General features: G+C 43.1%; 1 protein-coding gene across 1 annotated transcript; it reads left to right on the plus strand.

Moving 5' to 3' along the window:
- The first annotated feature begins 41,622 nt into the window (after nt 1-41,622).
- Nucleotides 41,623-175,164, plus strand: tafa5a (TAFA chemokine like family member 5a). The gene is made up of 5 exons (XM_053415157.1): nt 41,623-41,734; nt 125,374-125,523; nt 162,224-162,351; nt 170,064-170,251; nt 174,705-175,164. Exons 1-4 carry the CDS (start codon nt 41,623-41,625, stop codon nt 170,070-170,072), a joined length of 399 nt encoding a protein of 132 aa, XP_053271132.1. The 3' UTR covers nt 170,073-170,251; nt 174,705-175,164.
- The last annotated feature ends 113,194 nt before the right edge of the window (nt 175,165-288,358 follow it).

Raw genomic sequence — 288,358 nt, forward strand, 5'->3', positions numbered from 1 at the left:
TTGTGCTACAGAAGAATGGTCGCATGTATTATTTAGTCTTTAAAATGTATTATTAATGCAGGTTAATGAAAGAAAATGACCAGAGTACATTTTAAATCTACATGAAATGAGTGTCTGCAGTGGTGTTCAATTTCATACAAGTCATCAGGGCTGCTGCCTTGTGTTCCCAGTGTTATAACACAGGTCTCTAAATAGAGCAGCACTGATTTGAATTGAGATTTTTAAATAAGGTCAAAGAATATTTTGTATATAGTGACTCAGCAAATGGGCTCGTGTTCATTATGCATGTCACACTGTGTGATTGATACTGAATGATATACTGGACCATTTTCAGCAGCACGGTTTATGACTGGCTCGTTTTGACCCGACTTTCTGCTTTGGCAGAGGAAGTTAAAGAAGAAATTAATTATATTTCATGACTCATTTTTTCTAATAGAGGCCATGAAAGAACAACTGTGATCAAAACGGTGACGTTACACAAAAGCTAAAAACTGACTCGGAGACCATCTCCTGGTTACACATCCCCATCAGGGCCCATATAGCACATTTAACAGCCATTTGGCCAAGTTTCAATGTATCAGCAATGTAAAGAAAAACAAGAGGTGGCTGCAAGTAACCAATTAATGCAAAGATGGCATTTAAACAATGTGCTGTGTCATCAATTTGAACCCTTTATGGCCATTTAAAAGTTGCAAGATAATTATGTGGGAATAGTAATCAGGCACACACACATAGAGCATACTAAATAGAATCAAGCATCTTTTGACACTATATCTTTCATCTATTGATAACAGGAAATTGAATTATAGTTTTGAGTAGTTTGTATGTATTGTAATACTTTATACTCAACTCTATTCTAGAAGAAAGTAATAACTACATGGAGTAAAAACATAACCTCCTTGGAGGTAATAAATAGTTGAAGGCTCCACTCTGAATGGTAACAACCTTAAAAATGATGTCATGTCACTGATTTATAACACTATTACAGTGCAATTATAAACAGGTAACGTTTTATTTAGTTTAGAAACTGGAGCTTTTACCTGTAACAAAGCATCTAAGCCTGAGGAGTCACTTCTTTCACTTCGGTAAAATTATACATGTGAACCTCAATTTTGTGTTTTCTTTACCAGAAATTTCTGTAAAAGACTGAGCAGAGCAAGTGCTGCTTCCTTTTACTGTTATTAATTTACATCTCCATGATGCTCTGTAACTTAATGAACTAGGACACAACATGTTTTATAACGATTTGGCAATAAAAGGGTACATCACAAATCTCAAGAAGGGAGGAGCAGTACCTACTTCCAGAATTGTTCCAATTTGTATAAGCATAAAAAGGGATGAAGGTAGAAAGGAAAATAAATAATAGTTTTTTTTTCAATGTGTTCTTCAAAGGAACAATAGCCAATCAGCTTGACAGTGAGGACAGGACACAAACACAGACAGACAAATGTATTCAGATGCGTCTTTATAGGAAAATCAAAAAATAAATATATTTACCCTGAGTATATTCAGAGTAAGGGTAAAAATCCCAGAGTAACTCATGCTAACGTGTAGTTAAAGGGTGTTTGTGCAGAGTTAATTTTATACAGTGCATATGGCAAGTACAATTACTGTGTATTGGTGAGTATTGGCCCAGTTCTGCTCTGCTATCCAGGGTGTTTCCCTGCCTTCTGTTCCATGCATGCTGGCTTTGGCTCCAGTCCCCGCTGTGTTCCTGCACAGACATAATCGCGTAATAATGATTGAAGAATTGTGAGTCATTTTCCCCCGCTCCTGCTTTACGACGACTGCAACAGACGCACAACATGGAGACACAACTGTAGGGATTTGCATTAAACCAGGCGAGCTGTCACTGGTGAATACGGCCGTCAGCTCAGTTACAAGCCACAGTTGTTGGGAAATATATTCAATATCCAGAAACTGTGAAAAATGCATTTTGTTGCAGGTTGGGTTTGTGATTTTTTTTTTTTAAAGGAATTTACTCAGGGCAGCGGTCATGCCCGTTTGAGAGGGGGGCTTTGGAGAGAATGTCTTTGAGAGATGACCGGCGTCAGACACGTACTCCTTCACATTCTGCTCTTAAACCAACCTGAGTCACTTTTCATCTGAGTACTGTCAGTACAAGGTCAGTGAGAAGAACCAAACACTGTCTGTCCAGTACACATGTACCAGTCAGGTAAGTCAGGGCGAGATGCAGAGAAAAATATAGAAGAAGAAGAAAATAAATGCCTTGACTCAGAGTCAAACAGAATTTTGAATCCTTCTCACCTCTTGTGAGGGAATATAAACTATGACATTGAAACTGTTGTGCACATTTTTCAAAGGAGGATATAACCTTTGTGGACATGCCTTTTACGGCAGCTCACTAACTTTAGGGAGACAGATTTCCAAAAGGAGGCTCTGTTAACCTCACCATATTATAGCGTACGAATGCTAACACAGGATGTTATTTCCCCCCTTTAGCCTATTGGCCCAGATTATGTTGTGGATGGACTATTTCAATTTAAAGTACATTTGATGCTTTGGTATTTTCTATATTTAAGAGCTCCAAAAAGCGCCACTCCCCCAAAGAAAACACAGCTTATTAAACTCCTGAACCAACTCATCAGTATTCCAAACTTTACTTCTGCATCATTTCCCCATATCAGCATAATGCACACCTAGCGGCTAGTCTGGCACACCCACTAATGAAGCCAAGTAAATTGAGAGCGGAGGGTGACATGCTTGTGTTGGAAGTGCTTGACCAATCACAACAGAGTGCTCCAGCTGACCAATAAGAGCATACTGGGCTTTATCAGGAGGTGGGGGGGGGGGGTCTTAAAGAGAGAGCGGCTGAAAACGGGTTGTTTAGACAGAGGCTGAAAAGAGGAGCTGCAGCACTGGGCAGTATTAGGAAAGTGTTTTCTGAACATTCAAGCGTGTTAGCCTGTTTAAGTATAAGCCAAAATAAAATGATGAACCTCAATATCAGAATTTTATGTCTCATTTAAGTTTCATTCTAGACATTTCTAGCAGCATGAAGAGCTGTAACCTAAGACAATACATTGAATCCAGTATTCCCAACAGTTTTGAATGAAAAGTACCTAAAGCCTCCTTGAAAAAAGTACTAGATCTCATTATATTACAATAATGCCAACATGTGTAATTTCAAAATGTTAATTGTTTACATTAAAACAATGACTTACATGAAAACTCATTCATCTTTGTGCATTGGGCATCCTTGTATGAGGTGTTTATTCATTAAGGGGTAGAAGGTGAGGATCTGTTGAGCTTGACTTAAGCTGTCCTGACCGGAGATTGATCACACACAGCAGCTTTCATCAGACTCGGGACTCCTCACTTGATTTGTTGAGTAATAATTTTATTATTTTGTGCGATGAGGTGTGAGAGTTTTCTCTCCACATTCTCTGGTCACCATGAGAACCTGGACAACTGGTCTGGACGAGGAGATCTAACCTACAACTCATTTCGAAAACAAGAAGTTCACAGGACAGGGATCAGTGATTTGTCAGCAGATACATACATTCACAGGGCATTCACATCTCCGTCTGGCTGATGATTGGTTGACTCTGCATGCTGCACCTCTCCCCTTTCACTGATCACAGTCAGTCTGAAGAGCTGTGCCCACATTGGTATTCACAAGAAATACTGGCAGCTCTCAAGTGTTATAGTTTTAAGATCTGCCAAAATAAGTTGTGAGGCTCTTTTTTGAATGGAAGCAAAAGCCACATCAATATACCAGCTGGTTAACAGCTTGTGTGGTGATCGTAACTGAGACGATATTGTGCATATCTGCAAACAAGTCACAATTACAGTCCAATAAAAACATTGTCAGTGTAAACTAAAGGGATGGAATCACAGCAGAAACTCATGTTCTCTTTTGCTAATTAAAGTTTATTCTAATTTCGGCTCGATTTAAGGGGAGTAGGTCTGCAAAGTCGTTTGCTGTATGATTATAATTTGTTGCTCATTTTGTTTCGTTGATGTGCACTGAAATGATCTATCCTTGTTTCTAATTGTACACCAGAGGGGATGGAAACATCTGATTCTGAGCTCTATTGATCTCTTAAATAAACTTTCTCCGTTTCTCCACACTCCTGTCACCTCAGAACGCCGTGCTTCTTCACTCTCACTCCCACTCAGCTGATCTCCTGCTCACTAGCACGCAAACGCACTCACAAATCGAACACACACACACGATATCGCTACCGTGCTGATTTTTGCAACACTCCTGCATAAAATAACCAACAATCCCCAGCTGCCATTTAAAGTTAAAAGTTTAAAAATAGTCTCAGCAGAACACCTTTCACCATTTACAACAAAAAACCAGGAGGCAGTCTGGTAGAACCACTTACTTGCCTTAACTCCCAATTTCTGCTTTAGGAGCTTTAGGGACAGATGCTGCATAACGTCTTTAATTGCAACCTTCTGCTCATTAATTTACAAGATATGTTTTCTTATGTAAATGAGAATTAGGCTTGTAGCAGGAGGGGATACGTGGGAACAGAAACACACCTCTGGGAATACTTTGTTGGGCAGGTTGTTTATCGGAACAGAAAACATTGCACAATTTCCCCTCACACCCACTCGCTACGGGAGTTCCCCCAGCACCTGTGGATTTTAGCGCTTTTTCCCACTTGCTCATCATAAACAGTCTTTTTATAGCACAGAACCTCTCAAATGGGCTTTTCGCAAATCATCCTGTCATTCACTTTAATTATAAAGTCCGCAACTGCTGAAGAAAAGGAACAATTTCTTTTTGTCAACGTGCCCACGATCTCTCAAGTAAGCCCGAAGTCGTCTGAAAAGGGAGTGTGGGCAGCGGCAAATTAATTACCGAAGCACAGTCAGCAACAATAAGGGTCAACAAGAAAAGAATGGATGCATAAAAATATATGTTGAGAAATAAGGTTTGATCGTTTAATTGCAAGACACAGTGTCGCATACTAGGCTGTTGCTGAGAGTTTGTTAAAGCTGCCACATGTAGACTGTTGAATATATTTTTGTCCATGTTCAAAGCAAACAAATAAAAAACAGCAGAGAACATAAGGCACTACCCACTCAGCTACAAGTGGGCCACACTTTGACACAGTAACAGTTTGTTGACACTGAATTTAGGACACAATGCTTCCGTTTCAATTACACGTGTGACTGGTGGGTTTGTTTGTGAATAACCACTCTGAGTAGGTGTGGGAGGGAGGGCCGAGAGCAGCTGCTGTAAGAGTCTTGGTTTACTGGAGGCAGTGTGAACCGCAGCACTCAAGTCCAAACAATTGTGCCCGAGACTTGGTTGTGCTACTTTTTTTGGCCCAAGTGGGAAGTGCTGTGGCCTCGAGGTTCTTTTAGATAGGACGGTGATTTGCTGGCATTGTCCTTCACCGAAATGCGCAGTGGTGAAAGCAATGTAGGTGGATTTTCAGTTTCTTTGTTTACACTTTTTACCCACCTCCAACAAACTGCCTGATGGACTCAAAATGTGTTTTAGATGGTGCAGCTTTTCCTCCAGAGATCTCGAAATACCTGTAAACCCATGCCAGATAATTGTGGAAACTTTTGCTCCTTTGGGGATTCCATGCCTGGCTGGTTGATTTGTGTCTATTGGACAAGCGAGTGTTCGTCACAGCTTGCAACGCTCAAAGTTCAATATTGCGGTAGTTTTTGGTTTGCCTTTTTTAGTTTAGCCTGCAGTCAGTAATCTTTTCTATGATATGAATCCTAATTTAAAGCATGGTTGATAACAGTGTCTCTTTCATCGTGGGCATTCAGGCTTGTCATAGTGTGGATAAAAAAACATGTGTAATTAGTATGATAACTGTTGGCTCTGGTCCATTTAGTTGTTCCTGTTTCAGGGTCCTGGCATCGAGCAAGCTGGTTCCCTGGCATGACACATTGGAGAGGAGCCACCATGTCATTAGGTACTCCACACCTGTGCATTTTAATACTGTAAAAAAGTCAAGATGCCAAATGTTATTTGTGATAATGAGAATCTCTTTAAATTTACAATTAGCAATTGCTCAAAACCCAAAATAACACTTAATCAACAGGACACATCTTGTATGTTTGCTCCATACTTACAATTTTGTCCATACACATTTGCAGTTTTTATGGATATGTGCTCAAAGCCGGCTTCCTCTGTTCCTGCTAGAGCTCTGGGCTAAACCTCCACAGTGCAATAAACAGGCAAGATGGATAGAATTGATATTAATTTTCTCATCTCTCATCTGAGTGAAGCATCACATTAGCATATTTTCCAACATGTCAAATGATTCCCAAATAATAAATCACCATAATTGATTTTGTAAACAGCTTTTATTTTCTTGCAAAGACATTTTAACATTGATACTATGAACACATTGATACCCTGCTTCAAGGTCAAATATTATCCCACTTAAAAATGACTAGCTGAAGTGGTGCGTTTTAACTTTCAACCTTGTCGGGTGAAAACATCCATTTAATCTACAATGGGACCTCTAACTAAATCGTTCTTTCAGTTTGAATGGGACCAAAAAATAAATAAACATAAACTCAACTGACGGCAGTAGATCTGATTTCTGCACTTGAACTCACTCCACCTCTCCAGCGAGAAAAATTGAAATAAAATTAGCATTTTCCCTTGTACTTCCCTTGTGGCAATATGTTTAGCACAAGGCCTTCGGCGCCCAACATATGGGCTCGGAAGCGCCATTTAAACGAACAGATGGGGAAGTGCCTCGGCTCCCACAGCCTCTCCTCTTACCTCGCACCTCAAAGCACAACTGCACACGGAGTTAATTTAGAGGTTTTGTCCAAGGTTACCATGACCCTTCAGTCCTCAAATGGCTAAGTCAAGTTAGGCCAAGTAGGACCTTTTGACCTTCTCCGCAGTGAAGCCGACTTGTATCTATTCTTCTGATTATGTATTTGTGTGACTACTTGACTTAGTGGGAATGTGCACGTGTGCATGCGTGTGTCTCTCTCAGTGGGAAAGCTCATCCCCGTAATGGGACCCATCCTTTGTCTCCCACTGACAAGCGTGACCACTGTCCCAATCCCCTTCAATGTAGTTTCATGCATGGTTGAAGGTAATCATTATGCATGTGGACACAGTGACAGTTTCACAGGGAACGATGGAGGACATAGCAGCGGCATGGAAAGAAGGAATCCATCACTACTTTCTTACTAAATAACAGGTGAAAAATCGCCTTCATTATACATTATTCAGCTTTTAAGGATTTATTTCATAGAAAATATTTTAATCTTGTTTGTAAGTCTTGCTTGTGGTTTCATAATGCATACAAAAATTCTATCACTTTATTCTGGTAAAAAGTCAATGGAAAAGTTAAAAAAAAAACACAAATCAAAGCTTGTTGATCCAAACAGGAAAAGAAAACAATAAAGTATGATTTGAATAAAGGTGGCATCAAATAAGGAACTTAAAATTACTTTCAGTGATGGTAATTTCCAGCACTTTCCTGTGCTTTCTGCATCTTTCCAGCTGTGGCCGCATTTATCTCTGTTTTCCCATGATGTGTTCCGACATTAATGCCTTATTTTGGCTGAGAATTCTTCTCTCTGCCTGCTCGGCGATGTCACTAAAGCTTTGTCTACTATTTGGGTTGCAAACCACAATTTCCCAGTGGGACATTATGAAAAACCTCGGCTTTCAGAGGTTCATGCTGAAGCCGATGGTGCTGCCGGCTGGCTCAAGGCCAGCTGACACTAGCAGAGCAGCTAGCTGGACAATAAAAAAGAGCTACTGGGACCTTACAGGTAGGCTCGACTGGTTATATTCATTTATGTTCCAGCTGGCCAACAGTTTCAGAGGAAACAGGGTCACGGTGCTGCAGAACTCTTGTGGCCATACAGCGGCCCACAGAGCATGGTAGTAGTTCTCCTGCCAGCAGGTGACAGCTGAAAGCTAACACCAGAAATTATGCCCTGCAGTGGATTTTTATATGCACTTTTTATCATACCACTTTTTTATAACAGCAATTTCTGTCTGTTTCTCGTTGTATGAAATCCCAAATTCCTTCTGCCCTGCAGTCCTGTTGGCCAGGGGGGAGGGTCTTGAAGGAAGACCTCTGAGACTAACTCTGAACAATGTCTTCTTTTCACCTGAAGGTAATGTGGTTTACCGCTAAGGTGGTTCACTTCCAATAGGTGCTGCCAGTGTGGAAATGAGGATGGGAACCATTGCCTGATTTCCCATGTGTGAAGATTGGGGATGACTGAGGAACCGTCTTTTCAAGGGCAGTGTTTGAAATGCAGATTTAGTTTTTTTTATGACAGGGCCTCCTCTTAGCTTAATGCTGTTCCTGGGGGCTTTCCAGACTCGGTTAACTCTATGTCTTGAGGTGAATGGATGCAAATGTGTCCCTTCAACTTTTCTTTTGATGTGTGATGAGTGAAAGTTTTCTGTCATGGTTGTCAGATCCCAGTCTGACCCTCACAGGATATCTCCTTGTCGCTAGGTGTTTTAGCTAAAACAGAAAGACATTACGAAAACTTTGGATTTAGTTGGGCTGGTAGGAGGATTTCATGTACATAATATCCTAGGAATTATGTCGATATGGAAGCATAACCATCCAGTGCCTACCCAGTTTCATTGCCAATGCAGGAAACAAGCAATTGGCCCCAATTGCCCCAATCTGAGATGGTTGCCCCCCCCGAGACTACAGGAGACTTCCATAACACCACGGTCGGATCCCCCACAAGGTCAAAAGAGTAAAATCTTCAGAGATTTAGTTGAGGATAAAAAGTCTTCATGTATACTGTTTTTGGTGAGGGTTCGGTTGGGTTCTTGTAGCTCCACCCCCCAAGGCCCTTTTGCCTGGGACCCTCAAAGTCCCTTGAAATGCTCCTGGCGGGATATAGTTCAGACATTTGTAGTGTAAGTAGAAATGATACCGTTGACGATATACTGCACAGGCAGGGATGTTCACATAATTTTTTAATCAGAACTAAAGATTGTTAAATAAATATCAATGTGTGAATATACATCCACTTGTGTTTATATGTTTGCTTCCTGTTCCCTTTTCAAGTGTGTTTCCCATTAGAAAGCTAACTGGCAGCAGGAGAATTGCCACGGGACAAATACAGCTGCAGTTTATGACAGCAGGGAAATGATTGATGTGGGTGAGCCTGTTGGGAAGATTGTGTTTGACATAATCAGATAATTACTATAATATGGATGACTGCATATAAATGAAAACATTAATGGGATATTTCCTTCTTTTTTTTACCCCCGGAATCAAAACACAATAATGAATGCATTTAAAACCAAATCACTGTTGATTTACCAAAAAAACCTTGCGCTCTAAATTAATTGCGTTTCCTCTTGAAGTGTCACAAAATGAAAGGCAGAGGGAGCCGATGAATTCCGGCTAAAAAGCAAATCAGTGTCTATTAATGCAATAAGACGATGAATGTGTTGTGCTAATGATGCTCCCCTGTCCCTGAGTGATTGCTCATTTCCATTTCTGGTGTCCTCATTAAGCTTGATGGAACATGTAAAATCCAGTAACATATGACGCGCACACGCAATTGTAGACAATAACTTGGCACAATGCTGCCGCGCGTGGTTTACGATGTTATCTTGATGAGCTACTTAAACAGTGTCAGAGAACACATGCGGCTAATGATAATTAATTTTACTGTTAGTTAGTCTGAGACTGGGTGTCACCTTACGGCACATTCAAACTTTGCGTTATTACAGCACAATAAACAGAGGAAAGGCCAGAAACAATGATGTGTATACGCTCCCTTACCATTTATTTCTGCAGCACCTTCATTTTATTATTTATTATTTATTGCTGCATACAGGAGTCATGCTGTGGTAATGAATGTTCCGGCATTGATTACAGCACAACCCCTCACTTATCATTAGAGCAAATCATGCATAGAATTGTAGCAAGTAGAAGTATTGAATTAAGAATGAATTTAGTCAAGTAACGATATTGCAACAGGCGATGGCAGCCTGTAGAGAAGCAGGCGTAAGGCTCATAAATGACAGAACCCGTGCAAGGAAAACTAAGTAGGCTACAGTGGAACCGGAATATGGTGATCACGGATATAGTGATCAACCGTTTATATGGATCAGAATAACTCCTGCTTGTTAAATAACTCAGTTATTACTGATTAAAGGTTCGGTGTGTAGAATTTTGAGATATCTAGCTGGGAAGCAAATCTTGGTGCGTTCAGACGAGGTCTAATCCAATGAGAGAAAGAAAGCACATTAAAAAACACAGAAACACATTTTACTGCACTAATGGCGACAGAGATCAATGCACAAGACTGAAACCTAATTGGAAACAAATGGGCTGCCCTAATTTATCAGCCTGACCAGGATCATGGCTCAGGTAGCAACTGAGCTTTTAGAAGAATTGACTTGGACATGATTTTATAGCAGATCGCGACATTAGTATTGTTTTTGTTGAAAAAAAAAAGTCATCATCCCCGTAGCACGTAATTCAGTAATTGTTGTGTATCGAGCGAATGTCAGCAATTTGCACTTTGTTAATCCACTCACAGTGTGCGCGCACACACACGCACACACATACACACACACACTATACTGTTGATTCAGGCCACATTCATCCCATCTGATGCAGCAGGCTTGTGGTGTGTTTGCAGAGCAGACAAAGATGGCGAAGAGGCACAAGCCAATAAGTGCCTCTGCTGTAATTGCATGCTCCCTGTGCTACCGCCGTCATTAACAGTGAAACTCTGCATGCAAAGCCTTTGAAGCAGGTGTGGGTGTGTGTGTGTGTGAACAACACAGAGAGAGATTGTATGTGTGTGAGTGCCATATTTTATTTTGGCAATCATTGTACAGTTTTTTGTAATTACAGTGTTGCAGTATTTGTTTTGCTATCATTAAACAATATGATATTAGTACTGTACACTAAATGAGACATCACAACCTTAATATGTGACTAGCCTAATAGGAATATACTGTAATTCCCCTAATTGTAGGTATAGCCGATTTGTTTTCATCAGAAACTTTCATTTTCGTTAACAATGTTAGACGGACGTGAATTTTCTGTATCAAGCTCATTTGTTATCAGTAAGATATCGTTGCGTGGCACACTTTGGACATTGAGGCTCATTTATAAAGCTTTAATACGGACAGCCGTACATTATTTGACGTTTCTCTGACAGCTTTATTGAGCTGCTCACGTCTGACAGAACATGAAAACGAATTAGATTTACATAACGGTATTAATTAGGGTTAGACCGATATTGGTTTCCCGTTATATTAGATGAATCTTTCATCGTGTCCTCCGCCCGCCTCACTTCCAGACCAAACTATGAATGATTCATCTGGCGAAAAATAGCAGTAACGCTGAGTCTCTCCTGGCATGGTGTCAAATCTCCCACCAGCATCTATCTGTGGCTGGTGTGGAGGTTTGGTGCATTTGGGACCAGATATAGTGGATATTTGGCAGCGAGGTGGGACAGATGACGGCTCTTGTGATGGTGTTATTGAATCCCGAAGCAGAGCGGTTCACACATGCATCCCTCAGAAGCTGCCATGCTGGTGGCTGCTCTCAGCTCCTCTTCCACCTACCTCGAAGCCTATAGAAACTCCATTACACTAAATATACATCCATTGCCTACAAAGGGACAATCCAAGTTATGGATGATAAATAAAGCATGTTTATTTTGTGTTTGAGCTAAATTTAACAAGAAACAACAAAGTTTTTCTTTTAGTTTGGATTACAAAACAACTATTCGATGGTCTATCAAGAAACTTGGTGTGAGGATGAATCATCAGTATGGGTCAGGCAATAAGGATCAAGATCAGGGGGCAGATCCAGGGATTTTGTGTCTTACTTTATTTAACACTGTAATATAGGGTGTGTTTTTTTTGTGTGCATTTTAACTAATTTCCCCGGAAATCATTTATGCATCTTGATGGATAAAAAATCATGCATATAAAGGACCAATTTCTATGAGTATTTGCAATTTATCGCAGCTTGATTGAATTGACATTAGCTATATTATAATCATCATCATTATTATTATTAATAGCGCTATTGTTAGATGACCTCTAGCAACCGTAGTTATATTATGGGAGCAAAGGAGGAAATCAGGTATCTATTTATAGAACTACAGAGTCTATGACTCACACAGGAAAAGTCAGCACAACACTAACCCTCAATCCATGTTTGTATGCATGATAGATGTTGTTTCTGGTGCCGTGTCAGAACAAGTCCCACCAAAGCAGAGGAGGACTCGCACACAGAACAAAAACACATTCAGTCTGTAGACTGGATTTCAAATGTCTGTACTTCACATATTGCAGGGCTGAACAGACAGTGATTTCAGTACATGTCGAACTTTCCTGAGTGTAGAATGAGACAGGAATACACTGGTTCATCATCATGTATATATATATATAGGGTTCTCTAATAGGTGCAAATAGTCAGTCATAAGGAGCTTGATGGAGCTCACAGGAAGTTAATTACCACAGGTCACTTGATCACAAGCACAGCAGCAAACTACAAAGTATAGTCTCACAGAAAAGCTGGTTTACCTACAGACACTGAAAGAGGAATTCACACTTGACATGAGGCTGACAGGTACAGAGAGACGATAAAAAAATCACAGCAAACATGTCACATCTAATTCTTCATTTAAGTAATTAGGGTGGAGAGGACTCTGGTAAGAGATAAACAGTATTTATGTGACAAGTAGAATGTGGCAACACATAGTTAATTATCAGAGAAAATGTAATTCCCCCAGAAAGCTAATCCCATTCTCTGCTCTGTAGCTATATGGTATATTATGTTTGTTCACAACATGTCATTTTACAGTTTTGGTTCTATATTGCATATTAGAGTATTGTTTGAATCGGTATCGATCACTGTAAAACACATTTGTAAGCAGCCAGTGATGCTAAAGAGCGATGCAGAAAGTAGATTGCAGTTCCTTGCTCGTGTGGATTAATTGCTGGTAAATCTATTGGTGATGCCTCGGGGACCCATTCGATGGATCGTCCTCCTCTTCCTCATTCAATACAGGCGAGTGTGGTCGTCTTCCTTCATCCTTCTTACTGCTCCCCTTCATTTAAGGCCACAACATTTACACTCACACTGGAGTCGAATTTGGTCTAAATTAAAAAATGAAGTGCCACTGGAATGACGTCTGACTTCCCGGATCCACTTTTGTAAACTAAACAGGACCAATAATGTGTTTATACCTGGGGTGGGCATGCAGTCATCTTCAGTCTATTAAAATTAAAAGCAGCAGCAGGTTGATGTTCCCAGAAAATCTGACGGACAGTCTTGCAGGCAAACACATGCAAACACCACTTCCTGAGATATACACATATGTAGCTGCTGCCGCTCGGAGCATACAGCACGTTAATTACATAAGCAAAGACCTGACATTTTTACTAAAAGCCAATTTTGTCCAAAAGGAACACTCCGTGCAAGTGCTATAATCAAACCACTCTCCGACAGCTTCGGCTATAGAGAGTAATCAGAAGAACAAACATCATATCTTCTTCAGAAGAATCACGAAGAGGCAATCTTCTGTTTGTGTGAAAATGGCTCTCCGGTGCGATTTCAATGATTTTCGGTTGACAGTTTTAGTTAAAGTGCCACAGGTTTAATTTCTATATAGGCACCTGGAGTTATAATCAAAGCACTCAGGAGGGAATTTCCGGCACCATATTCTCCCCATTTGGCACCAAAGCATCACTTGACACCATCCTGACGGGCAGTTTGACACATATGTGACAGCAGTGAACGTGTATGGATTTTATAAAAGCTGTTATACTTGTTTCTCTCCGGATAGAGCAGGATTATTCTTTTTTTACGAGTGGGTCCACTGGAATCAACGGCACATTCTGCTCTTAATCCCTCTAAGATGTGAGAGCATTTACCGTCATGCACACGCTTCCAGAACATGGGGCCTCCATGTACTTAACAGATGTAATAAATCCCTTTTACATCCACCTTAATTACTCTTAATGCCTTCCTTGCCGTTACACCATTGGACATGGAATGTCTTAAGATACATGTCTTCGCCGATTGCTTCTGACCCGTGCAGAAAGTTCCCACATCCCACCCCCACACGTTGTAGGGGTTGATTCCGTGCACATCTCATATTGTGAGACGTCAGCTCCAGACGCCCGTTCCATCCTGAAAACCGTTCTACTGAATGCACAATGAAACGAGCTTTGGTTCAAACCAACACATGACCCAGTTCACCCCACAGCTGCGGAGCTGTCTTGTCTAAGACTATTATACCTCGCCGCTGCATGAGGTTCCCATTTGATCGTGTGCTGCAATGTTTTATTTTTCTGCTTCATGTTGATTTATAGCTTCGGGTTAAAGTCCCATGACGTGTGAGTCAGCACTTTTGGGATACTTTTCTCAGCGATCATTTAAAATACGAGTAAAGTGTACATTATAGTACATTAAGTGGCATTTAAAGTACATAACTGTTATATAGAGGGATACTATATATTATTTATGCACTGGGAGTTTACTGGGTGATTTTCAATGTGAATTATTAACAAGGCTTTCGTCATCTTATTGTTTCGGAGTAAGGGAGTCGGCTACCTCTCATCAGATTTCTGTATTTATATGTATTTATATATTATTTTTATTTATACATATTTGTGTATATATTTACATTTTAACAGCCGGCTTGTACCTATAGGTTTGTGTTTTGATAAATTTGAGCACAGCAACTATTCAGTTAAGTTTAGGAAAAGGTTTTGGTTTGACTACTGTTAGAGGACCTTCATCTACCGGATTGCTACCGTTTAGACTCCACATGACGTCAGAGCTCATGTTCAGGATATTTCAGCTACATTTTTGTACAATGGGTGGAATAAGAAATAACTCGGGTGAATACTGACCTACAGACGAATGGACCATCATTATCATTGATGGTGATTGACGTATTCCACATATTTCAAAGAGTGCGATACCTCCTATGACTTGTAGCAATTCATTTTCTCCTCTTTTTGATTGTATGCAAAATGAGCAAGAGACTCTGGTGCGGCGCCTCATTCCATCCCATGCTTCTTCAGCGGCTCGGTGTACGTGAGCACGACTCCATCCCGCCCCAGTACGTCTGCACATGAGGCCAGTTTGGAAAACGACTCCGTCTGACCTTAGCCTGGAATGACAGTGTGTAGGAAGCTGCATGCCCTATAAACTGCACAATAGACCCGCCGGCTGGCAGGTAAACACAGACGCAGCGAGAAAGGTCATCCTATACAACTCCTAACAAGATTAAAAATGATTCATGAGACCTCGGTGATACTTTTCACCCTCCTACAGAGAATACTTCCTCACTTCCCCCCCAGAGACGGAAGAGGTATATATTTTTAAACTTTTATGACACCAAAACAGTTTCAAAGGTGAAGCTGTGGCCTGATTGTGTAGCAAGTCAATCTTGAAGGACCTTATGGTAGAGTGTATTCACCACGTGTAGTAGGGTTAAACCAGAAGGAGGCAGCAGCCCGTGCCTTCCTTCCCTTCACAGCAATCGATTCAAATCCCCCTTCAGATGAGGCAGGTTTGTGCCTGTCGGAGTGTGTGTGAAAATATGGTCCTCTCTCCTATCTGTGTGTGTCTGTTTGGGTGTGCATGTGTGCGTACGCTGCATTTGCATCTGTATGTATGAGTCTCGAGACTGCGGGCCATTATATTATCTAAATGGGCCCAGGCGGCACTGGGCTGGAACCAATCACACCAACCTGCGATGATAGGAATCCTGAGGGACGGCATCAACTAAACTCTTTGACTTTTCAAATGTGGCTCCTTTTTTTACTTTATACGCACATGAATCAGCCAAATATGACAATTTAAAACATCAGCAGTCGTCAAATTGTCAAACAGAAGAACGCCACCTGCATACCTATTCTAGCAGAATACAGAGCAAATGATTTTTTACCGTTAAATGCATCCACGCAGCCGATGCAGTAATGCTTTTTTATTATTCTATATTTTCTGAATTGATAACACAGCGCAACCTATTTTGTTTTACTGCTGTCACCACTTAAAATTATAATTATAATTAAATAAAACAACAACACCGAGTACAACTGGGTTTCTGATTGTTGGAAAATGGCTTTTTATTGTGAAGTTTCATCAGGGAGTCTATGATTATGAGGCATGAGCGGTTTGCTGTATTTGTTATTTCTGAATTGAACACGAAAGTTCACTCACACGTACCAATGATTTGTTCAGGTGCTATTATTTTGTCACTTGTATTCACTCCTCCTGCTCAGTGTATGAGGCTGCATGGTCCCAGCAGCGCTTTGACCTAAATGCCAACGTCAGCATGCTTATAAGTGCAAAACGACAAACGTTAACATTAGAGGAGAAGCCGAGGCTGATGGGAATGTCATCAGTTTTGCTATGTGGTCGTGAACCACCACTACCACCACTGGAAAAATGTTGATCCAGTGATGGTGCTAGATGAAAAGTGACTGTTCCAGCAGTTTACCATTGGACTCCCATAACATTGTACTGCAACTTGATACTTAAAATTGATGCAGAAAAAGGAGAGATGTTATAAGTTATGTGTTTTTATTGCTGTTTGTTTGTTTGTACACAAGATTACACAAAAACAACTGAACCAATTTTCTCGAAACTTTAGCAAGCAAGCCATTAACATTAGGAGCAGATGTATATAAGGGGCTGGATCCAGGAGATCTTATTTCCACATGAGTTATTATGCAGATTTTTGACATTTTGAGTCATTCCCACACAAATGAAGCAGAAATCACACGTATGTAGAGGGCTAATATCTATAATGGACAGACGATGTCTTTATGTATCTGATCTCCATACATGGATATACAGTATATCTATATCGGTGTGGGGCTGTCCAGTGTATCCGTATTTCATGTCATTTCATCCTCCAGTTGTTGCGACATCCCAGTCTGGCCCAAAGTGGTGGATTGCCGGTCGTGTGGTTTAATAACCTTCAGAACTCATCAACTTGTCTTTGGTAGACCAAAACAAGAAATGAACTCTCTCAAAGTCTGCCCACAGCCTTTGTTTATTACGTATTATTTAAAAAGAAGAAAAAAAACGGTGCATAGAATACATCAGGCGTATAACTCATTCCAATTTTAAAGTGGTTGGAAGGCATCGCGAGTATGAAAGCTGAATTCTAATCTCAACAAACACCTGCAAAGCTGCTCCTTACCTTGGAGGGAGTTCCATATTAGTAGCGTTGTCGTGACTGTGGCTTTTGTCTGCTGATATGATTGCCTGGATCGGTTAAGGAAATGATTTATGAATCACGCTTTGTTTGCTTTACTTCCTCGCATCGATTAACGATGGGAAACGGCGCCGAGCAGTTGTGCTGCTAAATGTTTCATATGGCATGAATTAAGAATGTGAGGATCCCCGAGGAAAGACAGAGGCGGGCAGGTGGACGGTGGGAGGAAAGAAAAGCTTTTGAAAGCTAAGGGGGATTACTGACAGATGTGAGCTTTTGTGGGTCTGTGCTTGTGCATGCTCCGGGTTACTTTAGTCTTCCTGGAAAGCCATAGGGCAAAGCCTCCTCGCAGCAGAGAGGCCACTAGAGGCCGGTTATTCACACAAGCGCAAATCCTTACACACACACACACACACACACACACACAAACCAAATCATACACCCTTAGTGGAGGTCCACTCATGCATATCAGTAAAGCTGATGATCTTAAAGTGTAATCCATTCCGAACGGCAGCTTTGCTCGTGTCCTCAAACCCATTTCAAAAGCATCTGGTTTATGCCCGGGATCAAAATCCATTCATCTGTGTTTTGAAGCTCCTTAATTCGAATCAATAACAAAAAAAAAAGCTTGTCAAATCTCCAGAGGCTACTTGAGATGAGCAGCGATAGAGGGGCAGGGGGGAACAGAGCAATGGAAGAGAGGGGAGGGCATACTTCAAATGAGGAACAAACAAGTGATCGGATGAATCTTCATTCACGAATTCATGCTGCAGCACATTTATCTGAGGAAGCGCCTTTGGATATCAAAATACATTTTCTTTCATCTACTTTAATCTCACTCATTCACGTCATGTTTGCAATCATCATGTAGCCTCTAGACACGCTTAGTTACACTCTATATAATTACACATTTATATTTCTAATGGTATATTGAATTAAAGGCATGATCCTAGCCAAAGTCATTAAGTCCGTTTGTGTCAGGCTCGTGCATCAGCCTCACACCTTCCATTGTGTATAGGCGATTGAGCAGCCACCGGGCCAAGCTGGGAAAATATACTTGATCTAAATGAGTGCTGAGAGAGTGGATCAGCTCTCCAGGAGTGTGGGCTTTCTTTGAGTTCAGTGAGGGAAATGAGTGCTGGCTGTAATGGGTTCATTAAGGAGGTTGCCAGCAGCCTGCACGCTGGCATGGCTGCTAAAACTGTTCTTCTTTGAGTGAACTGCACAGATTTGCTTTTCATTTGGAGGAGAGGTGAGGAGACGACCACACACACACACACACACACACACACAAACACACACACACACACACACAGAGACACACACACACACAAGCCCCTCCGAAGGATTAGCTGCATGATTGTATTACAGCGGAGGAGCAGAGGAAAAAGATGTCCAGGACAGTTGAGCACTTCTCAGGTACCAATGAGTGAAAGGCTGTCCTCGTAGGAGCCCTTGTAACTTAATGGCACAGTTCTGCTCTTTATGAAAAACAGTTTCAGGGTAAAATTTTTTTTTATCCTGGTTCTTATGTTGTGTCTCCACAACTCAAGAACCTTTTAAAGTCAACTGACTTTAGTTCCTGTCAGGTTTAGTCATCCTTTTTATGTTCAGTCAAATTGTGGAAATGTTACACTGGTCATAATCTATCTATCTATCTATCTATCTATCTATCTATCTATCTATCTATCTATCTATCTATCTATCTATCTATCTATCTATCTATCTATCTATCTATTATCCTTTGAGGGTTGTGGTAGAGGCTGAAGCCAATCTGGATAAAGGCAGGGGAAACAGAAAACATTACATTACTGTTATTACCACTCGTGTTACATACGCTTTACTAAACATTTTATTTTAGTTGAAGTCATGACCAGCACTGAGCATTTAAGTCAAAGGCTTTGAAGTAACATTTTATCCAGCTTTAGTGGAAAAAAAATAGGAATGAATAAAAAACAAACACACACACACACACACACAATGACAGGTTGTATGATTTAGAGCGCAGCTTTGCAGAGAGGATGTCTGGTCTGATGTTATTAATTTAAGGCAATACATCCAGACATGAAAGAGAATAAAACAATGAAGTCTGGATGGATGCAACAACATTAGCAAATGCAATGAAATCAACTCTTGCAATAGGAGTAAATCATTGCCATCATGTTGAGTTGCTCTTGTGTAAATCAACCCTCAAGTCTACAGGGGGAAAAAGAAGAAAACCCTGCAATAAATAGCACTTTGAAAAATGTTCTGTCAGGATTTATTCAAGCCAGGAACCATTTTGTATTTTTAACAATCCCAAAACTACCAAACTCCAGACCAAAGGGACACACACACACAAGCACTGAACTGGCCCCCAAGTATAAAGTCAGTAATGATTTAGTAGAATTCGATGTATCTACTGGTGAATAAACGGACATAGAAGACACTGGCAAGGATGTCAAGAGAGTTTGAGGTGATAAGAGACGACACCGATCATCCTTATCCAATTCTTCAGACTTTAACTGCAGGTCATGTCTGAAAACGGCTTCTGAAAATGTAACCGTCAACCAAACCTCTAAAACCTGCGGCACTGACTAATTGGGTCATGAAGTGGTTTCTGACCATGGTGTCCTCCTAGTCCCCCGTCATAGATGATCCTAGAATTTAAGCAGGTTCTCAGGTAATTAACACAATTAAATCAAATCCTATTTAGCATTGGTAACACACTTTGCACAGCATGAAGAGTAACTCAGTCCTCCACACTCAAAAATGAAACCTGTCTCCGACCAGGCACCACTACATGATGTAATGTAAAAAGGTTCTCTCGCTGAACAAGGTTTTGTTGACAGAAGTCACAACTGCTGAGGCTGCTCAAGCATATTTGTGTCCATTTGAAATGAGTGATGCTGTTGTCTTTCCTTCGTGGGACAGAAAGCACACGGCGCGCCAATTGCCTGAACTTTGCCTCATGCACTAGTTAGATTTGGTGCACGCTACCAGGCATCCATGCAAAGGGCAGGCAGAGTGAGCAAAGTGACATTTCAGCGAGCCTTCCAGTCGTTCGCTCATCCCCACCTCTCGTCTGCTCTCCCCCAGACCCCCTCTGTAAACCAATGGTGATCTGGAGCAGCAGAGTGGCTGACTGAGTGCCTGTCTGCTAGACACACCGACTGTGCCCAGTGGTGGATTAATGTGGTTACTATTGAATCCCCGGGGTTAGGAATCGATCTGTCTGTTCGTGGCATGAATGTGTAAGGAGGTGGGATCAGTGCCGAGAGCCGTGTGTGCCTGTGTGCGCTGCACGAGTGTACTGTATGTGCTGGTGCAGTGTGCTCCTCCAATTTGTCATGACCTTTAAACCGAGCTTGTTCTGCTCTGTTTTGATACGTGTGTAGTGCATCGTTTGCTGTATTCCAAGTTTCCCAGTTTTCTTTTTGAAGTACGCTGATGTTCCTCTTTGTTGTCTCATGTGTTGCTCTGTGTGTCGTGTGTGTCGTGTGTGTGTGTGTGTGTGTGTGTGTGTGTGTGTGTGTGTGTGTGTGTGTGTGTGTGTGTGTGTGTGTGTGTGTGTGTGTGTGTGTGTGTGTGTGTGTGTGTGTGTGTGTATACAGATTCTAGTCTTCCCTCCTTGATTCCCTTTAATTGTATCTGTGGGCCATGTCTTCGCTGATCACCTGTCTCCATTTGGTCGATGGATGGGGGGCTGCTTCCATGATAGGTCTCTTCATGGCCTGATACAGCTCTATTAAATCTAGTTTAATTTCATTTTCCTTGGTGATTTGACCAAGTCTCCATCACGCAGGTCTCGGCGAGCTTTAGATTGAATTGCATGAGGGCAGATCAGCTTCTGAAAAGATCAGATTTACCTTTCCATGGCAGCACGTGTGCGTTTGATTTGATTGAGGTTGGAGGATGTTTGTGTGTTTGTGTTTTTACTGCGGGACTAAATGCAATAATTCAGTTTTTACTGCACTCTTTGCTGTTTTTTATGACCAATTGCAAAACCAGATTTGAAATCAAAAGAGATAAAACTATCCATAAATACTAAAAAAAAAAAAACTCAAGTTGTATGCCTCTGCCAATCAGGGCAGCTTCAGTCTACATGTTTTTGCATGTGAGGTCACTGTGATTCTTGGTTTTGGCCCCTGAAATCTATTCTTCTTGTTTAAATTTAAATTTATTATAACATTTTCCTCTGTTATTTTTCTGTTTCACCATCTTCTGTATTTACAGTCTTCTCAGAGTGCTGTTATTAAGATTTAATTATTTGTGTTGTCAGATCTTCATGGAAAACAGGTCACACTCGACGATCCCAATCAGCTGTTAGTTTCCAGATGAAGTCAGCCTGAATCAAATGGGCTTTTAAAAAGCTTTAAAAACCAAGAAAAACAAAACAAATCAAGTCGTCTTGGTCTGTTGAAGCAGAAATAAATAATTCTTTTTTTTGTGGCACTTCTTTTGATGTATTGTTCGAGAAAGGGCTCATTATACAATTTGATTTCTTTGTAGATTGGTTTTCAGTTATTTATTAAAACATCTATTTAGAAATGGGTGACATTGACGAGACGGTCTCATTTGGGTTGATATTAATAATTTAGAGTGCACCAAATAACAGTAATACTCACAGTAAATATTTTTAAATGCTAACACATTTCCTTCTAATCAAATTTACATTTGGATGAATTCATATTCTCGACATGCACTTTACACTAAATAATTGTATACAAAGACCCAGTAATGGTGTCTTCTCCTTCCACCCCCCAGCTATCACCTCTGGTCCCTAAACCAGTACCTTCTGGTGGCTTCCTCCCAGCCGGCTGCCTCAGTGTCTCCATGGGTGGGTCTCTTTGACTAAAACCATGCAGCAGCACGCAGCCACGGGTGATGGATTGTCCCATTACTCTGTGACTTCCCCGCTGTTTGCCTGTGGTCCAGCCCAGTGCGTGAGAGTGCATTGTGGAGTGTTTGAGTGTGTGTACGCAGCTGCTTTTTGTTCCTAGAGCAGAGAGATCCGAACGTGCTCCTGGATGGACAGAACCTGATGAGAGAAATTTGGATAAGATAAGACAATTTTTTACCACTTAGGGCAGCAGAACACACTGTGGACGTTATTGTTGGGGCAGGGCAGAGCTGAGAGTTTCTAACAAACAACAAAGATGGTGACAGTGGAGGAGGTTGTGATAATGTACCTCTTGAGATAGAGTTTGTCACCTGTGGACAACCGAAGTAGCGTGGTTTAGATGACAGCAGTTTCTTATTTTAATGTTTGTTTGCATCAAGAATATTAGTGCAGCTATAAGGTTTAAGGTTCATTTCAATTCACACCAGGTTTGATTCAGGATTAGGCTTGAGAAGGGTTGAGACGTGAATGGGTTAGGTTGTAGAGAAAAGAGGCTGCACAAGCATATGAATAGCCAATATAGTGTTTGAGCCTACATTTTGTATTTGTATGAAAATGGAGACTATGAATGCATTAACACTGCAAAACCAACAACTCTATGAGATATCGGAGACTAATTATTTACCTATGGGGAAATGTGTAGTTTCTGTACATGCTTTCATGTGCAGCCCCAGAATATTGGGACTATAGTGGTGCCAACAAGTGATCATTAGCATATGTGGGTGGTTATTCCACAGATGGGTGTTTAGAGTATCCTACTGTGGCTTTGTTTCTTTCAGTTCGGGTCTCATATACAGGTCTGTTTCTGAAGACTGCACACATCTCTTTGATTCTTCACCACACAGACAGAATGTTCTCCTCTCTCTCTCCCTCTCTCTCTCTCCCCCCCCTCTCTCACTACACAGCCCCTTGTTCCAAATCCTCCCACCAGCCCTCCATGCTGCACCAATTCCCATCACATGTCATGAAATCAGTTGTGAACACTTATTGGAAGGCTCTAACACAGATCCCTAGAAATGTCGGAGAGAAACTCATCCCCTGTTATTCTTTTTGCTCTTTCGCTTTTTCCACCACAACTTTCCGTTGCCCACCTGCGTCCTCTGACAAAGAACCTTTGGGCTCTGCACACATTTGGGCCGGCCCACTCTGCCTCTATTTTAAGCTTTGCCATAAAATCTGACATGCATGGGACATAATAAAATTGAACGCAGACACAAAAATCCCATCAGCACAGTGAGTGGTTGTCTATTAGCATTGGCACTTCACTGGACCAGTCATCTTCTGGCAGCTCATTCTCAGCAGTGATGGCTGCTGGTGGTTCTGCTCTGCCAGGAAACATAGCCACTGCCTTTGAGGCCGGGCGGCTTTTTCTCTCTTTTCGTCGCCCTTCCTCGCCATTGAAATCATATTTAGCTCATACAAGTACACTGTGGCTCTGACAACATCTCATAAACGTCAGATAATCCATGATAACCTGATGGGGAGCCTGTCTTACTTCAGTCGACTTCCATTCATCGCTCCCTCTCAGCCTCCCAGCTCCAGTCCATTCAAGTATGCTCCTGCTTCCCTTCAATATCGAATCAGCTCAAGTCTAAGAGGAACAAGTGTAATTCTTCTAATGGAGCGGGCCTGAAGCTACCACTCCTCTCACGAATGAACCAATCGCTAATCACCATCCTCTTTATCAATCCAATTAAACTAGCTGCGGCTGTAGGTGCAACGCTTCATCTCCTGAAGAAAACATGAATTCCTTTGGCGACTTGAATATGAATCACAATGGATTATTGGATTGTAGGAGAAAGGAATGGCTTTAGAAGATTAATTAAAATTCCAAGTATTGCTAAGGAATAAGGCGGTGCTATATATGTGTGCTCATTGGGTCAAAATTGTAATTACAGAAAAAAAGAAGCAATTTAAGTCAAATTATTTTTGCAGCATTGGTAGCGTCACCTACATTGTGGCCTACTTGGATCCTTATCAGTTCATTTCTAATGACAACAGAGACAAAAAAACAGCTGAGTGGTCTGTCTGCATAGATCAGCCCTGTTAGTTTTCTTTAAAAACAATATATATGTATATATATTTAAACTGGAGAGTTGTGTTTATAAAATGTTGTTTGTTAGATAAAAATTACGAGTAACAAATTCTTTCTTGTAGTTCGTTAGTTGCAGTGTCATCCTTCATTAATATCAAATCCTTCCAAAACAGGTTTCCATGTTTTCACAGCCCATTAACTCGTTTCATATAAAAATGGATGTCCTACTTTGTTGTTTACCATAACACCTAGATAGGGTCAAATATGTCTCTGCTGCTCATAATTCTGCCGGTGTTAAAATACCAAAGATCGCATTTAATGGGTGAACTGCAGGCTTAACTGCACATCATCTGCACAAATATCAAATGACATTGCTTCCACAGATATGGCTAATAAAAACTTGGAAATGAGTACAAAAGCTTTAATTTTAATAAGTTACAATGTGAAGAGAATTCAAATATCAGTCCAGAGAATAGGGCAGGCTGAGGAAATGAGCTTTCCTCCCTTTGAGCTCTGCCCAGGAGAGTAATGACATTACATTTCTCCTGCCACTTTGGGTTCCTGGCTGAGGAAAGGCTTTACAGAGTAAGCTCTTCAAGTATTTCGACAGTGACACACTTTCTTATTATTTTGGATGTGAAATGACATCCTCGCTGCTGACTGCCAGCTTTAATTTCAGGATATTTTTCTAACATGTTGGTGGAAAAGCTTGATTCCACATCGCCCGGTTATTACACTGTATTTAAAAGAATTTCCAAAGATTAGGAGTGTGACGAATTAATCAGGTTTTCCTTTTTTTTACTTGTCAGAAATTCTTCATGTGCGATTACTTCTCGGGGAACGGACAGAATTGGAGAGGGAGCAGTGAAGGGCGGAAAAAGACAGATAGGCAAAAAGAGAAGCACCCGACAGCTCCAGACCTTCACTCCACATTGCCAGCAGGAAGCTTTACACCTTTGGAATATTTGCCCTCCAAGCGGCTCCCTCCGTGGGCTGTCAGCCTCGAGACTGTCCCTCTTCACACCCAGAGCCGTCCTCAGGAGGACAGGCACGCACAAAACCACACAGTCACATATACACAGCCACAAAAAAGACAGTACACAGGTTTGCTGTCAGGTATACACACACATCCGGTGATGGCTGCACTGCACACCTCAGGCACCCTCAATCATAAGGCCGAGAAGAATCAGCTATCAACTGTCCACCTATAGATTCAGAAAGGCTGGAACCTCACCTGGGGACACACACTCATGCACAAGCCTGTCACATTAACTGTGCTAACCTGCTGAAGCGTGCATGTGATGGTGAAACGTGCACGACAGTCCTCAACCCAAGCTCTCCGCATCGGAGTGTAAACAAACAGGCGAGGTGACAGTGTTGAGACTAAAGCCTGCCTGTGGGAATCGCTATTGAAATGCAGCAACTAACAGAAGAAAGGAAATGAGAAGCTGCGTATACCCAGTGGCGATGTAGGCTACCGGCCCCATGATTGAACTAGTTGGTTCATTAGATATGTGACAGCGATGTTGAATGAACAAATCAATCATGTTTTTTTGCTCCACCTTTAAACGTTGGCGCTGCCAGACGGATGGAAATTCTGACTTTGCCGCAGCCAGCTATTTTACTGTCGTGGGCCACTCCAGGCAAGGAAGCACTTCTGGACTCCTTGCTGCCCGGAACAAAATGGATGGGAGCCTACAAGTGAAATGGCAACTGGGGCCCAAATATCCCAAACATATTTGGGCCTTTTTTGGCCGACATGCAGTGCTCTAGGCAAGGGGTAACGTGGATGTGAACTGGAAGGGCCTAATGTGGTAAATGGAGAATATGGGCCAAATAGCACTAAACAAAGTTAGGACAGAAATGGCCACTGGGATCTGGCAAAGTCGACGAAGGCTAATCAGCGTCTATGATACAACAAAGGAGGCCCGGTTATATAAAAAAATACATATTTGGGCTACTTCTGGCAAATATAAAAACTGTATTGGATATTTAAATATGGCACTGCAGCACTGGTTCATCCACAAATGTGGCCTGGTTAATTTTCAACATTCCTGGGCCAGTTTTAGCAAAGGAAATATGGCGCAGTGAGCCCTTGCTTATCTGGATGTGAAGTCAAATTGGCTCACACAAATACTTTAAAACAAATATGGCACAGTTGTCACCATAGGAATGCATTTGTTCAGCTTAAAATATAAAACAAATACCTCAACTGAGTCACAAACTCCAAACCAAATGGACTCTTTATGACCACTGGCCCTCCGCGACCCCTTAATAGATCAATGACACCCAGGCTGAATGAGACATAAAATCACTTCCCAATCATCGGTGGCTGACTTGAGCCTCTTTGTGGTCGTTTTGCATCTTTTTGTCGTCGTAGTGTTCATCTTTCCAGCTGCTTAGCGTCTCTTTATGGTCATTTGGATCTCCCATATTGCATGTGAAGCCCTGATTCATCTCACCCCCTGGGCCTGTGCCCGGTAAATCCACGTAGTAATCCCGGGAATGCATACTCGAGAAAAATGAGCTGTTGCCGCTGAATGGACCGTCTGTAACCTAATTAAACGTCTTAAACTGAAACGAACCTGAGACCGTGACTCTGTCTGGCGTCGTTGTGTCCAATGAAAACAATGACTGTGCAGGAAGGATGATAATCTGCTTCAGTAATTGTGTTTGAATCAACCCACTCTGGTGGATTTGGTGGCATCGGAAAATAAATAATGAAAACCGTGACTAATCCGTGACAATACGTGTTTTTCCGGTTCAGCCAAATGGTGCGATGTGTTATTAATGCAATCATCTCCTTTCATGTCCAGGTGTCGACTCTGTGCATTGATGGACTGTTTACTTCTCTGTGCCGTCCACTCCAACATCTGTTCGATATAAATAACAAAAAAGAGGACAGAGCAATTAGGAGACTGACAAATTTAAAGATGTTTCCAGGGTGGAAAACAAAGAGGGTAGTAATTAGATTTAAACAAAGATAGGAGCAGAGTGACGGCCGGGTAGAAATAAATGAAACCGAAAAAGTGTGGCAGGCTCTTGTGTTGGCTTGGAGTTAGAAGCAGATAACCCTCAGTGGTCAGCGAGGCCTTGAAGGATAAACCAATGACATGCAAGCCCTCTCTACTTCAGTATTGTGTACCATGTGCATGGCTATGGCTAAAGCATTGGTGTTTATGGGGATGCAATGCAAGGTTTCCAATGTTAATGAAATAAACGTCAATACCAGGGAAAAGAAAGAAACTCTCTGCACTAGAGTTGCCACCAGAGAGAGACTGAGCTGGCATATTGTTTGGCTGTGAACTATACACTGACACCTACCAGTGACTTCATTTGATACTGATTTAGACTTTTATTTAACTTTTTCTTTAGTAACGACATGTAATGATCAGAGCTCACACCCCTGGTCTGGTGTGGAGATGAGCTACACAACACTTGGTGTAGTTGAAGAGGCATTAACTGAGCGTAGGAAACTGCAGCCACAGTGCGTCTCTCTCTCTCCTTCACTGTACATTCTGAATGGTTAAGGGGAGTTTATCGTTATTGAGATATTCATAAAATGGGCAAGAATCTGCTTAATGTTTATTGCACTGTAATAAAAATTATGGCAAAACTTTAGCAGAGTGATTTCTGTTAAATTCTTACTGACAACTGTGCACTGATCATAATTCCTCATATTCCATTAAAATGCTCATATTTTGGCCATTTACAAATTACATAATTTTAGCTTGGATATCAAGTAGAATCAATTCACATTATCAAAGTGGTCTTTATGGGTCTCAGACTGTTAATTTGATTGATTGATTATTACGTGCCCAGACTAGCAAATTCTGTGTATTTATTCTTAAACACTGCTCTGTGTGGAAATCCGTTGTGGCAAGTAAACATCTCCTGAACCTCAATCTGTTGTATCTTTATTGTATATCTGCATCTTATTTTTGTGTCTTGCAAAGCCTGAAATACCAAATGATACATATGTGACCATTCATGTGCTGTTTGGGGTTCAATATTTTGCCCAAGACACTTCAGAATGAGAGGAGCAAGGTATCGAACCACTGACCCGCCCTGATTGTGGACAACCCTCTTTACCTCCTGAGTCACAGCTGAACACATAACAATTCTGTAAAGATTGAAAATAAAGCAACAAATCATCAAAACTGAAAACAAAACCACAACAAATACTATTGTGGGGAAATGCCAGTCGCTGACAATACTAAAAAAGAATCTGTAAAACTGAAATGATATATAACAGGTGTAGATAAGTGAAGTTGAGAAACTCTACCTGTACAAACACTTTTAAGACTCACAAATTAACATTCTCTCAAAAATGGAAGATATTTTCAACATTTCAATCTTCAGGCAAAAAGCTAGAATGCCATTTTCAAAAATACCATGATTCGAATATTTATATATTCGTGACTTTTGTTTTTCCCCCATGTTCTTTGGTGTAAGATGACATTTGCAGGAGAGAAATGAATGACAGGGTGACTATCAGTAAAAGGTGAATGCACAGCTTTGGGGAACATGCAGTACATTTTAGCTTGGTGACTCACCACAACACTCGCTCTAACCAATTTCACAGGAAGCAAACTGCCTGTGCTGGCATTACGGAGACGAACGGTAGCATCAGACTGTTCCCACACTAAAATTAGCCCATTTAACAAGCTAATTCTCCGTGTGCACCGCTGAAACATCCTGCTATTAGGCAGAGCATATCCTCCCTGCCTGGGCACAAGGTGCTCACAGTTAAGGCGGCGCTGTGAATTCTGCGGGGACGCAACAGGAATGTCAAATAATCCAGGCATGACAAAAGTTAACTGCGTCTCCAACAAACTTCACGGCTTTTGTGCGATCGGCTCCCGTGCCACGAGAACTCCTGATAGAAGCCATTAATCATTCCAGTAATTACAAGGCAGAAAATAAACAGCGGGGCCGCGCGGCTACTCCATTCGCTTTCCCTCTCTCCGCCATCCGCTTAATCTCTTGTCATCCCTTTGAATATCACGCAGACAAGTTTTGACTTTGCGTGTCCTTCTTGCTTTAGCTGCGATCTCCAGACGCAATGTTCCCCTTTCGCTCATTTACTCCCATCCATTGTCTGCATTTGTGGATGCATTGTGTGTGTCTGTGTGTGTGTGTGGTTGAGAGAAAGAGGCATTGGCAGGTAATTTGAGAGAAAACGGCACCTCTGTTCTATACCCTGATATGCCAACAGCGCTCAACCCTCTCTAATTACTCCCCAGCCAGACATAGACACTTTGTTGTTTACTTGTGTGTGTTTTTTTGTGTGCGTGCGTCACTGCGGCATTGCTCGCAGTTGGGCATTTTTCATCGGGATGGGACTTTGTGTCTTTGTGCTTGCTGGCTAGCATGGAGCCCGGGCAGTAAAACCCATCTGGGGGTATTATGGACTGAGCGAGAAAAGGTATTGTGAGCGCTGGATAAGATTATGGAGCGATTCCCTTGTGCTCCCCCGTCCGCCTCTTCACATCACACTGCTAATACAGACACACACCGGCTCTGGCGTGGCACCGCTCGTCCCCCGGATCAAACCGGATTTTCGTTTGGTCATGTGGGAGCCGGCCAATTCACGCTTCCCTCCGCAGTATGGCTGCGCCGACCGTTTCGCCACGAATTCCCCTTTTTTTTTTCTCCTTCAACCAATTTTCATAATATATACGAACAGGTTGGGCCTCGGCGATGCTCGGTTTTTATGGACTCCGAGAGGAAATCACAGGTAAATGTTCCCACAGTCCAATCTTTGCCACGCTGTACACATAAACAAGGAATATCGAGCAAACCACCAATTCCTCCTGCGTGCTTTCATCCCCTGAGCTTATTGTATATTGCTATTCTGGCCAACTGAGATTGTTAGATAGCGCAGACAAATATCCCTGGATCTCTTTCAGGGTTATTTCATATTTAGCCTTCTAGTGGCTGGTCTCGCATGGCTGCACGAGCCTCTTGCTCAACGCGGCGCCGAGAATCCATAAAGTCGCCCAGAGGATTGGAGCCTGTCAATTTTTGTGTGTGTGTGTGTGTGTGTGTTTTTTCCAAGAGAATACTGATTTCTGCCCTTCATGCTTCTCCTCTATTCCTTAGTCATAAGGTTGGGGGGGGGGGGGGGGGGGGGGGGGATAAAGACACAGAGAGAAAGTAGAAGGAGAAGAAACAGAGAAAGAGAAAGCCAAGCTGAGGAGACTGGAGTTATAAAGACACCCAGAGAGACTGGAGGGGAGAGTCTGGCCGAGTGATGGGGGCCGGTGGTTTTTGTCAAGAGTAACAAAACAAAAGGAAAGGGGAAAGTAGAGGCCGGGGAGGGGGTGGGGGTGCTTGGAGCTGGGAGCGGACACTGAAGTCAGGAAATTCAAATGTGGGGGGTGAGAGCTGTAAGCAGCCGAATGGAAAGAGTCTGAAGGGAGCGAGTGGTGGTGGAGGAAAGAGTTGAGATAGAGCAGGGGGCCATCAGAGTTGGAAAAGCAGGATGGGAAAGGGAGCGATGAGAATGAGTAAGCATGGTGGTCAGGGGTGTTCAAAAGTTAGCTCCGATTGGAGATGAAGGCAGGGGGGGCGAGAGCGACGACTGGAGGAAAGGCTTAGGGAGAGATTAGCCCGCTGCCTCCTGCTCTGGGATTGATCTAATACACAACAAGGTGGCTGCTCCTGATCGAATATGGATGATTAGCGAGCAGATTGCCAAACGGCCCAAAGCATGTTAGGAAAATGAAATAGAAGAAGCACTTCCTCCTCCTCCTCGGCTCCACATGTGAATCCTCCTTAGCCGTGTATTTGTTTGTGATCTAATTCCGAAAGTTCCAAACCCATTTGGAAATCAATCATGTTTTCAGGCAGGGATTTCTTTTTCGCAGAGACTCGGTCTTATTCCGGCAAGAACTATATCCGTCAGTGGAGCTTCCGTAAGGTGGCACAGTTTCCCTTCCATCAACGGCCCCTTTAACAGGCTTCAGACCGAGCCTGGCGTATTTAAACGGGAAATTTACACACAATGGCTTTGATTAGAGCCTTGTTTCATGCTCGCCACCTATTCCCAGACTTCTATTTCCAAGTATCTCATAATACTGCTTCCAAAAAGCTCATGTGGGATCGTTTCACATTCCCAGAGAAATAGATTCATTACCATGCAAATTAGGGTGGGAGTCGTTGACTTAAAGCATTCTCCATACTTCATTTCAGAGTCTGTAAATGCAATTAATGGGACTTGTTCGGAAGAAAGGGGAATCGCCTGCAGATAATTGTCATTGTTGGGATCCCATTAAAAACGTTCCTCCCCCAGTAAAACACGGGAGGAAGCGGTCGCCGAACGCGTCGCCGCAACATAGGCGCCGTAATGGGATAATAAAACCTCTTTCATCTGCCATGACTGCAGCGATATTCACTACGAAGATGATTCCCGAGATGAACCCCCCCCCATTCAATTACCATTCTCCAACAATCTATGCAAAGAGGCTACCTGCAGCGCCCCAGCTGCGATGGATGCCCTGTGAAATCCTACTTAGCCGGGATCGGGGAGGAGAAATACCGAGCGGAGGGAGGACACGTAGGAAGATGTATGCAATTGGCGGAGGAGAAGTAATTCACAGAGAGGATTTCAAATGCATTCAAAGATTTTACTGGGAAAGGAAGACGCACAGATACAGCCTGTTTACGTCTTGTAACATGCGTAAGCAAGGTCAAACCTTGAGGAGGCAGCAGAGAAGGAAACACTTTAAATGTGGAACACCGGGTTCATCACTATGGTTATAATCTATGATGGAGCGTGATGGGGGTCGGAGGCGGGGCGACAGACAAACAGCCCAGAGCAAATCTAGATAAAGTCCTTGGATGCACGTTGTGATGCTGAAGCTCCGCAGATCTCTGCCATGGAGGGCGACCAGCACACGAGCTGTGGTGGTTCTGACCTACGGGTCGGGGAGTTGACTCTCTTCAATGATTTTATTCACTTCGGATCTAAGATGAAAAGCTTCACAGTTTGATTTAGTTTCTGTTAAAGTATAACTGCTCACACTGTGGTGACACATGCATGAGAATTATCACCACGCTCGTTACTCGGTTGCTTCATTTCCAGCAGCAGTTTTTCACCAGGCAACCTCCAAATAACTCTACCTGCAGCTAGCCTAGCTATGTCCGAAGATAGAAGAATGGTTTGCCTTTCGTATTTGTACAGATCAAACTATTACAATTAGATAAAAGCTAAAAGAGTAACTGAGATTTAGCTGTTTCCCAATGTTTCCAGTATTTGCACTAAGCTAAACTAAGCTTAGATAACAATTTCTTGGCTTTAGCTTCAGACAGGGTTAGGTCTCGTGGTATCAGTCAGCAAACTTTCAAAATGCAATTATTACAATAAAATGTTGGTATATTTTCCAAAACCTATAACAATTAACTATACGAGACAATGATTGGTCAAGGCTGTTTAAAACATTCAAAAATGGTATTTGTAATAACACAAAATCTCATTTACATGTAGTTTTGCCATTTGTGCTCCTTGGAGTTCAAGATCATAATCTAACTTTATTCGTTTAGCCTATATTCACGAATCACAATTTTGCCGCATAGGGCTTAACATCATCCGCCCTTAACCCTGTGGAGTGAGGATAAACCAAAAAACATCTGTTTGCAGTTGTTTTTATAAGCCTTAAATATAAAAAAAACAGATCAGAAAGGAAACCAGGAAACGTAATGAGCCACGACAATCTTATATCTTTGTTGTAACTGTTTGCATCTTCCCACGCAGGCCTGCATTAAGGAAAGAACACTGCTTCCGTATTGTTGACTCATTTGCATGTGTGGTTTTGTAACTAATTCTCCACTCTATTTAATTTCTTGCTCACTTTCGGCAAAGTGCCAAGACAAGACTCGACACAAGCAGACGCACCTGTTATCCATTTGTAAATGACAACAAAGACATGGGTGTTTGGAACAGGTGGGTCAGTCTGTTCCCACCATGTTGTGTACTTAGGATCAACACTCGTCCCTGCTGTTGGAAGGCACATTATCCCTGAGCTCTGTTTCCACTAGTCACGTTGGCTGTGCTGAAATGGTAATTCACTGGGGAGTCGGAGAACAGAGCCGGAGAGGAGTTCACTGGCAAATGCACTGTGGTCAATCGGACACCTGCGATGCGATGAAGGGGGGGGTCAAGCCATTTATCTGGTGCAGGTGATCACCTCTATGAATGACATCATCTGCATTGTCAGGATTGGATGAGCCTCCGCATGTGGGAGGAGACGCGAATGTGCACGCGCGCTCACACATCCGTTCCCCCCGTGGGATCCGAGGTAATCACAGATGTCAGCAGAAAGGTGCTGGAATGGAATGTGCTTTGATTGTAGCCACCCGTCTCCATTAGAAGCGGGGGTAATAACAGTGCATCATCATATCATCTCATCGCTGGAATGTTGTGTCACTGCCGCTGTGGCAGCTGGAGGAGCGGAGAAGTTATGTGTCAATTCCACATCATGAACACGGTGAAACATTACCTGCCAGAACACAGATTGAAGCAGGATATCGAGTCGTGGTCTTAAATGATGGCACTGGCCTCATGAACCATCTTAAGGCATCACACAGCAACACAGTCATAAATTGTACAAATATATGACACCGGGTTGTTTAAGTCGTATATCAGAGGAGGAGGCTGATGGGAAATACTGTATTGTACTGGGAGAGTCCATCACTGATTTAATATGTTTTCATTTCCTATGTCAACACCTCAGATCAGGCACCTAAATACATGTATTGCCTAGATAAACACAGAATATTGACAACTTATTGAGATATAAAGCAAAAATAAAAAACACAAAAGGCATAAATGCTAAACATCATGCATATTTGAGATTTCAAATGTTGTTCAAAGCGCTGACGTCTGCAAGTACAACACAGGACTCTTAGGTCTCTATTTACATTTTCTGTTAGCACAAGTGTATTCAAATTTAATTCCACTTTTGTAAGTTTAACCGAAGAGAAAAGGGTTGGTGCATCAGGTAAATGGTCCAAAATGCTTTCTTAATTAATGGATGTGTGTTGGCTGTGATGCAGAATAGGTGCCTGCTCCAAGTCCCTTTAAAAGCCAGGTGGTAGCTGAATGGTTGCTTCTCTGCAGAGGAAACAGATCGTGAGCAAAGTGAAAGCATTGAATTGTCTTTCTTGGCATTTTTGTAATAAATGTTTTCATTTCCTTTATTATTCGAACCCCAACGTCAGCCCCCTGACTGAACAGACAATGACATAATACCTTTACATTTATTTAATATTTATATATGTACTTATCTGTATTCCAAAGCTTTTTATGTCAAACTAATATTGTTTTCATTGGAAGCCAAAATGAGAGGATATTGTTGCTGGAGGCCGAAAATGAAATGTGCTCGGATCATGCTGACGTGTTATCAGCGCAGCAATTAACTGGCTGCCTCTGTGAAGCTGCTCAGCTCCGGCGTTGTGTCCACGTTCTCTTTCTTCCTCGCTCTGCCTGGTGAACCACTAACCCTCAGATATTCCCAGAGTTGAAAAGGCTTCTTGGTAACCCCCTCCTTTCTCTTAATCCATGACAGGGAGAGAGGGCCTGCTGTGGAGAAGACTTTGTACGCTTAAATCACTGAGTGGCAAGCTAAGTTCAAAGCCCTCCTTGGTGGCCCAATAAAGAGGAAGAAGCTGGTGTCTGGACGGATCAAAGGGAAGGAAGAGGGGGAGGAAAAAGAGAAAGGTCAGGTCTCAGATGCTTCGACACTGAGGCGCTCGGTGAAGCGCAGAGAGAGGGAGAAGCTCCCCACCAGGTTTTCTATTACTGCAGGCTGCATATGGTACATGTTACTTAACATGTTCATCCCTGTATAAGGAAAGAAAAGCAACACTTTCCAACTGCCTCTTGATTCTTCACATAGCTTTGTGTCGAAATGTGCAAAACGCAGATGTTTCCATGTTGAACCTTCGTCTCTCTTTCACTTCCAATCTGGGCGAGCGAGGGGGATTAATAAAAAATGGCCGTCCTGTGGCAGGGCAAAATTCATCTTTGGTGAGAATGTTTGGAAACGATGATGTAGGCACTCGCAACCCGCTTGCTGATTGGGTCTTTTCAGCTACATCAACGTCGCCTTCAGTGATTGGTCCGGCTCCTATCATGTGACGCCCTTCTGGAACAAAACAACCACGCAATAGCCTCGGCTACCAGTGTGTGTGGACGGAGATTGTCTTGGTTAAAATAAAATGTAGCAGTATGGAAGTAGTCTTAGAGCTCCCCTTGTTTGAACATGTGACCTTGTAAATGCTGGACACCCTGACCGTTACCCCCCCCCCCCCCCCCCCCCTCCCCGCTGCTCATTGTCATCCACCACTTTAATTAGGAGCTACAGTGTGAGATTTTAAGTGTCGGCCTCTGAAGCTATCAGTTAGTGGGACACAGCTTGTTAGGCTGTGAGACCCCCCACCGGGCAAAGTGTTACAAGGCCGCTTCTCCGTAAAAAATAATTTACACCAATCCAGTGTCTCGGATAAACCTGCCTCTACTACAAGCATTGTTAAGGGAATATGAGCAGTATCCGTACATTGAAGGCTGTTACCTCTAACAAGTCCGTTTCCTGCTTTGGATTCATCATGTAACACTGTTAACTCGTTAGGTCTTTGCGAAATCAATGAGACGTGGTATTCACTGCTTCTAATAATCAGTGCAGAGCTGCAGCGGGAGGCTTATCAATAAGAGAGGCGTGAAACAGAGGTGAGATCAGATTTACAGCATTAACACGGAGTCCCAATGGGCTCAATGTGTGTGTAATTGTGTCCTTCATTATGAAAAGAAGCAATTATCTGAATAGTGTCATGTATATGAACCATGAAATGATTTAAGAAATAATTAAAACTCAACCTCATTATCTTCATATGTTATTCCTTTATTCTTACATTTAAATAAACAGTTGTACTGTATAACGTGACTGTTATTCATTATATTTCATTGTCCTGCTTCAAAAGTATCCTTTAAATTGCATACAATATTTATAGATATAGTATTCATTTATCATTAATTATGATACCATTAATATTTAGTATTTCATTCTCTATTTAAAATGTGAAAATGTAAAAAATAAGAAATAAAAAACCTAACCCTTTATATTAATTAAGCGATTCAAAAATTAAATCCCGGTTCCGCCCCAATCTATATACAAACATTTGAATTGAATGGGTTCTTCCCTGCACCATACAACCTGCTTCCACCATGTTTTGTGGTAATCCAGTTTTTGCATAAGCTTTCAAACAATCGACCAAACCAACCAACAACCGGAACGGGGTGAAAACATAACCTCCTCGGTGGAAGTAATCACTAAAAACAAAAGGAAATCACAAATCCTTATGTGCAGGACACAAAGGAGCATTTAAGAAACTTCACAAAAGAGGTAAATTATCTAAAGTTCTCTGGATGAAATATTTACACTGAAATCAGTTTCAAGAATCAACTTCTGAATAATGATCCTCCGGTCCTAGCCTGAATTATAAGTTTGAAAAGCTTTAATGGCAAAAACTTCATTGCTTCCTTTTTTATTTGGTTGTTGTGTCCGATTTGGAAGCAGTCAATGGTTCTTACTTTTTTTCTTTTACTGCTTATTTTGCTTCACAATGTCGAGCTTGTTTAAGCACAAAACTTCAAATTCTACAGGTTTTTAACTTTCTTTCTTGTGCCGTCTAGACATGAATCTATTTATCTGGAGGTACAGTGTGAGAGTCACGCCTCAGGGGACTTTCTACTGTGTCTGGCATTTGTGTTTCACCGTAATTCCAGTTCCCAGAAGTCTCAGTCCCAGTGAGTTGAGGAACATAGATTATTTCTGAAATATAGAAGCTGTTTCTGTTTTTCAGAAATATCACTTTATTACTTTGGTTTGCCATCTGTAGATTCAATTTGCTGTGTCTACACATTGTGTAAAAGCAGCTTTGGAAACCGTCTCTCTTTTAAAAAGCATCATTAAGCATCTAGTAAGCAAGACAGAACAACAGAACAGCCTTCGTTGCTTGGTTTGTCTGTGCTCCATCACTTACAAATATCATTCACTGCTTTCTCTACAGCTGATGCTTTTACCAGTCTCCTCTACAGAGAGGCACTGCTAAGACTGGGGATCATATTTATACCACAGACATGTTTTATGTAATGTCTCAAAGCTGCTGCACTTGGAAGACACTTGCAGATATTTCATCTGAAACCCTCATCCACATTTTTAAAACGCCATTTAAACTCCTCAGAAAGTTGTTGATTCCATTTGAACTCCAACACAGGCCAGACCTGAGCTCTATATGCACCAGTGAACACAGCGAGTCATCAGAACTCCTGCCACAGTGTTGTTTCATGTTGAGAAAGAATAAGATGATATATCATTATGGTTCACAACCAAAATAAAGAATGTGCATCAGCCAGTATCTTTCTGTGCGACTCTGAAACCTTTGTAGGGAGGGTAACATCCTCTAAAATAGCAATATCTGACTCAGCGGTTTCATGCCTCGTGTGCTTTTTTCTGTTCGGAGTTTTAGAAAACGTTATGTAAAAGTAAAACACATGTAGGGCACAGTTTATGTATTCTATCCAAGTGGGAGCATATGCGCTCCATTACTTTATTTACTTTTAAAACACGTGTGTCTTAGTCGTTGTGCATGTGTTTAGGTGTATTGTGTATTTGTTTGGGTGCCAATGGGACTTTGGCCTCGTCGTACAGTCCGTGCCCGAGTCACTGACACAACATCACGCAGGAGGAAACATGATTGTCTCCATTGTTTAAAAGACCTCTGAAATAACCGACATGCAAAGTACAAAAAATATATAAACAAGTTCAGGAAATCATTCCAACTTATATAAAACCAGAGTAATTAAGCAAAGTCAGTTTCATTTAATGAATTTGGTATAAAATCATCACTTCAGATAAAGGTAGGATTAACACAAAGTTTTCCTAACTTCACTCTGCACCGACTGTTTATAAAAAGGTTTAAAGTATCCCTGTGTCCTTATAACATTGTGTCTCCTGCATCAACTGCCCCCCCCCCCCCCCCTTCTATCGTGTATATGGCATTTGGGTCTGTCACCTTTTTGTATTTTAGCCCCTGTCATGAACTCTGTAAGATTGCAAGTTTGGTTAAAGCCATAGTGCAGCATTCGGATTTTCTTGAGCTGTTTAGTTTGTGCAGAAGCTCAAAATTGAGTTTGTCTGAATAAGTGGATACAACCTCCAAAGAAATGCATTTTTCCGGCCATTTCCTCAAATAAATCCCAAACAGATAATGCCAGATGCCATGGCTCACATGGACACTGACGGTTTCAGAGAGAAATGTCCACTTTTCACACTGCAGCTAACACAAGTTACCAAATAGAGCAATTACCTGCAGATTTAGCTTCTTTATTAGAACTGATAGGGATAAATATCCCAATTAACTATTTTATGGCTGGTTGCGGTTTACAGGCTGGTTTTTATAAGAACTCTAGTGTAGTGCACATTACTATACAGTAAAGCTAAACAGGGATAACTTGTAATCTCTCTCTGTCAAGGAACTTGGCAAAGATAGGTCAGCTCAATTAGCTCCGATGGAAGACTATTTCTGGATTGTCTAATGAGTGAGGTCTCTTTGTTCCCTGGAGAGCCCTGGGACAGTGAGGACACAGGATTTAGGTTTAGTATGCATGGCAGGGTATGCTGAGTTGAATGCACAGAGCCCCCCCCCCCCCCCCCCCCCGCCCCCCCCCCCCCCCAGAGCCACACTGCCAGCAGGACGGAGCCAGTTCCAGGTTTTGACGGGTGCAGCCAGAGTGTGGCGCGCTCGGTGGAGCTGGTGCTGAGGAGCCGGGGCTGCTGGGACGCGGGCTCCGGCCTCCTGGTGGTGATGGGGGTCGGTGCTTGGCGCTGTCCGTGGTGCTGCAGCTTTATCGTGTGGGCTGAGCCGTCAGGACGTGGAGCTGTCCTTGGTACCAGTTCTCTGTTATGCTGTCCTCAAAGCTGTTACTGGCGCTGTCCGTGGTGCTGAAGCTCCTGGCTCCACTGCGCTGTGGCTGATAGCCCAGTGGCTCCGTCCACGGAGAGACACTCCAATGTGGAGGAAGAGGCATCCAGCTATGTGCTGAAGCGCTGCTAGCACTACTACACTGTAAGAGTACTCGATTACAGGTTACAAAAAAATCCTGTATTTGAAATAAATCTTACGAAGTATCAGTACAGATCATACTTCAAATTTGTATTCACTCATTATCTACTCACCACTATATGTGATGGAGGGGTGGTTGAAGTGTTCAACCACCCCTCCATCACCATCTCCATTGACATAAATGGTGACAGACAAAAACAGAATATGCCTCCATACTGTTCCTGTGGCTTCATTCAAGTAAGCCCCGACATTCAAATTCTATTCGAAACAAGGTCATCACTGTTTGTTTTTTTACGTATAGTGGTGAGTAGATAATGAGTACATTTTCATTTTCCTGTGAACTGTCCCTTTAAAGATCGAGAGACTGTGACTCTGGAGGTCAGGAGGTCGAGTGGATTATCCAGTAACCAGAATGTCAACAGTTTGATCCCATGTGTCCCACATTCTGTGTGTCCTTGGGCAAGATGCTGAACCCCAAATTCCCCTGGCAGTGTGTTAGTAATGTATGATGCAGAATGTGCTGCACAAAAAGTGCATTGACTGGTCATGAGGACTATTAACTTCAATTGTATTTGAATAAATAGATGGATATAGAGATAGATAAATGGATGATACCTGTTATTGTCTTTCCCAAGTGACAGAAATGGCTCCATATCACAACATACATTATCTCACTTGAGGCACTTTACATTGTCAGGTCGACAACTTACAAAATTATGGAAAGCCCAACAGTTCCTTCACCGAGCAAACACGTTTGCAACTGTGGAGAAATAAGTACTCCCTCATCAACAAGAACAAACCTCTGGCAGAACCAGACTCAATGTGGGCGGCCTGCTGCCTCGACAGGTTGGAGTGAGTGGAGCAAATTGGAGAGAGAGTACAGCACCAGTTGATTTTATTTTAGTATTAATAAGAACTAGAAAAAACTAAAAAAAAGTGCAATATAAATACTGACCATCTAGGCATATAACATACGAGTCATGTATATACGTGTTTTCATACAATATCAATCTACAAAAGTGACTTAAGCTTTATTATATAAAGCTATATTGTTTTTTATGTTTCCCTCTGGAGTAGAAACATAGAGTTAATGTGCTTTGTGATACCGGAACCCTGTCCTGCAGTGTGATACAGCGTTTTTCCCCCAGTAGCAACATCATTTACTTAACCCTCTGTTGTACGAATTAATATATGAGAACATTTCACTGCTTAAAACGGAAATAAACACATCCAGTGACACAAGCAGGATATGTAGCTATACTTTTTCCTCGTTATATGTTCACCACTGACATCTATACATCTCTTGATATAGCAGGATTAATATCCAAATACATTGATCCCTAAACTAGTCTTAAAATAATCAAAAATAACTATTATTATTATTGGAAAATGATGTGCGTGTGAATCCTGTTGGTTTCCAAAGGAAGATGGTTTGCTCGTGGGGAGATATCAATCAATATATATCGATCCAGAAATCCAAACAACATCAATATCGAGACGCTGTAAATCGTGATTCACAACGATTTCCACGCTGCGAAATTAGTCCTCCGCTGTAACGGCACCAAGCTTCCGTGGCATTGCTGAAAACTGCGACCTCGAGTGGCTTATTGCTGACGTGATATCGATTATCTGAACCTTTCACTTTGGACAAAATCACTTGTAGTCGCACGGTGCGCACTTTTCCACTCGCTCCCCTCTCCCACCGTCTCCACGCATCCATTCTCCATCCTCCCTTTCCCCCTCCTGCAGGAACACTGATCTCCTCGTCTACTTCGTGCCCAAAAACCTAGAAGGGACTTTTCTTCTGCTCTGCTTTCCTTTTACGAACCGAGCCCTCATCCATCCATGCATCCATCTACCCAGGCGGATTTTATTAGGACCTCGTTTATTTTTCCTCCGCGGGTCTTCGGACTATGCCGTCGGGGCTGCTGAGGTTGGAGAGGATCGTGGAGACCTACCACAGGTGAAAGGGAGCTTTTACGACGCTGCGGTATAGATGATTGAACACTTTGAGCATTAACTCAACGCATCTCCAGGCGCCGTAGCCCCGTGCGTCTCCCTCCCCCCCCCCCCCCCCCCCCCCCCTAAAATATTGGACGTGAATAGAGGTGAACACACTTTGGGACAACTAAAGGAACGTTAACCAACTTCGTTTTCTGAAAAGAAAATCACTCGTTTGATTCCAATGCTTGGATTCCAAAGGAAGATGCGACCCTTTTCCTTTACGCACAGGCAACCCGAATGAGCACAGCGCTGCTTTCCTCATCAATTGCTCGACTCGTCTTTTTGTTGGATTACACGCGGAGGTATGAGCACAGTGAGAGCCCGAGCTGGATTGTGAGATTACCATCTTTGCTTTTTTATTTGTCGTCTCTTTAAAGAGGAAGCGCTCCGTGTATGTTCAATGGCTCCGGTGTCGAGGTTGACAAGGCGCAAAGATGCCAGTCACTGGCCGAGGACGTCGTCAACTTTCTGGGCTGTGGTGCTTCTGACGGCGCTGCTCGTTATCTACTGCGGTAAGTCCGGACGCTTTCCCTCTCGGGTTGTTGGTCACTCATGTGGGCATTTGGACGCGTCGTACGCAGATTCCGCTGCGCAGTGGGTGGACGTGTCATGTGGCGACGCGCAGAGCGCAACATTGTGCCATTGGATATTGGCAATCGCTCTGGGTCTATTGATCCCACTAGTTGTCTACCTGTCATTTTCTTCTTTTTATCAACAGTTATTGGAAAAGACACACACACACACACACACGCACACGCACACGCACAAACACATACACACACACACACACACAGGGGGATGAGTGAAAAAGAGAGATGAGCAGAACATATAGATTTTTATTGGCTGGTGAAAAACACTTTCTTTGAATTGTGGGATCAACCTAAGTGTGCCAGAGGCCTAATTAAGTCTCACGTGACTTCTCATTTTCCCTCAGGTACACACACACACACACACACACACACACACACACACACACACACACACACACACACACACACACACACACACCTCCTGAGGGCTGTGTTACTGTCAGACTGACTTACTGAGGTCAGACAATCATGCATCTGTCATATTGTCTCTGCACTTAACACTGGTTTAAGATGCTGGAATATATATATATATATATAGGAAGAATATACATGAAACAGAAGTATAGCCTGAGGATAACCTTAATTGGAAATTTGATGCAAGTGCACACTCACAAAATCTCTCTTTTCCTCTCTCTTAACTCTTCTCCTCTCCTGGCCGAGTGTGTCTTGCCATTCCTTGTCCCCCTCGCCCTCTCCCACCGTCCCTCCCTCGCTCCCCTTCCCGTCGGAGTCACTTATAAGGAGAAATCCAGCTGGCACACGGCGCTCCGGTCTGCTACGTGTGACAAAAAAGAAAGGTTATGTGGAATGGCCATGATAAACCCATTAAAAAAGGAGACTGGCCTTTGTCATTAGCTGCCGAGCTAATGATTAATGTAATAATCTTGTCTGCGAGCACATTAGCGATGCCGCTGTTGAAGGGAAAAATGGACCGATTTCATTACACTCAGTTTTTCTCATGTAGCGTCCACACTGGACAGTAGCCTCTTTCTCTCTCACTCTGTCTCTCTTTCTTTTTCCTTCTACAATGGACCGAAGATTGAGTTTCCTCTGTAATCACACAGGCCCAGCAGGTTAATCAATGGTTTATAAGGGTGAGGGTTTCTGGATAGGGTGGTCTTTTTTCTCCTTTGACGGTGCCTTCGGCCATGTCGATTGATCTCCTGCTTGTGTCCAATCAATGGTGCTCGGATGTTTGTTTCAGTCAGCATTCTTTGAACATGCTCCCCCCCCCCCACACACACACACACACACACACATTACCAAGTAGCTCGCCCTCCTACCCAGCAGCACCTTAACCCCTCTGGTACTTAATAATGTGAGCGATACCATGACTCTTTGATTTTGTGTATTTCCTCCTCTGCCCATTTTGCCCAGAATTGTTTGGCGCCATGGCGTGTTGGTAAGAGATAACATGATTTATGCATGTCTTTCTCTAATGTTACCACTATTTGTCTTTTAAACCAAACCCCCCCCCCCCCCCCCAAGGCCTCTTCTCTGATATTGCCTCCCTTTCAGCTCTCTCTTCACTCGTAGCTGGTGGTCTCTCATGCTGATAAATCTCCGATCACCAGCGCTCTCTCTTCCTCTTTCAGCTTCTCGTTTCCTCTCATCCATTTCCATTTTGTCCGACCTTCCTCGTCCACGCCCGTCTCAGTTTTGTGCTCTATTCATATTTACCTCGCCCTCTACTTTGTTCTTGTGTTCTTTGATGTCGCGGTCAGCCTTTATCTCCATTTTATGGCCAGTTTCTTCTCATATTTTTCTCCTCTCTCTCTCTTTCTTTGTAGCATTTCTTCCTTCAATCTCCCCCCCAACCTTTCGGATTTTTTTTGCTTTCAACTTGTCGTCCTGTGCAATTTCTCTCTTCTCCTCTTTTCCTCTCTTCTCTCAAAATGATTTTCACCTATTTGGACATCTTTCACTGGTCCACTCATATTTTAAATATTTAAGCACCTCCTAATAATATCCTAATATGCTATGGTCTCTATAATTTACGGTTAAGGGCAACTAATGATTTTTTTAATTGATTATTGGTCCATTGATTAACCTCTTGGTCTTGAAACATCAGAAACCAGTCAATTAATACCGGCCACTAATCTGGAGCCCAAGTGCTCATCAAACATATTTTCCTGTGTCCACCAAACCATCCAGAGCACAAAGATTATGAATTTATTTTCATTTAAGCCAAAGCGAAGCAACACAATCTCCCATTTTGGAAAAAGAATCCCTTTAATCTTTGTCACGTCTTCCTTATACATTGAGTAATAGGGGGTAATTCATTTTCTGTTGATCAACTAATCAGTTAATCGGATTAGTTCCGCCATATTTTCTTGTATATTCCCTCATATACGACATAAATACATGTGGATTCATATCATTATCTGAACCATTAGTATTGTGAATACAGCACTATATTCTTCCTTTGCCATCTGTGCATGTTTTTTAAGAGACATAATCAACAGTATGTGTGCCAAACAGGCTCTGTGTATCAGTACATACATAAATGCACATAGAATATTTCCACATGCATGTAGCTTTTGAAAAATGTTCTGCATATTGGTGCTGTGACGCACACCTGACTATCTTACATGTTTCTTTTGGTCCATGAGGTGTTTATTGAAGTGCATTGGATTAAAGTGCTTTTCACCTGAGCAGCTGATTTGCAGAGGAGAAAAAGTAAAAATTGCACAAGCTTTAGAAAATCACATGCATGGCGTGCACCGCTCCAACAGTTGTTTGTAACCAAGGATGATTTTAACTTTGCACTGCCTCTGTGTTGCATCAGTCCAAGGTGGGGGTGATGTTTGGGGGTGGGGGGGGGGCTCTGTGATTATGGCTATGACTCATATGGTGCCTGTCGCACGGAATCCACATCCAACTTCACACGATCTGCCGTCCTCACTCAGGCCCTTCAGAGGAGGGCAAGATTGAAGGGGAGAGAGACGGACAGGGAAATGTTGCGGAGAGAGGGAGGGAGAGAGGAGGAGCAGGAGGAGGTGTAGAAAGGAGGTGGCTTGCTATCGCTTACTAATGCGCCGAGAAGCAGAGGGAGAGGGGGGAATGGATGGAGGGGAGAGTAGGAGAAAGGCAAAGAGGGAGTGAGGGGGCGGAGTCGAGAGGGAGACAGAGGCAAAAGTGGAGAGAGAAACTGAAAAGAGTCAGAACAGAGAAGATCATCGAGCAGAGAGAGAGAGAGAGAATAAGATAAACGACAACAGCTCAACGATTCAACTGCGCCGACCTCAAGCTGCTGCAGGAATAACAGCAGAAAGTTCCAGTGTCCTCTGATTAGATCACAAACAAGACATAAATAAACTAATATAAAGATAATGAATCTGTGCACCAGCTCCCTCCTCTGGAAGCTCTCGGCCGTGCATTGGTTTGCTCACAGTGCTTTTATGTATTCACGAGGCTGCGGCTCCGCATGTGAGCTCCAAAGAAGGCGAAGACGGATCCTACCAGGCTAGCTAATCAGTATGCTAATCTGAGCTTTGGATAGTGGAGGAGCGTGGCTCGCCTGTGGTCTGGGGGTTGAACTGCAAACAGAGACAAAAAGAAGGAGAGATGAGAGTCGAAAGATGAATAAGGGGGGAGAAAAAGGAAAAGGGGGAGTTAAACAAGTGATGGAGGAAAAAGAAAAACAAGAGAAGGGCTCACTTACGAGTCCTTTTGTGTCGGAAATGATGCTTTTGAAATGCTGATTCAGTCCGGCCTTCAGACGGATATAAACGCTCAGGGGCAAACACGAGAGATATGAATGAAGGTAACATCAAAGCAGGCACATAGGTTCCACTCGTGCACACACACGTGCACAACCGCATCAAAGCCTTTATTCAGGGTCACACAGAAAAACGCAAACAGCCGTGACCCACTTGCACATACATGAATGCCACCCTGAGTTGACACAGATTTACAGAACGCAGAAAGGTCGGACACACACGCATTCACACACACACACACACACTAGCATGAACGCACACACATTCCTCTGCTGCTCGATTGCCAAGGCTTTCCACAGCTGCTGGAAACCGCTCCCATCAGATCACAGCGTCCCTCGGCGCGGTCCCCTGTGTTTCCCTGTGTTTGTTTATGAGTCGCTGTTGTTCTGCGGCTGCAATCGATGGGCTCTCGACTGTTACTGAGAACCGCGGCTCGGGGGCATCCGCCGAGGAAAGGATGGTGCGACCCGCCCAGGCGTCTCACCTCATCGCCCTAAGAGCTCCGATCACTTAGTCTTGCATAGGAAGTGACACGAGGAGGCTTATGCACACTCGCGTGCATGCACACATACGTACATTGCTGCCGGGGATGTCTGAGAACCTCGCAAGGCTGATCTGATTCACCAGCCAAGAGAAGAAGACAAAAAGGGGGGGACTCGGCTGACCTCGAAAAAATACAAGAACTTGTAGGTGAACACATGCACATATTTGAATATCTCATCCTATTTTCAGCATAGCCCGGAGCGTCTTCCTCTGCAGGGAGGGAGACGTAGAGAAGAGCCACTGTCAGGAAGCAACAGAAATGGCTGCCGACGGCCTGGGGACGTAAATTCATAAAGGGAGTCAACTTGTTGAGTTTTCCACCGAGAGAGCCAAGAGCCACATTATGGACCCCCGGAAATGGGGCCAGAGAATGCATGCATATTTGAACAGCTTTTTAGAAGGCGGCTTTGTAAAAATTTAAACACCATGATGAGGACCATTTGAAGCGCAGGAGTCGGGAGTGGGGGGTGGGGGAGCACGCCACAGATGGAAAGCGTCATCTTTGGTAAGGCAAGGGAGGAATAATAAGAATTTTGCGACGTACCGCATGAAATATTAAGCAGCGACGGGATCATTTTCAGTGAGCGCAGGCACCCATTGACTTTAAATGGGACATGGCGGTGTGGCCACAGGCGGTGTGGTTTTCCGTGCAGCCTGCGCTCGTGTGTCAACCCCCCCCCCCCCCCGCTGCATGGTTTTGTCTGGCAAATAGAACATTTTACAATTAAGGGAATGTTTGTTGATTGGGGTTGCCAGGCATGTGGTTCTCCACGAGGCAATAGGCATCCATCATCCGATAAGTTTGCAAAAATGTGTTGATGTTTGCCGACTCCGAGCTGTGGAAAGGCAATTACACCAAACCAGGGACCCGATTCCCAAGGTGACACATAGTGCTACATTTGACAAGTAGATTGCCTCGTTTCCAAAACAACATTTCCCCATTTTTTTCATGAAGAACATCTGTTATACTGCAAAAGGACTTTCGCTGTTTCACCTTGAATTCCCCTGAACTTGTTACAAGTTAGCAAAATCAGTCTGATGTTCAGTCCATCGCGCTATTTCAAATAATGTGTAGAGCTACCTTAGGCGACCCCTTCTTCATTTCTTCTATCACCACCAGTATCCTGGCCCATTTCGTTTTTTCAGATATTTTGTCCATTCTGTTCATCTCATCTCATGCCACCATCATGAGGTGAATGTATTCATTTGGTTTCTGCTTTGTTTCCTGATGAAATAGCGGCTAAACTAATGACATTTTCATCAGCCAGAGCTGGACTTTGTGTTTGGTGCTAATTAGTAAAGGTGGAAATCACAAGTCTCTTTGTCTCTGAGGCTTTTGCAGTCTTTTAATAAGCTTTTAAAAGCGGGGGGAGGAGGAGGCTGGGGAGGTTAAAGTACCGTGATCATGGCTGAGCTGATTTTAAGTTTGAATATATATTGGTACATATAGTTGCCAATATGTGTGACTAACAGTCTAATCAGACAAAAAGATAATTGTTGTAACTGCTTAACGTCAACATGTTAGCATTGAGCTCAAATCACAGACTGTAAATAAAGATGGACACATGACAGCTGAAGCCAAAATGTCTCAATCGCCACCTGGTGGCTGGCTATAGTGTAGTCCATAAGTCCCGCCTGCTCCATGTTGATGGATGGAGCATGGACTAAACCAAAAAGTCAAGTACATAAATACATTTTTCACAAAGATGGTTTCTGTCAATACATTATTATGTTTGTTAAAGTTGCAATTTTCTATTAACTTTAGTTCTATTTAGTAATTTGCTGCTAAAAGAATGTGGCGAAGCGTCATGATTCAGAGAAGACTGACTTCCTCTGATCATCCTCCGATCACTATATAGCGCAGAATCTTGCCTCTTATCACTTCATTAGTTAGGCAACTAGTTCCCAAGACTGTACACCCCCTTAGTAAATGGTCTGTGGCCTTTATTTAGTATTTTTTCTGAAGCTTCCGGGGCTTTCCCAAGCACTCATCAGAAGACTGGAAGAGCTGGGGATCGAACTACTGACCCTTTGGATGGTGGAAGACCCATTCTCCCTCCTGCCGTTCCAAAAAGTGTGTCTGCTTCTTGTCTAAGCTATTATTATTATAGAGAAACTCCTAAGGAAACGCTGCTGCAGGGTGTGTAATGAGTTGTGGCAAAGAGCATGTCCACATAAAGTTTGTGCACACACATACCGAGGATTCAAACACAATCTGTCCTGACAAAGAGGCAGTCAAACTAGTTTTCCCTTTTCATCCTTTTCTTTGTGTTTTCACTCTGTCAGGTCGGCATTGTGTGTTTTCCTTCACAGCTGGATCAGCAGTGAACCAGCGCACTGCCTGTTCCCCCACAGCTGCTTCACGCCCTCAACTGTTACGCCACAACAGTTGGTGCACTTGTTTATGCTAAGACGCAGTAACAGTAAGGCAGCTTGTGTGTCTCGCTGATTTCACTTTTTCCGTCCTTCCGTCCCCGACACGTCGCCTCCTCTGTCCTCGTCTCTCCCTCTGATCCTCAGTCGTCTCCCGCTGCACCTTTTGTAGCCAGACCCTGCTGAGCGAGAAACACGGTCCCTGTAATAGCATGCTAATATGCTGTGACATTTAGTTAATGTGAAAACAAATCGTGAAGCGTTTTGGAGTTTGCAGTTAGGCAAAGTATCCTCGCGTCCGCCACCATGGCTAATTGCACCGTAAACGCTCCGTGTCTGGTCGTGAATTAATTTGGCGTCAATGTGACTTTAATTACCATTAAAAGTGCATGTGTAATATTTACACATCATATTGTAAGTGGTGTCTGGCTGTGGCGCTCAACAGGTCACAGTCAAAGAAAAGGGATGTTTGTGTGTAATTGCCTGGCTGCCATTGGGGCGAGCAAATATCTGTGGGTCCAGTCCTACACTGGCCACGTACTTTTTAGGTTTTTCTCATTAAAATAAAAGCAGTGGGACATAAACTTGGGACTTTGACAAAGCAAAAGTGATTAATAGTACGTTTTTTTTAAGACCAATGCTGTAAATTGTGTGAGGCGGCCTAATTGGGTCAGAAGCTGGACAGAGGCTGGCGGTGTGCTCCTGCCTCAAGAGGATTCACGGATGTACACTTGTGCTTATTTTGCCTAGGGCACAAGAAGCTCATTCACGGAGACATGCTAAAGCTACTCCCCCCTTTATTACTGCAAGAAAGCAATTGCTTGGAAGAAAATGCCAGAATGGTGCTTTGAATTCCTGGAGGGGCCCATCACGGAGACGCGGCCCACGGAGCTGAGACAGCTAGCATCTGGAGCAAAGACACGGCGGTAAAGTGGAGTGGGGGGGGGGGGGGCGGAGAGAGGAAAAGAAGGAGTGGGACGGCAGAGAGGCAAACGGGAACGAGAGAGTGGGAGAGGGAGGAGAGACAGACGGAGTGCACGAGGGAGGTGGAGAGATGGCGAGTGCGAGACAGACAGACAGAGGAAAAGGGGCTGATGAGGGAGCAGTAGAAAGAACTTGGGAGAGGAAGAAAATGGAAGAAAAAAAAAAGGACGGCGCAGGCAATGAGACAAAAGACAGACAGACGAGAACACTCAGACGGTCCACCACTTGACAGCCAGTTTGGGAATAAAGTCGGCTAACACAATGAAGCAGTCGGCAGACAGACTCGGCGCGGAGTAGCCGAGAGGCTCTCAGAAGTAGAAACAAATATTACATTAGACGAGACAGAAGCCATTTGTCACAGTGGGAGGCCTGAGAGGTAGTTAAGCTGCAGAATAGAGGGACCCGTGGCCTGGTTGATACATGTCGCCACAGGGAGGAAATTGTGCCGAAGTCAAGTCCGCTCAATCAATCGTCTGGTGTCCTTCAATGACTCCCGCACTTAACAAGATAACGGCGGCACAAAGTTTCCCCGGCTCAACTCTGGAGAACTTGTTATGGGGCCTTGAGGGCCTCCCCTCATTCCCTCTCTCAGTCCTCTTCCCTCCCTTCTCTCATCCTCCCATTCCCTCCCTCTCTGCCAGCTTGTCAGGCGCACCACCTCCGCATCAAGGCCCGGTTGAAATGCATGCTGACAACCGCGATTCAATGTTAATGTTCCTGGAAGATGAATGGCCTGGGCATTTATGGCCAAAGTGACAGCTGCACTCTGTCTGCACCCACATGCTAGAGAGGCCTGGGATTCAGGCCCCATTTCAAGTATTGTTAGAGAGAGACAGAAAGATTGACAGGCAGAGGGTTTTGGCTCTGCGTCACAAGGTGCATTACTTGCCCCTCAATGTGAATTGGCTTGGTTAAACAACCATGTCCATAAAAAAGCATCTATTTTCTTATTTTCGCTCTCCATCTCCTTGTTTCTATATCCTTTCCATCCCTCTCTCTCTCTCTCTCTCCTCGTCTTAACCTGCTGACACGAGCCATGATTGATATGGAAATTGCAAATTTGCTCGCCCTCATTTATCTTAGCCTGTTGCTTGCTGCTGGTCCGACGACCATTTGGGGATGAAGAGATAATGAGCTGCTGGTGTGGAGAGCAGGAGGGATCTGCAGTAAAGATGTTATTAGAGACCCTGCGCAGCCCAGAGGACGACGGCAAAGTCCTGTTTTAACGTGAAAAAAAACCACCGAGACGAACGAGCCAGTAACCTCAATACTTCCAGAAGAACGTACTCTACAGAGTCACTAATCGAATGACTCGAAATGTAGCACTGAATACATACATACTTAATATGGATCGGTTGAATAATTTAAATATATGTATGTACGATTTGAAACCGCCCCATTTACCTTCCATTCACCCGCGACAAGGAATCGTTACATTGCGTCTTCTCATGTAATCTTAATCTCAATCTTACAAACTGTCCACACTAACTACACTAATGTTTTAAATGAGTCAAACTGGGATTTCCCAAGTGAAGATTTTCAGAGTGAGTATTTCCGTGTCTACAGTTGAAAATGATAACGTTGCAGTTTACTTTAAGCTCAATGCGGCTTTGTGTAACGAGCAATATTTGGATAAACTCACAACTTCTATTTGATGGACCCTTGTTGTAGATTCTATCGCCACCTACTGGCTCGGCATTCTTGTTTGACCGTTAATAGTTGTGTTCGTGTTCTCGTCTGGACATTTACATTGACTAATTAACACAACAATTTAGGGACTAGCCACTTTAGCCAAGATCCATTAGGCTACTTGCTATTTATTCATGTTACCTCAATCACCGTTTCTGTTACCCTGGCCATTAGCTAACTATTTCATGAATTTCATCCACTTCTCAGCCAACCACTCAAAATATTTATCTGCAAGCAAATCACTCTTCTTCACATAACACTGCCATTTCTAATTTTCCATGTACTGCACACAAACCTACAGAAACACCCCCTGCTGAATAATAACCTCTATTTGGGAATCACTGACATGTATTGTTAGCATTTTAGATTCATATAATTATTTGTCAGAGGATGTTTGTGCTTACAAACCACAGCTAAATAAATAAATTGATCAAATAGCTGTAGGAAGCTTATAACGCCTACCTTTATCACTCGACTTCATCCAATTTCAAACAAACTATCAACAGTCCACATAATAACTATGGATACACATGACTGCACATTAGTTAAATATTCCCATATTTAACACAAATGCAAAAAGCCAAACTCAATATCACAACAAAATAATCAAATCCTAATTCATCAAGTGTCTAATATTTGTCCATGACTCTATTTCAATTTTATTTTATGACTCCTCTTGAGAGGCCACTTGTCAAAAAAAGAGCCATTTAATCAAACACATTTTCTTCTTTTGATAAATGTGGTAAAAAGTTGTGAGGAATTTGCTCTGTAGACTATAATTAGTAACAAGTTCAGCGTGGCATCAAGGCTTCAAACCCCAGTTAAGGTCGCTCGTGGAAGTTTCTCTTTGAAATGAGGATGTTTCAGGAGGAAGTCGAGATTAAAAATCCTTGAACTGGATAAGCCCGAGCTCACACTTCAGCATCAGAGAAGCAGAGAAAGAGAAAGAGAGAGAGAACACTGGAGGAGGAAAAGATGAGGAAGTCAGATGAAGGAAGTAGCTGAGCTGATCTGTTGCAGCTCTAGCTTTTCTCACAGCTTTAACAAAGTCTCACCACCAGATTTTATCTAGATTTGATGGATGAAGTTTGTTTATTTTGTTTATAGCCGAGTGTGCTGCATGTAAATGTAACAGTACCACGGTGTGTATTAAGAGTTTCAGTCCTCGATTCATGGCAGTTGGAGTGTATTGGCCATTTGCTGTAAACCAACCACCACCAGCAACAGGTGCCCCTGTAGTAACCAAACACCAGTTCTACCTGGTCTGGAGACTCCCACTGCTTCACCTTTGAGCTCTCACCATTCTCCACCTGCTTTTTATTGTAACAAACTAACAACCAGTGATTGAGATGGAAGCATCACATCCTCTAAAATCTAAGCACAGTGTGAAAACGACCTCCTCAAACTAAAATGTTTATTTCTACACCTCTGACGCAGAGGCATGAAGTAAAGATAACCGGAGACCTTAAATCTTTGGCTTCTATTTGCGAAGAGTTGACTCTGCATTAGAAAGATGGGCTATGACTCAACACACACAGTCTTTTAACATTTTCAGTTTCAATTTTTTGAATGTTGTAAAATAGAGCTTACAGTGAGGACTCACACGTGTTTGTTATTTCCCGAGTCTGCCTCATAGGCTGAGGAATAAAAGCTTTAGTGACCGATTCATCTCCTCTGTCTCTGGTTTGACCTGACGCTGTAACCCAAGATGTGCTGAGGCAACATTTGACATCCGAGCAGTAAGACCACACTCAGAGGTGGTCGGTTCTCAAAGCACTGCAAAGGCAGAAATGCATCCTGGCCAACATGTGAAGGGCCATCTACTGAGCCAACAGACTTTGACTCATTGATTTCATCGTTAACCAAAAGCATTTTCACAATTCTAAGGGTTTCCCATATCCTGATTTATTTGTTTTAATGGTTTCTACATTAACGTCACATATTAATTTACTTTATATACTGTAGATGGCAAGATTATTCATATAGACCCTGTGCACAAGCCATTGATTTGCTCAGCCCCTTCCTACCACACACACACATTGACAAGGGGTCATCTGTCATAGTCAGATTGGCTAAACAGCCTCATAGTGTCTGTGTGAACATAAATGACATGTATGTTTGTTTTCATATAGTGCAGAGATTTTCGATCCAATCGAGACACACGTGAAGACACATTCCCGGTGTGAACTGACGTACTTGGAGCTGTCCACCAGTGTTCTGATCACTCCAGACCGATGTTACTACCAGGTCTGGACAGGGGCCTTTGGGCGTTCTGTCAGCCGTCACCCCTTCTAAAGCAGTCTGAGGGCGAGAACAGCCACATGCGGGAATAGAGGAGTAGATGCAGGAGAGAAATCCCCATGAAGAATAGTGTGAGAAAGCAGAGGGGTGGGACTGAGGGTTAGCGCTGCTGCGGGGGACACAGTGAGAAATGTCGCCTGAAAGAGCTCAGCGACCTGCAGCGGTGTAATTCCAGCTGATACTCCTCCACACGGTGAAACATGCCCCGGCTCTGCATGCGTGGCAGGCTGGAGGACATTTTTCTTATTTCTTTCATGCTCTCTTGCTATCCCAGCTTCTCTTTGTATACAGTATTTTTCTTCCCACCGCAATCTCCACCGGCGCTCCCCTTTCAAACCGATCTCCCTCCTCGAGCCTTTGGCAGTGATAAACCCCCCCATTGTCCCTGTGACAGCACAACATGTGAGTTATGCCTGTCTCTTCAGGGTTGAAGTGCTCATTACTGCTCCTCAGCAGGGACCCTATAGGCAACAATATGTGCTGTGCATATGACACAATCAGGGAAATTCATGCAAATGCACTGTGTTATGAATGAAACTCTTGGATTATACCCTGCGTGTGATGTAAACCACGATTTCAGGCAAACCCCCTATTTCACGTGGAGTCGTGCATTTACACATGACTGGGAGTCGTTTCAGGATAAAAAGCAGATAATCACTTCTTTTGATTTCATCCTTTTTTCAACCCGCGCATGATATCATCTTGTAATGTCTTCAAATTGTATAAGTGGCTGCTTACGGGAGCACGGTGTCATTTTTTGAAAATGACACATTCTCCCTCTGATAATAGGATCTGATATTGGAATGCAGATCTTTGAAGAGGATACTATCCCGCCTCAGGCAACAAGCCAGAGCACCATCTGTAATTATTGTCTGAAAAAGATACAATCTACATAATTCCAGTACCATCTCTTACAAAATCAACTGAGTGAATATGTCAGTGGAAATATATGCGGTAAGTCAATGATGCTCCGCCACTCATTTATCTTCAATAGCACTTTCTTCTCAGCAGGAACATAAATCTTCTTTGTCACGTCACTTGAATTAAAAAAATATATATATCTTTTAAACTATCCTGTGGAATCAAGCCTTGGAGATAGTTTGGTTGAAAGTTGAGATTTGTAGAACTAATCCCTTTCGACAGCATGGTTTAGTTATTGTCTAGAGGAGAATCTCTGGCCTCTAAGTCGTGTACGAGAGATGTGCCCGAGTCCGTTTGCCCGAGTGACAGGTTTCCATCACTGCTGATTGGAGTCTGCTGCAGGATCACTTGGCTCAGGAGTAAATGAGGATTATATCTCTTCCCATTGCAGACAGATGTTAGTGAGTCCTCGAACCAGTGGTGAAGTGGCTAAACATGCTCTTCAGGCTGGTTCCTGCTGACTGTACGTCTGTCAGATCATGGTGAGAGCGTCGCGTCAATGATACTCATCATTGCTAACAAGCAAAATGGCCACTGTAAAGAAAACTAGAGTAAATATAAACTGTTGCATGCTCAAAGAGAAATTAACAATGTATTTAGTTTTTTATAAGTAAAAAGAAAGTCAGATTAACTAGTTTGCAGGAATGTGGACACGGTGATGAAAAGGCCCATCTCAAGTGTCTCTTTACTGCAGCAAATGTGCAGCTAAACTGATTTAGTTGCAAGGACAAACTCAATTGGATAAAGATAACATTTTTGACAGAATTTGGTGAAACTGTTCCAAACTGACGGTTTATGTGTAAGAAACGTCAGAGTGGATTATTTGCACAGCACAGGATGGTGAACAGCAGCTCGGTTTCTGAAAGAGAAAAGTTGGTTTTGTAAAGCATCTTCTTTTAAATCCTTTGAGCGCAGCAAACTAAATTCCATTCGCCTCCATTCTGCCGGGGTGAAGGCAGAAATCTTCGAGGGTGACATCTCAATACCCGGTGTGAATTAACTCCAAATTTCCTGCATGGCTACATATCGCCAGGCAACCTTGTCTCTTTGAAATTACATTTCTGCCGGGATGGTCGGCACACAGCACACTGTGAAACCGGGGTTCGTGTCCCGCACTCGTGCAAATTTGCTTTCACGATGCTGAGTCCCCGACTTGATGAGGTTGAGTCCACGAAAAAAAAGATTCCGGTTACATTTCAGAGGGCGATGTTGTACTTTTCATTCTGCTACTTTTGTGGTTTGGGGGCAAATACTTTCTGCTTCCAGCAGAAATGCACTGGCATAGACTTGCAGGCTTGTTCATCATGAACATTTAGTGATTTTCATGTGAAAGAATTCTTAATTATGATCAGTTTAGTGCAGAACACAGATTGTGTTTGCTGTGGCATATCAGCAGAAAAGGTTGCATTAAGGATTAATGAGCAAATTCGTTTTCTTTTTATAATTTGGGTTGATAGATTTTTTGAAATAGTTGCACTCCAGAGTATTTCATCAATTTGTAAGTATCAGCATGCACAGTTAAAATATCATTGATGAGTTTGTTTTTTTTACTTCATATCATGTTGCACACATGCTACTGAACAAACTACATTTCTCTTGTGTCCCTCAGATTAAAGACTCATTGTCACAGGTTTAGTTAAAACTTGTACAATCAGCAGTTCTCGGCCGCACCGACTTCAGCACATAATATTTGGGGATGTGATTTCATTTTGTTATCAGGAGGAAGACGCATGTGTCGCCAGCTCCCCAATTAAATCAGGAGCCCCTCCGAAGCGAGTGTCGCTTGATGAATCAATCCTATACACTCACATAAATGTAATTACTTCATTTGTCAACGTCTGGCGAGACCGCATCCAGCCCCGTGCACCTACAGCTTCGAGCAGAGGAATGAGCAGAGAGGAACCACGCAGCATTTTTTTCCTGCTTCTCTCTTCATCTCCTGCAGGGTTTGACTCGTACGACTTCATCACATCTGTTATCATACCGTAAGAGCAAAAGTTATCATTTCATCAATTCCCACTGGCTCTTGGAGGACCTAACAACAGGGATATGAGTTTCACATCAAAGTGGATAGAGGCCCCCTGTCACACCCACCTACACACGCATACACACAAGTTATCGCCGTGCACTCCTCTCCCGGAGAAGGACATGAATTATTCAACAACATGCTTACATCAATTAAACAAGGATCACATAAAAAAAAAAGGACTCGCATAAAAAAGTAACCCTTACTTTCTTCCTCTGAGCGATGTGGGTGGGGGGGGGGGGGCGGTGGAGGTAGAGTTGACATCTGTTGTTACGGGGTGCTGTCGCGGTGGTGATCAGAAGAGGGGCGTTCTTTTTTTTCGGTGTGTGTGTGTGTGTATCCTAATCCCATCATGCATTGAGAGGACAGATGTCGGTGAGCTAATTAACAAATCCTCGGGCGACGTCGTACTTCATATTTGCATTCAGAGGCTCCGGGAGGGGAGGGAGACGTTTTGCGGGATCACACACAGGCGCACACACACACGCACATGCAGACACACACACACACACACGCTTCCTTACTTCCTTACCCCTCTGCTGTCGGAGTGCAGCACAGTCTCATAAAGCGTTCCGTGTGATATCTTACGAAAAGTTATGCACAGATTATTCGTGTGAGTGACACATGAATCTGAGTGGAACCCAAGTGAGAGACACAAAGCGCGGGGGGGGGGGGGGGGGGGCTGGTTTTCCATTTCCTGTTGACACACTGTGGCATCAGCAGCTATCAGCTGTTGCTGTTTCATATGCGACGAGACAGAGGCGTCATATTGTTGCTTTGATACATCAGATAAAAGTCAATACTGAATATTTCAACGTTTTTGCATCAGAGGGGGTGTGTAATGATTCTGAATTGGTGTTCTCAGCCTACTTTTTAATTTGAACATAATTGCAGAGTAAGCTTTTTTTTTGTTAATTGCAATGTCTGTTTGTTTTTACCTTTTTTTCATTGAGTTCAGTTCACCCATCATGTTAAAATAATTTCCTTAAATTCTAACATATTGTATTATTTGTTGGCTTCTGTGAATGAACATGATCATTAAATACAGTACATTGAAAGCAACATAACTAGAGGCCAGATGGTTTGCTCAAGTTCTACAGAGGGGACTGCAAATTACTGATTAATTCAGCACCTTGTTTTGGTCTCCTAGTTTCTATCCATTCATATTTTTATACGTCTTCCGATCTTATATATATTTTTGGTAAGAATATTTGTGACAGACCCAGGTAAATTTTCACCTCTTAGTTTGGTCCATGTCTCATCCGCAAACAAGAAGGAGGCTGGCTTCATGACCTATACTGCAGGCAGCCACCAGGGGGCTATCGAGACGATTTGGCTTCACTTTTTGGGCGGCTGACAGGTCGTCCATCTTTTTTTTTTGCTGTTTATTCCTGTTGTGGCTCCTTAACATTTCTTTTGCAGTTGTTTCATTGCATCTTTAAAACTCCATCCGGGGAATCCATTTTATTGTCACTGTCCAAAAGCTGATATTGAATATTACAGCCAAAGAGAAAACACATATCTGATTAGTCAAACCTACAGATTAGAAGGTGTTAATTTCCCTTTATAGTGAATGTGAACCCATGTATATCAATCAGCATGAAGTTGTGCTTCAGACTTTAATGTGCTGTATGTTCATGAATAGTTAACTTCCGACAACTATTTTAATAATACATTATTTGTCTCTTAAAATGTTAAAGTGTTCACGCTCAAACTTTCTCTCTCTTGAGTCTCTCTTAAACACCCACATACAAACAAATACATACACATAAACACATATACAGTATATATACAGTATATATATATACACAGGTTCATTTACACAATCAGACACATTTGCCGACACCCACTTGTTTTTCCTCTTTCTCTCTTTTTTCCGTTTTCTCATTTTCTCCATCTTCCACTCAAACGTCAGCTTGCCTCTTCTTTTAAGTTCATCATTTTATATCACACACGTTTTCTGGAGATTTACCTGAACCTGAACCTGAACTCCACATTCAACCCCCGCTACAGGCTTAGTCTTAGTCCCCACAGGAATAGCCCACCCAGAGATACACACACATACTCATCCATATATATATGCAGAGTTTGCAAATTCACAGGATAGTGCAGAGAGGTTAGCGAATAATGAATACTCTTCCTACTATTTCAGGGAGATGAATGGCCGGGGAATGAGGAACTAGAATTTCTTGATTTCATAACCCTGTTCTTTTATTGTATTGTCGTCCCCCGTAACGAGGTCACCTCAGATGGCTCCTCACGCGCTGGGGCCCCCCCCCCGAGAGCCGATCTTTAAGTGTGTCCATTTAGTCGTGAATGTGTTGACGTCTTTGAAAAGATGAATTCTAACCTGTGGCATTGTGCGAGGGAGTTAATTGTGCTCCTCCATGGTGAGCATGTGGATGCATTTTGTCACTGAATTGAATTATTAGAGGCTTACGAGCGGCTGCGCCTAAAAACACACTAGTTCCCCTCCATCTTTTAATCTTTTTCTCCATCCCATTTACACACACACACACACACACCTCCTCCACCCTGCACCTACAGCCACGGGAAGGGCCGTTAAGTTCTCGCCCCTCGGGAGCGACCACCACAGATTAACGCGGAGCTTTTCTCTCTCCGCGGTGGTTCACTTCGGTTGTGTTGCTAATCTAATGCACACATTATTCAGCGAGGCCCCTACATCTATTAATGGAGAGCACCGCCAGATTTATCGCCCGGCTTTAACTGTATGGTAAAATAGCACATTAAGCAGATGATATCCCGGTGTATATGAAATCATTATGCTGGCTCCTGGATAGAAAAAAATAAAAATAACAGGCTGAGGGGATCTGCTTAATTAAGTGAAAGGTGCACCGGTATACATCACTGTTGGTGCACAGGCCACCGAATGTAAACTGTTTGGAAGGGAGCCTTTTTGTCCTCTTTTAACAGTAAAGAGCAGCTCTTCAGTGTTTTATCCCTCCTCCTCTTCCTCCTCCTTTACCTCCTCTTTCTCCTTTTTCCCTTTTTATTTGGGGAAAAGCAACATAACAGCTGAGACATGAGGAGACAGAATTAATATAAGAAGAAACACGGGATATAATATGTGTTTGTGTGTGCGTGTGAAAGAAACCCAAAATTAATTGTCAAATGGGGGAGGAAATGTAGAAAAACCTCAAAAAAACGAAACAGAACAATTCTTTTCTTTCTTTTTTCCTTTTCCCTCTTTCCTTTTTGTCCCCCCCTGTCCTCTCTCCCGGATAGGGGGCCTCGAAGTGTCCCTGTGTCTTTTGATATATCTTTTTTGTTTATTTTGTTTTTTGTGTGTGAATTTTTTGTTTTAACTTTCTGCCGCATCCTCTTTAAAAGCCTAAATTACAACTCAAAATGTCCTCCTGCTCGCCAGATTTGCACAAAGAAGAAGCCAGTTGGCGTCACTCTGCGGCTCATTCCCACTGCGTCGGTAATCCCCTCCTTTCCACCACGCGACACTATTCCTTAATTCAATCAAACGTGCTGTAATCTGACGTTTGAAATCAACAGATTGTGCTCAGACTTAAAACTTGAATTGAACGTTCATCGGGAGCGGAGAGAGAGAAATCTCGGTTCGAAAGATGTGACCCTTGCACAAGGACACTCACTCCTCCAGCCCCTGCTCCACTTCAGACGGTTACTGTCCCCACTGTAGCACCGGCAATATAGGCCTCGCAAATCAACCAGACATGCCAACAACACCGGATATTAAACTTAACAATGTACCGCGCTCCTCTGTAAAGCGCGGCTCCCCCGTGGGCATGCAAAATTTAGGTCCTGTTTGTTGAAAGACGGATCTGAGCGTGAGGCAGCGGCCTTTAAATAAGCCATAGATTCTGTTCTTTTATCAGGGTAAGCGCACAAACCCTGGCGTAATTCAGGCAGAATTGAATGCTCACTCTCTTTTCTCCCCTCTCTCTCTCTCTCTCTCTCTCTACTGCTCCTCTGAGCTCCCTGAAGCTTCTTTATTGAATAGCCCTAGATGTTGTAAAGAGGAAAAAGTGGGATGGGACCACCAGTGCTGCCAAAAATGCAACGCTGGCTCCAGGGTGAAGCAGTCAAAGAGCCACTGTCTGATAGTGCATGCTAACTGTAAGTGCCACAGTGTATATATTATATGTATTGTATGTGCATGGGTGCGTGTTCCTGTGAAGGCGGAGGCAGCTGGTAAACCTGGTGTACGTTCCTCTGGTTGTTTGTCGACACCCAAGCTGTGAAGAGCCCTTTGAGCGAGCAGGAGACCTTGTGTTTACTCGCTGTGTTGGTGCCAGGCTGCCCCTTGTGAGTGCTTAGCTGGTCTTTAACTCACACACACACACACACACACACACACACACACACACACACACACACACACACACACACACACTCACACAAGTGTTTCAGGTTACCTTGACTGACAGCGACCGGGCATAGAGCCACGCGGCCAGGAAGGCAGATCCATCCTCTCATGAGCTCTATACATGCCGGCTGAGGAGAATGGAAGCACTTGCAGGGAAGACAAGATGAAACCCCCCCGACGCAAACACGTCCTCCGTGCACACACACACACACACGAGCTCCCACAGCAGTTTACGCGCGCTCTCTGTTCCCTTCAAGTAGACGCACACATGGACACGTGCACTCTCATGCAACACGCCTCATTGTATTGAATAAAAAAAATAAGGATTATAAGTGGGTCCCCTGGGAGAGCGTAGGTGGAATGTATAGGGGCCTTTCCAGAGCCTGGGGCCCCCGGAGTCCCTGCTCTCTGAGACAACAGGCCGCCAGCAGGCTTTACCCGAGCTCAGCAGGAGCCAGGTCAGGATGAAAAAACAAATCACAGCACCCAAGATATTTTCGGCATGGGAATAAACCGGCAGACTTTGTGAAAAAAACCCTGCTGTGGTTTCAGGTGCTTGGTTTATGTGGACGTAAATAACACGGTGACTGTTTTGCTGCGGGCGATGCCTTTTGATACGGCTGGTTACTTTTCATTCATTTTACCGGTGCCTGTGTTTTTCCTTCACTCCACCATCTCATCCCTCGTACCGCAGGTTTCCTTTTTTTTTTTTGCCATTTTCTCTCACGAAAGCTTCTGCCAATCTTCAATTTCCTGCTTTCCACTTCCTTTCCTTTCACTATGTGTCATTTTTTCTCCCCCCGCTGCTTAACAGGCACCATCAGCCGCCGCAGAGCCAGAAAGTGCTGCATTTTACGGTTTCGCTTCTGGGCCCCCGAAGACACCTCTTCTCGTCCGGTCACGCACTTTAGAAATTTCTGTCTCAATTACTGTCCAAAACATCAGTTGCCGTCACAGGCAGCGATTTGGATGCAATTAAAATTGAGAGAAAATTAGTGCAAAGGCCAATTACAGCTGTTTTTAACTAATAAACTCGGGCCGATGATTACAGTATTCATCCCTTCTTCCAAATCGGTGAAGGGAAGAGGAGTGGAGGAGAAAGGCAACGTGAGGATGAGACCAGAAGAGCGAAGAGGATCTGAGGAGCATGTGCTAATAGGAGCATGTGTGAAAGTTGAAAAGAAAGAAACAAAAAGATGATGGATACAGTAAATTACAGTACTGAGGAGGAAAGAGCATGAGGAGAGTTCAGTCAAGGACTTTACCACCAAGGGGTTATTTGGGTGTTTTATTGTGTTTCCCAGTTGTGCGCTCTATATCAAAAAAGCTCTGCACTGTAAATATGCTTGGAAAGATCAGGCAGAGTGTTTTCAAGAACTGCACCTTATTCTGCACATTATTATTTGATGCTCTTCTGATTTTGAAGCAACGCTCTTCCCATCTTGACCAACAAGTTGCTTTATTTGGATCGGTTATTAATGGTTCGCTGCATTTCCTTTCCATCGACTATTTATTAGAGCAAAGTTTCCAATATTGAATCTCGTGGTAAAAATAACACTAGTGTAGCATTAGTCGAGTGCCATGAACAAACCAGGGAATCTGGTAAAAAGTAAAAATACATATATTTAGGATTAACTGCACTGAAGGTTTGGATATCAAACTTTATAGAATCTCCATGTTTTATACCGAAACATATCTTTTTACATCTCGGTGAATCTGACTTGTGTTTCCTTGGTGACTGCAGGTCCTCGTTGCACTGTACAAACACCAGATATAAGCGAAGCTCTGGAGATGGAGGACATCGATATGTGTGTTGACATGTGGGACTTCTTGACTGTGAAGAAAGCAAAAGTCAACAAAGCCTCAGAGGTCTTCATCAAGAACACACATTTCTCACCAATACTTCACCATCAAATGTCTGGTGCATGGCTGCATGGTCTCAAACAGCTGGATACACCCAGATCATATGACCTTCTCTTCGAAAGTCCACCATTGTGCACAGAATCAATCTGTCGTCTAACCCTGACCTCACAGAGTGGACCTTCATTCTGCCTTTAGATTCTTATTTTCCACTATTTTCAGTATTTCCACATTTAGCAGGGATGAACAGCCAGTGAAAAAATGTGGAAACGTGCAAGGAGTGTAAAAGTTTCAGTCCATGTTGGATTAGCCTTAGTGCAGACACTGGTCCATCATATATATATATATATATATATAGAGAGAGAGAGAGAGAGACAGGCTCCTCTCTTACAGATGCAACTATACTCTCACAGGTCACAGTTATTAAGATGCTGAACAAATTCTTGAAGATCACATTTAGAGCCGTTCCAAATCAGTAATTTGGCCGAATGGATTGTTTTTCATATACGCTCGGAATGGACTATTTGCTTATAATGCAAACTGGTCTGTTAATATCCTTATAAGGAAGTTTGTGATGTATCAAGTTTAGCTTTCTAGGTCAGCTTGTGTAGAGATCTCCCATAGCAACAACAAATCCTAAAATATGAATAATGATATAAGTATCAGAGATAATTGATTTTGGTTCAAAGTTATATTCAAAGCTGTTAAACCACTGACAATAAATGAATTAGGGCGGTCTTTTAATACTGCCGTCACCCGAGCCACTCACAGCCCCTCACCTTCCAGGGCCACTAAGTGATGGGAACCTTAATGCATTAACCCTGCTGACGCAAAGGATATCCTCTACCTAAATATCTTGAGGTGCCCTGGCACAGACTCAAAACATTAAGGCGATGCAAAATAAAAACCTAGGCCTTAAAATCCTGGTGGCCTTCAAGTGGTCCAGTCGAACAAAAGCCTGCCAAGAGAGGAGCGCCCGGGCGGCTGGAGCGGCGGGGGACAAGGGAAATAGAAAAGGCTTCATTTTATGGTTTTTGCCTTGAGAGTGTCCTTGTGCCGATTGCATATTTATGACAGTGCCGGGACAGGTAGGAAGTCAGAGACAGGATTTAGAATAATTCCCAATTGACCCCCGTGGCAGCGAAATTGTAATAATCCAGAAGCCATCTGATATTGAAAGGTATATTAACTTGGTGGGCTCGCCGTCTCTTTTCTCGACGACTTGATTATCTGGCTGAATAACTGAGCATGTGTGATTGCGGCGGTGCATAACTTTGGCTTGAAGTGGCGGGATTGAAATTGTTCATTTTTATTTCATATTATTTTATTTTAGCCGGTTTCGCTTCCCGAAAACAAACTCGCTGCTCTCCCCACCACACCTCCAACTCCGAGCCCTTACATGACATTACTGGGTCATACTATTAATAAACACTGTGTGGGGCTTCATTGCATCCTGCTACAATTTGAACATGAGTACAGTGCCCGTTCTAAACCTGCCTGTTTGGAACGGGCTGTTGGCTTGACCTGTGCTAAAGCTCTGGAGCCACTTCAGAATGGTTTCCGGTCATAAGTGAGTCCTGTGTGCAGAACCTTTTATAAACAGTCTTTGATGCGGAGTAACGTAAGAAAACTTTGTGCTCATCCTACCTGGTTTATCTGCAGTAAAGATGTTATGGTCACTGTTTTTAAGAAAACTAAACTGACTTTATTACTGTTCACGAGTGTGGTTTATATGCAGCAACACAATCTTCAGACTCAAATTCACAGCCCTTCACAACAAAAGCTTGATTTAAATTGCAGCAACAAAACTATCGATGTGCTTTTACTTTGAAGACAACTTGATTGAGAGGAAGTGGTTATATGAATTTTGCTGCCATGATGGAGATCAGCACCTGCAACACCTGTAAGTGTCTGATATGGTCAAGTATAAAATGCGAGATCAGCTAAATGAACTGGCAGTGATTTTGACCTTTGGTTTGACCCAGTTGCCGAACCCTACTGTGTTTTACCCAAGGACGGAGAACAACCTTCTTAAATCTGTCCACAGACTCTCTCTAAAGCCCCGCCCCCACTGACTGCAAGGGGATGTTAGCCTGTTTATTTAAATTTTCTAAATGTGGAACGTATCATGTGTCTAAGTTACATCCAGCTCCACACTATGCTGCCTTGGGCTTTTAACAATACACTTTCCAAGTGTAAAGCCAATAAGATGAAGCGTGAGTGAGATATAAGTTACACATGCAGACAGACATTTGTGGAATTAGGACCTAGATTACTGTAATCTCGTGAATGCTATTTTTGGTTAAAGCTGTTTTTCAGTGTCAGTAAAAATTTAAATAGACCCATTAATGTTGGACTGTGAATGTCAGGTTTTTACATACAGTCCTCACGAGCTACAATCTTTGGATTCTGAAGCTTAAACATCAGAGAGATATTCAGTCATTATTAAAAAGCTCTCTGACACATTAGCGCCACGTCAACATCACATCATTCCCCGGCCCCGTCAACAACCCCTTCAAACTGAGTTCCTCAGCAGGAACCTGTCAGACAAACCACTGGGAAGTACAAAGTGCATTGAAAACCCTCTCCCCCAGTACAGATCAATTTTCTTTGTGATCAGCCGGGCTTGATGAGATAAAAGTGTTTCAAAGCGTTTTTAAAAGGCAAAGCTGTTTCCCTCTCCGTCTCCCCCGTCAGCCACTCTGAATGCTCGGGGGCTTTTTTTTTTTTTCCTGCCCTCTTTATTCCTTCTCTTTTGTTGATTACGCTGAGGGTGTTGAAGTGGGCTCCTCATTTTGTGAGCACAGTGGGATAACAGCGAGAGGCCACCATGCAAAATATCAAGCTGCACCGCCGCTGTGTCTCTGCATCAGGCTCAGAAATTGATGCAATATCTGATATTTGCATCGCAACAATGTCACCCGCTCTGTTATTTGTTTACAAGGCTGCAATTCAGAGGAGGCTTGTTTGTGGCATCACAGTGTGGTTCCGAATTTTAACCTGCATGGGTGGTGGTGGGTCTGTGCAGGCGCCAGGCTGTGGTGTTAACCGCTGGCCCTGCCAAGCCAGGCCAGCCACATAAACAGGATTTCTCCTTGCCAGCCAGGCTGGCATAGCCTAGGCCCCGACGGCTCTTTGAAGTGACAGGCCCCCTGAGTCCCCTGGGGGGGGGGGCTTGGGATCTGATCCTTCTGCTCACATGCACATTGCCAGCAGATGAAAACACACATATTCAGGTATTCACATTTGTGCAGGCACATGCGCTTGCACACACACAAATAATCTGCTCTCGCTAAATCAAGCACCCAAAAATAAAGGTTCGACCCGTGTCCAGCACACCAGCAGCAGCAACACACACCACACTTATAACTCTGTCGCCAGCGTTGATAAAGGGGGAAGCAGGAAGATCCCAGAGTGCACCTGGCTCTGTGATGATAAAGGAGCAGGTCGCAGATCTCAGCGTGCGTCCACGGATGAGCCAAGAAAAGAAGGTTGAGGGTGACCAACGGAGGAGGGGGGGATTAGTGGAAGAACAGATAAAAACACACAGCTCTATCTTATTCATTATGTCTTCTTTTTACTGTTTTACCATCACTTCATTTATCTGTCTGTACTACATACTGTATCAATCACGACCCAGTAGGAATTACTGTGTCTTCTACCAGTTGCATTTAAATTCTCAAAAAAGGTATTTCTCCCTTCGTGTGGTTCTTACTTGTAAGGTGGGTGTAATTTGGTCTTGGAATAAACCCTCTAAATGGAAAGAGGGGAAATAAATTTCCTAAGTATTGTAGCATGTCCTACAGCAGCCTTATGTTTTAAAAAAGAAGGGGAAAAAAAGCACCTGCATCTTGATAAAATATTAAAATTGCTAAATGTTCATTGTCACTTTGTCTCTGTGATGAACATAAATGTCTGAATCATCTTAAAACATGATGATGATGCACCTGCCTGTAGAGAATGGGCTCTTTGCTGAGCCTGCGTCCGGTTGCAGCTCTCCTTATGAAACCTTAGAAGCGACCTGCGGTAATTGAGCCAGTTGACCACAGAGTTCAGAAGCTGCTGCTGCTGCACAAACAGCTGTTCATCTGTTTATTCAAAGTCTGGTGAAGCTACTCAGAATGCAGAACCTCAAACTGGAGAATCAGTCCTCGTTGCCCTATAGTGATCGACAGCGTCACTTTCGTTAAATGAGCCCTGCTGCCGCTGGTAAAGAACACTAGTCGCCTGTTTATTCAAAGTTGATTAAATATTTAAATGTATTGCACTTGCACTGATTTGAAACCGGGCCTTTACTCGCGGCTAGAGGAACGGTCCTGGAGGTATGGGAGCTACATACAGACATATAGAGATTCCTGGAATTAGTAGATTGTTCTATTCATCCTACCTTGCATCACCTATTACCAAATGTTTCATTATTAAATATACTGGGTAATGTGTGATATTAATGTGTGTGTTTAGGTGTTACCCTCAGCACAATGAACAAGATCTAGCCAGAAGTCAGGGTTCCCGTCTTCTGACTCGTACAACTTCCCCCTGTCTTAGTTGGCTCTCCACCAGCTTTGTTTCCAGCTGCAGCAGACAGAGGTTCTGAGCTTGTATCAGTGACAGTGTGATACCTGCTCAAACACACAAATCTGGCAACCAGCTGATGGAGCATCACGCAGCCGAAGAGCCAAACAAGCACCTCCTCCCCCTGACCTCTGTTCATTTAACTGTTCCTGGCTTAGACAAAACAAAACAGCAAATGACTTTGATTCAAAAGGCTTTCGGGGAAACCATTCAGTAGCGTATGAATGGCCTTCCAGGCTGTGGAGGCCCACCCACATGTATCCTTCGCTCACAAGCTCCCAGCACCACACACAAACCATCTTTCAACTAAACTGTGGCAAACAAGTTGTTGTAATACTCTAATTAATTTGCTCTCTCTCTTTCTTTCCGTCAAGTGTTTTTCCTACATGAGTTAAACACTTCTCAGCGTCGGAATTTGCAAATTGACAATTCTAATTATTGGATTTTGCCTGGAGGGAGAGAAAGCTAATGATTTGAGCTCATTTTATTGGGATTAATTTCATTTATATTTTGAAGATTGCGTGTGCTAATTGATTAGCTTTAATCTATCTAAATGTGGGAGTCACATTGCCCATGGCACTGCGGATTATGTCGCGCCGCAGTGGCTTTGGTCGGGTTATTAGGTGACACACTTCAGCCAAATGTGTGGCATCACTCATCCCGCCGGCAAACTGACAGGTGTTTGTTGTACACATCAATGGCGGACACCGAGATTTATTACACCGCCAATGGTTGAAAAGATTAAGAGAGCGGCGGAAGACAGAGACATAAATAAAGACAGAGCTTGGTGGGGAACACAATTGAGAAGTGCAAGAGAATTAAAAGGGAAAGATAAAGGGAAAGAGATGGAGAGAGAGAGGCCAGGAATCAAGAGAGAATCAATGGAGAGAAAGAGAGAGAGAGAGGCTATCAAAAGCTTTCAACTTAGCACCAAGCTTTGAAAGGGACTTCATCAAAATTGGTTTCCTCACCCCCTCAATCCTCCCATCACGCTCCCACTGCCGCTCCTCCTCCTCCTCCTCCTCCTCCTCCTCCTCCTCCTCCTCTTCCTCCTCCTCCTGTTGGCCACGGTGCGCTCCATCAGCCAGCGGCTTGGCGGCCACGGTGGTAATATTGCAGCAGTTGCTTATTATCGATTACCTCATGGCAGCGCTCCTTCATCCTATCTGTCAGTGTTAGCTCAGTGAGTGAGGGGACACTGGGAGAGGGGGAGTGTGAGGGAGGATGCAGGGTGTGGAGACATCTGCCGATAGAAGAGAAATGATCTGGAGAAGAAGGTGATATAATTATATTTTATAACAAACGTAGAAGCGGTTGTGCGCAGGTTTGCGAACTCATATCCCATCACAAGGAGAGGAGTCTGCCTTTCTTTCGTTTTCCCCTGGTACGTCGTGTTTAAAGTCGTTAACGTGAAACGCTCTCCTCGCTGTCTCGCAAGATTAGCATGTTCACGCAAGATGAGAGGCGGAGCCAGAGACATTTGACCAGCGAGTGTCTGACAATTGTAATCAGTTCTCATTGCATACAAAAGTTTGTTGTTTTTTGATCAGTGGAAATGGGACTTTCATTGTTGTGATACAATTTTTCCCTTCCCGAGTCCGATACCTGGACTTTGAACATCTGCCGAGTACAGATCTGATCCCAGCGCATTTAAAAAATCGAACTTATAGAATGTATTTTAACAGCTGTTTGCTACTAGCTCTGCAGGGAAGTGAAGATTGCTATCATTGGTGAATGTCCTGGCCCCGGGTGAAACCCTTTGAAACACAAATACACACAGAGAATAAATGTCATGTAGAACTTCTTTTATTATCTAGTTTCACAGTTGAATAACAGAACACAAAGAAATAGATCTATCACATTTAACATTTAACTCGACAAGTTGGCTGGTTATCGCTTTTGCTTTGGAGCCACCTTTGTTGAGTTGATCTTGTCGTTTAAAAGTTTCCTGCTGCAGTTTGTCCTTTTTTCCCTTTGGTTTGGTTGTGAACTGATTCTTCAACTGTTTTGTCAGAACGCTGGTGTTGCATTTGGCAGCACTATAGTGCATCCCCTCTCAACTGAATAATTGCACTGCACACGTCACCGTTTCACTTGTTGGACATTCCAGCGTGAAATATCGCCACATTGCCGACATTTGAGCTAGCTCTGGCTAATGCTACGCTACCGTAAATCACGTATTCTTTGCCGATCTGAAAAACTGTACTAGCCAGTGGCTGCATAGCGCAACTGATGTTTTGGATCCATATCGGAAGACTTCTAGAAGGTATGCATGGAGGATTAGGACGTTAAACTCAGATGTGTCCTATACAAGGGGCGGGTTGAACAGAAACCTGCACATCTTCCCTTCCTCTAACTTCTCCTGGCACAGAAGGTGGGATGATATAGGGTTGACAGATTAGACGTAGCAAGAACTGCTGAGGACTCACAAATCCTTGCACTGTAAAAAGTGGTGTCTCGTAAGCAGTCCAGGTGACAAGCAGCAGATGTTTACCCCAGGGCTCAGTCAATCACAGGTTAGTTGCTCTTATTATGGCCCCTCGTCGATCCCTGGGAGGAGCGGCTCTGACGGGCTCTGAGGTGAACTCCCGCCGTGAATCGTAAATAGCTGTCAAGACACGGTGGCTGATCTTCAACGGCCTTTGGTGTTTGTTTTAAGAAATTGACTTTACGTTGAAGTTGTGTCGGATCTCTTTGTTTTCTCAGTCATTTTCTAACTTGCGGTGGTTGGATCTGAAAAGCACGAGACATTGACATTGAAAATATGATTTTTGGTCTCAAAGGACGTTTGAATTATTCTGCTTAATTAATTCTGACGGATTTGTCAATTAGCCAATATAAATCAGCCGACCTTTAAGAGACATATTGGTATCAGCTATGTTTGCTAATACGAAAACTTTTATATTTTTACGGGAGAGAATATGTGATGGTGATATCGGCCGATATATTGGTATAAGAATAAATGTTCTCCCCAATATCACTGTTAACATCAGTTGGGCTCATTTACTGAAGATTCTTAGGTTGAAGAATTATTGTGTTTGGTCAAATATAAAAAATTCACTTCATCCTGTCTTTATTTTTTCATGAGCACTGACTTTTTCAGTTGTTGGTTTGGCCACCAGGAGGCCATACCTTGTCTAATACTAAATCAAACCACTATGTAGTGACTGAGGTTGCTTAAACCAAATATACGGCACTACTGAGGTGAACGCTTTGTGTTGACATCATTATGGGCCTTGAATTAAATAAAGAATGCAGGCTTTTTAGTTTTGTTGTCACTGTCACAGCATCTGCTCCACAGTGTTTGTGCACTTCTCTTGTACACAAATGTAATGTTTGAGAAACAAACATGGTGAAATGCAGCACATACATAGTTATTTTATTCCTGTATATTTTTCAAACCTTTTTATCACAAAAAAACCTTTCTGCATTTAGCATGACACACTTTTGCAAGAGGGGGGGGAAACACTCCCTGTGTTTCCCCCCCCTCTTGCAAAAGAGCTTTCCACTCAATAGGGGATATCACAGGAAAGCCAGAAGCTGCCCGTGTGTGTGTGTGTGTCAGTGTATGTGTGTGTCAGTGTGCTCATGTGCGTGGCAGCCAAGCAGGCAGTCAGGCATCATGTGGCCACAACAACAGGCAGGGGATGCCAGGCCCACTTCCGCCCCTCACATGAAAGCAGGCGGCATGGAACATGGTTGTGGTTTGAGGGGAGAAAGAGGAGGCGGGGGGGGCAGAAAATCCGGGAGCAAAGGTGGTGGTGGGGGTTGGTCGGGTTGGACGGCTGAGCGGCCCGACGGAGGCTGCCAGCCGCCCAACTTCCCTGCACAGATGGAGCCTCCTCCTCCTCCTCCTCCTCCTCCTCCTCCTTTTCCACCTTCTTTTCCCAACACAGCACAGAAATATGTGTGAAGGATGTATGTGGGAATTGTTTCAGGTGCGTGCTCGTTTAAAAGCGCTTATGTGAATATTGGATTTTTAGCTCTGAGCATCTCACTGTGCTTCTGCGTTTGTGTGTGTGTGGGACATGGCGGGTAGGGAGTGGCGGGGGGGGCCGCTTGAATGCAAATGCCCATCCAAAATAGAAAAAGCTCAGCTCATATTTATGCTTTTTTTTTTTACGCGTTCAAATCAATCAATAAATAAGGCAAACGTGGGAGAGGGGGGGGGAAAGAAGAGGACAAACGTGCATTTCTGGGCAGAAATTTGTTGGTGGATAAATATATGTAAATGCTCAGTGCTACTGTGAAACAGTGCCATCGCCCCCCGAGCGTTTTGGGGGCCTGCTTTAGATGCAAACACATGAGTGATCAGAGTCGCCGCCTTTGCTTGATAGCGCTCCTCTCGAGGAAGCTTCTATGCCACAAACTCTTTCTTCTTCCTCTCCCTCTCTCTTCTTAATCAGTTCGCCCCTCTCACTTTCAATTATTCAGCCTTCTTTCTCTCTCTCTCTCTCTCTCTCTCTCTCTCTCTCTCTCTCTCTCTCTCTCCATCCATCTGTTTTTCTTTAATACGTTCAATTAGCAAACCACTTTTTGTTTTTGAGGCCTGCCGATTCCACTCGCATTAATAGCACGTTGCTCTTGTCACTCCAGGTTCAAGTAAACGCTCCAGCTTCCTGCACAGAGACAGAGAGTGTGTGCATTCATGTCCGTTTGTGGGTTTGTGTGTGTGTGTGTGTGTGTGTGTGTGTGTGTGTGTGTGCACGTATCAGCATATCAAAGGAACCATTTGACTTCACCTCGACTCCTTCATGGATCAGACCCTGCAGAGAAAGCAAGAACAGACATTTCTGTCCTTGGCGGCTACAAAGGTAGATGATTTTCAGGGATTGGGCTCTCTCCATAAATACGTATGTGTGTGTGTGTTTGTGTGTGTGTTTCCATAAATACGTATGTGTGTGTGGGAGAGATGTGATGATGAATATGTTACAGGCTGCCTTTGACTCGTGCAGGATGCAACCTTGTGTGCCGCTGCGCCTCTACATCTGGTCGAGAGTACGGATCTATAAATTCTCGCGTGTGATAATTCCTCCTTTTTTCTACACACACACACACACACACACCCACACACACAGAGAGAGAGAGAGAGGGAGAGATACAGGTTGCAGGGGAGGCAGGGCGGGCGAGCAAACATGTGGCTCTCAGGCACACCCCACAAAACTAATCTCATATCTACTTTTGCTGCCGCCAGATTGTTTGCGCGGCGGCCCTGAGGAGAGCCGACACGACAGAGAGGGGTTAAAATCAAATCTAGCTCTTGTCACCGACTCAATCTTCGGAGTGATCTGTGTCCGCGTGTGTGCAAAGGCGGCGTAAAGTGCACGTGGGAGCGCACACGCATCGGTGTGTAATCCCATCACATTACTCCTGAGAAAATGGAGTTCAAGGTTTCCATTGGTATGCCGAAGCTGCAGGAGCTCGTGGGTTCGGCTGCAGCCCGGAGTGAATGGCATCCATCCGCCCTTCTTGTTCTATTTGCCCCTCAACTAAAGAGCCTCTCGAGCCCATGAGAAAAGGTGGAAGCTTTTTCACAAGGCTGTAGCTTGGATATACAGCGCAGGTGGCGGCGTACCTCGTGAGCTGTGGAATAAGAGATGGAGATGGAGTCCTCACATCTCTACACCCCACGATAATGGGATTCCAGGCCATATTTTCTCGGTGTAAAGAGACAAAGCCTGGTTGGAATCAGGATTGATCCCCTGGATTGATTCTAGTGCTGTCAGCGGGAGTCTGAGCCCCAGAGAGGCCGGTGGACGGTGCTCGATCTGCACAGTATTTGTCCTTATTCTCATATATTTCTCACTTTTACTGTTATTTCTTTCATTCTCGCTCTCACAGTCCAATTATATCTGTCTCTCTGTTTCCCCCCCTCCTCTCACCACACGCTGTCACAGACCTCTTCTATTCATTAGACAATATTTTAAGCTCGGCTTCTCAATGAATTGAGCAAAAAGTCTTGTGGAAAATGGAATCTATCAAGAGTAAAGTTACAAATTGGTGTGTTTGGCAATTTCTGCTTGTCACACTAAATCAAAATCATGTATGATTTAAATGTTCGCTGTTCATTTTGTTATTCATGGAAATTACCGTGTCTATTATTGACCTTGAAACGATGAATTCAGTGTTCAGTGTGTTTTCTGTGTGTATTTCTTGACCTGGTCAACAGGCAGCAGCAGACACTCGCTTTTCAGGGATGAATGAAGCTGTATCAAATTGATTTTAAATATATAGATGTGACTAGAAATCTGTTGATGCTTGTGGATGGTTTAAAATACCCATTTCAATTTCTAAAACCCAACAGCACTGTTTTCAAAATAGCAAATTTGTGATTTGTGGAGAACAGGCTGAAACAACAGTTAGTGTGCGCTCTATTATTATATTAGGCTCAAAGCTGCAGTAATGATTATAATAATGGATCAGATCGAGTTGTGTTAGAAAATACTTTCTGTAAAAGTTTAGATTATACACAAATGACCTAATCACAAAAACAAGTCACCTATAAAAAAAACAAAAACAAACAAGGGAAGACAATGACAAACTAGAAAACAATAGCACATACAAAACTGATCTCATTAGATTCCGCCGTACAGTCTATGAAACATTGAGTTACAGTTTCTAAATGATGTTAAATGTGGAAGGTTTCACTTAAGGTCCTAGCTTAATGGAGCATTTTTGCGTCTTTCAGCTCATTGTTTTGGTTTTATTGCTCATAGCTTAAATGCTCTGGATCAGCTCTTGATTCCAGATGCAGTCGTGGGCTCTGATAGACCCAATTAACATGACCTGCCCAGCAACAAGCAGCAGAGTCAGTGAGTACAGCTGCTCAACAGCCACAGAGCAAGATGTATCCCTCGAGTGCAGGTGGAGACCAAACCAGAGCTCACAGGGGAATGAAAACCACTGAGAACAACAGGTTGACAACAAGAGGATGACACTGCAGTTCCAACTCTCCTGGATGTTTAAGTATGTGAATAACTTACGTTCAACGTATGGACTGTATAATGGATCAATGTATGCATGTGAAGGGGTGTGAAATTTACATAGTTACAGTCTTGTTAACCATTTTCAAAACCTGATTGTCTTTGTGAGCCAATACACAACTCAGGCATGTTTCCAGAGTCGGCTAAATGGTCCGGAAATGAGTGAAAAGGTCGAGGGGAGGGGGGAGGAAATCAATTCCAATCAGTAGGAGATTATTCCCCTTTCAAATGAAAGGAGATGAAATGTGCTAAAACGTTGTATTCGGCTGTAATTGTTCGCGCTCCGATCACAATCCACAAACCACACATTTAGATGATCGCTGCTCTGCTGAGGCTCAGTTTTTAAGTGTTTTACCATCAGGAAACTGTGTGTGACGTGCACAAAGGAAGGCATAAACACAGGCTTATGGGTGTTCTCGTCACAATGAGCTTCCCCTGTTCCTTTCCTTTGCTTTCATCCCGGAACAATCCCTCCGACTGTTAACACTGAAGGCCATGTGTCTGTGGCGAGGACCCGCAGCTGAGCACAGAGGTGACACTGGGAGTCGATAATGTGTGTCCGTCCAGCCGCCTGTGGTGACAGACAGACTGTGATCGCGTCTGAAGCCTCGGCCCGAGTGTTGCTGCAGGAATTGTGAATCATTTCGCCGGGCCGTGTCTCTCGGAAACGCTTTATTCGCCGTGTCCCTTCTGCCCCCGAAAAACAAAAATGAGTTTTTCTGTGTCCGACCCCCCCCCGTCATCCCCCACCCTTCGTCTTGTTCTCCTCCTCATGTTCCACTCTGCCTCCTTTTCTTCTTCCTTTCTCTCTACATGCCCTCATCTAATAATCACATTTCTTTTCAATTGCCTTTTTTCTTTTTTTCTCTCCCGGATGAATGCAGGCATGGCCGGGTGATTCAAGGTTACAGCAATCTAGAGCGGAGACTGCTGTTTTTTTCTTTTATTTATTTCATTTCTTTTCTACCTCGTGCCAGACAATGCTGCGACCAAATATTATCATCATCTACTCGATTTTCACAATTGAATTTGGTTTTGGCCATGGAGGCCACAGACGCCGCTGCTTTAAAGCTATTGCTGCTTTTCAATTTCCTCTATGCTGCTTTTTATGCCGTTGCAGGTACATTACACAGGGCAAGGCGTGCATTATTTATTAAGAGGGGGCTCAACAGATACGGTGAAATGTAGAGTGCGGGCAGTAAGCTACACACAAGGCACGAAAAACACACAACACATATGTGCTATAAAATGAGTGTCATTTAAACTTGAACATGGTTAATATGCATTTACTATAGGATACATGCAGTTGATTTATATTGCAACTTACAAAATAACTTGTATTATATAGTAAAATATATATATATAGTAAAATCATGAGTTAGGCACTGGTTGCAAGGTGCCTTATGTTTTCTTTCCAGTCCGTTTGGTTTGGTTTGTGTTGTCGGCAGTTAACTAAACATATTTCCATTAAACTCAGTGGAAGGACATGAACCAAGAAAAAACACATTGCATTCTGTTTTTGATTTCCAAACTTTTAAGTTTTATATTTTCTGGACAAAGGGGAGGATCCAGGTCTTTAAATAAATATTTAAATAAAAAGATATTTAGAAATGCTGTTTTCTCATATACATATTATATTAACTATTGTCTTAATGTAGTTAATATCAGAATACTGGGATTGATGTACACATAGTTATTGGGACATAGGGTGTTTTCAAATATTATCCCTGGTTTCCACGGGAATAATTCATGGACACTGCTGAAAGAACCCGACATATTTAGGGTAATGATATCTATGTGTGTGTGAGCAGCTTGATTGAATTAAAGGAGACTGTCCGCCCTTTTGGGGAAATACTCACGAGCCTTCTTGTTTTGAATGTGTTAAGAATATTCATACCACTCTGTTCACTGAATATGAAGGGAGAGCCAGCAGCCAGTTGGCTTAGCTTAGCGCAATGACTGGAGACGAGGGGAAACAGCTAGCCTTGCTCTCAATGAAGGTAACAAAACCTGCTTACTGTAGCCTCTAAGGCGTATTAACAAGTCAACGCAGCAGGAGAGAGTGTCAGGGAAACACAGAGACTCCGAGAGGCCCCAGACTGCCATGTCATGTGACACTGAGCTGAACGGTTCACCACTGTGTTGTGTCCTGACCTATTTTTGTCCCTTTCATTAGACATGTATCAGTGCTTCACCTCTTCCCCCCCCCTCTTTTCTCTCCATCTCCTCTCGTTTCTCTTCCAAACACATGCACATCGCTGCGGGCTGTGTGCGCATGAACTCCTCTCGTGGTCACCTGTATGTTTAGCGACAGCGCAGAAGGCCACACGTTCTTCCTCAGAGCTTTTTCTTCTCTGTGTCTTTCCACTCCTCTGTCAGACTCACCGATCTGCTCCTAAACGGGCCGGCCGCAGATTTCGATCACATCTAGCAGCAGCAGGTCGGACCGTGATGAAAACGGAGCCCCTGAGTCAATTAACGCACTTTCAGCCAATCGGGAGCGAAACAGAGAAGTGGGCCTCGTTTCACGTTGATTGGATATAGATTTTCAATTACTCCTTAACAGATTGAATATGACATCCTCATTAAAATAGTTGATCAATATTTAAATAATGGAGTCAGCCATCCTGCTCAATTGCCTGTATGGAGTGTGATGGGAGAGATGTCCATGTTGACACTGATGTGACATGTTTTTTTTTCTGGACTCTATAATCGAGCGCGGCTCATCACTGACGACAGGTTGTTGGCAGCAGACTGGTCTTTAAAAGGGAAACTAGAGAAAAAGGCCTAATAACAATGTGGCTCGACGCTGATTCGATAAACACTGTAATTTCATGGATATTTAAGGCATCATAGACAAATGCTGTAACTCATTTTAATATAGTTTATTTATTACAAAGATATCTATGCGATGTTGTCAGTCAAGGAAAATGACATCCTCTACTCCTAGGAATAAATAACTAGTGATTAAATAATTCTTAATCAATTAAATAATCGATAATTCTGTTGCTTACTGCCTGTTTCATTGTATGGTCCCTGAAAGATTTAAATGTTTTTCATTTTGTTTTCCTTCATTCATATTTCTTGTCGTCTGTTTCCACTTATTTTTAGCTCGTTCTAAATGATATCGTGTCCTCTGGGTATCTGTTCCAATAACTGTCCCGGGAGACAACGGAGACACTTGGTAGACAGACGGGTGTTTGCTGCTGTTGAGACCCTCTTGTAAAATATTTAACTGTCAGCGCTGCTGCTTGTGTTTGTCTTACGTCCGCTGAGATTGAGGATAAACACGCAGCAAGAGGAAGCTGCACAGAAAGACATGATATATTTTTTATTAGTTGTTCATTTATGTCCCTGGTTTTATGTTTCTGCTTTTTTGCTGTCTCCTATATGAAGCTTGATTCTTCACATAGCTGTGATGCAAGGTGTGCACTGCAGAAATAGAGCTGAGGTGTCGAGTGTGCTCTCTAATGTGCTGTAGCACCTGATCTCCGCAGCTTGTGTTGTATAAGCAACAGTCACATCTGGACGGGGCCTGGTGCTGGCAACTGGGACATCGATGTCTCCAGAACCTGGTACTGGAAATGTTTCAGTAATGGAGTCAGCCATCCTGCTCAATTGCCTGTATGGAGTGTGATGGGAGAGATGTCCATGTTGACACTGATGTGACATGTTTTTTTTTCTGGACTCTATAATCGAGCGCGGCTCATCACTGACGACAGGTTGTTGGCAGCAGACTGGTCTTTAAAAGGGAAACTAGAGAAAAAGGCCTAATAACAATGTGGCTCGACGCTGATTCGATAAACACTGTAATTTCATGGATATTTAAGGCATCATAGACAAATGCTGTAACTCATTTTAATATAGTTTATTTATTACAAAGATATCTATGCGATGTTGTCAGTCAAGGAAAATGACATCCTCTACTCCTAGGAATAAATAACTAGTGATTAAATAATTCTTAATCAATTAAATAATCGATAATTCTGTTGCTTACTGCCTGTTTCATTGTATGGTCCCTGAAAGATTTAAATGTTTTTCATTTTGTTTTCCTTCATTCATATTTCTTGTCGTCTGTTTCCACTTATTTTTAGCTCGTTCTAAATGATATCGTGTCCTCTGGGTATCTGTTCCAATAACTGTCCCGGGAGACAACGGAGACACTTGGTAGACAGACGGGTGTTTGCTGCTGTTGAGACCCTCTTGTAAAATATTTAACTGTCAGCGCTGCTGCTTGTGTTTGTCTTACGTCCGCTGAGATTGAGGATAAACACGCAGCAAGAGGAAGCTGCACAGAAAGACATGATATATTTTTTATTAGTTGTTCATTTATGTCCCTGGTTTTATGTTTCTGCTTTTTTGCTGTCTCCTATATGAAGCTTGATTCTTCACATAGCTGTGATGCAAGGTGTGCACTGCAGAAATAGAGCTGAGGTGTCGAGTGTGCTCTCTAATGTGCTGTAGCACCTGATCTCCGCAGCTTGTGTTGTATAAGCAACAGTCACATCTGGACGGGGCCTGGTGCTGGCAACTGGGACATCGATGTCTCCAGAACCTGGTACTGGAAATGTTTCGGGAGTAATTGCTGTGTTATAATTGTTTTCATTTTGAGACATCTGTGACTCAGTCACAAAATGACGTAACATAGCGATGTGAAACTGTCAAATCGGAAAGCAGAGCCCCTTCTGGATTTTTTTCTGGAATTGAATTTGATATAGTAGGCCTTGTTACAAGTCTCATAATCCTCATTCATGCAAGTTAAAACTGAAGAATTCAAATTGAACAAATCTCAAAACCATTGAGTCAATGATAAAAGATGTTTAAGCAATTCAACGTTTGCGGTGCCCTGGTGCACTCCCTCAGGGTGACATAGGTGAGAGAGTTTAAAGGGAAGTAAAACATTTTAGAGCATGGTTATCCCATCAATATATGTGAGAAACATGAAAAACGATAAGAGGAACAACCTGTTTTGTTGAATAACTATAAATTGTAAGTTGTAAGAGGCTGCTGACTCTGAGGGAAGATTCTAGCTTTGTTCCTTGGCACAACTTCATTTTTCTTTCACTGCTGTGGCTGATCTGTATCCATTCTCTATGTGATACTTGCCTGGTGAAAGCGGATGAAAAGAAGATAAATAATTAATCGAGTGGATCACCGATCATTTGTCACAGCACTGTAGCATTTAAGGGATCGGGCCAGGTGAGGCATCAACGCCGAGGGATGATGGATGAAAGAATGAAGATGGGGGATGTGGACACTAAACAGAGGGGAAGCTTGTTTGTTTGTTTGTTTGTTTGCTTGTGCTGCGACTACAGGAAATGTAAGAAGCTTAGTGGGAGCCTCGGGAGGTTGAGTCTATCTGTGGTGTTTGCCAGTTCAGTATATTGCCTTTCCCATAATAAGGCTTTATTAAATGTGCGCCGTGCATGTGTACAGTTAGTAATGAGCAACACAATAACTTTGCAGCTTAAGTCAGCGTGAGTGACACGGCTTCAATTAAAAAGAGCAGCAATGTATAAACATGTAACATGTTTAGATTAGAAATAACAATGCAGTGTTTGTGGGGCCATATATCTCCTCAGTGAATTGTGGTGAAGAGACAGAGGGAAATCTTATTATGCCGGAATGGATTTCAGTAGAGTGCCTCCACCAAGGCCCAGCAGTCGCCCCATGAAACCAGACTTACATTCACTGGATCCAGATTTGTATTTGGATCTGCACCAAATCACACACACTCATGAACATCAGTCCCCTTAACACCCCTCATTTCTCATCATGATCCATACTCACCAAAAATGTTTGAGATCCGGATCCACAACAACATGTTATGGGTCTTTGCTTGGTTCATGCCTCAACCCCCCACAATATATCAGGGAAATCAGATGAATCAACAGTCCATAGAAAGAGTCAGTCCACTAAGAATGTTCGATTTTTTGATTCTAGAAAAATCCCTTCCTATTTCTGGATCCGCCCCATAAATCGGATCCACTCTAAAAGTGGATGTGTTATCCTGGTTCCCACCCGACCCCTCCGCCAAGTTTCCAAAAAAATCGGTTTTCTAGTTTTTGCGTAATCCTGCTGACAAACACCACTGAGAACCTAATCTTCTTAGTTGAGGTAACTACTGTGTTACATTTACCCTCTGAATTTCTCACACAGATTCTGGACATGGTGTCTTTGTCAAGGCTGCTGATTAAATGAAATTCTTGGCGATGCAACATAAAGGCTGAAAATATGCAGCTGAATACCAAAAAAATCCCTGACCTGTCACTCATTTGTTCACCGGAATGGAAAACTAGGCTGAAGACCTAAAACGTAACCTTCAAAAATGTGCACACTCTGGAACCTTTTGAGACATTTTTTTATAAAAGCTGTTATGTTAATAGTTGTCTTTTCTCTTTGGCTAATAATAAGACCCTCATATGAAATAAATGGGCTATAAATGACACTGGTCTGTTTTTTATAGCTCACATATTTCTATCTTTAGAGTTCTTCGTGTCATTTTGCATATTCTTTTGAGAAATTTGAAAATAAGAACACAAAGCCCACACTAATATGAAAACAGTCCACTTAAGGAGGTCATGAATAATCAAAACGTTTTCGGAATACCTCAATAGAGCTTTTTATTGATGGACTCGTAACGTCTATGTTGAAGTTGTGAATGAGGCCGAGCAGCGACAGTGGCGGCAAAATACCTTTTCTGACTAAGATGGATCCATTGTGGCTCCAAGCATGGGAGCTTTGTGCAGATAGGGCTGGAGATGATGTAAAGCAGAAGAAAATTTGTTTTTTGTCAGGTCTTTTCATCTCGGCCCCAGAGATGAATCAGCCTGTCGCAGCTTGTTGGACAGTTGTATTAAACTAAATGCATCTTTCCCTTATTTTGGATGTTTTCACATTTCTACCTGTAACAACACAAGTGGCACCATTCGAAAGCCTCCTGTGTCCTCACTGCTTCATGTATCTATTGTAGATTTCTCAAAGTTGAAAACACATGGCAAAAGTTTTGAGGAAGCCATATTGTGTATTATGACACCACCACACCCAAAGGCAGATATCACCTTAAAGATCTAATCCCGGGTATTACTTCAGATAGCTTTCTTGCAGCAGAAGCCTGATGTTTCAATTATGAAACATTTAAGGAGCACTAACGTTTGAGCAGCTAGGCTCCATCAATATTTTATATAAAAACAACAGCTCAAATGACACAATTGTTACTTCAGTGGGATCGCTCCTGGTGAACCTGGATTATGAGGAACTCCTCGGCGTGAGACAGCCCAGAGACAAAGTCAACAACTAACTATTGAACATGGAAACAAAATTAAGATGTAAAGACCTAAGATATGTCCCTCAGGAGTTGTTTGATACCAAAAATGGAGCTAGAAGACGGATATTTCTTAACTAGGGCTTGGTTTGATATCATGTGATTTGTTCGAATATCAATTCAGCTCGAGTATTTTCAGTGTACGATACAAATGTTGCCTTGATGCAGCTGCTCAAGGGTGCGACCAAGGAATATGTTTAGTCGCACATGACAGATTTTAATGGTTTCACTCTAGAGCCCTGCAAATGAAGAATTATGAGAGGCTTAATAAAGTTAAATACTTGCTCGTGGACATCTTACTCTCTGTAATTGTGTATATTAACAACCAAATGAGTTTCCACCAAACATTCTAATTAAACATTACTAGTTTATTCCAATGCAAATGTTTCAAATCAATGCTGTGATGTGTTTCATGGAAAAATAGATTTATATTCTACCTGATACATAAATAGATGCTTGATTGTTCAATAGCCTAAAGGTTGGTGCGATGTGCCTTCACATTGTGACACCTGAGTGAGGTGGATAGGAGATGTTGTGATGCTCTCAGACGCAGTTTGATAGTTTTATGAAATTCAGGCAAAAATGTTGGACCATCCAGTTGTGCTGTGAAAGAAACTTGGATTTTCCCACTGGTGAAATGATGGACTGTGAACCATTTGTTCAATTATCTGTCTATTAGGTTTTTTTAAGTACTTTATTTAGAGTCAACCTTGTCTCGAAGGGTCTAAGGTGGCCATTGCTTCACGACAGCCAGCACCAAACTGTCCAGACCATAATAGCTCCAACTGTCAGAAGACAGAGTGGGTCACAAGGAAAAGCCGTATCGGTGGCTGCTACCTCAACTTTTATCTCTGATTAAACTGTAAGAATCTTTGTGTTGGACACCCTACTGGACATAGGCCATATGTCCTAGCTTTTCCCTCTGATTAAGCCCTTCTCCAGATTTATTGACCAAGGGAAATAATGGGAAACACAGCGAATGTAGAAGTTTTAGCCCATTACTCATGGCTTTTATTGGCATGGGCTCTGTCTGGCTCACAGCCAGTGACCTGCACAGAGGACAAAGCAAGTAACGCCTCTCCTGGCTCCTGGCAAGGAAAAGCATAGCGGAGAGTGGGTGGCGGCGTAGAGGAGGAGATGGCAAGAGAGGAGACGTGGCAGCAGCAGTGAAGGTGGGTGGTGTTAGAATAGAGGGGAAGGAAATATTTCAATAATTCATTAAAAAAAAGAAGAAAAGAAAACGAATTCCACAGCTCTCCAAAACTCATCTCAAAACATTTTTTTGATGTCCCCTTTTGATACAAGGCAAGGAAATCTCTAAGGAGAATCTATAATGGTGTCTAGACAGAGTTGTTGGTCCCGAAGGTATAAAAACAGGAGCCCCTGTGTGTTCAGAGACGAACGTTTGATATGAAATACTAAATATACAGATATTAATATTTATGTCCAGTAAATATAAATATCGCCAAAATAACATGTTAATTTCAAATGGTTAGTTAAAGTTAAACCCACAGATTGATCACACTCTCTGATGCCACCTGGCTGCACATGGTTTGTTGACAGTTCTGGGTGGAATCTACTTGTGTCTGTTAGAAAGCTCCTTTGGTCCTTTGGGGACACTTACTACATTTTTCAAAACAAAACCTCCTTGTTGCCTTCCTGAGCCACAACAGTCCCAAAGGCCAGGTGCCCAATGGGTTCATTAGAGCTTTTATGGCTGAAGACGTGTACCTGCTGTGAACCACAACAGTCGAGTTGTGGGCCGTTAGAACCGACTCAGTGAGCTGAGAAATGTTTAAATGCTCTATAAAGCTGAGTGGAACTGCAGAGACTTCTGATAATTCCCTGCAGGTTCAAATGCTTTCACATCACACAGTCATTTCATCCTCTGAAAGGCTGAAATTGTTACAAAATTATTGACTACAGCCGCTCCAAAATGACTAATTAAATTAAAAAGCGGGACAGCTTAGAATCTCCTCCATGTTTCTTTTCACACAACAACAGAAATACACGCTTGTCTGTTTGTTGAGCTCTATTTTTGATCATTTTTACACTTTACCTAAATAAAGCATGGATTTTAAAGATCCAGAGTGTGAAAGAGGCTGAAATCCAACAACCTTCAACGTCTTACTGGAAGAGAGGTGCCAAATGCTTTACACACATTCCTCTTTATAAATAACTCAACATAAAAGCATAATTATAGAATAAATATCGTGCTTTTTTCCAAAAGTGAAAACCTGACATGTGATTGGACTGTACAGTGGGTTAGGAGCAAACGCCCTTCCCTCCAGGAACCTGACTTTTTCTCAGACGATCGATTTCGGAGTTTCACATCAGAGCAACGCTGCCAAAAATCATGGAATTTGCAAACTCATCAATGTGTTGGTAAAATCTCTGAAAAGTGCGTGTTGTTAACTCAACTCTGAAATAACAGACTTCAACAGAGGTCTGCAAACTTTCAAAATAAAGATTCACCCTTCAAAACTAATTTTTCAAGATTTCAGATGTTTTTTGTTAGATTACCATTAACAAGGTTTCAAACCTGGAAAGCAAACCAAATGGGGGGGGGGGGGGCCTAAATCAGAATTTTGTTTTCAGGCAATGAAAACAATATGCAAGGCTCCAAAACTTAGTTTCAATCATGCCACACCTGTTAAATAAAATGTAAGATTTCAGAGTTTCAACTTTTCAACACCTTTTTCCATGCCTGGAATATGGAACTGGAATATGGAACGATATTTAACCGATATCTAATTACTTATAAGTGTAGTAGTAACAACAGATTGTTATTCATGTGCTAAATATTTCCTCACAGTTGCACACATTGCCGTTGCCACCTTAAATTGGTGATTTAAAATGGTTTGGGTGCTTTGGGACTATTTTTATATTACGGATAAGATGCAGCCTTGTGAATAGGTGTAACTGCTTCCTGTAGAAACACAAAGTGTGCCATTCCTTCTCTGCGATTCCGAGTGTTTATCACATTAGGATGCAGGCACATGCACAGGGTTATATTTAGTTTGCCGCTCTTCCGCTGAGTATAGAGCGGTATGTAGGCACAGCAGATGATATTGTTAGACAAACGCATACACCCACCCAGGTCACAGGCACACACAGAGTCTTCCACCCTAAATCCTTGTCAAGGTCAAGTCTTTGTTAATTGCTTTCTTTGCAGTGGATGGATGGATCACAGCATTAGAGAGGAGGCGGGGAGGTGTCAGTAGAAAAAGCCTCTCTCACACACACACACACACACACACACACACACACACACACACACACACACACACACACAGTAACATGCAAACACAGGAATAAACATTCAAAGCAGACACACATGCGCACGCACATTCTGGCGCGCATGCCAACCAACAGAGACTGGTTATCAGCTAATTAGTGCCAGTAGCTGCAGGGGCCAACCTTATTGACACCGCAATGACAGTTTTCTGGTTTGAGTGGCACCGGCAGTCGTCCGACAGTGTCATTCTGATTCAATTATCAACACACAGACGTGGGGATAAAACTCACAAGCACCCCCCGAGGAGGAAATCCATCCGCTCGAGCGAACCATATGTGTTATTGTGTGCAAACTGACCATCCGCTTCCAAATGACTGATGGACGAACCGAGCGAACAATCCCCGCGTCATGTGAGATTTAAGCAGCATGCAAATATACATAAAACTGAAACAAAGGCGGTGCTGGCACTCATGGAGGCAGGGTACGTGTGTGAGGGGGGATTACACCAGCTATTGTTTTTCCATTTCGGCGTTGGGCCTCCTCCAGCCGGATTGGACTCACTCCTGACGTCCTTTTTAAAGATCACTCTGTACACCGAGCCAGGCTATATAGGGTGTAATCACTTTCAGGGCTGTTGAATATTCTTGGTAAATGAGCCTCGGGCTGGGCTAGCTGCAGCCTATTGCTTTTCTTAGTAAATGGGAGGCTTGGTTAATGTATGCACAATTTCTTTGTTACGTTTTTTTTTGTTAAAATGGATGATGATTGATTGTCAATTCAGGGGCTGCATCCTTCAGACGACACAATCTACAGGGCCCATGAAGGAGGCTGTCTGTATGGGCTGGGTAGAAAAAGAGGGCCAATCCGAAATGAGACGGTCTGGTCCACAGATGCTTTCCATTGGTGTCCCGAGCTTGTCCCGCCCTTATTGTTGTCGTCTAGCATTAAAAAAAAGTTTGAACCCCCCTTGGTTGGACATCTCCTCTCTTTACGGCGCCGTTAGCTTTTTGAAAAAACGGCTCGTCACTGAAGGAAAAGGTTGAGCTGGGGGGGATCCAGCCATTGGAGCCTTTGTTTGATGAAGGACATATTTGTCTGCTGCATCTTTAGAAATTTTTGAAAAGGGACAGGCGTCTTCAAATGCAGGAAATCCACCCCAAAAAATGTCATTATTATCATTTTCTATAGCCAGAAAAAGTCAACACTCAACATAATCTTAATTAACTCCTGAAATACTCTTTCTAGGTTTGGCTTAATTCGTTATTGCCATCTGATCATCACTTTCCGCCCACGGTTGGCTCACTTTTATTTATCAGTGGAAACATCCTATTATAGAAGCACTGTCTGCAGGCTCTGTAGCTGGAGGAGATTATTTGGGGGAGTTGTGACGTAACCTGGAACTACGCAGAGGGGGGGGGGGGGGGGGGGGTTATGAGGCAAGCACACACTCGCACACACACACAGGGATGGTGAGTTGTGCCGTGCCATGCAACTGTTCTGATCTACGAGGATTATCTAATGGGAGGACCGACTAAACAGAATAACCTGCTACTGCAGCCAAGTCTTTTCTCCACGATTTGTTTTATTCGCCTTCAAAGAAAAAACCAGGGCGAATCTGTCAACCGCTGAGCCTCTGATTTTTTTTTTTGGGGGGGGGGGGGAACTGTTTCCAAGACGTGAAGCGCGCAGGAGATGCATAGTTTATGAAACTGCCTGTTCTCGTGCGTAAATGGCAAGAGTTGCATCGGAGTGAATCAGGGGAGAAAGAGGCAAGAAGAACAGAGGGAGGGAGAGAGAGGCTGGAGAAGTAGAGAGAGAGGAAAAGCAGCGAGAGAGAGAGAAAGTGACGGAGCAATATAGTGGAGAACTGGGGGTGAGAGAGAGAGAGAGAGATAGATGGGGGGAGAGAGAGAGAGTGAGAGAGGGAGGGAAAACGGGAGCTGCGAGACGACTTGCTTGGCAGTGTTTGCCTCTGCCTCTCCAGCAATGGGAGCGATGTGCGTAACATGCAGCGGGGAGCGGTGATCATCTTGTGCGCGCCGCATCGCCGTGGAACCGCGCCGTGCGCACTCGAACACGGAGCCGCACCGAGGAGGCGCAGCGCCGCTCCCGCCGCGAGTGGCCGTGTGCTGAGACACTCTTGACGGGGAGGAGAAGAAGAAGCAGAAGAAGAAGAAGAAGAAGAAGAAGAAGAAGAAGAAGAGGGGAGACGTGTTGCGAGGGAAGGATGCCAGCCCTTCAGTCGGTGATCGGGGGTTAATCGCCTCCCCCCCTGTGTTTGGAGCCACTCTGACGCACCGGCAGGCGAAGCAGGAGCGCATACATTTTTGTTGTTGTTGCACAGCTCCCAGCCCTCGTCTTCTTTTTTTATTTTTATTTTATTTTAACCACATCAGAACCGGACTATCAAAGTGAGGATTTCCGCACGACTAACGGGGATGAACGCGTGACTCCACAGTGGACAGACTATGAGCCAGTGCGTGTCTCGGAGCTGAGGTGGAGCGGTCCCCTCTCCCTCTCCCGCCTGCACGGCTCCCTCGGTCCGCCGCGAAGCCTCCCACGCCAGGATGCAGCTTCTCCGAGTTGCGTGGGCACTGACCGGAGCGGCGATCTGCTGCTTCCTCCTCCTCCTCATCCACTCCCGCCTGCTCAAAGAAGGTAACTCCACCGATCCGACGCTTCACTTTCACGCTGCTCCAATGCGCCACCACATTTCCTTTAAGTTTTGCGCACCAGTAATACGCACACGCGGAGCTCGTCCAGCGTCTTTTGGCGCAACCGCAGTCAAATAATCGACTTCCCTCCTTATGGTAGATGTTAAATAAAAAATCCATTCTGAAACCTCACTGAAGCAGACTCATTTGTATGAGGCACACGTTGTCTTGCTCTGCTCTGATTATCCAAACCATGCGTCTTTTTCTCTCCCCCAACAAGTCGTCCAGCTGTGGATAATCGACTGATCAATTTTGGATAATCAAAGAAATAAGTTGAAGCAGTGCATTGGGGTAAAAAGCAGCGTTCACATAATCAGCTCACTGTTTGTGTGGAGAGCTGATTCGTTGTAAACGTTCTCAATAGATGGCACTAGAGTCTAGCTTAAGGGTAATGTTGAGGTCAAGCGGTTCTAATGTCTCTCCGTTTACCTTCTATTGTGTTCTCTGCCCCCTTGTTCATGCTCAATCCGGATAAATCATCATCCGATCATCAGTCACGCACCTCCAGGGGAGGCTCCAGCATCCAGCACACTGTCCACAATGTGGCCGTCAGCACCGCCATGCTGTGTGGGGTGCTGAGCTTCATGTGGACACGGCTGCATTGTAGCGGTGGGTTGTTGGTAATGGTGGAGATTCACTTGCTGACATGCAGCTGGATAAACATCTGTCAGATCCATCAGGAGTCAACTGACAATCCCTCGTCATTAATTCCACCTACAGTCTAACATAATAAATACAAATTGTACCTGTGCTGCTGGGAGATCTCCACGCAGGGGGTGAGCACACTTACTGCTTAAACTCCTTATGAAAGTCAAATGGTGCCACCCGGGGAATTACTGTACTGCATGAACTTGCAATAGAAAACAGCACTTAAAATCCTCTTTAATACATGTAGGCCCCGCGGCGAGCGGCGCCGGTTGTGGCCCTCAGGAATGGCGAGGGGTTTCCATTGTGCTGGTTTTCAAGAAGTGTGGCTTGGAATGGCCACCCCCCCTTCTCCCTGCCTCCGGCCCTGGGCAAATATTCAGGTCAAGCAGTGGCATACACTCTCTTCGCTGAGGCAAGTCCATGGCCAGGAGAATGCCCAGGCTCAGTGAAAGGCGAGGATAGAGGGAAAGGGGGGGAAAAAAAGTTGTCCGTCAGCCAAAATGGGAGACAAAGGGGAGTTCAGGATTCTGTACTGGCACATGTCCCGAAGCCTTCCTTTTGGATTTTTTATTTGCTGTGGCATGCTAGCCTTTCCCGCAGAGGTCACAAAGAGGATTGTGTGGCCACCTAACGGTCCGCTGAAACGCTGCTCGTGGCTGTGTTAATGCGAGGGACTCTCATTAGATTCAGGCTGTCAGCACAGTCGAGCCTGTTGACTGGCAAGGCAATATTTTTGACCTTCACCGCCGCGTTGTTTGTCTGTATCATGTTGTGCTTTTACACCGAGGTTTTTTTTTCCAGCTAAGCCTGCATTTTCTTTGCTTTTGGACCTGACACCGTATAGCCTTTAACTTTGGTGGGGGGGAAACCGCTCTGTGGCGAGAAGACACACTTTTGAGTTCAAAGGGGTTTATATGGTCGTTATTGGAAGCCAGTGGAGAGAGCTGCAGGGGAGAGAGGTACCCGGAGGAGGAGTGAGGATGTGCTCACTTTAGTCTACGAGAATGACCAAGGTCAAAGCCAGCGGTCAGGGCTAATAGCACAAACTGATGAAATGAATTCAAAGGAGTGCGTTAGCGACTGTCTTTTGGGGTGAGGATAATGAAAGGCATGCTCAAGAGGCCTGGGAAAGAATAGACCCCTTTTAACCCATTTAATCATCCCCCACATGTTCCTTAATAAGAATCAGTGTTGTGCAACACAGGCCGCTCCAATATGAATCAGAACAAGGAAAAGGAAGACAAAAAAATCAATTTTCACAGACTGATCACATTTTCTATCATTACCTTCTCGTGGGTTTGTGCTGGTGATGCGGATGTGTATGCAGGTGGTACGTTATATGTAGATAGCCTGTCAGCACAAATCCTGAATAATGATCATACTGGTGAATGTGGGAAGGCTAGCCATAGCTAGAGATCCAGGTTTGGGAATTTATGTCAGCGCTAATGAAGAACACAAAATGTCATCCCTGTGCCAGAGCGTTCGTTAGCCGAATAACACCAAGCAAGTGTATTTTCGGGGGGGTCGCACACCTGATTGCGTCAGCTCGACTTGCACAATGTGAGATGGGATCTCCTGCGCTGGGAAATGAGGATGCGTTGAGGGGGCACTGGGAACGAAAACGTATTAAAACATAATGCATAGGGAATGTGGATGATTTTTGCGCCATAAATTTCCCACACTGTCCACTTCAATAATTCAGGCAATGGAGCGAATCCCAATTTACTCTTCATTGGCCGAGATATTTGTCACATGGCAATTGAGAGCCTGACAGGTTCATGGAATAGTTTTTCTGGGGGGGGGGGGGGGGGGGTGCGTGAATCCGCTTATGGAACCTAGGGCAATATAGGTAAAAAATAATGAAGAGATAACCACATATTACTCACTGTTATAAATTAATTTGTCACATGAAATCGAGGCACCCCGTGGGTTGCAATTAAAGTAATGAAGAGCAGCCACTCGCCTGTAGTCCTTTCGTAAAATAGCAATAAAGTTGGAGAGTCGTGTGAAGATTAGCACCAGGGAAGATATTGGAGAGTTATTGTTAAAGATTTTGAAATGTTGAAACATTTGCCCCTGGAAAATGATATCATTAAGTTATGTTTATCATGAGGAAGAAAGGCCCACAGCTATGGAAGATATTAATCAAATAGTCTTGAATGATTGATCAGCACCAAAGATCATTTTGTTGGAAACCTGTTAGTGCTGTGGTATAAAAAAACGCTTTGATGTCAAGTCGATTTCAAATCTACCCGTTCTTGGAGGCATGTGGTGTCCTAAAGAGAATCCTTGGTAAATCCCTTCACTGAATTCATCTTTTATTTCTACCCATTTTGCTAGAAGACACTGTTCCTATTCCTCACTTCAGAGAGGCCAATCCCCTAAAAGGCCTCTGTGACAACGACAAGTTGAACTGGAGTACCATTGCACATTCTCTTTTTTTGTATACATTCATATAACTAACATCTGCAGTGGCCTCTCCTCACCCTCGACCTCCAGTCTGCCTGACGATTGCAGTTATTGATCCTCAGGTGAAACCACAGGGTGAGCCGCAGCTGGGCCAAAGTGACAGAGATGCGTGTTTTCATTTACCGGAGACACACACCCAGTCAAAGTGATCCTCTTAGAAAAAGAAATGGATTAGAATGACAGTCTGTGGCGTGGCAGCTCTCTCTCGGAGGAGCCTCAGGCAGATTTGGGTCAAGCTGTGGCAAATGCTTGGTGCCATGGACGTAGGTTATTCCCGGGGAAAGGGGAAGCCCTGCCATGTCTTAACACCTGACTTTCAAAAGAGACGCTCCTCATGTCTGTGCTTCCAATTAGCTTCTGTTTTGCTCCAGAAAAACAGGTGGAGAAAAGCAATGGGTTATAATTCTGTAGCTTCTCGTTATTTCACAGAGCAGCTTGTTTATGAACCGCGATGCAGCTCGTGGGAAGTCAGACACCGGAGAGGTCATCAGGTACATGCTTATTTAAAGAGGTCCTTGTGGAACAATGTCTAATCAGGTCACCTTTACAGAGCTCTCGACTCAAAGCCTGTGACCCTGCGAGACAAAGGCCACCGCACTGCAATGTCTCAGATGGCCTTTGTTTGCAGCCTTCAAGACGTGACCCCCCATAGCCTGCAAGTGACCAGTAGCCACAGCACGTCTTTTACAGGACTGGGAACCGATCTATCACTGTGGATTTGCTGGATGCACCAGATATATCAAACAATGGCTGGTTATGTAAGGAGTGCTGCTGAGCTGCTCTTTATATTGACAGTCCTCGATGCCATATCATTTTGTCTTCCTGTTTTTTTTTTGGCTGCAGAGATTTCTGTCCCTGCTATATGTTGTCGTCGGGCCATCTGTGACTGCTGGTTTTTCATTTTATTCCATCAGAACATTAATTCAGTTTGTGCTTGAGAAGCAGAATGCTGAATGCACTCACGGCACAGTCGTTAAGAGGCGTAGCTGTCTGCCAGCCATCACCTGCATCTAAAAGACGTAGATTGTTTAATTACAGCGAAGGCCAGAGTGAGCTGCGGCAGGAGCTCGGGCTTGAATATGACTCAGAGCCACGGCGGCAGAAGTGTAGTCATTAAGTATTTCTTCCTTCTTTAAGCATCTATTATTAATCTGGAGAAAAGAAGGATTTTAGGGAACTCAGCCCTGCAGCCCAGCTTTAGGCTCAAGTGACATAAAGATAATATGCGTGTATTTAATGCCGCAGTAATACTCCTTTAGCATACACAAGCAATGTCACGATCACCGTGTTTTACTTGGCAAATCCTCAGCGATGTGGGATCCCTCACAGCAGTGGCACACACAGGTAAGCCGAGCCTTCCTCCGCATGTAATCTGCTGTGAAGCGATTTAAATTGAGCACAGGTTATCTTTAATGGTCAGTATGGCCCAGAGGGGTAATGCACATAAATCAATTGCCTAATTGATTCATTAGTTAAAGGGTTTGTTAATTAATTCACTTCAATGAATCAATCACAGTTGCAGCAGGAACCTGTGGTGGTTTTTCAAGGTAATCTAAGTCGGCGCCAAACGACCCCCTTGTGTCCTGTGTCCAGAGGCACTTTTAATCTGTGCGTCTGTGTGTGTGTGTGTGTGTGTGAATCCTCAATATTTACTCATGGAACTGTTTTTCACAGTTCTTATCGATTGTGGGTCAGTAAAAAGTGTGCACTATTGCACCCAGTTTCCCTAAAGTCCTATTGATTGCATTTTGGCAGTGCTGTGGGACAATAAAAAAAAAAGCCAGTGCGTTGGAGTTGGACTCTAATGAAAATCTGGCTGTGAGGATCCTCTCTAGGCTCCAGCTTTTTTTACTGAAGAGACCCACTGGCCTTTGGAAATAGTGATGTCAGAAAGACATCAACCTAACACACTTCATTCCTGCCCTTCCACCCGTGAAGTGCCATCTAAAACTCCCCGGGGCCCCACCGATCCGAGCCTGAAGACATAGAAATGAGCTACTCTGTAAATCCTTGAATCACCAAGGACATGCAACGCTACGTCTTACATCGTCTGACCCATTAACGTAATACAGATGCCGGTGATAAAGTGTGTTACACATGCAGTGAATGGCGGCACAGACCAGCAAGTAAACTCAGATCGCTAGATTGTGCTCATCCCCGGATGAAAGATGTGGGACTGAGTGATTTTAATAACCGCAGCTGTATCTTTAATTAAAACCTTGTGCAGAAGTCGGGGGAACGTGTTCTGGTCACTGTAATGTGCCGTATGAATTAGTCATGTGAGTGCTTGTGCACACACACAATATGGGATGAAGGAAGAGTAGTGTTTGGGGGAACACACATAGTAGTACAAGAAGGATGGGCCAGTAGTTTGAGAGGTTAGAGAGTAGCAGGGCCATTTGTCTATCAACGTGTCAGCTGGCGGGAGGGAGTTCCTCTCAGATCAGCGTTTTCCTCCAAGGATGGGCGGATTCCTCTGGGCCCGTTCTTGCAAGACTGGCAAGATGTCCATCATGACCATCTCTCAAAGAGCAGATGGTCCCTCCCCTCGGCTGAGCCAACCCCGGCCTTTAGTGTATTCATTTAGATGTACCAGTTCAAAGAATTGCTGATACAAGGAGAACTGAGCCGGAACCTCTGTCCATCTTATTCATAAACAGACTCGCCAGACTATTGATCCGATGACCACTGGGGATGCTTGAGTGTGATACATCCACACGTTCTCCAGGAAATGACGGGTGAGAAGTGTGCTTACCCTTCCGCGGTTTCAATTTGTGCCTTCCTGCCGTGTCAAAGGCAGAGATGAGGTCATTCCTCCGTTGGATCAATCGCTGCGTCCCTGTTCATCTAGCTGATCAATAGCTACTTAAGAAGTTTGATCTTCCCCGTGCATGGGATCACAGTCATCTGAATGGATTTGAAAACTAGCTTTTTTTTCTGTCTTCACAAAGGTTCTGCCCCTGAGGCTATTGTGACACAAATGTGGTGTCGGTGATAACAGGCTCGGTCATGCTTTATGGATCTGCTGCGTTCAAAGCGTTTCTCCATTTCCATCTGACAGAAACGTAGGTTCAATCTGACATTAGGTTGGCTATAGCACATTCGCTTTTTTTTTGTCAGAGGGGGCAGAATATTACCGATGCTACGCTGCTCCACCGAAAACAAATTGCATGTTACTCTTTAGAAAAATAATGGGGGCTTCATCGATTCGAGCACGGCCAGCCACTTGCTTTGTCTCGCCTGTCAGATTGTGTCTAAAGTAATTTCATAAAGATCATTATTTTCCTTCTCGGGATGTCTTGCGGCCAAACAAGATCCTCATTCGCTCGTTCCTGCATTTTGTACCGCTTACGGCGCCGGCTCTTATGGTCCAATTGAAAATGAATTAGAATAGAATGACACATAATGAAAATCACTAAAAAACATTGGCGTGTCACATCCCCTTAGCTCGTTGCACCCTTGAATAGATTGCTTTTGGGGTGATAGTTCCTGTTCTCGATCCAGCGCCGCGAGAGCAAATGGGCTTAGCTCACTGTAAAGGGCAAGCCATAACATTACGGGTCATAACAAGCATCATTTATCTCATAATGCCATTACAGTGTGCGGAGGCCAAGGTGCTGACATGGATGTTAGTCATGCAACAAAGCGAGATAGCTCAACGTGTGTTGTGCCCTCGGGATGATCGTCGCTGACATTGATAGCTGGCAGATCTCACAAATTGGGATTCAACAGGTTGCCGGAATGATGTTGTGTATTTTCGTTGATCGACGAGACTTGCGATGGACAAACTAACTTTTTTAAAGCTTCGGGAGTTTGTGGATACACAAACCAGGCAAAACGTTTGAATAATGCGTAGTTGAGACAAATTGGAGACGCGGATTTGTACATCTTAATTTTTCTTTCTTTGAAATTCAATGCCATTGTTCTTGCATCTGCCCCAGTTGCAGAACAACCCGAGTAGAGTCCCCTCTCTCGCGGCACCAGGATTACCTTCCCTGCCTGTGCAACTGTTAATAGCTCCGTTTTTTACAGTTACATGGCTGCTGCATATAATTTTATGCGTGTGTTTACAGCTCTGTCGATACAACAGCAGGGCGGGTTGTGAAAAAAGAAAGGAAGAAAAACAGCCGGCAATTCTGCTTCATCATAATCATCACGGTCCATTCCACATGGGGGAGAGAAACTTCATTATTGCACCTGCAGGGACTGTTAAAACCAAACTCATGAATACAGAAAGCTTTCCTCCGTGGTGTGCTGCTTCTTTACAGTGCTGCTGTGAGGTAGTTTTTTTTAAAAGCCAAATTTTTCACTTAAAAGTAATACACATGTACAAGGAATGCACTGAGCGCACGGTCATTTACAAGTCATGCTGCTTGTTTACAGCCGTGGGTGCTAAAGCAGTCAGCTGTCGGTTTGAGCGCAGATAGATTTGTATATCGATGGGGCGGGTGGGTCAATGCTGTTTCCAACCTTGTGTCTCAACATCTGAGGAGTGAATGCACGTCTTTCTAGTTGGTATGCATTGATGTCTGGCGCACATCTTCCCCCCCCTGTCACAGCACTGACTCCACTGGCCTCTTCTTTTCACACACCGAGCAGCCGATATTCCATATTTGCAGAGGTTATTATCACCATAGAAAATCCACTGTAAAGGCCTGAATCAGACGTAGCCTAGATAGCGTTTTACCGCACAGTCTGAAACACACACACACAAAAAAATATCACATTTTATAATGATATGTATTCAGCAAATGAAATGTGCCAGGCTTGCACATTTGCCTTGCTGAACAGACAATAAATTATACCTTGTGCACCGGCACCTAAGCTCAAGGATAATACCACTTCCAATGAGTTGGAAGTAAATGGGGCTTATGGGATGAAGGCAGCAGAAGGCCCTGGCTCAAATCAAACAGCAGGGAGAGGAAACATTGACTTGAAGGTTTGTTTGGTGCTATTCACCTCCTGTGTGTTTTTCCCCCGCGTGCCTCGGAACACATATGAACTATGAGGTTGGCATGTAAACACGCGGCCTAGCTTTTTGTACTGATAACGCAATGTCTGCAAACGTCTCGGCACATGCAGTTAACATGCAGGGGGGCAGAGAAAATTTCTTTGTGCGCACACACACACACACACACACACACACACACACACACGCATGCAGACATCCTTGCAAATATACATTGGACCTTGATGGAATGTACGTGCTATCTCGTGTTTGCCTTGGTACATTGTAAAGCAAATTCCTGTACCTCCAAGTCTAATTTATCAACTGTGAGTGCAGTGTGTTCTTGTGTGTGTGTGTGAGTGCTTGTCTTTGGGTGTGTGTGTGAGTGTGTGTGTGTCATGCATTCTGAACACACACCAACCTTCAAGATGTTGAATAAATGCCGCAAGCCAGTGTAGATGTGCACACTGGCGGCAGGTTCTTATGGGACTCTTGAGAGGATGAAATATTACTGCAGAGGCCACACACATGGACACAGTCCACATGGAAGCACACAAACACACACACACACACACACACACACACACACACACACACACACACACACACACACACACACACACACACACACACACACACACACACACACACACACACACACGCATTAGGGGATCACATCTTGTCAAAGATGGAGATGTGTGTGGACAGAAGAAGCATCTGCTATGTCTTCTACATGTCAGCAGCTTGATAACCTGACACATAACATGCACACACACGTACACACACACACACATATTACACACACATATTACACACACAGAGTACATCCAGAAAACGTTAGCGTCATCTGTCATTTGGTAGCTACACATTGACAGATACAGTACATTCCAGTTATCGTCTGAAATCCTGACATATTCTCTCCCTGTCTGACACACACACACACACACACACACTATAACATAATAACATACACACTAACACACACACACACACACACACTAACAGGAATAATACACAACCCATGTGACGTGTAGGCAGACGAAAAGGCAGAGCTGACACTCGGGAGGCACAGCAGACGTAAAGCCAGTGACATCTCAGCCTTAATAGTGTCTGAAAGGTAAACAGAGCATAGCCACCCACCTGCCTTTAGTCCAGGTGGACCCACTTGAGCAAATTGCCTATTTAATTGATGGACTTGTACTGGTAACTGTGTGTGTGTGCGCACGTTTGTGGGCGTGCACGTGTGTGTTACTGCTGGGGTTTCTGCCGGTGCCTGTGGCTAGGGGAGCAGTAATAGCGGAAAGAGAAATCTGTCAGCCGGTAATGAAATAATTGGAACAAACGGTTACACATGCGGGCGCCGGAGTACACACACACGCAAACATACACACACACATGCACACCCAGCTGCACTTTCCCGAATCACGTAAACACACAAACACATGCACAGACTTGCCATAGGTTTGCACTTTGTTGTATGTGCCCTTGTACACAAACACACACACACACAGCTCCAACCATGAGTACAGATAACAGCCCAGTGAAGGAGCCTGATGCACCATTCGCTTCGGTTGTAGCAACAAATGAACTAAACCCAGTGGGTGAATAGCGACAGACTGTGACAGCAAATGAGGCGGAAAAAAACAGACGGATCAAATTCGGCAATGGAGAAAGATGAGGGAAATAAAGAAAGGACATATATATATATATATATTTGTGTACATAGTGTATGCCGATGTAAACCTCACACCCATAGAGGGGTGGAAAGTGCACGAAAGAACAGGATGTGGAAAAGAGTGGTACGATGACGGAGGAGAAAGAGTTGAGGAAGAACGAGAGAGAGAGAGAGAGAGAGAGAGAGAGAGAGAGAGAGAGAGAGGAGAGAGAGAGAGAGAGAGAGAGAGAGAGAGAGAGAGAGAGAGAGAGAGAGAGAGAGAGAGAGAGAGTCACAGGTTGTTGCTGATGGGTTGCTTCCTGAAATAAATTATTTTTGGGGAGGGTTACCATGGCAACTCAGGTAACGGCAGACAGGGATTGGTTGTGCTAGTAACCTGCACCAGCACATGCACAGAGAGAGAGAGAGAGAAAGAGAGGTGGAGATGGAGAAAGAGTTTCTATCCTTGTCAGGTTTGGTCCAGCCGCACTCTTCAGGATTATTCGGTCCTGCACCTCAGCACTTATCTACGGGGACTAAGATCATTTGTCAGATTTCTGTCATTTCCTCCTCAGATAAAGGTGAAGCTAACCGCTAATCACGTGTTTCAGATGCTCGTGGCTGTCAGACGTTGTAGAGTGACACGGCAGAGGTCAGAGGTCGCGTCTATTTATGACGCTAATGACGCCAGTGTCCCCTCGTGACGTTTGAGAGTCAAACTCTGTCACCCAGAATAAACTTCAGCTGGAGCCTTTGACTGAAAATAGAAATTGTCCCTCCCCCCCCCCCTCCCCCATTAAACTGTGTTTATGTGATTATTCTGATAGTAGAGGAAGGCTACAATATAAATCTTCTCCATTGCAAATAGGAGTTTGCATTGAAACTGTCATTTGAATGGGTTAGGGTTAGGGTAAACACTTTCTATAACCATTTTACCATTTATAAAGTAAATAATATCTATATAAATGTAGTAATCATGAGTCATCTTGCAGTGGGACTGGGTTAGTTTCTGATCCGGTCCCTTTTGCTGCACGTCTCCCACTTGCTCTCTCTAGATTTGGTGCTGATGCTGTAAGCAAAAAAAAAGCCTGAATTATATCTCTTGAGAAAATAAATCTTTTTAATAATCAGAGATTTATAGTTTGGTTGTAAGCCAGAGATAAAAATAACTTTGGGGTTTGGAAAAACATCTGGACCAAAATCCAAATGCTTATTAACACAATGAGATGTACTAACTCATACATGGAGCTTGACTAGTAATTGATACACATAGAACTCCACATTTTAATAAAGACTCAGTGTGCGCTAATGAAATCTAATGATTTGGTACTAACATGGCTTATTAGATCAAATATTTATTCAGTCGCAATTCGGCTTTGAATGTGGTTCTTCATTAATAAGCATCATCAGGGCCGCAGTTCTAATTGCTCATGTTGCTTTAGCAAAGGGTCATCACCATATCTAATAAGCCACTGACAAAGGCAGGAAAGACAAGTGGGCAGCTGTGGCTCAGGAGGGCGAGCGGGTCGTCCACTACCCAGGATGCTGGTGCTCCTCCATTGTATGGATGTGTGTGTGTGTGGAGGGCTGTAAAGCGCCTTGAGCGGCCATCAAGACTAGAAAGCCCACTAACAACAAGAACTATGTCTAAAACAGTTACTTTATGGATATTAATTACATATTCATCTTTGTGTAACTTTATAAGGAAAGTTCAATGTAAAGGGACAATTGAATGTGTTTTCTTTCATGTCGAGTTCCTTTGAATACATGAAATAAAAGAGTGATTTAGTTAAATAGAGACACAAGAAATACATTAACGGCAATTTATTTAATCAAATCGCTCTCAAGTTATTTAATGTATTCGCACTTACGCAACATGAATGAAAACCCTTCATTAAACAGGACCCGTTTTTTATTGAACCAATATAATAAAGTTACATGGTCATTTTATTCAATTACTATTCTTTTCATTTCATGAATACAGACTATTAATATTCACTTAAACCATTAATATATTATGCATTAATCATGGAACACATTTTAAAACATAGATATGGGTTTTTCTTTCTGTTAGGAATGCATTTCTATTCCTACCTCTGCTTCATTTTTTCAATTATAAACCCTTGGAAATCAGCCTAACGTACTTACCCAAACATATATTGCCTTATTACGACATATAGTTTCAAAATATATTATCTAATCCTGAGGTTCCTAAATGTACCATCATGAATCAGGAATGGTTTCTTGCATTTATCTCTATTGAGCACAGAAATCCCAGTCAGACGTTGTATCGGTTGTTTATTTGCATTGGACTGTCCTCAACTCCCACAGATCCTGTCCCACTGGGGTCAAAGGTGAAGGGTGGTAATGATGCATCGCTCCGGGGGCCTGTCGGCATTTCCGGAGTCTGCCTCGTTATCTGAAAAGCTAATCAAAGAAAAGTTAAATTTAATTTGAACATTACCCTGAGTTGAAAGCCCCTGTGATGTTTTTATGATTGTATGATTATTAGTATTACATTTTTTTTTTTTATAAACCCTCATTTCTCCTCCCTGTGTTCCTGGTCAGTGATAAGCCTCTCATCCTTGCTCTATTTGAAAAGCTCATTGCTTTTCAAATAGATCATTGCCTATAAATCATTGCCTATTTGAGGTCTTTTCCAAGCTCCTTGTCACATTTTATGTTGCACGAGGAAACTGCGGTTTCAGTCAAAAACCAGTCCTGTTCGCTGGGCGTCCTGGAAATAGTCCCCATAATGGTGCAGCCCGAGTACATGTATGTTGTAGTGTAGCCCTCTGGAACGGCGAGGAGCCCGAAGAGGGGACACAGTGTGGTTTTAATGTGGTGGATGCAGATGTGGGGAAGTTGCGCCAGTGCAAGTCTCCGCAGGGGGCTATAGAAGGCTGTGCAATGTGTGTCTGTGTGTGTGTGTGTGTGTGTGTGTGCAGGCAGGTGTTCCTGTACGCCTCACTTTGTATACATGTGCACCTGCCTATATGGAGTTGACAGTATAGACTGCAGTCCTAGTGTGTGTGTGTGTGTGTGTGTGTGTGTGTGTGTGTGTGTGTGTGTGTGTGTGTGTGTGTGTGTGTGTGTGTCTGTGTGTGTCTGTGTCTGTGTGTGTCTGTGTGTGTCTGTGTCTGTGTGTGTGTGTCTTTGTACGCTGCAACACACAACACACCCAGTCAATAATTAGCACAGACAGCAGGGGGAATACGATGAGAGAAAGCAAGACGGAAAACAGGACCAAAAAAAAAAAGAAGAAAGGAAAATAGAAACTAATAAGAGCAGCGAGCGCAGCTGAGTACCCCCCACCACCACCAGCACCACCCACCAATCCACCCGTCCTCTGGTTACCGTTGAAATCCAGATAAGGATGTTTCCTCTCTCATTCCGCTAACAAGGCTCTGCATTGGCTCTGACAGAGCTTGAATACCAATTACGCTGCCCTGGCACCTCCTCCGCCGAAAGATAGAGACAGAAATAGGGGTTGTGGGAGCGAGAAAGAGCAGCGGTGTTAAGGGGGGGGGCGGGTGGCGTGGCGGGACAGAGAGGGACACACAGAGAGGGACGAGTGGGGAGAGATGAATGCAGGGACAGGGGAGGGACCCGGAGCGGATACAGCTGACCACATAAAATGACGACGAGTGGCAGCGGGTGGAGGCGGGAGGAGGACACAGCATGTGTCTGGGAACGAGCATGGAGAGAGGGATGGAAAACCAGGGGGGTAAACAGGGCGAGTGTGAGAGTTCGGGGAGCTGTAAACAAGTGGCTCCCTTTGTCCACAACTTTTCATCCTCCGAGGTGACCGGAGGAGCGTGACTGGGTGGCCTTCACTGTCGGAGGCCATTTCCCATGAGTCAGAGCTACTTTTCTTTTTTTCCGGCTCTCCTCCCTTTGCGTCTTCGAGTGACGGCTGCCCATCGGCTGGTAATAATAGCGGAGGCCCGATGATAGCTCTAGTGTTGAGGTTGCTGAATAATTTATCATATATGCCGCGCCGCAGTGAGCACATAGTCTCCATTAAAGCTCATTGACTGTCTGTGCTCCAGCTCTTGGCCCTGGCTTTAGTAGTAATGCGTGCACACACACACACACACACACACACACACACACACGGACATACTGTACATACATACAGACACATTTGCATGCATTCACAAATAGTGAACTGCCTCCCCGTACTTGACATGCTCCCGTCGCCCCTTTCCCCTTTTTCCCTCTTCCTCATCTTCTCCTCTTTTGTTATGCAAAATGCTGTCGCTACAGTAGGCAGTGCTGTTTCCACTGGTAGGAGCAGGCCGAGGTGCCAAAAGCCGAGTGTGCGATAAGAATTCAGGTTTTAAATAATTAAAAAAGTGGACGTGAACATGCTGAACTCCGCTGAGAGGAGCCACAAAGCAGGAGGCAGGACACTCTCACCCCCATGTCACCACTCGCTGGGAAACACAAAACTATCTTTTACTCATTCTCCTGCCGTCTATTTCTCTCCCGTCTCTCGCTTCCTTCTTTCCACGCTCGCGGCGCTTTATTTATATATTTATTTGTTTTATTGCTGGAGTCGATTGCCAGGCGCCACCTTTGTGACTGACACAAAGACGAGTGTTTGCTTTGAGCAGCGGCGGCCGTGTTGCTCCATCACCTCCCGCTCATCCGGTTATTGTGTGTACAGGGCGCGTGACATTGTGTTCTGCTGCATCGGAAGTTATTCTCCTCCTCCTCCTCCTCCTCCTCCTCCTCCGATGTATTTGACGACTCCACATTGTTGCTGTGGTGAATGGAATGATGTATGTTTCTGCAGCGGGCAGGTTGACAGGGGGGGTGATTAAGTTGAGCAGTGTGTTCTGTTGAGCCTAACGATTTCACCATCACTCTGGACTATTTAAACTTTCATATGGAGTTTCAAAATCGACTTATCTGCGGGCTGTAGAAAACGACTGCGGCCATTAATTTGTTATGGGATGTTCATCGCACACACTTAAGCCAATCACACTAATTTCCTTTTGACAGTCGGTAACATATATCCACTTCCCAGGCATTATCCTCGTTGAAAACATATTCAAAAGTTTATATCTGGTTGGGATTTAGTTGAGACTTAAGATGAAGCCAGGAAAGAAGCAGCGGGGAGCTGAAGCTAAGTTGAGACCAGGGCTGGGCCTTAGTCTCCATCATACTATACACTTACACATGAAATGAACAGTGTGGGCTTTTCAAAAATTAATTTATAATCTTCCACTCAATTTAGTGTTGTTATGCTTTAATAATAATAAGTGATAGAATGTGTTCATGAAAAAAAAATGTGCTTAAAGCTGTGCTCTCCATATTAATGGTAGTTTTGAGAAATAGAAGAAATACTATGTTAACCTTTTAAAAACAATTATGAGAAACATTGACCTGTACTGTCTTGTCTTCAACTGATGTTTAATTCAATCATCTGTTCGGACAATACTGAATGTAAATATCAATATATATAATCCTGATTAAAGAGCCGTGAATTTGAGTTGCATCCGAATTATTCTACAATATCCTTGTATATTTTAATGCAAATTCAAATGTGGTGTAGCTCAGACAATGTCGGACATGTAGACTATTAATTAAAATGAATGACACGTCTATGCTTCCTTTCACTATCCAGAAATGAAGCCCAAATATCCTGAATACGAACCAATTACATTATTTCTAACCAGATCCCGCCCATACACCCGCTCGACTAATCACGAGTCAGTCTCAGGTGTCAATCATGATGTTTCACCCCGTTCTTATAGCATCAAATAACAAAAAAATCTAAAACTACGAGCACTTGAACATAATCAGTGTGATAACAAATGACAGAAACCAACTTATTTGACGTGTACTTTTACCGTTTTGTTCAGCCCATGTCCTTTTATTGTGAAGGAGGCTTATGGGTTTATGACCTCCAAGAATCAACCAGCTCTTGGGTGGGGGCTGAGTTTCAAACAGGCACAGGAGAGGACCCAGTTATTCCTCAATGTGCTTCTACCAGCAGTTATTTTACACTGCTGCCACGTTTGATCGGCACTCTTTAAAACAGATTGGGTTTTTCTGAAAGTCACCCTTTAATTCCCCTGACATTTTGTAGACGGGCGAGGGCTCACGTCAGCCGCCTCTAACAAGGTTGCATAAGCTAAGTAAAATAATTTCCCAGTGACTCACACGCATGAGGAATGAAGGAGCAGCGTTTTTTCAGTTTTTCTAGTGGGAGTTTAATTGGCTCTGTCACATATTTTGCAGTGTTTTATTGCAGCCCTATGGAGTATATCCAAATGCATAACCGTAATATGTAGCATGCTGGAAATTTGATATTAAGGTTTATATTAAGCATATATATCACAGTTAATTATCCTAAAGGAATCCTTGCACAGATACTTTTTAATTCCCATTTTGTTTTATTTTAGAGTGACCTCCTCCATTCAGAGAATGCCTTGAATATATAGTATTTTCTAAGAGACTGCAGCACTTTGGCTATTCCAAGAAAATTAGAATCGAAAAACAACAAAACTGAAATTGTGTCCTGGAGGCTGCAGCATGCCGTCCATGCCAATCTGCCCCCCCCCCCCCCCCCCAACCTCCCGCAGGGAATCTTCCAAACCATTTCACCGTTTTTTTTCTTCTATATGTTTTTCCGTCTTCTTCTTCTTTCCCGGCTTTCCTGCACCGGAGGCACGGGTTTGTGGTATCTCTGCAACCACGGGACTGGTAGTAAGGTGTGTTATCACTGCTGGCACACTTTAAGAGGCACCACACATGCACAACTGACACACACACACATACAGGTGCTGCAATGCACAGATAAAAAAAATTGATTGTGACAGTCTCCCCCTCGGTGGACCTCAGGAGAAGAGGAGAAACAAAACCAGACAGTCACGTCCAGTGGGCGATCTTCCCAATAAGATCGTTTCAAGATCAGTTGCTGTGAGCGGCCGCAAATCCTGAGCGAGACAGAACGTGAACGCCTCAGTCCCCTGTTTCCATCGTTTCCCGATTTTATTGTATTTTCTCGATTGTTCTAATGCATTGGTCAATGATGAAGTGTTACTGTTTGAGGATCTAGTGAAATACCCTGTTCCCTCAGATAATTCCTTTTAAGGTGGTTGGATATATTTCTCCAGATGTGCTAATCATTGTCCGACGAAGTTTAGTAGTTTATGACAAATATCGAAAAAACACGTCTGACTCCCAGCACTTCGAACACAATGCTGCGAAAGAGGGTTTACATTGGGGTCAGGACTTTCTCCAGAGTCTCCCTTCCACAAATGAGCAACGGAAATTTTCTGGTCAGATGTGTTCACAGAGTGTTCGGGAAATTAGAGTCACTACTCTGTTGGACTTGGGTCGGTTGGGACAGACAATTGTGGCCTGGAATCACGCTCAGCTCTGCACACACCACTTTCACCTTCCTACTGCAGGGCTATACTAAATATTAATAATAGGTGTCAACACTGATGCACAAAATTGAGCAGAAAAGGTTTTATTCCTATAAAAAGAGTGTTATATAATTGGTTTGTGCCTGAACGCCACGTAACATTGGTGACGCCAATTACAGCAGCAGACCTGGACGCAAAACAACCATCTAGTCGGCGATCATTCTGTTGGTATGTCAACGTAGCATGGATCTACATTATCGGGGAAAACCAATTATACATGTTATTAGATCTACATTTTTTGGGAATAGTCGATTATGGACGTAATCTACCTCTACAGTCAGACCCGGGAGACAGTGTGAATTTAACATCAAACTCTAACAAATACCTTCAGTATAAGTAGTTAGTTGTGTTGACGTCCTTTCTCATGCACGTGTTCCCTTCTGTTTTCTCATGTGCATTCCCTTCATCAAACCAGTGGCCAGGTTATCTCCTCCTTTATCATTATCTCGCGCACCAGCTCATAAATCTGCGCGCTGATAGCCCTGCTCCAGCGTCTTAATGCATATTCATAATGCCTCCACCTAAATATTCATGAGCAAATGTCTGGCCAAACAGCTTCCCCCGCCAGAAAGGGTGAAATATAAGACACAGTTTGCCTTTTTATGTGCTTGTTTTCACTGCTGTTTGTGGCAATGGGTGGGGCGTTTTGGGGGGTGGGGTGATGGAGTTGCATGTCTAAAGGAGAATTATGGGCACACAAGTTTCCCTCCGACTATGCAGACGACTTCTACGAGGTAGTTCCCGTTTGAGTGTGTTTTTTTTTCAAAAATTGTCCACGGCCGGTAGTTGAAGATGAAAAACGAGCCGAGGAACATCGTTGGAGAGGTTTTATTTCCCGGGGATGGCGCACATACATCACGGCTACAGCAGTAAATGACATATTACAATGCAAATTAGAGATGCATCACTTGCACTTTTTTACAATCAAAACAAAACAGTAAACTCAATGCACTTTATCAGGCAAAGGAGCTTTTTATTGGACAGTGTTGTGTTGCTGTAAGTTTATTCCACCTTCCTGACTGTAGCTCTAACCAGCCTCTAAAGCCGCTCGTGTGTGTTTGCATTGCGTCTGCAAACATCTCTAGAACAAATCTAGTTCTTTTTACATATATATACTTTGGCAAATACTTTCCTCTGATTCTTTGGTAATAAATGTCATTTTAACTCATGTCTTTGTTTAGTTTGTCAGTCTGTTAGTTAGCAGGGTTACACAACTTCTCATGTGTGAGAGAAAACTGCATTGTAAGCAGTTTAAACTGGGATCTGACTGTCCGCATGAACGCTAACAACTCTATGGATGATGGTGCAAGCCGGCAAGTGGCAAATAGCGTTTCATACAGCTTCACAAAGCAGCGATGGATCAACACACCAAGTTAGAGATCTGTGAGGAAAGTTCAAAAACTTTTGGTCGTTAGGGTTATTAAACTGTGATGGGACAAATTAGAAGATAGCAGGCAGCTGAAGTCGAGATCATTAATGTGAAATGATGCTTTGATATGGTGAGATGGGGCATTAGCCTGAGTGGAGGTTCCAGCTCTCAGAGCACCCTTTGAGTTTCTTTGAAATTCACTTCAGGGATCCACTGCATTAATCGCTTGATAGAAGCTTGTTTGCAGACGTGGAGAATGGGAGGTGGAGTGCAATGCTGTCGTGTAAAGGAAGTGGTCGTCAGAATCGACCAAGTGGGGCACACTGCTTGTGTCACACAGCGGGGACGTATAACACACAATTGATCTTCCTCAGAGTTGTGAAATGGTTTTCTGTTTATTCACATCATGTCAAAGTAAAAGAAAAAGTCATTATTTTGGCCATCTCGTCCAGCCCGGGGGGTTACAAGTGCTTGCCACTGTGTAGCTAAATATCACAAATGTAGTCATAGCACACAGACATTATAATGACATTTAAATATGAAACCCACTTTGACATTTCAAATCTTACCTTAAGCAACACTCCTCTTTTTCAACCTTATCTTTATCCTGACTTCAGCGTTAGGAGTAATGATCAGTACAATGTGTGAAGGTTGGTCGGCACAATAACACAATAATGACCCACTGGCCACTGAAACTTCTGCCCTGGTATCAACATGGGACCACAAGCCGTCTGCTCCGAGGACACGGCTGAACACACCCACGTCTGAGCCGGGCCTCGTTTATTTCCTGGATATTGATAATTGGGCATCTTTTATAAAACCAGATGATTTAAGATTCACTGAACATAATGGCTTGGCTTATTAAAATTGGGGTAACTGCAAAGCAACCCTATCATACACACCGTCATGCAAAAAGAGGCCTCAGGGGAAATCTTCTAATAACATCCTCTTTTGTACTCATGTTTCACGTGCGGTGAGCTTTCTATCCCTCACACTTTCATTTACATGGTGTATAATATACTGTGTGTCATTAACTTTCTTCATGGTCAATTCCCTTGTTAATGATTTGAAGTGCAACATTAGGATGTTGCTCAAATTAAGAGAAACTACTTACTTGAGGCTTTTACAGAGGGGATGAGATGTCCAGCTTGAGAAACTGCGTCACAGGCATTGCAGCGTCACACTCACTGTTTCACTGCAGTGTGTGTGTTTGTCTGTGAGTGTGTGTGTGTAGGCTTGCAGGCTGTTGATTCCATAGTAAGCACTTTGCAGCAGCCTTGGTCGGTGACATGTCACACATTAGAGCTCCTGGCTGCGAGCGTCCGGTCCTCCCAAGTTCCTGTTTGAGCATCACAACGACCCTGGAGCCCCTGGACCCTGTCATAAGTGCTCATCATCTGAGTTGAGTTAATGTAAGCATATGCCCAGTTTAAAGACCCCCCCCCCCCCCCCCTCCACTCAAAACTGTGTGTTTTTGTGTTACTTCACTTGGATGTTGCAGTGTAGAACAATGTGTGTGTGACACGACAGGTGTTTTATCTGCAGAGGATTCAAATACTTTTTTGGGGCCGGTCAGTTCCAGTCTTGTACCCAGCAATTAAAGAGTTGACATTAATGTTTGCAGTAATGGCCAAGGACGTGGCTGTAGGGCATCTGTACGACCTTATCTGTAAGGAGAACATATGTACAAACAGGAGATCTACATCTGGTTGGGTGCAATGGAAATTTGCGCGGTTGAATGATGTCCCCTGACTGTGCTCCTGCTTCTCCCCGAGGGCGTGATGGAAGAGTGCGAAAGTGATTAAACAATTTATTGTTCTTGAGAAGTTACACATGCAGTAATTATTCGGGTTATTTGTTTTTTTTTATTTTTTAAGCAAAAACTTGCTAAGCTCCATTTAGCATGGGTTATGAAAACATGCACGTCCCTTTACATTTTGAGCTTTCCATTGCAGTATATTTCATTTAAAAACACTCAATAAGCTCATGTTAAGCAACACTGCTTTTGATTTTGGATTGTTCTGCTGCACCAGTTTTGACTGCGGTTGGCCTTGTTTTGTATTAATGATGTTTATTCTTATTTTAGCTGAAGCTCAAATCAAGAGAATCCTCCAAATTATAATTAGTGCTCAGATCCGAGATGCAAACCCAGTGAAGGAGGAAGTACTCAGACATTTATCTTACGAGTTCAAATGGATAGACAAAAAATGTACTCAAGTAAAAGTACCACATTAAGGTTTCTACTTCACTAAAATTAACTAAGTGCTTGCTTTTAGATATAAGTATTAAAAGTAAAAGTACTTGCTAATTCCTTGAGGCGATGGTGTAATAAATCATTAACTGTGCTTGCCGTAGATTCTATTTAAGACAACAATAATAAGAAATATACTTAAAACATTGTCATATTAATCAATGGACTGATATTACCTGGTCCTTCTGATTGGATCAGTGGATGAATTTCTTAATCTTTCTATTGAGTATAAAGAATATGTATTTGCTGATGAACGTACTGGAGTAAAAGTACCCAAATTAAAATCTACTTAAGTCAAGTACAGATTAATGAAAAACACACTTAGTAATAAAGTAAATGTACTTTGTTACATCCCACCACATAGTGTGATTTAGGTCAGAAGAGATGCAGGTCGTCTTCTGATGCTTGGATACAAGACTGCTGTGGGACTCTGACAAAGTGACAGAGGCTGACAGCCGAACGTTCCTCGACTCCCGATCCTCCTCAGCAGGACACCACATGTTCATCTGTGAAAACATTTCAATCGCAGAGCAAAAAAAAGAAAAAAGAAAGCAGAGGAACAAGTTTCTTTATTTCCTCCCTTTCACATCTTTTCAAACAGGTTGCACTCCTGAGCGCCGGTATCTCCGTTTCCAACGAGTCGAAACCCTGTCGCAGGCAGTGACACGCGCAACTCAGAGTGAGCACTTGTGTGTGTGTGTGTGTGTGTGTGTGTGCGCACATGGATGAAAAGCCACCGTTAACAATGGTCCGACATGAGATGAGCTGGGTGTTTTTTTGCTCTGAGTAGTTGTCTCATTGTCAGTCAGTCAGCCGTCAGCAGCATTATTGTAATGATTAGGGGAAGGCCTTTTGTTTCCGACCAGGGAGTCATGTCTTTTCAGCTCATTTAGAGGAGAGGAGAGGAAGAAGAGAGGAAGAGGAGGAAAGGAAGAGAAAAAAAGAGATGAAGAGGATGATGATGGAAGAGGAAGAGGTGAGGAGAGAGACAGTGAGGAGAGAGAGGAGAGGTAAAAGAAGATAGAGGTTTTGAGGAGAGGAACAGAGAGGAATGAGAGGAGGAAGAGGACAAGGACAATGAGAGGGAGAGGAAGAGGAAGCTCAGAGGAAGAGCAGAGGAAAAATGGAGAAAACATAAATCCTACTGAATAACTTAGGTCACGGCACAGATCACTCTGTTATTTTAACTGGTTTTCTCTCCTTTGTCTTCTTTGCTCAATTTCTCCCTCATTTCTGCCACATTCCCCTCTCTCTATTTCTCTCTCTCTCTCTCTCTCTCTCTCTCTCTCTCTCTCTCTCTCTCTCTCTCTCTCTCTCTGTCCATCATCTCTCCGTCTCCTCTCGCTCCCAGACACTGTGACATCCACACACAGAAAAAAATAAATTGCAAACTTTGAAGTCTCAATGCAGTGTCAGCCGCACGCTTCCTCACTTGTCTGCTCTGCTTTTTATTGGCGCCCCCAGAACGTTGTGCGATGGTAATTGAGCGAGCTGCTAATCAGGCGCAGCGTGGAGTTCTGGTGCGATGACAGTTCTCCGGCATGAAGAAGCTGAAGGCATATGGTAAATGGCCGTGTGCTAAACCCCACTCCCCCCAGTTTCTGCCTCTCATGCAGAACATATGCAGTTTACAGTGATAACAGTGGCAGATGAATCCTGAAACGGCCGGTCCTCGATTTTCAGAGGTGAACAGAGGCAGGCGTCTCGTTTCTGACAGTAACCGTTAGTGGTGACAGCTGAGATGATGCTGTGGTCGGCAGCTTTTTGCCTTTGTTAGCTAGATTGAGGGGGAACTCAATATAGCTGCTATCAGATATGCACTGAACCCCGGATAATATCCTGAGATTATCCAGACAGGCTGAATGTGAGAATGCAAATGTTCGAGTGAAACGCTATACGGACATTCCCCAGAGTTTCAAACTCCAGATAATGTCCGTCAGAGAATACAGCGCTAGATTTGCAGGGATCACCATGAGCGAGTAGGTTGATGATGTTTTCGACCTGCGAAAGCACAAAAAAGGTGTGCTAAAGGACTTAGGCGTAACATCAACAGCTAAAATAGCTTTTTTAGCTCTTGTGGAGCCCTGTTAGTTATTCCCGGTGTCATCTCACAAAGCTGGGGCTACAGCAGGTTGTTAACATTGTGTGTCTAAGACTGGGACAGAGCTGCTAACACTGGTAGCATTAATTAAGATGCTCCACAGAGTTACTTCAGAGTTGACGTGAATTTCTGATGCATCCCAAAAACGAATATGCAGTGATGTGCCCCTTTGATTTAATGCAAAGTTACTACTCTGTGTAGTAAATTGTGTGTAGCTAATTGTTGAAACTGAAGTTAGAAGAGATAAATACTTAAGATCACCTGTACAGCAGCCTCAGGCCTGGTCTGATATGCTGTGTTTCATACACACTCTGCACACAGGCGACACAGTTTATGCAAAGCATTTCAAATTGTCTTTGTGGCTTATGGCCAAGTCCTGGAACGGTCCTCTTGATAAGCTCCCAAAAGTCGAGACCTATCAGCGAGAGTGGAGGCCCTGATGGGCTGCATCTCTCCAGACTCATCTCCTGTATCCCAAGTAGGGCTCGCAGACATTTTTTTTCCTCCATGCGGGACACAGAAATATGAACTTTCAGCGCGGTGCGGCTGCCAGCGTCCAGTGCCAAACAGTCCATTCCGTCCATCAGAGGGGCGGCTCCAGATTGGCGTCTCTGGGCTGCTGGCAGCATTGGCCAAAGCAAGGAGCTGCTCCATCAGTGTTTTTTGGAGGTCAGTCACCTAATAGACTACTTAAAATGTGCTACACTGATCCTGTAGAGTGTTCCAGTTTTTTTTTTTTGTCACAATGCAGCAGGAGCGAGGCTAAAGCTTCAGAGCTAACAGTAAACAAGGATTGACGTAAATGTGCGACTTATGGAATCAGGAATTGTGCATCGGTGTTGGACCTATAATTGTGGTTCCCTTCATTACCATCGACGTAGAAAAATCTTAGATCCGCCGCTGCACGATCCACTCTTGCAATCAATATGTTATCGCTCTCTATTGTCGACATCTATATTTCCTCTCACTCTGAGCCGGCAGTTAGCTAGAACATTAAAGAGGTCCGTGCATTCACTGTCCCTACCAGAGCAATCTTGTTGGCTACAAGTACAGGGTGCCTCATCCTGTATTGACAGTCCACTTTTAAATAATTAAACGCTCAAGGACCATTATCCTTTGCTTCTGCTTGCTTGGGCCACCATCTTCAGCAAAGTCTATTTTCACAAGCGTCGTCAAGCTGGGACCTGTTGAACCGTTTTTTCTTCACTTTGACAATGGCCTCATCCTTTCCTACAAAAGCATGAAAAGAGCCTCCTCGTAGAAAATACAGCCCTGCCAAGTCGTGTTCCATTTTTGAGCTCCACTTTGTTAGCTGTGTCACCTCAAGCAGAAATATACAAACACAACAGAATAAGGCTCCAGCGTTTTCGTTTCCCTGTTCTAATCTCACTGCAGTGAATTGGGTTTAATGGGATTTGCCAACTTGCATGTACAAAACAGCACACAAAATAGAGGGTTACGAACAGATCAGCAGAAATTAAATGGTGGAGGGAGAAGCTGGAGATACAGTAAAAATAAACATTTCACTTTCTCTGCCCCTTCAAAAAAATACAAGGACGGAAGCGATAAAAACACAATTTTTTTTTTTATTGCTGCAGGTGTTTTCTGTTGATTTCAATTCCTTTTTGGAATCCTCATTTTGAAAGAGGACAAAACTATGTACAATAAGAAATATGTCCTCCTCAAACAATGTAACCGTCCCTGCCCACAATCGTCCATGCGTACTTTACGTTGGCTTGTTTGTTAAGCCATACAACCACTAGAGGGCAGCACGGTATCGAGAGTTTCTGACAACAAACATGCAGACGATGGAGGACGTGAGAAAGAGGCAAAAGCAGGTGTTTGTCTATGTAACTAGACAGAGCAACTTCATAGTAGTTTCTTACCAATCTGCAAAGTCGCTCCTTAAAAAAGTCCCAACATTGGTGCCATTTCTTCTTCGTGACTTATCGTTGTCTCGCTTGAACTATTGGCTACATCGCCCCCTACGATTTATCATGGAACTGCTCCTTTTCTACAGTTTTGTCCGTCGAAATGAACGCAGTGTAGTGTTATGAATTTGTACTGAAATGAAAGAGGGGCACTTGCTCCCTTCAGTGCACATGACCACGTTACTAGTTATCAAGAGTCTCCTTCTCTAGAGGAATTAACCAGTTAACAACGGCCATCTGTAATATGGTCAAGCCTTCAGTCAACTTCCTATCTGACTCCAACCCTGCTTCAATCCCTATATTGATGCACCCCTGTTGCCTCTGTCCAGCCATGTGATCCACCAAGGACATGCCCGCCAATCTGAGTAATCCGCCATGCCAGTCATGTAACTGTTTTATCAGGGCGAAAGCAGTTTGTTTGGAAGAGCTTCATCTCTTGTTTTGTGTCAAGACCTAAATGGAGGTTTCATGGTATGGAGATTGGGTAGAGGTAAACCTGCAGGTCATAGAACTTGCTTTCCCCATCCTGGCTCAGTGAGTATGTCTCTTACAGCACATTATGGACAGAAGGCTCTCTCCCTTTTCCGTATTAACATTGAACATAAATGAGCCTCAAAGCAGAACCTGCTACTGAACCATAGGCGCTTGAGTTCAGGATGAGGAGTTCATTTTAAAAGTGATGAGATTCCAGGAGCGTGGATGCAGCAGTAACATGATCACAGAATCCTATAAAAGAGTGCTTTATTGCTGAAGATAACTGTAACTACAGCCCAGCCCCCAACACCACCACTGATCTTATTATATGCCGTCTGCAATACTCCCCTTTGGCTATTAGAAATAAAATGAATCATACGCTCAAATTGGCATTGACATGCAGTGAAGCTACATGTCTTGAAGGTAAACTCAATCACCGCACTAAGGACACCTGCCCGTGTAGCTCTCATTATCTGTAGATAGGCAAACTGTCTATATTCTTGTATATTTGGGTTTATTTCTAAAGCTTTTGAAGAGAGACAGGAGACAGAGGACAAACAAGGATGAAAGGAAGGAGCAGCCAGTTGGAGATGGAGCGATGGGGACATACCCCGACAGAAAGAGGGACAGATCAGAAGACAGATAGGACTGGGGGAGAGTCTGGCAGACGAAGCAGTGTGTGTGTGTGTGTGTGTGTGTGTGTGTGTGTGTGTCTTTATGTCCCAGCTGAGGATCGGCAGAGCACCAGCACAGAGGCCAAGTTAAATGGGAAGGGGGAGATTAAAGGCAGTGGCGGGGCCTGCAGCCTCTGTATTCAATCACCACTCTCCCCCTCACACCTCAGCCTGCATGCTGATGGAGCCGCAGTGAAAGGAGCCATGCACCCTGCCACTCCCATACACAAGTGCAAAGACTGTTCACATTTTTATCATGGCATTGTCCAAAAAAAACAGGGTTATGATAACATCGTAGAATCGTGTCGATAAAAAAGCCGCTGTCATTAAAATAACATGATTCATCTTTGACAGCCGCCGTGAAAAGCGGATCTCTGGTGCAAAGGCAACAAAATCTGAACGCGGCGTTCAATTACGCACAGTAACGCTTCTCTTCTCTTCCTTGTGAAATATCCCTTTTTAAAAAAAGATCTTTTAAATCTCCTCAACACTCCGCCAACCTTTCCTCAGCTTCGAATGAGAGAGATCATTAAGTCCAGTACAGTAGGTGCAGGGGTGAGTGGAGGCGCGCTGGACGGGGGAGGAGGGGCGTGGGGGGGACATCTGCACCGGTGCGTTGAGTGCGTATGTGACCGGCCTGGTTAATGTCACAGTTACTTACAACTTCAGCCGGATTTATGCGTCTCTGCGGAGGTGTCCTTGCGGCGCAGGCGGCGGCAGATGCTCGTCGCGTGGGAGCAGATTCATAGTTCAGTGTAAAGTTTCACCTGTTGATTGTCACAACGAGAGATGGATTATTCATGCGGGAATAAAGGTTTCGCTCGATTGACGTGGCAACTTCCTGGGAATTTATCTTGACATTTTGTTCTGGGATTTTACCCTCAAATAAAAGGTTTGATTTAAAAACAGAAACGCAGTTAATTAATTATTCTGAATTCTCAGATTTGCATTCATATTTTTGCAATGTTTTACAAAGAACAGTTCTTGTTTAAAGTTACACTACCTGCGATGGAAGGAACCTTACAGTATCATTAGATCCGTCTTGTGTTTGCATTGTAATGTGGCAGAGTCTGACTCTCGTTGTTGAGCTGCAGCAGTGTACAGAAATTTGGTTCTGTAGAACTGATAGTAAGGTGTAAAGAAGGTATATTTTAGTACATACAATAGTTTACAATATATGTAGACAGAGGATCAATGACACATCTGGCCAGAATCAGACACAGCCAGAGGGAAATGTTACCAGCGCCCGATCCCTACCTGACAGGAATTCAGTTTTTTGTGTCCAAACCCGATGTTTTCCCTGATAACAGACCTTCACCACCAACCCTTCTCCCAGCATGAGAACCATATAAGAGCAAATACAAGTAGCTCAAGATGACCAGTCTCCGTGTTGTACCAATGTAGCCCCGAGCTGCAGTCATATTTTTGAAGAGTTGCACCTCAGCTCTGACAGCACCTTCCGCCGAGCCGCAGAGCTCCTGTGACACCCCGATGCAGAAAACATAAATCCATTACTCTTCCATGTTTGCGACTGCGACTTTGACTTAAGAGGTTAGCTGTGGGTTCCTCCCGGCCATCGGCTCGGCTTCGCATTTACCTTCCCCGTCACGTTTGAAAGCATGTCTTTACAGGAGCAGAAATACCCCCCCCCCCCCACAACCACACAACAATGAGTGGATCTTTTCTGAGGTGGGGATAAAGAATTTCCTTTAAAAAAAAGGCTTTGTGGAAGTGATATTTTGTTGTCAAAGAGCGGGAGAAGGTTGTAAATTGTGAATGTCCCACCCCCTGCTGGGTGCCGGGTGTCAGCGAGAGAATAAGTGGAGGAAAAGCGAGGAAGGGAAAATAAAGCGCAACAATACAAAGAAAAGGCGAGATTTAAAAGAAAAAACACAACCGCAGCTCAGGTAGCAACATGAAAGAATCCATGCATACGCTCAACGCAAGTAGCGTCGCACACACTTGCAGATGCTTTGTTATTGATTGTCACACACGGGAGCCAATCGGGGCCCGGATCAGGAGCTGACATGCCTTGCTTAGGTCCCCCGAGCGTGCAGGGAGAGAGAGGCCTGATTTTACCTCCACACATCCACCCAGGGGTCTTTAGTGTGCGAAATCATAGCAACATTTAAGGGACTTCACCTTATCATCATTGCCCTGTGGCGATGTATCCTCCGGGGCTGGAGAATGTGCTTAATTGCGGCGGTGAAGTGGCGCCGGTATGTGTGTGCGCCCATATACAGTTTTCCAGTGTTACCAAGGGTCGCAGGGGTCATTTGTTTTCCCTTTTCTCCCACCGTTTTAATTGATGATCACTCATTGTTTCATGCCAGAACCCCGTTATTAAGCAGAGTTCATTATTCTTGAAGACTAACGCTGGGGAAATGAGGGTGTCTCATGGGAAAACACCATTCTTTACGTGCTTTACACAAGGTCACAGCAGGAGGAAGGAGGCCCAGGCTTCATTATGAAAACCCTACTTAGCCACAAAGGGACTGCTGGAATGTGTTTAATCACGAGTCAATACAACATCGAAGAAAATACATGCATAACGTTGATAAGAATGTGTCTCAAAGCCTCTGAAGTCTAGAGGGAAGCATTAGCATCCGTGCATCCACAAGTCCTTCATTTCAGGCTGCTGTTATCAGTTATACTCTTAATTATATTTGTTATAAAAAAATTGTAAAATGTTTAATAGATTGTTTATTTATGAGATGGCATCCTCAAATTGCTTGTTTTGTCCAAATAACAGTCAAAACCCAGACAGAGTAATAAAAGCTTTTATCACTAAGCCTGCAACCATCAAAGACTTCATTTATGAAATTATTAAATAACCTGGGATTTTTTTTTATTTTCAATTAATTGATTTATCTTTTGGTCGGGACAAGTTCATTAAGTGTTTTGTTTTTGCCAACCAACAGTACAAAACCCCAAATTCAATTTATTATGACTATTTTGTAATTTTTGATCATGACTGCAAATGCTTATTGCTGTATAGTCAACCAATCAATTAATCAAATAAACTTTACAGCTCTCATCCACACAGTGCATAGGCCCGAACCACCAAACTCACATTTTTGCTAAGTAAAGTATTCAAATGATTAATCTACTTAAACTGTTCATAATAATTGGGCTGAAAATCTCCCAGGTGTCATCCCTTATATCAAATGATAACTCTCTCCATGCAAACACGTACATCCAGCTTCATCTGCTGAATTGGGATTCACATTTTTAAATCAAAGTAATTGGATTTCAACTATGCAACACTAAGGGTGGCCTCATTTGGCCAATTTCAAGTCATACTCACCCCTGCACACAATTACAAGGACTTTGCCCATTTGAGGTTTATTTGAACAGATAATCTGGCCAAATTATCCAGTATTGAGAGGGATTGTAAAGAACTGGGGAGGCTCCAACCCAGTTGGGTCACACGAGTTTCTGTGAACTCCCAAATCTCTGGGATCCCCACACAAAAAGAATTTGTTGAAATGCATCTTGAGTGGATTGTCCAGCGTTGTGTTCACACGATTCATATTTATATTTATAAAGTCAGGAAAGATTTAAAAATCCTTTAGTGTGCAGTAGGCACAAGAGTCCTGCCTTGTTAGCTCTGTACTAAGCAGAAGGAAGTGTATTTCATAAGATTACCTGTCTAGGTGTCGGTGCATTACACCATTCACATTTGAGTGTGTGTACTGTCTTGCGGTTATATTTTTTCTGCTATATTTGTGCTTGCATGTGTTTGTGTTCTAGTGTGTATCAGTGTTTCTGTGCGCCTGCTGCTTGCCCAAGCATTTCTGTAAAGAAAGGGCAGAAAAGGAAAATCAAATCACTGTTCAGAGTGGCTCCACAGCAAGCGAGGGGCTCAGACAAGCTTGTTTCACCCAAAATAGATCAGCCAGACCACAGTTCTCTCTCCCTGGTCGTGATGAGAGAGTGCTCCCGATGAGAATTGTCTCCAGAACTTTCTCTTCTGACTCATGGAGGCGTACGGGGGGTATTAATAATTTCAAGGCCAGCTGTATGATGAGTTTTCGGTCACTCTATCAGTGTTAAGGCAAGAGAGTGGATGTCTACTGTGAGTCGAGGCGAACTAAGGGAGGTCAGTTCTTTCTACTGCTCTTTATGAGATGATTTGGGTTTTCCAGGTTAGGTATCATATTGTAGTGTTCTTGTACTCAAAATTAGAAGATTGGCTGTCATTGGTAGCAGACAATTAGCTTAGCTTAAAGACTGTAGAAAACCGCCCCTCTACCACCTCTAAATCGCAATAACTAACAATTAACATGTATTTCTTAAATGTTTTTTTTCCCACAGACTGAGACTATCTATTTTGTGCGGCTAGGCTAAGCAGCTACTATTTTTTCTTCAAACCATTCTTAGCTTATCTTATTAACGGGAAACTGGGATAACTCCAAACTTGACTCTGTTGGAAGATTACAAAAGCCACTTTCTACCTTTCTTTCTCTTTTACAAATCACAGAGCTACCTTCTGAAATATACAGCAGGATGTTGCAAGAAACATTTGACCCCACCGCCGCCCATTTAGATCACGAAACCACTGCACTCACTGATTTCTAGTCATGCGAATACATGGCACTGAAATGGAACATGAAGGTCCAGACACCATATAAATTGAAGTCCGAGTAAATGGCCACCTCCATTGTTTCTCTACCTCTTTCTCCTCCGGCTCTGGTGCATGTCGTTTCAGAGATTTCATTTCGGCCCTACATCATCTGACGGCTCTTTTCCCTAAAGCTGTAATTTGGTCCGCTCCTCTCTCCCTCCCGTTACACCGCATGGTGTTCAGTTGGCTTGTCCAGCCTCTGATTAGGCTTGTTAAAAGGATTCATTTAAAACCCAGCCCGCCGGGCCTCAGGGTAGAGGGATGACATCAAGGTTCTACTAATGCAACGTTTGGATCCAAAATGGGATTTCAGACTTGTAGTCTTGGCGCCAGACTCCTCTCTCTCGTGGAACAGCTGTAGCGTGCTGGAGTGATATACCATTTTAGTCTGGCGATGTCTAACATGTAGGTACACACATACACACTCGGTCCTCTCCAGCAGAGCAGATGTGATGCTGCTCTCCAGCTACATCAAGCTGCTGCGTAGTGTTTCTGGGTTCAGTGGAGAATATAGAGTAAGAAATGTTCTTTTGTTAGAAAGGCTTTAGCCGCTGCACACATTGTTTTGATGTGAACAAAAGTGCATGTTTGTGTTGTAGATCACGTTGCCTCACTGACTCGGAGGACATTGCATTGACTTACATTAATTTCCTGCAGTCTCTAGCCTTAAACCTAACTACTATTAGCTTAACCCTGACCTTTCCCTAACCTTAAAACACGTCTTCACCTTTAAATCTAACGTCTAAAATAATGACGACTTGCTTTTTGTACACCATAAGGAATACAAATCGGCATAATCTGACTTTGTGAACAGATTTAGGTCCCCACAACAGAAGTAGAACCTACACAAACTCACACGCAGGCACACAAAAGTCACCCCGGGTCCTCTGAGACGCCGTGACAACACTGTTTGCTTAACACACAAATCAATATGTTATATTTCAGCACTTAAGGCTTCTAACCTTACACAGCATATTTTTAGCCCCTGCTAGCGAGATCGCAGTGCTCTGAGGATTCCAAAGTCAGTCCCTCGAATAGCTCAAACCACAGCGGTCCAGCTGAGTGCAAGAAGCACTGTGTGTACCAGGGGCTGCTGTTTTAGGCTGTTCTTTTGCCACTAGCCACAGGTTTGTCCACAGTGAGAACAATTAAGCATTTCCAATTACACACTCACCTCCATTTCTATCCTTTCATCACTACTTCATCATTAGAGGTATTAATACATACAGAGAGGAACCAATGATGTTCCCTGAGATGAACAGCGTCCAAATTTTTGCAGTTATATCCATCAACTCTCACTCAACTGATGAACAGCAATTTGCCACATCCCTACTTCTCAGTGTCAGTGTAGCCACACTGGATTGGGTTTCTCCTCAACAGGGCAACTTTTTCTTTAATAGGGCTGGTTAAGCTTTAATTGTGGCAGGTTGTCATGAAATGTGCAACTTTTTGTGCCATTAGTGGGATTTATCTCTACCAAAAGTTAGGCTACATTCATTGGTACCCCATTGCTGCAATTTGTGTCAAAATGTGGAGTCACAATTCAGTCATCTAGATAAGATCCACATATTAAATGTGACTGATACTTTCTGTGGATGCCATTAAAATGTTGAACGCCCATAAACACAAGAAGAACACGTGCTCCTTGTCACTCGTTTTCTATTGTAGCAAAGGAAATAATAGATTAAGTAAATACCTGCTGCAAATGACTACAGACTAAAAGGATGGAGCTCAACTTGTAGCCTATGAAACTGTAGTTCTGTCAGTAATCATATAAAATAGTAAATCCTTATAATTATGCTCAGGATGATAATCCTAATAGATTCACAGCTTTTGCTCTGTGTCAAAGTAATCCAGGTGATAGCTGTCAATATGCCGCTGAAAGGAAATGGTTGCATTATGACTGAGTTTTGCTGAAACATGACGGATACAATAAGCTAAAGTTAGGGACCATCTAAAAGTGATTTTTATGAACAGTTTTATAAATCTCATTATGTGTAGGAAATATCAGAGGAAACGAATTGAATATGAAATGAAGCTGCATAGTTGAGTCGGATAAGAATCTGAATACAAATATTTTGTTGAAATTAACTGATAGAGATGAAGATAGTAGTTTTGTGTTACACCCCTGTTCATTATATAATGTAATGGCATGGTAATTGCATCGCAGTATCAATTGAAAGCAAGCAAATGTGAAATACATTTAATGTACTGCTGAGGGTCTTCGAGATGTGGTCTTGAATTACCATCAGCAAACATTTCTCAGCATTTCATTTTTGGATGGGAGCCCTCATCCTACATCTTTTACTGTATATTCAGAACTAATTGAAAACTTATTCCGTGGAATAGCACGTCTGTATCTTGGGTAAATTTAATGGAAGACTGAATTTTTGTGTCAGATTTAGAAGGACACTTAGGCGAAAAAAAGGCGATTTCTTGTGCAGCACAGTATGCAATCCCAGTTTGATGCCAGCAAGCTGCTGCTTTTCAAAGGACAAGAAAACAAGCATAAACACATTTTATATTTTATACATATCTAAGCATGCGAATCAGCAGATCGAGTCTCTAGAAAGCAGGTTGAGAGGTTTTTTTCATCTCTTGAGCAGCAAAAACAAGAACCCGTTTAAAAAATAATGAAAAGAGCCTCTTGAAATGCTCTCAGACATCTGGGCAAGATACGAGGAGAAAAAAGTGGGTAAAATGTCATGTTTCCCTTCGTTGTAGCTGCACTGGATATTTGTCAAATGGTCGTGTATGCCAGAGCGGCTGTAATGTGCTAAGGAGCTGGAGGAGAAATAATAAAGAAAAGGTGCACGTCAATAACATTACATTGTATTAAGCCACACACTCGGCCACATAAATCCATCTTCTGCCACAGTCAGAGCTTTCATTTCACTCTAGGGTGCCCACACATACATTTTAATCAGCCATTTGGCCGACCAAGCTGACAACTGCTCGACAACAGAAGCTGATAAGGGGGATGATAAATCATAGCACGACTGCTACAATCATTGGGTTAGTTTCTGAGAGCACCTGCCAGTTTCAGATTTTTCCCACTATTCATGAGTCGATTCCAGGAAACAAGATTAGTGTTTCCTCTCTTCGCCGTCCAATTTCTTCACGGGATGACTGTGATGAGGCCGGGCTGCGTCTTGCATCTTTGCATGTGTACAAATTGTTAATGAAAAAACACAATGCACAAGTGTAGAGGTGGTTTGCTGGCCCCTCAAAAAGTGCCCTGTAGGAGCCGTGTAATCCCGATACTCTCTAACCTTCTCTGCAGATCCCTCCAGGGCAGTAAAAGAGGAATATGTTTTGTTTTAGAGCAGAAGGAATGAAATCAGCTCACTTTATTGGAGGACTGACACCAGCTTGTCGTCAAGTTCTTTCACACAATATCTGGCGAGACTGCAGACAGCCCGAACAATTGCAGATGAAACCAAGTTGTTCAAAGCGAATTGTCCTTTGCGATTCTCCACAGACTGATGTCGATATCCTCTCATATAATTTATATTACATCAAATACTAGACATAGGTAGTTATCTAAATATGCTGTGCTCTTTCTATGCCTATTCACAAAATTCCCGTGTGGTGAATATAAAGACAAGACAGATGAATTCCTCTGTGTTATGATAATGAAATCGGGGGCATTGGGTCCATCTTCAGGAGACCTTCATGGTCCCCTGATGATGGCCTGACACCGTTTTCACTTCTCCATTGAAATAGCTCAGCGTTTTCTGTATATTTGTCCCCAAACTTCCAATATTCCTGGTATCTAGAGGGAGAACATTGATTACTTTGATAATCCTTTGACTTTTATTCTATAAGTGAAACTTTTTCAGGGATTAGCATTAGCATGGGATTAGCATTTGTTCTTATATATTCGTGTTCCCCTCAGGATACATTTGAATAACTCTCACAGTCTCTCTACATTTTCTTGCACTTTCAAAATTGACTCGTTCAATATATGTGTTGTACGCCTCGGCTGTGCACTCTGCTTCGTGCCACTCAGCTAACATTAGTATGCTAACACACTTAATTAAGATGCTGTACATGGTTAACATTATTCCCCCGAAGCATCAGCATTTTAGCATTGTTATTATAAACATGTTAGCATGCTCAAATTAGCATTTTGCTCCGAGCACATCGATCCTTAAGCCGCACAGGGATGAAGACGTTGAGTGTTTTGGAATATTCATGACTTGGACCAAAATCTGGATTCTTACTCAAGCACAAACTCCACTTCATATGTTTGTAGCTTAAAATTAAAACTGGAATGATTTCATCCTTCGACTGCAAGTACGTGTATATTAATTAAACACCATTTAAATATTGTTCAACTTGAATCTGGCAAAATGGATTTACTCAACCAGTCCGTACCACTTTGAAGATAGAGTCATTAGTAGCATAGATAGAATCCCTGATAAGCTACTTGGTCCTTAATGACCATGGATACTCTCTGCTGTAACATAAGAAGAATTGAAACACAATATTGCTATACCATCCTTAATATTGACCTATATACACTATGCCAGTAAATCCTGTGCAACTGAGCCCAACTGATGTATTTATACACCGGGTTTAAAATTAGAGGATTCTTTATCACCTCCATGAAGTCAGTGTGGCAGTATAGAAGACAATATACAATGCAAGAAAACAACATGAAAACAATTCTGTTTTCCCAGCAGCTACAGCTGTGACAGTAAAAACAAGGCGGCTGTTTGATGAAATGCCGGCAATTAATGAGCACCGTCGACTCGCGGACCGCGCCGTCAAATCAGCCACCGCCTTTGAGCTCGTCGAACTTCACACATGCTACCTCGGCACCACAACCATCCGCGCGATTACCGCAGACATCCAAACAGTCGTTTCAGCTTCACGCGGTGGAGGAGCTCCAAAGGAGAAGGAACTGACAAAGGGAGGAAGCAGGAGGCAGGCGCGAAGAGTGGAAGATCTGCAGAGATGGTGGGTGGGCGGGGGGGTAGGGCACAGGAAGTAAACACGCACACATGAACAGATTCAGAAACACACACACACACAGGGGCTTACATGACAAGTCATTATCCGGCATCACCTGCAGAAGACAGAGGAGATGGAGGTAGTAAAGTGGGAAGGCATGGAGGAGAGGAAAGAGGAAAGAGGAAATAAAGGAAAAGTGGTGGTGATTGTGTCTCGATCGCTCAAAATACACAGAGGGGATTTCACTGGGATGCAGTTTTGAAGACAGTCTTCCAGGGATGAAGGACAAGTTGGATTTAGTTGGATCTATTAGCAGAAATTGAAATATGATATTCACAATTAGGTTTTCATTAGGGTGTAATAACCTGAAACTAAGAATCATTGTTTTCTCATTACGTTAGAATGAGCCCTTCATTATATAGGGAGTGAGTCCTCCTCCACAGAATCAGCCATGTTTCTAAAGTAAACCTCAATGGGCAAACCGAACCCTGACTCTTGAGAGGGTCTTCTTCATCTCCCACTAGTTCCCACATTGACCTTCAAGTCGTCCTGTGGCAAACATCTTCATTATAGATTTGGTTTTATTGACACACTCAAACTGTGTATTGTTTATGTGAAGCAATAGATTATGGTAGGGGAAGATAAATCACCAACAGCTTTTGCCATCACGCATTATTATAAGAAAAAATGTATCTCATATTCTATTAATCCTTTTTTGTAGATAAACTGAAGACGTAGTACGTGATTCTTTTTGGGATTAAAAAAATGTATCCTACATCTAAAGCTTAATAAACCATTTAAAAACCAATTTGATAATCTGAAAATTGATAATGAGCTCATTTTCTTGGCTCATTAATAGTTGACATTTTAGATATGCATGGTTTTCACAGGCCAGCTGTTTTGTGGTCGGTGCTCTAATGATATGCGTGCGTCTTTTACTTAAGTGTGTGTTTGCGTGTGTGTGTGTTTATGTGTGTGTGTGTGTGTGTGTTTGCGTGTGTGTGTGGCGATAAGTCAGTGGGTGGGACAGTAGAATAAAGAAGAATAATGTTATTGTTGTCCAAGCCAAAGCCTATTTGTTTACTTACTGACAATTCTCAGCTGCAGAATGAGTCACACAGCAAATAACACTGACAAAACATAGGAGCATCACAGGAAGTTTAATATATGTGAATATGTTTTGTGCATCATTTAAAACATTGCAGAGATGGCAGCATTTTGACACGAAAGACCTGAACTTGTGTAAAACATTAACAACATTGTGATGTCATTGGTCAGTAGTAGATTAATATTCTTTCAATGTAAAGAACTGTTACAGAGGTGGCATTAAAATAGCGACATTACTGTATATGAGCATTTTCTCCATTATCTCCAGTATTGCCGCGGCCACCACAGGTCCCAGTGTGTGGATGAGTCCTGATAGATCCCCATTACCCCAGGTGTGACCCCTCGCTGCTCAGTTCATTAAGCCAGCCACCCGAGTGTCCGGGACCCAAGTCCAGATTTAATCACAACTTCCATCCTCCTGCCAATCACAATTAGATCCTGATAAGCCTCTCAACGATGGCCCCCGAGGGCCCCCGCACAGAGACAAAGGTTAATTTGCAAGCAGCAAGGGCCCCGGCTACAGGGCAAAAGGTCACCCTATCGAATACATGGAGGATGTGTGTGTGTGTAAGACGGGGAGGCTTGGCAGCAATTACAAAGTTCATCAGTATTCATGCGTTTCATTCGTGGCTAATGGGTACATTACCTTCAAAGAGGTGGGCTGATAGGATGTGGCCCTTAATGGGAATTAGCTGGTGGGCAGTCTTTAGGCAGCTGCAATGTAAAGTTATTTTGTCACCATTGTCTTTTAGAGTCCCTCCTCACCTGCAGTCACGTCTCCTGAGCAGCTGCACTGGAGATGTTCAGGGTTTAAATCCAAGTCAGTGAAGTCACAATATTTCACTTTCTCGAGAACAAAGAAAAACATATTCTATATAATATCAGTTGAATTCATAACGAGTAAAACACACCTTTATATTTTACCTGGACTATATTAAAGGGTATTTGCTCCATCGGGTGTCATTCTAGTACGATTATAATCATCCCTGAAATATCAAAATCGGGCTGTTACACTGAGAACATGCATTTTCCTTTTCATAGAAAGTCTTGCTGTGGATAATCACATGCACAAACACCCTATGCATTTGTGTCAGGCTCTGCAGTGAGACAAGGCTTTCAACATGGAGATTTTACTGCTGTGTTCTGCCAACTGACCTACAAAGGATTTAAAAAAAAGAAACGAACCACACTGCTTACGCACTACAAATGTAACAGAAGAGACAGACTAGTTTATTTTGCCCTGTTTATGATTTCATCTCTCTGACCTCGGATTCCTGTGGTGCAATGTCATTTCCAGGCCAGCTGGCAGCCGGGACATGTGAGATCGTGACGCTGGACAGGGACAGCAGCCAACCACGGCGGACCATCGCCAGGCAGACGGCCCGCTGCGCCTGTAAGAAGGGCCAGATCGCTGGAACTACAAGAGCCCGGCCCGCCTGCGTGGACGGTAAGGGACATCCTGGCTTATGGCGCCTGTACTCCAACATGAGCATGTTTTTCTGAAGGCATTTCACATTGAACCACGTTGCTATTGATGCATGTGAGGAAAATGGAGTGAATTGTTCCATTGCCCAACGCCAGATCATGTCATTACTTTGAGGGCTGTGAGGGTTTGGCTGTTTTTAGGTGGACTGCCCTGCAAACGTTCATAGATACAAACCAATTTACTTCATTTAAAAAAATGGCTGCAGGTGGAGATTTAAGTCCCCAACCAACAGATGGGCTTATATTTCATGGAAAAGTGACATTATTTGGCAATTTCAACGGCAATAAATTGGAAAACCATTTGCAAAGTTAGAAATTAGTCTTGTTTTCTCTAATGTAAAATGTAAATAGGATAAATAAGCCCCCGCACACTTTCAGTTGTTAATTTTAATACATTTAATCAACTGAAATTCAATTTGGATTAAGTAGGAGGAAATTAGTGAAATGTAGCTACTATGCAAATTTACTTTAAGTGTATTTTTGTTGCCAACTTCCTCACAAAGATCAGTTTTCTGGTATACAATCTAAATACTGTCATAGTCCTGTGAAACCTTTTCATTTGCTAAATGTCCAGTTGCTTATCACTTCTGAGATATTTGGTGTCAACCCATAAAGGAAAATAATCAGAACGACCAAATTTGAAAAAACATTATTATCTGAGAGACAGTGGGGAAATAGTTGCTGCCATGGCATTTTTACCTACATCCACTGTATGTAATGGGAAGGAGCTTTTTCTGTCGAGCCTTTGGAATGTTTCCCATGTCACCATCCCACTCACGTGACGGCTCTGAGGATGTACAGAAATCTAAACCTTCAGATGTGACCGAATGGTCGTGTGGAATTCTTCATCGTGAGCCCACCGCCTCACAGGGGGCCGTCACCGAGTCTCTCTCACTTGATCTGACCTCTAGCTTTGTGTGAGAGTGGGAGGTCGTGTTCACAATGACTCGTCAATGAACAGCTCTGTTTGTAATGTAAGACGTGGTCCTGTGTCGCTGGTTTTACAGGTATGTGTGAGTGGACGGGGGGTTTACGCCATTGGTTAACATGATACTCTCTGTATTCATTGTCCTCCTTTAACCAAACTGCGTCACACTGAGCCTTGTGTGCTCTGTCTAAGTCCTGCAGAGACAAATCTGATCTTGTAGACGCACCAGTCAGGTGGCTGTCCCCACTCATGCCTCTCCTCCTGGTGAATAACTCGCCCAGATATTGCATAAACCCACAGTATTCAGATATTATCAGGAGGCATTTGTCACCGCGGGGGGTTTGCGGAGCACCGTGGCATTTTGTTCAGGCTGGATACTCCTCGCTTTTCTGAAGAGAGCTTACAGGCTTATCAGCTGGATTTTACAGACCTGCGCAGGTGGATGGCAGTCGTAGAAGGTTGGCGCGAACAATCATCCACTGGGAGGAAAAAAAAAGAATCCCTGAAAATTAGATTCATTCACATACTGTTGATATGTCATCGGGGACATTGTGATACAGCGGAACAGAAACTATGAAAAGTGATGCTGTCACGGGCTGAAGGCGAGGAAGGGCTCTTTTTGGCGTGGAGCACATTTCAAATGCATAAGCAATTTAAAGTGGTTGACACATTGTATTAAAATATGTGAGTGCAAGTTGGATACTGATGGACGACGTAAGAGCTCCTTACGTTCACAGGTTGTCAGAGTTGTACATTTTGGTCCAATAGGGGGTTGAGGAGACTAATGCCAAACAATAGATTGCATGCTATTTTTATTTTCATTTAAAATAGCATGATGGGTTTGCATTCTCAGTCCCAAAATTAAAATTTAAGAAAAGAAAATGGATGTGTGCGTGTGTATGTGTTTAAAAAAAACTCAAGGTTAAACAATGTTATAAACAGGTTGATTATTTTGCAATGTGTGTGTGGGTGGAGATTGTTTTCATTTTGAGAGTTTAATATATTCACAATTACATGCACACGAACAAATGCATATCTGTGTGTGCATATTTTCTATGTCATATTGTAATTTACTGTTTCCTTTCCATATTGTCACACACACACACACACACACACACACACACTCCTTTTATTGCAGTTTATATTACAAAATCCCACAGCTTGATATTATTGCAATGCAAATCTGAATATGAGATACTTGTCTTCACGGATGCAATGTGTTGTTCTTGTTTATTCAGAGAGAGAGAGAGAGAGAGAGTGAGAAAGAGAGATAGAGCTGACATAAAAGACCCCAAACGCCACAAATGGGTTTTCAATCAATTTTAATCTACTTGAGTCCTTGAGGTCTGCTCTCTGTTGTAATATGCCTTTTGCCTTGGCTGACCCGACCCGTGTCCTTCATGCCTCAGTCTCTGTTCACATCGGTCATCCCGTGCATGCAGGATAATCCATAGCTCCATCAACGCTCTCACCCGGCCTCCAGGGCGGAGTGCGGTAATGAAAACAGAGAGCGGGCCGCCGTGTCGCCCTCTGTCTTCCCGTCTTCCGGTGTCTCTCTGTGCATTTTGCTGTTTTGAGGAGGTGAAAAACGGGAGATAAGCCGGCGACATGATAAGCCTGCCGCGGCCGCACTGTTTGACGCGCGGGTCCATGAAGAGACTGGCTCAGAAGAGAGAAAAGTACATTTTTAAAAGGATGACATCCTGGCAGCGTGAAATGATCTCTGACCCTTTCATTTTCTCCATCACTTATTTTCTCTTCTCTACTGCTGTTCTTTGCCTTTCCTCCCTTCTCTCTATCTCTCTCCCTCTCTCTCTCTCTCTCTCTCTCTCTCTCTCTCTCTCTCTCTCTCTCTCTCTCTCTCTCTCTCTCTCTTTCACATGCACACTGTCTCTCTCACTCTCTCGCTCTCTCATGTCTTTGATGGCCCGACCCATTTGAGGCCCGTATCGCAGCCCAGTATCGCATAAGTACACCCTCTCCCATCTGCAATTTCATGCTCTCGAGCCTTTTTACCTCTGTGCCTTGATGACTTTTAAGAGCGCCGATATTGATTCTTATTAGGAGGGTGAGAGAGCGAGAGATTAGAGGGAAGGAGAGAGTTGCCTCCTCTCGCCCCGGCAGCAGGGAGGAGTGAGGGAGCCGCAGACAGAGCTGGGCCGAGCTCCAGAGACTTAGAGGAGCTTTCTGAGGGCGACTGTGGTTGCGGTGGCAGCTCGGCGGGGGTTGTCGCCGCCTGAGGTGAATGTGTTTGTGTTTGGTCTTTTCTTTTTCAATACCAGCCTCCGGTATTGATGAAAGCCCCGCTGGTGACCAGTTTGCCGAGGCCGAGGCCCGCAGGTGATACTTTGATGGTTGGAGAAATCGGTTTGGATTGTTGTTTGTGTGTGGAAAAGGGGAAGAATGATGCAGGAACCCACGGTGGTGGAATGCACACTGACTTAGATCAAATATATATAATATGTATTTGAAAGGTAAACTGTACTTTTTACTCCTTTAGCTTTATTTGGTAACATTATTTACTCATGACTCTGTAGTGTAAGATTTTTTCATACAAAATAATTGAAGTGCTTTTAAATTATGATTCAAGGTTCAGTAAACGTAATCTCCTTATTAACTCCTGAGATCCCACAAGAGCTATGGGAACTCAAACTGGGAAGTTTTGCCCTGTAAAACCGAATCAATAACCTGAATGATTGCCTGTAGGTTATTTACTAGGAGCCATAAATATATCAATAACATATCAATTACAGTCTATTTAAAATGTTATTGTCCTTATTTGATCAATATACCCTATTTAATTTACGATGCAGTTTGAGGTATTCCAGAAACAGCTCAGTTTTTCCTCATTCTTCTGCAGCAGCTCGTCTCCTTCTTCTCTTTGTTTCATGCTACAGATACAACAACTGCACAATTTCAAAATTTTTCCAAACAATTCATTTAAAAGTAAAAACCGATAGAAAGACAAAGGAGACTAAGAGTGGGGGAAATACTGGCGAAACCTGCGGCTTCCCATTTAAGACTTAATTTAACAATTAAGTACGTTAATGTAAAGGTTATTCACACACTGCATCACTATCAAATTAATGTATGCTCTACTTCTAATTAGTATAAACTACTCACATTATCCTAATGAGAGCAAATACGACAACTACTTATCAGCTACAACAGCAAAATGCTCTTTTTCACTTTTGTATTAGTAATAATAAGCCTATATAATCTATATGTATCATGTGAGTTTTCAGAAATGTTTGCTGTCCAGTCTTTAGTCTTGAAATTTCTGCATCAGTTATGACAGTCTTGTAGTATGTGTAAAACTACACTACGGAAGTATGTCTTTTACTTTTACAACTTCTACCGTCAGTATTTTTACGCTTTTGAACACAGCACATTTATGTGTAATGTAATTTTTTTTTGTTATATCTATAATCTGTTCTATCTATAAAAGGACTCCCCTCCCACTGGACTGCACATCCAATGGGTAGATTGCATATGAGGAATAGTTTCAGTGAATCAGTCGGCGGTGGAGACACCAGTGAGCATCAGATTCAGTCTCTGGGCGATTAAACCGTACCAGAGCTCCAATCACACGGCATCAGCCCACTGGTTTGATTGGATCCATGGAGGGAAGGAAGAAGAAAGGAGGGGGCCGTGGTCTACTGGGGAAACAAGTCATGTCAGCTCCAGCAGCCAGTTAGCGAGTTAGCCCCTACCGCACCAGTGTCCGGGGGGAGTGAGACTGGGAAAGCTGGTGCGGTGGTGAATCCGTAATGCGGCTCCATCTCTCTATTCTTCTGTTTCACATACACACACATGCAGACCGAACAGTGATGACCGGGAGCTGTGGCCTTATCCAAACGAGCGGGGGAGGAGAGGGCAGGCGGACGGGGGGACGCAGCCGGAGGTGGGATGCTTCTCCTCGGGGGGGGGGGGGGTACTGGTTTGGAGGATGCAGCCTCCGAACTGGAGTGAGACCTAAATCACGCTGCACTCTCCCTGTCCAATTTTGCATCCCATCTTTTTCTCATTCACATTGGTGATGGTGACAAAATACCCTTTGTTTCCCCATCCTAGTAATCTCCAATTTCTAATTCAGTATTGTTTTTGTAACGATTTATTTTTCAGCCGAGGTGTGATTTGCCTTCCTTGCTTTAAAATGCACGATCCCATTCCTTATAATCTCAGTTATTCACATGAAGGATGGCTTCGCTGTGAAATAATTACTCTGTTCTGTTCCTCTCCCGCATCAGAAATCATTTTGGAAAATACAACTGTGTCCAGATTTCAGTTTTGCAATTCAGTGTTTTTCTGAGCTTCCTGTGTTTTTTGGGGGAAATGCTTTTTGCCAAGCTACCTCTTTTGGAACGACTGCTGCTATTTGGTAGAAGAGGAAATGAAAACAACAGGAGAACATAAGATGTATCCCAAAAAAATAAAATCACATAATTCCAGGGGACTGCTCCAGGAACTTCACAGTGCCAGACCCCCCCCCCCCCCCCCCAACACAAGAACATCATGAAGACAACAGAATTCAGACGTGTTCCTGAATTTCCAACGTCATAGTTTGTGCGCTGAAGATGGAACACTGCGACGACGTTATAAATAAAAACAAAGGCTCTGGGAGGAAGAAGTCTGTTTTATATTCCCTTGGCGAGTCAGCTCTGATAACACCGAGCGGCAGTGAGACGGAGAGAAAGGTCCGCTCGAGCTTCCAGGCAGTGATAAAGATTTAATTGTTTCTTCTAGGTTTTTAGTTTAAGAGCATCGTTTGAAACCCTCAATTTGTTTAACTTTTACAATCATCAGCTGCTTTAGTAAGAACCAGGTTTCTGGCCATTTGCAGTGGCGGACACTTTATTTTGAAAAGGTCGAATTAGGATGAAGTAATTTCTTAGTTATTGGTGGAAAGCAGCATGGATTTCATTTTGACATTAGTGTACATGTAAATCATTTGTCTACCTTCACAATTCAGAACTAAACATGTCGAGTGTGAGTTAGAAAGAACAACTTTCCTGTCGTTGTATCTCAGAACTTGAACATTGTCGAGGCAGCTTGCTCCAACTGTCAAGCCATCGCTTTCAAAGGGTGCGGTAGAGAACGAGAACCCAAACTCCCAAATGAGGAGTGTCTGTGTCTTTTCTTTCATTTTGTTCTCCTCTCATCCTATCTCCCCCTCCTTTCTGGTTTTTTTTTTTGTTGCTTTTCTTGGGCACTGTGAATTTTTGGAAAATATTAATGCGGTGCTCACCCTCCAAAAGCGGCTGGTATCAAAACAGTTTCTTTGTGGGTTTACACGCGCAGGGAAACCGAGAGCGAGTTTGTGTTCTGCAGTGTGACAAGCGGAAACACAACACAAAGAAGTCTTGTATTTTCCCTGCAGGGGAAAACGAAACTGACGAGCGGCGGGCATTAGCATAAAAATAATGCAAAGTGTCATGCTCTGGCTGTGGCAGAGTTACAGGAACTTTTCCTTCCATTAACCTTGCATTATGTTGCTCTTTTTGGCCTCCTCCCTGCTGGATTCCTCAATAAGGAAAATCCATTTTCACGGACACAGGGGTTGCGTTGAATTTGAAACTCCCTTTGCACATATATACAGTATCAACACTGACTAAGGTTATGTCATCTTTCTAACTGCAGCTAAAGAGTCACATTGTTGTATGGGGAAAAAGCATCCATTCATTTTTTCCCCAGATGATGGATGTTAACGTAGCCAGAGATGACTTAGTTATGTGCGTGCATGAGTAATCCCATATGCATACATTGACTGTAAATATTTAATATCCCGGATCATATAGCTCATACAGATGCCATAATGCATTCATGTGAGCCCTGATGCTCTCCCTTAATGAAGCTGCATTATCCACACGTGCCTCCTGCCCAGAGTCCATTGCACAGCGCGTTCATAAATCCACAGGCTGGAGGTGATGAAGTGGACCCAGGTGTTCCAGGGTTCTGAGAAGTTGATAACGTCAGAGGTTATTGATGCGCCATTGTCGTGCAACTTGCTCTCTGTGTTTTATTATAATTAATCCGGGGTTGGGTGAGAAAGAGGCCACTAAAGTTCCCCTGGAGAAGTGCTGGATAAGCACATATACGGACGCAATGAAAAGCAGACACGTTGAAAACACTACCTGCGTTCGACTGACGTGTTCGGCTGTTGTGAGTCTTCTCGCTCTGCCGCAGGAAGTTCATTTTGCTCAGGAGGCCTAAAGAGAAAGCTTTTTTTTTTTGTGTAATTCTGTGCTGGTTCAATGCCAAATCGTTCAGCTGGAGATCGACTCCGCGCTAAGTGTTCCAGAAGAGGGCCGCCCGCTCGTCGGAATAACTCCAACAACGCGCCGCATATGGATTTCAAATGAGCCGTCAGACCCTCGTGTTGAAGTATCGCACGGGCCTCTTGGCGGAGCGGGACTGTTAGCGAGGCCAGCGCACCAATCACTTGGTGTGAGCTCCACAAGTCATCCCCACCATCCTCGCCCCCCTTATAAATCTTCAAGAGCTCATACTGTATGTGTCAGCCCAGCCGTCACTCACTCCCAGTCTTTCACATCCTCCGGGAGTGTGGACACAGGGTGCGGGGTTGTGTGTGTGTGTGTGTGGGGGGGGGTGTAAGTGCTCATATAGATTGAGACATTACATATGCAGTATGCACTTACACATAAAAGCACGCAGTTGAATTAAGTCGTAAACACAGCAGGTTCTTCCCCCTTTTCCTTATTTTCTCAAGTGTTTTTACAGCTTCTTCTCCACGCCCTGGTCGGTGGATGTGGACGCCCGTCCTTTATGTTTCCCATGAGCCTCTGCACGGACAACGCCCCCCCCCCCCCCCCCCTCTCCACCTCACTGATCTTGCTGTAAGATAGAACTTGCTCCCGCTGGGAACGCACATCCGAGGGGCCGTGTCTGTTTGCGCGGCTACAAGCTACAGACAATTAATGAATAATTACTGCTCACTGCTAATTACTGCCTCGGGGCCGGTGCAGCAAATCACAGCAGGACGAGGGCACCGCGTCCGTCTGCGATTGGTTACGTCCTTTCTCCTTTTCTCCCTGGTGACCGGGCGTCTTGTCTGTTAACCCGAACACTGTGACGTGTGTTTTTCTTCGACTTTCAAATGAGTCTGGGTTTCTTTAGGTGTGACTCATCTCATGTGACGCTGTGGCCGTTTGTTGCTAACGACATAGTACATCATAGTTTTCTAACAGCAACGGATTTATGAATAAAAAATAAACATAACCAGCTGGAGAAAGGAATGGTACATAAATGAATATTTATAACAAGTATTGACTTTGAATTGTATAATGATGTATAGAAATAAAAAATGAAAATATATTAATGTGTATAAACTTAACTTAGTGACATAGTACATGTTATGTTTGTCCAGTGAAGGATTTATGAATAAAAATGAAGCTAAACGGCAAAAGCGGATGGAATTATAAAAATGTAATATAATATGCTTTAGCATTAGTAACAAGTATTGACTTTCAAATATATAAAGAAATTTGGCCACAAAATGTACAGTGTGAATCTCTATTGTGTCACATCAACCGACAACAAACACACATCACATTATATCAGTGGGAGGGGGGCAGATTACTTCAACAGCATAAGAAATCCAATCATTCACAGCGGTTCAACACTGCAATATAACAGTGAAAACAATTAATATGCAGAATCACTTAACACATACAGCAGTGATACGTGTTGGCTGACGAGCCTGTTTACCGGATTATTAAGTGGCTGTAAATATTCAGTCCAATCTGTGGCCCGTCATTGATTATGTTCACTGCCATTTAAATGTGACTCGTTGTTTTTCCCTGTGACAACCAGGTCTGAGTGAAGCTGCAGCACATTGACTGGTCAAAGTTTTATTTTCTGTAAAAACTTATTTTAACGTAAAAGTAAAGTATCGTATTGCGGGACTGCAGAATAAAATATGGTATGATATGCTTTTGGATGTAGTAATACTATGAATACTATAACTACTATCACCCCTACCACTACTGCTACTACTACTACTACTACTAATAATAATAATCATCATCATCATAACCAATCTAATAAACATGAAAGATATACAAAAACAATACAAATTCTTTCCATGTGAAGTCGAATATTTATTTACATACTCTCAAGTGTCTAAAATACATTTAGACATTGGTTATTCTGTACACTGCACATTGTCTGATCACGTCCTTGTAATCACCTCTGCGGGAAAAAAAGGAAATCGTGTGTTTGAGACGTCCTCGAAAAAATCCACAATCATTCAGCAGCACACCCCCCCCCCCCTGACAAACACCAAGATGGGATATGTAAAACAACTGCTTGTTCTGCCGTGATTCCCTGTATTTGTCTAAATGTCAGCCTGTGCGGTGAACTTGGCGGAACGTGTCGGGTGCTTGATGGACGCTCGGATGAGGTGAGCCAATCATCTCTGGAGTGCCCGTGCCATTTGGTTTCGGCTGTCATCGGAGGGGGAGCGGGGGTTGCAGGGAAGAGTAGAAAGAGTGCGCTCGCCCACTACTCACTCCCATCTCACTCACTCACTCCCTCTCTCCACTGCGACCCGACACACACGAGTCCGTCTGGCACTGGGAGAGGAGGCGCTTTCCTTTTTAACCCCCATTACTCACAAGGTGCTGATTCCATATGATGGGTGTCAGGGCCCTGCAGTGTACATCTCCTCCACTGCCCGGCACCCACTTATCTTCCTTTCATCGCTTCCTTGTGATTAAACTTCTCTCCCTTTTTTGGTAAGAGCCCAAGGGAATGGTCAGGGCCCCAGTTTTTTGTTGAATGGATGGATGGAGGGAGGGAGGGAGAGATGGGTGAATAGATGTATAGATGGAAAGAGGGAGAAATGGGTGGATGGATAGATGATGAAGGGAGGGATGGATGAAGGAAGGAAGGAAGGGACGGATAGAGGGATGGCTAGGGCTGGATGAAGGGATGGGCGGATGGATGATGAAGGAAGGGATGGATACATGCATGGATAGATAGATGAGGAGATGGAGGGAGGAATGGATGGATGATGGATAGGTTTAGGGATAATGAAAGGGTGAGTGGATGGATGGACGATTGGATGGAAGGATGGTCAGATGTGAAGAGGGAACAGAGGTGGAGATCTGCAATATTTTTCTGTTTTGCAATGTACGGCTGAGCAATAAAGCAATATTCATAATGTATGCAGCATCATGAATCAATAACAATATATCAAAAGGCAAACATATGTTAGTACAATGCTTAATACATCGTGTGAGCGCAGTGAGGAAGTATAACACCTGATTGATTACCTCAGATTTGTAAAATGTTTTGCTGTTTATCAAGTGTTTTTCCTTCTCTGACCATAAAGTTTAAAGTTTAAAACCACAACATTAACTTTGAAACAACGACCTGACATTTATCATTAGAATTGTTAATATTGACTCGTTTTGTAAATATCGGGATATGATTTTTGGAACACATCTTCCAGCTCTACTCGAGCATCAAAACACAAAGCAACCCAACAGCACAGTGAAACCAAATACCCTGCCGCCTTCCGAGCTGTTGAGCTCATGCCGGCAAATTTCCCGGCACGTTTTAATGACGGACAAAGAAGAATCTACAACACATTGTTTCTCCCGTCTCTTGAAAAAACGGGGGGGACAGCGAGTACGTAGCGTGCGCCTGCCGCCGCGCTAGCGAGTAATTTGGTGGTCGGTGGATGTAAATGTACCATGGCTGTGATGATCTTCCTCATTAAAGCGGTGGAGGAACAGCTGCACGAGCACACAGGGCAACTAAAGAAGGGAGGCACTCTATTGTGACTGCAATGATAAAATGCATAATTAGGTAGTCAATGTTGTGTTCCATCTCTCTCTCTCTCTCTCTCCCCTCTCCTCCTCTACCCCCCCCTCTGTCTTGCGCTGATAGGTGCAACTCCGTGTTTCCTCTCCATTTTCAGAAATGATGTTGTTCATTAACGCGATGCAATCTCGGGCAGGGCCGTCTCTCTTCCCCCGCCGCCGCCGCCGCCGCATTTTGTCTTTGGTAATTTACCTTCATTGGCTGGCTTAGCAATTTCATCGGAACACGGCTTCATTTAATAATGTATGCGTCTCGCGGTTGCGCGCTGTTCCAGGCCCCACCTGTAATTGCCGTGCAGCTGGGTGAACTTGGCTGGGTGGATGCAACAGATGAACGTGGGTGGAGGCGCCAGGGGAATGATGGAGAGAGAATGGAACCGGGAGAGGGAATGGTTCTTAAAAAATCATGCTTGGTTGTTGATCTGAACGTTTCGGCATGATATCACAATTAAATGGATATATTTGAGTTATTGTACTCATAGAATTCCGCCAAAAATTCCTCGATATTTCACCTGAATAGTGAATGCATGAATATCTGATGCAGTTTTGGCACCAAGCTATTTGCTCACTCGGAGTGAATTTAGCAGTTGTATGAACTGGAGGCACAGCCTGACAAAAGACTCCATTGTGTTTGTTAATCAGTGCTGGTGCTCACATCCAGATAATCACAGCGTTAGCGTAGCTGTGTCAAAAGCCTAAAACACATCTCTACTGGCAACTTGAAACCTGATGCTTGATCTTGTTTGTTCAATTCTCAGAATGAAACCAAAGTATGACCATCTTTTCCATTTGATTTTATTGTAAGATAGAAACTATTCCTTGCTCAGGACCAGCTGCTCCCTTGAGTCTCTGCTGGTTGTCTGACTCTGTCTTTGTGTTTGAATGTAGATATTAGAAGAATAAGACATTAGAATATAATAATAATAAATAAGGAGGAGCCTTGAAGCGGGACAGTCTAGCTGGATATCGCTCTGACGTAATCATTCTTCAAATGCAGCCCCTGAATTGAGACACAGCTTGTGTTGCGCTGGGACAAAGCAATGCTCTCTGTTTTTATTCTTTATGCTAAACTAAGCTAGAATTAGGTAAATAATAAACACATTTCCCAAACTGCTTAACTGTTTCTGTAACACAGGTTTTTGCATCGTGTCTCTAATTCTGTGCTGACGACACAAGCTACTGTGTCCTTATATGTGCTGTGTTTGTCTGCATGTGTGCGTGTGTGTATGCGCTGTCCTGAAACACAACTGCAGTCACCCTCCGCTCTCATCTAATTGTTCTGCAAAGCCCCGCGAGCAGGACTGTGGTCACAGTTGTCTTTGTCCTTGGGTTGGAGCACCACTGGCTCACCTTGCCAGTAATAAAATAAGAAAAAAAAAGCCTAGGCCTTCTGTTAAGTGCGCAACGACCACAAACTGTGTGTGTGTGTCTGTGTGTGTGTGTGAGAGTGTGTCCCTCAGAAGGAGGACAGACATCGTTATCCCCACCCTTCACACCATCCTGTCCAGGGGAACCTTTTAATCTCCCTTTGAGAAAAAATAGAATAAAATCAGATGAAGTGAAATAGAGGCCCCCCCCCCCCGCTCGCCGTGTATCATCCTCTGCTGTCGCACGGGGGCAATTTTATAAGAGCCAGTTAGGGGACATCACATGGCCAAAATAATATTAGTATGGTGGTGACAGGCATGTGAAGGCAAGATGAATCTAGGATAAAAATAAAGGCAAATGAATACAAATAGTGTCTCCTTCACCTAGAGGGGGGAATAAATCATATGTGGACTAATGTGGTGTGTTCTCTCTCCCTCCCTCTCTCTCTCTGAGGCTTTTTTCGCTATCACACAGACACTCTCCCATTTTCCGTTGCTTTTCATTCTCCGACTCACTCCATCTGATTAGGTTCGCTACAGCGTCCCTCTGTATTCATAATCCGCCCCGAGAGGTGAGGTGGAAAGCAGAGGGATTTGCTCCGTGTAGGTGTCAGAGCGACTTTTAGATTTTGAAATCTCCGTTACATAAGATGTCTGTGCCCGGTGTGACCTGTCTGCTCGTTTTTGTGTGTGTGTGTGTGTGTGTGTGTACCTTTGTGTTTACTCGTGTGGCTGACTTGGCCATGAACACACCATACACACAGACCTCTCCGATCAACCGTGCCCACTGCTCTGTACACACGCTCCCTTGAAACTCAAAATAATGCAAAAGGACGACCATGTTGACTGACTGCATGTTGTCCTGTGGCTCTCGCAGCTTGTACCTTTGGGGCTGTTGCGATAACACAATTTGCTGCGCTTGTGTAATTACCGTTCTCCGCCCCTTGTAGAATTGTATTTACAACCCAACTTTGCTCCACAGGTTAGCGTGCTGGCATATGGAGGCTGGCTTGACGGTCCCCTTTAGGCACTACTAATCCACGCAGTAATCCACAGGATTCCCCATGTCCATCTGCATGCGTTTGATTAATTCCATTAATTCCATAAACTCCACTCCGTTGTCCGTCTTGCTGTTGGTGTGAATTAAAAAATCTCCTGACAGCTCTTCCAACATGCAAACATGGAGCTGAGCCCAACACGTGCATACTGCAGAGCAAACAGACTGGACCATGACAGGTAGTGGAGAGGAGACTATTACAATGAAGAAGAGGTGGAATTTCTTCAACATAAATATCTCACAAAGTTTCCATAATTTCCTCTTAGAAATAATTCAAGGATCTTGACTCTCTACTTTCTTTCTTTTATTGTAAAAGATTAAACCCAGATTTCTTCAGCAGTGAGAGAATAGTTCTGTCATGTTGTAACGTCTATTGGCATTTTCAAGCTTTCGACATTTAAAAAAATGTTAAGCCGTCTGCTCGCAGTCGAAGCGTCTAACTATTCATCCATTGTCTCTGTCGCTGGAGCCAATCCCAGCTGACTTTGTTCGACAAGTGGGGTACGCCCTTGACAGGTCGCCAGCGTTTCGCACGGCCAACATACACGGACAAACAACCATTCACCAATGGACAATTTAGAGTCTCCAATTAACCTAACCCCAATCTGCATGTATTTGGACTTTGGGAGGAAGCCAGAGTACCCAGACAAAACCCACATGGACACGTGGAGCATATGCAAAGAAAGGCCCCAGGCCGAACTGGGATTAGAACCTGTTTACCATGAGGCGACCAGTGCAAACCATTGCAACACCGAGCTGCCACCTTCAGAGCAAAAGTCTGAATGTTAAATGCACCTTTAGGCCTTTTATGATGCACAAAATTAACCATTTCAGGCCCTGTGTTGCAAACTGCTGTAGCTGCAATCGTCCCATATGTCACTTACATGGGTCAACGCACCAAAGTCCTGGAAATAATTGTATACAACCCTCATACATAGAAGAGATGGATAAACCATTGCTTGTACAAGTATACTGTGGAAGTTTTGATCATATCGAGGGTTTCAGATTGAGGAGACAAACTTTGGCAGCATTTCTTCACCGCACACATAAAACTGCTACAGCTGCTACCTTTTCACCCTTCCCTGAAAAATGGATAAACTGTGAGTTAATGGGACCGGGCAAGAGTGATTTGACGGTGCACAGGGCAAGTCGCGATTGAGGGATGGAGGAGAAGGAGGTAAAGCCTCACATCGGGTGATTGTGTGTTGCATGTACGCACCGCAGGCAAAGCAGACCTTGCTCTCCGCAGTTTGAGTCTAAACTGAGGCCAGAGGCTTGGTCCCGAGGGGAACAACACTCTGTATGAGCACTTAGTGTGGATATAGCACTTTGAAAGGCCACAACTGTTGAAATGTGTTGTGTACAAAACATTTCAACTTAGATTTGACGTATCACTGTTGAGAAAAAAATGTTTTGTTCCCATTGAAAGCCAAATTCTATGTCTGTGGATTTGTCATATTTCAGTTTAATTCATGGACAAAGACCAGAGGTTGGTGGCCTCAGTCCTCTAAGGCCAATGCAATGCATACGTTTTTTTAAATATAATTCACCCAAGAGAACTGATATGTCATCTTTTTTTCTTTAATTGCAGCCATTCTGAAATACGATTTTTGAAATCCTTTGTGGGTGTTAAAAAAAAACAAAAAAAAGACAATCTGCAGAAGAGCAGTCATCCAAAAATGGCAGGCCCCGGGACACAGCCGAGTCCTGCTGCTTTTAATTCTAGCCCTTCTATCGGGGATTGTTTTACACCTGGGATGTCAGGTGAATGCAATTAGCCATCACACGCCAGACAACCAGCAGCGCTCCGAGTCCTCGAGGCCACGACTGAAAACCGTAATTGCCACAAAGTGATAAGATTCCCTTTGAAACTTCAGCTCCTGTCACTAAATGTAAAAAAAAAAAAAAAACAGCATAAAGACAGGCTGCCAGTTTTCTTGGATGGAAGCGTTCTTTGTAATTATTGTATTTGTAAAAAAAAAAAAAATGTATGTTGTAATGAATTATTGATTTGGGCCACAAAAACTAAGGGTGAACATAACCAATCATTGCAGGAAATTAATTCCAAGACACATTGTGAACAAGGCAATTAACTTTCTGGTCGTGGAAAAAAGGCTTTAGTGTGGTTTTACTTCACATGAAGAGCAACAGCAGCATTCTAATAGGCTCCTATAAAGGGGGGGGGGGGGGGGGGGGGGGGTTGGAGGGATGCAGTTTCAATGGGTCCTCCGTGTGTTAATTGGTGGGAAAGTGAGTCTTGCTCTGCAAATCAGTTTTCAACTTCAACAGCTCCCAGACAAAGTGTTAACTGAGAGCTGTGCAATTAGGGGATGGATCAATAAGGCTGGCATCCCCAAAATGGCCTCCCACTCCACCGCCATAAGTCAAACACAGAGAGTGAGACATGCACACACAAACCACCGCCTGCTGACCCTGCTGGATTGTCCTGTGCCTCTATTCCTTAAAGCAGAAATCAAATACAGTTTGATTTAGCAATTTAGCAATAATACAGAATAACCACTATTGTTAATGTAGCTCAAAAATACGATACTTTGAAATATTCTGCACTCATTTCGAGTAATTTAGAATTATTTTAGGATTTTAAATGTTATGGCTAACGTTGCATTTTTTTTTCATTTTTATATCAACATTCAATTGAAACTGCTGCTAATCAATTTAGTAATAATTTTTTAATTCAAAGCAGGATATAAGTTTCACACAAACACAAACAGTGTGCATCTGTAAACACGTCTTCTATTATTATACGTCGTCCAACTGTGCAGGATGGAGTTAATGAGGGTGCACAGTGGCCCCGCCCCCTCATCATCGACTCTAATTACCTGCATTGATATTAACGAGCTAATCTGCATGACAACAGAATGTTTGCTCTTTATGTGCACGTGTCCCTGAAGAGGAGAGGAGAAGCTGTGTTCATCTACACAACACAGCTACACACAATACCCACCCCTGTTCTTTTGTTTCCTGAATTAATCTAATGGCGTTAGTTATACATTGTGTTTTCCTCTGTAATATATTGTTATTGACTAATTCTAGTGTTGGTTAAGTTTTGACACTAATATATATAAAAATAGAAAAGCACATATACAGAGCAGTGTATTGGATTACTTTGGGCAGTAAAAACACAATTACTTTAAAAAAGTATGGATACATTGCGTTTTTGGCTGTAATTTTTGTAGTACAATAATAATTAACCATATAAACTACATTGAACTATTGTCTTTCCACTGCTGAAGTAAAAACTGTTAGAGGTCACTGAAGGGCTTCTCAGAGTAGAGGTACTGGACAAAACTTCCCAGCATTCAGTGCACAAACACACGTTTCCCTTTAATGACATTTTCCCTGTTTTATGTTTTAGGTCATGACGTACAAACACTGGGTCTTTTACTGCACACTGGGAGCTGGTAGGGTCTTGAATGTACGAGGAGTTTACTGTGCCCTTAGTGCACATATGAGTTTGTGTGTGTGTGTGTGTGTGTGTATGTGTGTGTGCATAGAATAGTGGTATTCCTGTGGGAGACAAGATCATCTCCTGAGACAGGAAAAAGTCAATATGGGGAGTTACACCGAGCCCACAGGGAGCAGGCCACCAGAGGCTGGACTTATACCGACGGAGAGGGATGGAGAAGACATTTTACTACGTGTGTGTGTGTGTGTGTGTGTGTGTGTGTGTGTGTGTGTGTGTGTGTGTGTGTGTGTGTGTGCTAGAGAGCAAGGGCAAGTGAGAGAGGAGAAATTGTTTTCGTCACTATATATCTGTTGCAGCAGTTGCTTTGCATAAAACCCAGCACACACGCACACATAGGTAAGGAAGTGATAAATTCTACTTTGGTGTGGACTTGTCATGTATTTAATCAAACGTTTGAATCATCTTTCTTTTTTTCTTTTTTTTCTGAAAAAACCTCTGCCATCCGTTGGGAACTGACTTATTGGAAAGATATCATTACATTATGTGTGTGTGTGTGTGTGTGTGTGTGTGTGTGTGTGTGTGTGTGATAAAGAAGAGAAGCAGAAGGGGAAATGCTGCTTAAGAACTTTTACAATATATTTGAATTTAGAGGTCCTGTTTCTGAATTGTGTTTTTAGAAATACTAACCCTTTTTAATGGACTTTAGGAAATATTGACAACAGAAACACCAGTTTCACCCTTAGTGCCACAAGTTTGAATAAAAGCAGATCTGGTTCTACAAAAATTGCTTTCAGAAAGAAAAAAACTAAACTAAAAACTATTTAATTAGCTTTTTTATAAAAAGTTTGTATTTGATTCATTCATCTCACAATTCAGATTAAATCAACCTCTGTGGCTGATTAAGGACAGAGTAGAAGTAGAAGAGCAGCACTAACCCAGTTATGTGACTATTTAAGAGTGCTAATAGCAATAATAGTCATAATTTTGAATACCGGATCCTTTATCTTTAACTGAATCATCTAATTGGAACACCAGACGCATTGTAATTGTACTAGAATTAAACTAACATTGCAATTTCAATATGGGCTTAAAATGCAGTCCATAAAGGTTATGTTAAAGTGTTATAGTTTGACCACATTATATAATATAGGTCAGTAATAAGTGATGTATTCTAACTCTTCTAAGTGTCGGTGAGTTGTACGATTTTCATACAGACTCTGAAAGCCTCTTGTTTAGGTGATTCTCCCTGAGTGGCTCATTATCGGATATTAATCCACAGTGTTTAAATCAACTTTATTTGCTCTCCTGCAATTTACATTTTGAATGAGAGTTTGCATATTTCAGAAACAGAGGTCACATTAATCAACAGGCAGAGCAGGCAGTCAGGTTTCCTCAAGTCGGATAGTTTGTAATTCACGGCGGACATTTGGTTACTTACGGGTCTGAATATATATCTGGGACTGTTAGAGCTGTAATATGCGTCACTCACTCACTCAACCACTCCTTACCTCACACACCTACAGCCTGGTGTTCGCTGTCTCGGCTCAAGCAGGAGCCTTGACCCGTGAGTCAGTCGGATAGCGATGCCTTCCTGCGGCTACGCTCTGACTCAGCGGATGCACCAACGTAAGCACCAATTTCAGGTAGAGTTCTCCCCCTGTTGTGCTGCAACCTTTTAAAATCCGGTTTGTTACAGGAAGAAAAAACAACCTTGGAGATATTGTGTTACTGTTTATCTTTTAGTGGCGTTTCCTTTTGCCGAGCATCACCGGTGCTCACCTCCCCGCGGGCGGTTGCTCCCCCCCCCCCCCCCCCCCCCCGACGCTTCTTTGCAGGGGCACCGATGCTGCATCCTTGGCTCGGTGCCACCTTGGAAGACGATTGTGACTGATCTAAATGAATGCAAACAAGCCCCCCCTGCAGCTGAATGAGAATGGTTACAGCCCGTCCTGATACAGCACAGTCAAACATTGATTTACAGCTGTGTGCTCCCATCTGACTTTGGCCTTCTCCGATTGGTTAAAAGGGCAAAGCTAGCTGTGAACCTCTGCCAGGCAACGTCTCTCTACTGCTTCTTGGTTTTTTGATTCTTTGTTAAAAAGCTGAAACACCGTTGTATTCAGTGACTGAGCCAAATCAGTTTTGCAGCATTAACAGGTTCTTTAAAGTTGTTATCCTCCAGAGTTCAGTCCCAGTTGTTGATGTGATGTAACGCTGCAGCCGGCGCTCCGTGAACAGGTGCTTAGCTTGGAATACAACACAGAGAGCAACTGGTGGATCTGTTTACAGTGCAGCACTTGTTTTAATAAAGAAATCAATCAATAATAATGGCAACAGTAAATAGTGAGGCTGATATTGGCAGTTTTAAATCCCTGGTGGGGACGTGTGGCGGCTCCCAACGCTAATTGCTGGAGGTAATTCCAGAGCGTAAACACATTTAATGGCTATTGCAGAGAAAATATCAACCATATAGAAGACCAGCAATGGTGTTTGAGGGTTTGAAGAAAAAAGAATTGATAAAGCTTTAACAGAAAAGCCCTTTGGTTAAATATTCTAAAATATTCTCAAATTTAAGATTCACAGAAACTCTTAGAAGAATAACAAAGTAAAGGTTTCATCTCACTGTACAGTGAATATTCCGAGTTCCTGGATTTCTGAGTGTCTCCGCTTGTTCAACAATTGACGCGCAGCACTCGTGGAGTCTGAAGAGCACAGAAAGTGTTTCGGCTCATCTCCGCTCGTCGCTATCGCGTTCATCCAGCGCTACTTGATCCCGGCCCCCCCCCCCCCACCCTCTCATGTCGACAGCCGAGCACAAGCTTGTTTAGTTTTACAAGCCAAGCAGAGGTTAATGTTTTTGTACGGAGCAATTGGTGGAATGTTTAGCTGTTTGTGTTTGTGAACGTGTGGGGGGTGTGAGGAGTAACGAAGAAAGAGGATGAGAGAGGAGGTACAAACACGGCAGCAGGGCCTGTGGTGAAACTTGCAGGGCATCAGGAAGAATAAAGAGGGAGGAGAAAGAGCTGGTGAGCTTCCCTTGTACCCACATGCTCCCATGGTGCCTGGATGTTGGTCTGCCTTTATATTTGTCCAGGGACAAAGCAGCACAAGGTATAATCCACCTGCCAGTCCCGTTCAGCCTCAGCAGCACTCTGGCAGGAACATTCTGCTCCCCACTTAAACACAAAATACCATCAGTGCGAAACAGTAGAGCCTATTCTCCTCCTCCTCCTCCTATTTCTCCTCCTCTTCCTCGGGATTACTGTGCGCCGCAGAAGCCACCGCCGCTGTTATAGGAATACGGGAGAGAGAGACAAACTCGGAGAGGGGGAACGGACAGGAGGATGTTTTAGAGGCAGAGCAGGTATTAGCGAGAGCGGGAAAGAGATGAGCGAATAAAGCAGAGAAGACGCAGGGAAAAGAAATGAGCGAGAGGAGGGAGACGGCAGCGCCTCTTCCGCTCCTTCGCCGCCCCCCCCGCTCCTCCGCCGGCGAGGAGGCCCCGGGAGAGGGCAGAGATTGATCGGTTCATTTGGATTGGAAAAGTGGATCTCTCCCTCCAAAAAACTGGTTTCCTTCCAAAACCAAATGACAAATGAGCTATCGATTTGTTGTTTACAATCCGGGGCGCACAATGCCCCCACAGTGCGCATGATGGACCTCATAATGGTCGGGTCTCCCAAGGTTTGCCACCGCCACTCGCCCGCTAACTGACAGCACTCGGGGCCGTGGAACGCCCACAGCAGCACAGTATGTGCAAACCCCCCCATGTTAAATCAAGAGCTTGTATGTTCTGCTCTGCTCCATCTGAAACCATTCAGGCCTTTCTGATAGGAACGCCACTGGTGCTCGGATAAAAAGAAAAACACTTGAATTAACTGAACAAAAGATCCACTTTTCCTCTTTCTCCAGTTTACATTTACATGAATATGAAGGACTTCTCAGTATCGGTCTATGGAGGCCAAACATCGTGACGTTCTCGATCAAAAATCGTGGAGACTGAGCAGCGGAGGGGTCAGACGATCGACCCCTCCGCAGCCACGGACACACTTCCTGTTTCTGAACGCCACAACAAGCTGGTGGTTACTGTTTCCCCCGACCTTTGCTATTGATCCTCGCTGGTCCTTCGGGAAATGTCAAGTTTAAAAACCCCACCAGCCTCAAACCAGCTTAGAACACACAGTACCCACAAACACATGCAACGCACACACACACACACACACAGACACACACAAGCAGCTGAAACAAGAGGGAGATTTCTTTGACCTAATTTCATTGTGAAATATAATTATAAGACGACATTACTGTGTGCCAAGTATGTCTAATTATAGTCACTGGTGTTTTTTGTGATGTCTGCGGATGGGAAATAATGCAAGAGCCTTGTAATCATCAGTCTATTCTCCTGTCTCGATAACACTGTTCATTACCATCAATGGGCTTTTGCAAAGGGGATTACTTCATAGACCAGTTTGCACAGGAATAGCTAAACAGTCTTGTTTTGTTCCGTCTGTAAACACAGAAACACACACACAGACACGTCTGTGATGCTCTGTGCTATTTAGCATTGCTAAAAGGCACTGTGTCAGTTGTGGAGAAAAGAAGTCAAGGTTACTTTCGGAGTTAGTGTACATTTTAAACGAATCTAAACGAAATCTGCAAAAGAAAAGGGGCACTTGGAGCTTCCGTGGTTTGAATGCACAAATTGAAAGTGTGAATACAAGCTGGAGATTGTGTGTTTTTTAAAGGGTCAGAGCTTAAAAATGTAGGGAACAAATGGTGAAATGTTTAACAACGCACTGTATTTTATGAATGTATTACTTTGACTTTTAATTTCAAATCTCAATGAGAAAAGAAACCAGAAATTCTAACCGTCAGATAAATTTACTGGGAAAAAATTATAATAAATAGAGTTTTTTCCCTCTGAAATGTCGTAAGAAGCCGGAAATGTAAAGTGCAAATGCGTCACAGTCATACATAAGTACATTACTTACGTATTTCCATTACTGCAATTATGTCACTTTCCACTGTGGCCATGTGAGTTGAAAATGCATTAAATATTGGACTTGGAAGGATTGTGGAATTAATCTTATCTTGGCAGCTTGATATAGAAAGAGAGGTAAAAAAAAAAAAAGGGAAAGAAGAAAAGATAGAATCAAGAGTAGAGGCAGATTGGGCAGATTCTGATCTGTAACTCAGCACTTTTCTGGCGAAGAGTGAGGGCGAGTTGCGGGGGCGGAGGAATTGTCTAGGAGCGAGAATTAGATTGCTTCCTGATTCAGCCGCCACGCCGGCTTGGGAGGAAATGACATCAGGCAGAAAATAAGAGGGGGGGGGGGAAAGGAAGAGAGGAGCGAGAAGGGCAGGAGGGGACGGAGGTGGAGGATGGATACGCAGCGCAGCCGAGCACTACTCTAAATACATAACTAATGTCCCTCGCAGTGAAACCAGAGTCCCGGCTCATTTATTGTCTCAGTAAAGCTTGTCTGACGGCCTCTGCATCGGTTATCAGTCACAGAACCGTCTTAACTGGGTCAAGACCGCTGGGGTGGGGGTGGAGGCGGGGGGGAATCAGTTCAGCCACGCTCTCTCTCCTCCTCCTCCTCCTCCTCCTCCTCCTCCTCTTCCTCCTCGCTCTGTCTTTGGAGCAGCGGTGGTGGCAGGGAGCACAGCTGGGGCCCTGTTATCACTCACACTTAATGGAGAGAGGTCTTGGAAATTCCGAGTTCCAGGACAGATATATTTGGAGCGTTTATCCTTTGAAAGGCCGAGTGAAGGACACCTGGTGCACGCCCTGGACGCGCTCCAGTCGACACCCAATGCGTTTGAGGTCATTGCATTTTAATGGACCTCCAAAAGTTCTACCTGGGTTCAGGATGAATTCAAAGCGACGCGTTAAAAGTAGATTTAATTGTTTTGCAACGTGACGACGCCCCTGACAAGTCCCGAGCTGCTGCTGTTTCTCAGATCCCCCTTTTCCGCTAATTTCTGTGTTCTCTTCAAAGACAAACTCGCTTTTTTTTTTCTTCAGGCTTTTTTTTCCCCGCTGCTAACATCTGTCAAAGGGAGATTATTAATGCAGACCTATTCATGGAGTGAACAGCTCCTCTAAGAAGAGGGAAAAGAGGTGCAATTTTGAAATTAGGCTGGATAATCAAGCTTGATTAATGTTCTGACAAGGAAGGAAAGTGCCTTGAAAAAATAAAACTAATGAATCATCGGGGGGGTGGGGGGGGGAAGGAAATATGTTGCTGAAATGGAGGCGGCATTAAGCACAATGAGGAACAATAACAACAGCTCAAATGTGGATAAAAGGCTTTTCGGCTTACGCACGGTGAGTTAGAGAAAATTTAAGTTTTCCTTCTGAAAATGAAAAAGCGACTTTGTGATGTGGCACTGAAACAGTGGCTATAAATCAGAAAGGTATTGTTTCATTGTAGAGCCTTCAGTAGCATAGAACGAGTCGCCTTGCTCGTGTCTGTTTGTGTTTTTGTGTATTTGTGAGCAGGATTCTGCAAAACTACAAAACTACAAAACCAATTTCCACCTTATTCATAAAAAATAGGACCTTGGAAGAACCAATTAAATTTTGCTGCGGATACAGTCTTTTAGAAAAGAAACAACTTAGGTGATCAGACTATACTCCCTTTTTTCTTTTATATTTCTACAATAAGAAGTAGACATTTATGTGTAGGATGGTTCATCCTTGGTGGAGATTGGTGCTCAACTGTGTGTGCCACGATTCTGCCCCAGTTAAAAGCCTTTCTTTGGACTTCCTGAAAGGACATTGGATTTGTCCGGACAAAGAATCCCCTTGTGTTTGGAATTGTTTGCACTTTAAGTTTGTTATTTTGAAACCTCTTTCCTAGTGTGTCTCTCTTGCTTCACTTCCTGTCTTAGCCGTTGTCTCTATAGCGTTTCTGTCATTTACTTGTACGGAGAATGCTGAGTATTTTATAATTAGGCTACTTCAATCTTCTTCTCAAGTGATTTCCTGTTTTGCAATGAAAGCTTTCACGTTCATATTTAAGCACTGCCACTGTTTCGTGCATTCAAAACAATATATTTCAGCAAAAGAAATTAAATTTTCCAAACAATGGCTTGTGATGTAAAAATCACTTAAACTTAATAAAAAAGTTTAGGTTTGGAAAAACTAATATTGGCAAAGCAACAGAAAACATTTTGTTCCCAAACTTTTGTATAACTCACTTTATTACTTGTTGCATGATGAGCTTCTGTTCACTCGTCCTCATATTTTCCAGATAACATTCGGATTCAATACTGTTTCTGTTATTCCCCTAATTCAAAGCTAGAGATTATTATGTTCCCGACGCTTTATAAGCTTCTTCTTCTTTTGTGTGTGAAGGTAATTATGTGAAGTGAGTTTGGACTGAAAAACATCAAATATTCCATTATTATTATTTCATTTTGTTTTCTCGCTCTAATTATTTAATTATCAGACACTGTAGCATCCGAACACTCGATGAGATAGTAGCTGGTGGCAACAAAAAAACAACAACCTGAAGGCGGAGAACTTAACGGAGTAACTGTGCAGCACTTCCCTTCTCTCAGCCTGCAGCCAGGATGACGACGACACCACAAGCGGAAGTGTGAAGGTTTTTAATTTTGTTTAATGCCAATGTTCTATTAATATTTTATACGTCATTTGAGGGCATTCGGCTAAAGCTTCAGGACAACCTGCAGTGTGTGAACATTTCTGGTCAAAGATGGATTTTCTGCAGATTGACGTAGTGACGGAGGAATGATTCAGAAGTTATAACCCCTAAAGGACAGTAGAGACAGGGTGGATCATGAACAGGGTTTTTACTTCCTGCTGAAGGGGGAGGGGGGGGGGGGGGGTCATCTGACGACTTTCAGCGAGCGAAGGAAAGTTCATTTTTGATTTAAAATGAATGTTTCAGCCTCCCCCGGTGTGATCGATGGATAATATGATGAAGTAGAAGCAATGACATGAACAGTAGGTCGTTAGGTTGAGCTCTATCACATGCAGAAGAAACAGAACAGTTCTGACTCAGATTTCCACACATTGTCAGTAATATCAATATTTTAATCATATTAATACATTCAGATCTTTATCCTATATTAGCGCTGCATCAAGATTGGGTCCTTCCTTAAAGGAGACATATTTCACTCTCCAGTTTTTGTGTTAGTAAAAGATCTGCAAAGATAAAAAGCCCAAAGTCCATCTGATACTTCTGCATCACATTTGCATAACACAGGCCTTGCAGCTAGTGTGGCACGCCCCCCCTCACCCATTCACGTGAAGCCAGTGCGGAGGTGAACATTTCCTAAATGTGGTAGGAGTGGTTGACCAATCACAACAGTCTGGGCCAACTGGCCAATCAGAAGCAATAACCAAGAAGTATCAGAACAGTGAAGTGTTTTGAGAGCATGCAAAACCTTTTCAACCAACCCAAATTAAAATTAAGAACCTGAATATGAGCATAATAGGTCTCCTTCAAGTAAGCTTCTACAAAACAATTGAATTAAAGACAAGATGTCTTAAATCTGAGTTTTGTCATATTTGAATTTGACTCTGTAATTCCCACTATATCTCCTGAATAGCATCAAGTGTTTCACTAATACTGCAAACTGATCGTGAAACAAAGATAAGCTCTGTTTTAGTTTTCACATATTTTCTATTAAATTTAGGTATTGAACAATTGTTTAACGATGGCCCACTATTTAATTATACAAACTGAAAATGTATTATATTCTATGAACAGCTCTGACATGTCAAATCTAAATCTAAAAAGTGAATAGTAACTGTGGCAGCGAGATTAACCTAGTTAAATAAAAACAAACAGAGCAGTAAACTGTTACAATGTGTCCACTTACCCAAAATACATTCACACATGCACATGTATTCATGAACAGGGAGAACACACGCACACACACACACATACTGCTAAGTACACAGGAAGACCAAATGACCTGAAAATAATGAGCACTAACCAGATTCAAGGGAAACCAACGAGTCTTTTATAAGCTGCCTTTACACGTAACAGCAATGATTATGCTCTTATCTGCTTTGGGGACTGTACCGAGCTGAATTATCATTCATGCTGTATTGCTGTTTTGCTTAATTGGAATTTGTTTAGCGGGCTTTGTAAGGGAGCAAACAGGGAATAAACAGATTTATGGGGAGCTCTGCCAAGTAAAAGGTTATGCATAATTTAAGGCGGAGTAGTTTGGATGTAGAGGTCAATAAGGCTAAAAAGACAAGAATCATCAACATCCAGAAAGGAGAAGGGTCCGGGCCTGCGCCGGCTCCCCAGACTCTTTATTAACAGACGTGCTCACGTGCATCCAGGAGCGTGTGCGTTTGGGCACGTCAACACACTCCGTGGCGTGCACACCAACTCGCTAACACGTCCGCACACATATGCGCAGCGGACAGAAGGAATAGCATAAGTGCGCAAACTAATTATATCTTCCGTTTATTTCCGTTGGCGGCCTCAAGGCATTGTTCTACTTTAGTTGAAGTATGTCACTGTGTCATCTGTCATCAGACTCAACGCAGCTACCTTCATTACTGTCGTCCACATCACGATCCCGGCTGTCATCGTGACCCATCGTCCCCCCCCGCTGCCGTGCGTGTGCGTTCGTCACGTCCCCTCGCTCTTTGCATTGCTTACGTCTTGTTCACTGAAACGGCTGATAATGGCAGCAGAGGCAAACAGCTCCCCCCCCCCCGTCTTCATATTAGTTGCCTCTGTCGAACAGCAGCTCAGTCTGGGCACATCACGCAGAGTGAGCGAGGACGGTGCCTAAAGCTTTCTGGAGGCTGGCATCAATTTTGCACGTTTATTTTGCATTTAGTGCTTTAGTGTTAAAATGTAATGTCACAACATTGAAATCGCAATTTAACACTCCGTTTGAGCTTGAACGCACTTCCGACATAAATTAAAAACAAATGCATTCAAACCAAGATTCATGTCGCATGTTTCTCCAGCTTTTTCTGACAGCAAGATTCATAGAACTATAGTGACACATGTAACTGATGGTCTTAGAAACATGAAAACGCTCACAGTGGCAGTATCACAGCCTATCAGGTTTATCTGAGCTGTGATAATGGCAAGTTCAATTTTAGTTTTTTAATTAATTATATAAATTATTGGGGTTTACCCTGGGTGCTCCGGTTCGTCCATTTTTTTGTATTAAAACTTTATAAAATAGGACTTAAAAAATAGGACTGGGATCAGTTGACCCACATATCATTTCAGTGACCTATTGTGGGTTTCTGATCTTGAATATAGCCACACGTAATAAACTGTGACATTTTCTCATTTTTCTGTTTAAGCTATTAATCAATAAACCAGAATTACATGTAAAACAGAAGTTTTTACATGGCAGCAGCCTCCAGGTGTATATGTCAGGCGTTAGCATTCACAGTTGATTTACTGGTGTCTCTGTAGACACTGGTGTTAAATGATCTCTTTCCCACAGACTCCTGCTCGCACTGACATTTCCTCCTCTGGCTCACGGTGCCTTTGGGCTCTCCTTCGTTGTACATGTGTGTCTGGTGGACGCACATGCATGCATGTGTGTGTGTGTGTGTACATCCACAAACGTGGGATTGCTGTTGGCGTTGAGCTGTGAGGAAATGTCAGAGCACATCTGCGAAAGAATGATATCAGCAGTACCTGGTGGCCAATACGCACGCACACACACACACAGACACACACATGCACAAACACACACATTCATACATAATAAAGAAACGAAAACAGCTCACAGCAATGGTACACCATACAACATGCCAGTTATGTACCACAATAGCGCCGAGCATGCAGGGAGAGTAGGGTGTAGCTGGACTTCAGAGGAAACAGGATGAAAGGTAGTTTAACTCTGCCCTGGTTCTCAAGTTCCCCACAAACGAATTATGTCATGAATATATATACAAATCAGACTGTAAGGTATATAATGGAAGATAACCAAACCATTTCAAGAAAACATAAAGTCCAAAAATACATTATTTTAAAGAATCGTATGATAAACTTGCCAAAGTGACCAGAAGCAGAAAGCAAGGAAACTGCAACAGAGAATGATAAAAAGCAGTAAAAGCAAAGGAATGTTATGTTGTACCCTGAAAGGCGGGAGGACAGGGGACTCATCAGACGTTTGAGTCCCAGTAAATGGTTGCCACCTACTGTAGACTCCAATTTCAAATATATTGGATTCAGGCGCCGCCGTCTTGTACTTTTTATGAAATTTGGAGCCGGAGTCCGTGCTGTAGTGATTGTGTTGTGGAGCCGTGGTACCGAGATCTCACCTATACAAACGCTCGACCAATCAGGATTGAGTTTCAATTATCGATTAGGACGTTTCGCCCTGTTTTTATACCATCAACTCGCCAGCCACCAGGGGGCAAACAAGATGAATTGACTTCATTTTTGCCGAGATCCAGTCCACGCTACAAACACAGCTACTGGCTCATTGATGTATTCTGACATGAGTACTAGACAAACTCAAATCACTACCGATCCACCAGTTTATTCACCTCCTATCATTTTATACACATCTAAGTCTTTTTTTACATTTATAATCCTCCGGCTCCTCCACATCTTTAAGGCCCACTCATTAGACACATTCTGCAACTGTTTAAAGTAGGAGATGAAAGATCATACAGTTGATGTTATATGCGTAGGTGACACTCTCTTATGCACGCACGACTCGAGACAACCACATAAGCATGCACACACACACACACACACACACACACACACAGCACTGAGGTCTGGAAATGTCAGTCAGCATGCTATCTCATTATTTCTGCCTCTTGAAGTTCCATGAGTGTAGAGGAGCTATTTGGGACACAAATTCACTTCACCAAAAAACCTTAAGCTTTAAAAAAAAGGGGGTGCTTGACAGCTTTTAGTGCACAGATACTCATCAGGGTCGCCAAGCGGGGGGAATAATCTTGTGAAAATCAGGCGAGGCAATAGACTGGAAAGGAACAAGCATGGGAAGGAAAAAGGAGGGGAAGAGAGGCAGAAAAGACAGAAGAGGGGAGATGAGATGAGGAGGGAGCCGAAATAGAGGGCAGACATAAAAGCACAATGGGAGAAAACACTGTGTGTGTGTGTGAGGGAGGGAGAGACGAGGGGGAAACAAGACAAGAGAAAATTAGCCGAGAGGAGATGAGCTGCGAGCGGAGGAGAAGAGAAGGGGAGCTGGTGGCTAATTACAAAGCGCAGGGATTTATTTCTTTGCATTGGGCTTTTCTCTCACATGCCACTGAGCTTCCTCTTAATTCCTGCCAGGCTGGAGTCAGGTTTAGGGAGCGTCTGCCTACCACGGCAGGTCAGATAATACAGTTAATTATCCGGATAGTAGATCCACTGTAAAAGGAGACATGGGAGGGGATTTCCATGATGAAAGCAAATCTCGGAGTCTTAATGGCTCGTTTGGGCTTTTTCAAGCCGTCTTTTGTTTGATTTAGTTGCCTAACATGTTAGTTGAGAGATTATGCACAAATGCTGATTGAACATTCGTGTGCATGTATGCGTGTTGTAGCTTTTGCAGTGCTTAGCTGACATCCGTACTCCCACTAACAGAACTTAAGTACAATGCAGAGTGGTCTTTCAAGAGCAAATAAGTTTAAGCTTTCATGTGCTGCAGGAAAACGTGATGACTGTTACAGGCAGATTCATAGCACTCCCTTTTTAAATTAGGGGAGTTTACTTGTTTGGTCAGGACCAAGCGTGAAGGGTTCCTCTGACCATGGTCCAGACCCACAGTCTAAAAGTTAGTCTGACCAAGAGCGGTGGTATCGGTTTGGATCAAACCAACGTGGTTCAGCTCGGGTTGTTCCTGAATCATTTGGACATTTGGACCAAATTCAGGAAAGTTGAGACAGAATTGAACAATAGTTCGCCCCTGAAGATAAAATGATTGAATGAAGTCTGCTGGTTGATTCATTTTCTCCCTTCGAACTAAACTGCTCTTTTTCTATGCACTTTATTCAAAAAAGTGCTTGAGGTTATTGTGTGTGTGTGTGCGGGAGATCTGTAAAAGGTTCACTGTTGTGAATCAGCGGTGATGCTGATGTACTCGTGTCATGCACCACTACGCTGACTAATGTGAAAGTGTGACAAAAAAAAACTGAAATAAACAAGTATGAGAACAACAGGATTTGTTCTTTTCGCTAAATGCACTTAGCGCCAAATTAGTTGTGCATTTGCTCAGTAGTGTTTATATGTTCCTAGTGGTGCGGTTATTGGAACTAAGTACACAGGGAGAAAACTTGGATTTAAAAAGTTGGCTTTTATCTGCAATTTCCAAATGTAATTGGCATACTAAGTGCTGTTAGAGTAATAAAATGCTCATGGTGGGGACCTGTGGTGAACTTTGAAGCAGTCGACATTTCAGAAAAAGTCAAATCAGGAAACCAAAAGATAAAAGAAAGAGGATGTGGACAAATTTCTGGAGAATATTTGACGTCTAATTCGTTTAGATTTTACCTTAAAATGAAGCAGCATTGAATTAATTTTCAGAAATGGCTGCTAGTGACCCTATCCTATGATGCTAGTGTCTTTGCTCGTCTCAGACCAATACAGTTGTCATTTTCCCATCCACTGAACACCTTGTTGAAATCGCTCATGCACTTGTGCCCATATGAGCACCCATGGGTGTGTTGGTCTTCAACGAGGTGTGGTCTTGCACACAGTGGGTGTATTGCTTTCTAGAGGCAGTGCAGTGTTTGCACATTCGACCAAATAAACTCAGTCTGAAGTCAATGGCGCAATAATTCACTGTTATTGTGTGGATGCATTATCAAGGTAGTAATATGTGTGTACCTGGGTGGGTGCACAATGTGTTTACACTGGCAGAACCAGTTCTTCTCTTTTCTCTCTTACTACCTGGAAAGTCTGTCCTTACAGTAGCAATCGGCTCAGCTGCACCTGGCTTTTAAAGGGAACTGGAGATGGCACTCTAATTGCTTTTTATTGAATTGTATAACCAAAAGGCACCCATGATAAATTCAGGGACCAAGTCCAACCCTTTTGTGCGATGCACCTGGTGCAGTGACTTTTTTTTTCTCTAACAAAATTGGATTTGCACGCGTCCTAAATACACTTGGCCCTTGTGCTTCCGACCTTGCACTCAGATCATTAAAATGGAGTCTTGAGAGTGGATCAGCTGCAGGTCTATCATTACTACTCGTACTAGTAGAAGGTCATAAGGTAACATTCCTCCGGTAATAGCTTTTAAAATAACATCACCGTATTGTGCTTTGATCAGTTTTTGCTGGAAACTAATTAACGAAAGTCCTTAAAATACATTCAAATAATATTGTTCAGTTACCTTTTATCATGAAATACAGTAATAGCTGTGTCAGTGTAGGGGACTAGAGTGAGATCTAATAAGTGGAAAACTGTGATCGTCTTTATTGAGTGTGTTTCATTAAAGACTATTCAAACACATTCAATAAAGACTTTAATTCTCTTCATAACCACAGATACACGACTTTACTTGGTGAACCAGATATTTGAGTAGACATCATAATGATGTATTAAAAGTGGAAATGAGTCCACGGAGGCTGCAGATTTCTGTGCTTCGCCAGTGGGTACAATAAATGTACATGAATCTTTTTATTCCTGCCTTGAAATTTTCTGAAAATGTTGCTTTCATTTGAAATAAATGCAGCCCCTATTTATATCCGGTGTCCGGCAGCAGCAGCAGCTGATTCTGCCACCTGCTCAGTTCATATCTGATGTGTACAGTTTGTAATTATCTTTGCGCATCGTCTTATCTTAGCAACATCTCCTGGAGAGTGCTGCACGGCATTTATTACACCAGATCTGATCTGTGGTTGGAGATACTTTCTTTTCTTTCCTGTCCGTTTTCTTAATATCTTTCTTGCTTTCTTTCTCCCCTGCGCACTCTCTCTCTCTCTCTCTCAAACCCACACACACACACAAGCCTATAAGCCCATCTTTCTCCTGCCATGTCAGGCTTGGCGTGGCATTAGACAGAATTTATTAGGCCAAGATGCTGGTTGTTGACATGCGTGTGATCTACCATTTGGTGGGGAGATAAGTGTCCCATGGAGAGTGTAATAATCTTCTCCCCCCCTCTCCACCTTATCTCCTGCTGATGGAAGCATGGCTGATACCTTCCCTTACACAGAGCATCAAACTGTCTGTGTGTGTGTGTGTGTGTGTGTGTGTGTGTGTGTGTGTGTGTGTGTGTGTGTGTGTGTGTGTGTGAGTGATTTTTAAAGGATGTTTTTATTTTATATCACCCTTGAGTCGTACAAGTCTTAAAACGAGCCACAACCATCACACCAGCCCAGCCGGTGATGGTAATAGAACCTGTCACTCTCAACAAGATGTTTAGTTTACTCAGTGACAGATAGGACTCTCATCTTGTCTTTACGGTTTGTGATCCAGCTTTATTTTCCGTCTGAATGATTTATTTTTAAAACTTTATATTTAACATTCACGCTGCTTCATTTTCGATCACACTATCCTGCTGCAGCACCAACGCAAGAAACTTTATGATTAGAACATTTTTTTTAAATCAAACATTATTATTACATTATTACTGTACAAAAGCAACAGACTGTGACTTTGTCATGTATTTATACTTCTTCTGAAAAGTTCCCAATTCATACTTTTTCAGCCGTTGTATATAATTGTATTTAAGTGTGATTCAAGGTTTGTCATGGCAGAATGTTAAGGCCACAAAATAAAGAAATAGCCGGACAAGTTGAGAAAATAAGCGAATACATTTTTTGCTCAGGGCTAAATGAGAACGGGAACATTCTTATTTCTGTGCATCATAAGTGGAGCTGGAGCCAGGAGGTGATTAGCCTAGCTTAGCATAAAGACTGTGTGCTGAAAGGACCAATCTGTCATCTCGCACATGACAAGACAGTCAAAATTGCATATTTCTAAAATTATTTCAAACGCTGTGAAATTGGGTGAAAGCTTGTAATTATTAAGTCAAACTAACTACAGTCGAGCCGATAATATCCACAAAGGAACAAGCTTCAAACACTGAGAGCATCTTGTAAAACCTACATTTGATGAGTCGTTGAGAGTAAAACTATTGGTTTAAGATAGAAATCAGTGTTATATTTTACAGTGACAAGATCATATGAAAAGAATTAGAATACTTTATTTAAACCAGCACTTTTTTGCCACTATCGAGCAGCATAACAAGTAAACATTCACCTGCCAGCAAAATTGTATTATTAAATCATATATCATCACTGGTTTATCTGTACATCTGTAACCCCCACACATAGAAGACCAGTTCTTTACATGCATACAGCGTTCATTCCCTCATTACCGGTATCTACCAGATGGTGCTATACGTCTCCATCAGCCGAGGGTCATCCCATAGGCTGGTAATTCAGAAGCAAAAGAAAGCCTCTCATTGAATTATATAGGTGATCTTACTCGCAGTTTTAATTAGAGAAAATCGCAGAGGTGGTCTAATTGACAAAATAAATAAATAAATCTTGAACACTGTCAGGCTCTGGGTTATTGCATCTCACAAGGCTTTACTTTATACCTCGGTGAATGGTGTGTTTTCATCATGTCAGTAAGTTTCTCTTCAGCTCTCTTGCTTCCCTTTTTCCATTTAGAAAAAGACTGCTTCAGATCCTTGTCCGTCCACTCCACTGAATGCTGCCAAGGTAGTGCTGCTAGATAAAGTTTCAGAACTCTTTCTTACTTGATGAAATAAGAGAAACCCCTGGATATGATGGAGCTTAGAGCAGCCATTTAGGACAGACACTTGCTCAGCATATCTGTACATCCAGGAATGGCCAACCAGCAACTGGAGTTCCTGAGAAGAAGCCATTGCTGACAAGATAAGATTTTTGAGCTATTTGAAATGACATCGTTCCCCATTCGTCCCTGAAGGCGCAATATTCCCGTCACCCATCCAGTCTTTTGGATCATACGTGTGCAGCCTTGAGGCAAACTACAGCAGTGCAAAGTTATTCAACCTCAAGTAGTATGTCAGCAAAATGCTCTCAACAATACTCATTCATAACAATGATGTCAATTCCCAGTTCACGCTTGGCTGTGCTGACACAGTGTTCATGGAACTTTCATTACTCGGTCATTCGGTGCTTGGAAAGGGGCACACACAGTATTTAATGGACTGATTGATTTATAGATGTTGTTTATGGTGAACACATTTTTTGCATTGCTACAGCTTGCTGCTAATTGAGATGCACTTCAAGGCAGCTACTGAATGTGCCTGTAAAGCCAATGTTTAGATTAATATAAAGAAAGTATTCACACACTTTAGAAGAGAGCCTGTACTGTGTCGCTGCCATTTGAAAGAATAAAGTGTGTATATGCCTAATAACTCAATCTTAGTTTCACTTTTATCCATTAAAGAATTATATTTTCCATCCACAAATGCATGAGCCCAAAATTAATTTATCTTGTACTTATCTTGCACTGGTCAATGTTATCTAGATACGCTTATTCTCTACTTTGTCATCATCCTCTGTCCTGCATCTGAATTAATCTCCTCGTCTTTTCTGTCACTGATTAACAGATTAATGAGGTTTTTGGTTCTTATTCAGAATCTCTGCTTTATTCGCTGTTAGACTTATTAAGATTTAAGCCAACCTGACACACGAAGGCACTGAAAAGCAGCATATTACACCGAGTAGATAATGATCTTTGAATCCACCTAATTTATGCCCCCAAAATGGCAAGCGCCAGAGCCAGAGGCCTTTTGTTTTCAGGTTGTCCATCTGTCTGTCCCGCTCTTGTCATTGTGATATATCAGGAGAGGACATTTGTTTAAAGTGGCTGCAAAGGTTCACTTGGACTCAAGATGAACTGATCAGATTGTCTTGGTCAAAGGGGAGAGATCAAGGATGCTGGGATTTAACAAAACATGAAGGTGATATCTCCCATTATGCCTTGAGGACATTTTTTTAAGATTTGGCCTAAACGTTCACTCGGATTAAAGGATGTGCTTCTTAGAATCTGGTAATAGGTCACTGTGAAGCCAGATCCCACGTTTTGGGCCATAACTCCACATCTACTGTGACAAAACAAACTTCATGCCTTTCCTTTTAAATTCTAGTCCTATTATTTGATTCCTTCAAAGTCTTCCTTAAACTGCATTTCGTGCATCTGTGCAACAACCATCATGATGGCAATTCAAGTTTCTTTCTGTCAGCCGCTCTTTTCATAAACCCCTTTGAGCTTTCTGAGAGCAAAATAATATTTGTTCACAAAAATAACTTATTTTGACCGTCAAACTTTCTCCTGATATCGACAACCTTGGAATTGGCAACAAAAACGTACAAAGTTTTTGACTTGCTCCTTTCATCTGGCTGTAATCATATATTCTTGGTGTTGTGTTATTGTTGCAGGACTCCAGGTATAATGTAAATTTCTCATCCTTTGACGTCTTCGTTCGAACGCTCATTGATGATTCATTCTGCCTTACTTCCTTTCCCAGAAATAGCTAGCAGCTTATATCCCTCCTGACCCTCTATTACCAGCTGTTCCATTGGAGGCTGCTGAAACCACTGTTGAGACTTTACTAGGGCTGCAGGAAGGTGGCAATGGTCGATAGGAGTGGATTCGAATATTACTTTCTTCTCTGTTTTTACCTAACCCGTAACCCAGTCGGATGAGCTATGAATACAGAGTACAGCCAAAGTCCTTATAGGCAAGTCTCACCAGTTGGCAGCCATCTTGGCAGTTATTCTGGGCTAACAAGACCCGGCCCCAGTCCAAAGAGAGAGAGCCCCTGGGAGGACTGCACTTTCAAGAAACTGCGTAGAACCTGTCACATCTGATTTAAATATACATTTGTGTGTTTGAAAAACTAAAGTTGATCTTCCGTGCCTATTTGAAGTTCTGCTAGCACATAAGCTGAGACTGTTTGACTTGATGTGTTTTCCAGTTTGGGCCTCGTGCAAGAACTGTTCCCATGGACAGATGTGTTCAGTTGTGCGTACGAGGGATTTGGGAGAAAACCAATTTTTCTTACTTGTACAAACAGAATGTACGAGTGGTCCAGAGCTGTCGCAGATGTTGTGTGTAATTCTCCTACTGTTTTCCAAATCTCTTAAGTCCGCTGCTGATGCTGCTCAAAAGTCTCGACTTTCCTCTCTGCGTTAATTATGCACAACGGCTCATCCTCATTTGTTGAGTCTGATGTAACAAGTTAATGACACTTCTTGGGAGATGCATGCTCAAATAAAAAAAGAGGTGCAGGAAGATTGCATTGCAGCGTCACTCTCTCTATATGTATCATCTGTTTCCTTGTGGCTCGGGGTTTAAGTAAAGCCTACAGTGCAAATGAATGTAATAGGCTGTAGCCTGAGGCTTTTTCAGGGGAAATGTAGAATCTGTGAAACTGAAATGTGGAACGTAAATGAAGCAGAGCAGAATGAGATTTGAAGTATGTGCTCAGAACAGCACAATTTACAGAATGTTGTTATGACAATGTCTTGTATGTGGAGTGCATTGAATGTCACAGATTGTTAAAAACATATTTTTCCATCGCTGGTGGTAGCCCATGCATGGGGCTCAAAAAAATCTTCCATCAATTTTTGAAATGTTGCCGGATGCAGGAGCGGCTGTAAACCCGCTAAATATCGTCTGCGATGTTTTTTATTTCCTCTACCTGGCTGGTCACAGCTCCTTCCATCTCTCTCCATCTGTCTGATTCTCTCCATCTTCCCCTCATCTCTCACTGTCATCCCCTGCTCACTTGTCTCTTTACTCCATTGCTCTTCATCTACTTGCATATCTCATCTCTCCTCCCCTCCAGCCCTCTGCATTTCACAATCTTTTCCTGTATGTATCCCTCCATATTTTGACACACCTCCCCTTTTCCATCCTCTTCCCCCAATGTGTGATATCTTTGCTCGTATCTGTCTTTCTCCACCTCTCATCCCCTAACCCACTCACTCTATTTGAATCTTTACTTCTCCGCCTCCCCCTTTCTCTATCACTTCTCCTCAGCTGCTGTTTTCTCACCTTTTCTAATGATTGCGTCTCTCTGTCTCTTGCAGCTGGCATTGTTCGGAAAAAGCAGTGGTGTGAGATGGTGCCATGTTTGGACGACGAAGGCTGTGACCTGTTAGTCAATAAATCTGGCTGGACTTGTACACAGCCCGGAGGCCGAGTCAAAACCACCACGGTGAGTTCAGGATCTCTTTTAGCCCCGTAGGTGACACAATCCACTCACAGTAAACCAGCAGCTGTGAGGAAACTGTGTTCCCACGGCCCCCGTGGCACTGAGCGCCACCCGAGTGTCAGAGCTGAGCATGAAGCATCTGCACAGAAAATCGTTCTTTGCAGTGAAATTAAGTCCAATGTTACTTTTAATCAAATGTAGCCACTAAACATTATTAACTAACATTGTTGTGTGTTGGCTCCATAAACTGTATATAAAGATGGACAGCATGACAACTCCCCAAAAGTGAAGCCAAATCAGCTCGATCGCCAACATGGTGGCTGGCAGGAGCACAGGTCATGAACACCCCCCTCTCCATGTTAGCAGATGGGACATGGAGCAAAATAGAAAATCTAATTTAAAGTGATTATTGTTTACTGATGACTGATTAACTGACTATTATCTTATGCCCTATGGGGGTAAAAAGTAATAATTTGGCTCCATCTCTATATAGCTACACTACATAGTAATTATATCCAGCGTATTCTGGCTTCATTTCTGGATATGGGGAGGAATTTGAGATGCGTCGTCCATCTTTATTTACTCTTTATGATTGTTTCCTATTAACAGGCATTTACAGCATGGACGCCAGATTTAAAACTGACTGGTTCAGCTCAGTCCAAAACATATAAACTCCACAATGTAAGCTCATGCTCCTTCTGAAACACAAATAAATTGGTAAAATGAAATGCCCTTTTTTTGTATTCCACACACATGGTGATTAACAAGAGTTTTAAACATTATACTGATGTGCAAATGAATTGCTCACATAAAGAGCCCCAGTGTGTAAAGACAGTCATTTGATTCAATAACAATATGAAATAGCGCAGGTTTAAACGCCCTAATCAGGAAAATCTTGGGTCCTGCACGAAAATTGAACGCACCCAAATCGCTACTTTCAGCTCCTGTGGTTGCTGTTCAACAAAAATGATGGATTCTTGCTTTATTGAATTACACTACGGTGAAATACATCAAATCTACTCGGCCATTCAGGCTCATGATTGCTCCTTTAAGCACTCCAACTGCTGCCGTATTAGCGCACCGTGGGCCAGCTTGCACATCGTCAGCCACAAGCGGCTCCCGGTTTAACATTCGCTTCACAATCAGCTGAGAATGTTTCCCCCCCTTGTCTCCAGCTCGTCTCTACAAACTGTACACACACTGTTTGTCTACGTCCTCGTCGCCGGCAATTACCTTGAATTAGGGACGCTCTTAATGTTAATGATGGCAGCAGATGGGGAGCTGCCGCCACTTGCATTTGCAGAAGATGACGCCCATTCATTCACCCGCTTGTCCTCGCCAGCCCTCCTCCTCTCCCCTTCACCCCCAACTCCACACACACACCCCTTCCTACCTCCTTACACCCACCCATAATTCCCCCCCCCCCCTCCGCCCGTGTTACAAAACACGTAAACACTGTTGCTCTGCTCTATGCAGAGTCTATACTGTAGCAATTAGAGAGGTCTGAGTCGATAAACATGTTACACAACTCGCACACACACACACTCAACACGGCTGCCCTCTCTTTGAATGTCAATGGGTGAGCACTGAGGACCGGTGGGGCATCATTAATGCATCTGTCATGGTTTAGTCATCAGCTGACTAACTTGTTTATGCCTGCCCGCTGAAAGACAAACACACATATGTAGTGCGATACACACACACACACACACACACTGATGATATACGGTTTGTTATCAGTCGGCCGCGGCCCCGGTGCTCTTTGACGTGTTGCGAGTCGCGTGTGTCTGTCACTCTACCCGACGCCGCCCTAAATATACCTTGAGAGGGAAGTGACAGCTCTTACATGTTCCACCTACAGTGTAATTTGTTATCTGGGCAGGCAGATAGCCCACACACACAAACACACACATACAGGTATCATAAACATGGCTCCATTTATTATATTTGACAGATATAAAAGCAAGTGTGTGTCGGAGGGGGGTTTAGAATGCATGTGTCGCTGTGTGTTCGCAGGCTGACAGATGGAACGCGGGTTCATCCTGGGCTGCATGTTAACACGCTCTCTCCGGTGTCTCTCTCTCCGTGTGCTTTCAGCCGCTTGCATATTCATAAACCCGTGTCCGCGCTTGGCCTACATGTGCTCTTCATATCCTTCTCTGGTTGTCAGTCAGGGAGCCTCTCATCAGCTTACAGCCGACAATATGCAGGATGTGACAGGTAGTCCTCGCTTGCTTCATTGGCTACTTTAGGCTCGGTGACAGCAAGTCAAATGGCTGGACAGCTATGTGCACTCATCTGTGCCAGTCCGTGTGTGTGTGTGTGTGTGTCTGTGTGCGCGTGTGTGTATGTGTTTGTGTCCGTGTGTGTGTTTAAGCAGCTTTCACTGTCAAGAATTCTAATAACTGGCAACAAGCAGACTCGGGTCATTGTTTAAAAGTCTTCTTAAAATATTCTCCTGTGTGTTTGTGTTTGTGTGCGTGTACGTGTGCATGCGTGTGTGTGTTTGTGTGTTTGTGTGTGTGTGTGTGCGTGTGTGTGTGATGGATGGACCGGCCTGACGTGACCGCTCCCCTTAATAACAACATGAGGCAAGTCGGGACGAATTGGGACATTACTTCACGAGCGTGCACGTAACCTAAAAAAATTGCCTAAAATGCATTAAAGGTTAAGGATGATTCTCCCATAACAGAAATTGCGTAAGCATCTTGTTATCTGCAGACCCGAGGGAGAATCACGGTGGTGGGGGGGAAACAAACAAACGATTTACTCCTCATCCTCCCTCTGGTTAATTCTGAACAAATGGCCTCTTCCCTAAGGCGTTTCAAGGTTAAAGCCAAAACTGCAGCCGCCCCGATATTGCTCAGGGATGACTGTCGGCCGTGCACAGTCCAGTGAGCATGTCTGACCTGTCTGTCAGGTGTTTGTGCAAAACACATCAATGCAGACAAACAGACATTTCCCTCCGGGGCATTTGACTAAGCCAAGTCAATCTGACTCAGCCCCACAGCCCCCATAAAGGGCTATTTTGGACAAATGTCAAGAGGTGGTTTGCGTGTGTTGGTCGAATGCTTGAGAGTTTGTGTATCCTCTGTCAAACAGAAAGGAGGTTGTTGTTCAGGACGACACCGCCGACCTCTCCTCCACCTGTAGTCAGCAACCCGGCTCAGTTTGAGTTTCTAGGCGGATTAGATGGGCGCTGTGTGTCCTCCCTTAAACCCACAGGATGTCACTCAGCTCAGCAGTTTGATCTGCTTCTCTTTCTGTATTAAATAACTTGCTTGTTTTTCATCTTTTCACTTTCCTCTTTTTTTCCTCTCTGGCTCTCTCTCTCCATGCATTCATCTTTGTGTGACCCTGCTTTGTAGAGATTACATGTTCAAGTCAATAAGAAAATAACAGAATATGGATTTTCTGAAGGCCGGTGCCAGAAGAAACATATGAAGATTGATATGTACATTGCTCATCGTTGACAGTGACATTTTGAGCGAGGTTGCTTTTATCGCCAGTGCACAAAAAGGACACTTATCAAACACAGGTGCACTTGTAAACATTTGTGTCAGTATCAAGAGTCTTGGCGATACACTGACACATTTCTCCTCTCAAGAACTGACCAAACGGAAAATCAAATGAAATCATATCAATGTTTTAGGCTGTAAACGCTCCTGTTGGGTTCATTTAATTGTATTTTACATTATATTGTGTTTACATTGTATATATTATTTTCAATTTCCTTGTGTTCCTTGCTTTTTCCTTATAGTAGGACAACATATTATCTTTTTACCGCCACCACCCCCAAAAATTATCTCATCTTGCACTCTGTACATGTATGTGTATGTACACTGTGTATTTATCTGCTCTCACATAGTTACCAGTGTTAGCACGCCCACCCAACTAGCTTACCAATAGCCTGTAGTGTTATGGTATTCAGTTATTGGCCACCCAGGTCGTTTTACAGCCGGCGCTGCAGGAGGACGGCACAGCGGATCCTCTCTGACCCCGTCAGACCTTTTACACTCCTGCCATCTGGCAGGCGGTTCAGGAGCATCCGCACCAGCAGGTTCAGAGACAGCTTTACCCACGAGCCACCAGGCTACTGAACTCCTGACATTTACACTGGAACACACGCACACACACCATATCCACGTATAGTAAGACCCTGACCAACGTAGACCCTGAGGAGAAACTACTGTACATTGTTTACTCTAGTTACTTCAACTCCCATCATCATTATGTACTACACCCACTCTTTACATTTACTGTGCTGTTTTTTACTTATATGTAAAGTATAGTTAAATTGTAAATATTTGCAGTTTTATCAAATACATGGTAATAAACTATTACTATTTCCAAAGGCGAAGGTTTGCGTTAACCAAAAATCTGTTGTACAGGGTAGTGCACATCGTAGAAAATATACTTTTACAGTGCACGTTGGGATACTATGAGTGTAAAATATAGGGTTTCAACGAAATCACTTGAGTGATTTCCCACACTTTCCTGGGTTTCAGCATTAACTTATTCTAGCTTATTGCATCTGCAAATTTGCAATTTGCAAATCAGAATCAGATTTATTGGCCAAGTAAGTTTGCACAAAAAGGGAATTTGACTCGGTAAAGTGGCTCTCAGGTGCTTACACACAGAATACACATCACAAAAACAAACATAACAAAACAAAACAAAGCAAAGCAAAACAAAACAAAACAATACACTCAGGGTTAATTTCTTACTCCAAAAATAATTTCCTCCATGATGCTAATTGATATGAATATGCATTTAATCACACAGTGGCTGCCTCAAGTGCTGCCTTTCCAAAGCACTCCCTTTTGGAGAGCGATACGTGGCCTCAGCCGTCAGCTCCCATATACCTCCTTCTCTCAGTGAAAGGCTCACTGCTGTCTCTCTCCAGAGGGGAGGATGCTCCGCGTCGTGCCCTCCACCATTTTAGACTGGCAGATGAAACGGCGCACGGAGCTATTCCTCCCTGCATGCGCCGACGCGGGGAGCTCGGTTAGACAGAGGCAGAGCGAGCGCCCCATTAGAGGAGGGAAGCGAAATCACCTCGGGTTATCTCGCAGCTTTTGTGACAGCCCCGATAAGACGAACAATTCAAAACACGGACAGGGAAGCGAGTGCGAGGGAGGAAAAGAGCGATGTGAGTGAAAGACGGGGAAGGAGGCTTGAGCTCAGTCAGAATTGTGAAACATTAAGTCATTTTCAGTTTGTGGCCGTGAGGCTGGGGCGGATGTTGTGAGACCTTCAGTATCTGTCTTTGCCGCCTTTCTGACGGCTGCCATAGTGTTATGATAGCACCCTAAAGAGCTCACATGCTTTAGTGTTTTTTAAAAGAGATTATAACTCAGCAAGTCTCCATCAGAGAGAGTTCATCATCCTGATATCCAGCCCAATGCATCTTCTTGTCATTGTCGAGCACTGCAGCTTTCATTTGTAATGATACAAAACAGCATCATTTTCAGACTTTGCAGGAAAGGGAAGCGGTGCGCTCACGACACAACTGAATTCACAATGGACCTTGTACTTAATCACACGGTAGGCCGGTCCTGATTGGTGTATTTAGGCCGTGCAAAGAGTACCATGAGAAGTGGCACCTACTGAGAGAAAGACTGTGATTACCGTAATCAAGACTTTTTCACTGAGGAGAGGAGATTAGATTAGATTGAGAGAAAAGGAGGAGAAAAATACGATAAAGAAAGATGGTTGAAAAAGGTGACTTTAAGTTGAGGATAGAAGAAGAACCGGCCATGGGGCTACTGGAGTCTCTGCAAGTGTAGAACTTCATGTTGGAGTAGAGCCTTTGGTTACATATATATTTGATATGCTTTGTAGGTAGTGTACATCTGTTTGAGGGTGTGAGTCTTTAGCCCGTATGTCTGTTTGTATGTACACATGGAGCTAAAGGCTGTTGTCATCCTCACACCAGCAGCCTTTTTGTCTTCCAAGGGTGTAGTTTACACAAGACGTTCCCCAGGCCGGCCTGTGTCTTCCTGTAAGCTTCCCGAGTATTTACGCATTTATACAACTGCCAGTGACAGCATGTGTTCAGCCGAGTATGAAAAAGCTCTTTCGACTGGTGTTTGTTAGCAAGTGCTGAGGGCCTCCCTCCCCCACGCATCCGTCCGTCCTCGCCCCCCTCCATCACGTCCTCTCCGTATCTCTGTGGAGCCAGCTCAGCCTAGGCCTGATGGGACCCGTTCTCACTTCCCCACCATCACCACCACCAACCTCCTCCCCCTCTGTGGTGGTGGGTCGGTACCGGCCCTGGTAATTGATCCCACTGGGCCCTCCAGGCACATCCAACAGTAGGTTGAACAGAATCACCACTAAGGAGACAGCTGCTTGGCCACACCAGACAGGCCGAGAGAATAGGAGAAATGAGAAAGAGACCTTAGTGGAAGCCAAGTCAGCACATCTCGTCAGCTTTCGGAGATGCCAAGTCCTCCATTTTGGGAAGCTGGGGATTCTTTTGAGACAAGGAAGAGGGAAGAATGTGGGATTCACTCATTTAGTGAACTGTGTTGCTTTAACCCAAGGTGGCCTGTACCCACTCTTTCTGTATCTAACATTTAGAAGTGTTGAATGTTTATACATATTTATACATATATCAATACTTAAGTATAACACACCCTGGCATAATTGTATCTCTAAATTGGTTTACTGTGTATTATCCGTTTACTCCAAAGGGATAAATGGAAACTAGTTTATTGACCTCAGTGAATAAATACATTCATTTAATTTATTGAAGCCTTAAGTGTTAACTTAAAAAACTGTAAATCACCACATTTGCAGATATGACTTAAGAGCTATTCTTGATTGATTGCATTGCCTGATACAATCTATTAGCAGATACCCGAGGACCTGGATCAGTAATGGGGCCAAAATAAAGCTTGATTAGCACATTCCAAGGTGACAGCCATGCTAATTAACCAGGAACTAAGAGTCTTGCTGCTCTCTGAGGTTTTATTGGGTGTTGTTCGGCACAGTTTGAGCTAAATGTTAGCATCATAACACATCTGTAACCACAATGCTAAAATGTTTAACAGGTATAATGTTTACTTCAGCTCATTAGCATTAACACAAAGCACGGTTCTCAGACTCTCATTACTGTTGAAGGCACCAATTACACAGATTACATTTTTGACCTGATGAAGAGAAGAGAGAAAAAGTGAATGGGTCACCCTCTGGGGATTATGGATGTCAAGTAAACCCTTACATGGCCACAAACCAGTATATGGCGTGAAACCTGTATGAGACCTGCTTTGAGTTATTATGGTTGAGTATAAGTGTCATTGAAATAATGATTTAATAAATGCTGTCTATTATAGCCATCGCATTGCTCGACAATTCAATGTTAGTGAAAACACAGTGGAAAAACACAAGGCCTCTTTGTGTTTTGCTTTCATGCTCACTATTGTTATTCCGAACGAGTCCCAGTTTCTCTCCCACACTTCTATATTTAACACAAGAGCACATTTTACACAGAGCACGTCTCCAGTTTTACACAAAGCCAAACAGGCACGTTTCCGAGACACTTCACGCAGACAAATCGATAACGGTGGTGGTGTTGATGTTGCTGGTGTGACTGTCTAAATATGGAAGAGCAAAAAAACTCTGAATAATAGATTGCATCCTGGTTTTGAGCTTGATAACCATACCTCCTCCCCTCCCTCTGCTCTTCCCCGCTGCCTCTCTCCCCTCAGGCTCTATGACGCGACAAGAGTCCCCCACGACCCTCTTGCACTATGGAGAGCATTGATGACCCCTTGACAGACAGCCAAACACCATCTACCACCAACCCCACCAACAACACAACAACTCAACCCGAACCCTGGAGCCGCAAAGGCAGGAAGCGACACAAGAGCACCAGGGGCCTCATGGAGGCAGCAAGGTACAGAGGGGCCCCAGCAACTCAATACATTGTTTGATTTGTGACTGTGACACTTATCTTGATTCTATTTTTTTGCATAGGGCACAATATATAATTTCTGTTTTGGAGTTATCTGTCTGAGAATTATGATTTTGGACAGCATTTGCATGGTCATCGTGATGAGGTGTAGGTACCGTAATACTCCTAATTTGTGTGTATCTACCTCAACCAATGAGGCTGTTTGTGTGTTTGTCTGTGATTTAGCAGCTTTACATAAAAACCACTGAATGTATTACCACAAAACTAAGAATGTGTTATTGGTCAGATAATAATCGATGTTGGTGTGGATCTGGATCAGGTGACGGATCCAGGATACATTTTTTCTGCTTTCTTTACATTGAAAGGGCCTTTTTTACATTTTCACTGATTTTTTTCCTGCAAAATTCCAGAATCTTGATGAAAACAATCTGGCTTATTTGGTGGATTCATATGTATGACTGTGTTTAATATGAGGCGCCTTAATTGAATTTAAAGGGACCGCTGGGCCTTAGCAGAGGTATCGGCTCTCTGACATTCTAGTTTATTAGTCTTTTTGCCGAGTCTGATTAAAATCATAATAACCAGTAGTATGTCTTTTATGAGTCCACAAAAAAACATCAGCACATGATATGCAAACAACGTGAGGCAGGGACACAAATACGAGCGCACACACATAAATCCAGAAACAATTTAAACAACCGTCTGCTTGTTTGATATCTTTATTTGACTTACACATTTTTCCATGAGCTCACAAATTCCCTGGCGTGTGTTTAACCACAGAAAATCCATGAGTGCAGTAAAACCAGTAAAACCCGTCGGGTTTATTTGCAGCTGGTTTTTTGCCCCGTCCTATTGGCATGCCTTAATATTGTCTTTAAAGTATCGTGTCGGATGGAGTCTGTCCGCTCCCATAAAAACGAGGCGCCAGACCGTGCCTGATATTAATGCATGTGATTGGGAAATAGAGAGTGGCCATGCTGTAAATTTACCGTACAGCGCAATAAAAGGGATGAGGCCAAAGTCGTAAAAATGCCCAGTCTCATAGTCCCATAGAGTTTATGAAAACCAGGCTTTTCTACTGGTCAATATTGTTAGCATTCATGGCCCATTTTATGATTCAGTTTTCCGAAAAATATCTGATCCTGGTGCTTTTCAGTCCAGAGAGCAAGTCTTCAGTGGACATAAAACCATAAGACAGGGTGGAAGGCATGCAGTGGACTCTTGACAGGGCATCGTACAGAAGATTATTGTCCATTCACTCACAGAGGAAGCTATAAGAGAAGATGACAGTTCCATATCACCTGCAGCAGGGTAGCTCACATGCATGAGGGGATGTAATCTATACATTACAGTCTAATAAGGCCGACACTTCAGTCGTCTTCATGTTTGTATCTCAACAAATAAGCGACATTTTGTTATTTGTCCCCGATCTCGCTGTGGTTGAATGCCTTCTAATGTTTCCTCTCAGGCATTCAACTTCCGATCACATTGAAGAACGCAGATGGTAAAGAGTGTTTGCTTTGATGTTCAGAAGAAACGTGGTATGAGAGGATTGATAATGACATAACACTGCGGGAAGCTTTGAACTTTCTCTTAATGTGGAATGGGGCCTAGTGTCTGGAGGCCTGCGCGTACACGTTCGTGTATTTTGATCTCGGTATCTGCTTCAGGCATTATCCAGCTTCACAGCGTGTAATGAGCGATTTCCCTTCCCTTATTAACCTGTGGATCATTCCTAACCGATGAGCATGAATATTCATGGGGCAGGCTTTTGTGTAGCCGGCGCGCTCCGATCCGAAAGGGAAGCGCGCTCGACTGCACAGGACTCAACGTTAAACAGCGACGACGTTAATACAAGTTAAGTCACTTGATGCGAAAAAAGAAAGGAGCACTTTAGAATGACAGATTAGCAGAACGGGCTTTCGTCCATTAGCTGATGTTTTGGCACCAACTTTGCTTCTCCGGTGAAAAGCTTCCAGACCAACTAGAAAGAAGTAATGATTCAATCGCACGTTAATTAATCAACCGCAAACCCCTGAGAATTAAGCATTTGTCACATCTGTCTGGGTCTGGATAAAGAGATCGGAGAGGCAAAGTAGATCAATTTCCCTCCGTGCGTGCTCGTTCACACGTTCAACATGCACGCTGTCCACACTGTGACATTTTGATGGGAGTCAGCAAGAGTTCACTCACAGAGGAAATGTCAAGCCGGGGCCATATGCTCGGGTGCGTTCGCTTTTCAATGGGCTAGCTCCCCAGCTGGGGAGCGAGTCCGTATGCATTGTGAACGCAGTTTTCTTTAGCTCCCACAGATGTGGCTCCATGCACCTTCACTTGAATGCACATGCAAAATGCATATGTGAAGCGGGCACGAGGGCACGTGCACTCTCGTTTACACATGGGAGTGTTCCAGCTTTGCCCGGAGACAGGAAGCTTCACATCTCATCAACATCCATGAAATGAAATGTTTTCCCTCGTACTCGATCGAATGCTGCCGGGCACTTATTGATATGTATTGCCTGGATTGCTTGCACCATAACAAGAGAAGGTTGCACAGAATAGACATTCACTGTGTGTGCCTATGATACCTCCTACCGGTATCGGCCTTACTCCAAAGGCCAATTCTCTCTTTCTGGTCCTGTTCGAACAGCCAGAGCCGCTGCACTCAAAGTTCATGCATGTGTTCAATACCCACACACCGCCACCGCATCACATCTGCCTCAGCTCTGCACTCCCCCAGCTTTTTCCTGATAAAACCTGAAGTAATAATCACCTAGGGCCTGTGAATTTTATTCATAGGGTAAATTCAGCTAATATTCGCCCAAGATTCCTTCCTTTAATAGAAGACCTTCCATTTACATGAGCGGAGATCTGTGTGTGAGATTTCTGGTGGGGCCATTTGCCACAGTGTGGGTGTGAGAAGAAGATAGAGCAATACGGAGAAAGGGAATTGCCACGGTGGACCCAGACTATGGGCTGGATTTCACATATTACAACGCCTGGCGTCTATTTAAATCCATTTCCAATCAATTTCTCGTGAGATTTCTACAACAGTGTTTGTCCTCCTTCGTTTATCAGTGGCAGCCTTAGCGCCCAGTGCCGCTGTAATGTTAGCGTGTCCACTAGGAGGCATTGAGGGGGGGGGGACTGTGCTCACAGCGGGATTAAACACCTGTTTGGCCAGCAGTCACAGTCAGAGGCAGTTTTCGCACAGTCATGCCCCCGCTTTTTACGCTGTTACACCTCTGGGTCATTTCATGCCCGGCTCCAACCAAACCATGACATTATCTCTATTAAACCCTGAGCTCGTGGAGATGTTTGTTATTCCCACTGCGTCAGACACTGTCCCAGTGTGAAGCATGCTAGTACTCCATCCAGCACCTGCCCCTTTCATGGCAATTTGCACCCTGTGAAATCATCAAGAGTTCATTACTATGAGTTAATGCAGCGGTCTTGGGAAGCGTCGACGCCTCTGTCAAGTTGGCGGTGTGACTGGCGGCGGCCAGATGGCGAGGAGGCTTCCAGATACGTCTTTCCCCGGTGGATTAATTGTTTCTCGGTCTCTGCACTGTGAGACTGGCTTTGTCTCATTGCGTGGCACCCGCTGGATCATTCGAAATATTTGTGTCGCAAAACACTTGATTTGACAGAGGAAGCTGTTGAATGCCTTTATTTTACACTGCTACAATAGTCACGCAATTAACACCTCCTGGGTAGCAATTAGGAATACAGAACTCTCACAACAGAGTTTTCATTGATTCTCCTTGTGTTTTGTTTTCAAAGGAGACATATAATGCTCATGTTTAGGTTCAGAATGTGAATTTATGTTACTTGATAAGGTTTACATGCTCTAACATTCAGAAATGTCTTTCCTCATACTGTCTGTTGCTGCAGCTCCTCCTTTCAGCCTTTGTCTCAAACACTTGGTTTTGGAGCCTGTCCAGTCGGCTCCGATTGGCCGGCTGGACCTCTATGTTGTGATTGGACAACTACTTCCAGTGCATGTAGGAAATGTCAGTCTCTCACATGTCACATGACATCACAATGTTAGGAAGTATCGTATTGACGAGGTGTTTCAGAAGCTTCAGCTGTGGTGTTTGGGGAGAGGAGCTCCCTTCACCACGACTTCATACTTTTTAACTTCACTGAACTTTTACAGACATATAAAACCTTTATAACACACTAGAGGAAAGAGAAAACTGTCAAATCAGAATATGACTCATCCAAAAGTATAGCTCAACATTTTGGAAAAGACATTTCCTACTTCTTTGGACGAGAAGTATTCAGTTCAATTCAATTTGATATTTATCACACCTAAACACTTTACAGATTGATGTCAATATCTTACAATTCACAAACACCACAGCAAGTAGCCAGTTTCTTAACATTGCTAAAACAATTCTCTCATATTTGCTCTGTTCTTGTTGCTCCACAGGTCTCTTAACACAGCCAGAGACTGGGAAACCAGGGAGTGACTGTTTGAGGGAACAACCTCCCCCCTGGACAAAGTACTCTCTGTAAAACAGTTCCTATTTCCTGTGACTGGCTCCTCCGGGTTTGTGACTGCTCCCTCCTGCTATCTGTCGTTGGGTCAACATGTTGCAACCACCTCCTCTCCGCTCTGTCTGCCTGCTCTGTTGAAGTTGGCAGCGCCCGCTCGTGCCACGGAGGATCGGGACACCACAGATAAATCCCATGAATGTTTTTTTGCCTCATCGGAACTCCTCTATTTGGAGCAACTGCTTTGAATCAAAGGATTTCCCACATCTGTCTCCTTGCTTCTCTAGAACCGGAGTTCCAGAGCATAGGACGGGATCATCTCAGACTAGACCCTGTTGCTTCTTACGAGGCCGTGAATAAAAACAAAACCCAAACTGAGCGCTCTCTGCTGTGAATAGGCCTTCTGCTGGAGTAAACCTCTCATATTTTTATAGACCAAAGAGTAAAAACAACAAATATGATCATATTAACAGAGCGGACCGTCTGGCAAAGACACACAGAGACTTTGTGAACTCGCTGCTTGTGTCCCTGCCGACCACTGACTGCCCCCCCCCCCCCCCTCCCCTCACAGAGACACGGTGCACAAGAGGACAAGCCCTGCATCCAGCGGCCCGTGCAAAACAAAGGAGTACTTTTAAAAACTCCCAAGACTTTTTTTTTTCTCAGACTAAGCCCACCACTGTATTTTGGAACTGGAGATATAGGTACTACATACGTATAACTGTGTATCAAAGAAGACAAAAAAAAAAAATTACGAAAAATCTGAGTTGCATTTTTCAGTAGCTACGGTTGGGACAGCTCGTGGGAAGGATTGTCGGGTTGGTCGCGGATGAGGCACGAAGAATCATATCAGAGAAACGATGAATATCTACAGAGAGTATAAACGCTGTTGAGTCTGAAAAGGAGTGAAGAAATGTCATTATATGTATTTTGAAAGGCCCTAAAAAGTTATATATTTAACAGTTTTATATGTTGTACCTTTGTAGAGAAGCTTATTGGACTTAAAATGTGGTCACAATGGCAGTTTAGTAGGATGTGAACAAATGCTGTTGTTCTCATGACTGCTGGCTCGTAGTCCCAGGTTTTCTGTTCACACCTCAGTAGCCGCTTTCTTTTCATGGTCATCAACAAGTCTCTGTCCATCAGAACCCTTCATGGAGAAGAAAAAAAAAGCGACACAATTTATTGAGGACTGATCTGCAGCCAACAGAACGTTGTAAATCTATGGTAGTCAGTGGAAGCCATTGAAATCTGCTAATTTGCTATGATATTGTATTGTACACGGTGTGGAATACTGACTCATTTCCTCTCTATGGGTTTTGATCTCTTAATTTATTTTTTTGTGCTTGTGTTTGTTCGCACAAATCCGGCCTCTCTCTCCGACGCCGAGGAACACAACCAGGAGAGAGAGAGAGAGAGAGAGAGAGAGAGCGAGAGAGAGACAGAGGAAGCAGAGGAAGTGTTGCAGAAGTGTTGCAGAAGTGTTAGAGTCATTTACATACATTTTTTATCATGAAATATTTTAAGAATAAATTAAATACATGAAAAGAAAATGTCCCCTGCAAATGTAGATGCTGCCCGGTGTTCAAGGTCATCAGAGGGAAATCGCCGTTTACCTCATTCTGAAGTGTTGTGTGTGTGTGTGTGTGTGTGTGTGTGTGTGTGTGTGTGTGTGTGTGTGTGTGTGTGTGTGTGTGTGTGTGTGTGTGTGTGTGTGTGTGTGTGTGTGTGTGTGTGTGTGTGTGTGTGTGTGTGTGTGTGTGTGTTCTGTCCCGAAAGCGGTGACGATAAATGGAAGTTTCCTTTTTCTCTCCCAGGTGATCTGCTATAGAAAATATATGAGGGGGGCAGGCGACGAGGCCCTTCAATCATTCCTGAGACCCATTTAATCAAGGTTATTCTTTAGCTGTTCCAGTGTCTAACAGGTGATTGTCCTGGGAGGATGCCAGGCGTCAGTAAGTGCGTACCTCGCTGGAGAAGAATAACACATCGATCCGTTTTCAGCAAAAAAAAAATCCTTTTTATTTCTTGCATTTTTCTTTTTGTTCTTTAAGCCTCAACAGCTGATATTGGTGCATTTTGTTAAAATCAGGAACCTGCACCAAATTGTTGAGATGCCAATTTAGAGTAAAACTGCACTTTTGCACTTACTTGCAGTCACCAGTAAAAGGAAATGATATGCACCTTTTTGTTGGATCATCTAATTGAACAAGAGCAACGTCTAAACCCCGAATATTCTATTTATAAACAACAAAAAGTTGTTTGTGCAGTGTAATCATTTTTGTGATATTCTGCCAAGTTACAAACACATGGTAATTATTATCTGTTTACTTAAATCTAGACTCATTCTTTGGGCAAAGGTTGAAGCAGCCCCAGTGGTTCCAAAGCTGTCACCCTGCTTAATGTTTCGATTTTGCCTCTTTTTGGATCAACATCGCCATTATCAGCAATATCCCTCTCTACCGTCATTATAGACAACCTGCATTTTTTTATTTTAGGGATTTAAATATAGGACATTCTTGGTTGTAAGATGACTTTCAAATGCCGATTTATAGAGAAAGGCTTGTTGGAGACAGGAGTCACTCGACGCTCGAGGTCTTCACTCAAGTCTTCTCTTGTGTGTAAGTGGAACATGAAATGCGTTGATACATAAAACCTCACATTTATGCATCTTGTCTGCCAGTTGCACACCACACAATCTCCCCTCAGACTTTTACACAATGTCAAAAATTGCTTTCTCCGACAGTTGCATTTTTCTTCATTTCTTTTTTTTTGATTTCATCATCATTGACGGATGTAATTTTTGGCTGTTTGACTGTTTGACTCTCTGGTTCAGCAGCGAAACACGCTACACCAAAAACTACTGCGAGTTTCAACTGGGCTAATTAAACACTAAGTGCTGGATCTGAAAGATACACTTCAAACTTTCTGGAAATCACTTTCTAACCGTGCAACAATAAAGCTACAAACAGCCCACAATTTAGATCACTCTCCACAATCTTCATCTTCAGAATATATTGAGGTATATACCGAACAATACAGCAACAATGTCAACATATGTACGGCGCAATAAGATTGTATTTACAGTATTTACAACTGAAAATGTTAAATATTACGGTAATATCACTGCTGCTAATAATTACCAGTATCATCTTAATATTAACTGACATCTCAACCAGTTGGTAAATCATTTTTAATAAAATTGTTATACATTTATCAGTTTTTAAATTTTTTTATTTATCCGGAATTAAACTACATAACAAATATTATTAGCTGTCAATAATGTCCTCATAAACCTTTGAAGTGACTCTGAGAGTCATCTGATAACAGCAGTCCACCCTGCAGATGTTCCCCAGGCATCACATGCAGCTAAGTGTTGGAGTTGGCTCTCAATTAGATTTAATACATGAAAATATCACAACTCAATATTCTCATGTTCAACAAAAATGGAAAAGGACATTATAGGGTTTCACCACCTCTGCTGTGGAGCGTCATGTTGGGGTTTGGGCCAATCGCAGCACACGTCGCACACAAACAACACAAAGTTACTTGCAAGGGGTCAAGAAAAGAAAACGCAAAATCCAGTACAATGTCGAAAGGACTCATCGTGATTTACGGAAGCGGCGGTTTCAGAAGCACAGCGAGAAGAATGCAATTTCAAAAAAACTGCTGTGAGGAAGAAATTGGAAAAACCACATGGAGAAGAAATTAAAAAAGGGATCAAGCTGTAACAGATATTGTAATATACAAATTCCAGCGGCTGCATTCAGGGCTTAGACAATGAGCTCACATGCCCTCTGATGGGGTCGAGATGTGTTCTGTGCAATAACATAATATGAGAGAAAGTGTCCGTCGGAGGCAGTAATCCGTAAGAGGATGCAATTATGCTTTCCACGGGATCCTTTGTACAATGATGAATGCTGTCATGTGGTTTTCCAATACTGTTCTCAAGGGCTATTGAGTTCACTTCACTGGTTGCCACTCGAAATCCCAATAAGTGTATTACTGTAGGCTCCATGGCCAAGTATGGTTGATTGTTGCTTTGTGTAGTGCAGCTTTCAAACAGCAGCTTTACACGGTACACATCCAGTGGACAATACATGTGATATACTTGATTGAACCTAACTAGATTAAATGGTCAAACGTGGTTGAGGTTAAAATTGTATTTGTCAGTGTATCTATATTCATGATGATACATAGTTTTCACTTGACTGTCACAAATACAATTCTGATCGTATATATGAAAAAGTAAATGTATGAAATATGAGCAGATGCAGATAACTCAAGATTTGGTGCAGCAAATAAGAGAAGAGGTGATGTATGAGGTGAAATATTCATTCAGCCCTATTCAAAAATACATTTCACCAATTTACTTGTGTTAAAGCTTCACTGTGTGTGAGAAAGACCGTTTTTACTTTCTTTTCTGTGACATCACGGGTAGTGCGTTATCAAAGCTGTGGCTAAACCTGTGGACGACGGGCTATCACAAACAAGTCAACATCCAAAGAAGAAGAAAAGTGTGATGATACTATAACATGATGATCTCCAGGCCTGTTTCAAAAGGACACATACTTTACATTAACACTAAATTAAACCCTCTACAAACACTGAATATAATTAACTTAATAAAAAAGCTTCTATTTATGTCAAATCCCAAAGACAATTTGGTTTTAAGGACAATTCGAAGATACGGACATTTTGAGCTAATATTTACATTATTTAAATACTACATTTCTTCAAAAATATAACATTAACATCAACAATATAACAATACTTCACATGGCAGAGAAAGTTTGTTTTTCATGTGCCAATCTCTTGTTGAGCAGACAATGGGTGTCTGTGGTTGTTTAGACATACACACACGGCACACTGTAAACATTTTTTTGACTGTAGGCATTTCCAGGTATAAGCCAAGTTTGTTTAAAGCATTTGTTATATCTAATATTGCACCTTGGGGAATATGCATGAACCTTCTCAAACAAGTCGCAGAAATCCACCGAAACCCCCTCTGACTTCGAGAAGGAAACTCGGTCGTTTGATCCCGAGATAAACACAGAGAGGCAGAGGTCTGAACCCTGGTTTCTGCTTCTTTCACCAAATCCTGGTTTGAACCATTATGCTCACCCATACTTCTACTCCGAGCGCTGATACATCGGTGCATCCCCCCCCATGACCCTGTCTATAGACGAATATCTGGAGCTGGAAATGAGACCTCAAAATAGACCTCACTTCTTCTCTCTTTCCTCCCCTCTCTCCATGACAGACTGGTTGTCGTGCGGAGGGGATGGAGTTAATTACATCATCGGAATTGAATTCCAATAAACTGCTCCATATCCTTAAGGTTTCCTCTGACACTGCTTGGGAGTCACACGTTTTAATTTGATTAGCACAATGTGGGGCTTCTCCTGGAGCGACGACTCTAAGCAGGTACAGACAGAAAGGAGCCCCGCAGAGAACCACGACACAATGGGGGCAGCGCATTGTAGAGCGAGGACACTGGTGCCTTCGGTGGATAAGCTTCAAAGATTCACCCGTGTGCATTTCCCTCTTGTCAAGGGGAGGGACGGGAGCGCACGCCTGCCTGTTTGCATTCCCGCGCGTTTCTGTGTGTTTGTCGGCCACTGTTTCTGTCACTGAAGACTGCCTGCAGAGGGGAGACGAGGAAGGGGGGCAAACAGGCTGCATGTGTGTGTGTGTGGGGGGGGGGGGAGGGGAGGGAAGAAATCCTCCCTCCATTTGCAGCCCGAATAAATCTCCCAAATACCAATACTGCATCAGGCTGCACAAAATATTATTATTTGCTTTGATGGATAACACTTACCTGCTAATTCAGATTTCAGAGTCTTTGTTTACAATATAAATCTGATTAAGTGCTGCCATCGGGGCGCAAGGGGGGGGGGGGATGGGGATCGATACACAATATGACCGGCTCAGCTTCTCACCTCACGAGGAGGCCGCTCCCTGCCAATAATTTCAACCTATAAAAATGGAGCGGGGTTTTCTCACTGCGGCCAATGATCTGTCAAGGTTAGGCAACGAGAGACCAAACATTACCTCAGCGGGTGACACGCCGGCGAGACCTCCAGTGGCATCCATCATAGCTCCTGCTTTAATAGCAGCTAATGGAGGTTTCACCTTTTTTCTTTCCTTTTCTTATTTTCACTTTGGAGAATTAATATAACCAACCATAACATTATGAATATGACATCCTTTACAGCTGCTAAAATCAATATCTTTATACTATTACTACTATTAGTCTCTTGTTGTGATGATGTCAGCCCCTCTCTGCCACTCCTGACAGCTCCATGATGGGTTTTAGCCTCTTTCAGCTCATTGTTTTGGTTCCCTCGCCCACAGCCTGAATAACCACTGTTGCGGCTCACGCTCACAGCTCATATATCATCATTTGTGGTCCCATCAGATGAGTGTTTTCAGAAAAAACTCTGATGCTACCTGCCCAGTAATAAACTGTGGTGCTGAAAAACATAATATCTCTCAAGTGGAGGGTGGAGACCAAGAACAGAGCTAGAATAAGAGTGGATATCAGAGTTCTATTGTGTCGGTGTAAACACAAGAGTCTGGTTTGATCAGAGAGTTTGTGTTAACAGTATAAAAAATAGATGAAATAGTGCTGGAAAATGTCTCAATAGCTTATGTGGGTTTTATAAAGAGGAATCTGCTTGTGTACAGTATGTGTAGGCTTACAGTCATAAACACAACTGCAAATCAATGCAAATGCTTTTCTGTATCTGCAGGATGCAGCTGTTTGATGCGGTATCAACTTAAAATGAGATATGTTAGTGTTGTGATGAGCTTTGCCCCCAAGTTGCCAAGGAAAATCTATTTTTGCATCTCTAACTAATTAATCTGTATTTTTTAACATCCAATTATAAGACGTGTGTGTTTTTCTACATGCGCATGCTCACACTCGTGATGTCGTGACCTTGGTATTATTCAGTTTAATCTGTGATCTGATGGTTCTGATATGTGGAGATTCAAAGTTTTCACTTCATAAATAGCAAATAAGAGGCACCCTGAAGGTTACTCTAAATACGTGATCGAATTCACAATAGACTTCTAAAGAGGAAAAAGTATATATGAATACATTTAGATAGACTCTTTGCATAATAACTGGTTATTAATGCAAAAAAACAAAATAAACCTACACAAAATGTTATGAATAATAAGTACAAAGTTAGATAAAGTCTTAGTTTAGGTCACAATTTCTTTGGATGTCCTTTTACTGCAGGATCATCACTATAATGCAATTGCAGAATATATAGTACCATCTTTTACGGAACACAGATTAAATGTAGGCGACTGTTTTCAGTTCACTAACAAGAACACACAAACCTGAGCCCGACACACATCAGAACACTAATTAGTGTGTATATCAGCGGCAGCGCTGACCTCACCTCCTGCTCCATCGAGCGCCTTGCCGCTGCGAGGAGTTTGACGCCTGAAGTCTCAGGTTAAACTCCTGAGCTGCAGGCCTGAGCTCCGTCTCCACTCCCCCCGATCAACCCCACCGTGCTAGACGGCTCATTGTCAGCTGGGTGTTCAAGCTCCATTTAACTCCAACTAACTGCCTTTAGTCATTATCGCTGCTCATTAATGCGGCACTGGTGCTGCTGAGCCGAGCCGACCCGAGAGCATCTGGGCGAGGGGGGGACCGCACCGTGTTCAACTGTAAGGACCGTGTGTAGGAGTGGATTTGCGTCTCGTAGTTTTATTGTAACGCAGTTAATGGCGTAAACATAATCCTAATAGCGTGTTATACCGAGGTTATTTGCTAACATAAACCTTCATTTAAAATCCGACACCTGTAATCGTCTTAAGAGCCGATGTTTATTTTCCTCTGAATAGGAGAGGAGCAAATCTCTGCAGCTTCACAACAAATACACTGCATTGATAATAGTCCTGTTTGCCAGTGCATCCTAACAAGGGTCACTTGTTCCTAAGGGGCTTCTGGATTCCCCAGTGTATATGTGAAAGTTATAAGTTATAGTTTAAATATATATACATACACATCTGTGTTAAGAAGGAGAGTAAAAACAAAACAATCCCTCATGAACACATTGCAATTGAGAGTGTGGAAAAACTACTAGTCCTGGCAAATGGGCAGATAGGTTGAAACAGTAAATTGTAAAACATATAATTAAACGTTATAGATGAACATGCTCAATATATAAATAAAAAATTGAAATATAAGTACAAATGTTGCATTGTTCCCAGCTCAAATAACAAAAAAGTGGAAAATGGTTCAGATAGAGCTTTAAATTGAACGGATAAATAGATGAAATATTAAGGAAAGAGAGCAGCAGATAAACAGTTGAAGCTGTTAGACTAAAGTTTTTAAATTAAGGTATCTAAAAGTAAATGAATAAATAGCTGGAATATTTCAAGTAAAAAGCTAAAGGCTAAAGGGATAACAACTTAAGTCGTTAAATAGCTTGGGAATAGGTTAATGAAATAATGAAAAAAATGTAATATAACACATGTATTTGTATATGGTTCACAGGGTTACACAGCCTCCAGTTTATAATCAGCTCTAAGGATTGGTGTGTATTTTGAGACATATTATATAAAACAGGTTGGAAACCGAGAAGCTGCTTTCTACTCCACGGAGAAGAAGGAGACAGACGCTAAATCATGAACGGCTGCAGAAACAGACCTAACGAATGTGGAATGCATCCTCCAGCCTGGACCACATTTGTAACCCGGGTCTGCTACTGTACGCTGAGCGCCTCTCCGTACCTGCGGAGCGGCGGGGATGCAGTGTGACAGCTGGGGACCTCGCAAATACACCGCTCCACTAAATGAGAAAAATGACCAGCTTTCACCGGCTCCTTTAAAAGCTAATTTACATGCTGTCAGATTCCATTATGGCCTGGGACCAGCACTGGAGCGGCAGGACAGGACCGAGCCTGAGTGCACTGACCGTGCCAGCCAACTCCTATCGGCCTGACCCGGCTCACCGGTCCAGTAGACAGCTGATTCTCCTGTGTCAAGGTTTTTTGGCTTCTCTCCTTCTCGTTTCCTCCCCACCTCCATTTCCCACACTATCCTCGGTCTGCTCCTGGCAAAGAGCAGGTGATTATCAAAGTGCCTGAAACCCTACTTTTACTCTTTTATACAATTACTGTACTGTACTAGTGCCTAAAAGCATGGGCAGAGAGGATTAGGCCTGCTAAACGCTGAGCCTTGAATAAATTATATGCTGGGGGGGGGGGGGGGGGGGGGGTTGGCATTAAAAGAAAGTAGGAGAAGAGGAAGGGTGGGAAGGAGGGAAAGTGAAAAGCAAGTGGATTCATCTTCTCAGAATAAAATGACTGTACATTAAAATTACACTTCAATCAAACCTTTGTGCTTTATTAATATCATGAATATTCATCTCTGCTTTCATCATCAAGGTTTGTGTCTTTATATATACAATATGTATGTGGGGGTGTGTATAATAAGACTTTCTTATATATATATATATATATATATATATATATATTCACTACAGTCATGATCCCTGAGTGCTGGTACATGTGCTTCACAGGCTGACTTGTTAGGGACCAGAAGTCATTTCTGTTTTGTTTGGATTGCAGCATGAGTGGGAAGAGAGAGAGAGAATAACACAACCTGCAACTCACATGGGACAGTTTATCACATCCGTCATGTGTCAACTTGAATCAGCGCCTCTTTGCTAGAGGGAGAAAATGTTTGTGATAAAATATAAATCAAGATCCTCCAAACTGGAGCTGTATATAAACAATTAATAACTTGACTTGTTGTGTCACACAGCATATCCGGAGGAAAGTGTGTTAATTCTGTATGAAAATCAAACATTTAAATCCTTATTTTTAAACTTTTGGGTTATAAATCATTAGATATTGACACACTTTGTCAATATCTGACATTGACGGCTTTTAGTGGTGTCACATATTCCTATTGCCTCTCAAATTCAATATTAGATTCAGTTCAATCTCTATATTTAAGTCCATGTGAACAAAAAGTCATTTGAGGGCTTCAAAAAAAAAATCTTTATAAACCTTCACTGTAATGAAAGCAGAGAGAATGTTGTCAATATTATCATATAGATTTAGAGAATAATAAAAATAAGTTGCTTGAGCAAATTCACACAGTAATTGACATGAGAGCCGTGTTGAATCAGCAGTCATGATAAATTAGAACTGGTTGCTGGTTTGAAACCAAAATTAAATAAAACGCAATCATTAATGTTTTTAAATGATATTGACAGTATAATGCATAGTAAAGTATAGTATACATACTACATAGTATATATATATATATAGTTCATAGTTGTTCATGTTAATGAACCGAGGTATATGCTTTCCTTAACCCACATACACCATGTTCATTATTTGTCACTATAGTCCATGCCGGTTCTTAATATAATTGTTAGGGCTATTTGCTTGGTATAGTTTGGAAGTGAATGGGTGGCTACTGATACATTTTCAAATAGTGTGACTAAGCCCTCAGTCCACAGAAGCCTACCACTTCCACATCCCTGTCCACATTGCACCAGATTAGCCAGTCCTCTTCCTCAGGACCCCAGCAACACACATGCCAAGTTTGAAGTAGATGGAATGAACCGTTTTTGAGAAACGGGACCTTCATGCCTTCCTCCCTGTACAGAGATGTGTGTATATTCAAAAGTCTTACAACACAGCTTGTCAGTTTGAAGCAAATGATTCAAAAGAATACAGCTACTCTAACATTGCACAAGTTTAAGAGCCCTATCAGCAGCTAAACACACAGTCTGTGGTCATGCACCTCCCACTTCCATGACTCGTTCAAACACTGATCCTGTGATCTGATGCATATACATCAAAGGCAGGGAGAGGACCTCAGCACACACCGGGAACTCCATCAATCCCCTCCGGCCCGCAGAAGCTGCCTTTCCCTACACAGTCGGCCATCAAGGGTGACATCCTTGAGGAGGCGACTCAAACAGCGTCTAATGAATTTTTAACGACGAGCGTTGTTAGTGGCAAAGAGAGGGAGAGCTGGGAAACAAGAGGCGGCGACCGACCCCTGCTGAATGCATTACAGTGATTTGTGGGCTCACCTTTGAGCAGGAGTGAGCGGCCTCCCGCCTCAGATCATCAGGGTGTTATGTGCGCGCGGCGGGGGGGGCCTCTCGGCGCCGCATCACGGGCCAAATGATGTTTGAAATGTTTTAATCAAATCCTGTCTGTTCATTAGACTAACAATAGGCTTCATGGGGCGAGCCCGCAGCGGTTCGGCTTCTAACTGCCCCCAGGGGAAGCCTCCCGATAGAGGAAGTCCCCTTAACCTTCCAACGTCAACTTTCAACATGATGCCCCGCTATACATTTAAATGGGCCTTTATCAGCGGGTAGCAGCTTATCACGCAGTGTGATTTATACAAAGAGAATCTGCCTCGGCTTCCATTCTCAATCTCTCTCACCGAGTGGCACTTACATCTATGTGAAATTACGTGTCAAACTGGAATATATATGTTGAATTGATCGTAGAGCGACAGCCGCTTACTAACGGCAGCAGACGGGGAAATCTCTGGTTTTTCTGTCACAGAGGAAAATCCTTTGTTGGCTGTGACACTTGGAGATACTGTTGGTGGGATTGTGTGGGATTAAGCCAGAATATCAGTTTAAATTTAAACCTCAAAGCCTTTTGACTTTCATCCAGTGGCGCTGCTCAAATCCAATGTGCTTCAAGGAGGTTTAAATAACAAGGTTGCAAGTAGATTTAAGGCTGCAACATGTGGCTCTTTTGTGTAACCTAAATGTCATGGGTTGAGTTAATGTTGTTATTAAATAATAAGGTGGAGGATAAATAGACTTTAACACCTAATCCAAAGTGTAAAGGGAATCAGTTTTCTGATACTTCCTTCTTAATGCGAAAGCTTACTTTTAAGATTAAGCTTTTTTTACCAGTATCGTAATAATGTCAAGGTAAAAACCCTTTGACATTATCACCCCTCTAATTGCTAATTTAAGCGAGTGACATGTTTAATGCTTGATACCTGAGAGATTCCTTCACATTACTTTCCCCAAGGCAACTTGTACTAAATGAAAACACGGTGGCATTAATCAACACATACACAAAATTATAAATTACAATGGAGAAAACGAAAGTCTCACACGGATTAATGCATTAGCATTGTCCCTTTAAAAATGACCCTCCGAGTCACATTTGTAATGTAAATGTACCATGTAGCATGACATGATGGAACACCTGCTCTGTAAATGTGTTTACAGTCAACTGCTCGCGACAAATGAGGAAACATTACTGCACAAATGAAACAGTGCTGTGTGCCGTTTTCCCTCCATCTTCACTGTGTCATGTTTTCGCTTTGCAGGTTTTTAAAGGTGGTTAATTACTTTGCAGTAAAACAAAGCAAATTTTGTAGCTTTAACTAAAACTCCTAACGATTTACATTCACTTAAAAAAACCTGTTCTCAATTTATTATAATGGCAATAAAATCAAAGTGTTGAGGTATAAAAATAGATTAGTTTACCAGTAACGTTTTATCATAACACACTGCATTTTTCAAGGGATGAGTATCATGAAAATGTGGTTTTATCCCGGATGCCTTGGATAGCACCGTGTGTTTCACTCCTCTCAGCAGCACAAAACACCAGTCTTTAATCTGAAGTAGGAAATGTCCCCGCAGCGCTAGACCACTAAATCTACTTTATTGTGTTATTTCAACCTGTCAGCCCTATCGATCAGTGGATTAAGACAAAGATGATGTTTTAAAGCTTTGACTGAGGGTTTCATAGCTGTCCTGGAATCCAATACCAATAGGGGTTCATAGATCCTGGCCAGGATTTAGTGCCGTGGGCAGGATTGATGACACGCGGCCCAGACATAATAGTGCAGGTGCATGAGCCCCATCCTTTAACATAACTCAAGATAACAGTCTGCTTTTTATTTGGTTATTAGTGTCATTCAGAGGTCCGGTTATTTAAAAACATCCAGCAGGGTGTCTCTGTCAGGAATTACACTGTAAAACGTCACGAGTTGATTTTAGTTGCTAGAAAGACAGAAAAGAAATCTGGAAAACAAACACATTTGTCAAATAAGGTTATCAAAGCTTAAATTATATTTCAGTAAGCTTGAGGCTTGATATCTCTTTATTTGTTAACTGGTCAATTTCAATTCTGGGGGCTACTCAAGCCAATCCGATTCTTACTTCCATGCCACATCCTTCCACCAAATTCCGTGGCAATCCCTCCAGTCCTTTTTTTTGCAAACCCTTCTGACAAACAAATGCAGGTGAAAACATAACCTCCTCGGCAGATGCAAGAAGTGATGGACTGGAAGTAAACAAAAACCCTGGACTAACTCAACCAGACCAGGAGCAATGTGACCAGACTGATCGGCCTTCAAGACGGACAAGTCCAGTTTGAGTGGAGTAACAGACACACACTGTGGGAGGGACAACAACAACACACAGTAGAGACTCACACTGAAAGAAACACATGAGGTGTGTAAGCAGACAATGGAGGAGAAACATGTGCTATTATTTCTTGTTGTGTGTGATTTTTCCACTGGAACTATGTGACCTGTTGATTTGTGTTTGTGTGAAGTTCAGTCAATGTTCAACTCTGCTCTGGAGTCAGTTCTTTGCTCTCAGGAGGAAGTTCTTATAGAAAACACAGATTTTGAATGCACTCATCGTGATACTGTGAGTGAAGTGGATCTTTAACAAGCTGAGGAAAAACTCCATCAATCTTATTGTTGCACATTTAATAAGCTACTTTAGCATTTTTACCTCTACTGAATATTTTCACTGAGGTTTAAATCATTTTCAGCACATATCGAACAACAAAGTGATCGTTCTGATAACATGACATTACATAACATGTCATGTAGCTGACGCTTTTATCCAAAGAGTCTTCCACTTTGTGCATTCAACATCTATGGGGGGACATTCTGTGTTCATCTTTTCCAAGGACTGGAAGTTGATCGGTTGGAGGACTACCACTCTACCGCAGCAGCCTCAGCTCTTTGTTTTATTGTTAAAAGGAAAACATAAAAACTAAAGTGAACTGATTTCCATGGAACTTGGGCCAAGGAGCAATCTGTTAAGATTTGGCACGGAAAGAAGCAGATATAATTGTTTTTTCAGACACTGCATGGTGACACATTTCGTTGTGGATCCAGACAAAGCAGTGGATCCAGGAGCTTTTTATCTAGTGGCGTTCTTATCTTACCAGAAAGTTGTCTCGTCTAATTCGAACACAGTGAAGTCAGCAAAGTAAGTGAACATTAGTTGAGGTCACTTTTTCTTTCATGCAAGTTGATCAATTACATTTTATAGTGTACGTTGTGGTGTCGGCTCTTCTTGTCCTGAGAATGGATTTGTCCTAAAACTTCCAATATTCGGTTGCTGTACGAGCTCTCTTACTCAAAACAATGACATAATCAAATTTGGATTGTTTTATAGGCTCTAGACAACATTTGTCAGTGGCACCAGCTCAGGATTTATCACCACTTTATACCCAGCAAAGCCAGCTACAGCTTTTCAATACACACAATATTACATATCGGGACGAGCGCGGCTTAAAGCGTTGGGTCTTTCAACTGTAATTATTTGTCACTGCAACATTTACTGATGTAAATTAGAAATGCAACTTTCTATATCGGCGAAATTCAGCACACAAACCATTAAAGGGCCTCATCCAGTAAATACAGACAACGAAAAAGGAATGCTGGGAGATGAAAATAGAAAAATAAATAATAGGCCTGATGAGTCGTCTGTATAAAGAGCAATGACATTTCGAGGGCTGCACGCCAATGTGGATGACCACAAAAAGGCACCGGTCACGCTCCACGCAGGTCACACAGCCAGATTGACCCTGGGACAGTTGAACTGTGAAGCACTATGGACGGATAATAGAGCGGAAACCGTCTGTGAGCGTTTATTTGAACCCAAAGCAGCACTGCTGACTACACATGCTGTTAGTGGTCCACTCTGGACCATTTAGATAACGTCTAAATGGTCCATGGCGTGACTTTAGCCACTATTATACACAATTTCAATTTGCTTTATTTGCCAAATATGAACATCTATAAGGCATCAGTCACTAAAGTAAAGAGCCTGACTCAGGTGACCACTGAGCTGTAGTTGGCCACTAAATCACAACCATTGGCTCCCAGGGTTAAAAAGCAATACAGGTGAAGTACGGGTTAATTCCCCAGAACTATGAGTATCTATAATAACAATAAATTATATAGTAATGCAGTAGCAACATTATAGGGTACATCACTTTAAAAATGTACTCATTATCTACTCAGCACTACGCCGGTGGAGGGGTGGGGGAAGTGTTTACCCATGAGACTCCTGAAGTGTTTTGCTGACTCGAACACTTCACCCACCCTTCCATAGGCACAGTGGTAAGTAGCCGAGTGAAGTTTTGTTTTTGCGTGAACCGTCCCTTTAGGATGTTTGTTTTGTTAGCATCTAGCTAATGCCACGCTAGCTCGGGATAAACAGATGTGGGAGCATCACGTCATCACCAGGTAGCGCAGCGTGTGACCAGAAGAGCAGGGCTGCACCTCTGGATCGGCGGGAGACCAGCCATCAGCCTTCTTCATCACCGGGGGGGGGGGGGGGGGGGGACTGTAGCTGCTGTCAGGCACCTGTCATCGGAGTGAGGAGGAGGAGGAGGAGGAGGAGGACTGTGTCACGGCCTCCAGGAGCGAGGACTCCATTCATACTGTGAGTGAACGCAGCTCCAGCTCCATTCAGGCCTGCAACAGGGTTTTTCATAGTACAATCAGTGTCTATGGTTATTGTTTCATTCTGACTTTGTTTTGAAGCGACTGTGGTTACCTAATGCTGCTTCGTGCCTGAGTACATTTGTTATCTGTCAGGGTAAAGACTGATCTCTGACACCAGTGGCTTTAAGGCGCCTCGATATAAAAACCAACTGCAGTTTAATTTCGTTTTGCCTCCGAGATGTTATCCTGTTTTACCGTTGGGTGAGAAACTGTGATGCCGACTCACAGTGCAACAGAAGTTGAGGTAATTCATTTCGTTTTTGATTTAATTTATAATTAATTTTCCTATAAATCTCCTTTGTCAGTGCAGTTAATAACTAGGATGTATTTCTTCATAGCATCACAAGGTTTGACAGTTTTATTCAGTTAAAAGTTAATTTCATGCAAACATAAGCGAGTAATGGTTGTTGTATTACAGGGAATGGTTAGAAAATAAAAGCCCAGTGCTCAGGATCTCATAGTGATGGAGGTCTACACAGGATATATAAGATGTTGAGATCAACATGTAATAATATCAGATATTCAAGGTTTAGTGGCGGTTACATATTTTTTTTTTGTTGTCTGTAAAGTACGAACACAAGATGTTTGTCCGCAATACAAGATGCCATTCAGTTATAACCTTCAGGGTTTGTGTCTCCGGTCAAATCTGTTTACAAGGGTTTGCTAGCAATACAACATATGTGAAAAGAGTTACATCAGGTACTTTGTGGTACTTTCGGTTATTTGTTCAGAAAATATATCGTGGGGTGTGTTGTTAAAGAAGTGAGTTAACAACCACACTACTCCTCTCTGATGGAGGCCGGGAGTTCGAGGCCACTTACCTATTGGCTAATAATCTGTTGTTGTTGCATTGTGGGTAAAAGTAGGCCCCAGATTCTGACAAGGAAAACGAACACGTGGAATTACAGCAGCTTCTATTTCCCTCTGTAATGAACCAGAGTGATCAAGACTAACATACATCTGTTTAAAGCTGAACTGAGACCCTCAATCAAACCGCTGCTTAACAATCCCGCCGCCAAATGATAACACACAGTTACTTTCATAGTGACATGAATAGGTTTTGTTCTCACCAGATCTCATTAGGTGACAACCTCTCATGAATTGCTTTAGCTCGCTGATGCACAACCTCATTGAGATCCCAACCATAAAACAATCACATTTATTCCTCTTTAGTTTCTGTGTTTAGCGGAGTTCTGGTGAAGGTGAGATGTTTATATGTGAAGACACACTGAGGGTCACACACACGGCAGTGACACGTCTGTGCTCGTACACACATGAGGGCCCACACGCTTGTTTATGACCTAATCGAACTGAATCACGTGTCACTTTACACAAGAAGGCAACACAAGTGTGAAAATGGAAAGAGCCGCTTGATGAAAGCGGACCTGGAGCTACCACGTGAGCTCTCTCCTTCAATTGAAGTGTGTAAATTTAAGCTTACGCGGCTGTCGATAGTCGCCATGAGCCAGGGCAACGCATTTTAAATCACGCTGTCAACCCTCAGTGTTTCAAAAGGGATTAAAGTTTGTTTAGAAACGTGAAGCCCATAATGGGGTCAGGAGCCTGACAGCTCTATTTCAGAATTGTCAAGCCACCGTAATTACTTCAAAAGCGCATCCTCGCGTCACCTCGTCGTCTCCGAGCCATCGTGGAAGTCTCGTGTCAGCGAAAGGGAATCTGTATTTTGTCTGGCGAGGCTTTTTGTCGTCTGACAGGCAGCCCGTGCCCCCCCTTGCCCCCAGTTATCTTAGTGATTCCATATACGTTCCCCCGCCCTCGCGTTTCCATGCAGGAAATTTTTATAACAGAATTTAATGAACTCAGTTGTCATGACTGTCTGTCTGCGAGAAGCCTACAAGCTCTTCGCCGCCTTCCGGACGTTTGATAGTTAACGTCTCATTCAGTGAGATGTCTTTTCTCAAGCTTGATTTGATAGCAGAGTCTAGACATTGTTTTATAAACAGACCAAATCTATGTCCTTTAACGTCATGTAGAAAGCAAACCGCTGACACACCCTCTTCATCCCACTGAGGCCGAGCAAAAAAAACGATTCTTGAAAATGAAATCTTGTTTATATTCACAGCGTGGACGACTCAGGGCGTATTTGTGTTGTGGCAGCCGCGACCCCTGCGTGCTTTCCCCGCTGCCCCTCATCAACTTATTCAAACCGTCCCAGAAGACCAGGTGAGAAGTGCGGAGCTGCACTCACTGCAGGCTGCACCTTGATAATGGAGCAGGGCCGAAGCTATTAGCACACTAACAGCTTCACACGAGTTTGAGGGGGGAGGGGGGGGGTCCTCTCCAAGGGAGGACGACGGGAGACAGAGAGGCCGAGCGACTGAAAAGCGGTAGGACGTGACCCCCCCCCCCACTAAACTGACACAATTCGCAGCATGACTGCCGGTGGTGCCAGGGCCCCCCCGCTGCTCTTGATGGACTCCGAGCTGGAGGTGAAGGTGCAATGTGCATCTGAACCTTTCCATGACAACAGTGGGGTCCGCTTCAATCAGCTGCATCCAAGAAGCTGTTATTTGCATTTCGCCCTGACCAGCGCACGCTTCGCTTTGAAAGGGCCGGGAGAGATGAAATAAAAACACGGGGGTGTTGTGTTTAATCATTATCTCCGTAGTGTGTCACATTACTCATCTCATACCTTTTTAATGGCCATGCCAATCACAGCGAGGCGTGGTGACAGTGGCTCTGCAAATGAGGGGGAAATAACATTGCTAACCAGGAGTTGTAAAGGGGCATGACAGGTATTTATAGCACCATAAATTCAGCTAATGTGGCTTTTTAATTCCACTTATTTCATTTGGCAGTCATTTTCAATGTAGTTTATAAAACAAGCACAAGGGAAATAAAAAGACACTTGCACAGTCCTGTTATTTTCTTTGTTTTCTTTTTATTCTCTACAAAAACAAATAAAGTTTGCGAATAAACTAAATTCTAAATTCTTTATCTGTGGCTCTGACTCGCCTCCTCCGTCCCTTCCTCATACATGTCAGTCGCTTGCTCCGCAGGCAGGTCTCTGTGTGGAGCTTCGAAATCGCCATTGTTGTTTTCATCCAAGTAACCGCTGCTTCGGTTTCGCTTACCTTGCTCCGTTCGTCAGCCATCGTCTGAACAACAACTTTAAAAACTCCTCTGGGGGATAAAACTGCCAAAAAGCAAACATCTCCCACAGTGCAGTTCAAAGTCCAGACGCAGATTTAAGGGAATCACAAAGCATTTGACTGGTCACATGAGGACGAGTACACAGACATCACACAGGGAGATTGACACATGTATGTTGCATGTGTTCTTAATGGTTAAGGTTTGATTATTTACCCTGGTATTCAATTAGACAACTCTTTTTGCAACCGTCATGCATTTGCTCCCAAAAATGAAACTATAAAAATGCAGCTTTTGAAGCAAATGTAGGAATGAAACTGGAAAAAATTATGCATAACTTCAAATATCCAAGTCAGACAAGATGATAGCAGCTTCTCAGTGGTGTCACTCTATTTTAATCTTTTGCACGGCAGCTCTATTGTCAAAAAGGCTGGGATAAATGTTATATTTATTTTATATATGGTAATGTCACAGACTGCTGCAAACAATGTTTAAGGAAGGTTGTGTGTTCTTTCCTTCCACTGTTTGTATTGGTCAATGATAATTAATCAAAATTTGCAACATACAACACAAACATGAATCAAATTTTAAATACATTGTCACCTAGATTTTCATCTGCAATAGTTGTGAAGACAACCAGTCCCATGATTACAAGTTGTTCCCCTCTGGTTACCTGCAAATCAAAATTTAAAGAAAAATATACATACTTTAAAACCTCAATATAAAAATTGAAACCTTCAGATAATGAAGCCAACACATTTGTGGATAAAAGCATTAGTAGTATTTAAACAGTACCTATATCTATTGTATAATGAAATATTAATTTCTCCAATATTGGCCTGATATGCAAAGCCCACTAACTGTATTTGAACAGCTTCAGGCAGAGAGGAAACTTTTCAACGGAAATGTTTTAACTTTACTTTTGCTCTGCTTCTGATGACCTCCAATTTTATGCGCAGCATCTCCTCCTGTAGACACCAACTTTGCTCTGTGTGTTTACCCTTTTATATATATATTTATATATATATAGATGACCCTGGTAAAATATTATACTGAATCTCCATTGTACAAAAAATATAAAATTCTCTCCAGAGTGTGAGAAAACGCAGAAGTGAACAGAAATGTTGAGTGTGGTCCAACAGTGGTATCGGTGTTAGGAAGTGCACCACAGCTCATAACCTCAATCTTTGACTGAAACAGCTGGGGTTAGCTTTTGATTAGCCACATGTCTCTGATCCCGCGAGACCCTGCTGACCGAAATCTCCATGGCCGAGCTCAAAGGCGGCTAACCTCTGAGACGGCAACACTGTTAGCTAGCTCTTAATGTACCAGGCTAACGTCTGATCACATTACATGTCTTCTTTTGCCTTCAATGCCTTGAGGACGGAACAAAGCAGGGTGATATTGATATATATATATCCTCAAGGGAGGAGATTGCAGCATAATATATCAAATGACAGATCAAAGTCCTGGTTGTTAATCTTTAAGACAAAAAGAGAAAGAGTATAATCTTGGATATGCTGCATCTATTGTTTTACGATTGTGATCTAAAACCACGGTCATCCCTCTGCCATTGATGACAGATAATGAAACAAATTAGACTCAGCTTTGACGAAACTTTTTAATTTTTTTTGCATATTTTCATGTAAGTAAGGTGGTAAAGAAATGTCTATGTGGAGGCTGTACTGTACAAATTATAAATGCATCTTGACGGATGGATGAGGTAGCGCACATTATTAGTGTCTACTGATGTGCTGATAATATTAATATATTAATGTGTTATAAAAATAGGTGGCTGCTTAGCCTAACACTATACTCAATGTATTGCCTTACAGTTCCAGTCTCAATGTTACCGAATCCAACTCAAACCCGAATATTGTTTCAAGATGTTTGTCAGAACCCGGCCCGAATTTGTCAGGGTTGGGTTTGGTACAAATTCTTGATCTCGCGTAATGATTAATGATTTGTTACATTGCTAAAAAAAAAGCTTTAAGACAATTTTTCTCAAACCATTTAGAGCGTTCAAGTAGCTGTTTGGAATGCTAACCCTTTACGAGGGGTGTTTTTTCTATGACTCAGCATGTTGATCAGATTAAAAGCTTAAAGTGATGACACACGCTGGGCGCTAACACCAGCAGACTAAGAGCCTCATACATGAGTCATTCATAAATTTGACACATTTCTGGACACTCACCACTCTGCCTTCAGAGACCTGATTTCCCGTCGTTGCCACATTCCCATACCCTCTCCCTCTTTTTCATACCGACTCTGCTCCAGTTAGCCATGAATAATTAACAATCCAACGAGATCTTGGGCCTTAGGAGTTTGAGTGCTGTGTATCTGTCTCATAATGATTAGTGAGCGGGTCACACTGCTCGAGCCCTTTGGTCACCAGCATCCGCCCTTAATCCGCCTTAATCCCCAAAACAATGGGCTCCTCCATGCAGGGGACTGTGACAGATTTTTATCATCCGGCTCAGAGGGATCAGTGTGCGCCTTCACACTGCCAACACAACAATGATAGCACTTTCAGACCGCCTGCCACCACAAGTGCCAAGTTCAGGCTCACACCTGACACAAACCATACAAAGGGTGTAGGTAATGAGGTGTGTTATAGGGATATTGCTCTCCCTTGTCATTGTTGAGATTCAGGGGGAACATGTTTACCCCATCCAACCTCTACATTGGCAGCTACCTTACATCCTGTTTCATATGGAAGGATCAAGGCTGGCTTGTTGTCTATACAGCCAGAAGGGCCGGCTTTGGTCGTGGCTTTGGATTATGACAAAGGAGCCCCGGAGATTCAGACACAGGGAGAAAAACAGAAATGCAACACAGCAGGTATATCATCGAAATACAGCCACTGATATACAAAATGAAAAAAGAAGTGCAGCATGAAGGTTCTGACAGAAAAAAGCACTTGTCAGGGTCATGAGGTGAGGAAAATAGAAATACAGTTTGTATGATGTGCCAATGCTTTAGTTTGGGTTTGGTCTAGGCCCAAAAGGTTTCAAGAAATTTAAAGATTTAAAAGTGCATGATCTCTTCTGCATAATTAAGGTTATAGGACCGTGAGGGTCGTGGTTGAAAGAAACAAACCAGACAGTTCTCTGTTATTGTTATGGCAACCAATTCATCCACTACTCTCTCCCCAGTTGGAGTCTTAGTGTTTGTGTGAAGGAGAAACAGACAGAAAAAGCTGTGTTTTCAAAGTTGAACTGGCTTAATGGAGACATGGTTAAAGCACAGTGTGTTATACATGAGGAAATTGGACACGTGCAGTGTTTTGGCATCACATAAGTCTTCAAATTTACATATTTTACTAAAAGTGATCTTTCTGGACTTTATTTCAATGTCTCACACTTTGTGTTCATTCTGAATGCCCACTAATGTTGCAGCTGGCCCACAACTACAAGACCAGATTAACTAGATACATATTAAACCAGTGCACAACCCATTCATGTCCAGCATTCACCGTTATTATGCTTCATGACTTGATTCCCTGAAGCTGGAGGTCCTCAGACGTGCTGGCGGATGCATTCATGCAGACTTTAGAAAGTCATTATGATTACTTCCCACATGCTTAAATTATACAGCACCTTTTGCCAGGCCTTTGACCCACCCCTGAAGACATCCTGTGAATACACTAACACACTGTTTCACATTCAGCGCAGCTTCCGGCCTTGAGCGGTATACTAATCTCTCCAACCAGCCATATCACTGAAAATGGTCCATCGCACACGCGCCCCAAAAATAAAAGATCCCCCATTATACGTCTGTATCCGACAGTACACATGCATGCACACGCACACACGGAGCCGTGGATGCATCCGAGAGGGAGCCGCGGCATGGAGTTGTAAAATAGCCACCGTTATTACTTGGCATTTGGCAGTGACATCAATCAGAGCCAGCCATTCTGAGCTTTGTGATGGTACATAAGTGCTCAGCCTGAGAGCTGATTTAATAGAGCATGGTCTGATAAAGTCCCAGCAGAGATCACTTCATGGCCAATAGGTTGCGCAGGCGGCTAATTGGTCAAAAAATAAAACCTCTCCCAGGAGTTGGAATCCAATGTTATCACGGTGAGTCTGGCACGATATTAATGAGTTGCAGCGGCTCCCTTCAGCCCCCTAACTACATTCCTGCTCGGGGTGTGTATGGGGACTTGTACTTGGGCATAATTATGGGGATGATGACCAAATGTTTACCTTATAAGCAGCTCACGCACACAGGAGGATTGTAGCCGGCGCGGTGCAGTTGTAATAGCCGCAAGATTAACAAGGCAGCCACACGGTGGCAGCTGCTCGATTATTTCACCAGCGCCTTTATCGATCCACGTGCGCCTACCAGGCACGTGCACAGACATTTTGGGGGGTAGGTGTTCAAACCCCCAAAAAAGGGCACCCATCGCCAACATTATTAATGAAATTAAAAATATTAAATAATTATGAAATAAATAAAAAACACAGTAGGATATTTCAACTTATACATTTATTTTTGTTAACAAACTAACAAAAATTATCAAATTGAATAAATAAATGAATAACAGGCAAAAACAGACAAAACAAGGCCAACTGACATAGCAGATTTACCCTAATAATATACCACAATTTACCTCACCAGACTGTCATGTAGCTCAATTTAAGAACTTCCTTTCATTTCAATAATTACGATTTTAAATGAAACAAAACTAGGGAACTTGTCTAATTCGTAGAAGAGTAAAACTGCCTTTAAATTCTCTGTCTGTCTGCCTGCCTGCCTGTCTGTCTGTCTGTCTGTCTGTCTGTCTGTCTGTCTGTCTGTCTGTCTGTCTGTCTGTCTGCCTGCCTGCCTGCCTGCCTGTCTGCCTGCCTGCCTGCCTGCCTGTATGTCTGTCTGTCTGTCTGTCTGTCTGTCTGTCTGTCTGTCTGCCTGCCTGCCTGCCTGCCTGTCTGCCTGCCTGCCTGCCTGCATGTCTGTCTGCCTGTCTGTCTGTCTGTCTGTCTGTCTGTCTGTCTGTCTGTCTGTATGTCTGCCTGTATGTCTGTCTGCCTGCCTGCCTGCCTGCCTGCCTGTCTGTCTGCCTGTCTGTCTGTCTGTCTGTCTGTCTGTCTGTCTGTCTGTCTGTCTGTCTGTCTGCCTGCCTGCCTGTCTGCCTGTCTGCCTGCCTGTCTGTCTGTCTGTCTGTCTGTCTGTCTGTCTGTCTGTCTGTCTGCCTGCCTGCCTGCCTGCCTGCCTGTCTGCCTGCCTGCCTGCCTGCCTGTATGTCTGTCTGTCTGTCTGTCTGTCTGTCTGTCTGTCTGCCTGCCTGCCTGCCTGCCTGCCTGCCTGTCTGCCTGCCTGCCTGCCTGTATGTCTGTCTGTCTGTCTGTCTGTCTGTCTGCCTGCCTGCCTGTCTGCCTGCCTGTCTGCCTGCTCCTGCCTGTCTGCCTGACAGGGAGGGGATGGAGGGGGGCTTGTGAGCGCCGCGGAGCATGTCGGGGCGAAATTCTCACAAGAACTCCAATAAATCCCCCGTCAGATATCAAAACACATTTGGGGGGAATTGATGACAGAGAGAGTAATTGTTATTCTTAAATATTGATGAATGAAGAAAAAATTGGGCTCCAGCCGAACGGCACTTTTCTCATCCAGGGCAAAAGGGCAGGTGCTTGAGCACCACTAGGGGTCTATTGAGGAGGCGAGTTTCTCATCCTGCAGATTTTTGGTTCATAGAGAAGCCGATATTTAGTCTTCGTTTGACATCATGTTGCTAAAGGGATTCAAAGCCCCTACTGTGCCTTCATATTAACTTTTTTGTTACTTTTGATTGTAGGTACGGTTATATTTTTGCACAATGTATATGTACATGTGTATTTGTTAGTTTTTTCATGAAATATTTGAACTTTGGGATGTTTTTTCTTCTTTTACTATTCTCAATTTGACATACCCCCTGTGACCAGCGTTTGCGAAGATAATGTCTAAAAAAAATGCATATCTTGGTAACGACGCAGGGATAACACTAAAAATACTACCACCGCGTTGATGCCCTTAACCAATTTAAAACAGCGGTGGTAAACAAGAGGCAGGCAGGTTCTCCTCTTTATCACTCTCCGAGGCCAGGTAACCGCTCGCTAAACCAGGCTATTAATTTGCACAGCCATGCAGCTCACATGAACACTGGCTGTTAACCAGGAATCCTCGGAGGGTAACTTACAATCCTACCGCAGCAAGCCACTGAATCGGTAACTGACTGCCTTGGATTGTGGCTCACGTTCCTTGGCTACTGTCCCTCACATGCATGCTCTATTTAAAGTGCATTTATATTTAAATGTTCCAGGATTTTTCATCACAAGTTGAAATGAAGCTAAGCACAACTTCAGTCACTTGCTCTAGGTCTCATATCTTCACATTTCTCCTTCAACCTCCCGATCATCTGATGTTAACTGGGATCCGATCCGTTTTTGCCTTCATCTTAATCATCACGTCGTTGCTGTCAGACTTTAAAACCGCTCTCCTCTCTGCAGCTGTGGTTTCAGTGATTCACTGCGACACTTCTCCTCCCGTCACCATATGCAGGGTCCTGGTCGAGTCCACTCATCTGATCCTCAACGTTCTCTAGATCCGGTTGGTTCCCTACACAATGCAGCCACGCACTTTTTAAAAACATTTATAACATCACTAGGGCTCTTAGTGTCTAATAGACTTATTTTTATAACATCATTTAATTTCTTATTGTGCATGTTGGTTTTCATTCATAAACTAGTCTCTCCTGATTGAAATTCACTAATTAACAGTTACTGAACCCAGTGACATTCCATTAACTCTGCGTTTTGCTGGTGGATTTTATGTCTTCCTGGTAGTTTGACGGATGGTATTTTAAACATGATTTGTGTTATGGAAGGAACATGTTATCGTCCTCCTGTGAGTGAAGTAAGATCAGATCAGGGATTTCACAAACCACTTAATTTAGCTGATTAGTAAAATATTTATTAAAAAGTGTATGAATACACATTGTGTGTCCTTTGTCTGTGCTGGGTATACTCAGTCTGCATGAGGACAGCATGGATTGCAATCAACATTTTTTTCATCAAATTTGTCACTAAGAACCGTGTGGAAACAATTGTGATCTCACCTTTGAGTGGGAGAAAAACTCATAACTCTCATTTCGACCAGATTCACGCCGCCCTGGTGCTGGAACAATAAATCTGAGGATATTACTTTTGGCCTGGAGGATACAGTATTTGAAAGTAACCGAGGTGGACTGAGAAATGTTGTGTATTCATCTCTATATATCCTCCCACTCAACCAGCCGTAGAACATAACACAATATATTCCGTTTGAATAATTTTGGGATGTTATTGAGAATCCGTCAATGCCACGTCCATTGATCAGCTGCAGCAGTGAATGTCTGACATTTCACCAGAAGTATCATCCCTATCTGGCTCCCCCCTCTCCCTCCTCTCTCCTTTACCTCTCCTTCCTCAGCTCCTCCTCCTCCTCCTCCTCTGCTGACTCGTCCCGTCTTCCCTCTCCCGGTGCCCACCGCGGCGTGACAGGTGACTGACGACGCTAACAATAGTGGGTGCGGCCGCCCTCTGCTCAGCGGAGCATGGGCTGCATGATAAATTACCCTCATCAGATTGTTTTGCCAGCAGCCCACACAGGTCGCCGCCAAGGCCGGCCGTGACATTTTGTTGCGTACTGTATATGCAAATACCTGCCAATCAATTAGCACGCTGCTCCCCCTCCGCTTTCCATTGTGATTAAAATAAATTGATTGCGGCCTAAAATCAACACCGCCAGTCTGCCAGGAGACCAGGGGTCAACGGGAAGGGGGGGGCAAGGTGGGGAGGGGTACGACTCGAAGAAATATTGTTTCTTCTCTCCTCCTTCATTTCCCTCCACGCGGTTCTTTATCGCCACCTCATAACTTGCAGGAATAAAACAGTGGAATTTGCTGAAAATGAGAAAAGCGCAGTGTAAACAGACGGAGTAATAAATTTGCGGCGCGGCTGTCAGGGCTCTCTGAAGATCGAGTTGATATGTGATGGAAAAGCAATGGTGGCAGTAATATTTTTCGGGCAGCCCGAAGCCTGCGGGTTATCTAAGCAGACTCATGCAAGTGTGTGTGTGTGTGTGTGTGTGTGTGTTCTGACGACGTGTATTGCAGCTAGAGAGGAGGGGCTCACATGCTCAGGGTTGTTAGTAAGCAAAGGCATGACTGTTGGACAAAGAGCAAGCGCTTGCAAGAGTCACAAGGAAGAAAAAAAAAAAATCTAAATACAACCAGCGTTTGATTTAGTATCAAGGGCTTAACAGGCGGGGTAAACAACTCGCTGATGGTTTACGGAGAGACTGATTAAAGGAAGCACTTATCATTCAAAACCATGCCTGCTTATATAAACAATGTTTGCACAGGGAAAAATCGAGAGCGAGGTAATGGAGGGTGCAATCCCAAAATGACAGCTCTCTTTAAAGCCGCTATTTTATGGGTATTTAGAGCGATTTCAACATTTTCTCTCATTTTCATACAGCTCAGTTACAGCTGTATCAAAAAAAGAAGAAGGAAATTCAAGAAAATGATGTGCTCGGCTCTTTTTTTATGCGTTTATAGATACTGGGCTTTATACTCACATTTGTACCATCTCTTTCAAAGTGTACCCATCACATCTGAATTTGTACTAGTGACCCGGTCAGCTGTCACCATCTTGCAAACAATACTTTGTAACAGTTAAGGCTGCAGGCTTTAAAACCAAAACAAGGAGCTGACAGAGGCTAAAGTGATCTGTGAATACAGTAAATATCTGTAGTTAAAACTCTTTGAGTGACTATTTAAATATACACATACTTCATCATAAAAACACCATATTTTTTTTTCATGATCCGCTTGCACTTTATATGTGGAAAGTTTCCATGTGTACTACACAGCTCCACTTGTAACTACACTAGTTGTTTTTTTTTTGTAACATAGATGCCAGAGCATCACCAGAGCACACATTTGGCTCGGAGCTATGCTGAAACCGTCTTTTCTCCAGCCTCCCTTGCACATCTTGGCTTCCCTGTGATCTACATGGACAACTCCAGCAGCAGTGCTCTATGCAGGTCAGGCCCAGCAACCTTCTGTATCACCGCAACTTCTGAGGGGGGGCAACTCTACCACCAGGAGGGCTGAGTGAAAAATAACCAAGCACTTGTTTTTTTTGCTACTTGTCATTTTCACTTTTTATCTTCATATAACTGAAACGCGATCACGAGGCTCATTAGTTTTCCGCGATTAATTTAGCGGAAGCTTAGGTGCAGCCATTAGCGATTGGGCCAGTGTGTGCAGTGACTGCAGTTTTCTGTATTCTCTTGATAATCCTCATCCCCAATTTATTCCCTCATTTACTGAAAAGCATGAGTATAAACACTGCTCACTGTCTTTTTGGGATGTGCCCGCGCTTGGTTAGGATTTGGCTATACCCACGACATTAGAGGTCACCACAGTTTCCATACATGCCATATTTGACTGCTGGTAATCCCTTACTCCTATTAACCTGAGAGGTTTATATGTTAATCCAGGTATTTATGTACCGTTTTTTAGGATTTATTAAGCTTAGTCACTCAAGTGGGGATTATGGTTTATTGGGGAATGTTTAATGAAAGAAGTCACTCATTTAAAGGATCAGTCCGAGCTCCTTAAGGGGACAACCACGTCTTGTTATTGTTGTTCTCAACCAGTTTCTCCTTCATTTATTATTTTAATTGTGTAACTCCATCACAGTTATGGCTGCTGTTGCCTTTGTCTTGGATTTTACTAATAGTATTTATGGCTGCCTCTGTCATGTCGACCATCTGCTGTGGAGATTTAAATGTCATTAACATTAACAGATCTCCAGCCACAGCAAATATCTGAACACTCGCTCGCGGCGCTGCACTCGGTCGGCCCTGCCTTTCGAGATTCTCTCAAAGAACTTAACTCTAGCACTTGTAAGTTCAGGCAGGGCTTTAGTTGCAGTTATACAAAAATAAAACATAATGTTGAAATGGGTATTGAATGAAAAGCAAATATGAATCATCTGTAATCCAACCTCCACATTAATCCTTTCTTTGTTGACATTATGCTTTTACAAACTTTTTTTTAACACATTCTCTGATGTGAAATAATATGAAATGTCAAGCAGCCAAAATAAAGTTTCATGGAAGAACAAGGTATAATTCTCTGCTGATACCTGAACTAGGAAACAAGTCTCGGTTATCATGATTTGATTTCTTACCTGTTAATAGTCTAGTCACATTATCTAACTTCTATATGTACATTTTACTGTCTTTATGTTAATTTAATATATATCTAATGATTATAGAAATCTCTGTCTGTATGTGGAACGCATATCAAGAACCTTTCATCTTGTCGACTTCATACTTTACGTTTAATATTACTAATGCTACTAATACAGTGCCTTGCATGCTAACAGTCAAGTTCAACTTGTTTTCTTCTATGTGCTCAGACGCCCTATAGCAGTGGTTGGCAACTGGCAACCAGTTCAAAATTAAATCCAGATCATTTAGAAGATTTGATAAATCTGATAAAAAGCTGAATCTGGTTGATTATGGAAACACAACCACTTCATTGCTGATAAACTATTTAGCTAACTTCACTCTAGACTTTTAATAAAAAGCTCTGCACAAAAAAATAATAAAAAGTGACACAACATTGTAGAACTGTTTGAGGAGAACTCACTAGTGACGAGGAATAATTCTGAAGTAGCTCCAGAGCATTAACACAGGTCAAGAAAACCACCCATTCCAAGTAGGCAGGTCTAGATCGGGGCCTGTTCTAGGATCAATTAGATTTGATCAGTGAAAGATTGGGTTTGAAACTACTGAGTAAACTTGAACCAGTGAGGATGGTGCAGTCTGTGCTCCTGGTGACACCACGTCTGTGGATTCTACCTGACTCAAGGAAGTGAAGGAAGAGCAGGGGCTCGAGGTATGACGGAGCAGTTTCTCGCCCCACACATGAAGAGCCTGTGAGAGTGAGCCAGCTACCGCTTTTCATTGCAGGGCTGAGAGTCGCCTCCGTGTGTGTGTTTGTGCGCCAATGTGTTCTGCTAATTTGAATGTTTATACATTGAATGCTCTGTGGGTGTGAGGATGAACCGGGGATATTGGGGAGGGGGGGGGGCTGCACGCCGTACCACAGTGCATAGCCCATGCATAATTCATGGCTCCGCATCGAGCCATAATCTTTGCTTCGTGCACTAATGAAACTTGCAGCGCTGCATTTTCAGCGCATGTAAGTCGGGCTGACTTGATAATGTGGCAGAGGGAGAGAACATCGCATCATGACTGGGTACACTGACTTCCCACTTCCTGCTGCCGCTGTTTTCTCCCTCCAGACTTCTGCAGCCACTTTCATCCAGCAGTCCATCACATGTCACTGGAGGCTGTCGATACCACACCAGCCTTCTTTACGCGTTTCAAAGCCGGAGGAGGCAGCAGACAATCCGGGATGGCGTGGCCCGGTAGAGAGGAGTGTGGTAACGCAGTGGTCGGGGGTGCTGTTTTAATGAAGGAGCTCCAGCAGGTAGAAGGAGCTCCAGCTGACAGCCGGCCGACAGCAACACCTTTTCACATTTCTCAAACCGGCGCCTGCGAATTGGCCGTCAAAGCCCCCCCCCTTTCTATTTCAAAGAATCTTGATGTTTATGTGATGGAATAATGTGCATTAGAGGGAGCGGCACATCGTTCGCTCTCCTCCCCTCTCACCTCCTCCCTCCCATTTCCCTCCCATTGCCCATCAATTCCATCAATTCCACGGCTTTGGCTCATTGAGTGCAGCGGAGCGGGACGGATGCGCATGGTCGCGCTCAATAGCACCACGCGGCTCAGCATGGAGATATTAGTGTACTCTGCCAGACGGTTTGGATACAGTCCTCTGACCTCACTTGTAGAGAATCAGTTTTTCTATCTGTCAGCCCCCTGTGCACGTTTCTCCTGCCCCGTGACCAGAGGGGTCTGGGCGGGGCACGGCTACCGGCTGCCAGTGGCTGATAAAACGCTGACAGCGGCCAAAGACGGCGAAATCATTTGAGTTGAGAGAAAAAAATTGACAATGAGGTAACATTTCCATAGGAAGACTGATGGTGCAAACATAAGATAGAGGAAATGAGCTCAGGCCACGGCTGCTTCTTCTGTGAAACACATTCTCTGAACTGTCTGTTCTTGGCGTCACTTCATGATTTCAATTTTCTACTGACGGGGAAAGCAATGGGGCATTGTTGTCTTTAAGAATTTCTGGGATGATTGTCAGTAAAAGCGATCAGCGGTTCCTTCCCTCGGGAGACGGAATTTGAATCTGTGGCAACGGCTCGAGGCAGACATGACAAACCGCAAGTCTTATGGACAAACTGGTGCTTCCACACTCCAGGCTTCCAAACCAGTAAGGTAGCCATGTGGTATGCAGCATCAAAAATACCAGTGTTATTGATTTTCTCACAGAGCAACCCAGCAGCAATTTCGTCCTTCATTTCAAATCCAAAAGAAATTATCTTCTGCGTCAGAATTTTGGTCCAAGCTTCTTTTGTCTGAGGGAGATGACCTCATTATTACAGGCGAGGACTTTAAAGTCTCGACTAACACCTCTCCACCTGAGGGTCCCTCCTGGGTGGTGCATGTCAATCTCCTCGCCGTCTGTAAGGCAGGCAGACTTCTGAGGCTGGAGCCTCCTGTCCGTCGCCCACGATGAGCTCATGCATTATTCTGAGGCAAATTCCCTTTCCATCAGAAGAGGCGGGAGGAGGCCTAGAAACATGAAGAAGACAGCTCATGGACGGAGTCGGCCGGACTTGAAATGCAGCGAGAGACGGCCGACCCTTTCCACTTCTCTCCAACACTGCATTTCGCTTTCTTTTCTGTATTCCTCCCAGTGCATGTTATTTTTTTTTGTGTGTTTCTGTCTCAGCTTGACTTCTGCCATCCTGTTTGAAAAGCTGGAACACGCAACGCTCCCTTTTCAGCTAATCATGTGTTCATCTGAACTTATGTCGTGCCACGCTGCATTGACATCGAGACTTGCAAATAAAAAGGGAGCTTAAAATCTAGGAAAAGCTTTAAGGAGCTGTCAGAACGCTGGAGCTTGGCTTGTGATTCAGTAACAACCTCCCTTCCAAGAATATCTCAGAGGAGAATAAAGACCCGAGTACATGCTGCAGAGTCATAACCTAAAAGCAGAGCAGAGCTTTCTTTTCTTGTCTTTCTTTGTAAATATTTTGAAAGTTGATGTCAGAAGCACATCTGTCTGTGTTGCCACATCCCCACGAGCCAAATTACTTCTTACTTCCAGCAATATCCCATCAATCATTGCTAATTAGCATCATTTTAAAGCTGAATCACTGTTTAGTGAAACAACACAATACTTGGCTTCAAGGAGGAGTACAACATATGTGGAAATATGGTTATTACTTTGCTTATTTTTTGTCAAGAGTTAGATCCTCGTCCTAGTCTCTGGGACCAGGACATGGTAGCTTAGCCTAAGGCTGGATGAGGGTAAAGGGTTAGCCTCCAAAAATAGCTGCTCACTAGGAGATGTTAAAAACTTCATAGAGCGGGAGACTTTTTTTAAAATGAATAAAATAAACTTAAACTCAACAAAACTTTGGCATTCTTACACTTTGGTTTTTATACATGCTAAATAGACACCATGTATTTACAGTGCAAAAACTAATTAAAAAATAGTATTTTACCGAACTCTGGCTCGTTAACCGCATAATTTATTACCACTTCTGTTAAATCAGTGAACTTTACAAATGCTGGTGTGTAGATTCTCTACACTTTAGACCAAAGCCAGGCTAAACTATCCAACTCCTGCATAGACTGTATATAAAGATGGACGACATGACTGCTTCAAAAAAGTGAAGCCAAATTATCTTAATCGCCCCCTGGTGGCTAGATGCAGTGTAGGTCATAAACCTGTAATGCGGACGTGTTAATTTTTCCAATTTGATTTGATGCGATAAAAACTGGGCGCCACAATCATGATTGACAGCTGAGACTGAGTCAGGATTGGTCGAGTTTGTTTATTTAGCGGGACCTGGACATCATCCGCATTCAAATCTGATGTCGCTGCATCTTGAACGGACAGATACGAATTCTAGCGACAAATTAAACGAAAAACATTAGAAACTATTCTATCGTTGTCAGTTTCAAATGTAGAAAATAGTCACTAATCATTTTATGGATTTATTTAAGATTAAGATACAGAAGCCAAAGCACTGACTCTAAGTTCTTTTGTTCAGACTCTCCCTTCCTCAGGCTTCCACCGGCCATTTTGAGCCGGGGTATTTCGAGCTGCACACAGAGAGAGAACCTGACCTGATCACGCTGACCCGCCGGTTCCTCTGCTCCTGCGGCGCTTCATGGGATACTCAGTCCCTGCAGCAGCTGTGTTCCAATTAGAGAGCCCTGACTTATGTGGCCTGTATTAGCATTCCATTTAGGCTCCCCTGCTCCTCACCTGGCCCCCGCGGTGTGGCGGCCCACCACAAACTGTCACTGGCTCGGACCGCCTGGCCAAGACTGCCCACCAATCCCACTAATTGACTTCTGATCTTCCCATAGCGCACAGGTGAGACCATATCGCATTAGCTGCAAATTAATGCACAATATGGAGTGGAATATCATCTTAACTTCTCACGTCCTCCCCCTCTGTTAGCGGGATATTAGTGGAGCAGACGCCTGGTAAATTAAAGTGACACCAAAGAGAGCGTAGCTGTTTGTGAAGTTAACCTGCAGAGATTCTGATTAGCGTTCTTTGTTCCTCGGACTCCACAGACGTGGGGTATTAATGGCAATATTCTTCTTATAATACTTTTAAAACAGCAGAGGAATGGCTCAAAATGTTGTTTTAACGTATGATAAGAAAGATACAATCACCCACCACTGGTCTTTTGTGCCTTGGTATGAACTTATCGTGTGCCATGCTGCCGGCTGTGACTGTAAAGGGGGTGCCCTGCAGAGAATAAGAGATTCCTCTGATCAGCGTTTGGCTCGGGTGAAGGCTGCACAGGGCCAGCAGCCACAGTCTTATCTCCAGGAAACATGCCACGGTGTGTGACATACACACATGAGCACACACACACACACACACAAATACAAACAAGCACATGTGAATTCTGCAGGATGCACACATAGATGGAAAAACAGTGAGTGTAGTCCCTCAGCAGCTGAAATATTCAAAGAGCGGCAGATACATACAGGCAACGCTCCCTGTGTGTGTACGGATTTATCTCAAGTATTCATATAATATCATATGCTGCCCTTTTTTTTATAAGATGTGAATCCCTGGGCTTCGGTTGTAGAGAGGGGTTTGAAAGAAGTGATTCGTAAGTTTATTTCCCAGGATGCTGCAGGATATCAAAAGGTTTCAAAAAAAGATCTTACGAAAATAATATATACTTCAATAATAAGGGCAGGACTTGAGCTCCATTCCAGTTAACATAAGATATTGAAAATTATAAATAAATAACAAAGGGTTCAGAGTATCAAGCCACTGGGTATCAAGGCAGGGACTGTTTTCTTCTCTCATTTAATTAGTGCGGTTTCAATGGACGGAACAATAAACTGTCATTCCACAAAGCATTTCAATTATTTTTCTTAATGACCTAACACCTGGTGGAATTGACGACGCTCTGTCAATATCAGATTCAGGATGAAAAAAATAAACCACCTAATGAATTGTGTGGGAAAAAGAACTAGTGGTTTTGTGTATTTGAACCCACCCACTACACTGTAGTTATTTTCCAGGTTAAAAAACCCGCTGGTATATTGGGTAGATTTCCACCTCTTCCCCACGTGAACTGACTTTTTAAATTATTATCTCCGCACAGGAAATGATAAGGCAGGTTTCTGTAATACAACGGAGGAAATAAATTAAATTTGATATTGGAAAAAGCTCATTTGCAACAGCAGGATATATTTTATGGATGTATTTCATGGAAATAGGACCTAACAAAACAACAGGCACGACTGACTTAATAAGAAGGTATTTACGGTTACAAATCACATCCACGCTACCTACCTTTTTACAATTTTGCAAAACGTGTAGCTGTGCTTCAGATACATGTGCATATTTCTTATTAGTCCACATTCGAAGCAACAATTTAACATTTTGTTTTATACGATGTTGAAGTCAACTGCAGGCTACTTCTTCTTGAGATGTTAGTCCATTGTGGTTATTACAAATTCATATTTGTCTTATTTGATTTATTATCTGCATGGAAGTTTAGAGTCTGCTAATACATTTTATGGACGATATTATTGTCAACTCCATGTGATTTCAATCTGATGTCTGTCGTGAGTAATATAAGTTTGTATATTTGTGCCTCTATATAGATTAAATATACAGTAGACCCATGCAAAGTAATCATTCCTGAGACTCCTGACTGTAATAGCCAATGAGCAAATTTGGAAATCAAAGAAACTTGAAAAACGGAAAAAATTGAATGAACTTGGAATACTTTTCAACTTAATGAGGCTATAACTCACAAAACCTGTCCAAATAACCTTGATCATAATAACGATTTAATGATAAATTGTATTTGTATGTGGCAGATTAAGACAAACGCACATCATAATCACACATTGACATGTACATCTAAGTAACACCTGATCAAACATTGTAAGTTTTGGCTCCCATATGTTGCACAGTAACATAATGATATTCAGATATTGTCTTGAGTCATCAGACCATAATTCAAATGTCGAAAGCAGTGATGCAGCAAAATTGTGTGTGGCTGAAGTTCCTCAGCTCCCACAACAACACTACATATTATATCCCCGCCTCTGTCTCACAACGTTCCCCCGAAGCTGCGGCTGTCCAACTTTTGGTTCCATCCGCGAGAAACCCCTGACAGGAAATGGATTGTGGTGCTTTCCCGCCTCAGTAAACAGGCTTCCTGCCTGTGAAGGTATAGAGGGGTTTGATATAGGATGCTGTTTAACCCAGAAACGACGCCATGGCCCCCGGGACGGCCCATTCCTCACACTGCACATCCATCATGTGGGGCAATCGAATGAATGGGATACAGGGCTTTCCCCCCGGGGACGGTGGAGGGGAAAAAGAGAGAGGAGATGCAGGGGAGTGAGAAGAGAACCGGGTGTCAGATTTCACCCATGCATGTGGGTGGAGGTAACAACAGGTCCGCCTACCACATTTTCCCACTTAGGGTGTTCAATTTTTTAACGGCCTCTTTTGTCAGGCTCCATCATGCTCTGACTGTTAAACAGGAGAGAGACACTCCGTGGGGATGCCAGGTGGAACGCTGGGGAAATCTTCTGTTTAGGCTTGAAACACAGGATCTAGATTGGTGTGGTTGTGCCGGATTGGCACTGGCCGGGAGGAATCTTCTGTGGTTACCTGCTCGTTTTGATGTGCCAGACATGGTAACGGCTTTTAGGTGCCTACAACCCCACCGGGAGCCGTGTGAAAAAAAGACACCCAACAGCGCTTTTCCCATCACAGCGTGACAGCCGCATACTTATCAAGCCTGAGCCGGAGAATAATTAAGAAGTCACCTCTACGTTCATTCATTGTTTTTAATAATGACACCAGTATCACAGTTCTAACACGTGCACGTAGGGGGTCGACTTAGCTGCAACCTTTTGGTTTATAACCGGAGCATCACTTACATCACTCTGTGAGATTCAAATCACAGAAGAACCTACAGAGTGCTGACGTTACAGAACGAGACCTCAGTCTGGTGATTTGTCTTCACCCAACTGGACCCATGGAGGAGAGAGACATGGCTAATAGTGCCAGAACCCCTCTTATCAGGAGGGGAGGATGACCATTCAGGGCGTAAGGAATGACGCTGACTCAGCAGCTGTTGGAGAACATCAGCCGAAAGTACATCTAGAGGTGATCAGTGCTAACATTGGCAAGCAATTGGCTAACCAGTCTCCACTTTCCAAAGAAAAAGCGGTCAAGGCAAACTCTTGGTTTTCCAGTAGCCTTACTGCTTTCCAAGTGAAGGCTATTCATCCTGCTTTTAGACTGGAGACAAATGTATTCTCTTATTCTGCCTCATTATGTTATTTGTGTTATAGCTTTCCATAATGTTCAGTAAACACATCACTTTCCTCATCCTGCCCCTTGCTGCAGCTCCTCTTCTCAGCCTCTGTCTCAAACACTTGGTTTAAGCGCCTGTCTCTGATTGGTCTGTTGGACCACTCTGTTCCGATTGGTCTGTAGGACCACTCTGTTCTGATTGGACAACCATTCATCTGCTCTTGCTTTACTTTGATTTGATGCAAATTTGAAATTACATCACAAGGGTGCGTAATATCGCCTGGACCACGGACAAGGTCAAGAGCAGAGCTAAAGGAAAGAAAAAGTGAAATAGTTCAATATGTCTCAATTGATGTGACCTAGCACTGTTTGTCCTCCGAAATGTTGGAGTTTCAAAATGAAACAGGTTTTAGCTGCAGATTCATACAAACAAACATAACCAGCGTGATGTGTCTGTGGGAAACATTCTTAGGATATCCAGGACTGTGATGTGCTCCAGTTCGGAATACACCAGGGAAAGGGACCGCGTGGTTTTCCCACTGCCATGGAGAATGCCAAAACAGAAACTGGCAGCTGAGACGGTTTCCAAAAATATGTCCAGAAATTGACACATTTCTGAAAATGGAAAAACTTGCACAATAGTTGTTATTTCAGTCAAAAAGTGAGGAGAATTCTTTTGTTTTGGGGGATTTTCCTTTCTAACTACTTCAGAGGAATTATATTACAGTTAAATCATTCCAGTGACTCAAACAGATCATCTCTTAATTTCATATTTTTCACCCATCAGAAAGAATATTAAACACACATTTTTGTTATAGCACATCTGATTGGCTGAGACATTAATTATGCACTTGACCGTCTCTGCGTCCCCCTCGGTCCCGACTCTCCGTTGAGTGCTCATTAGTGGAATGGATTACTAATGGATTATTAATCTGAGAGGAGGGAGTCCACGGCGCCCCAGCTCTGAACACCTGGAAAGCAAACAGTAAAAAGCAGTTTACACAAACAAACACACACACATAGAGGAACAACAATACAGCACACACACACTCATCAGCATATTCACACACACACACATGCTTACACACTTGCTGGGCCTTACTTACAAGTCTTTTAACGGACAAAAATAGCTTGATTTATTGTTGGCCCAGTAAATATAAGGCATACATCTAATTAGCCGTAATTAATTGTCGCACCATCTTGTTGTTCTCCAGGTTTTGGCCTCCAAATGCACGGCCTCTGCGATGTCCTTTCCTCCGATCCTTACCACCGGCAAACAAATGGCGCCGCACGCTGAACCACACACACACACGACATAACATATATCTCTTGCCTCTGCAGCCGAGGCACCACTACGTTTGCTTTTGTCACCTAATTATTCCTCAGGAGAGGCAATTAGCCACCACGCAGCGGCTCGGGGTGCATGATTTGAAAGAGGCTACACACGTGCACACACGCACACACATGCATGCATACACAGGTATACACAGACACAATTTGAATGCACACAAGGCATGATAACGCACACATTCTGTACATGAGGTTCACACATGTTACAAAGCCATAACGCACACATGCACACACAAGGCGTAATCACTCAGGAGCTTCGGTCCAGGGAGAGCACGCGGCACTTCACAGATAAAAGAATATCCGAAAAATAAACCGACGAGTACATATTTAGAAAGTTAATTTAATCAGATAAATGTATTTTTTATACGCGGAGCAAACCATAAATATAAATCTATGTGCATGTTCTCCATATCAAAGACAGACTTCAAAGGAGAAGAAGGGTTAGCATGTCCATTTGGGGTTTGTTCTTTTTAAAAATATCACTGCCCTAAGCAGAAGTATCACAAAGTGGAGAGAAAGTGCCTCATTGTGTAAAAGATGCCGAGTTCACATTACAGGGAAGTTTGCGAGGCGCTCTCCGAGACAATGGACCAACGGATCAACAGCACCCTGTTTGTATTTTGCCCCGAATGTGTCGTGTAGTCGTCACAGTTGAATCCCAACAGTCACACAAACACTCGGAGACGGATAAATCTCTCAGCCACTCGGTGCGAGTCACTTTAAATCAAAGGGAAAATGTCACGTTACAAACGGGACAGGAACTGATTTGTCTAAGAGTTGAAGTTTGACTGTGTTCTTCATTAAAAAATAAAGTCAACTCTGACAAGCTCGTTGGTAATAACCATTAAAAGCACCTCTGAGGATTCTGCTCTCCGAGACTGGGCTAGTCCCAAATGACATTGTTTGTCCCACTTAAGCGATGCCTTAATTATTTAATCAGAAATTTTGCTCACATGACACACATGACATTTATTTACTAAGCGGTCTTATTACGGATTAATGGCTCAACCCTCCGCTTCTCCTTCTCTGATTGTTGCTGTCTTGGGAGCTGATTAATTCAGTTTGCATTCTGCGTGTCTCTCAAACTTTAGACAGACACGCCATTTTCCCTGATTGTTTATAAATGTCTTACCTCTCGCTGCCGATATCCTGGCCAAGATGCGAAGCCAAGATAATTTGGCACTCACAACACTGCCGTGCACGCCGATACAGCATGAGGGTACACGCCGACAGCCTCCTGGTGCACTTAATTTGACTTAACCCACACGCAAGGGCATACAAACTCCCCCCCCCCCCACACACACACTCCACACACACTCCACACACCGCGCTGATTATTAGGACTCAGTGTTTTACGGATGCAGGGGAGAGCAGATAAAGAATTTGAATTCCTGGCAGGGCTATCAGTAAAGGTTATTAAGCCGTTGTTGATGCATCCATTTGTTGTGGCTGAATCCAGCAGTGTGACATTTATCAAGTATGTCCAGCTAAATGTCACAGGGAGAGGTAGCTCGCTGTCCTGTACCTAATTAGGAGCCTGAAAGTCACACTGAAAGTCCCCTCTCATCCACTCCTCCACTTCCTCGGGACAACATTGATCTCTCTCTCCTCTGTCCTCCTCGTTTCCCTTTCTCGCTCTCGCCTGAATTTCCCTGCTCCTGCACCTCCACCCCCATCTTTCCTCCTTTTCTCTTTTTTCTTTCCTCCGGTATAACAGGGAGTGCATGTTAAGCAAACTTTGGGGTTTTAACAATTGATTCCGAGATGGGGATAAAGCGCAGACAAATGGGGAGGGATGTAGGCCATCCGTCACGGACACAGGACTCATTGTTTGCAGATTTGAACCTATGGGAGAGCTGGCTTCTCCCCCAGTGGGCTCCACAAATCATAAGCAGGCAGGGGAGTGCAGCGCAGTCGGCAGGCCCGGCCTGGGAATAGCCTGGAAGCAGGACGGAGACTCAGCTGTAGTGAACAAAGTGCCGAGCTCGGACTCCTCGCTCCCGCTCCCTCTCCTCTCCAGGCTCACCAGCCCCAGTTCTACCAGGCAGACGCAGAAATTGATTTTAATGGTGAGGGTTGCGAAAACAATAAAGAATAGTAGGAGGGAGACAGAAGGGGAATTCAGCAGCTTTCATTTGCAACATCACAGCTTTTTATTATAATCATGATGAAGCCACACATTCTAATATGTGCAGTCGTATACTTCTGTTGATGTGAGGTTGACTCTAGGTACTGCATTTCAATTAGTTGGTGAAGATGTATGAATTCTCCCACACATAATTTTCTGTCAAGAAAAGTTGCAGTTAATGAATGTCACTGACCGCAAGCATCATAATAGTTGCATAAACAGTTAATGAATAATCTATAAGACTGTATACCATAGCTGTATCAGATTTAATAATACATGTGATCCTACACATGAACTGCAGTGTGCTATTATTTATTAACAGTTGATATAGAGTACATGTATTAAATCAACCTTAAGATGTTAAGGTTCAAAGTTATAATCTTTTTTTATATTCCTTTCCCGAGGTTTAAGCTGTGTCTCATGTATGTCCTCTAACACCAGAAGAACATAAAGACAAATTTATGAAGAACATTCATTATCAACCATTTATCATTTTCCATTGGTTAATCCTGATACGTTCTAAATTGCAGGTTAAAACTAACTGTAATGAGGACAGATACAGTATTTCAGATGAAAGTATGGATTTTCTTACAACCACCTCCTACAAATTCATAATTGATGCTCCTTTCAGACATGCACTGAACTGTGGGGATGTATCTGTGAATGAATATGTCAGAGTGAGAGGATTGAATATTCTCTGGAGGTTTTCCTGGGGACCCTCTGGGAAGAACTCCAGAGAATGTCCGATTCGGGAAAATAGCAGGAGATTATCGGCAGGATTCACCGTGACCTTGTTGGTGTGTCGATGAAGTTTCTAAAATGCGACAGATGGAAAAATGAAAAAAGAAAAATCGAAAACAAATATACTCAGGATGAAAACAGTTATGCCACGCATGATGCCGTGTGCTGCCTTGTGCATGTGTAAAATGTGAACTCGGGAGAAAGTCCAGTTCCAAGTGCTTTCAAACTCTGGTGCGCAGGTCTGAGAACAGCTTTAATAAGGAGAAATCTTTATCAAAGTACAGAAAATAACTGTTTAATGCGTTAATAACTCAATGGTGGTATGTTGTTATATCCTGGCTTGACTTTCCCTGCAGGCCACCGTAGCTAACCTCTGACATTGTGCGGCTCAGAGCAGATTGTGATTGCTCCTTGAATAACAATGAAAATGAAATCTTTGATGAAATAGTAAATAAACTTTCTTCGGTGCACACAAGCTGAAATGAAGTTTCTGTCAACCATCAATAGCCCTTGTAGGGAAACAGCACAAAGTAATTATGTGGTTGAGAAACTGAGAAAATCAATTTTGCTGTAGAAAAAGGATGTAAACTAGTTAATAATGTAGTTTGCTGTAAAATCACAACTTAGTCTTTGAAGATTTGTGTTGAGATAACTCCTCCATTCGGCTCCTGCTGTCAACCTCTGGCTACATGATTCTACATTGGAAGATAAGAACTATATTTATGTTCCACTTCAGGCTAATAACATGACAAATAAGCTAAGATAAGATAAAAGAGTATTGATCCACACTCAGGGGAAATCCAGTTGTTACAGCAGCAGGCAGCTCAGACTGAGGAAGGCAAGAGAATACAAATACTAAAAAAGGCAATAGAATAAAACTGAACAAATATTCATTAAAAAGGCTGAGTATTTTTAATATACACCTTTCACTGTAGTGGTTTGTGTAGATATGTTATAATATAAAGTGCAGTGGCACAGGATGATTTCAATGAGAGTAGAAAACTGTTTGTACATAAACGGTCAAAAAGTTATTTTCCGTTACAAACAGATAGATGAATAGAAAAGATAGATGGAATAAATAACTTCTTAATAAGCTCAGGTATTGTGTCATTTAAGTGAGTCAGAAGTTGTCGGAACAGGAAAGTTTCTCATTGTTCTTCAGTGTTCCAGGGAAAGTGCAGCGGGCCTGGTCTGGGAATAGTCTCCTGAAAGCAGGACGAGGCCTCAGCTGTGGAGAACAAAGTGCCAGGCGTGTTCTACACCCTTTACTAGTCAGCGGCCCCATTTCCTCTGGACCCGGTTTTACTCTCAAGGTGGTGGAGGGGGGGGGAGGGGGGGAGGGGATCACAGTTGTGCAGTGAACAGGAGCGCAGCCTTTGAATTGAGTGTGCTGGGGGTTCAGGTGTTCCGGCTGGGGAAGGCACCTGGCCTGCCGGAGCCTTCACCTGCTCGGTGAGCTTCCTGTGACCCGGGCGGTGGAGACACAGTCTCCCAGCGTTAATTAAGCTGCGTGCGTTTAAACATTTCTTAAGTTTAATTTAGAAACATTAAAGGACGCCGCGTTCCCTTTTGACGTGTCTTCTCATTACTGAACAGCAGCTCTATAACAAGTCAATTTCCCCTTCTGACAAGTCAGAGGGGGAAATGAATATATATATGAATTTAAATCACTGGCTATATTTTCACTCGTATCACTCATTAGAGGAAGTAAAAGTTACTTTGATTTCCGTCTGGCTCTCGGTTCAGTAAAGGATGAGAGCAGAACACAGAGCGAACGTCCTGAGATGAAACACATGAGAGTGATAACGTGCTGCTGAAACGGGTCTGTGTTCGTAACAGGTAATAAGATCATTTAAGATGTCGCGTTTAATGTTTAAAACTAGAAATAGTGTGGCTTTAGCATTAAAAACAAACGTATTAACAAAACCAACAAGGCTACAGAACTGTGGCAAGTTTAAAGCTGTTTTAGTTACACAAGTCATTTTCAATAATCTAATTCAAATTAGATAAATGTCTGTAGCCTCTGTGCAATCAAATTGGATTTCATTCAATGCTTTGTACTTCATTTTGTGAATTATAAATGTAAACGTTAATAAGAAATAGTAGAACGACAGTATTAATTGTGTCTGGAATAACTCAGTTGTGGAATGGTTATTGATTAAGTAGATATATCAATATCCAAAAGTACATTGTAAAAATTCAAAATTGTAGTAGTTTTATTTGCAAAGTACCATTTTGACGAGATGAATACATTATTAAACTTCACTATTAATTTAATACCTTGTGTATCTGACATGTTATGAAATGATATCTTTACAGATTATGTTTTCCAACAGGAATTAAAAACAATAAGAATTTAAGATTAAAATAATAAAATACAATTGGATTACTTTAATAATATTGATGCAATGAAATGTAACATAATTTTAATGGTGCTGGTTATGGTGGAACTAATTTAACAATACTGCAAGATATATTGATATAGTGTATCTAGAATATAGTAATATTCTGGTTCGGTGAACATGTACTAACATGTACAGGTGTTAATAAATCTGAGCATAAGTAGAACTTGAGAAAGGAACTAGCGGAAAACAACTCTGGGGTCTTTGAATCTGGAGTATAAGAATATATTTTTTTTTATATTGAAGTTCATCATATGTCTTTTGTATAACAAAATTGTAAGCAATAAGTAACAATAACTTAATCAATTTATTAAATAGAACATCATTTCAGGAATGCAATAGAAGTATAAAGTAGCCTAGTCACCTTGAAATTGTACTTGTAAGTAGTTTTCACCGGAGCTTTCACTCATGCAGTTTGTTGTTAATTCCCAAGTCTCATTAGCATGACTGTTTTTAATATCAGTCTGTGTTCATATTACTTTGTGTTGTGGACAGACTTGTGCGTAATGAATCTGCGGATGTGACAAGTTGCTCATTTGCCGCTTGATGAACTTGGCAAGGAGTCAATTTTGAAATTGTTTTTTTTTCCTCCCCTTTTCTTTTGCTACATTTAATTACTCAATATTAATTTGGCAAGATATAGACTTCAGTGTGTGTCTCATTCGAATGTCATTTCATGCCCTGATTTAATTGTTAACAACGTTGAACACCTTGTTTCTGAGTTTTTCTTTTTTGTTTTTGAGAGGGGCTTTTAAAATCACGTTTATTTTTATTTTTATTTGGTAGTAGGGCCACCACACACACACACACAACAACAACATCAATTTAAATTCTTGATGTTTGTTTCGGCTTGAAGAGAGGCCAGTGGTGTAAAACCCCCTGCACAGAGAAGAAAAGAAACCCCTTGATAAAATCCCACAGGGATATCGAGTGTGGTCCTAGAACATGGAATTTGCTTGTCCTGGCTTCTGAGTCGGTCCACATTCAGATGAAAACACATCACAGTCACAAACAATACATCTGATGTCCTATTCAAAAAAAAAGGAGAAGGAAATGGCCAGAACTGTGATTCACCGTCAGTCTTGCATTTGCACCTCTACCAGACACAGATTGGATTTTATAGAAGGACTCTGCGGTGCTGTAGAGAAGGAACAGAGGCGCGTGTAGTAGTGGGGAGGGGGGGGGGGGGGGGGTTGCATTAATTTGTAGTGAACTAACCCAGTGGTGAGTATCTGGAGACCTCCTACCTGCATAGAGACAGAGCCAAAAACAGAGCCACGGAGTCGAGGGGGGAATGGCTCTGAAGCCTGAGATTGATGATAGCCGGGGTGTGGGTGTGCATGTGCGCGTGCATGAGTTTGTGTGTGCGCACAACAACTTATTATATGTATTCTTAGATAGGCTTTTATGTGTGTAAGGTGTGTCTGTTTACGACAAATGTGCGTGAATCGGTGCTGAGGGTCCTGTAAATGTGTACTGCTTTGTGAATTTGTGTGTGTGTGTGTGTGTGTGTGTGTGTGTGTGATATCGATGGAAAGTGCAGAAACAAACACACATATGACTTATCCGAGTTTGAAGGTGTTCATAATCCCCCTGACGTTACACCTCCTCTCTGTTTTTTGTCATTTAATTTCTCCTCCCTCGTTACCTCCGGATCCCAACTGCCCCCCCCACACACACACACCTTCTCCCAGGTTCCCCGACTGGCCCCTGGCCCCCGAGTTCCCTAACTGAATCCCGTGTTGCTGGGTCTCGGAGCCGTCTGGGGGCCTCGCCTGCTGTAATGTAAATAATTCATTGAATTCCTATGCCGTGGCAGAAAGGTGATAATGCCTTTCTGGGTCTGTCTCATCCCTCAGGAGCGACGCAGCCCAGCGCAGAGAGTATCAAGCAACGGCAGCGTGTGAGGGAAGTACGCAAAACCTCCAGATAAGCACATGCACGCAGTAAACACACATGCACAGGTGCACGGTGTGTCTGCGCTCTACCGCAGCACACATGCACCATTAGCATGTCATGAATCTGGTGTCAGAAAAGCTGTGAGCGTAGAGCCACTATATTAACGGCAAAGAAAAACACAGGGGCATATTCCAGTCACGAAAAATACATTAATTACTCACATACGACAAAGAATATAGATGCTGAGATAATGGTACAATATATCTTTAAAAGTCATTGTATGCCTGATCCTTTCAGAAGTTAGTAGAAGTAATTTTTTAGATGTCAAGTCAAAATTCTGACCAGCTGGTGGCGCTAAATAAAGTCAGGGCAACCATCAAAGATATAAGGAATCCTCCTCTGGTCACCTTGGATATTTGTACTGCATTTCACTGCGGTCCAATATTAAGTATTTGATACTTCCTTCAGTAGAGCCAGGTCAATCAGGCTACATCCAATGACCATGTTTTAGTTTTGAAATCAACTCTGCTACTGATTTGCCTGGCATCCACACTTCTCTACAGTTCTCAAGCTGCTTTGGAATCACTGTGGCCCTTGTTCTAGTTTAGTAAATCTCCTGCTCTGCATTTTAGTCTGGACGGTTAGAAACTGAGATGTTTGAAAACAATGACATTCTCAACCACTTGCTGATTGGGTCTTTTCGGTCATGACGTAGCCTTCGCTGATTCGTCAGGCTCCTATCACATGACCGCCCTTCTGGAAGAGAGCAACAAGCTCTAACCTTGGCTTCTAGTGTAGAACACAACATGGATAATTAATTACAAGCGTCAATGACCCTGTTGTCTTTTCTAACAGCCCTTGTGCAGTTAAATTCAGCATTTTACAATGACACACCTGTTAACATGCGTAGGAGACCAGCTGCTCTTCAAGCAATCTGTGACGATTCTGCAATTAACAATCAAATGCTTTCTGTGTGGGACGAGCAAGCCCAGTTCATGTGTATGTGTATGTTTCAGTCATGTTAGTATAGACAGAGATTAAAACTGATACTGAGTCAAAACACTTCTGGAAAGAGAGTTACTGTTATTATTATTATTATAACTGTTTTATTAGATAGTCTATTTTCAAGACTCCTGTGGCCTTGGTATATGATTGCCAACGCTTAATTTAATCTATAATCGCACATTTTCATATCAATTTTTGGTGAGAATGTTCTTTTGGGAGCCCAGTTAGAATAGGAAGTCAGAGTTTTAGGAGAAAAGGCTCCTGTTACTGCAGAGGGAACCAATTCAGTGGATTTCTCTGCACCTGAAAGATGCAGATGTGTGTGTAACAATGACACACATATAAACTGTAGCGTCTGCAGATTTCTGCCCGTTTAAAGGCCACGTAAATTCTACAAAGTATTCACCTAAACCTACTGCTGACTTCACATCCTGTTTTGATGATGTGGCTACAAACTTCACACTGAGGCCTTATCTAACAATCTAAAACGAGCAGTCATAGTTAAATTTAAAAGGAGACTTATTTTTTTGCTGTTCGCTCTGGAATGTGGTTAATGTGTTACTCTGCATTTCGAGAGTTCGGAGCCTTTTGAAAACGAGGAACACACGAGCAGAAGAGGAGAGAGAAGTGGTTTAAACATTAGTATCTAATCCTTATTATGTATTACCCCCCGTCACTGGAAGTTACTTCCAAGGCCAAGGAAAACAAAAACAGTGAGATTAGATATGTTTGAATTAAATATTTAAAAAGCCCCATTCCCAGTTAGCTAGTATTTCATTAATGTGGATGCTGTTGGAGTTTAGGGTAACATTAGTGTCTGACCTGCTCCGTACTGGATTAGGGGAAGTTTCTTTTTGAGCTAAACTTCGACAAAACAACGCATCTTTCTGCAATTCCACTAAAAAAGCTGCATCTTTATTTGCATGTCTTTATGGTTTGGCATCTGGAAATGCTTCCATTGCGATATCATGCATATAGATTTAATTAAGATTAACCATCCTTTTAGATGGTACCCCTCTATTTGTTTACTTACTGAATCCTTGTTAGTAAAGTAAAATAGTAGCATATTGTTATAGTTCTCTCTCTCTGTAAACTCTTGTTTTTATTTGTTTTTATTTTTATCATCCATATTTTTTCAACTTTATTTATGCCTTTTTTCAAAGGTCTTTGGATTTATAATAAAACCCACTCTTTTATATTTTTCATGTATCTTTGCTTATTATCTCGCAGCACATTCAGTCAATGCTTGTCACTTGAAATGCATTGTATAAATAAACCTGACTTGACCGAATGGTCAGCTAGGTTCGACAGTTAATGGTTTAAAGACAATGCTTCTTTAGATATTTATATGGAGACAGTGGAAAGAGCAACAGGTCCAAGATGAAACAAACTTTTTTTCTCTCTGTCTGTCGGAGGGTTGATGATCACTTCTACAAAGCAGAACAAATGTCCTCTATTCTCATCCCTGCTCACATTAAAAGGTTTTCTGCATGTAAGCCAAGACTGTACCTCCTTTGTGGTTCATGCAGGGAATAAATATGCACAGGACTACATGGATGCGCACACAGACACCCACACACACACTGACTGTCTTCATCATTATGCTCAGATGAATAAGGCATGGTATCAAAGATGGAAGAAGGTATCGCCCTACAAAGGATTTTTTTCCGTATTTTAACCTAATCAATGGTTTCAGAGTGTTTGATCCTGAAAGCTTGTGTGTGTGTGCGTGTGTGTGTGTGTGTAAGTGTAAGTGTGTGTGTCTGTGTGTGTCTGTGTGTTTTTCCATTCAGACATGAGGCTCCACAGGGAGCCAGTGTTAACAGAGCAAGTGAAAGAGACAGCAAGGGAGAAGGGGAGATGGAGACAAAGACTGGTGTAGATATGAGGGAACAGGATGGAATTCAAACCAAATAGCACTGATCAATCAGCTCCTAGAGTGATGCATGCTGGGAACATGGCGGTGAGCTTGCCTCAGCCTCAACCACCCTTTACCAAGGTACAATGAGCGCCTATCACTTCATCTTAGTTTTCCTTCTCTCGATTACTTTAGTCTTTCCCTCTTTGTCTCTCTTTCCTCTTCCTCCCGTACACTAGAGGCTCCCTAATCCTCTCTTTGTAAATTTGCCCGGCAGTATTTTCATTAGTTATTAAAAGCTGTCAGGCCAAGGTTGGTCTTCACTCTATTATCCCCAGAAGTTTGGTGCAATCCTGGTGAGAGCAGGCATAACACACACCATCTATTAAGCACCAAGTATGTGGGGGAATTCTGCGGAATATTCACTTGTTCTTTTATAAATTATCATATTACTAAAGAGGCACATTTGCTATGTATGGTTTGTTGCCTGGGAGCTCATTCTAATGTCCTCTATAAAGCAGAGGGGGGGCTTTAGACTGTGATGTATGCCGGCCAGAGCCCACTGTCAGCGGCGGGCCCGGCCATCATTTATCAGATTTTTTTTAAGAGATCTCCAGATGGGGTGTATTAACAAGCATATTTGGCAGAGCTAAAGTCCATAAGAATCTTAGCACCGTACTTTGCTGACACTACGGGCCGTGAGGAGGAGAAGGAGGAGGAGGAGGAGGAGGAGGAGGAGGAGGAGGAGGAGGCCGTGAGTCCGGGATTGGTATTCAAGAAGTTGAGTGGATGAGTGGAGAAAATATCCACACAATATGCCTCAGTCAATTAGCGTGTGCCATGTAGCCGCGCTGCATTCATACATCATCTGAGAGGGCTTAAATCGAAAAACTGACGCTGCCAAAGTGATGACATTTTCAAGCAGCTGAAAATGCATTCCCATTTACAACGTTCCTCCGAATAAATCCTCCCGCATTGTCAAGATATAAAGCAACTCCATTAATGTATTACCCCGAGAAATGCTTATTTTGTTGTTGTTTTGCTTTTCATGATGGTTATTTATGGTGAGTGCTACAGTGTATTAAGCCACATACACATTAGCAGCAATCTTGTGCCATAATTTTATGGCTCACCGCTGCGTGCGCTGTGTAACACACCCTCAGGCCATTTACACCACAAACTCACAGCATTGTCTCGATTTTTTTGTGGAAGAAAACTGTTACAGAATAGAAATGACATAGAAGACATCATTAAACCATAAAGTATGATTTTAGATTTTATAGGTCAGACTTTCAAACAGTTTCTGAGGCAAAAGTACACTATACTTTAACAAACCTGTATTTTGGTGTAGAAAGAGCTTGACGTTATGTGACAGGCACTTTAAACCTCCAGTCAACATTACACTTAACTCTGGTGACAACACACGCTGTTTGAAAACCCTTGAAAAGGGAGGAACACGACAAACTTCATGAGGCATCTGTTTACACATGAGCTACATTTGAAAGTAGAGGGATGTTCTGTGTGTGACCCCCTGCTGAGCACGTCAGCCCTGCTGATGGGGAGACATGTGATGACAAGTATCTGGAGTATTTTGCTGAATGAAGCACTGAAACTGTTGGTGTCAGAGTTACATTATTGTAGTTGGCGTCGGATTTATTTATTATGTGAATGTTATGTAAATTTGTTGGTAGTTTTGTAGTTATTTATATTAAGTATACTTTGAGGAAACTGTCCAGATTTATTGTGTAAAATATCCACTTCCAATTTGCCTTAAAGTTTTTTTAAGAGAAATGTTTCGGTTCTTGTAAAGTTTTAAAGGAATCCATTTATCACTGGTATCTCTATTTAAAACAATTGAAATTACTATTATTGGCAAAATAAACACATAAAAGGGGAAAAGTGCTGTATGACAGTAATGTTACTGGAATAATAAATAATAATAAAACTAACACAATAGTATATTTTATCTTTTTTTTTCTTTCATGACTAAATGTTAGGCAAGCACCACTTTGAACCATGCAACAAAATGGTCGCCTCAACTCCTGTACATCTACATCCAGCCTGGAAATCTGGAGCAAACAACAACAGGCATGAGCTACTTGAAAGTTTATAAATTGCTTTGCTCCAGCTTCTTTTCTTTTCATTTCCACAAGGTCTTCTTCAAAATGCCGTGTCCGGTCCTGTTCAGGTGTGGGGGCCGGTGTCATTGAACACAAATGTTTGGCGAGCCGGAGTCTGCTCAGAACACCAATGGGCTCAGCTCACATTAAAGAGCGAACACTGGTGAGGCCACGTGTTACGGTCGCTGCGGCTCCCACTACCGCAGGAACCTGTTCTGGATTTATTGGTTTCAATTTCACACCTCTTCTCTTTTAATGCCCGCTGCTTCGCTCCGCTCCTCCTCTCCTCCGAGCGTTCCTCTCGGCTTCTCCTCAGCAACCTGCTGCTGAGCTCCACTTCTTCCAAACTCATCTCTAATTCCTGCTGGGTTTTGCCTGATTTGCTTCTTCTCAACTACTCCCGCTCGCAGAGGCTTCTTCTGTATTTTCTGCTCTTTAAATAACAGCCATGGTTTTCTCTCTTCGTCTGTCTCCAGCTCTTTTCCTTTTTGTTATTCTCATCCGTGACCAAGGCTTTCATGTCGTATAACAAATTCTTGCAGCCTTGATTTGTGTTGTTAGAATAAACAAGCGGCACCACAACAACTTTGGTGATGGTTAGGGGGTGAGTGAAAATAGGGGCGTAACAAGGGTTTTCGGGGGCCCCAAGCGACAGGGACCTGGGGGGCCCCAAGGTGGTTCCAAAAACTCACCCCCCCCCCCCAATACTGATCATACACATATGGTTGCCCACCTTGTTTCAGCGCCCCTGTATGGAAATGAAGGAGGGAGGGTAATGGCGGAAAAGGGGGAGGGTTACATATGATCTTGTTTAGATGATTGGAGGTTAATTTGACTTTTTTCATACAGGGGAGGATCCTTTGGAATTTTTTCCCATCTCATCTTGCTTTGTGAGATTTATGTTGTAAACCTCGAAGCAGTTACAGCCTCAGGGCTTTTCCTTTCTCCTCACAACCAACAATTAGTACCATCATGTCAGAGTAGTTGTGGGTCTTTGGTAATAAGAGCTTTCATATTTATGGTGCAATGTTTTTTCAACAGCTCTTCATCCATAATTAGTGAGTAGCTGAGGTGATTTACCAGTTTGTTTGCTCAGTATATTATTTAAAGGTAATGAGGTCGGTATCATAGACCAATGGAAATATTCATGCTGGGGAAGGATGACAAAAAAGAGAACAGAAAGTTAAGCCCCAAATTTAGTTTTTATAGTCCCATTAGTGGAAACTATTAATTCAAGGTAAACGTGAGGTTTTATTTTTTCAATGTCAAGGGGAGAGAAACAAAAGCTGTAACAATGCTGCGGCCAAACTTGCTTTTATACAAGATAAATGTACAATTCAGCTCCGATACCCAAACAAATCATTCTTATTAAATCCCACGGACATCCACAATTAATTTAAGGTGAGAATAAGTCTTTTATCAAGGTTAAACAAAAAGTTAAACAATTTCCTTCAAATGCACGTTTCTCTCACACGTCCAATCGTTGTCATGTGATGCAAACTGAATCTGGGTCGTCCAAATTAATACAAATGCACCCTCTCCCATTTACTCTCCACTTCATTATTTCAATGTCAACCTACCACCTGTTTCAGCCATGTGACTCACCTTCTGTTTCACTTAACATGCAGAGATTGTGCGCGTTCTTTCTTTCTTTTTTCTTTTTTTAAACCCTGATTAAGAATTTCAGGCGGCACATTTTCTTTCTTCCGTGTCGCGGTGGCGTTCTCTCTTCCTCCTCCTCCATCCCCTCTCTCCACCGGGGCATTTAGCCGACCCTTCCTCCTCGGCGGTGTCTGTCGATCCCGGCGCAGAGGCAGAAGGACCCGCAGGCTGTGAATTTAAACAAGTCTGAGAACTGGGCAGGCCTGGGCTGCACCCGGCCATATGGCTCCGTCTGTGATAGAGGGATGAGGGGGTTGTTGGAGGGAAGATGAAGGGGTACGGGACAGAACATGGGAGAGGAGGAGGAAAGCTTACATGGCAGAATGGAAAAAGAACAAAAAGGGGGGGGAGTAAACTCTCTCAACCGGAAGACTGAGGAGGAGGGACACAAAGGTGCATCGCAAATTACCTGGCATTAATCTGGAGCTAACGGCCAGAGGGAGGACAGAGGGGAGGGGAGGGGAGGGTGGTCACAGGTGCGGACAAGGCGCCGGCTCACCTGGCAGGAAGGCCGGGCTCAAACCAAAAGAGCAGGGACAGAGAGAGAGAGAGAGAGAGAGAGAGATTGATGCCAGCTCTCCGAGTTAGAAAATGAACAGAGTGACAGAGGAAAGAGAAAGTTCTTGATCAACATCTGGCAACAAAGCTAGTTTCACCTTGACTCGGACTCTCAAGTTGAAAAGAGGTTGAATCGATGCAATGAAATGTATCTATGGGCTTTTTCACATCTGAAGGTTTGAACGAGGTTTCATGTGTTTGTTACGTTGTGTTAATTTGATCCTGTTAGTTTTAGTTTTGTAATTTACGGAGCACACTGCCGTCATGTCCGCGGTCTGCATCTACCTCTACTTGACCTTGATTTGTAGAAAGGCTTCCAGCTACTTCAGGTTCTACGTCCTTGTTATTCAAACATTACATCGTTGGAGACTGAGAGCAATCCTGCGCTTCTTTTTCTGTCTCTTTTTTTCTTCTTTGAGGTTTCTGCTAATAGAGCCCCACTACCTCTCTCGCTTCTTTTAAATCTCGTCTAAAGCTTTTGGGAATGTTTGATTTGCATTTATTTATACAGTTTTATTTTAGTTTTTAGTCATTTTTACTGCTTTATCTCATATGTGGCCAAATGTCCTTTTAGTCAACTGCCTCCTCTAGTTTCTATTTTGTTTGTGTAACATTGTTAAGAAAAGGGCAGTATAAACAAAGTTTATTATTGTATAACTATTATTATTACTGGTTAATGCCGTCTCAACCTAGACCTCCTTTGGACGGACTTATTTGTGGTCCTTTGTTCCGGACTGGGGTCTGAGGCGCCTTTCACACCTCTTACATTGGTTTGGACTAAAGTGAAAAGTCAGAAGGTCTGAATCAAACAAATGGATGTGAAAGAAACCTAAGAAAAACTCAACCTTATGGATTAAACTGAGTCCCACATGTATTTACACCACTGATACTAAGGGAGATATCAAGAACTAAGTACCATAGAAGAGCCATATTTTGCGTCACAGTCATTTTCCATCTTCTCCCAGTATTTACAGACACTAACGACTTGGCTTGATTTACAGAAAGTGCAACTAAGTGCGATTTGATGACAAACTGTGGTGACACACGTCTGGAGAGAAATGGGACGTGAAAGAAAAGTGTTTCCAGCAGCTGAATTTAAATGCAACACTTTCTGGGAAATGCACTTGTGTATTCACTCCCACAAGAGGAGGCCTCTGAGGAAGCATTAGGTAAACAGCCTGATGTTGGGGCCCAAATAACAAGATCAGTGATCGAGTGAGTCATTAAATCGGATTTAGTTTTAAACTTTCAAACTCCTTTCATGAGATTGTTATAGGTTAAAATAACTGCAGACTTAATAACCACTTCTCTCTGAAATCCTAATGTAGTGCTGTGAAGCTGCTGAGCCACTCTCATCCTCCAACCTCTATTTCAAGCCTTGGACACATTATCAACACCTAACAACTATAGAACAGTGATATATGGTCAATAGCCTGGATGTATACAGAGTTTTTTTTTTCTAGACAAATTGAAAGTATTTTACAACACAGTTTTATTTTTAATTCACCCACTCACACACATAGACACACATACAGACACACACACACACACACACACACACACACACACACACACACACACACACACACACACACACACACATTCATAGCAAACAATTTGAGGCTCGGGCAATTCAGAGTTCTGCATCTTGCCCAAGGACACTTCAGTGGATTGAATGGGGGGAAACAAGGATTGAACCACCAACCTTCTGGTTAGTGGACGACCCTCTCTCCTGAGCCACAACCAGAAAAACATAATCCAGAAAAATACCATTAACAATTCAAGCATGCAGTAAAGTACGTATTGATACAAGGTAATCGTTTTAGGCTGACTAAAAATGTTTTGTATTTGTCCTCTACCATCGACATAATTGTATATAAATAGTAATAACCCTTTGATAGTCAAAATAAATATGAAGTCAAACATGTAAGACTGCCAAATATATGATTTTTACTATATACTATTAAATATATATATACTATTAAATTACCAAAAAGTACACCAAAGGAATAAGAGGTTTGCTTTACTCATTCTGGACAGAGGTGAAAGGGAGGAACAATGAAAAGACAGATGACTTGATGGAGATTCAAATCACAGAGGTAAAGAGTGAAGAATGGACACAGAGGAGAAATAAAGAGAAATCACAATTAATGGAAGAATAGGCAAAAAGAAAGTGATAGATGAAATGGTAGGTGTTAGATTAGAGAGGACAAGATGGAGGCAGGACTGGAGGACATTTGAGATGAAGTAAGACCCAGCGGCCCGGTGCAGGGCCGGCTGTGGAGCCCGGCCGTCGGGATGGACGGTCTCTTGCGGGGCTGAGGGGGCAGACGGACAAAAGGAAGGAGGAACGAGGAGATCTACTCTGTCAGAACTGGGTTCATACCCCCGGGGCCGCAGAACTGGGCTGGCCCGGGGAGAGGAGAGAGCGGGGCGGGCGAGAGGGAGCACTGCTGCTATTTATAGCGCTTTATTCTGGACTTAAATGTTACACAGAGGGAGATAAGGGGGGGAAGATACACTGAACGCAAGCAGGGGATGTAGATATGTGAACATCTGTGCACATGGAAGGACTACATGTGCATATTTACACTCATAAATCAGTCAATAAAGGCCTGTCGCCTCTGGAAGGACACACACGGAGGAGAGTTGGTCATCCTTTTGTCATTGAGGGGGGGGGGGGGAGCGGAGGCGAGACGGGGACAAAAGACGCAGAGACAGAGAAAGAGTGAGGTACAGCCCTGCCTTGTCCCCCAGCACCGGGGGAAATCTCCCAACTCCAAGGTTAATTAAGCACTGGAAATGAGATCAAGAAGCTTTTCCTTTCCGACTCATTAACCAATTACAACGCTTCTTCAAAACAGTTCGGCACTCATCTCGGAGCGCGGAGTAATCGGCAGTCGAAGCAGATCAAACATCGCATCACGTGACCTACAGCTGAACTAGCCTCAGCCAGAGGCGCCTGGTGATGTCCGGAGAACAAGCACAAAATACTGCAGAGGACGCAACATTTTTTTTTATACAGTGTTATTTATGATGTGGGTTTAGTTGACAATGGAGGTAATATTAATTGCAGATAAAAATCTGTGAGTGCTTTTCTTTTTCAGCTTCCTCAGGTCAAATTAAATATCTGAACCGGAAATTGCACAAACTCCTCAGAGAAGAAGGGACACGGAAAATAATTAGGAGAGAAACCTTTGGTACATCTACTCTGAAAGTTTTTTAATCTGTTTTCCTTTCTTTTACAAATGTCTACAAAGTCACAAGGGCCATCATTTAACATTTAATTTCATATAATAAATAGAATGAATGAGGCCCCAGGTTTGAATCTGTGGAGTCCAGGGACATGCCGGATGTCCCCACGGTAATTTAAGGTCCAGTCGGCAGCTTTTATGCCCAGATCGGTGGTTCTAACCAGCCACCGGGTTACTGAAGGTCACTGAATGAGATTCTTTCCACAGATCAAGGCCTCAAGGTCTTGATCATCCCGGCCCCGTACCTGCATGTTGCACATACCAAACACAGCTCACCGTGGAAGTGAATGAAAACATGAGGGGATTGGTTGAACATGAAATCGGCACTTAATCATGATTAGTGTTAAGCGTTAAAAAGACTTGCTGGAGGACATATCTGGGCAAATGAATCGCTCTGATTTATTCCTACTACTTTGAACCACTTAGACCTTTTTCTGCAGAACTACTTCTTGCTATTTATTTCAAAATCTGAATCCACAACTTATCCCATCTGTTCCGAAAAAAAAGGCGGTTGACAGGAAAGGGGCCAATCAGATTTTAGCCGGGGCCAGTGCCCCCCTGGCTCTGCCCCAGGATCCGACCCTGCTGCCAGGGAGATTATGTTTTCATCTGCATCTGTTTGTTTTTAGCAGCATTTCACTAAAACTACTGGAGAGTTTACCACAAAACTTGGTGAAAGGATCCGGAATAGGTCCATTTTATTTTGTTGCTGATCTGGATCATAATTTTCTTCAGCGTTCCAGGTTGAGGGCTTTTTTCCAACATTTCGGTTGATTTCTCAGAGAATGATTCATGGATCTTGATGAAAAAATACAAAGCATGTTTGGGGGCTGATATTTATGAGTGTGTGCAATCCAAATGAAAATCCAGATGAAGTGAATCTAAATGTGTCTGTCTATCATGTGTTTCATGAGGCGACTATCGGGCCTAGGCGGAGGTACTTTTCATTCTAGTTAGATAACTGTCTAGACTCCTCTGATCCCTCTCTGTTTGTTATGCACTCCTGGCCACAAAATGTCACAGAGTTCCGCTGTGACGACTGACTCGCCTAATCAAATAATCCCTTTAATTCTATCGTATTAGTTGAGCTACACGACAATATTTCCATGTCAACTCAACGGAAAAGTACCGATACGTGACTTCTGGTGGAAAGACTCATAACACGTCCTAATTAATGACAATTACCAATATGATTCTCTTGATATTCAGGGCAACATCAGCTTCTCTTCTGTTGCAGTGGGTGGATTCCTCATTTCTAACAAAACTGCTGAGCTACTGCAGCAATTTAGCTCCATCCACATGAGTCAGTGTTAGGGAAGAAAAAAAATCAATGTCTGCACTTTATCACACTGTCAGAAATTACAAGTAACAGCATTGTAACCACGTGAATAAGAGACACAGAACTTTTTGTGCTCGGACAAACTATTTTTGTTTGCATTGGATAATATTTAAGAAAGAATCCCCAGTGGTATAAAGTGTGTGACACGCAGAACAAATGGAAGAAGCCTGAATTTCACAAGGACTTCTATTGTGTAACCTCTTTTAACAATGAGCTTTGCCGTACATGATTTATAGATTGTAAATGTATGAGGAGGGAGTTCGGACGTGAGCTGCTCCATATTGTTATCCGGACTAAAAAAACGATGAACGAGTGAAACAGGATGTGGATTTAAATAAAAAGAAGAGAGGAGAGAAAAAAAATGTGTGAAGTTAAAGGGCAAAAGATGGACTAGATAAATTCACTGTCATCTCTCCTACACTCCTCATGCTATTGTTCATTTGTCTTAATTAGCGAGCAACCATTCATTTGTACAGTCTGTAAATTGATCCCACGCAGCCATTTACTTGCTTACCCTGTCTTTTTTTTAACCCTCTCTACCTCTTTATTTATTTATCCATATTGGACTTGTTTGTAGTTTTTTTTACAGTGTGCTGATGTCGGTATCGTTGAGAAAGAACCACAACACATGGAAACATTACAAACTTTGCAGAAATCCTGTTTCAATGTATATTTCATGTCTATTCTATTTATATTGTATGTTTACTTATTTTATTTGATGCATATTCTTTGACTCTCCTCTTTGCTGCTGCAGCAAATTCCACCATCGTGGGACAAATAAAGGCTCATCTTATTTTTTTAAACAAATTTTTAAGTCATAAAGAAGGGGTGTTAAATGAACGTTAACCTAATACAGACTTGCATCCATGTATATAGCAAGTACATAATACTTTACCATATTTATGTCTTTTCAAGTCCCACAATTCAGATTATTGAATTAAAAAATGTTGTCTGGACTTTTTTAGACCCTGTGGAAACCCTAAATTCAGTTTTACATCTTTAAAGTTGTGTATAACATCGCCGGACCACAATCACTGCGATAATCGCATAATGACACTGGGCCAAATACTTGAATGGCCCTCAGTAGAATGAGTATCTCCAGCAAGGTCAGAAAGTCCCCCTAAATTCAATCAAGCCTAATCGCGAAAACCACAGAACAACTTAAATCATGAAATCCCAATTTCCATTGGAAATTCTTTAAAAAACGCAATGTTCAGCAGCAAAAGTCTATGGGTTCTGTCTCAGCCAATCAACCATCTCATGGACATGTTTCATGAAAACCTGCTCACAAACAAACAGACAAACAAACGGTTGAAAACACAACGTCCTTGGCAGAGTTGTAACAGAATGAAAGTCAAAACCTCCACTGAAACAGGGGGCAGACTTGTGGAGGGTAGACTCAGATATCCACAGCGTTTCAGTGATCGTACAGTGGGAGCTGGCACTCTGCCACAACCAGCTGCTAAAATAAGAATCCCCTTAATCTTCAGGTACAATAACTGCAGGAATCTGACCCGGTGATATTGACGCAGGAACATATTGACACGTTCCAGGGAGGCCGTGTGCCGAGTCCTCGCATAAAGGGCAGAGGGGACACAGCGTTTAATGTTCCGCTGATATTTGCATTTCATTGTGAATTGTAATTGTAAAAAAGTAATGTTGGATCGGAGTGACTGCAGCTGTGGCGCGGGGAGCGACCATTAAACCAATAAACGAGGGACTCTACTGAATAGAAGGCAGATCTTTGTTGATTTGGTTTTTCATAGGATCTGTCATGGGTTTGTCGGTGATGGTTTCAAATTGCGTGTGTCTGGGCAAACGTAGAAAAATGTCCGGCCGCTCGTTCGCCTCCCTCTTTCCCTTTTTCTCTGTAATGAAAAACAGAAGCAGCAGCAGCTGGGTGGTCAACTATTGACCTTCACGTCCCAGTGGCCAGCTCACACTGATCACTGTCATTACTTTATCAGGGCTAGTGCACACATACACACACAAACACACACAAACACACACACGGGCTAACAATCAGAAAACTGGCAAATACAGGGAGTGGACACAGCTAAAACAAAAGCGATATCTACAATATAACAGCACTAACAGGCTATGGTGAGAAATACAATAACACCTATAACACTGCATGAGTATTTACGGCCTTATATAAAACACATGACATTTTACATCCTCTGTGCATAACCCATACAATGTCATCACATTCCTGGTGTCAGAGCCGTGCCCTCACATCAACAACCCTGTTACAAGAGAGGAATATTGGACTATTGGACCGGTTTAATGATGATATTATTTTTCGAATGCCGCGTTTTCTCATTATACCAAGGTCAGATGTTTTTTTAAGGGGAGCATTTTAATGTCCCCTTAAATATTTGTTAATGTCAAGCTCCAGTGTTTTTTGAAATTCTGCTACAGTGGCCGAAGAGGCTTTGTAAATTAGGAGGAAAATGTCTACATCTTTAACTTTGCCCCATAAACATAAAGTTGAGAGACAATGGATTAAATGATGTAATGTCGATGAGTTGCTTTTTGTGACATGATCAGTGCCTCCTGCAGTTGCCCTCACCTCTATGGAGCCTTTTAGCACCTTTAAGCACATTATTTTAGTTTTACTGACACACAACTTCTTCCAATGCTTTTTATAACAGCTCTAATCAGTAGTTATTTTAAAATGTGGCCGTACAGAGTAAATAACTCTTTTAAACCAACTGTATTCTTCGTGTCCAGCACCCGACAGCAGTCATACAAGGGTACCAACTACTTAATAAACATAATGAAGCTTTTAGCAACAAAAGAGCAAGATATCTGCTTGTTTAGTTTTAGTTTATTTTAGTTAAGGCCACTTCTTTTCACAGCTGGCACTGGACATACCGTTTATCATAATGAAATCAAAATGTCAAGCCAATTAATGTCATAAATTTATGGAATATACTTCTTGGGTATAATGAGCTGCATCATCAGACAGATGTCTATACAAAAAAAAATATGAAATGTAAAGAGGATTCAGAACTCGTCCTTTCTGTTTGACATCCCACATGAGTGAATCACAAGGTTAACAGAGAGAATCATTATGTTAATGTATTGACTCTGAATTCAACCTTTTTCACCTACAAAAACCTATACAGTCCGTGGCCGACTAAGAGTGGTGCGGGGGTCGACCCATTTCCCACGGGTCGCCATAGAACTTCCTTATTATCTATTTTAACAGTCATATCTGAAAAATAACTGCATCTAGGAATACGCAGCAATGAATCCACAAGTTTGTCAGCCATCTTTGGTTTGGGGCAGATCTACGGTTTGCTGATATTTTAGCCAGAAATCATTTCTCCTTTGTCTTTGTAAAAACAGAACTTGCCATTGTCGGAACAGCCCAGCTGCTGTTCCCTATCTGGGTGATTCTAATAGTATCAGAGCAGATTTGTGGTGTTGCTGATGCCCGATCCGGCATTTTTGGCAGAATCAGAGGCATGTCTGATGCTGGCGTCGTCACATGTCTAGTCTCAGAGTGTTGATGATGTGCTGTTATCCCTGGCTTTCAGTTTTTGTCACCACCAAAGCTCTGTTTTTTGGAAAAAGAAAGATGATCCTACTCTACTATGGTGGATTGAATCGGAGAAAAGTTAAAAACAGAAATGGTTATTAAAACCAGGGTGAAGCTGGTGGGGTTCAAGTTCAGGTCGTACTTTAAAGGGTTGGGTGGGTGCAGATGATAGAGAGAACTTCATTTTAAGTGATTTCCACAGGTGTCACCACATTTCATTTTCCCATGATAGAACTGTAAATGAGATAAACAGAACTGTCCCAGCAGGCCCACAGTGAGGTTGAATGTCCCCATTAGTGTCCTATGGGGAAGGGAGTGTGTTTGTGTATACTGGGGATGCTCCCCCCCCCCCGCAGGTTGTTCACATTCGTCTTACCCCACTCCTCCCCTCTACCCACTGCAACACTGTCGTCCCTCCAGCCGAGACCAATTCATTGTTTGTGTGTGTAAAGTGTGTTATTGGTCATTAATATTTCATGCTCTCTGTCTGGGTGGTCCTCCACGGGAAGGGATCAGCGTTTGTTGTGTGTAAGCGATGACTCGGGTTGGTTGTGACACCGTTTGAGGTTCAACCTGACCTTTCATGTCCCCCCATTGGACGAGGCCCTCTGGGGATTCACCAATCAGAGAGACCCCCCGCTAAACAGGGATTAAATCAGCCTGCGTGAGCTGCTCAGTGATCAGAGGAAACACACATACACTCGCACACACACAACCTATGTATTTTTGTACGTGTGTGCGTGTGTGTGTTGCACTTGCATTCTGTGGCCTTTTCCTGAATTCATTTATACTGTTTATATCGTCTCTCTCTTCTCATGTTTGCTCTTCACTCTCACTGGACAGAAATTGCTGAGTCGTTCTTAACCCAGAAAACACTTGGGCTCTGCATCACGTCTTAATACACGAGCACTGACCACAATGTGACCGTAGCATGCAGCACTAACACTGAATGTTGGCTTCCAATGCTTGATCTGATCCTTAGACATTATTCATTGATCATTTACTTCCTGATGCACATTGAGTCTATAAATAATGTGTGTAACATTTTCTATTTCAATCACTAATCAAAAGCTAGAAAGCATTTACATCTCACTAGGAAACATGAATAAAATGAAAACATTTTAAAGCCCCAACAAGGAGTTTTTAACTGGTTATGAAATGGTCTTGTTTTGATGTTGCTTCCTCTTTACGACCCACAACGGCAAATGAGTAAATCAACTTTTCTATCAACTATTCTCAACTCTACCCCAGGAGGTCTGAGCACAGTTTACTGCAGTCGGGCTGGGAAAATTCCTAGTGTGTGTCCTGAACTGATTTTTCTTAGAATGTGTTTAAAACCAACTAAACAGAGAAGCAGCACTTGTTTTACGCTCACTGGTTTGTGTTGATGAAATTAATCGACACACTGTTCCAGGAAATTTCAAAGTCTGCGACAGATAAAAAACAAAATTATATCTGTAACTGTACTTTTTGCATTTGTTGTTAAACGGTAGACGAGATCAGACTGAGCCCCAGGCAGCCTCCTCTTCTCTGGCTCCTTGCTTTCCCTCTTCCTCTTCCTCTCCCGTCCTCCCCGTTCTAATCCCTGTTATCTGTCTGATTGACCAAACCCTTTAATCACACAGCTATCTCGAGGATGGAAATGGCAGTGCCTAGATAATTAGCTGCTAGATAATGGATGCCTTTCCCCCCCCCCCCCCAACAGCCACCCTCTCCTCCCTCGTTCACTGGTCATTCCTGGAACAAGTTTATAGTTAATTGACTATTCATCAGGAGCCATCTGATGCTTGCCCGAGAGTCGCCTTCGCCAGCATCCCGCACTTTTTTTACCTCGCTGCATACAGATCCGCAATCACACAAAGGTGGGAATGAGCTCTACCCACACAAATACACAACTGGGAGCGAGCACGAGCGCAGAGAGCGGCGTGCACGTGCGTCCACATACGCAGTGCCACCGTGGGCCAGCTCATCTACATTCACACTGAAGGTAGCTTCTCATTTAGTCGCCTCGGAGTTTGATTATGTGGTAAACAAAGTGAAATGAATCCCAAACAAGGCAATCGCCACAGAGCAGGCGTAAAGGTGTGGGACCTTTGACAAATATACAAAGCACTGATTGGGTGACCTTTAACAAAAGGCACAGAGTGAACTCGGGACACATACAGATGCAGAGGTGTGGGTTTGTACGCGAGCTAATTGGTAAAGAGCATTCTGTTGTTTTGTAACCCTCAGTACGTTTATGACATCTAAGTCTTCCAGGTTTGCTGCCCCGCTATCATTTACCATTCCGGTCCTGAATCTGTTCTTGTTATTCAGTTGTATTCAGTGTAATATTATATTTCCCATTAAAGGTTTTTTTAGAGCTGGATTGTGTTAGCTGTGAAGTAGTTTAGGGTTCATTTGTGTTGATATACTTTTTTAAGTGTTTACATAGTTGATTTTGGGTTCGTTTTTGTGGTGGTGGTACTCTAAACTGTAATTAAAGATGGACCACGCGTCTCTACTTCCACTCTCTCCAGAAATGAAACCAAAATATACCAGATGAGAAAGATGCCATCTTGTCATTTCGAGCCAGCGCCTGAGCCATAGAACAATCTCTGCACCTTAGGACCGCACGTACCCATAACTCTCTTACTGTATATATTGTTGTTCTATATTGTTGTTTTTATATTGTTGTTTGTACAGTGCACCAACCACACTAAGGCAATTTCCTGTATGTGCAAATATACATGGCAATAAAAAGAATTCTGATTCTGATTCTGATGTAGAGCCACGGCATCGAGGTCCAACTGATACGTTTGCTTTAACAACCCCCAAAATATAATGTTTTACTTGGATGCAGTTAAAACTACCAAGAATAATAACGCACTAAAAAACTTTCATTCATATTTCCCTTTTTTGGTCCTCGTGGAGAAAGAAAAGGGTGACTTGGCAGATTTTAAAATCATGTACTTAGGTTTTTCGTGTGAGCGTGACTTTGAATCAGGCCACAGTGATGCAGAGTTGCGGTTTATCCTTATAAGGAAAAACTACTGAACTCCTCCTAACATCCTGGAGGGGAAAGGTCATATTTTTGCAGGATAGCAGTATCCGCTGGGTGTTAGCACATGCATTTATCATATTTGTGGAGTGATTCTAGGGTCTATATTATGTTCTTGCATTATAAATTAGTCCGATAAGGGGAAATCAATTATTTAGGAACGTACTATGCATTTCACTCTGCTGGTAAAGCCACTTAAAGTATTTCTGGCGCTGCCACTGGGTTGCATGGGAGGTTTTCTTCCCTCATCGTGGGGCCAAACTTTTTCCCAGGTATCCATCATTGAGAGCCTGTGCTTTCTGCAGTCAGGTAAAACTGAATGATATTCACATTTTTCGCCCAATTAAAGTAGGGACCCTGAGGAAAGCTAGAGGATAAATTGCCTCCTAATCGGGCAGGTGGGCTGCGAGCACTCCAGATGATCTAGAAGACTTTAAATCACTCCATTTATTACCAAATTGATTTAATCAGCACTGCCCACTGATTTGATGAATTGCTCTAATAAGCCTCTTGGTGAATTGTTAATCTTTGGGGCAAGACAGTGTTAAGAAGAAGTCTTTTAACTCTGCCAACGCAGATAAATACGCCTGGTTATCAAATGTGAAATCAGCAGAATGAAGCAGCGAAATAAGCTTCATTATGCAAGACAGGAAAAATATGAATATGTAAAAGAATGAAATGGGAGGGGGTAGAAGTAGGACGTTGACCTTCTGCTAAAATAAATCTTCAGAGTGAAGAAGCCTTTTGAATGAGAAGTGTAACGTCTTCAAGTATCTACAACCAAGAGAATCCTCCCTCGATTCATCTTTTCTCAGATAACCATGACCTGGATGACAGATGTTCACTCTGAAATTTAGGTTGCAAAAAATGTGGAAACATGAGTTAAAGTAATTATTCTGCACCATTTTGAACGTGGAGGCGATGAATACGCTGCTCCATCATGATATCTCCAAAGGTCTTTGTGTGGGGTTGGATCTTGTTGGTTTCAAAAGTGGCTGCGACAACTCAAATGGGAAACACAAACACAACATGTGTGCACTGAGTGAGGCTGGTGTGTCCAAAAATCAGGAGAGCAAATCGTTAACTTCACTTCATCATCCAATTTATTCCCACAGAACACAGCAGAGGACGGTATGTCCAAGGTTTTATGCTCCAGATCCTCTTTTTTCATGCCTAATTTACACATACTGATGATTAATGAAACAGTGGTCGTAGTCACATGAGCTCCAGTGTGTGTGTGTGTTTGTGTGTGTGTGTGTGTGTGTGTGTGTGTCAGTGTGTGTGATGCGCTGGCACTAATACAACCTACAAACTGTGGTGAGAAGTCATGCAGAGAGAAAATAGTGTGGGGTGGTGGAGGTCTGTCCAATCTGTCTCCCTCTGGAGCACGCACACACACACTTACACACACACACACACACACACACACACACACACACAGAGACCCCTCCAACACAGTAATACAGCAAACACTGTTGTGGTTCGACCACATTTGAGTTGTTGATTTTCATAATTTTTGCTTTTATTTCTTGTTGTTTGCTTCTGGAATGTTTTAAAAAACCTCAGACGTCTCAGAGCATCTTCTATGTGAGCACAGCCATTCTGTATTAAGTAATGGGAACATGTAACTATGATGTGTCAAATAGGTCTCAGAGTGTGGATACCCAATGGAAACCGGTCCGGATTCAGAGAAAAGAATAATATTTGGTTGTTCAGGTCGGAATGGTAACATTAGCGTTGTGTAACATTGTGTAGCATTAGCAAAAATAAGCCACAACCATGGGTGTAAAGGACAGGGTGACACAAAATGTACACAGTATTGGGTTCGAGTCGGGTTACCTTCATGCAGGTGGAATCCTGCATCAAAATGCTTGAGGTCTGTCTCCTAGTTTCGATTTAAACACTTTAACGGTTTTAGAGCATGTCCATTTTTCACAGCGTGTAAAGAAAACAGGATTTACCCATTGACGATAAATTGAACAAGCGTTAGATCCTCAGAGAGAGAGGGAGAAAACATGTTGTATTATCTCAAGTTTAATTTGGAGTGGGATTACCGAGCCAATTTGATTGTTATCGCTCCAACGTGAACTGCAGAAACAGTCACCTACAGTCTTGTATCACTTGCATTCAAGGACGATCCATTTCTTATTTTAATTGGGCTTCTACATCAACAGCGGCTGCTTGTAAATGCTGAGAAATAAACTGCCGACTCACCCAGTATTTCACAGTGCACTGCACATGCTCCTGTTTTTTAATCACTCCAGCGGCTGCTGCTCGGTTCGTTTGCATCTCTACGCTGTCGAGTTGTGTCACTGTGGGAATGAATGTGTCTTTGCTTCAGTTGCGCGTGAAGGTGACTTTGCTGTAAAATGCCATATAAAGATAACTGGCGTAAACAGCATGGTGTATCTATATTATTTAAGTGACAGCAAGGGAAACAAGAGAGAGCTGCACAGCCCCGAATGACTGCGATGACTGCGTGAATGCCAATGCTCCGCCGCCGCTGCAGATAGCACGTTGTGTGTGACTGATTGTGTCTTTGTTCTTCAACAGAGGCAACACAATCGAGAAAAAAAGAAATTACATTCATTGTCCGGCCTCATTGAAAAAGGCTTCATCCAAGGGGGACAATGAACAATATGTGAAAACTAATAAATACTACAGTTTAATATCAAAATACTACAAGGGCTACTTTTATACATTTTGTATTAAACTGCAAGTTATTGGACTATTGGTCAAAAATAGACAAGAATTATAAACTCAAATGGATATGGATTTTGTGTTGCTAATCATATCAATACATTGAAAAGTGGCCCTGATGGTAAACTTCATGGTAACTGCTTCTGAATTGATTCTGTTGACGGCTGTCTCCCTTCTGAAGGCTAAGCTATGATAGATGGTAAATGCTATAACATTTCTCATGTGGTCTTAAAGAACCCTTAGTGATAACATTAGTGTTACTATTATCTGCTAAGAGCTGGCATTAGCTTTTGGTCATAAACTGTATATAAAGGTCGACAAGAGGGTGACACAAGTGAAGCCAAATCAACTGGTGGCCCCCTGGTGGCTGGCTTCAGTATAGATCATAAAGCTAAAATACTAAAATATCAAAGTATGTTATTAAACATTTGCCAGAGATGGTTTCTGTCACTTTAGGTAGCTCTTATAACAGTTGTACTGTATATGTTCAACTGTTCATGTGTCTAGTAGGTTTGGACTTAATTGATGCTATAAGAGAACAGAATGTTTTTATTACTAATTTAAACAGTACAGATTGATTTTTTATTCTAAGCAAATCAATGGCAGAGTGAAAAAATATCTAAAGGCATAAAATCTGAACATGAGAAGCCTGCGGAAAAATGTGATTGCCGTCCTTGATTTTACGGGGCGGGGGGGGGGGGGGGGTCAGCTGGGTTGCAGTTACGGGACATTTTATGCGTTAATGGGGGGGGGCACTGGCACCGCTCCGGAGCGAACCATGTGTGAGATGAACAATGTAGTCGTAAGTCTATAAAATACATGGCTTTTACGCTGACGTTGCCGTGACCCTGTGGAATAAATAAGCGCCTGGTGAATGCAAATGTGGACGTGTGACCTTGTCTCTGAGACGTGAGGAGACAGCCACTTCCTGTTTGAAGTGCACGGACCCAATGCACTGAAGTGATAATGTCACAGATGCATCTGACCTTTATGGCTACCCAGAACACCCTCCCTCTCTCTCTCCTTCTCCCTCTCACATGTCCACAGGCTCATGTGGAATCACACCCTCACTTGTACATGTAAACAACTCACATGTGGGCCCTCACCCTGCTGTTTCATTGGCTTTCTCTCACTCCCTCTCTCTCCCTCTCTGTCTCTCTCTCCCTCTCTCTGTTGCAGTACACCTCAAGGCTCGATGTGGCCCCCGCTCTCCCCACAGGCTCTGAGTGACACTGGACACGGGCAGACACACACCTTCAGGTACTTGGACACACTCCCACAGTGAGAAGTGACCTGGGTCACACAGGGAAGGCGACGGCTGGGTCGTGATGTGGTGGGGGGGGGGCAGTGGTTCTTGTCATAGAGCCTATCCTCACATCTGTCTTGTTTTGACCTCTTTCTATGCTCCGAACTCTCCACGGCCAAACACACACACACACACACACTCACGCCACGCAGCTAGCTGGCAACTGAACCTATGAATGGACATGTCCGGACCAGAGCGACGCATCCATGCACACTGGCACACACACACACACACACACACACACACACACACACACACACACACACACACAACCAGACCCAGTTGTAGTTCAGAACCAGAGGAGAAACCCTGCCAGCTAATGATGTGGAGCTGGGGGAAGACTCGCTTAACATTCTTTTCTCTTCCCCTTTTATTTAAATACGCACTGAAGCTTTGCATTCATGCCTAATTGACTCAGCTCTTCCCGATGGCTGTGTCCTGTCCGCTGTCATATTATGTGTGTAGCGCACATCACGAACAGACAAGCCTTTTGTTTCACCAGTGGTCTGCCTTCCAGTTTGGCTCATTATGCTGAAAACAAGTTAAACATTTTCTTCGAAAAGCGGAGACGTAATGCTAATCCCTTAATAAAAACATCTAATTCATCTTCAGAGATTTCCTACATATCCTATGATATTCACAACTGGAGTTAAATTGGCTAGTTTGGCCTATTAACTGGTCATCGCTCTCGACACTGCCGGCGACAGGAGTGAGGTCCAGGTACATCATTATGGCGCCACAGACATGACAGCCGCCCTGGAAATTAAACTTAGTGCAGATAAAACCGGCACCGACATCTGCAGGCCTTAATTAGGCCCGTGTCATGTACTGTAAGTCTGAAAGAGAACAGTCAGGGACATTACACCCGAGACACCTGTGTCCATTGTCTGACCATGTCGAGCAAATTGTCTCACAGTGGTTCGCTTTCAGTCCGTTCAATAGGCAGGAGAGACTCGGCCGTTTGAAGGAGAGCTCAGAGGGACGAGGAATCGGCCGGGAGACGCTTCAAAGACAAATAGATTCGCTTCATTTTTTGTTAAAGCAACAATGACAGAGAAATTGAGCTCTAGCTGGAGGTTTGGAGAAAGCATCAGTAGAATGGCATTGTGAGGTGTCAGGTTGTACTGGCCAAACTGGACAGGTAACCAGTATACATGACCGGGTACCTGGGAGCCAACGTTGTTAATGAGCCAATGCCGGTGAAGGATGAATGCTTCAAACACGACTCCATAGCAGGTGTTAATTAAGTCTTTTAAAAAGGTTTTGGACTTGCACTGCACGGATGTGTTTGTGCAGGCTGCGAAAAAATAAAAGGTCAGTTGTGGTGATTACTATTGTCAGCTGTCATATTTTTACAATCCTGCACTCACACGTCAACACAATGCACACGATTTGTAGATAGGACACATCTTGAGAGCGGATGTATTTTGACAATTATTAGATTGGCATGAAATTTATTTTGGACATTCATGGTCCCAAGAGGAGTTTGGTGATTCCCTGACTTTTCATCTCATGGTTTTGCGTGTCTAGGCAATGATTGGATGGATCGGCATACAATTTGAAAGATTACCTCCACTAGCGTCCTGTTGTAAGCATGTTGGCATGCTGCTGTTGACTCTCAGCTCAAACCTCAACCTCACACACAGTCAGGACGTCTACAGACTCCTAAGCTGTTTTTGGACGTGAAACCTAAGTCTGGACATTTCCCGGAGATTTCCTGGAGGTGTTGAGTGTGAGCCTCCTGCATGCTCTACCCAGGCACCATCTCCTGCTGTGCTCCTCATATTTTAAAGGCAAACTCCAGAAAATGTCTGCACGGCAGTACATGCCTGAAGAGCTTTTGTCTGGTTCATCTGAATAGGTTTTAAATAGATAAAATCGTATTTTCCTATTTTGCTTCACTACAACAGAGAGTCACTGGGACGACTCCAATTCCCACTGTACACATTAAGAAATAAATGGTTTGAAAAATAACTCATAATCATTCATTAATAATCTAACAATTACCTAAAATATTTAAACGTCAATGCATCAATTATGAATCTGATGAGGTTATACGACACAATTATGTTCTAATATGATTGATGCTCCTCTGGAGACCAGGCCTGAGGGGAATCACACCATGGTCCTCCAGCTCGGTACTTTTCAATTACTCTCAACCATGTGTTTATTTGCAGTCGGCGCTTATTTGACATCACCTGAGAAACCGCACCGAGCTAAAAAAAACACTTTTATTACAAATTGACATACTAAGTGAAGCAGGAGAAAAGACACTCGGTGAGGGATCGGAGATAAAGACCACAGGAAGCGAACTGTGAAAACGTCTGCTCCCCCTCCGTCTCCCGGGTGAGCGCCACGTGGCGTCCTTCAAGATGAGCAGCGGGCAGAGGTTAGCGCTTGTTGTGTCACATGACTCACATACCTGCCGCACACGAGACCAAAGCCTGGGCACACACGCCGAGCGCCTGTGAGGACGATCAGGCGAGGACAGGAGACGAGGAGCCCGGAGGAAAAGGAGGAGGAGGAGGAGGATGGCCGCTCAACATGTGGCGAGCTGAGTAAACGGAGGAGTGAGCCGCACGGCAGCGTGAACCCGGCAGAAGTTATGGCAGCGGCAGGCGGATCATTGGCTTCCCCCCCCCCCCCCCCCCCCCGGGGCAGATTACACCGAATACACACAACGAGAGACAGGAATATGGCATCGGCTCACTTTTTCTCCCACTAATTATCAGGCGCCATATTGGCTCTCTTCAGGACGATGGGAGGTAATTTTGTTTCTGAGTCCTTTTGGGAAATTAATTCATTTTTACTAAAGTGACTCTGTAATTACAGTGACATCAAGGTTAATTGCCAAATCTGTATTGCTTTGGTGCCGTCAAAGAAATCTGTTCTCTAAACACTCTCCAGTAGACAACCGGCCGCACAAGCGCACACACAAACACACACACACACACAAACACACACACATTCCCCTTTTGGCTTTTTCTTTTCCTAAATAAAAGCCTTCAAACACACACAAACACAAAAGTAACGTGTTATGAAGGTTTTAAAGATGCCTCTCGACTGCAAGGAAACAGTAAACAAAGCAAAAGGTCAGAATGAATACCACATCAGAAGAAGGGGGGGGGGGGGTCTGCAAAACACAACCCATTTTTATACTTCAGTACTCATGTGACGGGCCACGTGTGCGATCGGACCTACAGAAGTATTTATTCTCGGAACGGAGCCGATGACAATCTGATGAGCTGTGCTGAGGTCGGCCATAAATAACAAGTATTAACATCACAAAGGGAAAGTCATCAGGGTGAAACTTTGGTAATCATTGTTACGAAACGGAATTCATTTGTTCTCCGGGGAGCGAGTCAACAATAAAAAAAAAAGACGTCGTCCTCATTAAGGATTAAGGTGCCAACCGCGCTCGTTATGAAATATGATTATTGAAAGTTGTGCTGAGAGTACAGTGAGATCCACAAATATAAGCGCTGATTTGCACTCCTCCCTCTTACCCTTTTATCCTTGAATAATTTGAATTGAATTATTTTTGCCTAATGTTGGTGCCCCTGCGCTGCTGCACCCTAATCAACGTAAACTTTGATGTCTTCTTTAATGTGCGTTTTTTTTTTTTTTTTTCTGGTTGAACTTCTTCCTCTAGACAATATGACATCAGTGTGAGAATCAGGGAGGCGACAGAAGTAAAAAGTGCTTTTATCCGTGAGCTCCCCCCCCCCCATCTCTCTTTTGCACCAAACGCTGCAACGTGACTTTCTTTCAAGTCTGGAAAAACATCTGTACACTTAGAAATGACAAAAACATCAAGTACAGTTAACGGTAATTTCGCAATCGCTGACGACTTCTCAAACTAAATGTCTCTTGCTACGACGTGAGTTTTTAAAGTTTTAAAATTCTAACTCAAATACACTAATAGGTTTTGGCTGAAGTATTTTTTTCGTAGAAAAAGCCGTGAGAGTTTTCCGATGGCGAGACAAAGAGTGCTTAACTGTGTCTAATGAGCGCGGCGGTCCTGAGGAGTTCAAACGGTGTCACAGGCGGTGGTCTCACCGAGCAGCCCAAATGGCACGGTGTGTGGGAGAGGGGGAGAAGAGCAGGAGGGGAGGGGGGGGGGGGGTTCTGATCTGTACACGATGTGTTGGTTCAGGGGGTTGGTTTTAGCGGTCGCAGGTGTTACCTTTTTTAATCTTTATAATTGTCGTGACATAGTGACATCACAGATGGTTGACAGTCCGTAAGCATTGATGGTTCGAAACACTCTGGGACTTTATTTGCAATGTTCAACCTATAAATGTAGATTTATTATAAAATTGGTCATGAACGATTTAATGCATTTCATCAAAGAAGAGTCATAATGTAGTTTACAGCTCAAAAAACACACTTAAAGGGATAGTTTACCAAAAACAGAAAATGCACTCATTATCTACTATGCAGCAGCTCTAACTAGGAAGAGGATTTCAAAGGGACTTTTGGGCTAAAAACATGGTCTAAATGAGGCTGTTTACAGTGGAATCTAAAGGTCGGGGCTTATAGACACTTGGATGACACCACAGGCGCAGTATGACGGCTCTTTGTGTTTTTTGTCTGTTGTTTTGTCACATTTGAAGACGTGATCCTCAGTTACTTCAATTGTATTTGATTTGGCTGCAAGGCTGTCTACCCCTGAGAATCCAAAAGTGTTTTGTAGACTCAAACATTCACCCAGCAACATAGTTTTGGGTAGATAATGAGTGACTTTTCATTTTTGGGTGAACCACCCTTTTAAGTGTGTAGTATCCCTTTAAGGCCTCTTCACAGAGCCTGGAGCTCGCAGAGGGCATAGAGGCGGCCAGGAAGTAGCTCAAATGTTCTGAATTTATCAGAAACCTGGTGCATCCAAATGTTAATCCCCTCAGCCGGCCTCCGTCCCACGCTGCCGCGGCTCCTGTTCACTCCTCTGCCCTTTTCCACCCTGACAACCAGTGCTGCATCAGCCAGACAGGATGTTCCTGGATGTTGTGGGAATCCCTCAGGCCTCCAGTCTCCCGTCGCCCGGCTGCAGCTGCCAACAAGCATGTGTGCAAAACAAGATTTTGACCAGACAATGACACACACGATTCTCCCGAGTTTATTTGTAGAAAAAGTCAGCGGTGCCAGGTGCTATCAAAGAAGCAGGAGCCTGGGAAGTTGTTCCACGGTTATTTTGACAATGTCTGTCGGTTTGTTTGAACACGTGGATCAAGCTTCAGGGTTTGACGTACGACACCAGAAACACAAAGAATAAATATCACCTGGGTTGACGCTTTAACTCCCTTTGTTCCAACTCTCATTCTATAATGACTTTGTGGAGTAGCTTCCACCCACACACACACAAACACACACACTAATAGATGTTAAGTTGGAAAAAATGGTACAGCTTGTGAAAAACTTAAAATTCCCCCGCACAATTAGTTGTCTATTGAACTGTTGTTATTATTTGATATGTGGGAGATGTACTGCAAAGTTTGTCGTACAATTAATGTACAATGACATTAAAGGCATTCTATTCTTTAATTTTCTATTCAATTCTATATTTACAGCCATGGAGAGAGGCATCGTGTTTTCAGGTTCACTGTCAGCGTTGAGGTTGTTTCTTAAAATCCATCATAATTTTTCATTTGGATATGAGATTGAAAAGATATTTAAACATGTCCCAATTAGCAAATAACATAAGTGGTTATTTGCTAATTGGGACAAGATGTTCGACAGAGGTCAAAGTCCATCCTCACTGTGACATCATAATGTTCAGCAAAAAACTTTTTCTGACCATTATTCCATGCTATAACTCAATTATTCCAGTGTAACCAACTGAGAGCTGATTTGAGGACACATGTTTTCCACTTCATCATATGTGGGTGAATCCATCCCAAACGGCCATGGATGAACATAGAGTGAGAGTCTGGTGTTATCAGTTTTGAGTGTTCTGCCAATATTTAGAACAAATTGCTATTGAAAGTAGGCTGAATGATCGCAGCTCTTGTGTACCCATGAATATACAGACATCTACCACTGGAATACTTAGATACTGAAGTACACTTTCAAATGTGATGATTATAAGGAGCATTTTTGATATTATTTCTTAACGGATTTATATTTATGTTTTCATAGCAAAGATCCTGAGAGACAGAGTCATCATTAGAAACTATAGTGTACTATAAGTCACCTTCAATTTAAAAACCTGTGTTGAGCCTATTTGAGATATATAGATGTACTATATTTTTTGCATAACCAGTTTTTTGGTAAAGTAAATTTGGGGGTTTCAATGTGACCACTTTCCCCCCGACCCACACTACCTGTGTTTGTGCAGCTCTTAACCAATCAGGGATCAACTTAAGGCCGGTTGATCCCTGATCAATGATGGGTCTTGATTCGCTCATTAGGCCCAGATGTGGGGTCTAATTATGCTCACCAGTCTCAATTGGTTTTATACCAAAACCCACAAGCGCACACACACCAACCCCCAATCCCCTCACTGCTTATTGGACCACCCCCGGACAGCCCGGGCTTCCTGAGTGATCAATGTCTCTGTCATCCGGGGCCCAGTCCGGGGCGCCGGGCGGGGCCAGTGGGGCGCTGCGGCCAGGCTCCGAGCTGACATTAGCGGACGCGGGGTGAGTGATGTCAGCCGGCTACTCCCGGGGGTGGAGGGGTGGCAGGGGATCTGGCTCAGCCCGAAGCAGTGAGCTCGGAGAAAGGTCACTGCTCAGCCTGGTGTGATTAATAAGACAAGAAGCTGAGTGTCCCCAACGCCATTATCAATATCCGTGGCCACCGGCCGCCCTAACTGCATATGCAGAAGGAGCCACACACGTGTACACAGAGGAAACAAACACAGATGCACTGACTCGGACACACACACACACAAACACACACACACACACACACACACACACAGAGTATTTAAACATTCCTGGCTTCGTGGTAATGGTTTGGGCCCATTTGCTCATTAATGTGAGAGGTCAGCTATCAATTAGATCATATTTATTCACAACAGCAGCTCTGACTCAACCTGATTCTGGTAATGACTCACGGCGCGCGCAAATCCGAGGTGGAAGTCTGGGACTAAAATGTCAGCTCAGCCTCGGCGACAAACATGACATTTAAACAGACATCTGTTTCGCTGTTCTGTTTCCCCACCAACCGAAAATATTTACCCGAAACCACAGTCATCCCATGTAAATCAGGGGAAGGGTGAAAAAAAAGAGAAATCAGAAAAAGACAGCAAGCAAATAAATGAGCTCTGAATCCTTATTTCCATGCACCGTGTCTCCCAAAGTCGAAATAAACTGATTTGGACATCAAAGCGTGCTGGAGAAAAAATTCTAAGTTTACAAAGACAAAAAGAAACTCTCCTCCGAAGCTGGAGCGTTTCATCCCTATCCACCCCCCCCCCCCCCCCCCCCCCCCCCCCCCCGCCCTCCATCCTCCTATATTAGCTTTTAGTTAAACCCCTCAGCACCAACAAGCAGATCTCGCTTCCTTAAATCAATTAGCCTCTGCGTGTTGAGTGTAACTAATAGCCCTGCTGAATCCGAGATTAAATATGCTAGATACAAGCCGACTATGAAGCGGGGATAGTTAAGATAATTAAGAGTGATAAATCCTTGAGAGGGGGGAGAGAAGACGAGGAGGCGGTGGGGTTTGAAATCCCCGATTGGGAGCGAGAACTGGAAACGCATCTCGAGAAAGACGCAGGAGGTCGAGACGGGACGAGAGGGCGGGAAAAAAAGAGAGAGGGGGGGGCGAGGAAAATAAGAGCGATGTGCGAAATGGGAGCCGGGGAGCCTGAGACAGAGCGGGAGTTGTTTTCAGCTTCGCCTCGAGCTGCCCAGATGGCACGGGGCTCGTCTTCGTCTCGCCCTCGGTGCATTTTGGCAGCAGCTACTCTTCACTGCCAGCGACTGTACATCCCTCGCTCTCGTCTCTTGTCGGGGAGAGCAGCATTAGCGCGGGCCGTGAACGATCACCGCCACATTTTCACACTCCACAAAGTCCTCCGTCGTGTGCGGCCTCACATCGCCCGCCCCGGCATTCCAGATGTGGAGCGCGGCACGGTGTTATGTCTTCCTCGGTGCGTCCCAGTCCACTGTGATGCAAATCGACCTTTGTGTTTATAGACGCGTGCACGCACTCACAGAAGAAGCATTTTCTTTTATCAAGCCATGCAGCTGAAGCCCCGAGACAACAATGTGCTGAATGTTTAACATACTCCTAGAAGTGTTGTCAGGTTTTTACAGCTTCAATTTTTAAAGACGGTGATATACAAAATGGATTTCCAACCCCTTCTCCGGTGTCCCTGTGTTAAAAGTGCTGGTGTCTGTCACTGCAAGTTGTAGGTGGAAAAAATCCTTTATGATATATGTGTCAGGACCTCTGTTTGTTTCCCATTAAACATTTAGATATTCGTGATGAATCATCACCAAAAAAGTATAATATCAGCACCTATTAAAGCTCAAATCGATACAGTGTTTAATTGGTTTATGTAAATTAAGTTAATTCCAATTAAATGAAAGTCTAGACCGTCATTTATTTGTGTGCACCGGGATAATTAAACATCACGACTGTGCAACGTGTCTGCATGCAAAGATTTAATTTATTATATTTTCTCTGTTGAGCAGAAATAAAAAATGAAACAGTTTTTGGGGGCTAAACATTGATACATCCCACGTTTGGATGTCAATGGAGACCAGCAAAATATGGATTTAGATGCTTCACGCTATAAAAAGCAGAGATACCTGATGAATTATGTGTCTTAGCATCCAAGTAATAAAGCCTTAGAGGGCAGGAGTGGATGAACCCGGCTATGGAGTTACCGCCCGCACGGGACGCTCTGAAGTAAAGCGAACACACCCCCAACGAGGCAGGGATCATGAAAAATCCAAGAGCAGAGGAGAAAACTGAGAGCAGACGATTCAGAAGCACACAGAGATCAGCCCGGGTGTGGAGAAGGGCCGAAGCTGGAGCAGGAAATCCATTCGAGTATCAATATATCCGAGTGCAAGCAAACAGTTTGAGCAGAAGCAGAGCAAACAGGGGCTATTTGAGTGCAAGGGCAGGGTTTCGATGAAAAGTATCTGAACATAAATTCAACAAGTCATGCTCTGAAAGTCCACGCTCTTGAATAAAGACAAGAAAAAAGCTTCATCGTGTTCATTCATAAATATCCACAATTCAGAAGCTACATATGCATTTCACTGCCATTTCAATGGGCGTCTAATGTGATGAGTTCACAGCCCTCTGTAACTTTTATTTAAAAAACGAGTGTCTATTTTCAATCAGACGTATCAGTCTATGAAATCATCCTTTTTTACTGAAATTTTAATCACTGTTAATAATTATTCGTCTGAAGCAGTTAATTAAAAAACGTAGAAATAGAGAGTGCCAGACACAGATTGAGTCACTGCCTCACGCGCAGTCGGATCCATGCACCAGGACCTGATGAGGGCCGTCTCCTCTGCTAAGCTAATAAAAGCCTCGGGAGCCCTCCATCACTGTGAGAGGCGCTTTATATTTCCCTCTGTCATTCAACCCCCCCCCCCCCCCCCCCCCCCACCCCCCCGACAGAAGCAGGCCGCTGATTTAGGGTGGGCTGCACAACAATGACTTTTATTAGGGAGGTAAATATTAGTGTTGGGAGAGCGAGATTCACAGCCGGGGGGGGGGGGGGGGGAGACGGGCTGCGTGGACTGTGTGGAGACAGTATCGTCTGAGGGACGTGGAATCTCAGAGTTTTGTCACTTCCCAGAGTCCGATCGATTGTGCTCATCGATGGCTTTGTTCCCGTGGACCGTGTCCTCATCATGATGAGAGAACAGGAAATAGACACAGCACTCCATCACGTAAAGAACTTTAACAAACTTTGTGAGTGAAAGAAAAAATACAGACACGGAACCCATGAGATGAATTTGTGAAAAATAAGAAAATTCATATTGTTGCCTAGGTGGACACGCAACCAAATGCTGATCACTTATAATTCTGACTATTATATATAAAAAAGAGAATCAAATCATCTTGATTGCCACCTTCTGGCCGGCAGTGGCATAGGTCATAAACCCCATCTCCTCCATGTTAGCATTTGGCACATGGACCGAACTAGAAACAGAATTCCACCAACTTTTTCGACTATTCCGAATGAAGCAACTAGTGTCAACGTTCCACTTTGAGGTTGCAGAAGGTGGTGGATCCCCTGGAAGCAGCTCAGCGGTGCTTCTGCATCAGCGCAGCAGGACACGAGAGCTACTCTGCGGCTGAGCATCGCACCGTGTTCCATGAGCCGTCTCCTCTCGCCCCTCGGGGTTCAGTTGTCAGCCGGAGAGCCCGACAGCCAGACCACAACATGACGAGCAAAGCCAGACAGTGCTTCGACAAACTGCGGAGGAGGGGAAACGTCTCGAGGCCTTCAAAAGTGCGATTTAACACGACGTGTAGGCAAGGCGCTTTATTTCTTTACAGGAAAGTGAAGGGTGGGAAGGGATTTACATTGATACCAGACATCTGCACCATGTTGATCACACCTTGTCACCAGCCGCCATCCACACCTCAACAACTCCGTGTCTTCAAGGTGAGGGGTTCTCCTGAATGACATCCTCAGGAGTTGCCTCCCACTCCTTCCCCCCTGTCCCTCCTCAACAGCCGCGTCAATCGGAGCATCATGTCCCTTTGTAATGGCTGCCGCGACGTGCCTTTGAGATGAGCCGCGATAAAACATGAAGAGCGGCGGCTTTACTACATGGCTCATTGGCGTGGCAGATGACAGTTATTACATGCTGTGGGTTAAGGGGAGATATTCAAACAGGAAAGCGAGAGAGAGAGAGAGGCGGCGAAGGCAGATGGATGATAATGAGGGAGCACATGTTTTCTTTTCTTTTTTTGAAAAGGGTGAATAATAAACATTTGCTTTTCGAGCAGATTTCTAAACAGATTTTTGAATAAAGGAGAAGAATAATGAGGAAGATAAAAAAAAAAAAAGGTCTGTTATCTCCCAGTGTTATGATTAGTTTTTCTATCTCCTGATGATATTGTTTTCTTTCTTTTCTATGATACCAGTGCCTGTTCTAAACCTCCCTGTTTTCTTGAGCCGTGTTTATGCTCTGGAGCTTCTTCAGAATTATCCCGTGTCATTAGTGAGTCCTCCTCAATCAGTTCTACAATATCCTGTCACTTTTTATTGTTTGTGTGCAGAGCTTCTTTTAAACACTCTATATGGTGCAGAGTGAATTTAGAAAGCCTTGTGTTCAACCCGGTCCACAGACTGACTGTCAGCCCGAATAATTGATAATAGGGAAAAAAACGAATTATATAAAAATATCACAAACACCAGAGAATGCAATGTGCAATGTGTTTTAAACTCAAGAAAGGATTGTGCAGACAGATATAGACAAAGACACACAGATGTTTGTGGAATTAGCAGATAGATTAATCTTAGAGGATATTTCGTTTAAGTAAAACACCTCTCTGCATAAAAGTGGCAATTACTGCTGCGACAACTCATGCATTTGAAATGTGTTCTTTGAAATGGATGCTTTGGTTTCAGCTCCAGCGAGTGGAGCAGATCCAAACTCACAGCCTGAGGGGTGATTGTGAAATAACTGATCAGGTGAATCACTGGACACATTGCTGTCAGTCAGGGTTAACGGAGTGTGAAGTCACGCTGTGGAGTCCGAGTGGGATACAGAGGTTTCTGTCTGGGTGCCGGGGCCGTCCAGCTTTTGTAAGCACCCAACCCCTCAGCCTCTTTCCCAGTCAGCCGCTCTGAATGTGCTCCCCCACAGTGTGTACGTCTTGTTGCTGAACAGCTGGAGATGGATAAGCAGCTGTGGTCAAGGCCATTGAAAGAAAATGAAGACTTTTAAGCCCTCGCTGACTCTGCTCGGCCAACCGGCTTAAAGACGTGTTCCTCCTGGTCTGCTCCGAAAGGCCGTGTCGGCAATTCATCAGCTACTGCGTCGGAAATTCATGGATTTTATAACTAACTCCACTGTGAGTGCAGCTGTGGTGCCCCATTAAGGGCGAGAGAGCAGAAAACAACTCGGACAATGTTGTTTAGCAATGAGGAAGACGATCAGGAATCATCTTTATTCAAGAGGGTGGGCTTTCAGTTCGAGAGCAGGACTTATTGATTTAACGCTCCCGTTTTGTAATGCTTTCACTCAAAACCCTGCGCTTGCACTCAAGCCTGCTTGCGCTTAGATTTCCTGGGCTCCAGCTTCAGCTCTTCTACTCGCGCTCATGCCACTTCTGTGTGCATCTGAAATGTCTGTAAAATGTATTAGTAACAACGCTATACTGAACAATTATTGGTTATTTGTACATTTGTGGGCATTGCACCTTTATTTGACTTAATTTGACCGGAATCGAACCTGATGTCACCACAGAAACCCAGAAGCCTCCGCCCAAACAACTCTGCAGTAAAACGATTCAAATTGCTGCAAATTACCGCAAAAAAAGTCTCTGCCCGGCGTTCTTTGAAGAAATGTTGCTGACGTCTGTGTCTTTCTGTTTTGCTTTGTAAGATGAAGACAGCTGGAATCTCCAGTAATGAGAACTGACTTCAGTTTTCTGAACTAAGTCATGAACACGGGAAACTTTCCCATCATTACCTGCTCCCCCACATGATGCAATCATCAGCACAAAAATAAGAAATCGTTTCAACCCTCAGGTGGTACTAGATCACAAGACTTAGTTTTGAAGGCGTCCTCCATAAATTCTTGGAAAAACTTATATTAGGTATAATTTGTCCCCCTCAATAACTCACAGCTGTGATGTTTTAATGTTATTTTGTATTTGTCGGGTTTATATTACACTAGATATTTATTTGCAAATAGAAAGTTGCAAAACAACTAAAGAAATAAAAAAATGAAAAAATATGGAGAAGATTCAAAATGTGAGAAATTGCCATTCCCACCCACAAAGCCATATCAGACATTGCATAGCTATAGTCAAAAAGTTAAAACTATATCATGTTTATATTTTCTGTTCAGTACATTTATAGTTATGTAGTTAACAAAGCAAAAACACTGCATTGTCTTGACCTTGAAATACGAGCAGACTCCACAAAACAATGAATCTCAAGTGTATTAATCAAGTATAAAGTTGTTTTCAGCTCAATCTAACGCCTCTGCTCAGGTTTCCAGAAAACACTTTTTAACAAACCACCGTGTCGGGTTGCCTCTTTGTTTCCCAGCTTATTCTGAGAAGTAATTGTGGATAATGAGCTGTGATCTATTTAAAGCCTGCTCACACATGTACTCTCGTTGTCTCTCGACAGGTATTAAACAGGTCTGCACCCCTCCGCTCTCTTTGGCACAGAGATTCTATAGATGCCAGAAAAATACAGCTTGACGTGCCGCTTCTGTGGAGGATGCTGGGAATGAAAGAGACAACAGGAGTTCTTTTAAATTATTTTGTTGCCAAACAAAGCCTGAGCAGGTTGTTACGCTGCAGCTCAGACTCACTTACACACAGTGCACACTTGCCTGATACACCGGCCCCGGTGCTTCTCCCCATCACCCCCCTGCAAAGTGCCGCAGAGCTGCAAGTCTGCTCCTTCAATGCAACAATCAGAAATGACCTTAATGTTGACAACAAGGACACCAGCAATGGATTACTTGTCAATTTGACTGCATAACAGAATCACGGCGTTGGAAGATGAATTACCCTGCAAACCGGGCGAGACAAGTGGTGTGTGTGTTCATTTAAACCCGATTTATGTATTTAACGGCTTACGACGGCGCGGACGTGACAGAGTGCCACCAGCCGCTTAATTCAGATGTATTACAGCTAACGCGGAGCACTTCTGACTGACAGGCAAAACATAACGCTTGGAAACAATTATTCATGAGCTCTGCAGAAAAAAATTCCCTTCGCCGGGGCCCCGACCACTCGGTTTAATGATGGATGCTCCGCTTTTTAGCCCGAAATTAATTTTCTCCATCAGCATCCATGAGCGTCTGAGTGCGGGTGTGTGTGTGCGTGCGGCGGTGTTAAGCTGCCCCGTCCTCTCCTCAGATAAGCGCCCTCAGTGTTATCATCGTTGTCGTCCACAATGCCGCCGCTGCCGCTGATTTAATCACGGGCTGTCAATGTGCCCCCCCCCCCCCCCCCCCCCGCCGCTGGAAGCTTTGTGTTCCACGTTGATCATTAAGTGTTGCAGGCCGTCCTCAACAAAAAGGAAGGCCACTCTTGATCAATATGTCAGCAGCGATGACAGCCCGTGTCCCTGAGAAACATACACAGGGTTTGGCCACATTTATGCAGAGGAGACAGTCTCCTTTACTTATCCCTTACCTTTGTGTATGTGGACACGGTGTGTGTATGAGAAAAGCCCGGGTGGAGGCCCAGGGTAGCTCTGGATTATGGTAAAACTGATGAAAACGGCTACAAATAGATGCAAAATGACCACAAAGTGATGGTAATGAACTATAAAGAGATGAAAAATGACCATCAAATTCCATGAAGCTGCCACGACAGAAAACGACAAGATAGATGAGGAATTGGCACCGAGAGAAACCAAACACACAAAAGAATGGAAAATGACCAGAAAATGTTATAAAACTACCACAGCAGCAGAGAACAACCACAGAGAAATGACAAATTATCAACAACAGACAGAAAATGACCACAAAGAAACACAAAACGACCTCACAACACAACCACAGCAAATAACAAAAAGACACAAAACAACCATAAACAGAAGAAAAACATTAACAGCGACTCGTAAAAGAGCAAAAAAGGATAAAAAAAAACGACCATAAAGAAATACTAGACAACCACCAATAGGCATAAAGTAACAACAAAAAACACAAGACGACAAAAGTGACACAAAACCACAGAGATGCAAAATTAACCGAAAGAAACACACAACAATGGAAAAATTGCTCTAAAGACATCAAAACCACCAAAGAGAGACAGAAAATGATCACAGAGGTGGAAATAAATAACAAGAAGAAGAACACACACCACAAAGAGACACACAAGATGAGACATTCTACAGATGAGAATAAACAACAAGGACATGAAATAATCAAAAAAAACATCAAACCGACCGGACAGAGAAACAATAATTACAAAAAGGTGACACAAAACGACATTTAACAGGAAAAAAAACAGCTACAAAGACACAACAAAAGTTTTTAAAGTACACAAAACACACAATGACACAAAACAACCACAGAGACAACAAAAGTCTACAAACAGCTGGGTGTCTTGGAAGGTGAGACATGTCTGTGTCCAAGGCTGCTGCTGATATGAAGATGCTTTGAGCAGCTCTTTATTGATTATTGATTATATGATTTGAAAATATTTGAAATGTCCCTAATCCCGCCCCCTGATCACATGTATGTAAATGTGTCTGCACGTCCCCTCACTCTTCTACACAAGGCCACTCATCAGTTTCATCCCTGACCTCTCTGACCCTGTCCCTGTGCCCCCCCCCCCACCCCCACCCCCCACCCCCCCCCCTCCCGTGGCTCCACGCCACCTTGTCAGCTGATATCTCTCTCGTCCTCTTCTCCGCCTGATCCTCTAGAGCCTTCATCAAGCGAGAGGAGACAAAAAAAAAAAAGGAACGCACATACGAAACAACATAAAATTCTTTCTCATTCATTTGAGTGTTTCAGGCTCGACGCATCACATCTATTTGACGGAGGCAAATTGATTCAATTTGACGCGTTTGCATCGCGCTCGACTCAGCGGCCTCTGTGCGAGCTGTAAAACACACGGCGTCAGGGAGATGGTTTCATCAGGACCTTTTTTTCTCTCTTTGCACTTCTGCAATCGGGAGAGATCTCATTTATTTGTGTAAGTGGGCAGATGAAGGCAGGAGGAAAAAGGCTGCAACAATTAGTCTCATGGTGAAAAGATGCAGATTCCACTGTCAGGCGTGGAGCTGCAGCGCAGATTGATCTGATACCGGGATGGTTCAGGATCAACAGCATCAGATCTTATCTCTGCCAGAAACTGTTGTCGAGTAAATATAATAAAGAAACAATATTTTACCTCATTTAACAGCTAAGCAAAGACAGGCGGTTGATTAGACAAACGCAAAACAGTGCAGCAACTGTCTATATTCAGGCTATAAGTTGTTTTTCAGCAGGATTACACAACAAACACTTACATTCTTTTTACAGATCTTGGTTGAAGGATGAGACGTGGGTCAAGAAATAACTACATTTTGGCAAAGCTGTGGACAAAGGAGTGGAAATCACTTTCTTAACAATGCAGGAGGAGTTTTTATTCCATTTTTCATAGATGTTGATGAGAATATAAGTAGCTTTTATGAGACTAAAATCTACGGCCGTGTGCCAACATGAACTCCGGAGAACAGAGAATAACATAGACATCTCCAGAGGGTTCGGGTTAGTGCTGGTGCAGCAGGTGGAGGTTGTGTCAGGAGATCCTGATCACCAAAATCTCTCTTGAAACATTCGTCGTGGTCCTCTATGTGTATGCCTCAACTTAAATGTTCAAATTTGAAATAAAAAAATCAACAGAGCTGGAACGTATTTTGTTGGCTCTCCTGTGCACAGGGTGATTTTTATTCAGGAGCGGTTCTGAACACGAGGAACGGGGGGGGGAGTTGTCGCCGTCAAATAATTTGGTTTCGTGTGAGGTTCTGCTCCTAGTGCGACATCTAGTGACAGGAAATGTCGTTCATATACCTTTTAACTTATAGATTCCAAAATACCAGAAGCTTCGCCCCCCCCCCCCCCCCCCCCCCCCCCCCGTGTTCCCTCTCAGGCTGCTGGATCTGCCACAGCCCCGACAGCGAAGCTAAATCAATAGCATGTACAGGTTAACAGCCGTCTTGTTTTCGTAAGCCGCCACATCAAATATTAATTAGCTGGTGATTAGCGTCAACTGGAAAGAATGATTCACAGCCCGAGGACCCCATCGTCCTCGTCCTCTGCACAGGAGGAATCCGCCATCGCTCATCTCGTCTCCCTCTCGACGTGTGTCCACGTGTCCTCGCTGAGGAGGAAGAATTACAACAGCACCAAAGAGGACAGAAGTTACCACTTGTGTGTGTGTGACTTGACGGAAACGTGAGCTCGATGCTGCTTAGCTTCTAAAAGACTCTTCTCTTTCAAAGACAGGGACAGCTGCATTCACTTGGCATCGATATTAAAATCATCCAAAGAGATGGAAACCAAAAACAAACATGGTGGACTAGGGACAAATATTTATCGAAACACTGCTTTGATAAATGAATCTGAATAGATGGAAAAGAACAAGCAGTTGGGGTACCTCCACAAAGGCCCTACAGCCCCCATGGTAAATCCTTGATAATTGGATCTGCACCAAATTGTAAACACACTCACAGATAACAATCTTCTAACCTGCAAGATAATTTTTTTTTACATCACGTTCCATGAATTCTTTTCTGGGAAAATTGCGAAATACTCCCAATATTAAAGAAATCGATAAAGCATCCTACCACAAAGAAATCGCTAACGCATCCTACCACAAATTTTCATGGTTAACCGTCCAAAAGTTAGTTCGTTTTTTAATCCAGCAACAGAAACAAAAACACAACCTCCTTGGTGGAGATAATAACAAAACGTTGATATTACCTTAATGTTTGAGTCTAATTCTCATCCAGTGACCCGGCCACTAACTCTCACCACCATGCTGCCGTCTCCTTCCCTCCTGTCACTCCCCTGAACCTCAGATACTTTGCACAAAACAAATTGTTTTTGTTTTTTTAATTTGAGAGATTTTTTCTTTTTTCCCTCTCTGGCATTTGTGTTTTTCGACAAAGGATAATTGGAATGCACACCTCCATATTCAGAATCCAAAGTGGGGGGAATAACAAGGAGGATATTGGATTGCAATTCAAGTGTTTGTGGCGTCTGCCTCGGTGTTGCTCAGTGTTTGTGATGATTACAGACGGTTCTGTCGCACCGCAAGTGTGCAGTGGCAAAAATGTTATTATTCGTTTTGAGGGGAAATGTGTTTGGTTGTTCATTTTATTGACAGAATTTTGGAGTGTGTGATGTGGAGTGTGTAGATCAAGAATGAAAGCTCCACACTGAAAAGAAAGGTATCAATAATGCTGTCTTTTAAATCATCCCCCCCCCCCCCCCTCCCCTCCCCTCCCGGAGGGTCCAAAGTATAAAACAAACGTCTACCCCACAGAAAACATCATCCCAGAGACTGCTCAGACATGAAAGCAGATGAAAAGAGGACATGTGTCAAATAGGAATCGTGTTTCCAGCTCTGCGACGCGGCGTGCGGTGTAAACGGATCAGGGAGCCCTCAAAAGCAATTACAGCTCCCATTCCCACAGTGGAGAAAAAAACAGGTGTCAAAAGATCCAACTCTCTCAGGTCAGATTTCACATTCCGTCTGTTGTTGTGAGTCTGAGATGAAGCAACTCGCAAACACATAAACGGTTTTTCTCCGTTTGGTTTTTCAAGTTGACGTTTGCGTGACTTAAACAATTTGACTCCGAGTTCAAACGGAGCCGCTGAGTTTCGACACACTGAGACGAGGCCGCCGCTTCCCAGAGATCAACGTGAACGCTGTTGTGTTGCTGAGTAGAAATTCACTGAATCTACGATTTGAAATAAGACAAGTTTCACCTCTCATTTCACCCCAAGCTTGATTTGTCTCTCTTGAAATAGTTGAATCTCAACAGATTTAAAAAAAAAAATTCTTCTGTATTATAGCCTGGCTGTAAATTTGATCAAATGAGGGTGGATGTAGAGCAAATATTCATTTAAAATGCGAACATATTAATTCATACAATCATAATTTATCTTATTACTAATTGACAGTTCCCCCGAGGTAAAACTGTCACTGAGCCTCGTGTTTCCACAGCAGGGCCAAAGCCTCAGGATGATCATTTTAGTGATTAGCCACTTTCACATCATGTACACATGTGGAATGTCATCACCTGCAAAAATGGACTACGAAGCCTGAACCTCCACAGAATCTCTTAGATTGATCTTTCCTGATTATTGATTTATTAACGCTGGATGTATCACACACACTTGATTTATCAGTGATATCAGGGCACAGTCACCAAAAGGCGAATGTACTCCTGTTCACTTCCAACGTGTGCGAACGAGGAAGGCAATACAACATCTGCAGCCTGGTGTGTTGTGGACTTTAACTTTGGTGAACTTTGACCCTGAATCCCAAACGTTCCTTTGTAAAGCTAGTGAAACTTTCTCTGCTGGACATATGTGGGGGAACATATTCCTAAAAAGGTTTTTGTTTGCGAGGGAAGTTCCTAAGGCAGACACCCACCCTTCTATTCAAACGCTTATAGGTAACAAGGAAGAAAGTTTTCTGTACCACTGCTTTCCCGTGAAACCATGTAATTCAATATTTATTTATTTGTATAGATTTGTTTCTCCTTTGTGTAAAGAGTAGTTCAGGTCCTGAATAAAAAGTGAAAGCTGGTATAATACAGATAAAAAACATTTTAAGCTTTTTAGGTGATTTAATAGGAGCATGTTCAAACCCCTGAAGGATCACTTAGTCCCACAGTTTATCTGACAAAAATCACCAGTATGCAGATGCATGGTTGTCACAGCAACTACAGAAACTGTAAGAAACTTGATGTTGTGGAGGTGCTCTGTGTCAAAATGCTATTTTAATCTTGTTCTTAGCTCTGCACTACAGGAGTGCTGGTAGGTTTCTGTGGTTGGGTTAAATATTTAATGAAGCGGCCTCATGTGAACGGCCACGAACCTGATGGTTGCTTCAAGGAACTTGAAGGATCTCAGGGGGCCTCAGGGGGCCGAGTCTTTGCCTCTGGGCCCTCTGGCGGTTTTAGCCCGGCCCTGTCTTCCGGAGGTCCCTCAGCTCCTCCAGACAGAAATTGATAAGCGTTGTGAATATGCACCGTTAAACAAACCACGTTAGAGGTATATTACATAGTTCTGATGCATCAGTATAAATCTACTGCCCAACGTGACAGGTGTTTTTTTTCATTGGACAGATGAGATGGGTTTACACCTCTGATGGATGTGGGATCTGAAGCCTGGTTACAGGGGCGGCCGTAATGACCAAACAGTCAGCGTGCGTGGTTCCAGGCCACCACGTTCGATTCCCTTCGTACGATCCCACGGCGACACATTACGCCGGGGCCGCGCGCAGAAGTTGTATCAAGGTCGTTTCCAATCACCCCCGTCCTCCATCAACGAGACAAGTTCAAACCTGATGCATCCCCGCGCCGGAGAAGACGACATAAATAAGCTCGGGCGGATGAGTGAATATAAAGCTTCTGAGTGGTTAGGAGGGGTCGGAGTTGGGGGGGGTGGGGGGGGTAGTGGGAAATGAAAATATTTTCTCGCCCCTTAATGGAGCCGTCAGCGATCACTTCTCGGCGCAGAGACGGACGGCGGCTCCGTGGTCCGAGGCCGGCGGAGGGGAAACATCATTACCATAGAAAACATCACAGCCAACGACAGACATCCCGGCCATCACAGATGATCATCTCATAAATCCCATGCACTGTATAATAGGTCTGTCACTCTTGAAGGGCTGAAGGGGAAATAATGCCCGCGGCGGATTTTTCCTTTTTTTTTTTTAATCCTCCACAGTGCTTCTGCTGATTATCGCTAAATAGGACCTCGGCTTGTTTGGCTAATAGACACCATAGATGCCAAAAACCCCCAATGCGGTGGCCAGCGTTTGATGGCTGCTATCCGAATCCATATGTCCCTTTCAATCTCACGTGTCTTAGCATTAAGCCGATAATTTGATGAGCAATTAAGGCGAGGCCGCTGTAAACAACCACTCAGCCCGGTTTGATGTGTGACTCGTCCGAGTGGGGGGGGGGGGGGGGGACCGCGGCCCCCCGCAACCGGCGCTTCAAAATGCCAGCGGCGGGTAATCAGCCGTCAGCGGAGACCTTGGACGGGTGATCGTGACAGAGGATGATACGCGAGACAAGAGCGCTTACACACACCGCGGACGTTTTAATGGCGTCAAAAGCCCACATATGCACACACACACACACACAGGTAACACACGCCGCATAACAATAAGACGTTGGTAAATAAAAGACTAATGCCTTAGGTAGCCGGGCCTCTCCTCGTCTTAAAGGTCACGAAGGATGTCTTTGTCTCGGAAAACACGGATCTTTCCGAGGGTGTTTTGAGTGAGAGGGCGGGGTCGAGACAGACCCCCCCCCCCCCCCCCCCCCCCGTTACTCGTTAATTACATGATTAAGCTCGGGCGAAGGTTTAAGACCAATTCTAAGCCCTGGAGACAAGCGAGGCCACTGTCTGGACTTCAGGAGCCCAGCGTATTCTCCACACACACACAACGAACACACGGCAACACACTTGATAGGCACAACTCCTCATTTTCCATTTGAATTCTGCAGGCATGTGACACCGTGGTGCGGCACCGAATAAGCTTTAAGTTGATGCATTTCCTCGGCAGTGGGATCATCCAGCAGAGTTTTAAGCAACAGATACAATGAGGTCGCACACAAATTCAAGAGAGAAGTTCCGAAATAAACACACAGCCTGCGTTGAGGGAAAATCCCTTTGACATTTGTAACTGCGGGAGTTGTTGTCTCAATATTTGTGTTTAGTTGTTTTTTTTTGCAGCGACCTTTAATGAACAGTATTTTCCCCATAAAGCGCAGACAGTGGCACGCTACACAGGGTCACATCTGGCTCAAAGACGTCTGCAGGAAACAGCAGGAGGGGACTGAATAAACCAACGACTGCACAGAGAGAAGAGGCGGAGAAGTGACTTTAGGATAAGGGCGCTGGTGAGTTTTATATAGTTGTGATGTCGTAAGGACTGGCAGGGCCGCAACGGGAGGTGTGTCACGGGAGTTGATGCTTTTTGTGTATTCACAAGGTAGCCTGAATAACGTTAAAATCACAGGCTTTAAACTTTTATGGCGGCTGCTGCAGTGGATGCTTCTTCAGCTCAGACATTGGAATGATGTCTGGGAGAATGCGTCACTATTTCAGAAATATCAAGTGAAGAAACGCTGCCCCTGCTGGATGGATGGATGAGTGATTGGATCGAGTTACCAGACGCAAGGCCAGACCGTAGACTGTATGTAAAAATGGTCGACATGCCAACTCCCCCGAAAGTTAAGCCAAAGTGCCCTGATCACCCCCTGGTGGCTGGCTACAGTGAAGGTCATAAACCTGGCCTCCTCCATGTTAATAGACGGAACATGGGCCAAACTAAGAAGACAAATGGTGAAGCAGTGAGAGACTTTATTTTATATTTAGATATAAGAGAATGTGGGAGCGCTGGGTGTGTGTGTACAGTAATAAAGTGCGGCTTAATGAGGTGTCATCTTATTCACACATACACAAGCTTCTTCTCTGTGAACGGTGAATATTCAACATTTCTTTCTGTGCAAAGCTTTCTTGAAGAAAAAAAGGAATTAGAGCCACTTATATTGTTCAAACGGCCTCTTTTAAATGTTTCTAGTATTTATCTCTCTTCTTTTATAGCGTCTTCCAACCTTAACCATCTGTAGACTCTTCTCGACACTCGCCAAAGGTCCTAGCTCGTGCCATAGAGCGATCCATAAATTTAAAACGTGGATGTATGGCCCGGGTGAGTGGGCGTACGACAAGAGAGCCTGAGCTGCCCGGGCTCTCCCAGGACCGAGCTGTAATGGTGAGCGTTGAAAAGCCCATGTGGCCGAGGCCCGAAGGCGTGGAGACCCTCTGCAGCATTGCGGCAACTCAACTTCTTCATTAAAAAAGAAAAAAAAAAGAAAAACGAGTAATGAAAGAAAATCACGAGAGTTGTCAGTTACTGGATAACGAACACATGAGCGAGCAACCGCCTCCTCCTCTTCCTCCTCTTCCTCCTCCTCCTCCTCCTCCTCCCCCCCCGGCCCACCCCTCCATGACTCCCCCTCTGCTGCTTCGCTTGAGTCCTCGACAGAGACAAATAAACTTAGCTCGTGTAAATGGAGCAGAAAGCGTTGAGAGGGGGAAGACGAATAGGGCGCACGCTCGCACAGTTTGGGAATCCACTTTTATCCCTCGCTATATAGAAATAGCCCCTCTCTCTCGCTCTCTCTCTCTCTCTCTCTCGCTCTCTCTCTTTTTGCCGCTCTCTATCCCTCTCGCATTCCCTCTCTCGGGCGAACGGAGGGATGGTGATCTTTTCAAAAGGTCATTTGAAAGCATTTGTCTTATCTCAGAGTTTCTTCACCAAGACGGCGAGCTCAACAGACAAAGTTTGCCCGGAGCTTTGGCTTTGTTCATTTAGTAACTCCTCTCAGAAACAATGTCTTAATTCCTCCGTTATTAAATAATAACACTGAATATGGCGTCTGTTTCTCCCGCTATGCGACCAATCAACCAGGGAAGGGCTGTAAAGGAAACTGTAAAATCACTTATGAATAATAAATGCCGATCCCTGATGGTGGACTTTTCCTCTCTTGTACTTTAGCCCGAGTGTGACTCAAGGTTTTTGGCTCTTGCTCTCACGACTTGCCCTTTTCATTCCTGCTGCTGCGTCTGTAAACACTAACAAGCGTCAGAGAGCGACCGCTACGCCTGTTCGCCTCATGCAAAAAAAAAAAAGAAAGTGAAAAATTACAGCGGTCCGCTCCCGCTGCCAGCGTCCTACTGCGAGGACGACGGCGTCTGTGCGCCAGTATTTACCTGCTATTATGACAAACGAGGGCTGATTATTACCCAGGGTGCACTGGGGACAGTCATTACAGAAACTTCCAGTACCTGCTGCAGTTAGCCGGCCGTCCTCTGTGTTATTCATAAAAAAATACAAAATAAAACCGGACGCCAGAGGCTTTGGCAAAGGGAGATAAGGAAATGAATATTCATAAAGAGAAACGGCCTCATGATAATCAGCAGCACAGAGTGAGCTGCATGTTGTAACAATATGGAGACCACAAAAATATAAGTCATTAATGTTACAGAGTGTTGTAAATATTCTGTCTTTACATTATTATATTGGATTTATCAAATGGGATGTCTTCTGAATTTTTGGTTACATTGGGAAAAATATGATCAGTATGATAAGTTAAATAATTATAATATTAGTTATCCTGGCAGCTGTATGGATTTCAGTCTCTCATTCTGAACCTCTGTTATTAGCAATTTCCTGAATCAATACCAGGCTCATACACATTTGCCCTTTCTAGTTATTTGCTCGGAATCCAAATGCTTTTGTATTTGTTGTCTGTTGTTCTGTGTAATTTGTATTTTCTTTTTATGTTTGGATTTTAGAGAAATGTAGATTTGATAGTTCCGGCTTAAAAAAATATTGTCTGCAATTGAATTATGACAAATCTCTGAGCTGAGAAAGTATTATTTAAAACAATATTCTTCAGATAATATCTTGTGTTTCATATTTAAACCTTCAGCAGCAGCGGGACGTTTTAAGTCCCATACAATACAATTTTTTTAATATATATTATATAGATTTTTGATATGGTATTGCATGAGCAAAAATGTAAATGGAAGGATGTTGATGTCCCTTTAGCTGATTGTGTCATAGGACCCACTGCACTATATATAGGTTTTTGGAGAAAACGTCCTCTTCCAGCATATCAATATAAACACTCTGCATACTGGACAGTGAATGTCAAACATCCAACTGAACTAATTTTAAACTAATGACTAATTGAGTAATTTAATTAATGAGCTAAAAGTTGCAGCTCTATAGGTAAAACAATGGATTGCTTCTTTTACATTGTACTTTACCCTCATGACAATAATGAATGCTTATGTCCTGGTTATATTCAAACAACAGCATGAAGGTTAGAATAAGGGGGCGGGGGGGGGGGGGGTGATGATGCTGTATCCAATCAGATTTCAGGACGGGTCAAGAGGGAAAAAGATGACAAGACGTCTTCAATTAACCTGCTGAGCTCCGCCTGATGACATGTAGGCCCCTCCGCGACCTGAATCACAAACGAGCTGTCCCCTCTGGCCTCGGTGAGTGTTCCACCTCTAACGGCCCTCTTACCAGGGACCTGAGCGGGAAGTGAAAAGGATCACTGACACAGGCGGCACCATGCATTCACTCCATGTGTGTGTGTGTGTGTGTTTGTGTGTGTGTGCCGGATTTTCCCACACAGGGCCCCTCTACCCACAACTCACCCCACGTGAAGTTGCCCACACTGTTTCCTGGCAGAGCCGACTGCTCTCACAGCAGCCCCCAAAACTGAAATATTCATCTTCAGTAAGAGCTTTACAGCACATGATTTATTTTGATAGTCCTGTGCCTGCTGTTGAGAATATTCATGGCTCGTGCTATATTATGGAAACTGAATATTCCTACAGCTCTATCTGCGACACCCAGATGCAGCCCCCCCCCCCTTCTGTTTTCTCTCATGGATTTTGGCTGCTAGTGCCACCAAGTGGCGGGACTCGCTGGGTTTACAGAGGGAGAGCGATTCTGCAGGCGCCCTCTCTCTCTTTTTCAACCTCGGCTCGGTCTATACGCTGGACTCATGCACAACGAAAGGAGTTGATGGGCCTTTTTAAACGCTCGCCAGCAGCTCAGTGGCTGTCATGTGCGCTTCATCTATATCACAGGCCGGGGATACACGTGTATGTGTGTCAGTCGGGTTTCAAAATTACTTTCCCAGCAGGTTGGTGATAGATGTGTCGCTGATTGTTGAGTAGCTGCTGGATTGCAGAGCGGTCCGCCCGCGCCACCTGCACTCGTCCCTCCGGCTCTCTCAGGCCTCCGTCTCTTGGGATGGAGAGGTGGTGCGAGAGCTGGGAGTGATATATGAGCCGGCCGGAGAGGGATGAGAAGGACCTGCCATTCCCTGTCAAGAGGGGACGCTGCGAGGCGAGGGGTTACGCACATTGAAATGCCATTTCCTGCAGTTCACTCCTTCTCTCCGGCTGCTAACTTGAAGCACAGAATGAGAGATGAAAAATGGCTCCCATTACAGGCTCGACCTCGGCTGATCTTTACCGTTGACCCCCACAATCTTATGAGCGTGACCCCGCTGCGGTGTCTCAACCTTTTACACCCAACACACACATGCAGCCTCGCATGTAGAAACACTCCCACTACCCACTCTGTCCCCTCCCGTGGGGGCCTTTAGATTAGTAATGACCCCCCTCGCCAGCTGCCAATAAGACCACAGTGAATATCTACAGCTAGCCCCTTCCTCCAAATTAGTGTAAATGGATCTGCTTCAGACCAAAGGACGATAAATGAATCTCAAACTAATCACTTACAAGGGTCACTAAAGGCGATACGGTACTTTGGCTATAACTGGATCTGTGCTGATGAATTAGTGGAACATTAACACTGGTACTGCACGTATACTGGTGCTGGGGGTAGTTTCAGTTAAAAGTCATTAGTAAAGGTGATTTAGTTTGCTTCAGTACCTTTTTTTGCTTAGATTAAAAGTAACTAATGAGTTACGTGATGTAAGAATTTCAAATAAACCTGTATTTTGTACGAATGTTTTCCACTTTCTGTCAAACGATTTTCATGAAGTATTCATTGTGAATTTAGAGCATGTAAATATCCAATCCAACACTTTGCGTAAGATATAAACGTTCAAGTGGGATTTTTACTGTTTACTTCCTCGTTGAATGTCAGTGAAAGACCAAGACAAGTAAAAAAAACAGCGATTTAATTCTCTTTATCAAAATCAGATCTGTTGGCAGAGAGAGAAAGCCTCAGCGTTTCCATCACCACTTGCGGGATGAAATCTAAATAAAGGTTTTTGCAATTACGGAGCAATCGTTGCCACTCATCCCAGCTAAGTTCATTTCAGTTAGATTTTGTTTTGCTCATCAACATTGGTGTTTGAACATTTGTACAGGGGTACGGCTCTATTTGAAATGGGCAGAATTAAAGAAAACGTTTCACTGACCTTGTGACCATTCTCCTGCCTGCACTGTATACTTAGTGTGAGCTTTTTGCCATAAGCCCTTTAAATTGCCTGCCCACTGAACAAGGTCATTTTCTTGCTTTCTAAATGACTAATACAATTGCCCTGATTGTGTGACAGTTAAACGTTCTGTTCTCCCAAGGCACATATGCAATTTAAGCTGACATTAAAAACAACACATTAACGTAAACATTAAAAAAACTGGCAAATCAACCACTCAGGGTTTTTTATCACCTCTTGAATATATGGGGGAAAAAACCTATTGTTGTTATATTGCTTTGTAAAGCTGCAGTCAATATGAGATGGAAGATCACAGTAATTATTCTTACATAACCCAGTTTGTTATTTAATTTTCTCTTTAAATGTCGCACATGTTTTTAAAACGTGGACTAACCGACGATTTAGGTGAACAAAGCGCTTTCTCTGGTAACATGGCAACTACTATTCATTATAAAGCAGAAGGGCTTATAATAAAATGTGACATGTTTAAATAAATACTCCTTAGCTTTGAAGTAAGTTAGGATAGACAGGAAATAAAAATATGAAGCCAAATGTTGTAGGATACAAACTTAACCTTCTTGAACAGAGTCTGGCTGCAGAATACATTTGTAGCCAGACTCTGTTAAGGTCGAGGGATAGAGCTGCAGTAGCTATAGGCCTCGCTGATCATATCATAAATATTTAGTAATTGAATACAAACGTATGGAATAAATATGCACGAGAACTATCATAAATTGCAAAAACATCTTTGCGAATAATTTATGTGACATGTGTTTTTGCTTCCTAGTTTGACCCATGCTCCATCCACTAACAAGTAGGAGGCGGGGCTTATGAATAATTATGCGGGCAGCCACCAAGCAGCAATCAAGATGCTTCGGCTTCACTTTTGTGGAGCCGTGATGTCTTCCATCTTTACGTGGTAGAATTAAGACTAAAGTTAAGCAGACATGCTAATAATTGCGACTTATGCTAAAGCTAGTTATACTACTATTTAATCTATTTCCTACACTTTCACTCATTGCTTTCTAAAATCGCGAATGCTACAAATCGCTCTTTCCTTCTTGGCCCCGTCCACGCCACTTCGGCCAGGGGAGAAATCCAGAGCTTGAGAGATGTGCCGTGCCTAGATAGGACTGCTAAGCTGTGATTGGACGATCACTTGCTCAGAAGTGTGGTTGAGCAACAATAACCACAGTAGCATGACTTTATAAACTATGTACAGACTACGCAGTCAGTTCTGAACATCGTTGATTCAACCGTGAATCTGTTGATTGTTAATAAGCGACTTTATTAGAGGATATGCAGACAGGGCTCACACTGAGAAATCAAGGATGCAGCAATGTTGTTGCTCGTCTATGCAAAAGAGATCTGATCGAAGTTAACCTCCAGGCAGAGCTACAGAAGAGAATGGGTTTGTGGTGAGAAGAAGAGGAAATGTCTGCGTGTTCTGCTTCTCATCGGCACAGCAGCCTGGCAACAGCTTCCACCTGTCAAGTCTATTGAGATATTTGAGTCCAGTAGGCCGACCCTGTTCGGCCAGAAATAGATGATAGATGTCATCATCGCTGTGAAGTGGTGTAACAGTGCTGAGGAGGCGGAAGAATTATTCCAACAATTTGATTACAGTTAGACTGATGTACGTTGCGGGGCTAATAAAACAACACCGCCTATTTGCCCAGCAGTTTATTAGCAAATATGAAAACACATTAAACAGTGGGAAGCTGTTTAAATGTGTTTTTCTGAAAGATTGCAGCATAAACACTGATAAATCATGTGCTAGTGTGAAGGAAACACATCGGGGGAGAGAGTTACTGCTCTCATCCATAATCTTGAATTCAAGTGACACAGCTTTATGACAATTTGGCCATTTTATCCGTTCAGAACGGCTGAATCATTCAACCCAACTTTTTCCTAAAATAATTTAAACTCATTAGATTTTCCAATGAAATCGTTATTAAAATTACCTTTTTGCAATTCAAATCAACTATTTGGAACCCTAGAGAGATAATTCCATCATCTCCATATTCATCCAGAGCACTGTCAACAACAAGTTTCTCCCCCATGGGTGTCATTAAATACATTTCCTCCCCATGCCAATCCAAAGAGCAAAGCTCAGGCAAAACCCCTAAAACTCATTAACAACAAGAGGCTGCAGCCATTTTTCTCTGTTTTCTATCACTTTAAAATGTGTTAATTTCATTTTAGCCATGCTGTTGTATTAAAAGAATGAGAAATTGTCAGGATGACCCAGGTTAGCAAATTAGATAGAAATTAAAATGATCCATTCGGCCCAGATTGCAAATCTCTGATGAAAACACTTTCATTATACACATATTTAAAAGTAATTTGTAATAATTTCCCTCCATGAAACCAGTTAAGGAATATAATTTGTATATAATTTATTTGTACAAACCCTGGTAAGATGTACAAGTAAGAATCGTGTGCTTCAAGCAACTGTCAGATCCTCTCTGGAGAAGGGCGATCAAAGCCCTGTGATGAGGAGAGGAATTGTCTTTTTAAACCGGGCAGAAAACCATCACCTTTTAAAGGGATTGATTTTCTTTCTTTTCCTTTTCGTATCTGTTTGAAGTCTCATTTCTCAAAATCTGCGTGAGAGATCTTCTTTTAACACTCGCTGCCATCGCTGGGCAGTAACACATAATTAGTGATGTGTAGGCTAATTAGTGTAATGTATGGGTGACAGCTTGTCAGCTGGGTGGACATGTTTGGTCTCTTCCTCGCCCAGTCGGCTGATTGGTCCCCAGTGGGTTTACTCGGGGGCCGGGATAGGAAATAAACTGACTCCTGGTAACAACAAAATTATTCTGGATCGAAGTTTTATATTTGTTATTTATTTATATGTCAAAGAATCGTAATCCGACATCCCAGAACTTTGGAAGTGCTATGTGGAGTCACTAACGCTGAGTTGAGCAGTACAGACAGACCTGAGGGTGTAAACACTGGAGTAAAAAGCTACTTTTGCTTTTGAGTAATCAGCAAAAACAACATAATCACTTCTGCTATGAGAGACACTTTACATGTTTTCCAATAAATGACTCAGCGCTTCTCATTTTATCCTTCAACAGTCATTCGATAGGAGGAATATAAACATTCTCAACAGACGGCGGGCTCACTTGAACTCCTGAAACCCCCTGAACATCCTAAAGTGTTGACACCTTACGGCGGTATCATCGGCTGGGTTTTCTTCCCCCCCTTTGCACACAACTTGATTAAAATGGCCCTCTTTACTCCCCTGCCTCCGGGCTCCCCGACCCGCCACTAACACCCCTCTTGTCTCTCGCTGTTCCCTCGTTATCACAGCCGGCTCGCCTGTCCCGAATGCCCTTCCTCCATTTCATGTGGGTTCTTTCTTCCGTACACCACCTGCCATCAAATGCCCGCCTTGCATCTCATAACAACTTCGGGCAAACACTTCACCTCCGGCCTCCTCTTCGGGTTTACATCTCTTGTTTGGGGGGGATTTAGCCGATTCGCTTGGCGGCTGTAACATGAGAACAAGCAGCTTGGGTTATTGAAATAAGAAGCAAACATTAGTAATACAGGTGTGGGCTGGGACCTACAGTGATCATGTTACCAGAGACAGGGAATATGAGAGGGCTGTATTATCGGAAATGAGAAGAGACGACTTATAAAACAAATGTAATCATTAGTGTATACATTTTGTTAAGTAGATATCTTGGTACCAGATGTAGCCTGTTCCTGTGAACCTAAACAAGTCTAAACAAAAGATATGGGAATCATTTTTGTGGCTCATTCGCTTAATAAATTATCCCATTGCTGTTTTAAAGAAGTAAGATTCTTGCTCTGGCAGCTGCTTTGGTAACTTCTGATGTTTTCTATCTGTAGAGATCATTAACACTGAATTTGAAAGTCACCATGTGGAGTTACAGACGTTACTTTTCTAATAAAAAACAAACTTGGGCCCTCACATTCGAGTAGTAGAGTCGATACTCTTTGATTTTCACTTATTAAAACATCATCTGCTAATCTTCGAGAATATGTTATTGTTTTTATTTGACACACTTAACATTACAAAAAGAAAATGTTTCCAATCAAAAGTTGATATTTCTATTACCTCACTTCTTCACTTGCTTGTTTCCTTGTTACAAAAAAAACTACATTTGTTTTAAATTGTTTTGTGACTAACACTTAAAAGAAATAGAATCTATAAATATATATAAAGGCAACAGAGCTTCCCATAAAAGGCTGAAATCTGAAAATCGCTGAATTGCTTGACTAACTGATAGGGGCACCTTTAAATAAAAACTAATGTGTGATCGTTTAAAATGTAACTTTAGACATAACAAGTTTGAAAGAACTAACGGCTGCTGCTGTCCTTTCTTCTTCAGTTTCCCCTGAAATGCAAAGACTCTTTCTGCATTGAGAAAAGGAAACTTTCCTACTATGGAGGTCATTTTTCTCTTATTCTAGGTCATTGTCAACAGGTGGTCAAGAGAGACATGAAATCCCTCTCCTCATCCATCCCTGGCCTTGAGGTGCATCACCCCGTTTATCTTCTTCTTCCCTCCGCTACCCCACATCTGTCATCATTTCAGTAACACCTGTCTGCAGTGCAAACACAAGGGGGGGGCTGGGGGTCAGGGGTCAGCGCTTAGACGGTGAACCAGTGGTTTCATTGAAGTTTAATATTAAGAGCGAGGGATTCCACTTCATTTTTTTTCACCCTTTCCGCTGTTTTGCCAACTCAAATTAAGTGAGTGTCCCTGTTTTGAATATCCTTCCCCTGACGTCCCCGTTGTCTTTGTGGGATGAGACTCTTACAGCACTGAATCCAGTGTCAAGAGGAAGGTCTGTAAATAAAAAAGTCTAAATTTGGAGATATTCTAAATTTGTTTTTCCCTCCCCCCAAGTAGTTTTCCTTAAGAGAAAAAAGTCTTCCCGTCTCCTTCCTAATAATCTCTTCTTGTGCATTCATTACTGACTCTCGCACACAAACAAACGTCTCCTCTCTGGCAGATTTGCGACTGTGATCCGCGGCGTAATCTGCGAACGGCTTTGTCAACATCGCCGGCTGCCTATTCTGGTTATCGTCGCGTTCCAGGAAGACGTGAGAGCGGAGAGGAAGCGGGAACAGAGACGGAGGTGAGAGGGAAGGAAGGATTGAAAAGTAAATGAAAGGGGGAGAGAGAGAGAGAGAGAGAGAGAGAGAGAGAGAGAGAGAGAGAGAGAGAAATCGGGTAGAGCGGCGCAGAGAGGAGGGAATCACTCAATCGTTTCTGCGGGAAGAAAGGAGGTATGAATATTCCAATTTTACCCCGCTCATTAGAGATGGCTGCCTCTTCCTTCGGGGGAAGGCGCCGCGCGTGTTTGTTTCCAGGCTGATTATTTGCATGATGTATTCCACAGTTTTAGAAATCAGTGATGGGAGATGGATGACGTGCTGGCAGGCTGACAATGAGGCCTAGGGGGCGCCGAGGCAGGCACAGTCAGCTTTATTCAGCAAAGATCAGAAGGCCACGCTTCTTTACCCCAAATTAGTCACCACTTCACAGTCGGTAAAGCTCCAACCTCGACACTGACATGCGCTGCCTCCTAAACAAAGAAGGACATTTGAAAACATACAGTTGACATCTCTGTTTCAGCAAATCTGGAACTTGTACAGTATGGTAAAGAAACAGAATTTTGGATTATGCAGAAAGTCATTGCTTGGTGTTTAAGTGTGTGAGGAGAGAACGGCTGCAAATACATTGTGTTGTTAAAATCATCATCACTTATGCAAATTAAAAGTTATTCTGATTATTTCACGAGTCTTAAATTGCCACACACAGAGACCAGTACAAAACCAATAGTTAATGTCCTTGTTACAGACCAGTTCATACTCAGCTACTGTGTTGACTGGGACTATAATGAAGATGTTGCTGTGATATTTTACAAAGGAAAAAGAACATTTATTATTTCAAGAAAAATCATCTTAACTTTTACTCTTGAGTTTGTCAGTTCTCTGTAATCACTAGTTAGTTTTAGACTAAATCTGGTTGAATATTTTAAAGTTAAGAGATAACCAGTTAAAGACTTGTAGCAAGAATGTCCAAGATTTAAAAGGCTCAGTATATATTTTGTAAAAAGTAGGTGATAATGTAAATTCGTCTTCATGCATGGTCTCTTACAGTGTAGTTGATTTATAGAATCCTCTGATGTTGCTTAGAGCGGAAACAATCAATTAATAAATGAATGAAATTCAACTGACAGAAAATATAATTAGCAACTTTCTTGTTCATTGAATCATTAAAGTTGATTTATTTTTTCATTGCAAAACAAATTGAGTATTCTCAAGTTGTATCTTCTCCAGTGTAGCGATTACCTGTGATCCTGGTAAATAAGAAAACAAGACATTTCAAGATGTGATATTTGACTTTAAATCAGGAATATTTGACCAATCGAGGGGAAAATTGAAATATTTTTCATTAAAAAAATCATCTGATTAATCAAATCATGAATATAAACATTATTGCAGCCCTGAACTCTGGCCCTAAACTGCAATGTTTAAATGATGTCACCTTATCATAGCTGTATTCACATCTTCTTCAAAAAACACTTTGTCCGCTCCTGCTGGATTTGATCTCTATAAAAGATTAAACTGTTGACCGTGTTCCTTTTTGCCGTGTACACTTAACTGTTCATATAAACGGATTCAACTTTCGATCTGTGCTGACACCGGGCCGACACCCTAACACCTTCACTGATAGAGATGGAGACGTGAGGGGATGCTCCGCCTCCCTGTGCGACAGTTGTTGCCGATGCCTGTGCTTCCACGTTCAGACAACGTGATGCAAACACTTCCAGGAGCCACCAGGACACCTCCCGGCGCCGCTTCATCAACTCCACTGGATGCCTTCAATGCTCCGCATAATGAAATGCAGCAACGAGTGTGCAACAGCTTTTAATTTGAGATAAATACAAAATACACAGTAACGCAGCCCTGGCGCATCATGGTGAAGCAGATTGTGCCTGATCAGGCTTCGCACATGACTGTGATGCCTTCCCAGCATGACATCCACCTTCCCTCGCCCACTCCGCTCGCCACTCTCTCTTTTTTCACGCCTCTTCTCTCTCTGCTCGACTCCCCCCTTCTCCCTGCCTGCCTCACTTTGCAGAAGAGCCCGCAGTCACATTAGCTCAGAGCAGTGGGGCGCGCAACTGAGACACCCCCCGCCGTGCGACAGCTATCTATAGATTATAGCAGCTACACAAACTATCTGTTTGTCTCTGTTCCTGAGAAGGAGGCAGGTATGTTTTTCTGACACACATCCCCTCGCCCAGAGATGTGACGGTGAGGTTTCATCGTGCGGATTGATGGTAATTTGCTCTGTAGGTGGCAGGCTACGAGTCAGGGGAGTGAGAGGAGAGTGAGCGGAGCATGAAGAAGAAGGAAAGGTTAAGAGATGAGAGAGCTGAGCAGGTGAGAGGAAGGCTCAAGGACGAGACCCACATTGAGAGAAACGGAAAATACAGACAGTGTGACAGGCGAGGTGTGAAAACACAACAACAATGCTCACCATATGTTTGAGGTGAGAGAAGATTAATGAACAATAAAGAATCACTTCACGAGTCTCACACGTCAGGACACAAGCCAAACCAGGAAACTCTCCACAACAACATCGAGGTGACGAGTTGGAGGGAAGATAGAAACCATCTTTGAAAGTCCTGAAGGCAGAACCAGTTTGAACCACCAGGAATCTTCCTGAACGTGGCTGTTTGGGCCAAACTGAGGATGTGAGGGAAATTAAAAGTGCATTATTGCATTATTATCATGTATAGTATTATGCTAATATCATGTGCAATACATGCTTCCCATTTCTCCTTCGAAATACTTTAATATTTTGTTTTCTTCACTTATTATTTTATTGTAACTTCAGAGCAATATTTGGCTCAAGAATTTCCTTCTGCAGATTTGTCCTGCCTCTTGGCCAGAAGTGTTTAACTGAAAGCTGTAATGTTGATCGTAGGGTAATGTTGTAAATATACAACAAAATAAAATGTGCAAAAACTGAGGAATAAGTAAATAAACAATCTTGCTGTCTACAGAAAGAAAAATATGGAGGTTAAACAGCTATACTGTGTCATATATGTATTTATTCATCTATATATACGGGTAAATCATTTTGTGATCTTTGAATGCTATGAAATTAATTGTAACTTAGGACCTAATAGAGGGATGTGAGGGGCTGTGCAGGCCCCTCACATCCCTCTATTAGGTCCTTAGTTACAATTATTATTATATTATTATTTATATAATTGAATTGTTTGCTTTGTTAATTTATGTCTTGTGAAAGGGGGCAGATTGTATAAGATTATTCTTCTATCTGCTTCTTTTCATTCACGATTTGGGATTTTGTGAAGGAAAAATGCTTCCTCTTCATACCAATATTGCTCAAGGATCATCAGTACTGTGATATTTAGAGCTGTCAACCAAGCCAAATGATGGTTAAAAAAACATGTAGTCCAGGTAGCAAAGCAGGTGATGATCCATTACCTGAGCATTGCCTCATAAGTCCTGGTTGCTTCTCGCTGCAGAGTCTCTAGAGATCAGATAGCAGCATTGCAACTTAATTCCTCAAGTATGTTCTTGTGAGTGTGTGTGTGGTGAGGCGACAACCATTCTAGTCAATGATGAACATCAAGTGCATCTGGAACACTCCTTCCAGACTCTCCATTATACCACACACACACACACACACACACACACACATACACACACACACAAACACACACACACATGTACACGCACACACAGAGGCCTGGTGAACTCACCTGATCTAAGTCACTCTCTTTACATCTCTCCCTCAGTGTCTCTCTCAGATCCTGTCACTTACACTCTTGGGGATCAGGGACACACACACACACACACACACCCACACACACACACGCAAGCACACACACACACACACCTGCGGCTGCAAATGGCCTCTGTAAGCAGGTTATTAGGATGCATTCAGGGGCGGTAGGGACAGCTTGTAATGCCTCTATAATCACACGGGCAGAGCTTTAGGTCCAACACATTGTCTGGGATGACTGCGTCTGAACTCCACCTGAATCCAAATTCAAAATTACTGGTGTGATTTAGTTATTAAAAAAATTGAGGAACATTTGTTGCTCTGAATGAGAATCTCCATCTACTCTGATTATTTCCCTCTCAGTGAGACTGAGCACACTCTTTTTGGTGTTGCAACCCAGTTATCAGCTCAGTGCAATGCTGCATTAGCTGAGAATGACATGTACAAGACAGGGACGTCTCGATCCAGGGGGCTTCTGCCGAGTTTAACTGGGCACGGCGGACGACATGCCTAAAGACTCCAAAGAGTCACAGCCGCGAAACCACACAGCCCCTCGAAGTATCAGATCCAAAATTGAATTTTCTGCTCTGTCGCGTGTTGCTTGTTGAGATGGAGACAGGGCGAGCAAGGAGGGGAGGGGAGGGGAGGGGAGGGGAGGGGCGGACGAGAGGAGGGGAGGGCAGCGTTCTTTGAATCTCTTAACCTTTACGGCTTGTTGCGGTATCAAGCCCTGCGGACAAGATCGGACGCTGACACGTTTGTCGAGGGATGACAAATTAGCTGTCCTTCCAGATGCCTGATTGCCTGACCTTTATTCACTAAGTGGTGGTGGTGATGAGGGGAGGGAGGGCGGAGGGGAAGGCGGGGGGGGGGGGGGGGGGGGGGGTTGACAGCAGTAAATGGTGCCCGTGTCAGCGAGGGACCCGAGAAGGAAATGCACATTTCACCCCGTCTATTAGCAATTCTGAACGGGGCGTGATGGATGCACGACCGAGAGCGATGCATCTTATCCGTCCTTCCCTCTGCTTTCGACCCCAGGTATGAAAACACTCATATCCTGTCAAAACCAGTGGTTGTGTAATGGTTGCCATGATTATCTATACTGGCCTTAAACCTTTCACATAGCATTCTTAGAACATTTCAAAGAAAGGCTTGAAAAACAATTTCTCTCATCTCTTAGAATAAGAAAATGTTCTTTCTCAAAAACTACTTCATGCCCTTTCAAAAAATGAATTCTTATAGAAGAAAGTATTGTGGTATTGGGCTTCAGAGTGAGTGGGTGTCTAAGGTAAGGACAGTTTAATTACAGTTTTTTAGAAAACTTGATTAAATTGATTCAATAAAACACACTTTGGGAAATTCTAGACTAAGTTGTCTGAAGTTCTGAAGGAAACGTGAGGGAAGATGGTCCACTCGTGTACAGGCAGAGAGAAAACAGTTGAAATGCAGGAAAAGTTCACTTTTGGATCATTGCATTATGGGGGGGGCAAAAGAATGGAAAACATATCATGGCTTGACAAGGAAATAACTTGTCAGTCATTGTCAATAACCTGTCAATAATTCATCAATAACCTATCAATGATGCCTGGTACAGCAATGTCACTGACTTGACATTTCTGTCAGGAGTCCTTGTGCTTTATCGTTGCCAATTCAGCATCTTGTACAATATGCCATCTCACATATTACTGACCATACCTCCATTATTATTATTGTCAGTGCAGCTTCCTTCATGTGTGTCAGACCTTTTTTTTTGTATAATTACATTGATACATCTCTCCATTTATGTTAGACACAATGTCATTGTTATTTTATTGAAAGTCCCTACTACACGCGACATGTCCGTCCTGGGAGAGTGATCCCTCACATATGACTCACTGCTTCAACTAATGTGTACTTACTCAGTATTTTACAAACACGTAATGCAGTTGGAATAATATACATTTTCCTCCCGTGAATAAATTTGATGTTTATATTAGTGAAATTGTCTTATATATATTGTCCTATATTAGCAGTGTTTCCCTAGCCTGACGTTGTCAGACTCACAATTCTAGTCAGAATGTGAGTCTGAGACCGTTCCATTGGGCTGTGATTATGGGGCGTGTTTCAACTGACCAGGAAGTAAAATTCCTCTTCGCTCAATTGGATAGACCTACAACCAATCAGAGCAACGTAGTATGTGACGTATGCTAAGCAACGCATTGTGAGTTATTTACTGGGTTCACACCGGACGCTTCAGCGCAGCGCCAAGCCTTAAATAACAGCTGGCTCCCATCCACTCCCATGTTAAAACTTTGTGCCGGTCACACCGGAGGCTGAAGCACCGCGAGGCAGCCTTGGCGCAGCGCGGTGCTTCAGCCTCCGGTGTGACCGGCACAAAGCCGTGCAGCGATCTACTGGATCAACGGGTGATATTATTAGCGCTGCCCGGCGGTTCAGCGTCGCTTCAGTGTCCGTTGTGAACAGCCAAGCGCCGGGGCGATAGGGATTAGCGCGGTGCTTTGGCGTCGCCTCCACGTTCTGTGTTCCTCTTTCAAAATGAATGCGCTGTCGATGTCTTCTAAAACAGACTCAATGGCAGCATCTACACATCTCAGCTCGCCAGCGGCAGGCATGTTTGTTGAAAACGAATTCAACCCAAGGGCACTTTGATGACGTGGTTGATTACGTTACCGTTGATCATCTGTCAATCATCGTATAAAGCCCGCCCTGACAATCTGATTGGCCCGGTCGGGCATCATTTTTCCTCAACGGAGCGACTCCAGACCGAACTGCCCGACCAAAAATGTTGTGGGCGGGGCTAAATTCGTCTGGCATCCAGGCTAGTGTTTCCCCACTGTAGTATAGGATTTAGGCCTGTTGCTCTCTATCGGGCAAACTGTTACTTGCGAATTCTATTCTATATTCTTCTATTTTGATTTTAAGACATTCTAATTTTAAAATTTGAAAGACCAAAACAGATTTTGACCTCAAGCAACAGCAGATCTGTTTGTGTTCTATCAGATACTTGCACCTGTCTGTTGGAGGAGACCAGAGGAAAAGTCTAATGAGTTCAAAGTTGAAATCTAGATGCAGTTCTTTATGGGTTGCAGTGATCTAATCAAAAGAATGTCTGAGAATGTGTTTCCCTGTCAATTCTCCCCGACGTGCAAAACAGATACAACCCTAACCTTGACTTTTCTCTGTCCTTTGCTTGTTTGAGTCGAAAGGTTTCACAGCGTGCTTGTGAAGCAGTTCCATGCACAGTAAACTTTACCCAAGTGCATCTTCTCATACCTAATTGAGTTAGAGGATGCCATCTCCTTTGAGAACAGGACATTAAGCTTCCCTCTCAGGGAATGGCAGGGAAAGTAAATCACTTTTAATTAGAATAAACCTAAAGATTAGATCTGGCCTTTCCCTCCCAGTCATTTGCATACAGCTCCTTTCAATACCATGCAGCCGCCGCCGGCTGATAAGTGGGATTTGGTGATGAGAGTTCGAGGGTGGGGGGGAGGGGGGGGTTGTTTGTGCTGGAATTAGATCCAAAAGTGCTCAACAGGTAAAATATATAGAAAATGCCTCAGGGTAATACCTTTATTTATTCATGTATTTTTGTTGGGATGGATTTTGCTTGATTTGTCAAATTCAACACAAATAGAGCAAATTTCTATCTAAAGGTAAAAGGCGCAGAGTTAATTAATATTAATATTAATATTGAGTTCAGGGCTTATTTTAGTTTTAAGTTTCAAGTTATTACTGTAAATGTAGTTGAAATATCGTTGTTGTTTTTTTGAGGAATGGATAGACAAGCCAAATAAATTCTGATTATATAACATATATTTATCTGATATAAAGGGAAATCTAAAGACAATCCTCACATAAACAGAAGATGGAGGCATCTAATATTTAGCAGGTTGAAGAATCCCAAAATATTTATATACAAAAAAAATAAAACTTGTTTGATTAGCCTTTTGCATCAATTATTGAAAAAACAATTACTAGATTAACCCTCGTTCATTTAATGACAACACAAATTGCTATAGCTCAGATCCCACTGAAAGATATTTAAGGACATAATCAAATAATAATAATTAGCGTTTTAGGCCCTGACTATTTAATATTTCCATAAGTGCTCTACCTCCTCACCCTCATCGCGTACTGGAGAATAATACGTCTGCAAAACATTTGTGATTTTACAAACTTATCTCAAAGTCAAAGAAATGTTTTCTTTTTTAATCCTGAGACTTGAACACAGCACCAGTCACACAGGTTTGCTCCCCACACTGACCACTACATGAACACTGGCTTCATCATGAGCCAGCCTGCACTCTTAAGCTCCATCACTCACTCCTCTCCAGTGACAGACAGAGGACTCGCTGCTTGACCAGCACAAACCAACGCCACCTCATTCGCTTTCTTAATGAAATTAAAGTTACTTTTAGTTGAGAGTGTTCCCTCTGTGACTTTATGTGTTTGATCTTCAGGAACATCTCGAAATAGGCTCGGAGGAGGAGTGTGAGAGTGAGGAGAAAGAGAAAGGAAGGACAGAGGAGGCGACACGTACAGAGCTGGAGACAGCTAGAGAGCGGACCCCACTGAGGGAGATGTGAGAGGACGTGTCCCAGTCTCTTCTCATTCAGAGGTGACAGTCCATCTGTCACCACCGGGGGAAGTCCGCAGGGGGATCAATGTCTGCTGAGGTGGCCAAACCAAAAAGCTATCTGCATCCCCATTAGTATTCCTCCGCAGTGGGGCCCCGGCCGTATCCCATCGGCCTACCAGCGCCACCAGCAGCGCGGGTGCCACGTCGATAGATTGATAAGACAAGCCAGACGTAGCCCTGGAAAGCCTGCAACTGTACAAGCGACTCCACCTCCTCTGGGATGAAGTTCCAAAGTCTCAGGCGAGCACTTTCACACGTGCGTAACACATGCACATGAAGCATGGGGGGGGACACACACGAGTAGGCAAACACACACGCGGCCAGCAGATATGGACATCTTACAAGGATGAATGGGCGGCCTGCGAAGGACGACAGGACAGCATAATAAAAGCAAGATGAGGCATTAATCCTCCTTGTGGGGTTCGCTGATGTTTGCAGCATTATGGCAGGCCACTAATATTTTTCACACCTCCGCCTGTGAGGGAGCGGCCGGGAATTAGAGGGCCAGCGGTAAGCGTGACACTAAATCACAGTGTTGTGCTTGGCATGTTGTGTCATCATTAAAGGACTGTAGGTCTAGTGGGTGGGTAGCGGTGTTTGTTCCAGGGTAACACAGGTGAAGCAGCCGCAGCCCCTTTGTTTGGAGGAATAATCAACATTTCTCTCCGATATCAGTTTATTAAATATGAAGTTACGAGTTTGTTAGCTTAGCTTAGCTTAGCATAGACACTCAGATTGCTGTTGTCCAAATGTGACATAATGACTTTGTCCGAAAGTTTGTCATTTTCATTGCTTTCTGAATATTTAGTGAAAATAACCTCAACCTATATAATTGACTCGTATCTCATGGTGCGCCTTTATAAGTGGTGTCCACTAACCAAGCAATATATACCATGATGCATTGCGCCCCTTTTAAATATAGAATATTTGTTACACACTTCAATTCTTTCTTTTTTAATTTTTAGAAGCAGATCTGTCTCTCGTGCAGTAAAGCGTCCTCTCCTGCAAACTGTGAAATCGATCATTATAATAGCAGTTTGCACCTGGCTTTAAAAGGGGATTGGGAGATTCCACTCTGATTGTTTTCTCATGCACAAATCACACCAATGATTAATAAACCGATAAAGTACAATCCTGTTGAACCCTGCACCGGGCACAGTGACCTTTATTTATGCTGTTAAACTAACAAAAGTGGATTTGGAAACGCCATAAATTCACTTCAGACCATTCGCTTAAATTGGCATTAAATTGTTAACACAGAGCCCAAGGAGAGTAACTAAAATCTAACCTTTGTGACATCCCTTTTTCTTTTTTACAAAAACGGCGCCATGGGCTACAACACCTCCATACGATTCTTTTTTTGATTTTCAGGGCCAGGTCTGTCAGGTCCAGTTAATAAAAAAAAGAAAGAAACAAGTGAGCTCTCCATTTTATGAGTGGATGTGACCTTTACAGAGCTCCGGCTGCACTGAGGGGATTTCAAGCCACCAATTAGCACTCCCGCTTCTGCACTAGTGTGATCTCGAGTCTCGGGGAGACTTGCATCTCATCAACAACATCAGCATATAGAGCAGGAGGCAGGACACACATGCACGCAATTTGGTCCAAAACAAATGGATACCGAAGGGGGATCTGCACGTGGAGGTCACGCAGCATTATACTCTGACAGAGAAGGGCTTTGCATCAAATTGGTTTTGAACAATATACAGTATTATATTGATACTAAAACAATAATAATAATATACCTATTTGTGATTTTAAGAACTAATAAAAAGGACAGTATAAAAGGCTGTGTAACTTGACAATATATATCTTCTTTTACTCTTTTTTTTCTAAAATTATTTTCCCAGGACATTTTCCAGTTTTTCTCTCACAGCATTCTTTGTTAACTTGTGCTTCTGCACAGCATGGAAGCAGTCTTGGTGATTCCAAACAGAAGGACTCTAACCAGCTAAAGATAAAAAATGTACACCGCCAGTACCTCGGAGAAGAGCTATTTCTGCTGCACGGTGGTTTGGGCTGTGAAAAGTCTGACGTGGACCAGAAAAAAACGACTATGCCACAGACCTGTCTCCACAACAGACTCCAAACAACACTAACCTCTTTTACCTCCCACGCATGAATCATGTCAAACAGTGCAGAGCCGGGAAAGTACAGTGGAGTGCTTAAAACAAACCCCACCAAGGTTCTGCCCACAGCCCGACATATGGCAGAGGATCAGGAAGATGGAAGGAGATAACGGCCGCTGTTGCAACTTAACATCTGCAAAAAAAAATGTGGCCCCAATTTACACAGTGATATGTTATCTGGATATGAAAGGCCCCATTTTAAAGGTGGGTCATATCAAATGGTCTGTAGACTGTGCACAATCAGAGGTTGAGAAGACAACAGCACGTGGAGGATTGTGCTCCAGTAAGCACACTAACAACGTGGTCAAGGGCAAGCATAATACTGGATTGATTGTCCTCTGAGAGTGTCATAATGAATGTGAATCAGACTATGCAGCGTGCTTTGAACAATCAATAAGCCCATGAATTGCCACCAACGGCCCAGGTGATTGATTATATTCATTTCCATTTAAGCATAATGCAGGGTTAGATCAATTATGAATATATTTGATTGCGTCCATAAATAAAACCAGCATCACAGCGAAAACAAAAGGTTAACAAATATTGTCTCGATTGATTATTTTGACTTCGATTTAAATGGAGGGAGAAAGTATATGTATATAAATATATATATGTTGAAAATTAATGTCCAAAGAGTTGTCAATATTCCTGAGGTGTGGCACATGCGGTGCCCAGCCATGGTGCCGCATTAAGCTTTCATGAAACGGAAAGTTAATTAGATGTGATGACTGAACTCCCGGGATTGTAATTAGCCAAACTGCGTGACTGCTCTCCTGTAATTAAATGTCATTTTCTCTCAGTTCACTGAGCCTGAAAGAAAAGAAGAGGAGAAGCAAGAAGAAGAAGAAGAAGAAGACGATGAGGAAGAAGAAGAAGACGATGAAGAGGACCACTGCAGAAAATGTCAGCTACAACAAATTCACCTGTGCCCCGTGGCCTGATCCTGGGCACTTCTGGAACACGGGGAAGTTAGGAAAGTGGATTTAAGCTGCTTGTCAGTACTTCACACTGAACTAATGAAGTGAGCTTCTTCCGCTTGGTGTGCTGGCGCTGGTCTCGTGTGATAACGCTCTCTGACATCAGTATCGTATGGAGGGTATGGAGGGGGGGGGGGGGGGTGGCGTGTGGACACCGGAGAGCTCGCAGCTGAGTGGGAACAACACTCAAGGTTAAAGTGTGAAGGTGAGAAAAGAGGAGAGGTCATATCTGCAGGTGAGAATGAAATCGGCCCTGTCGCCCTGACAGGTGTCATATGTGGATAACCCCGGGGAAGAGAGGAAGGAGAGAGGAGAGGGAGAGGAGAGGAGAGGGAGGGGGACGGAGAGGAGAGGGAGAGGAGAGGAGAGGGAGGGGGACGGAGAGGAGAGGGAGAGGGGAGCCGGTCCAACAGAGAACACGGCAGGTCCCTTGTCATGTGTTAGAGGAGAAGAGTCAAAGCTGCAGGAACCAAACTACTGACTGACACCAGAGGACAGTCACGACAACAACATCTCGCACAACCTCTGCTGGGGAACACGTCTCTATCGGGAACAAGTAGGAGTCATTTTGAGAGGGTTGCAGTAAACTCCACTTGTTTCCCTCCCAGGATCTGATATTTGATCCGGAAATAGGAAAATGCTTTGCTAATCACCGAAGATTGGTTCTATGTTAAGGTCTGCATGCTTATCCATTTACCACCTGATGAGATGTGAGATGCTGCTTAAGTTCTCATTGGAAAGGTCGATCGATGGATGACGATCTGAGCGAGGAGGAGATACTGAAATAAAATACAGAAGCGTTTCATTGATGAAAACAATAATGACAAAATAATGAAGAAGATTCAGAAGCAGGGTTCATGTTTTTTTTAGTTCAGGGGAAATCATGGGCAAATGTTTAAGATATCAAATGTTTTCAATTCATCTGCTTCCGAGGCAGAGAAATCAGAGCCTTAGCACATTTTTCCTTTTCAAACAACATATAAATATAAAGTAATTGTTTTGTAAGCCTTCGGTCTTAATGGGTTAATGTTGTATCTGATTGGGAACTTCACATCATCTTTATTCGTTTTACAATCATTTGTAAACATATCTATTTAAAGAGAGGAAGCAAAACAAAAATCTTGACATCTTACAATTCATCAGACCCTTCATGTTGTAGTGCATGATTGGATGGTTAAGTACAGCATCGCCCAATGAGGCGAAGATATTAGTCATCTACTCGTTGAAGCGTTGAAGTACAACCACGTATCCGTAAACAGGCTATTGAGAAAATGTATCCACTACATTTCTCTTTCTTTTGTTTTGCGATCTGTCTCTTAAAGCGACCAGTTCCACCATTTGACATTGTGGCTTCTTTCCATTCTTGCCCTGTAGTCCCAGTGCTGCCAGATCAACCAATAGGATGTGACAGCCAATATTACCACAAAAGATTTTGATCCCTCACTGGTGTCCCAGCCGTGAATATGTCCAACAGAAATGAAGAAGTGGAATAAGTCCTGGTTTCCAGGCGCACCCTTCAAGGTGCTACCTCAGCTGATTTGAGTTCGGACTGTGACTTTGTGAATTAAATGATGTTGTGCTTTTGGGTATGCGCCTCACACATTCCAGTGTAATAACATGATTCCTCTGTACGTCTTGTTCTGAGCGTGTCCGCTGCGTCTCTGAGGACGCGTCCACGAACACATGCATGACCGATGGATGGTGGATGTCATTGATAGGAACACCCACAGGCTATGTTCTCGAGAACAATCACTCATTTAACCGTCCCTGTAAACCGCAATCTCTCCGATGAGATATCATTGACGGCGGCGGAGTGAGGGGTGTGAGTGGGGAACCTAATTACCTCCGCCCGATGGACAGAAAACGATCACGGCGAATGTAATAAGGCTTCAGGATGTTTGCCTGAGAAAACGACTCGGGCTCCCCCGTCGTGTTTTGAATTAGAAAAACGACAGGTTCGAAACCCACCTGTGTCTCCGACTCAATCACTAATGGGGGGGGGGTTACTCTACCCCCTCATCGCTGCTCCACTTTCTACATGTGAAATTATCTGTATCAGTCATGTGCCTAGTTTGAGACCCTTTTAATGTCAAAGATCCCCCCGACCAGAACACCGGCGTCCCTTTAATAAAGTTTTGAGCCTGCACGTAACTTTTTTGCTGCTATCGGGCCTGGTTCTGAGAACAGACGCAAACCTGAGACTTCTGATTATAATGTTTCTTTACATCACTGCACGGATTATTGACGAGAGCTCTAATAAGCACTTTAAATGAAAAATCAGAGATAGAATGTAACAAAGTATTTGTTCTACTTCACTACATGTTTCATGTGTCTGTACATCAGTTAAGT

This window comes from Pleuronectes platessa, chromosome 22 (genome assembly GCF_947347685.1).
Source record: "Pleuronectes platessa chromosome 22, fPlePla1.1, whole genome shotgun sequence".
Taxonomy (NCBI): Eukaryota; Metazoa; Chordata; class Actinopteri; order Pleuronectiformes; family Pleuronectidae; genus Pleuronectes; species Pleuronectes platessa.

Coding starts and splice junctions, on each gene's coding strand:
- tafa5a (XM_053415157.1), top strand. CDS start 41,623: ATGGCTCCGGTGTCGAGGTTGACAAGGCGCAAAGATGCCAGTCACTGG. Junction 41,735..125,373: donor GCTGCTCGTTATCTACTGCG/GTAAGTCCGGAC, acceptor TGTCATTTCCAG/GCCAGCTGGCAGCCGGGACA. Junction 125,524..162,223: donor CCGGCCCGCCTGCGTGGACG/GTAAGGGACATC, acceptor TGTCTCTTGCAG/CTGGCATTGTTCGGAAAAAG.